This window comes from Lutra lutra, chromosome 1, assembly GCF_902655055.1.
Source record: "Lutra lutra chromosome 1, mLutLut1.2, whole genome shotgun sequence".
NCBI classification, from domain to species: Eukaryota; Metazoa; Chordata; class Mammalia; order Carnivora; family Mustelidae; genus Lutra; species Lutra lutra.
This window is the reverse complement of record NC_062278.1, coordinates 10601328-10889685: the sequence shown is the minus strand read 5'-3', so window position 1 is coordinate 10889685 and position 288358 is coordinate 10601328. Positions and strand designations below refer to the sequence as shown.

Sequence of the window (288358 nt, the reverse complement as noted above, 5' to 3'; positions counted from 1 at the left end):
CCTCTTTGTTTTGTTGACTGTTTCCTTTGCTCTGCAGAAGCTTTTTATCTTGATGAAGTCCCCAAAGTTCATTTTCACTTGTTTCCTTTGCCTTTGGAGACATGTCTTGAAAGAAGTTGCTGTGGCCGATGTCAAAGAGGTTACTGCCTATGTTCTCCTCTATGATTCTGATGGATTCCTGCCTCATGTTGAGGTCTTTTATCCATTTTGAGTTTATCTTTGTGTATGATGTGAGAGAATGGTCGAGTTTCATTCTTCTACATATAGCTGTCCAGTTTTCTCAGCACCATTTATTGAAGAGACTGTCTTTTTTCCACTGTATATTTTTTCCTGTTTTGTCGAAGATTATTTGACCGTAGAGTTGAGGGTCCATATCTGGACTCTCTACTCTGTTCCACTGGTCTATATGTCTGTTTTTGTGCCAGTACCATGCTGTCTTGGTGATCACAGCTTTGTAGTAAAGCTTGAAATCAGGCAATGTGATGCCCCCAGCTTTGTTTCTTTTTTTCTACATTTCCTTAGCAATTCAGGGTCTTTTCTGGTTCCATACAAATTTTAGGATTGTTTGTTCCAGCACTTTGAAAAATGCTGGTGGAATTTTGATGGGGATGGCATTGAAAGTATAGATTGCTCTGGGCAGTATAGACATTTTAACAAGGTTTATTCTTCCGATCCATGAGCATGGAATGCTTTGCATCTTCTTGTGTCTTCTTCAATTTCTTTCATGAGTGTTCTGTACCTCCCAAAAAATGAGAGTCCAGGATCTGACAGATACCCTGGGGAATTCTACCTAACATTCAAAGAAGAAATAATACCTATTCTCCTGAAGCTATTTCAAAAAATAGAAACAGAAGAAAAACTTCCAGACTCTTTCTATGAAGTCAGCATTACCTTGATCCCCAAACCAGGCAAAAACCCCATCAAAAAGGAGAATTTCAGACCAATATCCCTGATGAATATGGATGCCAAGATTCTCAACAAGATCCTGGCTAATAAGATCCAGCAGTACATTAAAAAGATTATCCACCATGACCAGGTGGGATTTATCCATGGGATGCTAGGATGGTTCAATATTCATAAATCAATCAACGTGATAGAACAAATCAGTAAGAGAAGAGAGAAGAACCGCATGGTCCTCTCAATTGATGCAAAAAAAGCATTTGACAAAATACAGCATCCGTTCCTGATTAAAACTCTTTAAAGTATAGGGATAGAGGGAACATTCCTCAACTTCATAAAATCTATCCATGAAAAACTCACAGTGAATATCATTCTCAGTGGGGTAAAACTTACAGCCTTCCCTTTGAGATCAGGAACATGACAAAGATGCCCACTCTTGCCACTATTGTTCAACATAGTACTAGAAGTCCTAACAACAGCAATCAGACAACAAAAAGAAATAAAAGGTATTCAAATTGGCAAAGAAGAAGTCAAACTGTCTGTCTTTGCAGATGACATGATACTTTATATGGAAAACCCAAAAGATTCCACCCCCAAACTACTAGACCTTATATAGCAATTCAATAATGTGGCAGGATACAAAATCAATGCACAGAAATCAGTTGCTTTCTTATATACTAACAATGAAAATATAGAAAGGGAAATTAGAGAATTGGTTCCATTTACTACAACACGAAGAACCATAAGATACCTGGGAATAAACCTAACCAAAGAGGTAAAGGACCTGTACTCAAGAAACTACAGACCACTAAGTGAGATTTAAAAAAAAAAAAAAAAAAAAAAAAGGTCTAATTTGGTGTTCCTCAAGCTTTCTGGATCTAGAGACTGACATCTCTCATTGGTTCTATAAAATTCATGGACATTACCTTTTTTTTTTTTTTTAATTTTTTATTTTTTTTATTTTTTTTTCAGCATAACAGTATTCATTATTTTTGCACCACACCCAGTGCTCCATGCAATCCCTGCCCTCTACAATACCCACCACCTGGTGCCCCCAACATCCCACCCCCCACCCCTTCAAAATTCTCAGATCGTTTTTCAGAGTCCATAGTCTCTCATGGTTCACCTCCCCTTCCAATTTCCCTCAACTCCCTTCTCCTCTCCATCTCCCCTTGTCCTCCATGCTATTTGTTATGCTCCACAAATAAGTGAAACCATATGATAATTGACTCTCTCTATTGACTTATTTCACTCAGCATAATCTCTTCCAGTCCCGTCCATGTTGCTACAAAACTTGGGGATTCATCCTTTCTTTCTTTCTTTTTTTTTTTTTAACAGCTTTATAAACATATATTTTTATCCCCAGGGGTACAGGTCTGCGAATCGCCAGGTTTACACACTTCACAACATTCACCATAGCACATACCCTCCCCGATATCCATAACCCCACCCCCTCTCCCAACCCCCTCCCCCCATCAACCCTCAGTTTGTTTTGTGAGATTAAGAGTCACTTATGGTTTGTCTCCCTCCCAATCCCATCTTGTTTCATTTACTCTTCTCCTACCCCCTCGACCCCCCATGTTGCATCTCCTCTCCCTCATATCAGGGAGATCATATGATAGTTGTCTTTCTCCGATTGACTTATTTCGCTAAGCATGACACCCTCTAGTTCCATCCACGTCGTCGCAAATGGCAAGATTTCATTTCTTTTGATGGCTGCATAGTATTCCATTGTGTATATATACCACATCTTCTTTATCCATTCGTCTGTTGATGGACATCTAGGTTCTTTCCATAGTTTGGCTATTGTAGACATTGCTGCTATAAACATTCGGGTGCACGTGCCCCTTCGGATCACTACGTTTGTATCTTTAGGGTAAATACCCAGCAGTGCAATTGCAGGGTCATAGGGTAGTTCTATCTTCAACATTTTGAGGAACCTCCATGCTGTTTTCCAGAGTGGTTGCACCAGCTTGCATTCCCACCAACAGTGTAGGAGGGTTCCCCTTTCTCCGCATCCTCGCCAGCATCTGTCATTTCCTGACTTGTTAATTTTAGCCATTCTGACTGGTGTGAGGTGATATCTCATGGTGGTTTTGATTTGTATTTCCCTGATGCCGAGTGATATGGAGCACTTTTTCATGTGTCTGTTGGCCATCTGGATGTCTTCTTTGCAGAAATGTCTGTTCATGTCCTCTGCCCATTTCTTGATTGGATTATTTGTTCTTTGGGTGTTGAGTTTGCTAAGTTCTTTATAGATTTTGGACGCTAGCCCTTTATCTGATATGTCATTTGCAAATATCTTCTCCCATTCTGTCAGTTGTCTTTTGGTTTTGTTCACTGTTTCCTTTGCTACGCAAAAGCTTTTGATCTTGATAAAATCCCAAAAGTTCATTTTTGCCCTTGCTTCCCTTGCCTTTGGTGATGTTCCTAGGAAGATGTTGCTGCGGCTGACGTCGAAGAGGTTGCTGCCTGTGTTCTCCTTGAGGATTTTGATGGATTCCTTTCTCACATTGAGATCCTTCATCCATTTTGAGTCTATTTTCGTGTGTGGTGTAAGGAAATGATCCAATTTCATTTTTCTGCATGTGGCTGTCCAATTTTCCCAACACCATTTATTGAAGAGGCTGTCTTTGTTCCATTGGACATTCTTTCCTGCTTTGTCGAAGATGAGTTGACCATAGAGTTGAGGGTCCATTTCTGGGCTCTCTATTCTGTTCCATTGATCTATGTGTCTGTTTTTGTGCCAGTACCATGCTGTCTTGATGATGACAGCTTTGTAATAGAGCTTGAAGTCCGGAATTGTGATGCCACCAACTTTGGCTTTCTTTTTCAATATTCCTTTGGCTATTCGAGGTCTTTTCTGGTTCCATATAAATTTTAGGATTATTTGTTCCATTTCTTTGAAAAAAATGGATGGTACTTTGATAGGAATTGCATTAAATGTGTAGATTGCTTTAGGTAGCATAGACATTTTCACAATATTTATTCTTCCAATCCAGGAGCATGGAACATTTTTCCATTTCTTTGTGTCTTCCTCAATTTCTTTCATGAGTACTTTATAGTTTTCTGAGTATAGATTCTTAGTCTCTTTGGTTAGGTTTATTCCTAGGTATCTTATAGTTTTGGGTGCAATTGTAAATGGGATGGACTCCTTAATTTCTCTTTCTTCTGTCTTGTTGTTGGTGTAGAGAAATACAACTGATTTCTGTGCATTGATTTTATATCCTGACACTTTACTGAATTCCTGTACAAGTTCTAGCAGTTTTGGAGTGGAGTCTTTTGGGTTTTCCACATAGAGTATCATATCATCTGCGAAGAGTGATAGTTTGACTTCTTCTTTGCCGATTTGGATGCCTTTAATTTCCTTTTGTTGTCTGATTGCTGAGGCTAGGACTTCTAGTACTATGTTGAATAGCAGTGGTGATAACGGACATCCCTGCCGTGTTCCTGACCTTAGCGGAAAAGCTTTCAGTTTTTCTCCATTGAGAATGATATTTGCGGTGGGTTTTTCATAGATGGCTTTGATAATATTGAGGTATGTGCCCTCTATCCCTACACTTTGAAGAGTTTTGATCAGGAAGGGATGCTGTACTTTGTCAAATGCTTTTTCAGCATCTATGGAGAGTATCATATGGTTCTTGTTCTTTCTTTTATTAATGTGTTGTATCACATTGATTGATTTGCGGATGTTGAACCAGCCTTGCAGCCCTGGAATAAATCCCACTTGGTCGTGATGAATAATCCTTTTAACGTACTGTTGAATCCTATTGGCTAGTATTTTGGCGAGAATTTTTGCATCTGTGTTCATCAAGGATATTGGTCTGTAGTTCTCTTTTTTGTTGGGATCCTTGTCTGGTTTTGGGATCAAGGTGATGCTGGCCTCATAAAATGAGTTTGGAAGTTTTCCTTCTGTTGCTATTTTTTGGAACAGTTTCAGGAGAATAGGAATTAGTTCTTCTTTAAATGTTTGGTAGAATTCCCCCGGGAAGCCATCTGGCCCTGGGCTTTTGTTTGTTTGGAGATTTTTGATGACTGTTTCAATCTCCTTACTGGTTATGGGTCTGTTCAGGCTTTCTATTTCTTCCTGGTTCAGTTGTGGTAGTTTATATGTCTCTAGGAATGCATCCATTTCTTCCAGATTGTCAAATTTGTTGGCGTAGAGTTGCTCATAGGATGTTCTTATAATTGTCTGTATTTCTTTGGTGTTCGTTGTGATCTCTCCTCTTTCATTCATGATTTTATTTATTTGGGTCCTCTCTCTTTTCTTTTTGATAAGTCTGGCCAGGGGTTTATCAATCTTATTAATTCTTTCAAAGAACCAGCTCCTAGTTTCGTTGATTTGTTCTATTGTTTTTTTTGGTTTCTATTTCATTGATTTCTGCTCTGATCTTTATGATTTCTCTTCTCCTGCTGGGTTTAGGGTTTCTTTCTTGTTCTTTCTCCAGCTCCTTTAGGTGTAGGGTTAGGTTGTGTACCTGAGACCTTTCTTGTTTCTTGAGAAAGGCTTGTACCGCTATATATTTTCCTCTCAGGACTGCCTTTGTTGTGTCCCACAGATTCTGAACCGTTGTGTTTTCATTATCATTTGTTTCCATAAATTTTTTCAATTCTTCTTTGATTTCCTGGTTGACCCATTCATTCTTTAGAAGGATGCTGTTTAGTCTCCATGTATTTGGGTTCTTTCCAAATTTCCTCTTGTTATTGAGTTCTAGCTTTAGAGCATTGTGGTCTGAAAATATGCAGGGAATGATCCCAATCTTTTGATACCGGTTGAGACTTGATTTAGGACCAAGAATGTGATCTATTCTGGAGAATGTTCCATGTGCACTCGAGAAGAATGTGTATTCTGTTGCTTTGGGATGAATGTTCTGAATATATATGTGATGTCCATCTTGTCCAGTGTGTCATTTAAGGCCTTGATTTCCTTGTTGATCTTTTGCTTGGATGATCTGTCCATTTCAGTGAGGGGAGTGTTAAAATCCCCTACTATTATTGTATTCTTGTCGATGTGTTTCTTTGATTTTGTTATTAATTGGTTTATATAGTTGGCTGCTCCCACGTTAGGGGCATAGATATTTAAAATTGTTAGATCTTCTTGTTGGACAGTTCCTTTGAGTATGATATAGTGTCCTTCCTCATCTCTTATTATAGTCTTTGGCTTAAAATCTAATTGATCTGATATAAGGATTGCCACTCCTGCTTTCTTCTGATGTCCATTAGCATGGTAAATTCTTTTCCACCCCCTCACTTTAAACCTGGAGGTGTCTTCGGGTGTAAGATGAGTTTCTTGTAGGCAACATATAGATGGTTTTTGTTTTTTTATCCATTCTGATACCCTGTGTCTTTTGATTGGGGCATTTAGCCCATTAACATTCAGGGTAAGTATTGAGAGATATGAATTTAGTGCCATTGTATTGCCTGTAAGGTGACTGTTATTGTATATTGTCTCTGTTTCTTTCTGATCTACTACTTTGAGGGTCTCTCTTTGCTTAGAGGACCCCTTTCAATATTTCCTGTAGAGCTGGTTTGGTATTTGCAAATTCTTTCAGTTTTCGTTTGTCCTGGAAGCTTTTAATCTCTCCTTCTATTTTCAATGATAGCCTAGCTGGATATAGTATTCTTGGCTGCATGTTTTTCTCATTTAGTACTCTGAATATATCATGCCAGCTCTTTCTGGCCTGCCAGGTCTCTGTGGATAAGTCTGCTGCCAATCTAATATTTTTACCCTTGTACGTTACAGACTTCTTTTCCCGGGGTTGCTTTCAGGATCTTTTCTTTGTCACTAAGACTTGTAAATTTTACTATTAGGTGACGGGGTGTGGACCTATTCTTATTGATTTTGAGGGGGGTTCTCTGAACCTCCTGGATTTTGATGCTTGTTCCCTTTGCCATATTGGGGAAATTCTCTCCAATAATTCTCTCCAACATACCTTCTGCTCCCCTCTCTGTTTCCTCTTCTTCTGGAATCCCAATTATTCTAATGTTGTTTCGTCTTATGGTGTCACTTATCTCTCGAATTCTCCCCTCGTGGTCCAGTAGCTGTTTGTCCCTCTTTTGCTCAGCTTCTTTATTCTCTGTCATTTGGTCTTCTATATCGCTAATTCTTTCTTCTGCCTCATTTATCCTAGCAGTGAGAGCCTCCATTTTTGATTGCACCTCATTAATAGCTTTTTTGATTTCAACTTGGTTAGATTTTAGTTCTTTTATTTCTCCAGAAAGGGCTTTTATATCTCCCGAGAGGGTTGCTTTAATATCTTCCATGCCTTTTTCAAGCCCGGCTAGAACCTTGAGAATCATCATTCTGAACTCTATATCTGACATATTACCAATATCTGTATTGATTAGGTCCCTAGCCTTTGGTATTGCCTCTTGTTCTTTTTTTTGTTGTGAATTTTTCCGCCTTGTCATTTTGTCCAGATAAGAGTTTATGAAGGAGCAAGTAAAATACTAAAAGGGTGGCAACAACCCCAGGAAAATATGCTTTAGCCAAATCAGAAGAGATCCTGAATTGTGAGGGGGGAGAAAGGGGATAAAAAGGGGTTCAGAAAGAAAGAAAAGAAAAAAAAAACTATTAAAAAAAAGAAAGCCGATAAAGAAAAAATATAAAAAGAGGAAAAAATATATATATATTAGATAAACTATTTAAAAAACGTTAAAAAAAGAAAATGGTAAAAGTTAAAAAAAATTTAGCAGAAGAAGAGAAAAAGAAAAAAAAATTGAAAAAGAAAAAAAAAATTAAATTAACTTCAAGGCTAAAAAATCATGGGGAGAAAGCCATGAGTTCCGTGCTTTGCTTTCTTCTGCTCTGGAATTCCGCCGTTCTCCTTGGTAGGTGAACTTGGTCCTGGCTGGGTTTCCCGTTGATCTTCTGGGGGAGGGGCCCGTTGTAGTGATTCTCAAGCGTCTTTGCCCCAGGCGGAGTTGCACCGCCCTTACCCGGGGCCGCGCTGAGTCATCCGCTCGGGTTCGCTTTCGGGAGCTTTTGTTCCCTGAGCGCTTTCCGTAGAGTCCGGAGGACGGGAATAAAGATGGCGGCCTCCCGGTCTCCGGCCCGGAGGAGCCGAGAGCCCGGGGCCCCACTCCTCAGTGCACCCTCAGAGAACAGCACCCAATGACTCCCGCCACCCTGGCCTCCGGCCGCGCTCCGAGCCGACCGAGCCTGCGACCGGTTCAAGGCAACCCTGAGCTGAGAGTCACTCCTCGGCTCTGTCTCTGCAGCCGGCTTCCCCGTTCCAATACCGGTAAGCTCTGCGACACTGAGACACCCCCGATCCTTCTGCGACCCTGCGGGAGCTGAGGCCGCGCTGACCCCGCCTGGGCTTCACCCCAGTTAAGCCTCTGGAGCGATGTCCCTCAGCGGAACAGACTTTTAAAAGTCCTGATTTTGCTCCGTTGCTCCGCCGCTCGCCGGGAGCCGGCCCCTCCCCCCGCGGTCTATCTTCCCGTCGCTTTGGATTCACTTCTCCGCCAGTCCTACCTTGCAGAAAGTGGTTGATTTTCTGTTTCTGGAATTCCTGTTCTTCTTCTCTTCAATCTCCCGTTGGATTTGTAGGTGTTTGCAATCTTTAGATAAGCTATTTAGCTGATCTCCCGCTACCCGAAGTAGTCTCAGCCTGCTACTTCTCCGCCATCTTGACTCCTGGACATTACCTTTTTAAACACTGCCTCTTCCACAATTGTTTCTCTTATCTCTTCATGCCACTCTCATCTGTTAATATGTCAGACCTTCTCTCTTCATCCTCCATGCATCTCAGCCCCATTTATATTGTTTACCTCTGTTTCTCTCCACAGCATCCACATCTGCTTTTCATTTCTGACCATACTTTTTGGTGCCTTATCAAATATGCCTGATGTGTTTTGATGCCTATTACATCCTCATCATACATTCAATCCCCTCATTCATTTCTTTAAGTATTTTTACATAAACTGAATTCATATTGTCTGTTGGTATTTCCATCATCTGCTGTCTCTGTAGGTCTGATTTTGTAATTTATGATATCTCCTGAATTTCACTAATGGTGGCTTATTTCTTCATGAGTTTGGTGAATTTTGATCCTAAGATCATAGTCCTTAAAACCTTATATGTGGTCATTCTTTGAGGCTTTGCTGTTTGTTTCTACCAGGTGTGTGGGTTCTCACATGAAATAAATAGCTGGCTTTAAGAACTAGTCAGTTAGTATGAATTTTGTCTCCCCATGAAAAATTCTCAGGAAAACTTTCTCTTTCCTGCTGCACCCAAAGGGCACCTCAGAGGGGCAGGCTCTTTTTCTCTGGTTCCGTTGTTTAGGGCATCGCTCTTTGGTGGTCCTGGCTTTAATGTGAGGTGTCTCCCAGTCACCTCCTTACCCTTCCTGTACCTGGAACCTGCATGACCCATTAAAGCCCAGGCTAGTCCACCAAGAAATGACCATGCCTCCCATAGATAAATGCTGCCTCTGGCATTAGTTCTCCTTTCTGGATTCAGAGTCTCTCAAAGTTTCTCAACTCTTAGGAATGCCTTCTTCTCATGCTGGTTCAGTAGTGCTTTAAAATAATTACTTTAGTTAATATCCTCTCCAGCATTTTAAGTGGCCTGGTTAGGGATGGTGTTATCATATTACCAGGGACATCAGTAGGTAACTTCCTGATCTCTCCATGGAGAGATCAACAGGACCAGGACTCAATGCATTTTTAAAAATGAATGAATCAGTGATTTTTATATTGTTCTCTGAATTCTCAGGGTTATGTGGCCATCATGCTACTGAGCAATCTGTGGGCAGACTAATGAAATGTTTCTCAGATCAGACCAGGTTAATAATATGAATCTATTTCATAGCTTTTTTTTTTTTAGGAGGTACTGTATGGAATTTGTGCACTTACCATTTGTAGGTTTGAGTTTCCCTGTGTGATTCAGAAGGCCCACATCAGGCTGCAATTTGTCCTTTTGCTGAGCCATCAATATGAACCAACAACACCATAAGGCTTGCACTGGGGACAAAACTTTTGGCTTCATGGGGGTGCCTAGCTCACCCCTCATCCCAGGGCAGTGTGCTGACCACCTTTCCTTGACTTACACTACAAAATCAGTCTGTTGAAATTCTAAGCAACAACAAATCACTTTTGTGTATGTGAAAAGTAGTCACCAAGTAAAAACTAGAAGTTTTGTGAAAGTTGACAGGCAGTTAGATTCTGGTGTGCCTGGATGTGCAGGAAACCCTTAACTCCTGATGGAAATGTGATTCAGGAAGACGCCAGGAGCCTGTACAAATTTTCCACATTCTTGAGTTGGGGAATTCTGGAAGAAGCAAGAGTGCCATCCCATGAGGATTTCAAGTGCCTATTGCATATTAATAAATAGCTTTGTGGAAAATAAAGTTAAGCAGAAATTCTAAGTTTGAAAAGAATCTGTACACTTCAGCAGTTTATTCCAAAACTAAACATACTCTTAACATACAGGTCCAGCAACCAAACTTCTTGGTGTTGACCTGAATGAGGTGAAAACTTCTGTCAGGACACACATCCACGTGTGAAGGTTTATAGCAACTTTATGCATAATTGCCCAAACTAAGATGTCCTTCAGTAGGTGAATGGATAAACTATGGCACATCCAGACAATGGAATATTATTCAGCAATAAAAAGAAATGATCCATATTAAGCCATGAAAAGGCATGGAGGAAACTTAGATGCATACTATTACATGAAAGAAGCCAGTCTCAAAATGCTATGTACTGTATGATTCCAAGTATATGATGTTCTGGAGAAGGAAAATTATGGAGACTGGAAAAAGATCAGGGGATGCCAGGGCTTGGATCAGGGAGGGGGATGAATAGGGGAGTACAGAGGATTTTTAGGGCAGTGAAACTACTATAATGGGGAATACATGTATATATTTGTCAAAACTCATAGAGTGTGTAACACCAAGAGTGAGCCCTAATGTAAACCGTGGGCTTCGGGTGATGATGATGTGTCCATGTAGGTTCATTGATTGTAACAAGTGTCCTATCTGGTGCCAGATATGGCAGTGGGGGCAGGGAGCTGTGCCTATGCAGGGATGGGGGGACATAAGAAAATTCACTGAACTTTCTGCTCAGTTTTGCTGTGAATTTAAAACCGCTCTAAAAAATAGTTAAAAACATAAAAATGAGACTGCAGAATGGAATGCATTTGTACCTCGGCTGTTTCTTCAACGTAGCTGTTATCCTCTGAGAAAAACAACCCACCTGAAACCACACACACAGCCTTGGCTAGAGTGCCTTCTCCTCTCTGTGTCTCTGTCAGGCTGGGGACATGATCTCTGGTGTTGGGAGGGAGGAATGAGCAATGACACCTTGAGGCTTGGAGAGTGCGAAATGAAATGAGGATCTTCTCCTACAAGCCTGGGACGTGGTCTAGAGAGGGGACAAGAAAGGAACTCGGGCCATAGGGCATTTCCTGCCTTCCCAAGAATGGCCACGGTGCTTTCTGGGAAGGCTGGTGTGTTGGGCAGAAATCCGTACCTCGGGGAGCATCAGAGTGAGTGAGGTGAGGCTGGATGGGCAGCTGGAAGATCCCACCTCTGGCCTCTCTTGCTTCTTAGTAAAAAGCAGGACTTAGACACAGGCATACGCTAACAGGTGAAAGAGCGAATGCACAAATGAAGACAGATGGACAGGCATACATACACTGATGCACACAAGCCCAGCATCCGCTTGCAGAAATACGTGTACGCACACATTGGGTGTTCATGTCTATTACAGATACACACAGCCAGATGATCAAGGCAGCTTGCCATTCTGGAATACAAGCAGTAGCTGCTGATAAACATGTTCTCTTGATAGCCTGGGGAGTTAATTGTTCTAAAGCATGTCCCCTGAGAAGGCAACAGCCTTCCAGAAAAATCAGCCCTCCCTCCTCCATTGGTCAGCTGCAAGTGGTGGGTCTCTATCTGTATTTGAAACTCCCAGGATGGTTTCTGGCAATTGCACACGTGTGTTCATCTCCGTCTGCCTGCAGGCGGCTTTCCCACCCACACATCTTCAATGTCCCAGGCAGGTTGTAATTTAGCGCGGTTGGCTGATTACACTCACTTCCCTCATGTGACACTGCTAGGCTGTGGGGGCAAGAGCGTCTGCCAGCAGCTGCCCAAGAGGGTCAGTGACAGGAGTGGTGAAACAATGGAGTCATGTTGGGCCGGAGGAGCATTGGTCCCCTTCTGGACCTGAAAGCTTGGCCCCTCTAACTTGGAGACTGACTCCCAGGGTTGCATAAGCTGGAGAGATCAGCGGGAGTTTGGGACACTTCTGCCTCGAGGCTGCACATGGAAGATGTCCTAAGTAGAAACAGCCCCATTTGCACATTGGTAAATGGAATCCAACTGAGTGTTGGAAAAGCTCAACAGAGGGTTCAAACCAAACAAAAATTCACCAAAACAACACCTTTCAAGTTTAGCAAGGACCGAAAAATGAGTTTGAAAAACTGGGACTCATAGATAATTTTAACAAAAAATTTAACTTAAAGACTCTTCTGTCAAGTTAAGAAGCAGGGAGCCTTTCAATGTTTCCATTCTTTAAAAATTCTCGACTTTTGAACATAATAGAATTATTTCCTTATAAAATTACTTTACAGAGTGGTTTTGTACCTGTGGCAGCCAGAATAACGCCCCCAAGGATGTTTCATATCCTAATCCCTTGAACCTGTGAATAAGGTACCGACCGTGGCAAAAATCAGCTGTGTTTAAGATTTTAAAATGAGGAGATTATCCTACTTTATTCAGGTGGATCCAATGAATTACAAAGGTCCTCCTAAGAGGGAGGCAAGAGGGTCAGAATCTAAAAAAGGAGATGTGAGGGCAGTGTCAAAGGTTGGGGAGCTGTCTATAAAGATGGAGAAAGGGACAACAAGCCAAGGAATGCATGTGGCCTCTAGACACTTGGAAAAGGCAAGGGAATGAGTTTCCTTCTGTAGCCTCTAGAAATGTGGAACACAACCTGGCCAACACTTCTATTTTAGGATTTTTTTGCCCCCTCCCCACCACTGTGAGATAATAAATTTGTTTTAAGCTACTAAGTTTACATGAATTGGTTTCTGTAGCCATAAGAAACTAATACAACCGGGCACCTGGGTGGCTCAGTGGGTTAAAGCCTCTGCCTTCAGCTCAGGTCATGATCTCAGGGTCCTGGGATCAAACCCCGCATCAGGTTCCCTGCTCAGGGGGAGCCTGCCTCCCCCCGTCTCTCTGCCTGCCTCTCTGCCTACTTGTAATCTCTGTCTGTCAAATAAATAAATAAAATCTTTTTAAAAAAGAAACTAATCTAACCTATTTTGAATGGTCAGATCATGCCTGCTAGCTTAAAAAAGGAATGATTTTTTGGGGTCCATGTGGATCTTCATACAGTTTCCTTGACTGCCTTCTTTTGTTCAGGTGAGCTTAGAGTAGAATTGCTCACATATTTTTCACATATATATGCTATGTGAAAAATGCCTGTTGAGAGCCTTAACTCTTACTGTCTAATTACAATCATCTTCATCCATCTCTGTTGGGGATTTTCCTATTGCATGAGTTTTCTAGTACTGCCTGTACAAAGTGCCACAGACTGCAAGCTTAAACAACAGCAATTTATTTTCTCACAGTTCCAGAGGCAACTATCCAAGAGCAAGGTATCTGCAGGGTTGGTTTCTTCTGAGGCCTCTTGGGTTGTCTGGCATGTGGCTGCCTTCCTGCTGTTTCCTCACATGATATTTCCTCTGTACCTGCCATGTCTGTGTCCAAATTCCTTCTTCTTCTATGGACACCAGTCATATGGGATTAGGCCCCACCCTAAAATTACCAAAGGACAATTCGAACTTAATGATCTTTTTAAGGGCCTGGTGTCTGGTCACTTTGCTAGGTCCTAGGGGTTAGGGCTTCAACATATGAATTGGGTGTGGGGGAGAACACATTTCAACCCATAATGTCTACTCTAGGGACAGGTAGAGACAGGTAGGAGAGAGTCTATGCCAACTGAGGCATAGCACTGAAGTGACATGTCAGGATTATTCACAATAATTCCATATTCATTCTACTTTGATATAAGCAAGTGAACCATGGTATGAGTCAATTGGAACTGTATCACTTTGTCATCTTCTGGCATACAAGGAAATGTGTTGCAGAGACCATTCAATTAAGACGATAACAGGCCAGCTCTGAGGTGGTGGAAAAATCCCAAGAAAATATCAATGGGTTGGGAAGTTGGGGTTGGAGGAGGGTGGGCTCTATAAATGCAGTTAGATCCCTACTTCACACCATATACTTTATACATACACCAGATGAGTTATAGATCTACACATGAAAATACATTTCAAAAACTGGTAAAAAAAAAACCTAAAGGACAATAGCTACAAGATCTTAGAGTAGAGGAAACCTTAAAAAAAAAAAAAGAATTTGCAAAGCCCCAACAATAAAGAAAAAGGTAGATATACTTAACTATTTCAAATTCTAAAATTCTGTAGAGAAAAACATACATACATCTATCAGCAAAATATTAAAAACAGAACAGACTGGGAGACATATTTAATAGACTAGGAATTAGTACACAAAACACATAATAAAGTAGAAAAAATGAATTAGTGGCCTGAAAAGGAAATGTGAATGTTCAACAAATAAGGAAACAAACAAACAAAAAGATGCTCAGACTCCAAGAAGGCTAAGAGAAACAATAAAGACAAATTATTTCTCACTCATTGTATTTGTACGATTTAATAGTCAAGCTATCTCAACTGTTGGCAATGTTGTAGAAGAAATGATAATCATTGCTGGAAATATGAATTGGTAGAGGCATCTTGGAGAAAAAAATGGTGGTATGTAGGACAATGTGTTTATCCCGTGTGCTAGAAATTCTACTTTGGAATACATACTAGACAGCCTTCCGCGTGGTGTCATGAGCATTTTGTACACAACAGTGTCTGGTGCAGCATTTTTTGTATTTGTGGGAGAAAAGGGATTGACTGAAACATCTCTCAATATAAGAATTTTAAAAATGTGGTATTTTCTATGATAAACTACCATACCACAATTAAAAATAATAATTAAAATTGATATATAGTAGCATTAGTAGATGCTAAAAACAAGGTAGAATGTAATGCAAGATGCAGACTGATAGATATATATAGATAATGTACTTGTTTTTAAAAACCAAACCATACAGTGTGTGTGTGTGTTGTGTGTTTGTGTTTTAACGGATGCACAACTATCTAGAAGAAAACTTCAAAGAAATGGAATAATATGTGAACATTTGTGTCTACAGGGGGATGTGAAGAGGGATGGGTGGGGGTTGGTGTTTTAAGGAACATTATCTCTCCTTGGCTTGCCTTCCTCTCTCCTCCCTCCTTCCCTACTTTCCTTCCTTTCTTCCTTCTTTCTTTCTTCCAAAAAATAGACAAGAAGCAAAGAGGAAAAAAAAGTTAAGATTTATTAATTCTCAATTGTGGAAATATGGAATTTTAAGTGATTCTTTTATTTTACTATAACTTTTATATCTCAGAAAGCAGAAATCAACAAAACCAAAGAACCTAATATTTATATAAATAAAATCATAAACTGTAAAACTCTATTAAAAGAAATAAAGGAAGATTTGAACAAAAGAAGAAAAGTATTACAGTAAGTTTGCTGTGTTCTAGAGAGTGGGCCTGCTTCCCAAAAGCATAAACCAACTCCTCAAAGTTGGGAGTGCCCACTGGTTTTTGAGTTGGAAGGAACCATAATGATCATTTGCTGCTGAACCCCCCTTTTTTTTTACTTATGAATGACCTCCAGTCTCTTGAAAATATTGTGGTAAGGGTGCCTTCTTCCAGTACCAGTAACTAGCCCTCCTGTTCTGAAGCCAGTGGTTCCGTTCATTTTTCAACAGCTCAAACTATTAAGGAAAATGATTCCTAATTTTGAGAAGATATCTGTTCCTGTGGACTCCCCCCCCTTGGTTCCATTTCTTCTTTCTGGAGCAACAGGGATGAAATCCAATGCCCCTTTAAAAGGAATGTCCTTCAAAACATGAAGACAGCTATCATGCATTTATAATTTTTTATACCTAAAAATATAAAAGGCTTTTTATGCAAACGCAAACATGTGAAATCACATGGGGACATCACCAAAAAACTAACAGGCTGTGAAATTGAGCTTTTAAAATTCTCTTTGATAACATGGAAGAAACTAACCTGACAACACAGACAGCTCAGCCTCTCTCAGATAGCGAGTTTTTCTCTGGGCTTGGAAGCAAGGGAGCCCCCTCCCCCACCCTTGTCCCCACCCCAGGAGGGAGAAGTACATAATTGATGAGCAATCCTTATCAGACTTGAAAGGACAAAGATACAAAGGGGAACCGGATGCCTGGTTAGGAACTGATACCTCAAGAGACATAAGAGGAAGCTACATTATCTCCTTATTAATGGCATTGTATATTTTATAAGAGAGGAGCTATGCCTTGCTAATTTCAGTGCCAAAGTGGGCTAACAAAGGGATCCAAATACTGACTTAGGAAAGTTTATCTTAAAAGGTAAAGGCCTCTGGAGACATGGGCCCTACTGTATCGATGTTTATTGGTTAGTTTCTTTTTCACCAGCTTGAAAAGTGACCAATGGACAGAACAGGCTGTTGGCACTCCAGTCTGAGAGGCTATTGGCTGATGCTCTTCGAGTTTCCTGAGATGTTCTGTATCCTTGTGGGTAGAGGAAGGGGGAAGGAAGGAAAGTGAAGCTCAAGTTCCTGCTGCTAGTAAAGCAACAGGGGTTTCAACTCAGCTTCCCGGAACTCAAATGTCCTTCTCTTTGTTTTGTTTTAAACGTCGCCACTCAGACAGCTACGGAAGGCACCCCTAGCAATAAGAAGAATATTTAATGGCTGGTATCAACCAATCAAAACAGACTCTTGTTGCTACGCATTTTGGGTACTTCCTGGCCGGATATCCGCCCGCCTGTGGCTCTGACCAATCAGGCTCGGAGAAGCCCTTTCTTTTCTTTTCTTTTTTTTTTTTTTAAAGATTTTATTTATTTGTCAGAGAGAGAGAGAGATCACAAGTAGGCAGAGAGGCAGACAGAGAGAGAGAGGGGAGGAAGCAGGCTGCCTGAGGAGCAGAGAGCCTGATGCGGGGCTCGATCCCAGGACCCTGGGATCATGACCTGAGCCGAAGGCAGAGGCCCTAACCCACTGAGCCACCCAGGCACCCCAGAGAAGCCCTTTCTAAGTAGAAACACAGGAAGCGTTGCTCTCATAAAGCTAACTGGGTTGCCTTAGTCTTATAAAATGGTTTAGTTCACGTTTGATTTCTCTAAAGTTGTATTTGATGCATTAAACCACTTCTTTTTAAAACTTCTCATTAGAAATCAATTTATTTATTTATTTATTTATTTATTTTTAAAGATTTTATTTATTTATTTGACAGACAGAGATCACAGGTAGACAAAGAGGCAGGCAGAGAGAGAGAGGGAAGCAGGCTCCCTGCTGAGCAGAGAGCCCGATGCGGGACTCAATCCCAGGACCCCGAGATCATGACCTGAGCTGAAGGCAGCGGCTTAACCCACTGAGCCACCCAGGTGCCCCGAAATCAATTTATTTTTGAATGCAGACGAAAATAAAGGAGGACGGAATGGGGAAGGGATGGCTTAATTTTTCTCCACTGTGAGATGACTGACAAAGTTCGATCCTTCTCAAAGGTGTTTGGGCGGCCTGAATTAAGAGAGAGATGTAGGAATCCTTGAACAACTCCCCACCCTCATAGGTCCCTCTTTGGAGGATGGTGTCTTCTTAAAACCCGAGTCCCACCTCCACCTGTTGCCATCTTACCTCAGAGCTATTTCCAATATAGCTTCTTCCACGCAGTCTTCCTTTACTCCTTACCAGATTCTATCAGCCCCTCCTTTCAGTTTCAAGTCTGTTTTCTAATCCTGACACGGTCCAAGCGGGTAAATAAATCTTCAGATGATGGTTCCCAGGCAGCGTCCCCAACTTTGGGGGTGTTGTGACCACCTACAATGGAAAATAATTATTTCACAATCTTTCCCTTACTGTCTCCTCCACCCCCACACCCCACATATTGCTGTATGTTTATTTGTTTTTGACTAGAGTGTATTAAAATCAGTTTTGTTTGGAAGATTTCACAACACTCTTTGACATTTTTGGAGATACAGTGGGGAAAGATTGAAGACAATGAAAACCTAACCACCGTGAGCATCTCACGAGTTTGTGGGGCTTTTCCCCTTAGTTGTGCAAACTCAGTCCAGTGGGATATAGAAATAAGTGCTGCAGGAAAGCATTTTTCTTTTTGCCAAAAGGCAGTGGTGTTGAATGGCTTGAGAGACCACAAAATCACATTTCTCCACTCAGCACTGGGAACAATTGTAATGGGAAAATATATTACCAGTTCACATCACCTGTGTCCATTACAGCCAGAGAAAAAGAGATTCCAACCCAGTCACTAATATGCAGTGGATTAACTTGCTGTGAGTGTTTTTCTGTTGTCTTTTGATTCAATCACATAACTGCCTAAATTAAGCAGTGGAGAGTGCCTGGCTCCTTAGCTCTCGGGCTGCTACTCCCCTGAACTTGCATCGTTTAGATTAAGGAAGAAATGAAAGCAAGCAGGAAGGTTCGGTGTTGGGATGGCTGTGGACAGAAACTTCAGCGTCAGTCCCAACTCTACCCCTAGCATTTCAGGTGCATGAAGTCTGGCTAGTTTCTCAAGAACTTCCCTGGTCTGATGCCCACTTGAGAAGTTTGTTCTCCAAAACTCAAACCTCAATAATTATAAAAACTTATTGGAAATGTTTTTAATATTTTCAAGCTGAAAATATGCCTATATATTTTAAACAACCCCAAAGGGATTAAGAATGGGAGAATGTCAGGGCTGGGTAAGAGGCAGCCTTGTGCTGAAGGCCCAGGTGGGATTGTGCCAATGTCAAATTATTGGATGAGATTTCTGAGCAAGAATCAAATATTTTAGTCTTCCAGCATTTGTGAAAATTATTTTAACAGGGAGCAGCAGTGGCACCAAGACAATGATCTGTTTTCTTAAAGTCCAAGTTGAGAAACTGTATGGCTCCATGTTTACCTTCTCATTAAAAACTTAATCATTAAGATATTCTACCTGAACTATGAAAAGCCAAGAGGTAGAGCTTCATATTTTAAAATGGCAGGGGGGGGTCTTGAAGACCCCCAAGATGGCTTAGTAATAGATCAGTGTTCTCCAGCCTCAAATGACTTCCACATATATAAATTGCAAGCCAGAAGGAGACACTAAGGAGAAGAACAGAAGGGTTTGTTTGGAATGTACCACAAATAATTATAAGTTATGGGAACAGAGAAGAAAATAAGACATGCTGATTAGAAACACCAGGATGAATTGGCATTGATTTTGCTGTACAATAGAAAATTTGTTTCAAATTTTCTTCCAGCAGATGCATAGCATAGTGGTTGAGGAATTAAATTTTATTCCAGGTTCAAATTTAAGTTTGGAAATGAAATTTGGGAAGGTATGCCTCATTTCACAGAAACTAAGCAACTTCCTGAATACTCTTACATAAGGTATCCAGTTGAGAGCTGATTGGATTATCTCATATCTGTAGGCTCCGAAAAATTGTTCTCCAGCTTTTTAGCATACGGTTAGCCTGTTTTGTTCACTTCCTGATGCATCCTAATAGTCTTCCCTGTGAATCTTGGCATGTCCTGTCATAGCCTGGTTCTCACAGCAGGCTCTTAAAAAAATAGGAGTTTCCATAAAGCCCTTGCCTGTTATATGGCGACAGAACATCAAATCATGTGTTCTGCTCAGTTGAGCTGTGGCTGTTAATTTTCCTTCAGGCCCTTAATAACTGAAATAAATACAAAAGTCACATATTGTATTTCTCTCTTTAAACGAAGAGCTAGTTAGCATCATTAATACTGTACCACTTCCTTAAAGTGGGATTTGACTGTTTGTGGTGCTGACTTTTTCCCAGAGGGACAGGCCCATGTGTTCTTTTGACCAGGGAGGGCATCTCATCACCCAGCCAACCAAGGGTGTATGCACAATGCTGGCCCGCCGGAGGACTGGCAGGTGGGCATGGCCTCTGGGCTCAGTCATAGCTGTTTCCACAGGCCCTTGAGAGAAGCCTGTGTCCTGAGCATGTACTCACCCTGGGCTCCACTGGCTATCTCCTTGGGGCCACTGTTTAAAAGCCACTCATAAAAATAATAATAATAAAAATAAAATAAACATGAAAACAAAATAAGATAAAAATAATAAAAACCACTTATACCTCACCCCATTGGCCTTCTTCTGCCCTAATCTTCAACCCAGAATCATGGTAAGTGTTGCTGTGTCCCTACTCCCAAGCTTCAGAAAGGTCCCTGTTCATGGGTACCTGCAAAGTAAGGTCTTGCTCAAGATAGGGCCAATGAGCAATAGCAGAGAGCCCCCCAGTCCACTGCCCACAGTGACTCCTCTTACCATTGGGGTTTCTCTGGGCCCTCAGCATCCTCACCCCCTCATGCCACATTCTCAGCACATCCCTGGGCCCCACAGGGAAGACAGAGCCACCTGCTAAAAGGTAAGTGTCACAGAGGACCATGACTGGGCTCACTGATGCCCCTGGTCCTTGGAAGAGTGCCCAAGCAATGCCTCGGACTTCATCTGCACTCCACAAAGTGTTGTGACACCTTGGAAGACTCCTCCCCCTCTTTTCCTCCTCCCTTCCCTCCAAAAAAAGAAGACATGGCCTCTCTTTTCATCAAGGAAGAACTCAACCTGCCTTGTCCATCTCTCCTCCAGAAGCCTGGTCCTCCCTGGTTTCCTGTCCAGGATCTACATCTGGACTTTCTCTTACCCTCAGCACCATCCCCTTTCTAAGCGGCATTCTCTTTCTGTTCCTTTTTCCCCGAAAAGTTGAAAGCTTGTTTTTTTTTTTTTTTTAAATCAGGGTAAAGAGAAGTGCTACCACTTCAAGAAGGGCAGGTGCTCTCACGAGGAGATAATGGGAAAATAAAAAGTAAATATTTCAGATTAAAAAATCGAGATGTTTGCAGGCTACTCCTGAAAAATTAGAAGGCCTGGCAATGCCAGACCAATAGAGGCTCATAGCCATAGGCATCAGCTGTCCCTTTCCAGAGGCCTTGCACCAGACAGATGCGACAGATGTCACCTCCTGCATACTCTTCTGTCATGTGGCCATGTTGCTCTGTCACCAAGAGATGGGGTCTAATTCCTTCCTCTTTGAATTTTGACTGGTGATTTGCTTGCAACCGATATAAGGCAGCGGAAGAGATGCTTCAGGATTTCTGAAGCTAGGAAACCTGGCGGTCTGCCAGAGAGGGCAACTGCTTCCATGGTTGGCATGTAGAAATAATGCGTTTTAATTTTGTTTACAAAAATATCACTGGCTACATAATCTTGATGGACAGACACCCACTCTGGTCCCTGTTTATAGAGCTGGAGGTTCTTATGCTGAACTTGGCAGCGAGCTGTTCGCACGACTGGTGGAGAGAAGACAGGAGCTACTACTGAACTCTTTCAACTCTGTCCTTCAATCAACTAGGACTACCTCCAACTCCTCTCACCTTTCTCTATAAAAACATCCCAACCATCTGACCAAAACCCCCCTGAATTTCCCCGCTGTCCAGAGAAACCACACTCTAAAAGATTCAGAGCCAACAGAGACAAAGATGCTTTGTCGAGGAAGGATTGCCTGACATATTTCTGAGATTAATTGGCATCTGAACATGAAGAGGAGCTGGGTGAAAAATGTCTTCTATAAAAGATGTCTTTAAAAACCTGATTACAAACATAGCTCACATTCGTTGCAGAAAACTCAAGAAACCCAGAAGAGCACAAAGAAGAAAATCAAAACCACCTCGACCCTCACACCTAGAGAATACACGCTTATTTTTTATTCTTATAAATGGAATAGATAATGTTCCAAAGATCAGACCTTATGGTAAACCCTGTCCTGTATCATACACATTTCCTCCTGTTATCAAATATTCACCTACAGTATAATTTTTATGGATAATTTTATACTTTGTACTCTGTTGGGTGAATGTATCACGATTTAGGTAATCATCTCCTATTGTTTGACATTCATTTTCAGGTTTTTTTTTTCTTAACTACGAACATCCGTCTTTGCCTGTATATCTTTTTCCATGTCCATGATTATTTGCTGGATAAATGTCTAGAAATGGGATCGCTGAGTCACAGATACAATTGTTTTTTTTTTTTCAAGGCTTTTTATATTATTGTCAAATTCTCCTCTAGAATTGTATTCTCACCATCAGAGTATAGGAGTGCTCATTTCACCAAACCCACACTAACTGGAAAACATGCCCTTATAGTTTGGCCAAGTGACAATTGTAGTATTCTGCATTTAACAATCATATGCCAGTAGACAAGGACCAGACACTGAAAATGGTGGGGAGAACAGAGGAAAACTCTGTGAATACAGAATGGCTCTTTCACGAGGAGGAAAATGAGACCCAGAGAAGTAAGTGATTTGCTCAGAGTTACACAGATAAACAGCTGGAGTCTCATTGACACTGGACTTGAGCGTAGTCACTGGCCTGCAACACAGTGAGCAATCCCAGTCACAATGTGGGATCATTAACAGTTGTCCCAAGCTTACCTGATTCCCCTTGCCTCCTGTCACTGAAGCCTTATATTTGGGCAGCCAGTCCTCCTGGTCATGAAACGTCATGATGTCTAGAAAGTTCTCTATGACATTAAAACCGGACCCAATCCTCTTCATGGTGGCTTTCCAATATGTAGTCTGAGTCTGGTCAAACCCGCACACAGTGAGATTTGTATCAGGCTCAGATAGGGGCTAACTGGTCTGAGCAGGAGTGTGCAAGCCTCCCCGCGGGACAGCATGTGCGCAGGCGACATTGTCTCAAGGTCAAGATGTGTGACTTGCTGCACACGGAGACAGCTGGCAGAGTCGGGAGAAGCGTGCTATGTGTGGCCTCTGTGCCCTGGAAGCTCACTCCCCATTTCTCACAACAGACTTAGGGAAATTGGGGCTCCTCCCTGGCTCTTCAGGCATTCCCTCCTGAGGTGCTCCACACTGCCCCCAGAGTCGGTGGCTCTCTTCCCTCTCCTGACTTCTGTGACATCGACTGTCTCTTTTGGTTTTTGTCCTACTTTCTGGTGTCTATTTCAGTGTCTCTACTTTTCCTTTTGGTCTTAAATGTGTGGCACAGACCTCAGATCACAAACTCAGAGATGTCCATTATTTTAATTTTCAAAATAACCCCTTTTGCACTCTATTCAGCCTCTCATTTTGCCAGGGAGTGGAAACTGAACTGCGGTGAACTCCGGGTCATCTCAGATCCTTTCCCTGTGCTGGTCTCCCCTTCCCCTGGGATTCTTATGCTGAGGGGAGGGGTGGAGGGGGCGTGAATCCGGTTAGCACTCAGCCTCCTCTCGCCCTCACACACTGGCACAACCTTGGGCTTCTGTCATTCCTGTCAGGTCCCTGTCCTTAGCAATGTATGTCACCACAGTGGCCTCCTGGGTCCCCCTGAGCTCTTGTCAGAGTTGGCTCGCTCTCTTTTCTCTGTTACTTCTGTGCTACTCTGGGACACGTGGGAAACATCCAGCTACTCTCGGCATGGACGCAGATGCATGGAAACTGTGACATGTGACTGGGCCATTTGTCTGGTGACATGCCACCCAGCTTTTGCTTCTCCAGGACTCATGCTTGGCGTGGAGGTACCCCACCCCCATTTTGCCCCTTTCAGTAATGTTCACGGGAAATAATTCTTCCTAAAGAAAAGGCGCTTCGCTCACCAATTCCCCATGCCTTGGGCATTTCTGTCATTCCCATTCCACCCCACACCCCACCTCCACCTTGGCTGGGTCAGGTTTTGAAATCCTCACTTTGGGATGATCCAATTTATGGAATAGAAGAAGGAGCTGGTGAGCATAAAGGAGTGTCTGATACTAAAAACACTACTTTTAACACTCACCCTGTCCTTGTGTTCCCTGTAGATCTACTCCCAACCCTTGACAGGGACTTGACCCACTGACATCCTTTCCAAGATGGCTCTCAGTCACTTCTGAGGAGTTTCACTCTCAGCGGTTTCCCTGAGGCGAAGGTGCCTCCCATGTAGCATGGCCAGAATGAAAATCCACTTCTACCTCACTTATTACCTTGTTCACCCCTGTAGAGTAAGAGAACATCTCCCGCCTCCATACACCCTCGATCTGGGAAGCTCTACCCTACCACATTGCCACCTCTTTTGTGGAACTTACCCAACTACTTTGTCAGTCCACCGTGGCTTCATTCTCAAGTCCTAGAGCACTTATCGTCACCCACATGTCACCGAACATGGGCTGCTTGGTATTATTTTGTGAGATATTGACTAGATCATGACCTTCTAAGGGGACAAGGACTCTGCCTCTTTCACAGCCGTATTCCCAGGACCTAGCACAGTGCCGGACACACAGTAGTATTCATCAGACATTTTCTTAATAGATAAATTCTGTTAACAATGTTCGAACCTCCTCAAAAATAAGATGTTGTGCCTTACACCTTTAGGGAACCCCAGAATCTAAAAAATCCATGGTGCTGAGTGAGTGTTTGTGCATGATGGTGATGATGATGTGGGGAAAGGATACAGAGAAAGTATTTTTATGGAAGTTATGGAAATACCAATAAAACATTCTCATGATTAAATGCTCAAGCCAGGGGCACCTGGGTGGCTCAGTGGGTTAAGCCTCTCCCTTTGGCTCGTCATGATCCCAGGGTCCTGGGATTGAGCCCTGCATCGGGCTCTCTGCTCAGCAGGGAACATGCTTCCCTCTCTCTCTCTCTGCCTGCCTCTCTGCCTACTTGTGATCTCTGTCGGTCAAATAAATAAATAAAATCTTCAAAAAAATGCTCAAGCCAACCACATCTTGGTCCTCTATATTAACTCCTTCCTTGACAAAAACTTTGATTTTGTTAACTGGTGTATCTGTAGCATAATAACATCATTCCACACATGTCTTAAAAACAACCAACCAAATAACACACATGTAGTGAGTACCTAATATGTGTCTAGCTGGGCTTGGAGAAATGGAAAAAGGAAAAGAAATGATGAAGATTGCTTCTGGAGAAGGACTTGTTTCCCAGAGGTTACAGTCTAGTTGGGGAGACAAGTAGTACATACCCCAGATAATAATAGGGCAAGAATTAGGTTACACAACAGAGACCAAAAAGAGGGCTCGAGAATCAGGAGATGAGAAATCTCTGGAAGAATCAATGAACATGTCACAGACATGAAAGGACCTTATGTGACGAGGTCCATAGTCACATGAGGACAACCTTGTGAACGTCCAATGGCTTTAAGCATAAAGAGAAACACTCAACACTATGTATGCTTAATCTAATGCACAATTTATTAATCTCATAAACCTATTAAATATTGTTCTCCTAAAGATCCAAACACTACTTACCCAACCAATAACCTAAAACTTAGGAATATCCAAATGAAAAAATTCCCTGATATTTAAACATTGATTACAAACTTCTTTAATCAAATTTGCCTAGTCATCCAATTAAAAATCATAATTCGACTATACTGACTTCTTTTACACACTTTGAAAAATTTGTATATTATCGCAATGATAATGATACTTTGTTACACTTAAAACAAGGATAAAAGTACTAGTATCATGGAACTCTTTGTTTCTTTATTTTTCTACTTATTTTTATTTTGATCCATTGCTGAGATTTCAGTGACTATACAAGATAGTAATTTCTCTGTATCAAAGTCAAAGTATCCTCTCAGCCTAGCCTAGGGTTCTAGGTTCTATACCAACTGACTCTTGTTGGGAGGAAGGGTGTGGTTACAACACCCAAGGGAATTCAATTCCAAATTTTCCGAGCTGGGTTCCTTTTTTATAATGGAATTTTTATTTCTATGTTTGCAAAATCTCTCTTTACATTTTGCTGCATCCACCTTACACCCTCCTGCACCCCGGCTGTCTGCCCTGAGGGCCTGACCTATATGGGCTCATAGAAGGATGGAGGAGACTCTGCCTTCCAGCTAGGTTCAGCTAGCAGGGCGCTCAACCTCAGGTCAGAGGCCGGCAGTGGGCTTGCACCTGGTCTGACTTCCCTGGCCCTTCACTGAAGTGGTCTTGGCAGGATGTGTCTCCCATAGCTCTTCTCCAGCTGGCCTGCTCCTCTGACCCTCATGTTCCCTGTTCTAGGGACTGCTCCTTCCCTCGTTCAGGCAGGTGGATGAGGAGCCAAAACAGCACCAGTGCTGCCTTCCTGCACTACCTCTCGAGGTGCCACTCAGTCAGACCACACATTTGTAATTATCCCCTCCTTGAATGATCCTATCTTGCCAGGTGACTTGTTTCCTTCTTGGGGTCCTGGCTGTGGCCTTGGTGGGGGTGGTCATGTACTTGAATAGTTTGGATGCCCCAGGGCTGGGTAACTGCCCAGCTAGCCAAAGGCAGGGATGAGGTGGGCGTGTCAGAGGAAGTACACAGACTTTGTATGATGGCTGCCAGTTTGGTTCATACAGTGCCCGTGGCTGACTTCAGGAACCACCTGCCGTGTTCCCCCCAGCAGCAGGGGAGCAGGGGTTCTCCCAGCAGGGAAAGATATCCCAGATGATAAGCTCGTTCAGGGACCAAGATGATCCTCCAGGTGGGAACTACACCTTCCAGGATTATTGTGGACAACCAGCGATAAAAACCTCCATCAAACCTCGGCCAGAGGAAGTCCTTACACCTAAGTCCTTACACACCAGACTGTTGCTACAGAGGGATGCTCAGCAGAGCCTAGTTCTTCCTTTATTAAAATGGCATCATTAGGATCCTTTCCTGACTTCAGATGCTCCCTTAGAGGAGCTGGAGATTTGCCAGGTCGCATCTGCATGGACGCACTGGAGATCAAGGGCAATTATGCAGATAATTCAAGCAAAAGCCTGGCCTTGCTTAAGTTCCATAATCACCTGAAAAGCCTGTTTTTCAGAGTATCTCCAATGGCACATTCAGACAAAAACAATTTTGTTTTCTGGATGACTGCCTCAGTCTTTTGGCCCTGTGGCTTTAGCCCCAGTGGAAAAGTGATATTCGTCATGCTCTGGTCCTGAGCCCGTGGAATCAATAAACAAGGCGTCGTGATCAGGACCAGTAACAGGTCCAACTGCACAGCAGAAAAAAGGAGGGGAGAGCTCCAGAGCTGTTCACTCTCCCTCTGCACAGTCCCCTCTGGCCAGCTCCCCACTCTGTGGACAGAATTCATGCAAGGCTGAGCAAGCTAGCGGGGGGAATGGGGGACGGGCCCTGAGCCCCCAATTGCCTTTCTGGAGTAATGGTCACTCCTGCAGAGGCCTCCACAGAGCTCTTTTAAACAGCACGGACACCTCCCCTGCATGGATCAAACAAATGCAAACTTTGAGTCAGTGCTGGGTAAGAGGCAATTGGCCCCTTTGGGCAAACTGGGTTGGTGGTTATTACCTGCACTGTGGGCATTGTCAGGGCATGGGGGTGATATGATTTGGGGAGGCGCAAGGAAGGACACTTGGCCTTCCAGGGTGCCAGCAATTCTACAGTGAGAGCTGTATTTCTTCAGCTCTTTGAGTGTTTTCCCTCTTTAAGAGACTCCCACCAAAATATTATCTCTAAGAGAAGGGATATTTCTTAAGACCATTAGTGTAAAAATGAGAGCAAATGCTTGTTCAGTGTTCGTACCCCGCTGCTTCATCTTCACAATCTCCTTGAGTGGGACGTGCTATCAACATTCCCATTTTACAGGCATGGAGTACCAGGGACAGAGAGGTTCAATAACTTGTCCCAAGCCACACAGCAAATAAGTAGAGGGGCCAGAGTTGAAACTGGGCAGTCCACTTGAAGTCTGTGACATAACTGTCCTCTTTCCTGCATTTTGGGGACAAAATTGGGTTACTCTCCCATGGTGGCAACCCAACAGGAAAAGTGGGTGTAGCAGAGCTGGTTTGGAGTGGGGGGCAGGGAGGAAGTAGGGATGGAACAGAATCCAGGAGGAAGAGTAAGGGGTCAGCCGCCAACAGCAAGGTCTTCTCCAGACTGCTCAGAGCTCCCTGGAGGAGGACAGCCCCGCTGGTCCAGGGTTGCTTTGGGTTGGGGAGTTTTCTTTGCCCAAGGGCCATGCAGCTGAGAGGACACAGAGTAAGAGGGAAACAGAGTCAGATATGAGGAAGGACAGGCTCCATGGAGCCAGACTCCTCGTGGCTGAGTGCTAGCTCTGCTACTTTTCAAAGTCTCTCTGGAACCCAGTTTTCTCACCTGTGAAATGAGAAGGAGGGTGGCAACAGTATGTGACCTGGAGGTTTGCTGTGAGGACAGAAAAATACGCAATGGCTTGGCGGGTGTTAAGTATTCACCCAGCGGCTCTCAGTGTAGAGTGGGTTCTGGGGTCTCCAATGGGTGTGGAAAGGGGTTGGGGAGGGGTGAGGCAGCCTGGGAGCAGGTGGGAGATGAATGGGGGCAGGCTGGCACATAGGGATGGGCTGATACGGGGTGGCAGAAGCTGTCAGTCAGAGAGAGGGAGAGTTTCCTTTGGTAAATGGTAGGCTGGGGCCATCAGGTTTCAGACATTCAGGAACAAATGCGTGGGTCTGAGGAGTGGTGGTGGGTAACGAGCCTGTAATTAGGAATCTTCGCCACAAAGACGTGACAGACACATACAGTGGGACGTGACCCAGCTGGGAGAACAGAGGATATCTTGCCATTTGAGTTATGGCTAGACCTTGAGGGCATTCGGCGAAGTGAAATTTGGCAGAGAAAGACATAAACTGCAGGATCTCACTTATATACAGAATCGAAAAACAGCAGAACTCGTAAAAACGAAGAGTAGAATGGTGGTTACTAGGGGCTGGAGTGAGGGTAGGTGTGGGAGGGGGAGGGAACTGGGAAATGTTATATCAGGGTATGACCTTGCAAGTGGCAGATAAAAAAACTCCTGGAAATCTAATGCACAGCATAGAGATTATAGTTAGCAATAATGTGTAGTCAAGTTCAAAGTTACCGAGAGAGGAGGTATTTAACTGTTCTCATCACAAAGAGAAATGGTAATTATATGGCACGAGAGAAGCCCTACCTAACGCTCTGGTGGTAATCCTATTGCAATATACAAATGTATCACTCAAGCATGCTGTACACCTCAGATTTGCATGAGGGGACACGTCAATTCTATCTCAATACAAATCGAAAAATTAAGTTTTTAAAAAAGAATGTCGGCTGTGAGAAATGGCCTGCTGGGGAAGACCAGGGGCTCAGGAGAAGATGGTTTTGTGATGTCAGTAAGGAGTCGGCGTGTGGGGAGGGAGAGGCCAAGCAAGGGGTGATGGGAAGGTTGTCCGAGGTGAGGACAGACACTAGACAGGAGTTTAGGAGGAGAAGTGGCCCTGGGCAGAGGGGCACGCGCTGCTTTCCTAGGGCCCCAGTGGAAAGGAAGAGACATCAGATCTGGAGGGAGGTAGTTCTCAAAGATGCAGAGCTAAGGCTGCTGTAAATGAAGACCACTCTCTTTTTATGGTCACCGCCTTCTCTATACTCCTGAGGGTGAAGTTATCAGCCAGGAGCGAGAGCAACTTGTAACCGTTGAAAAACATTAATTAAACAAAATACCGTACATTTATCTCTGCAGGCACCGTTGACCAATTTTTGTTGTTGTTGTTGTGCCCATCACACTTAGAGGGGAAGCTGAAATAGCTCCCGTGGTGAGCTAACTTTGCAGGGCTGGTGTGTTTATAGAAAGATTAGTCCCAAAGACTCCGTGGCCATCAGACACTGAGGGCTAAGAGGTCTTTTCATTTAGAGATCTTAAGGGAGAGAAGTGGTGGGCGGCCAGGATCCATGCCAGTGTTGGGTGGGAGAACTCTGAGGGAGATGCTAATGTATTAGACCGAAGGTTTAAATTCGAAGGTGGTCAAAGTCCAGTGTTTCCAAAGACAAGCAAGCTAAATGTAGATCAGTGGCCGAGACTGTTGGTTGAGGATGTAATCCATCATTACCTGTGGTCACAGTGTCCCCAGAAGCCCCCTCCTACATCACAGAAGGCTCAGTGTGCCGGTCTTGCCTCCCCAGTGTGTCACAAAGCATAGGTAGGAGAGAAGACAGAATCACCAGTACTTAAAAAAAAAAAAAAAAAAAAAAGGTATTTGTTTGGGAAAGAAGACAGATTATATCAGGGCAAAATCACACCTGACTAATTTTTTTGAGTTTGACATGAAGGTGAATAGATTTGTGGATATAAATTGTATGGACCTTCAACAAACCTTTGTCTTGTCAATGGTTACTGTGAAATACTGACTTTCTGTGAAATCGGTGAGAAGGTAAAGTCATGAAGAGGGGATTGGTGTAGGGGCGACAGACACTGCCATTGGGCCCCCTGGAAATGGGCAACGAGGAGGAGATCTCCAGGTTGCCAACTAAACTAAATTCTTTTGTAGTAAATCATCAAATCAATAGAGAGAGCTTCTAGGAAAGACATAGAAACTTTGATTGGTCTCTAGAAGTAGTAACAATATTAACATTCGCAATTATGTAGCAAATGTCCCCAGGTGCCTTGTCCTCTACAAACCTAACTCTTACAAGGGTCCTGCAAGAGAAGGAACAAAAGCTGAAGAAGGCTCCAGGGGCTTTGTCCTTTTGACAGTGTTTTAAATCACTAAGGCTCCATAAAAACTACCACAGACCAGATGGCTTAGACATCAGAATGTATTTAACCAAGTTCTGGAAGCTACATGTCCAAGATCAAGGTGCCGGTGGGGTTGGTTTCTTCTGAGACCTGTCTCCTTGGCTTGTAGGTGGCCATCCTCTCACTGCGTCCCCACGCGGACCTTCCTTCGTGCGCGTGCAGCCTGGTGTCTCTGTCCAAATTTCCTCATCTTACGAGGACACCCATCAGATAGGGTCACAGCAGCACTTTGACTTCATCGCCTCTTTCAAAGCCCATGGCCGAATACCTTCTGAGATCCTGGGGGTTAGGGCTTCTATGCATGAATTTGGGGAGGGGGAGGACACAATGTTGCCCAAAGCAGATAGCAAGTAGGGTGAAGTACCGGAAACCAAGGGATTGGCCTGGTTGTAGAGTCTATTGGACCCTCCCACCCCGGAAGGTGGGCTGGGCGTGTGGGGAGGTCAGAGGGTGAGGAATATCTCCCCAAAAGAACGTGTGAGGGGAGAGCTTACCTCTCCCTCCCTCCTTCCTGCATGCCCTCCCTTCCCTCTCCAGTGAAGTCTTGAGGCTTCTCTACAGGTCAAAAACACCGAGTTGCTGAATTCATTTTCTTCACCCTAGGGTCTAAATACAGAGTTGTAATAAGAGACCCGGCCACCCCCCACCCGACTCCGGGGCCAAATCCGATCGATGGCAAGCTGCTCCAAACACAACATCATTCCGTAGCACATAGTTGAGGTGGAGTGTGTGGAATGGGGCTAAAGTTACTTGAATTCTTTTCGAGGCTGACATGTATGCAACCCTAGGCACAAAAAGCCCTCTCTCTCTGCATTCAATTTGTAGCAAAGTAAACAATTTGTAGCAAGTAAACAGGACATCCATTGCTCCCTGCTCTGCAGACCCGGCTTCAAAGAGGTCTTTTGTTTTAAAGGATATTTAAAAATTCTTCATGAGCTGTGAAAAGTTATTTAAAAATCCCTTGTCCCGACACCCAAATACCTCTCATTAAAAAAAAAAAAAAAAAAGATAAAAAAAAAAAAAGCCCACAACCTTTATGAATAATGAGGAATGGTTATCCGGGGCCCAGACTTCTAGTCCAATCATGTTGGCAGGGTTTCTGCCGTGCTTTGGGGTGCCCTCCTGGGTGATGTGCGGAAAGGGAGGAAGAGGAGGGAGATGAGTTCTGGCTGTGAGGGAGGAGAGGGAAACATGACAAAGGTGGCAGGGTCTCGGGAACAGTAGAAATTTTACCCTGGCAGAGCTGAGCATTTTGTTGAAGCCTCAGTGTGAGTGGAAACCCTGCGGGGGAGTAAAATCCAGGTACACCTGGGTAAGGGGCCCTCCAGAGGACTCGGGAGCAGCCCCAGCTCAAGTCCTATCACACCATCAGTAGGACCCCCAAATGTTCCCATGGGCCCCGAGAGCGTCCCCTCTTGTGCTCTGTCCCACAGGCCCAGCGGACCCCATGGGCCGTCTTTCTGGAATATTCCACAGGGATGCTGTAGAACCTCCTCTTGGCTCTCCCCTTCTCCATAAACATGCCTCACTACTTCTCAGGGCTCACAAAAGCTCCTGCTGCCTGGCGGTCCCTGAACTGGTCAAGCTCGAAGGAACCTTCAAGTGCCTGAAGTCCTGTCCCTCCTTGCGCAGGGGACCATGTTAGTCTTCTTTGCATTGCTCCAATTTTAGTGTATGTGCTGGTGGAAGTGACCACAGCCACACCCCTCCTTTCAGACAGAAGAAGAATGAGACCAAGAGAGAGAGGCCAGTGTCTAAGGCCCCACAAGAAGTTAGTGTCACTCCTCCCTCATCCGAAGCCTCTTTGGCTTTGTCCCTGTGAGCCCTGCCTCCTGTTGCTGTCAGCTAACTCCCCAGTTTGCACAGTGAGAATTGTGACCCTTTATCTGAAGGCATTTACTCCCATTACAATGTAAATACATTAATACTTGTCCTGTGATCAGAGCAAGAGTAGTTGTATCAGATCCTCTGTTAGAAGCAGATTTTGGCAGGTGAGAAGGGGAGACCCTAAGCTGCTCTTGGTGGTGGTGGTGGGGGAGGAGGGGGTGTGCCCCCCCCGCACCCCAAGGAAGATAGGCAAGAAGCAGGGGGGGCAGAGAGGCGCCCAAGACAAGTTTGCACACTATGCAATATTGCCTCCATCTGGCCTCGCTTGGATGGTCGGAATGATTTTGATATTATCCAGAAGACTTAGGATGCTGACCAAAGACTTCTCCAGATGCTCAGAAGTTGTACTTCCAAGCATAATTCTTGGCTCTCCGAGAACCACAAGTAATTGATGACACCCCCCCTGCCTTTTCCACATCCTATCCTTTCCAGCTCCCGGACAGATAGATTTTCTTGTTTGTAGGCTCATTCATTCCAGGCTTTGTGGTCATGTCAGATTTGACAAACGCAAACGCAGTGTGGTCGCATTCATCGGTGGTCACCTGGTCCTCATTAGGGCCATCGGAGGAGGCCAGGGCCTGCTTTTGTGATTAGTGATTCCTCCTCCACGAGGGCCGGAACGCTCTCAGCAGCCTTTTGTTGTTTGCATGAAGGCCTGGAGGACTCTGCCAGGCTCGGCTCAACATTTTCCACATGACTGATGGCATTCAAAGCTCTGCACTCCCAATAGGCAAATTTCTGGACTGGCTTTGTTTCTCGTTGGTTCAGGTGGAATAATAAAGCTCTTTCTTCCAGGAATGTCAGTGTGTGGTTGAGAAGTTGGCATTTTTCTCTAAGGAGGCAGGGAGGCCAACTGGTAAGGGCCTGGGTGCCTGGGGGCTGAGAGGCCAACCGTCAGAGAGGTTATTTCAGTATTTCTCATTCTTATGGAGACAGAGTTGGTGTGTCCTGGGGATTGGGTGGGCCACCAGAGGAAGTCTTCCTGGGGGGCTTGTGCTGTGGTGAGCCAAGCTATGGCAAGGCTCTCTGCCTCATGCGCTCCCCTTAGGCCATATGGGGGCTAGGCCTGGGGCGGGGTGGAGGGTGTTCTGGGATCCGTCTTCCATTTCTGCAGCTGTGAGAATGGCTTGGTCCCTGCCAAAGCCTTTTGTTCCATTTTTCTCTTGCTTCATTGGGACATTTCCGGAACCAAATATATTCAACTGGTCCTCAGCTTCAGAAGGTAATTGAATATCCAAATGCTGGTCCTTCCATTGTCCGATGACCAGACCCAGCTGAAACACCCAATTTTGCAAAAACATTATGCTCCTGTCTTTCCCCCTAATTATCTCTTCCAATTGTAATGTCTTCATATCCTTTTCTTGTTGAGGTGTATGAGGCCTGCACGATTTCTGAGAATTCTTATGTTAAATTCCATTCTTCAGACACCCAAATCACGTTTTCTTAGGCTGTTTTGTCCCACTGTACTTTGACATGGATTCCAAGGTCTGCATCTTACTGAAGACAGACCATTGTAATTATTATTTTGAAACGGACACATTTCTGAGCTCTTGGATCTAAGCCTGAAGATAAACATGGGTACTCAGGGGCCTTGAAACCCACACTCGCAGCTTGCTGATCCTTGCAGGCCTGTGAGATCAGTGCCAGACTAAACATAAAGCTGGCACTCCCTCCCTGGGCCAACACTTTGGGGCTTTTGTCAACTGGGCAGGAGTGCAAGTCCTTGAAGATACTCTCCATGGAAAGCCTATTTCTTTATGTCCTTTGGCTCGGACCATGGCCAGGGTTGGCAACGTGGCCTTGAGCTGCCCTGGGATGCCTTGACATTTCCTCCTTTGGGCCTCTGGGGTCTTTGTTCCAGCTAAGCTGCATATCTCAGGGAGAAGAAAGGAGGGGTGACCATGGTCTTCTTTCTTGGCCTTGGGATTGAGAGGAAGCTTTGGGATGAAGAGGAGTCCCAAACCCCGGGCCTTGACTGGTTTCTGACCAGGAGGTGTAGGGGAATCAGAGGGGCGGGCTTTGGGATGGTGAGGGGGGGAGGGCTGATGGCAAACAAGCTAGGGAGGTGAGTTTATTACCTACCTGTGCTGAAGATGCAACTGGTGTTACTTGGAGTCACTAAACACCTGGGAAGTCGTACCCCTTTTCCTAGCCAGGCACCCCCGGGGTATGTAAATGCATTGGCTCTGCAGCCACATGCAGTGACTGGGAAGCCTACTTTGCCTATATGGCGATGTTCCTGTCTCACTGGGTATCATTTACAACCCTCTTGAGCTGCTCTTAGCAGATCCTGGCTCTGGAGGTCATTCTCTTGGGTGGTGGCCCTACATGGTTCTTCCTATAGAGGCCACCTCTACTCCCTGCTGTTTCTCCTGCTAGCTTCCCTTAAGCTTTCTATATCTTCATCTTGCTCCCCCGACCAGAGAAGAAGGGAGAAGCCCTCCCATTCAGAGGGCCCCCTCTTTTAATTCTCTTTGGTTCTTAACTTCAACCAGTCCCTTGTGCCCCCTGGGTGACACTGCTTCAGGAGGCCTGCCTTGGGGACTGTTTTCCATTGCCTCTGGGAAGCAAACCCAGGGGGTGAGTCGACTTTCAAAAATAGAATGTGTTCCTGAAATAAGGGAATCCCAACATACATTGTTACCGGGATGATATGGAGAGTAGGTGCAGAGTGAAGGAAAAGGAGCTGGGACGGGTGGGGAAAGACTAAGTCACCCACCTAGTCTCAGAAGAACCACAACTGTGTCACAGCTAATGCCATCCTGAGATTGTCATGGAAACCACAGGACTATAGTATTCGCCCCCTTCCTTTGTCAGGGGGAGGTCCTAGGCAGGCTGATGGAAGAAATGGACATGACCTTTTATATGTCACCACTTACCCTGATAATCAGCCAAGAGCAAAGGACAAGATGCCTCTCCCAATGAACAAATTCAGCTCACTCTCAACATAGGCTCCTTGAGTGTAGGAACTATGCTTCTCCATCTTTGTATATCAATGTCAAGCACAGTTCCAGTCTCAAAATAAAGGCACCAGAAGAGCTTGTTGGTCTGAAAGAGCTCAGGCTGGCTAGGACCCAGATGTGAGAGGCAGAATCAGAAAAACAGGACAATTGGGCATTGGGTCCAAAGCCATGCATGTCTTGAGACATTGGGTCAAGAGGGTCCATAGAAAAATGAGAATCACTAGAAACCCATTAAAATATTCTTCTTGGGCGGTGCCTGGGTGGCTCAGTGGGTTAAAGCCTCTGCCTTCGGCTCGGGTCGTGATTCCAGGATCCTGGGATCAAGCCCTGCATCGGGCTCTCTGCTCAGCAGCAAGTCTGCTTCCTCCTCTCTCTCTGTCTGCCTCTCTGCCTACTTGTGATCTCAGTCTGTCAAATAAATAAATAAAATCTTTTAAAAATTAAATAAAATATTTTTCTTTGTCAATTTTAACATAGCAAGTACTCATTTTTACTAGTGATACAATGCAAAGATGTAGGAAGAAAAAGTTGTATCTCCCTTCACGTCTCTTCATTCTCTCTCATCTCGGTAAGCAATTTTTTTTTTTGTTTTTTGGTCCTTGGAATTCCAAGATTTCACCAAGTTATATTTAGGTGTGTGTCTTTAGAAAAAATAACCCTGTCTAAGACTTGGGCCTTTCAACCCACAGTGTTAAATCTCATATCAGACCACGGAAATTTTCTTCTGTTTTTTGTTTAAATATTACTTCTCCTCCATCCATTCTTCGCTTTCTCTCTCCTTCTGGAACTTCTATTATTTGAACGTCATATCTCCTGTTTTGTCCTCCAAATCTCTTACTGTTTCCTTCTGTTTTCCAAATTTTTGTTTTCATATTATGAGCTTTTCTTCTACTTGATACCCTAGATCTTTAATTCACTGATAAGCAGGGATCGTCTTTCTTTCAGTTTATTTCCCAAGTTTTTAAGATAAAAAATAATTTTCTTTTAGTTCCTAGAAGTCCTGTTCCTAGACAGTGTCCTCTTGAGCATTCTCATTACTTGTTTTTTCAATCCCTTTTTGTCAGTCCTGCTCCAACAGGGGCCTTTTGAGCTGGAGGCTTGATCTTTCTTCCTCTCATCACAGACCCTTAAGTGTTCCTGATTTTGTAGTCCACTGGCAGGCAGATCAGGATAAACACATTTATCCAGGGGTGCCTGGGTGGCTCAGTGGGTTAAGCCGCTGCCTTCGGCTCAGGTCATGATCCCAGGTCCTGGGTTCAAGCCCCACATCGGGCTTTCTGCTCAGCAGGGAGCCTGCTTCCTCCTCTCTCTCTGCCTGCCTCTCTGCCTACTTGTGATTTCTCTCTGTCAAATAAATAAATAAAATCTTAAAAAAAAAACCACATTTATCTAACAGGGGCAGAAGAAGCAGGTAATGGGAGGTTCAACAGTTTCTGCATTCAGGAGTCGGCAGTAAACCAACTGGTCAACCACTGATCTGTAGATCTGAGAAGGGCATCCTCTCTTTGAGCTCCTGGGTTAAGGTTTAGATCTTAAAGAAGATGGAGGGTTGGGAATTACAAACACAGGTAAAAGAATTAGCTTCCAAGAGGAGGGGAATATTCTTTCTTCTAACCTGCAAGACTGGCAGGGGAGGGAAATAAATATAGACCTTGTACCTTTGTCATTTTATGGGCAGTAAGTTAGGGGAGTCTGTGGTCAATGATGGAGATGGGCTTGGGTGGCCATTTCAACGTCTCCTCTAATTCAAAAATAATTAGCCACTAAGTCGTTCCTTCAATCTCCCAAGGCTTTCATCTGTCATGGTCAGCTCAAGAAGTTGGTAGCTTGAGCACCTCCTCTTTATCTAACACTGTCAGGTGCTCTGATGAGTGAAAGAGACTCAGAGGGCAGACTTCCCACCCCAAGATACCTCCTTGTCTTTCAAGAATCTATTTGATTGTCACATCCTGAATTCTCCCTCCTGTCAGCCATCAGGATGCTGTCACTCCACCTATTCCCTCTTCTGGTCCCTGGGAGGATTCTGTGCTTCCCTGGAGGGGCAGTTCATCCATACAAACACAGTGTTACTGGGTAGTTTGGCAGGAAGGCCTGAGGCTATAGCTGTCCTTGGTTTACCTGTCTGTGTTGAAGGTGCGACTCAGAAAGAGCCAAAGTTCTGGAGGGGACAAGGTGGGATTGCTGAGAAGAAGACCCCTGGGGAATTCACAGCCAGACCTCAAAGGGGAAACCAATCACCAGGAGCAGGTGGCCTCTGATGGAGCCAAGGAGACTGACCACATGGCCACAGCCTTTGGCCACCATTTCCAGGGTGTGAGCTCAGCCAGCAGATGAGGGATATGGCCTATGAGTCTAGAGAAGGCAGAAGTCACCACACCAAGAATGATGAGATGTCCCCTTTGCCTTGAGGTTACGACTCCACCACCACCGTATACTGTCAGAAGCCACAACCACCTTGGGGCCAGGGAAGAGAAATCTCAGAGATTTAGAATTTGGGTTTATTTTGTTTTCTTTTTCTTCTAGAAAGACTGAGCATAATTGAGAGGGTCTTTTAAATTTAGGATCTAGGTAATAAAGCCTATCAGAGTAAAGACCAGAAGAAAGACAAATAAGTTCTAGACAACATAAAGGAACTAGCTTTATTCCCTGCTCATCCAGGTTATACAAGGAGTTTGGAAACTCGTGCGCGCGCATGCACCCATCCATCCACCCACTCCCACACACACACTTTTATGTCTTTTGATTTTTTTCTGACCCCATTGTTTAGAAGATGACCTTAAATTTATAGGGGAAACCACAAGAAGGCAAGCAATCCAATTAAAAAATGAGCAAAGGACTTGAATAGACATTTTTCCAAAGAAGATACACAAATGGCCAACAAACACATGAAAAGATGTCCAGTGTCCTTAGTCATCAGAGAAATGCAAATCAAACTCACAAAGAGATACCACTTCAAACCCACCAAGATGGCCAGATTTTAAAAAATTTTTTTAATTTAAATTAATTAACATACAGTGTATTATTAGTTTAAGAGGCAGAATTCAGTGATTTATCAGTCTTGTATAGTACCCAGTGATCATTCCATCACATGCCCTCCTTAATGTCCATTACCCAGCTACTCCATCCTCCCACCCCTCTCCTCCCTCAGTTTGTTTCCTATGATTAAGAGTCTCTTACGGTTTGTCTCCCTTTATGATTTCATCTTGTTTCATTTTTTTCCTCTCTTCTCCTATGATCCTCTGTTTTGTTTCTTAAATTCCACATATGTATGAGATCATGTGATACTTGTCTTTCTCTGATTGACTTATTTCACTTGGCCTAATACCCTCTAGTTCCATCCACATCATTCCAAATGGCAAGATTTAATTTTTTAATGGCTGCATAATATTCTGGTGTGTGTGTGTGTGTGTGTGTGTGTGTGTATTTGCCATATATATATACATATGTATGTATATATACCACATCTTCCTTATCCATTCATCTGTCGATGGACATCTGGTCTCTTTCCACAGTTTGGCTATTGTGGACACTGCTGCTATAAACATTGAGGTGCAGGTGCCCCTTTGTATCACTACATTTGTATCCTTGGGTTAAATACCCAGTAGTGCAGTTGCTGGCTCATAGGGTAGCTCTATGTTCAACTTTCTGAGGAACCTCCATACTGTTTTCCAGAGTGGCCGCACCAGCTTGCATTCCCACCAACAGTGTAAAAGGGTTAGGATGGCCAGATTTAAAAAAAAAAAATGGAAAACATTAAGTGTTGTTGAGGCTGTGGAAAAATTTGAACCCCTGTACGTTGCTGATGGGAGTATAAAATGGCAGATCTACTATGGGAAAGTGTTTGTGATTTCTCAATAACTTAAACATAGAGTGTCTATTTGACCCAATAGTTCTACTCTTAGGTATATACACCTCAAAACTGAGAACAGGTGTTCAAACACATAGTTGCTCACAAGTATTCATAGCACATTTTTGACAATAGCCAAAATCTGAAAGAATCCAACTGTTCAACAGATGAATATATCAAAGAAATACAGTCTTCCCATATTGTGGAGTGTTACTTAGCCATAAAAAGGAATGAAGTACTGATATATGTTCGAATGTGGATGAACCTTAAAACATGACACTAAGTGGAAGAAACCAGATACAAAAGACCACATATTGCATGATTCTATTTATTTGAAATGTCCAGACTAGGCAAATCCTAGACACAGAAAGCAGATTTGTGGTTGTCAGGGGCTTGTAGGGAGGGAGAAAAGCAGAGGGACTGCTTAGTGAGTATAGGGTTTCCATTTGGGGTTCTAGAAAGTTCTGGTATGAGATCATGGTGATGGTTGTACATTGTAAAGATATTTAATGCCACAGAATTATATGCTTTAAAATAGTAAACTTTATATTATGTGTATCTTTATATAGACCCCATATTAAATATCAACCCCATATTAAACATTGACCCCATATGAAATGGAATATCAACCCCATATTAAAACTTGTACCCACTGGGTGCTTACTGCATGCTTGTACTTGGTGTAGACTCTCTCAATTTGGTTCTCATAGCAATCCTAGGAGGCGATGTCATTATTCCTGTTTGCAGGAGAGGACACAGACCTACAGAACTAAGGGGACTGCCCAAATCCCAGGGTGTGTGACTCAGGAACCCAAGCAGCGAGGTAAGAAAGAGCAAAAGGCTGCTAAGTCCTCCCTCCTCCTTAGGACATCAGCTAAGAGCTCGGGACACAACACCAACTTGTGGTAACAGAGGAAGATCCTCCCCACGTCATCAGGCTGAGCATCAGGAGGTCCTGTTCAGGCTTTGGTCTCTGATGAAAGGTAAAACAGTGATGGGAAAGGACATCTGGAAGGAGACACCCTCCCAAAGCCTGTTGGAAGGAAGCCAAAGGTCACAAGGATAATCATCCTTGAAGGACTAGATGGAGATACTTGGATTGTGAACAGAGGTCCTCCCCAATGGAACATGTGGGCCCAACCCAAGGGATACAGCTTCTTTAGTGTTTCCCAGTCCTGGAGGCCAGAGTCCTCCCTCTCCAGCACTACACATTAGTTCCTACAAAAAAGGGCCCAAGCAGGCCAGCTGAGAAGGAGTGGTGGGGTGACACGAGGCAGGGGGCCACCATGCATGGCCAGCTGTCCCCTGAAAGGACTTCAGGATGGTGGCCAGCTCTGTCCCTTCTATAATAGACTGGTGGCCAGCACTTCAGTTGAAGGACAAGCTTCAAGTGAAGGTATGATGAACAGAAAGGATGTACCTTTGGCATTGGCCGTCCCAGCCCTGGGCCACCATGCCTAGGTCCCCAGTGAAATCCCATACAGTGTTCCCCCTTCTGAAGATGATCATCAGAGCCAGCTCTTTGGAGGGCAGCAATAAGGAGTCTCTGGCCAGTAACTGGCATCAAAGCCACAGTCCGTGGTAGGACGTCCCTTGACTCCTGTCCTTGCAAAAAACTCGCTGATGTGATTCTAACTTTGGCCTCTTCTGAGTCACTAAAAGAGAAGCGGCAAATACTCTCATGCCAACGCTTCTTTATTGTTGTACATTGAAGCGCAGGGTTGAGAAGGATTCCGAGCCCCTGTCTCAGACTCAGGAGGAAAGATAACTGCTCTTGATTGATTAGTGAGTTCTGCCGTGGGCACATAGCTGCAGAGGTGGCCGGCTCCTGTGGAATGGTGGCTCAGCTGCGGGTTGCGATAAACCTCCTTATCATCCTGGTGTTCACAGAAAGAAGTCCAAGGACATTCGTGTCGCTAGAAAATTTCTGGAGATGATGATCACCAGCGTGGTTGGAGGGGGGAAGCAACTGCCAGAAAGACTCCTTTCTTCTCCATCATTTTGTGCTCCTGAGAAGGGCGGCAGGTCAAGGGCTATTTCCTCCTCTCTCCCCAAGGAGCGAACTGGATTGCTGGCCAGAGGGGCCTCTTTCTCCAAGGCTGTTCTGGAACTCTCGTTAGCCCAGGGCAGCTGCAGCCACACACTTCGTCTCTCGTCATGGAAAGCTGAAGCTTCTCAGAGCCCAAGTGAAACACTGGCTGCTGCAGAACATCCCGTTTTCATGAGCCCCCGGTGAATTGAAACCCAGAAGCCAGCAGCACACCTGCCAATTATTACAGTTAATTCTGTGCAGGCCTAACTCAGGAACCGAGACAGGGAGTTCTGTTTGCTGCCGGGGGCTGCGCAGGGCGGGCGGGAGTGGCAGAGGCCCTGGGCTGTGAGTACCCTCGTGTGTGCCCGCGCGAGACCTGGCAGCCGCGGTGCCCTCCCTTGCCCCGGGAGCCTGGCATCCAAGTGTGACTTCAGTGGGGCCTCCTTCCCCTTCACTCTGTCTGTGATCAGAGATGTGGCCGGTCCAGAACTTTTCTTTTTCCTTCTGCCTTCCTCAGACACCCCCTTAAGGACTCCGAGAAGAACCCTTTATTGCTTTTTTCCAAAGAAAAAGAGTACAAGACACTCAGCTTAAAACGGTGGGGTCTTTCTGTTGCCTTTTCTCCTTGGACGTGTTGCCTTGGAAGATCCTGTTGATTGGGGCAGAGGACAGTCGCCCCTTTGTTCCCTGGAAGCTCCTTTTGTGGTGGGCCACCACCAAGTTGTAGCTTGCTCTTGCCTGGCTCAAGGTGACCTTGAATTTGACTGCTCCGGGTTCTCTGTCCTGAGTTTTTCCAGGCCTCCTTTGGTTGATTAATTAATTCATCCATTCATTAGTTCATTTGCTTCTATGAAGCCAGGTAACTCGGCTGGGCATGGGAAGATAGGGAAGACGGGTTTCCTGTCCTCCAGATTCAAGACGGAAAATAGACAGTAAGCAAATGATTACACAATGATCGAGTAGCATCATAACAATACTAGGAGGGGAGGTACAGGGAGCCACGGTGGGAGTCCCAGGGATTAAACCCATCTTTGCCCCCCAGGAAGGCAGTGAGTACACATCAGACATTATAGTAGCCCCTGGGGTGTGGGGCAAACATATAAGGAGGGAACTTAGTCTAGACTGTGCGGGGGTGCTGTCAAGGATGTTGTCCTCAACTCCCTTGGCATTTGCGGTGAGTAGGATGAATAGGACAGTGGATCTGGGTCAGTGGGACAGCAATTCTCGGGAGAAGAAAGACTTTGCAAAGGGCCCCAAGCTACATGGCTCTTTCCAAAGCTGAGAAGACCAAGGAGGCTGGAGAAGGAAGAGCCATGAGAAGCCCAGCATGGGCGGTCACACCCAGCCAGGAAGCTATGTGAATGGGGGCCTCCTTCTCTGGGACGCAGGGAGTCCATGCAGTGATCAGCACCCCTGTGGCCCTTCTGCTCCTGCTCTCTCATCCCCCGGCCCCTGGGTGGCATCTTTCCATGACTCAATAACAGAAGCCATTGGCCAGCTTGATTGCCTATACCGGCCACTATGCTGGGGCCAAGGCTGGTATAAGGATGTTAAGATGCAGACCCTGACCCCCAGGAGCTCTCCCAGGAGTGCAGTGGATGGACCCAGGGCTGGGGGATCTCAGTGCCCAGAGGAGGGCACCGTGACCACTTCTAGCCGGGGAGGGTTTGGGGAATGTCCAGAAGGGAAGCTTGCACTGCTTCTGGAAGAACAGGCCTCCCAGTCACAAAGCGGAGGGTGCAGAGGTGTGAAGGCCATGGTGAGCGGAGGGAATGTTTCACTGAGCTGTACATCTACCGCCCCTAGAACACTTGAGCCTCTTTATTGACCCAGGCAGTGCAACCGCATGTTGGAACAAATCCTCTCCTGGTGGGGCAGGAGCGGGGGCTCATTCCAAACCCCATGCAGGGAGAAGAGGCAGCCGGGAGGGGACAGTGCAGGGCTGGTCTCTCTTGGATGAAAACTCCATCCTCTGTGACCGACAGCAACAAAAGACGCCAGGTTGTGACTCCTCTGCTCTCCCATGCACCTGCCATGTGCCTACCCCAGGAGACTCCTCGGCCAGAAAACCAATCTAATCAACCTCATACCTGCCAGGGTCCCAGGGCTCCCATATTCTGTGGTCCCCTCTGGCCTGGGCTGCAGCGAAGGTCGCCTCACAGTGGCCCAGCTCCCCGAGCCACCTTAATCACACGGTATAAGCATCTATTTTAGTTACATAAACAGAGTTGTCTACATTTGGATCCCAGGGCTGGCTGCTGGAATTTGTAAACAGCGTGGTGTACGAGGCTTGAAGCTAGTTGCCAGGACGCGCTCCTTTCCCAATGCCTGTTGTCCAGTTTTCCCTTTTATAGAGAGTCTGGCTGGGAAAGAGAGACAGAACTTATTTGGGAATAGAGGACAATCTCTCCGGCAAATTCCTTTCTCCCACTCCTGCAACCACTACCTCCTCTTCTGAAATTTTGAGGTCTGGTGCAAAATGAAGAGGGCTCTTGAGTTATGGGTTCCTCCTAAATGCTAGCTTCTCATAAATGTAAATCTAAACCCCACGGAAAACAAACTCGGGGAGATTTTATCCCCAGAAGGGTAACCAGGAATTTGGAATTGGAGGCAGGTTCTGAACACTACTGCACACTGCTGTCCCTCTCATAGCCGAGACCCTGCATGACATCGTGATGTCCCTCTTTGGCTCCAAGCAAGGGCTTGTAAGTTTCCAAAGTAATGATATTCTGGGAACCACAGAGAAGCAGTAACCTCGAGGGGGAGAGGGGCATTCATTTTTTTTTTCTTTTCATTTAATAACCATTAGTGAGGTATCTGTTCGGATTAGATGCTGCGCCTGGCACTGCAAGTCTTAGAGGGGATATGACACGGATCGTTGGCATCAAAGTCCAGCAGAAGTGGCACGTCAGGACCCATTGTGAGAGATCCGGGATGTCAGAGTGTTGAGGTTTACTGAGCACCCATTTGCTGAGCAAATGAATGAGTAACAACTAACGCCGCGGAGAAGGAAGCCGATCACCAGGACTGAAGTCAAATCTTTTTTTTTTTTTTTTAAAGATTTTATTTATTTATTTGACAAAGAAGATCACAAGTAGGCAGAGAGGCAGGCAGAGAGAGAGAGGAGGAAGCAGGATCTCCGCGGGGCAGAGAGCCCGACGTGGGGCTCGATCCCAGGACCCTGGGATCATGACCTGAGCCGAAGGCAGAGGCTTAACCCACTGAGCCACCCAGGCGCCCCTGAAGTCAAATCTTAACCTAAAATTCGCACAGGTTCACTTCTGTTCAAACCGTCAGCCAGGATCGCAAACCGTCCCACTTTGCCTGGGATCGAGGGGCTTCTCGTGGGTGCAGACTGGAAAAGAATTCCCAGACAAACCCGTACAAGTGGGGCAGCTGGTTGAGACCGCAAAGAAAAGAGAATTAGGGAGAAGAATTCCTGAATAGGAAGTGTCTGAATGAGGGACATAAGGGGGCGCTGGGGCCAGAGGCCGGCATGAAAGAAGCCCTCGCCTTTCCCCGTTCGTGTTTCCGATCAGGAGAACAAAGAACCAGAACGTAATTCATCCACACAGGAAGAAACAGGGCAATTAGGAGATTATAAGGAGCTGGGCATCGCGGGCAAAACAAGAGGGCTTCAGTTCTTAAAATAGCCCCAAACACGCTCAGTAGTAAACAAAAGTGCAGATAGGTCTGAACTCCGTCTCTGCAGAGAACTGCAGGGAAATTCATAGCTTTTAAGCATTCAAAATGCAGGAAGGGTCTGGAACAGTGATCTGTTTCTCAAGAATATCCATATATGGAAAAGTTGAAGTTAGGAGAACCAGCAGTTTTAAACAGTTGATGTTTAGTGGAAAGGTTCTATGTGCCACCTAGATGTTGCATTTCCTGGCTTTTTGCTGTAAAGTGTAACCCTTTCAGAAAGATGTGCAGATGTTACTATGTGCTGATTTTTAAGGATGTCTGCTATTTAAAAAAAAAAAAAGTTTAATGTGCTAGAAACGTTATAGTTGGGCTGGAAGCACGCACGGGCGATGGAATCAGCAGCGGCTTCAGGGAAAAGTCAGACTGGTCCCCGCGGAGGGAAAAGCTTAGCGTTGGCGCCACCTGGTGTCCACTATGCGAGTTTCAGGCATGGAACCCAGGGAGCAGTGCACTGCGCATTTAAGCTCAGACAATGACGGGGAAGGCCACTTTGGGCACCCCCAAGAGTATTTTGTGCACGCTGTGTATAATAACGACCTATACCTTGGTCTCATATTCTGAAACTTTTGAGTTTGGTCATGACTTCTCCAGCTATTTTTCCTCATCTGTCGAATAGGGATCATTGCCCCAGCCTTGTAGACTTGGGGTGAAGGAAAACATAAAGTGCCTCGCACATTGCCTGACACACAGAAGGTGCTCCACAAATGGACGGAGCTGAACTAGAGGCAATGGGTCTTGACATGACTGCTGGGCAGGAGGCCGGGTGAGCCTGGGAAAGTGGGCTGTGGGCTGTAACTTCAGATTGTATTTGAACTTTGGTGCTGTAAGTAATTTCCTGAAAGAAGACGATGCATTGAGAGCTGTATGAGCTTTGGAAAGTGCAGCCAGAGCCTGGTTTCTTCAATGGCAGCAAAGTACAAGGTCAAGTTTTGGGGGCAAGACATCCCCCTGGGGCTTGAACAAGGTTCTCAGGTCCTGCCCAACCTTTCACAAGAGATGTCGTAAAGTGGAGGCAGTTTTGCCCGAGCCTGGGACTCAGGGAGGGTGGTACAAGTAACAGAAGAATTGGATGAAGGGACAAGGATGGTCAGATCCCTCCCCCACATCTGGATCCTCCCTGAGCAGAATCAATGGACTAGACTGCACAAGAATATAGTTCTAATCTCCTATAGTTCTAATCTTCTAGAATCCCAAGAGATCATAACTCTGGGTACAAAACATAGAGCTTTGCTGGTGAGAATACAGAACAATGAGAATTTTCATTCATTGCTGGTCAGAATGTAAAATGGTGCAGGATCTCTGGAAACTAATTCGGCAGTTTCTTATCAAACCAAACATGCCTCTGTGATCTGATCCAGCAACCGCTCTCTTGAATGTTAACCCCAGAGCAATGAAAACTTACACTCACACCCAAATCTGTACATAAATGTTCACAGCAGCTCTATTCACAATAAAAAAAAAAACTGAAAACAACTCAAATACCTTTCAGCAGATAAGTGGATGAACATCCGTTGACTGGAGTAAAAGTCAGTGGGCAGCGTGGATGTACCCAACTCACTTGGATCTCACGGAAATCATGCTGAGTGGGTGAAAAGCCCATCTCAAAGGGCTTTATAGTGTGCAATCCTACTTATAGAACATTCTAGAAGTGGCAGATTTATAGAGAGGGCAACCTGGGAATAGAGATACAAGAAAGGGGTGCAAGTGGAAAAGGGGGACATGGAAAGGTTAGTTTCTTAATGGTGTTGAGGGAAGTTTTTACTCTGGTGGTGGTCTTGGTTCCACAGATGATGTAACAGTTGAACACGCATCAAACTACACACAGGCGCACATACACGCACACACGAGCACACTCAGACGGGTGCAGGTTAAAAATGGTGAAATCTGGATTTGGTCTGTGGGCTAGTTAACAGCACTGTATCAATATCAGTTTTCCAGGGTTTTTTTTTTTTTAAGCTTTATTTATTTGTTACATGGAGGGTAGAGGCAGAGGAAGAGAGAGTCTTAAGCAGACTCTGCTTGATCTCACAATGCTGAGATCACGACCTGAGCAGAACCCAAGAGTAGGAGTCTTAACCGACTGAGCCACTCAGGGGCCCCCGGTTTCCTGGTTTTGATATTATATTCTAGTTGTGTAGGATGTCACCACTGGGGAAGGCTGGCTGGAGGGGAGGTGGGACTCAGCATTTTTGCAACTTCCTCCGAATCTATCATGATTTCAAAATAAAAATAATAAACAGGAAATACATAGCAAGGTTGTATTCATCACACTCTAAAATAAAAATTAAAAAAGAGGTCAACCCAAAGTCTTCCCAAGGGGTGTTGGCAGTGAGGGCAGGCAGGGAGGAGGGCTCTCCCACCCAGAGCAGATGAGCCCATTTTTATCAGCTTTGTACAACTGAACACCTCTGGACTCAGTAGCTTTATGAGTCACACACGCTTGACAGCACTGTGGGGACACAGTGTGGTTGTTCTGAACACGGCAGCCTCTGGTGTAGACTCTGTTTCTCTAGCCCTAGAGGAGGGGAACCTATCAAGCTTGAAGGACCATACAATAGGAAGTGATCATCGGGAATTCTCCAGAACTGGACAGCGGGTGCCCCTGAGCCATCCCTTTTCAGGATATTCGGTAAAGTTGTGCTTTCTCCTTAATGTTGCTAACCGGAAGCGAATTCCTTCATTTTTTATTTTATTTTCCTGTGGTAAGAACATTTAGCATATGCTTTACCTTCTCAATGATCTTCACATGCACGACACCGCCTGGCTGACTCCAGGGACCATGTTAGACAGCAGATCTCTGGAACTTTCTCATCTTGCCTGACTGAAACTTTGTGCCTGTTGGGCAGTCACTCCCCATCTCCATGTCCTGCTAGCTCCTGGCAACCACCATTCTACTCTCTGATTCTCTGAACTATTTTAGGCATTTCAGAGAAGTGCAAACAGACAGTGTTTGTTTTTTCTGTGACCGGCTGATTTCACTCAGCATCATGTCCTCTGGGTGTCTCTGTGTTGTCACAGAGGAGTTTCCTCTTTAAAGGTTGACTAATATTCCATCATACATGTACACCACACGTTCTTCACCCATTTATCTGTCGATAATCCACATCTTGGCTGCTGGGCACAGTGTCGCAATGAACATGGGGATACAGATATCCCTTCGAGATCCTGATTTCAATTCTTTGGGATAAATTCCCAGACCTAGGGTTGCTGGATCATACAGTAGTTCTAGTTTTAATTTTTTGGATGACCCTCCACCCTGCCTTATGTAGCAACTCTACCATTTTCAATTCCCACCAATGGTGTGCAAATATTCCAGTTTCTCCACATCCTTACCAATGTCTGTCTTTTTGCTTTTTTGATAGCGGCCGTCCTCGTAGGTCTGAGGTGAAGCAAGTTCTTAAAGCTACCACAGTTTGGAACCCAGCGGAGGCTTGGAGATGGTTTTCTCCAAGACCAGGCAAGGAATCACGGGTTTGTTCTAAATTTTCAAGGAGACAGAATCCTTAGACAAGATTTCTTAAGGAAGCAGGTGTTTGGGTTTAGCCAATGTTCTCCGCTGAGACCAATCCTGTGTGTGTCAGGAGGGTAGGAAGGCTGGGAGTCCATGGCAATGGAGTGGGTGGGATGGGTGCTCCCACCAGGGATGTGCCTGGGCAGGGGGCTTCTTCTTGCCCTGGAGACTCTCCAGCCTGGTCTTCTGTCTTTGAATTAAACACAGAAGCTCCAGAGAAAACCCACTCAACACAGTGCCCAAATGATGGACTTGGGAATGAGGGGAGATATTGCCAATGATGTGTCTGGAAAGAGCCCTCTGGAAAAAGTTTCATTGGATGCACTAAGAGGACCTGTGTTCTAAGCAAAAGTAAGCCTGATTCTTAGCCAAATCCCTACATGTTTGGGGAGTAGAGTTCTTGATGAAGCCATACTTGTTGGGAATGGTCAAGCTTGTTTTCAACTTAAAGAAGAGAGAACATTAGAGTGACTCCTCTGTCAAATGGTGTCACTGCTGCAGAGCCATTTGTCAGCTCTTGTAATATTTGGAAGGTGGGCACAGAGAAATTAGAGGCTCCATGTGCACAAAAGCACCATGGTTTCTCAATACATCCAGCTCCAGCTTTTCACGAAACTGTTTTGCTCATGCTAAAGCCATGAAAGTAAATATCCTGTTTTAGGAGTCCCACTTGGAAACTTCAAGTATTGTTAAGACTCTCAAAATAATGCAAAGTTTCTATTCCAAGTATCTTTTTGATTGGGAGAATAATCTCGGTACCTTATAAATAGATGGGGTGGTTGGTTTCCTCAGTGCCCAAACCTAGAATTGCAGTCTTTTCTGAGAGTTTGGGAAGCATCAAGAGCTTTTGTTCAACCAGACTCAGGAAAACAATACAGACAAGTTCTTGCTGTCACAGAACTCAAGTTCTAGTTAGAGGCAGGAAAAGGAAATAGCAACCAATAAAGTAGGGTAAGGTCAGAAGTCAAAGATACCACACACACAGGGTGTGGGCTGTGCAGACTCCATTCCCACTCTCAGTGAGGACGTCTTCCCATTATGCACTGCCCCACCTATGCCACAGTACGTGGCATCCCTGCCCAACTCAGACTATAAAAAAGTCAAGGAAAATAAAGTAGGGGGACTGGTGACAGATTGAGAGAGCAGGAAAACACCTGTCTGAGAAGATGTCATTTGAAGTGAAGATGAAGTGAGCTGTGTGAAGATCTGGGGAAAAGCATTCCAGGGAAAGGGAACAGCCAATGCCAAGGTGCTGTGGTCAGCTGGATAATGGCCCCTCATAGATGTCTGCACCTTAATCCCTGGAACCTGTGAACATGTTTCCTTCGTGTGGTAAAAGGGACTTTGTGGTTGTGATTGAATAATAGTCTTGTGATGATGAGAAGATTACCCTGGATTGTCTGGGCAGGTCTAATACAATCACTAAGGTCCTCAGTAGAGGAAGGCAGGAGGGTCAGTTAGAGGCCAGAAGTTGTGAAAGCAGAGGTTAGTGTGATATGAAGAAGGGCCACCACCCTTTCCAAGGAATTAGGGCAGCCTAATTCCAGAAGAAGCAGGCTCTCCCTCCAGAGCCTCCAGAAGGAGCCATCCTACCCACACTTTGGACTTCTGACCACCGGAACTTCAAGAGAATAAATTTGTGTTATTTAGGTGACTTAGTTTATGGTATTTTGTTACAGCAACAATAGGAAACTATTACAGATCCTATGGTGGAAATAGAAGAGCAGGGAGACAGGATCAGACTACAAGATGAAGAAGAGGTCAAAGAAGGGGACCAGGGCTAGGTCCTCTATGGCACCAGGCATTCTGGACTTTATTCTGAAGAAGCTGGGAAACCAGTGGAGAGATTCATACAGGGACTAGCATGTTCTGATTTACGAGGTCCCTCTTAGAAGTGGATGAATGGGGACAAAGAATGGAAAGTCATAACATAGTTCTGCCATGAGCCGAGGGTGGTTTGAAGAAAATAGACTGACTTGGGATGTGTTTTGAGGTGTCAAATTAAAACACAAGACTACCAGAGCAGTAACAAACAAAGGTGAATTTATTGCTTTCCAGGCAAAGGAGACAAGGTCAAAGAGTCTGTGCAGAAATGGAAAGAATTAGGTTTGGGACAACAGGGAGAAAGTATAACAACAACAACAACAAAAAAGGCAAGATTCTGAGAAAAGGTATCTGACTGGTTCATGAAATGGGTTGTAGTTCTTCTTTGCATTTGGCTGTTACACTAGTTAACACAAAAGCTCCCAGCACATTTTCCAAAGAAGTCGGGGATGGGTTGCTAAAGTTCTGGTGGGTTTAATTTCACCCAGTAGGCAAATTCATACAGCCATGGTCAAGGCTGAGAGTCTTCTTTGATAGGAGGCAGTCAACAGTATTTGCTAATGGATTGGAGGTGGGCGCATTGGTTTGCAACCTTCTCAGCAGCGTCCCTGTATAATCTGAAACTAGCCCCTGTACTTAGAGGGCAGTGAAAGCTCAAAGAGACCACTCAAAGTGGCCACTGCAGGCTGGTAGGTGGCAGGTTTAAAGTTCCAAAGGGAGCTTACATATGAGCCTCACCTTGGGCAACATCAAGACGAATGGATCCCCACACCTGCTTGCCAAATCTTCAAAGTTTATAAAGAGGCACTAACTGGGTCTAGACCCATATACTGTGCAGGTGTTCTCAACACCATATCATTATCTCAAGGTCGTGTTCTTGGAGCAGACTCTGGGAGAAGGGAAGATGAGCAGAACCCACATTTGAAGGACAGGATGCTGTTTGAGGAGCCTCCAAGTGCCCTGTCCAGCTCACAGGTCAGTGGGTGGTCACATCTTTTCAATGATGTTTCCAAGTAGGGAGGTCAGGAGAAGAAAGGAATCAACACTAATTGTTAGGGTTTGGGCTTAAGGAACTGGGAGGATGGTGGGGTCACTCTGTTGTGACAGGGCAAAGGGAGGAGCAGATTTGGTGGGAGAATTAAAAGTTCTGTTTGGGCCTTGAAGTTGAGATGCCCATTAGACCTCCATGTGGAAATGTTAAGCAAGCATTTCGACATTTGAGTCTGAAGTTCAGAGGAGAAAACTGGGCTGGGGATATAAATTTACAAGTCGACTACATAAACATGGATTTTTAAGAAATCAACTTTATTGTGGTAGAGCTTACATAAAATTACATGTATGTATTTTAAAGGCACAGTTCAAAGAATCTTGACAAATGTGTACATCCAGTAAGTACTACCACAATCCAGACCTAGAACAATTCAGTTATCCCATAAAACTCTCTCAATCTTTTGCAGCCAGTCTTCTCCTTACCTGGCCCCAGAAGACAACTGACCTGCTTTCTATCACTATGGATTACTTTTGCCTTTTCTGGAATTTCTAGAAATGGAATCATACAGTAAAGCTTTTTCTGTGTATTTGACTTCTTTTGCTCAGATAATGTTTCCGAGATGTATGCATGTTGTTGCATGTATTAGTTCTTTTTTATTGTTGAGAAATATTCTATTGTGTAGATATACTACGATTTGTTTACCTATTTATCTGCTGAGGGTATTTGGGTTAATCCCAGCTTTTAGCGATTATGAATAAAGCTACTAGGAACGTTCACGTGTGAGTATTTGTGTGGACATACTTTTCACCCCCATTTGTTTTGGGTAAATACTTAGAAGTGGGATTGTTAAGTCCCCATAGTTACTTTCTAAGAAAGTGCCAAGCTGTTTCCAAGTGGTGGTACCATTTTGTGTTCCCATCAGCAACGTAAGAACGTTCCAGTTACTCCATATTCTCGTCAACACTTGCTGTTGTTGGTTCCTTAAAAAGGACTTTAGCCATTCCAGTAGGTGTGTAGTGGTATCTCATTGTGGTTGTAAGTTCATTTCCCTAATGAGGAAATGATGTTGAGCCATTGGGGGCTAGGGCTTAAAGGAAAAAAAAATCATAATTTACTCCTTGAAAACCAAAATTTGTATAGGAGAGAGGTGATCGGGTCATCAAAGAACAATATTTCCATCACCATAGAAATGCAAAGTCTGAATTTGGATTTAACTGTAAATTGTGATATACTGGAAGGGTGTGGAGAAGTTAAGAGGTTGTGGACATAGAGTTACCTACCGTAATAGGAGGTCAGTAGGTAAAGCCTACATGGGCTATCTCCCAGTAGGATTGGCTTGAGCAGAGTGACATTGACTGACTTGAAATTCTCCAGAGACAATTACTCGACTTCCTACATTCCCTGTTACTCACCACTAGCAGTTGCTAGCCTTTTGATTTGTATCATAGTGGTGCCCTAAAAACAGTACTAGTAGCTTGAAAGGAAGGTTCAATTCTAGACAGTCTTCCACTGTTCTTATCTTTCGAAGGAATTTTGGGTTTATTAGTGCTGGATGTGGAACTGAGTAACATCCAATTTTAAACCCAAAGCAGACTCAACTCCCTGGGCTTTAAAAACATATGCCATATGTAGGCAGAGGAGCTCTGTAAAGGTGTGGGTTGTAATTTGATTTTCAAAGAGAACATTTGCTTTTATGAAACTCACTTTCTGGCAGATACCACTTTGCTCTCCTGTTGGAGACAATGAAGAGTGGATCTACCAAGAGCCTTTTGCAGAGGCCAGGTGGGCTGAAGCCTGTCAGGGGGAGACATGAAACAGCTCTGTCCTCCTCCCATTTTCTTCTCCAGCCTACAGCAGATGCTTGGGTCATGTTTATACTCCGTTTCTGCAACCACTTTGTCAGTCCTCATCTCATTCCAGTTGTGTGAATTGAGTATCAGGGCATAAGTAGGAGCTATCTAAAAATAAACCACTAAGGAGCTACTCTTCAAACAGTGCTAGAATATTCTTTTCCTTGGTGAGGTCTGCTCAAGCTCTGCTTCTCACTGCCATGTCCTCCTGTATCCTTCTCTTAAAAATAACAGCAAAAGGTCCTACTTATAAAACACTTTCTATCTTACTATGTGTCAGGTTCTGTAGGAAGTGCTTTCCATTCTTTATCTCATTTAACTTTGGTGACAACCCGGTGAGGTAGGGGCTTTTAACTTTCCCATTTTCCAGATGAGGAATCCAGAGATCGGGAACGTAAGTAATTTGCTCACCTGGTTTGTCAGCCTCCAAAGCCAAGCTCTCAGCCTCTGTGATGTACTGCCTTCCAGTTCGGCCTCAAATTACTGAAGTGTGGACTTGCACACCGTTTTGATTCTCCTCACCTTTGCGCTAGGAGAATGCAAGACACCAAATTAAATGGTCAAGACCGGTTCAGGAGTGAGGGAGACTTTGGTCTCTGCTCCTCGCTTCCACCAGTAGGTGGCAGAGTTGCCCCAGTGGACTGTCCCTGGGAGCCCTTTGAACGGCTTCCGTTTCTATGGAGACGCTTTCCACCCCGCTGGACCATCCAACCATTTTTGTGTGGTTGAGGTTGCCTAATTGTGTTCAGTGAAGACAATCTATGAGGACATATGACGTCATGAGAGGCTGACGTGGAGTTACAGAGAAACTTGTATTTCTTTAGCTCACACCCACTATGTTAACTGCTATGAATCGTAGATAATTTGATATCCCAGCCACTGTCCTCTTGCCACCCAGTGCACCTCAAGCCACATGGCTCAGAGCACCGTTTGATGACAAAATTCCATTGTAAAACACAGGTCCTCTTACTTTGCACAGCTATATGACAGAGGGATGGGCAGCCCTCTGCCTTGACGTGATTTTGGTTGTATGTCACTACTGTGGCCGCCATTCAGGGTTAGGCTCAAATCCTGGTTCTACTTCTATGTCATCCTGACCTCTGGACCTCGTTGTGCCTGGATTCCTTAGCTGTAAAGCTCAGAGTCCCTTTACATTGTGTTGTCATGACTGCATGAGCCTAAGACAATGAAAGCATTTGAGAAGGACGGGCACGTAACACCCTGTCTAATTCCAAGGACTCCCACCATGATAGAAAAGGATCTTTTGGTAAGCAGAGAGCTTTTAGCTTTTTGGGGGTCTTTACATAATTCCCTGGACTTGTTTCCGTGTTCTTTGTATAGTACCCTTATTGTGGCCTGTTTCTACTGTGCAAGATAACAATGTTGCTCTAAAGCCACATGAAAATGGTCTCAAAGAGCGGCTATTTAAAGAAAATTAGGTTTGGGGCACCTGGGTGGCTGAGTCGGTTAAGCATCTGCCTTTGGCTCAGGTCATGATCCCAGGGTGCTGGGATCGAGCCCCGCATGGGGCTCCCTGCTCAATGGGAAGCCTGTTTCTCCCTCTCCCACTCCCCCTGCTTGTGTTCCCTCTCTCGCTGTCTCTCTCTCCCTGTCAAATCAATAAAAATAAATTTAAGAACTTTAAAAACAAATAAAATTAGATTTATGAGCAGGTGGTTAGAATAGGAGAATAGAATAGAATAGGCTTACTGGCCTTCCCCTCAACCCACATCCCCAGAGATGGCCGTGTTTATCTCATCTCTCTGGGATGCTTGCCCTCGGCACAAGTCCTGCAGGGAACAGTGCTGTCCACCAAGCCTTTCCCTGAGGAGGGGGGCTCACTGTGGCCAGGCAGTGTCCTGGCTGGGGCTGGCATCACAGGGCCCAAGGAGGGAATTTTCCTCTACCCAATGCCAGCCTCCAAGTAGGTACACCCCATCAGGCACCAAGGTTAATTCCCAAAGGCCGGCCTGTATTTAACTTTCCACGTGAGATTAGATTAAATATTTGGGTTCATAAAAGCCTAGATTGCAGACCGCGGCTCACAAAGTCTTGGCTGGCTGCAAGCAGAGGGGGGCCTGGCAGGCTGAGATTTATGTAGAGTTCCTGAGAGCTCGCCAACACCAACCAGGAGGTTTAGAACAGCCTGGCTTTGTAGCAGGGGATTGCGTACTGCCCACGCACAAGCCTAGGTAAGCTTCCATTGCAAATTAGTTTCTGAGAAATTTAGTAACAAAGTGATCGATTTCCCTTCCCAGAAATTATAAAAGGAGTGATTTTCCTGGTATAAGATGGCCTTTGCTTCTTTTCTTCTTCTTTCTCTCTCTCTGTTCTTTTCCTTCTACTCCTTCTTATTCTACTTCCTCTTCTTCTTCTTTTTTTTTTCTTTAAGATTTTATTTATTTATTTGACAGAGAGACACACAGTGAGAGATTAAAAACAAGCAGGGGGAGCAGGAAGGGGGAAAAGCAGACTTTCTGCTGAGCAGGGAGCCCAATGCGGGGCTCAATCCCAGAACGGTGGGATCATGCTCTCAGCCAAAGGTGGACGCTTAACAACTGAGCCACGCAGGCGCTCCTACTTCCTCTTCTTTTTCTCCTTGTCCCCCTCATTCTTATTCTAATTCTTGGTTTTGTTTTCCTTCCTCATTTCTTCATGCTCTGATAAAAATTTGGAAAGTGTTTTTGTGGAATGTTCATGGTAAATGCAGATAATCACATCCTTTTCTAATCTTGATATAAAAATGAAAGACTTTGGGGTACAGTCGGTTAAGTGTCTGACTCTTGATTTTGGGTCAGGTCATATCTTGGGGTCATGAAATCGAGCCCCGTGTCTGGTTCCGTGCTGAATGTGGAACCAACTTAAGGTCCTCTCTCTCCCTCTCCTTCCACCCCTCCCTGCTACTGTGCACTCCCACTCTCTCCAAAACTCTAAAAACAAAACAAAACAAAAAAGATAAACAACGAAAGCCTTCGCTCCTTGTTAGACTCAGGTGATGCTAATGGTCTACCATCTTATCTTCTTTCCTTTGGAAGATTTATTATTATTATTATTATTATTATTATTATTATTATTTTATTTGATGCGGGTAGGGGCAGAGAGAGAGGGAGAGAGTCTTAAGCAGACTCCCTGCTGAACATGGAGCCTGAGATGCGGAACTCGACCTCATGACCCTGATATCACGACCTGAGCTGAAACCAAGAACAGGTCGCTTAACTGACGGCACCACCCCAGGTCCCCACCACCATCTTTCAAGAGCACAGAACTTTGGGGGTTGGGATTGAGTGGGTGTTACCTTCCTCACAGTGTCCAGATTATCTCTGTTGTGAATGACACATACCTGTGACAAACACAGCTGGAAATAGGGGATTTTCTGTGTCCTGAAGATAGGGTACAGCTACTTGGTGTACAGGAGCTGAAACGGGGGTCTCAGTCTCACTTCTTTTACTCAGCTGAGCTGCGTGGTCACAGGCGATGGAAATGGGGCGTTACTGGAATGTGTGACCTCTGCTAGGGCACTGTGGTGCTGGGTGCTAACCTGGGTGACTTGGGTTTCTAGTCCCAGAGTTGTGGCCAACATGTAAGTACTGTGATGCTCAACAGGTGACTTAAGCTCTGTGGGCTATACTTACGGCACCTGCCAGATGAGCAGTCCAGCCTAAATAATCTCTAGAGGCCCATCCTGTTCTTTGACTAAGAATTATTTATTAAAAATGCTTAAAAACATAGGTTCCCCTATGTTAGGTTGAACCATATGAAATTGCCAACACTGCCCATACTTAACATGCAGAAATGGCAATTTCATATGGTTCAACAGAACATAAGTAACAGTCTTCACATTACTAAACACTTACCATGGTGTTCTACTTAGAGAGGGATACTATGTGTACCGAATATGATCAATATCTATCAGTTAAGTAGTTATTCTGAGTATCAAAAATTTAAGCCTATTGGAACTTTCCAGCATAATGTCCATCAGTAAAATTGGTTTCACACATCAATTCGCTTTCCCCTTTGTTATGAAACAAACAATGGACTATTCAACCATGTCTCATGCAACAGTGCTCAAAATACCAATCACCCTTGGACTCAACTTTTTTTGAAAATTTTTTTCACCTCCCTTCACCTCCCTGGTACCAGGGGCCAGGTACTTAATCTACCTGAGCCCTTTTCACTCTATAAGTAAGTCTTATCAAGAAGCACCTTCCAATCTGCTTTTTAAAAAATTTATTTGTTACTTTAGACAGAGAGAGGTAAGTGGGTAGGGGCAGAGGGAGAGGAAGAAAGAGAGAGAACCTCCAGAGCTAGATCCCACGATCCTGAGATCATGACCGGAGCTAATATCAACCGACTGAGCCACCCAGAGGCCCTGAGAAGTTTTGCCATGAGCCTTTGTCCATGTTAGAAAAGCTGAACAAATAATCAGTAGTAGCTCCAGCAGCAAGTTGCCAAATACTGCTATGCTAGTACCTTAAACAAACCCAAAGAGCTCCAGTGGAATCCAGCACTGAGGTCCCTAAACTCAAAGATATTCTGTCACAGGGATACCCGGTTGGGCTCTAGGGGACCAGGAGTCCCCTGAAACTGAATGTGGAGCTTTGTATGTGCATATGTATACTTTTGGGGAGAAGAATAGAATCAGTTCGTTGAATTTCATTTTTCAAGGAATTTGTTAATCCCCTCCTCTCCTGCAAGTAAGCTGAGAATCACCGTTCTAGTAGTTTCCAGTCGAAACCCATAGTATGTGAGAGAGGACCATTCATTGATTCACCAAACATTTGGTGAATATCTGTGATGTACCAACCATGATGCAGGGCCCTGGGATACAAAGATGAGTAAAACTGTAGATCCCTGCCCCCCAGCAGCTCAAGTTCCCATATAATTGTGATCCAAATGACTTTAGCTCTCTGAACGCCAGTTTCCTTGTCTGTAAAAGGGAGGTGAAAATCCCAGGGTCGTAGAGTGGTTTTGAGTATCACATGAATAATTCACAATACATGGGTAATTGAAAACGAGCAAATAGACAAGCATGGCAGTTTGCAGAAGCAGCACAGAAAAGGATCTCCAGCTCAGACAGAGGCCTCGGGAAAAGCTCGTGGGTGACGTGACCACAGACAGGGTAGGAGGGTTTGAACGTACCGCCATTTTTATGTGTGAGTCTGGAGAGACTCAGCTCCTTTGTCCTGTAGAAATTGTATTTCTTTCTTCCTCTGCAGGGTGACTCAGGGAAAACAGAAGACGGAGGTTACTCCAATGCCCTCTCCTCTCTCCTCTGGGCTCCATCTCCCCTCCCCCTGAGTACTTACTGAAAGTGCCCCATTCCCATTTTAGCTGTGGAATCTCGAGGCTTCCCATGAGGCCCCCTGTCCTGGATGGCCTTGCCAAGCCTCGAAACACAGCTCTCCTAGGTCCCCATTCTCTCAGAGCCCTGAAAAGACAGGGGCCTCACAATGGAGCACTCTTACAGTCAGGCGCTGGCCTAGATTTTTCACAGGTGGTACCATTGCTTTGATGAAAACATTCGCAGAAGGGTGTTGGCAGTGGGCCTGCCCTCTGCTACTGCCCTTCCTCTGTTCAGAGTCATCACTGGTGGAATTCCAAGCACAGTGCACAGCCCACAGAGGAGATATGTGGGAGGCAGTGTGGGTAGATGAGCTTAGAGTACTTAGGAGTTTGCAATGCTATCACCTCTCTGGGGAGAGACTCGGATCCAAGGCAGGACCTCGTGCAGCCCAGTGTTACTGGAATAGTTTCCAAAAAGTGCTGTCTGATAAGCAAAAATAACTAGAATAATTCCAATCTTGAGAGAACCTTAGCAAAAGCATTGCAGGGGAGCTGATTCTCAGCCCAGAAGGGGGTATCCCCCTTCTGGCTAATTTTCTGTGCCTGCCTCTGCTCAGCACCCTCCCCCAGACCAAATTTCCCTCATCAGTCACTCCTGGGACTTCTCTATCCCTCCACCAGCCCTTCCTTCTGTACACTTAGCTCTTCTGTGTGTGTGTGTGTGTGTTTTTTTAAACTTGTCTCTATGTTCTATCGAGTTTTCCATTTGGCTTCACAAAAGGAAACTAAATTTTCTCTAGATGGTATCGAAACAGGGAGATAAACAAGCTGGTTTCTTTATTGGATGAAAACGTGGAGAAGGGTTGGCAGAAAGAGAGGGTGAGAACACTCCCAGGTGAAGGAATCATCCCTGTAAAACCAGCCCTGACATAGCACAGAGGGGTGGGTTGTCTTTTGATTGATGAAATAAGTGTGAACTCCTCCAAAATGAGCAGATCTCATCTCTGGGAGGGTTAAGGAGCCAGTGGTGATGTCTTGGGTAGGATTAAAGCTACCTTAGCTCTACTCCTCACAGCGAACTGTTTTATTTTAAGCGGGGAGAAAGCATGTCTTTATTATGTTGTTTTGAACATGTGCTTGGCATGTACTTTGGGGAAATCTTATTCATTTGTCGAGCTTCCTTTCAACTCTCTAGATTTTGAGTGGAGGGTAGAGTGAGAGAAAGACCTGGGAGCCTTTTGAATAATAGGATTTAATACAACGATTGAAAAAAACCTATTAACTTAGTTACCATAATTCTCAATGAATGAAATGTTGGGAAAGCGTCAGAGAAAGACCTGGGTATGTACTCGTGCCCTTTCTGCAGGTGGGGAGATCGGAAACCTCTCTTCTCATAAGAGGAAACAAAAGCCCTGTTAAAGAGAAGGGGCATTGTTTTCAGAAAGGCATTAGGCAAACACACTATTGGGTTGTTCAGGCTTTTATTGACTGGGCAAACCTGTAGGTTCTGGATAATCCTAGGTTCTCTTCCTGCCTACATTCCTTCCACTTCTGTTCACACCTGTTTGCTCCATCAATGCATCATGTTTAGCTCCATTCTCTGAGCTCCCTTATTGCTTTGTTCATACCTCTTAAAACTCTTTGTTACTTCTCCTTGCTATTTGTTTGCAGTTCTCCCATGACCCTGAGCTTCCACAGACAGAAATCTCATATTCATTAATCATCTTTGCATTTCCAGTGCCCCTCATGTGCCCGGCACATCCATTTATTCATTCAGCGTCCATTGTGTGTCTCTGATGTGTCGGGCTCTGTGCCCACATTAGCTGTCCCAAGGCAGGCAAAGAAGATATGCGTCCTGTCCTCATGGAAAGGACAGTGGAGTAGGAAAGATGACACCCTAAGCCAATAATTACACACACACACCAGCAATATACACACATAGTTAACACATATACATATATATAGTTTTATCCTCCGTTAAATTTTCTTAAAGTAACTGATCATTGAATTTTTTTAAAGATTTTATTTATTTGACAGGGAGAGAGAGAGCGAGAGATCACAAGTAGACAGAGAGGCAGGCAGAGGGAGAGGGGGAAGCAGGCTCCCTGCTGAGCAGGGAGCCCAATGTGGATCTCCATCCCAGGACCCTGAGACCATGACCTGAACCGAAGGCAGAGGCTTAGCACACTGAGCCACCCAGCCACCCCCTCCATCAAATTTTTATGGTAAGGTAACCCGCATCTAAAAAATATATCAATTTGCATGCGCAACGCTTAAAGAACAACAACAACAACAAAATGCACTCAATCTATCAATCACCAGCTAGGTAAGAAGAAATATTACCTCTCCCTTTGTATTCCCCCTCACTTTATCGCCTAAAGTAGCCAAATGCAGAAAGAGTCAGTGTTCTCCACCTTGCTCATCTATTTTATCATTCAAATTGCAGCAGGAGGGAGCTATGCCTACTTTATCCAACCTGACGCAGACCCTGGAAGATGTCTTCAAAAGGGTTTTTATTACTTATATGGACAACTGGCGCAGGAACACAACAGCTGAGCAAGAGGCCCTACAAGCCAAACTCGATGCTGAGAACTTCTACTATGTCATCCTGTACCTCATGGTGATGATCGGAATGTTCTCGTTCATCGTCGTAGCGATCCTGGTGAGCACCGTGAAATCCAAGCGGCGGGAGCACTCCAACGACCCCTACCACCAGTACATCGTGGAAGACTGGCAAGAGAAGTACAAGAATCAAATCTTGAATCTAGAAGAATCAAAGACCACCTTCCACGAGAACGTGGGTGCAGCAGGGTTCAAAATGGGACCTTGAGAAACAGAATAGGCACAAAGCCAACATCTAATATCCGGGTCAGAAGAGATGCCCTGTCGTGGAGCAAACCCAAGTTGTCATTGGTTAGGAGACACTCAGTTCCTTGCTTGCTGTGGAGAACTTTCACGGAGATCATGTGGCCGCTCAACCAAGATAGATGACATTTTATTCTCGGTGATTTATACTTGCTCATCGGAGCCATATTTTATGTGGAAGACCTCTTTTAAGTTCTGGGCAATGTTAATGGCATTTTAATTAATGTCCACCGTGACAAATGTTGTCAAGTTAGTGAAAATAAAGTCAAATTTGAAGTGAAGGACCTGTGTGACAGCAGTGCTGATGGGGGGGGACTAATAAATCACAAACCTTCTTTCTTACAAAACACGGCTTTGCATGTGACAAATTCACTTTATAAATAACCCAGCTGTATTATCCAGAAGCTGTGGTTCAAAACCACACCACTTGCTCGCTGGCTTGACATCAGAGTGTTTATTCATTAATTCAGGAATGCAGAGTCTGAAGTGATGAATGAACAGAATCACCAGGTTACTTTATGGGCATTGTTTTCCTGACATTTTGCTTATTTGGAAGTCTGAAGACAGAACAAACATTTCACAAGGGCAAATCGTCCCCAACAGAGACATAGCATCTTTAAGAACTACCCAATACAACAGAAACCTATTTTTATTTTTATTTTTTCAAAAGATTTTATTTATTTATTTGACAGAGAGAGGGAACACAAGCAGGGTGAGTGGGAGAGGGAGAAGGAGGTTTCCCGCTTAGCAGGGAGCCTGATGCAGGGCTGGATTCCAGGACTCTGAGATCATGACCTGAGCCAAAGACAGATGCTTAACGGCTGAGCCACCCACACCCCAGAAACCTATTTTTAAATTAACACTTAAAGTTTTCCAGAAAACTAACTCTCCAAAGCTCTTGTTACTATAGAAAAAATAAGGAAAAGTTGTAACATTGCCTTATAAATAACATATTCTTTCAACTCCGTTTATCTTCTTCCATTTATAATTACTTATTTTCACTTATGTTTCAAGGGGTTGATGGTACAGAAAGTGAACTACCCATGTCTGCTGAAAAGCTAGACAGTTTATTACATCCAGAGATTGCATTACAGATGCAATCCACAGATTAGGTGACTTCATCTGCTAATTAAATCAACCAATATTTAGCACCTGTCTACTCTACTTGGGCCACTGGCACAGACCCCAGGAGAGTGGAGATGAATGAGACTCCCTGAGCTGGAGTCAACCTACTCATTAGAGAAGGTCAGGTACAGAAACATCACAATGATAAAACATGACAGGTTATAAAGGAGATCAGCACAGAGTGGGCAGAACTGGAGCAGGGTTGGAAGGGCAGGCCTAAGTCTACACTGTCAGAGTTGCTGAGAGTAGGAAGTTGGAGCCAAGATAGATGTATGAAGTTGTGGCTTTATGCCCTCTCCACCCCCCGCCGCTTGGCTTTCTACTCCGCCATCTACTCAGCCAAAACACAGAAATTGTGGGGCGCCTGGGTGGCTCAGTGGGTTAAAGCCTCTGCCTTCGGCTTGGGTCATGATCTCAGGGTCCTGGGATCAAGCCCCACATCGGGCTTTCTGCTCAGCCGGGAGCTTGCTTCTCCCTCTCTCTCTCTGCCTGCCTCTCTGCCTACTTGTGATCTCTCTCTCTGTCAAATAAATAAAATCTTAAAAAAAAAACAAACCACCACAGAAATTGTAAGACCTCAAGTGTCAGGGTACTAAGACAAAATTCAAAAAAGAAGCCCTTTTTCAAGGCATGGTTGTAGGATGTCTCCCATTGACCCTAAGGATTCTATCTCCAGAGTGAGATATCTACAAGGTATCTGACTCCTAGTAACAAATCTGCAATTATGCCAACATAAGCCTTACACAGAATGTTACTGAAAGCCATTTATATTCCCAGAGCAGATGTGGCAAGAGTGGCCTCCTTTCTCAGATCAGAAACCCTCTCTCTCTCTGCCTGCCTCTCTGTCTACTTGTGATCTCTCTCTGTCAAATAAATAAATAAAATCTTAAAAAAAAAAAAAAAAAGAAACCCAGAAATGCAACTGCACACAGAACATTTGTCCCAGTGTGCCCAGCCTGGGCACCCCGTCTACAAAATCCTGGCTTTGGGTCTGGATCCAGGCAGAGATCCAAGCTTTCCACCACATGACCAAGACTACCTTCATCACTAACCTCTGGTCAGGCTCTTCTGGGCCCTCAAGGAGGCCTCAACCTTGGCTTACAAACAGTGCAGGCACTTGGCATAAATGATTTTGTCCCCCTCTCCACGCTAAGAGACTTGAACAAACTCTAGCATAGCTTCTAACAGCTCAAAGTCTCATCCCTAAGAGGACCCCAAACCCCTTTGGAGTGTCTGCCTGAGAAAACTCAACAAGCTTCCAGGAGAATTAACTCTTGGTTCCAGCCAAAGCCTAGAGAGAAGCAGATCAGCTCCCTGAATCCCCTCTAAGATCAGGCACTTTAGGAAACTTGGAATTATAAATCTTTTCTCTCCTTCTTTGGGATAGAAACCTTTTACCACCCAGAACTCTCTCGTCTCTGAAATGCCAGCATTCAAGGCGGTAACTCTCCTGACTGAGTCGGGGGACCTTGCTCTAACCTGCATCATTGCTTCTGGTCATAAAGACAGTCTCTATTTCAGATAAGTGCCTATAAACAAGATTAGAATGAGTAATCCCCTGGTTTTTGTAAATATCCACAGCCCTGATTCTGCTCCACTGACTCTACCCCTCATTTTTTCTTTAAAATACCCTGTTACCACTGCATAAATCAAAACAGACTGGACCCTCTTCTCTACTGCAGTAGTTACTGAATAAAGTCAAGTCTATGCTTAAGGCTTTCACTGGTGCCTGGCTTGATCTTTGACACAGGAAACCAAATGGAGGGAAAGAAATTTAGACTTTTCTAAGAAAGTACATTTTATTATCACCGCTGAAAGTAGTGTCAAGGTAGATGGTTATCAGCTAACTTTACTTTTGGGGGATGGGAGGAGTGGCCGATGTTTAGAAGCATGTTGGGTATACAGTTGTTGAAACCACTTGCCCCCCCCCCCCCCCCCCCCCGGTCTGCCACTTCAGCACTGATTCCCCAAATTCCAGGCTGGCCACTTTCAACTGGGCAACTAAAGACCGCAGTTCAAACAACTCGCTGTGCTCCCCACCCCACCCCCCACCGGGTTTGCTTTTAGAGCTCCATCTGCTTGGATGACTGACTCCCTAAGATCTGAACCCCACTTCCTTCTTACAAGCAGAGTTCACAAGTGGTTGGAAAAAGAGCCCATGGTCGTTGCTGCCCTGATGGGAGTTTACATCCGCAACTGAGAGCCAGGTCCCAGCTGTGGCACTTGCCGGCTTTAAAACCCTGGTTAATCGCTTTAAAGTCTCTTTAAACTCTCCGCTTCTTCATCTGTGCATTGGGTCTTTTACGTCCTTCTACAGGCTGGGGTGAGACTTCCGCGAGACCAGAGCCTCACAGCGCTCACGACAACGCTCTTTGTTCCTTTCTATGGGAAAACGTCGCTGGTCGACGCAACTAAACCCTCCCCCCTCGGTTTGACCCTTCGTCTGCGTTCCTAACGTCGTGTACTTCATCACCGCAGAACGTCACAGTGGGATCTGGAGTCAGTCCGCCTGGGTTCGAATCTAGATTCTGTCCCTACCAAGTCGCGCGTTTTCTTGCGCCAGCCACTTCCTCTCCCCTTGCCGGTTTCCTCGGTCCACAGAAAGAACTCCGTGGACATTCCCTGTCGTCACCCGGTCTTTGTTTGGGGTCCGGCTTGCGCCCTCCCGTGGGGCAGGGGCTGAGCGTGCCCAGACCCTACGCGCGTGCTGAGCCTTTGTTGAGGGAGTCTGGGAACCCAGGATGGGAGCAAGCGCTTTCCCAAAGGTAAATGCACGCATGTTGTCAGAGGACATGAACGCCACGTCTGGAAACTTCTGGGGAGCCAAGGATCCTCAGTCGCAGACAGCAGGGGACGCGAGAGCCCCAGCTCTCCGGCCGCCTCCTTCCCCCAGCCCAGGTAAATTCAGAACCGTGGCCTGGACAGCTGCACCCGCCCGGGCCCATCGTGACCCTTGACCCCGGCGCAGTCTCCCAACGCCCGGCCCACAGCGGCTCACTGCGCCGGCGCGCTCAGCTCAGCACGGCTGGAAAGCAGCCCGGACCCACTGCGCCGGCGCGCGGTGCGGTGCATTTCGGGACCTGTAGTTTCCCCGTAGCATTGTGGGAGTTGCGGTTCCTGTGCAGTCCAGGCGCTGGAACCTACGCGGCCTGGAGCTGTAAGTGGGTGACGTCCGGTCAGCGGGATCCTGACCCTAAGCCCGACAGCTCTTTGAGGCGCTGGGGAGTCGGGTGGACGGCCCGCCGTTGGCCCGTTTTGTCCAGGATGTCCGCCAGCCGGCCCCCTGCCGCGCGGCGCCAGCTCTCCGGGTGGGGACCGGGAGGGGGAGGGCCGTCGCGGTCCCCACCCGCGGAGCGCCCCTGCCTGGCTCCGGAGTCCAGTCGCCGCGGAATCCGCCCGACCCGGCGCCGGGGGCGCAATGTTTAAGCTGGCAAGAGATCTGCGCGAGGCAGAGTTGTTCTGGCCAGAGAGTTTGGGCGGATGAGCGAGTGCTCTGGACAGTCTGTTTTGTGGATGGGTGGGGGAAGCAACGGCCGCCCGTGGCCCCCATCTCCGGGTCTGAGCGGGATAGGTGTTGTTCCCCAGGTGTCGGGGCGGAGGGGACCCTGGCCTGGTCCCCCGGTTACGGAGGAGACGAGCTCCAGTGTCTCTGGCCCTGGGAATCCCAGGTGACCGAGGACAGGGGCTCAGTGGTCCACGGAGTGATGCCCAAGGTTCACCCGAAACTAACTCTCTCCTCCCTGTACCTTCCAGCTTCCAAGGATGGGGGGAATAGTTGGGGTGACAAGGGTGGAGACTGGGAACGCAAACATATTCGGAACGTTCAGGCTGACATACTCAGCGGCTCCCAAGAGCGTAGACACGAAGAGACAGACGATCCTAGAGTTAGGTGTGCTTAGAAGAAAACGTAGATTGCGGACAATATGTTATCCATATTGCGTTCACTCACCTAACCCAAATAAGCGGAGAGCTTTTCTGGTTTTTAGGAGAAAACTGGCAAAGGAAAAATGAGACTATTTTTCCAGCAAAGGAGACAGAACCATTTCTGTCTGAGCCATTGTTATTTTTGAGATTTAAGCTAGGTTTGTGGATAGTTCTAGGGAAAGTCTAAAAACTTCCTGCACTTCACAGATTTTATATCTCAAAAGTGTCCCCATCTGACTGGCTTTTGCCATTCAGCCCTCAGATACCAGCTGTCTCCTGTGCGTGATTCTGCAGCAGGTGTGTGCTTATGGCTTGGAGCTAATAGCCTGCTGATATTTTTAGCTTTCTCAGTTGTTCTCATTTGCTGAAGTCCTGCTGGGGTGCTACAGAAATGGCTGAGTTGGAGTAGGTTAGTGCAGGGGGATGGGGAAAGTTAGCATTTGGAGGCAGCAGGTAGGAACGAGCAGGATTGATCAACTGCCTTGTCTCCCATTCTCTCCCTGCCTCCCTTCCACTACCTTGTTTGCAGGTTGACTTTAAATATGTTTCTTTCTAAAGAGCTTGAATGTTCTCCCTCTCTGTATGAAGTTGTGGAGACTGCCAGTAAATTTTCATAGTCCGATACTGTGGCATCCCATTTGACTCACGGATGCCAGAGTTGCAGAGTTGTTCTTTGGATTCTGGTTTTTAAAGTGAGAACATTTTGGTTCAGGGAGGTGAATGGCCAGGTCACGTGCCTGCCAGGGGTGCCACCAAAAATAGAGTCCGGCTCTCTCGGTCCCTGCTGTCTTGCATCGACGGCATTTTGCCCTGCTTTGCCTCTTGTTTATGGTTCTTAAGCTTGGCATGTCCATTAGCAGAAAGAGAGAGATTTGTCATGACAGTAACGGTATTTATTTCATGTTTTCCGTGTGTTGAGCATGGTGCTCTGCTTTGTGTTTACAATCGGGCCTCCGAAGAATTCACAAATGAGGGACCTGAGGCTCAGAGAGGCCAAGCGACTTGTCCAAAGTCACCCCAGTCATAATCGTAGTCCTGTGTTGTTGTTGTTTATTAAGTCAACACTGTTTTTGTTTTTTTTTTTTAATTTCCTTAAATAATCTGCACACCCAATGCAGAGCTCGAACTCACCACCTCAAGATCAAGAGTGCCATGCTTTACTGACTGAGCCAGCCAGGCGCCCCACTGGGTGTTCTTTTTAATTTATTTCCTCCTATAAGCTTTTTGGACCAATTTATCGTCCTTGACCTTGGGAATCAATATCTTACATTAATCCATTAATGTGTCTTACGTTAAGCCATTAATTCTTAGATTAATTCATGTAATTAATATATTAATTACATTAATAGGACCTCAGAAAATTAGGAACAGCTAAACTCACCTACGATATTTGTACCCAACTCAGTTAGAGCAAGAGTTGTAAAAATAAAATTTACATAACCTTAAACGTTGTAAGCTACAATATGGCTAATCCCTGAGATTATCCAAGATTCCTGAAAGTGAAAATTCTAGCAATAGGTTATAACCTGTTAGGAACATATTTCTGTGGTGCAAGTCAGAATCTGCTGCTACTAGAAGATAAACAGGCCCTTAATCCATGAAGAGAATCACCGTTATCGCATTTAAACGGATTTACGGTGTATGTTCCTATCGTTAACTTACCTGGCTTTGAAAGAAGTCATGGGGAAAACTGGGTTACCTTGTGCCAACCACCAGCCTGTTTTCCAGATACTATGACCTTGACTAGATGAGGTCTGAATTTTCTATATTTAGATGTTTTTGTAAGTAAAAGTTTTAGTAAAACATTTTTCCCTGAAGCCATTTTATTATCCCCATTCTAAAGGCCTGGGACATTGTCTTGTGCTTCTCTTAATTCTAAGTACGTGTCAAGACAAGCATCTCCATGGTTTTTGAATGCAAAGCTTTCTGCCCGCATCAGGATAAGACTCGAGAGTCACACCAGATAGGTTCAAATCCCAGTCCCCGTCTGACCCTGGACGCGTTCCGTTAACTTTGTCTCCTCGTCTCTGAAATGGAACCATAACCTCTACCTCCTAGGGCTGCGTGAATTCATGCAGCTGACGTGCTCTCCTACCGCCCCGCACTGTGAAGTGAAGCTATGATTCTGCTCTAAGCTGCCCAATTTCAGAAAAAATCAGGGCCCTGCGGCGCATCTAGTTGACACCCCCTTTCTTCATTGACAGATGGGACCAAGGCCCTGAGAGGGAAGTCACTCACCAGAGTGTGTAGGTTCTTCATGCAGAGCTCAAGTCTTCTGACTCTGGGGGTATGTGCCATATTCTAAAAATAGTGACATACAGGCTTGGAGCACATACTGTTCCCCGGCCGTGTCCCTGACCTGCCACTCCCTGCTTCTCCTTCCCCTAGGTCTCCCTCACAGCTGAGATGAAATTCTAGATAGGAATTGCTTTCGAAGGACAATTTTTTCCCCCTATCATTTACTCCCCTTCAGATATTTTTTAAGAACCAAGATTTGCTTCATTAACACTCAGAGGACCTGAAAAACAGAAAGACACCCATCCACAACCCAGCTCTTGCTCAGGCCAGGAGGTGGGGGGAGAAGTAGCTTTGGACTTGCACTGTTACATCCACAGATGAAAGGATGGGAGCGTGTGTCCCCTTAGGAGCAGCACTGCCACCTCTGCTCCCGGGCTGTGCTCCCACCCCCGGCAGAGAGCAGCCAGGGTGACATTTCTGCTCACCAAGACCCAGGCCTGCGTCAGCCCTAAGCCAGGCCATCTGCTTTCCATCAGGCTCTGGGTTACATTGTTAGAGACACTGACCGCCCCCCCCCCCGCCCCCCCGTCTGCAGCCCTCACTCTTTTTGCTCAATGTACCCTTTCTCTCCATCAAAGAGGTCTTCCTATGGTGATCTGCTCCAGAAAACCGTGAGTGACCCTTTTCTTCTCTTTCCCACCAGAACAGCAAGACCTGCCCTTCGAGCTCCTCTCCTCATGTGCTTGTCTGAGGGGGCCTGCATTGACCCAGAGTGAATCCGCCCAACATGAACTGGAAGGTGAGAACAGTGTTCACCGTTATGGCTTGGGTTTCTTCTTTCTCCTTATAAAAATTCAGAATAACAGTTCTGTAGATACAGGTTGATTAAAAAGAAAAAAGTGGATTAAAGCAGGAATCCTAATAATACTTAATAGTTTAAGTTCAAACATATAAAAGTACATTTATTCCCCAGACTTTTGGGGGAAGGCGAGGCCCTTTCTTTGAGTGGGTATACAGACTTCACATCTGCCTCACTCGTCTTGCAAAAATCATGCCTTTAAAGTTTTCCTACAGTTTCACATTTTGGTTTCTTTAAAGTGGGTTCATATTTTAGGAAACAGTCTACATACAAGATATTTCCAGATTTTTATGTTCTTCCTAATCTTTTACATTTGTGTTGCCAACAGCACTTTTTTTTTTTCCAACCCAAATTTGAAAATGCATTGAAAGCATTCAATTTAGTTTTCATGGAAACAATTTTTTCCTTGTGTGATATAGCCATATTTCGCAAGTGTTGTATTTAGATAAATTATCCATTATAACATCAAGTACAACTTCAACTAGTTGGGGAATAATCCCAGCTGTCCTCTGTAGCATAGACTCAGCCTCCAGGAGCACAGGTCCAAGGGCAGTCACACAGTAGCCTGCAAGTTGTGGGCCTTTAGTGGGCTATGGGCAGCCGTCAGCAGGGCTCACAGAGGGAAAGGAGAGTCATCACGTTAAATCCCTGAAGTGCATGGGGTGTGGTAAAGGTTAAGAGAACAGCCACCAAAATATATTTTATCGTCAATTCTTTGGAAGTTTAAAATCCGGTAAAAACTGTGTTATCTCACCCTCCAGAGATAGTTACTATTAACAATTTTGGTGTGTTTTCTTCCAGTCTTTTTTCCATACGTGTAAGTGTAGTGTGTATATTTTCAAACTTAACAATCTCATTGTATGTATTTTTTTTTTTTTTCAATTCTGAACATTTCCTAGTTCAGAACATCCACCAGCTTTCCATTGCAAGGCTTACTGGAAAGATCTGGAAGCAGGACCCGGGAACTGGGAGATAGAGAACCCCTCTCCTTCCTCAGCAACTTTAGGGAGGGGTTTCGGGGCCATACAGGGAGACCATGGGGACTATTCTCCAGGACAAGCCTGGTTGAAGTTAACGGGCAGAGTGAGAGGAGCGCCTGGTGGCTCAGTGGGTTAAGCCTCTGCCTTCAGCTCGGGTCATGATCTCAGGGTCCTGGGATCGAGCCCCACGTCGGGCTCTCTGCTCAGCGGGGAGCCTGTTTCCCCTCTCTCTTAGCCTGCTTGTGATCTCTCTCTCACTCTGTCAAATAAATAAAATTAAAAACAAAAAAAAGAAAAAAAGAGGCAGAGTGAGGGTTTCTTGAAGGGGTCGAAAATGTAGGAGTGTTTGTTGAGCATACACTGGGGTTCCAGAGCTCACAGTGGAACAGCTGGGAAGGAAAGCCGAGGCGGTGAGGGGGTCTGAGGGGAAGAAGTGGGAAGCAGCGTGCAGTGGGATTTAGCGCAGGGCTTGTCCTGTCTGCGGTGACCACAGTCCAAGGCAGTCACTGGTGCAAAGGGCCACGTCAGCAGGACTCAGAGCGTCATGCGTAATGCTCCAAGGCAGTGGCTCTCACACCTCAGTGCATCAGAACCAGCTGAGGACTTGTTAAAACACAAGCTGTGGGCCCACCCCCGGTTCCTGACCACTTAGGTCTGGGGTTAACACAGGTTGAAGGCAGGGCACAGAGAAGGCTTTTATTTTATTGATTTTCTTTTTTAAGTTTTTTTTTTTTTTTTTTTTTAGAGAGCATGAACATGGGGGTGGGGGCAGGCAGAGGGAGAGGGAGGGAGGGAGAGAATCCCAAGCAGGCTCCACACCCAGCACAGAGCCCAACTGGGGGCTCGATCCCACAGCCCGGAGATCACAACCTGAGCTGAAATCAGGACTCAGACACTTAACTGACTGAGCCACCCAGGGGCCCCGGAAGGTCTGTGCTCTAAGCCGCTTATATTTGTCAGGAGAAAAAGTTTCACTGTGCAATTTTTTTAATCTTTCATGCTCTTACTAGAGTGATCTTTCTGAAGCATTTATGTTATATTTATTTTTTTCTCTTAAAATGACTTTGTGGTTGGAAACTATTATTCAGTTACGCCACGTTCTTGTAATCTTAACCGTTTTAGTTAAATTCAGACGTTTTAAGTGTTCGGGTTCCTCCTTTTACTCTCTGGTACATTCCTGCTGTATCACATGGCAACCTTCCTCAAATATCTTTAAGTAACTGGCTAAATGATTTCAGAGGTAGTGATTCCGGTTGCCTTTGGGAAATTTCAGTAGCCAAGGCTTCATTTCTTTGTGTAATTTAGGTGTAAAACTGGGGAGGGCTGGGGAGAATGTGGGAGATGTTACAGCGTTGTGTAATGATAAAGAGAGTTCAGGCTTCAGAGCCATCAGAGCACTTTTCCAGACTTTACACTTTCTCAGACACACAATTAGGACAGTGTCCCTGTCTCCCGGGGATCCGATGAGAATCCGGGGAAAATGTAGGGGAGTCGTTGAGCACAGTAAGCTCCCAGTGGGCCTAACTGATGCTCGGACTTCTGCGTGTGAAATCTGCGTGTAGGCCTCAGTCATCGAGAATTTTAATAAAACTGGACGAACACCTATGCAAGTAATTTATGATTGTGTTAATTCCATTTCCTTGGAAATCAGGATGCAGGGGGAAGAAGGCTGGCGTAGAGGTTAGACCGTTTCATTCTGAGTCTGGCCTCCTCATGAATTATTCACTGTGGGACTCGGGTTAGCCTCTCCCCGCCACGAGGAGCTTCGAGGAGCTTCGCTTTCCTTGTTTGTGAAACCACGTGGGGGACTAAGTCATCTGTGAAATCCCCCCTGGGCCTCAAGCTCTGTGAGCATGTCGTTCCCAGCTGAAGTTTCCTCTGACCGGTCGAGTTAAAGTGTTACAAGCAGAGACAAACGTTCTTCCCGTGCCAGAAGTCATTGTATAGGAATTGCATAAGTGATGTTTGGAGATTTAATGATTGCATTGGACTAAATCCTGCCTAGTCCTCTAGAATGGTGATCACTCAGAAAAAGCATGCCTTTATTTGGGAAGGAATTTTTAATCACACTAAAAGCTCATCATTGTTATTCAGGTCCCATTACTCATGTTTCTGAAATGAGTATCGTGTTTGCCCAGAGATGCTATTGTGTTACCGAGATTATCGTAATAGTGTACCTTACTAGTACGGACAGTAATTCAAGTCCATAGCTGTTCCCCGGGTATCATTTTAGCCCTTGGGCTAAAGCTTCCCTCCTATAGAAAATTACAGGAACAGTTAATAGGTAGCTAAGTTTTCATGTTCTGAATTTTTTTTTTTTGTAAGTAAGCTCCATGCCCTGTGTGGAGCCCAGCATGGGGCTTGAAGTTGACCCTGAGATCAAGACCTGAGCTGAGATCAAGAGGCAGATGCCTGACCGACTGAGCCCCCCAGGCGCCCCTTGTATTTTGAATTTTATTCTCCTTTTATGTTTACTTTACCTTCAAGTGCCGGAACTAATGAGTAGCCACAACCGAGAGGAAAGCGTAGCATGCCAAAGTTGGAGAATCCAGAAGGAAGGTCCGGTCCAGCCTCCCCTGAAGAGGCAGAAGCTCAGAAAGTCATGTGACTGGCACCGGTCACGTGGTCAGCGGGGGGCAGAGCAGAGCTGTCACCCAGGCCCCCAGCTCTGGCTCCTGGACTGTGGCGCTGCCTCAGGGTAGAGGGCCTGGGGGACTGGCAAAGTGTGTGGTCCGGTTGTGAGAGACCAGAGTTATGTCCACAGTCCACGGGCAGTTCTCTTGTGCAGCCAGCAGTGGGGGAGTGATGGGGGGCACAGTGGGGGCAGAGGTGGACCTTGGCTGGCCGGTGCAGGGCTGGGGACCTTGCCTGTCCTGGACACTGGTGCGGCCCCAGCGCCTCGCCTAGTGCCTATTACATAAGAGGTGGACAGTAAAGGTTTGTTAGATGAAGGAATTTGAAAGAAACCTTTCTTATCAATCATGGAACATTAGAATGCTTGTTTTCTTCTCTAAGGTTCTGGAACACGTGCCCCTGCTACTGTATATCTTGGCAGCCAAAACCTTAATTCTCTGCCTGGCATTTGCCGGAGTCAAAATATACCAGAGGAAAAGGTTGGAAGCAAAACAGCAACAACTGGAAGCTGAGAAAAAGAAGCAGTTGGAGAAGAAGGAGAACTAAAGGGAAGTCAGAGGTACGAGGACTTGGCGCGTGCGGAGTGTCCGGTGGGCTGGACTGGTCCCCAGATGAGGCAGTAGGAGAACCCCTCAGCCCTCGGGCTCCTCTGGTGTCTGAAGCAGAACGTCTATGGAAGGCGAGGCGTGCAGACCCTGACCCTGTGCCCTGGTGCAGACCAGCCAGGCCACACGGCTCATTCTTCACACCTGCCTGAAGCCTGTGCTGCGGCAACCTTAGTCAGGGACCCTGGTGCTTAACCGCTCCTGGGTCACAGGACTCCTGAGAATTTCGTGAAAGCTGGGACCTTCTCCCAGCAGAAGGATGCGTGTTAGAATCACCCACCATTGTACAGAAAATGGCAGATAGACGGGGGTGCGGAGGAGGTGTGGTGGCCACAGGTCTTTTGAAACCCATGCCCTCACCTAAGATTAAGAAATCCTGCTGTATCTTCAGGATAAAGTCTGAGTTGTAGGAATGGCATCACAATCCCCACATGTGTCCTTCACCCGGGTCCCATCTGTCCCCTCTAGCGCCCCCTCCCCACACTCCGCAGGCCATTCTTCAGCCATGATAGACTTTCATGCCCCTCGGCCTTTGCCAGTTAGTCCCAGAGGGCCCTTCCTCGTAGCGTCTTCACCGGGCACGAAGTCTTACTCATCTTCGTGGACCCACAGGAGGCGCCCAGAACACGTTTGCTGAGCTTAAGTCCCCATTATAGGTTGAGCTTATGACGGTCATTCTCCCTCACTGATCTCATTTCTTCATGGATCAGGTTGAATTCTGTGCTTCTCTAAAAATTAGAAGATTCAAATATGGTGCCACGGCTTTCTTGATCAGTGGTCCCCACACTTGGCTGATGATCAGAATTGGTAGAAGTGCAGATTTCCAGGCCCCAGCCCCTGGCTGGGTGCAAACGTCCTAGTGAGGGGACCCTGAGGCGGCCCCGTCTGCCGTCGCTCTGGGAGGCAGTGGGCCAGCGATCTCCAAAAGCCCTCTCTGCCCTGAGGTGCCACACTTCTGTCAGTGGGATTCCTGTGGAGGATTTCTACGTGTGTGGAGGGGAACAGCACACTAACGAGTACTCGTAGCAACACTTCTGCTGAACGACCGTTGTGGGGGCTAGCGTTTGCTCAGTGTTTCTTAGACGGTGGCAGTCCCCCTTCTGATGGCTCCGTGAGGCCTGTTCAGACGGAGAAAGGGCTGACACACTACTTAGTGAAGAGCAGGGTCAGAACTGAACCCAGGTCAGACCTGTGCCCCCTGGGCCTCACCCTGACCCGCCACCTTCCCAAACGTAGGGAATTCCACTGTGGCTGTCCGGTCCTTACCCCGGGCCGGGAACCCCTTCCTCTATTGGCACCATGTGGGTCCTTGGCAGGCCGGAGGCTTCTACCAGGCCAAAGAAGTTTCTGTCAGGGACCCTTCCTTTTTTGGGAAAAGGTGTTTTACTGACTGAAACTGAAACTCTCAGGCACAAGGGAGAGCAAAATTAAAACGGGCAAGGGAGGCCGGTCCTCTGAAATGTTGCAGGTTGAGGTTCTGCCCGGGGCAGAGTCCTCCTTTTGTGTGTGAGACCGAGAAGAGGAAGGGAAAGGTGGGGCGTGGGTCGTAAATGCCTCTCCCCTCCCATCGGCATCCACCCAGGGCTCCAGGGAAAGTGGGGGGGGTGGAGGGGGGGTGGAGGGGGTAGAGGGGTGGGGGGGTGGGGGGTGGCAGCAGGCCTGACCCTTCATTTTCCCTCCAGCCTCGAGCTTGGTTTTATTTTTTTAATTTATTTTTTTTTAATTTTTATTCATTTATTAATGTAGTAATACCCTCTAGTTCCACCCATGTCATCTTTTTTAAAACTTATTTTTATTTATTATTTTTTTAAATTTTTTATCTTTTTATTAATGTATTATCGAGCCCAGTTTTAAAGAAGGGGGATTTTTAGATGGGCAGAAAATCAAGAGTTTGTGAAAATACATTCTTTAATAGATAGACTTCAGTAGTTTCTGCTGGCTAAGTTGAAATGGCCGAGCATGAGGGGTAATGCCAAGCAAGTAAACATTCAGACGTTTCTTACTTGTCCTTTTGGTCTTCCTTTCTAGAATTTGCGTTTACATGTCAGCTTGAGTGGATTCTGGCTGAGAAGGAAGAGGAGACAATTACTGAATGATGTGTCAGAGGATAAACTCCCAACCTGTAGGGTTAACTTAAAATTATATGAACTTTTGGGGCACCTGGGTGGCTCAGTGGGTTAAGCCTCTGCCTTCAGCTCAGGTCATGATCCCAGGGTCCTGGGATTGAGCCCCGCATCAGGCTCTCTGCTTAGTGGAGAGCCTGCTTCTCCCCCGCAATCCCCCCACTCTCTGCCTGCCTCTCTGCCTACTTGCGATCTCTCTGTCAAATAAATAAATAAAATCTTTTAAAAAAAAATAATATGAACTTTTTTATGCTCTTAAAAGAACCTATAGTTTGTTTATTAAAATAAAATACCTTTGTAAAAAAGGGAGTGTCTGTCTCTGGAATTAGCCAGTCTTTTGGTCTCACACAGACACACACCCGCCATGTTGGGAGGGGGGCAGTTTTGCAAGCCCGCGCCCCTCCCAGCCCGTCCCAGCTCCGGGTGCCACGTCACGGGTGCTCTTGATGCAGGACTGGGCCTCAGGAGAAGTGGCACCTGCTCTAGGGTTGGAAGCCTCAGCCGCCTGTCCTCCCCAGTCCTTCCCAGCCCTCTTCTCTGCTGCCCTCCCGCAGTCTCTTCTCTTGCCCACCTTCCGCCATATTTTCATTGTTGGGGTGGAGGGAAGCTGCACGCTCACTTCCCCAGGGAGCATTGGCGTCTCTGCTGAGCCAGGAGGGGCCTCGTGGGGCGGGCTACAGGGTGACACCCACCGGCCACCCTGGGTGGGAGTCTCGGAAGAACTCCTGTCACTGAGCCCTGTCGTGAGAGACGAGCGGGGATACTGTCCTCTCCCCGCGTTTGCCTGTTGGGATTTGCTGAGGAGAGAGGAGTGGGGAGTTGAGCTAAGGAGACTTCCAGATATGAGAGAAGTGATACTAAGATTTTTTTTGACTCAGCACCAACAGCCTGAGATCTCTATTAAAAGATTCATGTTGTCTCATTTCTGTTGATACCAGAGTGGGTGGGGGATGAGGAAGCAGGGACCAAAGCCGAACATACGGTGCAGTGTTTGCTCCGGTCCCTTTGCTGGTGGCCACGTGGGAAATTTGCATGAGTGTCCAATTGGCCCTTGACCCCCCTGGGTTTGAACTGCAGGGCTCTACTCATAAGCAGGCCTTTTTCCATAAAGACAGTACAGTACTGTACTGTGTTTTCCTTATGATTTTCTTTTTTTTTTTTTTTTTAAGATTTTATTTATTTATTTGTCAGAGAGAGAGAGAGCTAGAGTGAGCACAGGCAGATAGAGTGGCAGGCAGAGGCAGAGGGAGAAGCAGGCTCCCTGCTGAGCAAGGAGCCCGATGTGGGACTCGATCCCAGGACCCTGAGATCATGACCTGAGCCGAAAGCAGCCGCTTAACCAACTGAGCCACCCAGGTGTCCCTCCTTATGATTTTCTTAACATTTCTTCTCTAGCTTCCTTTAAAAATATATCACATAATACATATACCAAATACATGTTAATCAGCTTTATGTTAGTTGGTAAGACTTCCAGTTAACAATGGGCCGTTAAGTTTTGGGGAGCCAAAAGTTAAAACACGTGGATTTTTTTTTTAAGGTTTTATTTATTAGAGAAATCAGAAGTAGACAGAGTGGCAGGCAGAGAGAAGAGGAGAATCAGGCTCCCCGCCAAACAGAGATCCCGAGGCGGGGCTTGATCCTGGGACTCTGAGATCATGACCTGAGCCGAAGGCAGAGGCTTAACCCACTGAGCCACCCAGGTGCCCCCAAAACATGTGGATTTTTGACTGCACAAGGCTTTGGCACCCCTAACCTCTGCGTTGTTGAAGGACCAACTGTATATTATTAACATGTCCTCCCCACTCTGGCCCAGGTTGGTGGAACTTTGAATTTTAAACGAGATGAACAAGGAATTCTCTCTTTCTCAGATTTTACTGTGATTTCTGATGCTCTTAATCACAATTTAGAGGGCAGTGTTTACATCTGTAGCTTGACCCAGCAAGCTGCTAATCCCCAGTCAGTGTGGCCTGGGTCTTGTGGCACGTGAACAGACACCAGAACGGAAGTGGAATGCCCTAGGATTTCTGCCCTCCAACCCCAGTGCTTCCCTGACTTGCTCGGGTTGGGCTCAGAACTGACCCTGGGCCCAGGGCCAACCATCCTGCCTTTGTTAGGGAGCCCTGGTCAGCGTGACCCACCACAGGCCCGCCCTGATCTAGGATGGTTCTTTCCCTTTCTGTGGATCTAGGGTGTTCCTGGTTCCCAGCATGCCTGGCGGCCACCCGACACCATATCCAGTCCTCCAACCCCAGATCTTCCCTCCCTTCCCTGCTGGGTGCCTCAGAAACTCAAGGACGGGGGCTGTTGACTTTTCCTGGAGATTCTAAATACGCCCAAGCCCTAGATGGTCACGTTTATCTTAAACACAGGCGCTTTCCTAGGGGGACTTAAAACTCGGTTCTGGAATTTGTGGAACGTGGAGTCATCTTGGAAAATTTGGTAGAGGGTGACCTAAGGATTGAACTTAAACCATTGACCACACTCTGGGGTTTTTGGTACAGTGTTGTTTTTGGCTCCCATCACCTTTCTTACATACTCCCTTCCACCACTAGGGGGAGATGAGGAGCTCCTCCTGGAGTTACTGCTCACAGTTCCACTGCACATGCCTGAAGTCAGTAGATTTATAGTTTGAGTTTAAAGAATTGGTTGGATGCCTGCACACGTGGGCGAATGTAGGTGGATAGAGAGCTTGGGAAAGCCCACAACGGGGACTCCACGTGGACTGCAGCTAGACAGCCCCTCTCTGGACCACAGTCGTGAGCAAATCCCGAGGAAGGAGCCTGCCCCTGGGTATCTGAAAGATGTTTCAGGGAGCATCAGCTGCAATCTGGGTTCTCTGTCCACAGAGGAGCCCCAGGATCTCCTTACACAGATCCCCTTTAATCTTTAACTAGCCACACCCTAACACCTCTTTATTGGTTTCAAGCTGATGATATATTGAAATACCTTAGAGCGAGAGAGGTGTTCCTTATAAAGCTGCTCCAACCTGAGAACTCACTGCGTGGTGGTCACAGCCCCACACGGGGAACGCTGCACATTAGGACGTTATGTTCACAACGATGACCTTAGTCGCTAAGGAAAGGTTCAGCTGTGTTTACATACTCTGCTTCACGAGGCAGAGAAACAATGTATTTCAGGAACCGAATAGTACAAACAAAAATTCCTGGGTGCTTTAGGAAGGGTTACCTCTCCCCAGACAGTGTCCAGATGATGGTCTCCAGGGAAACACAGCTGTCTGAATGACTTGGTCTGACGATTTCCAGATCTCTGGCCTTGACACAGGAGTCAATGACACGGGTGCTCCTTGCCATGCACTGTCCCATGTGGGTTGCCTGTGTGTCGGGGTGAAGCCGGGGGATGATGGAGAGATTCTGGAGGGAAAAGGGAACTGAGGATGGGTTCTCCAATGTGAGCACACAAGAGTGGCCTTTTAAAATGCAAATTCCTGGGCTCGACCCCAGACCCACCCCAGGGATCTGTGCAGGGAACAGCCTCAGGGGATCGCAAGGGGGTGGTGCTTGGACCTTCTCGTGAGCTTTAGACAGGGAGATGAGCCCCGGAAGCCAAGCCTGGGAGAGAGCATCCAGGGTAGGAAGATCCGGAGACAGCAAGGCAGCGTGACTCTCCCACCCGCTTTACCCCTGTTACCTCCACCAGCTGTCATTATCCCCTTCTCAGATAAGGAAACAGAGGCACGGAGGGGTTAATAGCCCCATCTGAGGCCCCCAGCTGGCCAGAGGCAGAGACAGGGGTCAGCCTCCTTCATTCCTGCACAGGGGAAGGGGAGGTGGGAAGGAGCTCTGGGTCTGTGTGGCTGTAGGTTGGCCAGTGCGCCTGGCGACAGTGTGAGCAACAAGGCGGGGACAGAGGCCAGGCTGTGGTGAGCGGCAGAGCAGGGACGGTGCGAGGGAGTAGAAACGGGGCTGTTGGCATTGTTATTTCAAGCGTGTGTGTGTGTGTGTGTGTGTGTGTGTGTGTGTGTGTGTGTGTGTGGTGTCTGCAAAGCCAGGAGAGAAAGGTTTCTGCACAATGTGTTCGTTATGAATAACTGGTTAGTTTTCAAATCGCCAGCTCAGTATTTTCCGTGTGTTTCCAGATGTTTGGGACCCTCTCTAATGTATAGGTTGTGCTTTTTTTCAGATTCGCAGTTTGCCCTATCAGGTTAAATTTGGAGATACTTCCCCTGGAAACACAGAGCTGATAACTTGAAAACTGTGAAAGAAGTGTCTTGTGATTCCCAACTTTGCAGCGAGCTGCAGGCTTGCCTGCAGGGAGGGGAGAGAGACCTTGGTAGCCTTCGGGGAAGGCAGGATTGAAGGAAAGCTTTTCTGGAAGGGGAAAGCTGGGGCATGATCAAGGCTGAAGGACACACAGAGGAAGGGCGACCTGCTGCAAGAGGAAGTGGGAGGGAGTATGGGGGACCATCTAGGGACCAGGTCCTGAAGGCCTTGGAAGCCATGACCCTGAATGTCTTGAGGGCCCAAGCTTATTTTCTTTGGTACCTCTTTCCCAGAAGGTGTTGGAATGTTGATGAGTGGATGACGGTAACACCAAAAGGAAGGGGAGCAGGGAATGTGGCCAAGACTGCCAGTTGCCTACCTCAGTATTCCTCCTCTTCTCCCTACTAATAGAATCATGATTTTAGCTGCCCATATTGCATCCCCAAACAAAAGACTACATTTCCCAGCTTCCCTTGCAACTAAGTCTTGCCAATGAGATTCAAGTAGAAGTGTTATGTGGAACTTCCAGGAAGTCCCCTTAAAAAGGGGAGAAATGAACTCTTCTCCCTTTCTTTCTTCTTTGCTGCCTGGAGTGCTAATGCAATGGCTTGAACTCAGCAGCCATTTGGGACTATGAAGACGGGACCAGATTAGGACACTGGAGTAAAAAGAGGACTCTGAATTCCTGATGACCATTGATCCATCCTATTAGCCTTGAACTGCCCCTTTGGTGCTTCTTGATTGTAGCAGTGGAGGTGGGCTACCTTCTTAACTCGGTGGTTGGGTCTCCACTACTCACAGCTTGACCTAATCCTAACCAACCCATGAAGCCAGCTAGAGACAGGTGTGAGGACTCCTTGAGAAGAAGATGTGGCTTCTGGTTCTGGCCTTCCTATCGCTACAGGTGTGCATGCCTCTAGGTGAGTCAGTGACTGCCTGGACTTGCCTTCATTTATAAATGACCTCCATGATCGTTGACCTGCCTGTGTACAGGCTGATGGTCTAAACTGAATGAGGTCAAGTATGTACCAACAGTTTGTATGTATAAAACAATCACAAATGGAAGGAGCGTGTACTGCCTGGGTAGGCAACTGAGCCCCCCAACTGGCCAGGTGCAGCTCCTTCAACCCAGCAGAGCTTGGACCTTCCTTGGGTAGACAAGGTGGGATCCACTGGGCATCCAGCTCCATTTGCCCGTTTACTTTTAGGTTCATTTTGGGACAGATCATTCCGACACACCACCTACTTGGGAGACTCCATGTCCATGGAGAGGGAGTGAGGATACAGTTGTTGGTAGGTAAAGGGCCAGAGAGGGTGCAGTGTCTCATCAGCCAACCTCAGAAGGACAACAGCTCCACCAACATCATGAAAACTCTTCCAGGGGACTTGTCCACACATGCAAGACTGCTGTGCCTCATTACTTACTCTTCGGTTCATATAAACGCAACACAAGTTTGCTTTTGAAGAGTCTTGGCTCTGTTCACCATCCTCCCTGTCACCCCACCAGACAAAATTTATTCTCATTAGCTGCCTGACCCGTCACAGATGGTCTTAAAAGAAATGCCAGAGAACAAAGTTCCTTTGATCAAAGTATCTTAAAATGTGTCTGCTCGCATTAGGTCCTGGTGATAAAAAGCAGCAAGAATTTCCCCCAGAGTGTGAAAAGGAGATGAGGTCAGCGACATCAGTATGAGTGTGGGCATACTTGCTGGCCCTCAGCTTGGACTATAACAACAGAAGCTTGAGTGTATGGGGCACCCAGAAGGTGCCGAATGTGGTTTAGTGGCGTAGCTTATGAGAAGCGTCTTAAAGTCCTCAACCCGGGGCACCTGGGTGGCTCAGTTTGTTAAGCATCTGCCTTTGGCTCAGGTCATGATTTCAGGGTCCTGGGATCGAGCCCCGCATCGGGACTTCCTGCTCAGTGGGGAGTCTGCTGCTCCCTCTCATTCTGCCCCTTTCCCTGCTTGTGTGCACTAATGAAAAATTTTAAAAATCTTTAAAAATAAAAAAAAAAAAATAAAGTCCTCAACCCTAGTTTACTAATGAGTCAACTGAACCTCAGGGCAGTGAAGTAACTTGGCCAAAGTCTCATAGTTAATAAGCTGGAAACTTGAGATTCCAGTGAGGTCTACTGGATTCCCAAAGCCCAGTGTACTTTCCATTACTTTCTGCTGGAAGTTCCCATGCTTAGTGTTAAGCAGCATTTCTTAATTATGCATACAGTATTATGTAACAAAATCACACATTAAAGGAGGTCCTTTTGATCTCTCTGGTTGTCCTGACATCTCTTTCCCCTCCTTGCCTTCCTAAAGACGAAACAAGGTCCCAAGGGAAAAAGAACCTTAAACTTCTTAGATTATTTTGGTTTTCAAACAAAAATAGTTCCTCTTGGTTTAGCTTTTTTGTCTGAGAACCTTAAAAACCTTCCATGTCTTTGCCCTCCCTGCAAAATAATGTCTTGCAAGGTGCTCTGCCTCTTGCTCAATTTTGCATTGAAATCTCTCTTTGTTGCGGGGTCCTCTTGGAGATGGCCACTTCGTCGGCTGCCAGAGGCAACTCTTGTGGCACGTGAGCTGTGGGAAAGAAGAACAAAACGCTGGGCTCCAGCCACGAAGCCAAGCATGGTGCTTAGGCACACGGGCTTTAGTGTCTGACTGGCTTGTGTGACCTCTCAACATCTCAGTTTCCTCACCTGTAACGTGGGGAAATGAGAGAACCTCCACGATGGGGTAGTTATGGGGTTAGATGAGCTGCCCAATAGTAGAGAGGAAGCGTGAAAAATGGCCGTGCGTGTGAATGCTGGGTGTGAACTTTGGCTCCTTCACACTGGAGTGAGTTACGTGATCGCTTTGTGACTCAGTTTATACTGAGAGAACAGGGGTTCCTTCATTGCGGTCTGTTGGGAGGACTAAGTGAGTTAAGGATGTGTAGCTGTCAGTGCTTATGACTATGCAGAATTCTGGGCAGATGTATAATAAGTGTGAAGTAGGGACAAAGCTCACTCATACCCCCAAACCCAGGCCAGCTACATGGGGGTAGCTGGCAAATGCCAGTGCATTGAAGTCACCAAGGAGGTTTGAGTCATATTCCCTGCTCTCAAGGAACCTAAATTCTAAAACTTACATGAAACAGATAGTGGAGAAGACCCCAGAAACATAGCACAGGATCAGAGCTGTTTCACCAGGTTAATCGCTGATGGGCAATGCCATATTCCAGTTCGCAGAAGACTTGCATCAGCATCTGTGGCCAACTAAATAATGGTCCCCAAAGGTATCAAACTCCTAATCCTTGGAAACTGTGAAATGTTACCTTATATGGAAGAGCATCTCTGCCTATGGGGTTCCATTAATGATTTTGAGGTAGTAGTTTTCCCATCTCCATGTGGATGGGCCCCATGTGCCATCATGAGTGTCCTTACAAGAGGGAGGCAGAGGGGAAATTAGACTCAGAAGTGGAGAAAATAATGTGGCCACAGAAGCAGGGATTGGATCCTTGTGGCCACCAGCCAAGGAAGGCCAGCAGCCACCAGAAGCCCTAAGAACAAGGAACTGCTTCTCAGAGCCTCTAGAGGGAGGATGGCCCTGCCCACACCTTGATTTTGATGGAGTGGAACTGATTTCAAACTTCTGGCTTCCAGAACTGGGAGACAGTGCCTGTTGTTTGGGGCCACCAAATTTGTGGTATTTGTTACAGCAGCCACAGGAGACAAACACAGCTCACTGGCTGGGAAGTGGGCAATGTAACAACTGAGATTGCCTGGTTCTGGGGGTTTGGCGGTTGCAGGTGCAACAGGTTCATCCCCAGATAAAATGCATGACAACAAAATGGTGCAGAAGTCTGCTACTTGACTGCTGAAAAGCATTGAACATCGAATCTCATCGGACCACCTATTTCTGAATAGTTCAGGGAAGTCCTGGAAGGAAATAGAGCAGGAAGACAAGCAAATCATCTGATGTTTTCTTGCAGTTGGCTATCGGGAACCTGGCCTCACAATCTTACAGATGGGTAATTCTATTAGGAGTTAGGTAGAGATTTTCATGAGTTGTTTTTGACACACTCTGGAATAATTACGTCTGTTGTAAAATTACCACCTGAACATATATAAATGGGAGTGAAATTTCTGATATGTTTAATTGGAGGCAGGTCTTTTTCAATAAAGGTGAAACATGCTACCACAAATCCCTACAACCTGCATTAGCAATGAACTTAAACTTGAGTCAGGTGTGCCATACCAACCACAGGCGTCTCAGCTCTCGGGGTCCCAAGATGCAACTCCATGGCAAAGTCTAACAACTTCTTGGTGGGATTCGTCGAGTTGGGATGAAATATTAGATAAGTGGGCTCCACAGACCCCCAATCACTTCCCCTGTTCACCTACCAAGTCCCAGTTGGATCAACCAATGGCTACAGCTTTCCAGGTGCCTTACTGGGACCACCAACTTGCCTTGAGCTCCTAGATGGAGTTTCTCCTCAGATGTATCTCACTCAGCCTCTGACAAGCAATGGGAAGCAATGAACCTGCTCAGCCACTGTCTGGACCACATCTCCTGCTCATGGTAAACTGTCTCCCTGTAGACTATTTTGGTCGGCTGAAACTTGTTGACACACTATTTTCAACTTTTGGTGACCACACACTTGGTTCTGACCTAAATTTTGACTACACAGCCCTTACCTCTGCTCACCCCTGCTCACCACTGAGCTCCTTTGGGCTGAGTTAGTTGGAATCCTCCCATTAACATAGCTCTCAAGGTGGCCTTAACAAGATGGGAGTCGAGATCCCTAATTTACCAACAAGCTTTAATGGAACCTCCGGTAAACCTAAAGCACTTTGCCAACAGCCTTAGAAACCTCAGTCCTCACAGCATCTCTGTGAGGTTGCTGTTGGAGCATCTTGGGCTGCCGTGGTCCAGAGTCGAGCCCCGCAGAGTTGGCAAAGACTATGCCCATAGCATGGTTCCAACCGCTTGTGAGAGGAATCACCCTTAAGAAAATTTACCAAGATAGTAGTTTTCCCATCTCCGTACTTTGTTGGTTATTATTTTCCATTTGGTTAGGTTTATCCTTTCAATCCCTTTGCTAATTAAATCGCTGAGAAGTATATACTGGTAAGAATAGACACTGTCAATGTAGTGAAAACAAAACTCCTTTCTGTCATTGATGATAAACCATTTCAGAGAAGACCAGGCTGAGTCTAAAGGGTTTAGGTAATTGTAAGGGGAAGGCAGAGAGAGTAGTTCATGGCCACAGGACTTGGCCACCTCAGGGCAACACACAATGCTCGTTAAGTTAATGACAGATGGAGCATGGACCTGGACCTCTGGCTCTTCATCTTCTTTTGGCCTCATCTTGTCCTGCTGCCTTCTCTCTTTGACCACAATGGCACACTTCCCATAGGTCTTCTTCACCACATCACAGAACTCAAAGAAGAGGCTATCTTCCTGTTTGATGCATAACTCATCTCTTAGGAACATCTGATACTTCCAAGGCACCCATCCGTGTCTACCACCAGCATGCACAATACACCATGTTGGAGTTTGCACGAAATACCCATCACTTAGGTCTTCCCCAGTTACAAGACTTTCAGTGATATCGGTTTCTCCAAAATATACGGTCTTAAATCCATCATACTGCAGCGTTCTCAGGGTTTTCAAGTATTGGAGACATTGCTTCCTCCTGATGTTATCAAATGAATTTCTGGTAATGATGTTTCTTAAAAGAGTGTTTGCAAAGTGAGGCATGGTGTCTCCTCCAGTGTTTTTAAAAGCTTGCATGTCTCTCTCTGCCCATCTGACCAAAGTGGTATGATGACCTCACAAAGGGCTTTCTTACAACTAGCCCAGTCACAGAGATACACTTTGGCTTTCCAAGCACCATGAAACACATACTCAGTACAATTTTCTTCTGGCTTATATGGTATGGGAAACGCTAACTGTAAAAAATGTTTCTTTGACATCGCTTTTCCCATGGTTTGGGACTAGCAATTGTATTAGTTTGGTAGGGCTACCATAACAAAATACCAGATTGGTGGCTTAAACAGCAAATTCATTTTCTCATGTTTCTGGAGGCTGGAAGTCTAAGATCAAAGTGTCAGCAGGTTTTTGGTTCCTTCTTCTGAGGTCTCCCTCCTGGGCTTGTAGGTGGCTGCTTTCTTGCTGTGTCCTCACGTGGCCTTCCTTCTGTGGGCACCTATGGCTCTAGCCTAATCTCTTCCTACGGTCATTAGACCTGTTGGTTTAGGGCCCCCCTATAGGATCTCATTGTACTTCAATCACCTCTTTAAAGACCCTCTTTCCAAATAGAGTCACATTCTGAGGTACTGGGGCCAGGGTTAGGGCTTTGACATATAATGTGGGTGAGGGAGACACAATCCTACCTCCCACAACAATCTTTTAATAGCGACGAGCTACATTGATGACCCCTTTCCATTTGATTCATGAGGATGAAGAAGAATATTCACATTCATGCATCCAGTCCAAATACATTTATTGAGCACATACTAAGCACTGGGCATTATTCCAGGCACCAGTGGTACAGCTATGACACATCCAGTGAGACTTGCACAGGTGTGTGGTTTAAGTCTGCACGTGTGTGGAGTTCACAGGTGGCAGAGGAAGGTGTGACAAAAAGTACAAGGAAGTCAGCCTGCATGCCTTTTATTGGACTGCCAAATCTTGAGCTAATTCAGTAACCTATCTGGAAATCACTTTTAATTTTATATACTCCCGGCAAAAGAGAGGTTTTTTTTTTTTTTTTAAATCCCAGTAGGCTCTTCAGTTGCCTTTGTATTTTCTTGTTCTTAGAGATAAAGATGCTTCATAGGGGTGCCTGGGTGGCTCAGGTGGTTAAGTGTCTGCCTTCTACTCAGGTCATGATCCCAAGGTCCTGGGACCAAGTTCTGTATGGTCTTGCTCAGCAGGGGGCCTGCTTCTCCTCCTGCTTGTGCTCTCTCTCTCTCTGACACGTAAATAAATTAAATCTTCAAAAAAAAAAAACATGTCCATAAGTGTGCAAACCAATTCCCTCATATGACAATGGGTCGGAATGATTTGACTGTTTGATGGTCAGTGATTTGACAGGTCCTTCGCTTGACTGTTGAATGGATGAGCCTTTCTCTTCCCACCATGATTTTCTTGGGACTCAAGTTTAGGCAACCCTGGACAGTAAGATTTCCCCAGACTGGTTAACATGAAGAATGTGTTCTCTGAACAGCCTCTCAGAAGCCAGGATCAGTGAGTTTGGGTTGATCAGTAGCTTATGGCTATTTTCTCTAAGGATTTCTTTTATAGTGGGGACCATTTTTCAGACCATATTTGATAGGAATGCCAAAGATGTAGAACAGAGGTGTGGCTACTGTGGTTGAAGTGGTAATGGTGGCCCCAGAGTCACCCTGTTCAGCCACTCCCTTTCCCACTGTCCCAAGGTCCCCTGGGCTCTGGAATGGCAGTGTGAAACACTATATAAAGCAATGAAGTCAATTCTAAGACAACAGTTCTTTGCTTCTTTCATCCAGTGTTTGGGTATGGATATGAGAAACGTGATCAGAAGTATAGAAGAAAAAGTGTTATATTATCTTTCGTGTGAATATATACACATAACTAAATGATAAATAAATATGTATACTTTCTTATATTTTCATTTAGGAAAAACAGAAGAATGAACCAAATATGAGTTAAAATTGCTTACCTACAAGTGGCGGAGTAGAATAGGAAGGACAAAAAAAGCAAGAAATACAGACTTTTCTGAACATATTTCGTTTTATTGTTTTAACCAGAGAATATAAATATTTGGCATTTTTAAAAAACAAAAGTTAAAAAGGAAAGATAAAACAAAAATATGCAAATAAATCTGAAACTAATGAACCTACTTATCATGTCAGTAACAAAACAAAACACCCAATCCAGCCACACCCAATCAACAAAAACACTCGATCCAGCCGGAATGTGTACTTCTGCCCCTCAGACTGCAGTCCCTAATATTGTCTCCTATTAGGGGAACCAGAAGTCCTTCTGTTCTTAGGGAAGGAAATATATGAGATGAGCTTGGAACATCTTGACCAGCCTGAAAGCAAGGAAGCCATCAAAGACTACCAGGTTCTGTTGGAAGGACCTAAGAGTCCATTTAAAAAGCCTCCCATGGCCAACAACGGAAGAATTTGAGCATCAGTCAATAAAGAAATAAATAATGACTCCAAGAAATTGAAGTAGAATAAATGTATAAAAATTTTTGAGTACATTATAGTACTGAAACAATCAAAACAACAAATCAAACGCACAATTTAAAAAAAATATTCAAAAAACCTGTCGGTTGCCTGGGGGTGACATTGCAGAGCACTACTGCACTGTTCTGCTAATTAGTAAACAGAAGAATCAAATGCGTATCTTGCCTTTTCTTGTGTGGATTCCATTTCAGACTGGGAAATGACAGGATGGCCAGTCCAAGCGGATGTCAGATCAAGGTGATGGGTGTGAATGTGGCCCTACTGGGCTGTATAGGGACACGGAATAAATCTGAGTACTGGGGTCGTGGGCAGAGGCTCTGGTACCAGATAAACCTACTGGTCAAATCTTAGCTCCACTCTCAGTAGCCTCAATTTCTCTCTCTATGAAATGGGAGACTACCTATGGCAGAGTATTGAGGCAAATATAATTCACTGGCATGGAGGAGGGACCAATGGCTATTTAGGAAGCACACTCTTTGTTTATACCTTGTCTGTACACTTCCTGCTTGCTAAGTGGTCTGTTGATTAAATCTTTACCCCCACCCGGGAGGTGAAAGTACTTCCTGGTATTTCAGGAAGTGGGGAGGCAGGGAAGAGAGCGGGCATTGGGGAAGGGGAGGGTCTGTTAACTGTCAAAATTGAAATTAAAAAAAAAATTGTTGGGACGCCTGGATGGTTCAGTCTGTTAAGCCTCTGACTCTTGATCTCAGCTCAGATCTTGATCTCAGGGTTGAGAGTTCAAGCCCCACACTGGGCTTCATGTTGGGTGTGGAGTATTCTTTAAAAAAAAATGTTCTATTACCTTTGACTTTTAAAGATAATGTATAGGTACTGTAGAAAATTTCCAGCCTCACAGAGGTCACTCGTTCCTACTACATCCACATCTGCTTCACTCACCAGCCAGAATGCTGTTGGAATTGTTCTGGAGTATAGATACAGATCCAGGCACAGACGTTTGATTTAAAAAAAAAAAAGAATCTTACTCTATATTCTTTAACTTGCTTTTGTAAACCTCACAATAAATCACGGACATTTCCCCATGTCATTAATATGGAAAACCTCATTGTTTTTAATGGTTATATTGTATTCCATTGTTTGGATGTGACACACTCTATTTGGCAAATGCCCTATTTTGTGGTTATTTAGATAGCTTCAAGGTCTTTGCTATCTTAAATAATGCTATGATGAATATCTCCTCATAGTTGTGAAGGTCTGATGTAGATATATGCATTTATAGATGGCAGGGAAAAGGAGAGTTCAAAGTCATTAATGGTTTAAATATTGGTAGATATTGCCAAATCATCCACTAAAAAGTTTCTACCAATGTGGACTCCTCGGATTGCTATCACCACTTGATATTAGTAATCTTTAATTTTTGCCAATCTGATAGGCAAAAAGGGCACTTCACTGTTTTAACTTCATTAATTATAAGTAAATCTGGCCATAGAATTTTTTTTTAAAGATTTTATTTATTTATTTGGGCACCTGGGTGGCTCAGTGGGTTAAGCCTCTGCGTTCGGCTCAGGTCATGGTCTCAGGGTCCTGGAATCGAGTCCCGCATCGGGCTCTCTGCTTGGCAGGGAGTCTGCTTCCTCCTCTCTCTGCCTACTTGTGATCTCTGTCTGTCAAATAAATAAATAAAATATTTTTAAAAAACGAAAGAAAGAAAGAAAGATTTTTATTTTAGAGAGGGAACAGGGGCCATGGGTGTGGAGGAACCAGTCAAAGGAGGAGTTATGGGGCTGGGCCCAGGTAGGCTCCCAGTGGGATGCTCACCAGGCCTTGAGGGTGACGGGAGAGGGGGTCCTGGAGTCAGAGTGATCAACAGAGGGAGGCAAAGCCAAGCCACAGCAGCCCTGGCAGAGAATCCTTCTGTGCCCCACCTTCGCTGGCCTAGGTGGAGACCTTGCCAGCCTCTGGGCAGGACCAGGAAGTAGCCTGACCGGGTGGCCAAGGGGCCTGGACTCGAGCAAACCATTGCACCACACACAATCACAGAAACCCCGAGAACCTTCCGTTTTTCCTCTTCCCTTGATTCTGTACTTCCTCCGCTTCCCCTCCTTGGCTGTAGGTTCCACTGGGAGCTCCTGAGGGCCTGGGAGAGAGGACATGACCACCCTGGTCACCTCCCACTTTGGAGATGTTGGAGGGTGATGGAGGGACCACCAGGGGGCAGTATGGATCTGTGATGACTTATAAGCAACACCATAATCACCTCCCAGGAGAGGAGTCCTTGCCAGCCCCAGAAACACCCCATGCCCCTTCCCAATCACAGCCTTCTCCCTCAGTCCTAATAGTAACTACCCTTTGCTTTTCTAGAAAATTCTTCTTACTTCCCTATAGCCTGGGTAACTGATATTCTAAGGTAGAATACTGTAGTGCATTTCTTTAAATTAATTTCGTATAATTGGAAAATCAAGTTTGTTTGATTCAAAGACAAAAAATGACAGAAGTCTTAACTCGAATTCACAAGGGGAGGAGTTGGGGCATCTTAAACTTGGTGAGGATTGCTATAGTTTTATTGATTTCTGCCCAACACAAATCATGCTTAGGATTAAAAAAAAAAAAAAGGAAGAAGAAGAAAGAAAGAAAAAGAAAACATCTGGAAACTGGTTGCACCAAAAAAACAAAACAAAACAAAACCCCAAAACAAACAAACAAAACTAAAACAGTCGGCACACATATGAATAGATATGCGTATGTGTGCTAGTTTGACTCTTCCTTAGTTGCATAGGAAACATCATGTTTATTTATTTCGATCCATGATACTGGACTCAGGCATTGTTGGGGCTCCTCAACCCCCCCATTCCCAAGCTTAGAGCACTGGCAGGGGCACTGAGGTCACCCGTCCATGCTGCTCACTATGAGCACCCCAGGAGATACTCAGATCCAATTCTTGTGGTCCAATCACCTGGGCCCTGGAGATTTGCTGGGGCTGAGAACCTCTAGGTGTGCCCTAGGCCACTGCTCAGGAGGCCCAGTCACATTCAGAGGGGGACCAAGAACGAGCAAGTAAAAGACCCCCAAAGTCCCCACCTAAGACAGAGGCTCTGGGCTGGGCTGGGGGATAGCTCTGCCCCATTGTCTCTGCTCGGCAGCCCTGGCCGCCTGTCCCTCCACAGGGCCAGTAACATGGTTTCCCATACATAGGAGGAGCAGCTGCCCTCAGACTCTGACCAGGCCCCCTGAGCCTCCTCCGAGGCCCAGAGCCTGGCATTCCCTACAGGAGGCAGAGCGGGAAGGGAAAAGGGCTGAGAACGAACCCAACTTTGCAACTCACAAGCGATCTGCCCCTGTACATGTGTGAGTGGGTACATGTCAGACTTCCTGCCTCCTCCCCAAGCTTGCTCTTGGGAAGATACTCCCAGTGAAATGAGTCTGGCGTGGGAGGTCACAAAGCCCCTGCTTGGCCAGTGACTGGGGGTGGTAACAATAATGTTTGTGGGCACTGAGTTCTAGGAACGGCCCTGGGCCCTCTCCCCGAAGCACCATGGGGAGCCCTCCATGCAGCCCATGGTGTTGGAAGGATTCTTGCTTTATTGTCAGGACAAAGTGTTTAGGAAGAGAGGGCAAAGGGGCTCCTTCTCCTTGCCTGCCGACCCAGAGAAGAATTCTCAGTTGCCTCTCTTCCTACAAAATGGATTCTTAATAGAGCTAAGGAGAGTTGACGGGGAGGGACCATGGGGGCTTCTCAAATTCCTTGATTCTTTCTGGGGCTTCTTTTCTTCACATGTAAATTGAGGAATTGGACCAGACAAAGGCTGAGTTTCGTTTGCCCTAAAATTTGATGTTTTTCTTGTGAACAAGTAAGATGTGTGTGAGTGTAGATGTAGGTGTGTGCGTGTGTGTGTGTCTAGAATGTGTATATGTGTGTGGAAATATGTATGTATGTGTGTGTCAATGGGGGTGTGTTTACATGAGTGTGTGTGTGTGTGTGTGTGTGCATGTGTATACACACGTGTGTGGATTTTAATTACCCTGGACCCGATGCGGGACGCCCACCTCCGGATATGCTTCCTGTTTTCTCAGCAACTGAGTGACCAGCTCCCAGGGAATGCCTTACTCAGGCCAGGCCTGGAGCGACAATGCTTCCCACTATGCACGCCTCCCACAGCCCTCTTCCCACGTTATTCCCAGTTCTCACTGCTGGGAAGGAGCTGGAACTAGTAGTCAGGGGAACTACTGAATTCTCTTCAACTGTCCTTAGCTCACTTCTTGCTTCATTGGCTGAGGCAAAATTCCCACCTCTAACTTCTCTGTGAGCCCTCACCTGGCAGATAAGAACCAGCCGCCCGAGTTTAAAGTTTCCTCTAGGATCAGCCTGGTCTTCAATGGAGTACATGGAAGAATCATCTGGGGAGCTCTATGAAATTGTTTCTATCTGGGCCCAAGCTCAGAGGTCCTGATGGAATTGGTCTAGGATAGGTCTGGTCATCATCAAGATTTTTACAAATGGGGGTGCCTGGGTGGCTCAGTCAGTTAAGCATGTGACTCTTGATTTTGGCCTAGGTAATGATCTCAGGGTCGTGGGATTGAACCCCATGTTGGGTTCCACACTCAGTGAGGAGTCTGCTTGAGATTCTCTCTCTATCTCTGCCTTTCCCCCTGCTCAAACTCTCTCTCTCTCTCAAGTAAATAAATAGAAGTCTTTAAAAAAAAAAAGATTTTTCCAAGTGTCTATATGATTCTCTCTCTCTCTTTTTAAAAGATTTTGTTTATTTATTTGACAGAGAGACAGCAAGAGCAGGCACAAGCAGTGGGAGTGGGAGAGGGAGAAGCAGGCTTCCCGCTGAGCAGGGACTCATCCCAGGACCCTGGGATCATGAGCTGAGCCAAAGGCAGATGCTTAACGACTGAGCCACCCAAGCGCCCCTGTCTGCATGATTCTTAAGTGAAGCAAGGTGAGAACCCATGTCTTAGAACAAGTTTTAATCAGGGCCTAGTGGGGAGCCCAGGGGGTGCAGAATGTTAGAGCTGACAGGGTTAATTTTGAAAGGAAAAGAACCATTTTTAATGACTTTTTAAAAAAAGATTTTATTTATTTTTGTGAGAGAAGGAGGGAGCACACAAGTGGGGGGAGGGGCAGAGAGAGAAGCAGACTCCCTGTTGAGCAGGGAACCCCTTGTGGGACTTGATCCCAGGACACTGGGATCATGACCTGAGCCAAAGGCAGACGCTTAACCAACTGAGCTACCCAAGTGCCCTTTAATGACTTTTGAATATAGAAATATTTGTTTTATATAAATGCAGAAGAGAGAAAACAGGGTATGGGTTTGAGCTTCTCCTTGCTCCCTTTGGTGGCCATGAGGAACCCCATGGTGCACGGTATCCTAGTCCGTTCCAGCTGCTATAACAAGTCACCACAGATTGGGGTGGCAGGGTGTGGGAAGGGCTTAAACAACATATATTTATTTCTCACAGCTCGAGGCTGGAAGCCTAAGATCAACTAACTTCCCAGTAGATCCTGTGTCTGGTGAAGGTCCACCCCAAGGTGCAGACAACCAGGTTCTCATCGTATCCCCACATGGGTGAGAGTAGAGATGGCAAGATCTCCCATCTCTTCTTAGGAGGTCACTAGTCCCATCAGGCAGCCTCCATCCTTGTAACTCAATCACCCTTCCCAAGGCTCTACCTCCTAATACCATCACAGTAGAGGTTAGGATTTCAATGTGAATTTTTGCAGGGCACAAACATTCAGTCCGTAGCACGTGGTTTAAGAACTCCGTATCTGGTTCAACTCTGTGGGATCATTAGAGTTGTTCCCCGGACTTTGGCTCTTAGCCCTCCAGGCACATGGTAGGTAGAAGTACTTCCCCACCCTCCTGTGGTTAGGAGCAGCCATGGGTTCATTCTAGCCAGGGAGTGGTGGGCAGAAGTGATGGGTGTCCCTTCAGCCTGGAGCCTTTAATGGTGCAGGTGAGACCCTCCAGAGCTCTTCCCTTCAGCAATGAGACCAGCAGTGTTTCGGAGATGGACTGTTCCAGAAACCTGGGACTCAGAGAGTAAAGACAGTAGTAACTTGGAGTAGAGCCCCAGCTGACCTGCAGTGCATCTGTGGCAAGAGAGAGAAATAAACCTTAACCAAACAAGTAGCCTTCCCAGCTCCTTACCTTGAATGAAAACAGAAGTGTATTTTGGACAAAGACTTGATAGAAACATCACATGGACTTCTGAATCTGGTAGTCCTAGCTTTGAACCTCTTCCCAGCTGTGTAATGACAGACAGGATTCTGAACCTCTCTGAGCCTCAGTTCCCACCTTCTAGAATTTATAAGGGGACCGACCGCCTGGGTCTATATCAGAGCTCCTAGCATTTGGTAACATTCATGCAATCTTGGTTTTCTTCTCTTCCTCTTGCACCTGGTTGTACACCTACTTGCATTTTCCATGCCCCCTTCCTGACAGTACCATGAGTTTGGTTCAGGAGTTCACCAAACTTCCATGAAGCTCAGGTTCTTCTGGAGGACACCACAACTCCTGTTCCAGACTCAAGCCAACCCCCATATTCCACTCCCCAGCCATCACGTGGTTCAGGCTGCGCTGTGACGGAAACAGCCCCCAGGGAATCTCATGATTCTTGTTTGGATTTCTGGGCACTCAGGCTCCAAGAGAGGGCTAACCTTGCTTCCCTGCATCTCTCTTTCCTGAGGAATAGATCTGTCCTCTCTGTAAAAAACTTCACCAACACTTGTTCAAACACATCCGATCCCAGCGAGGGATGCAGCCTGGGCTCCAGCTGGGACACCCACTTGTTTTCTGCTAATTAAACTTCTTAATATAACAATACCTAGTGGGTTTGCAAGTCAGGGGGTGTGGGATAAAGGTCCTCGCCTGGCTTGGTGAGGCCACAGCTTCCCCCACACCTGGGGCTAATGAAGGGACGTGCGTGCAAGTGCTTGTCTGGGCCTTGGTGACAGCTTGGGGCAGAACGCCTTCAAGATAATCAGGGTTTCAAACCACGCAGGAAGGACATGACTGGAGGGCAGACAGCTCAGCATCTCCCTGGCAAATACTAATTACAATAATAATACTCTCCAAAGAACATTAGCATTTGTGCGCATGGGAGAGCAATCAGAAATCCATGTCATGGAAATGATGTAGCTTAATTTAACATTTACGACTTTTATTGAAGACTTATCGACACAATCCTGCTTGTCGGCTTCACTGCATTGAATTTTCCAGTGTGTCAAATTATATGGGTTTATGTCGACGGTGGGGGACATAAATCTTTGTCTGCCCTGACCCGAGATTTATGGACAATTTCTCAGTCATGTTGTAACGTATCGTTCCGAATCACCAACACTTTGCCTGTGCTCTTCTTACACAGAGTTCCCAGCTGGGGAGAACTCTCCTTCTGTCACACGCTGCTATGGTCACCTGACCAGGTCTGGGAGGAGGACCCTAAGTGGGGGGCGGTCCATAGGATGCAGAACCTAAGAGAGACCATGACACCTTCTGACTCCTGCACAGAATCTGCCCCTCTGGAGAGACATTTATTACACGCCAGGCAACGTTTCTCCCGGAGCCTTCTCTTACATCATCCCACCTTCCACCCAACACAGATTATTTCTGACCAGGGGTACCCGCCCCTTCCCTGCTCCCAAAGATCCTGGCTCTCCTCTAGCTTTGCTTTTACTGTGTTGCCATGTGTTGTCCCTTGACCTTCTCCAGGAGACTGTGTTTTTCTGTCTTGCTGCTCCTAGCACAGTTCCTGGCCCTTTGCCAGCCCGCCATATAAGAAATGTATATTTGGGGGGTGCCCGGATGGCTCCGTGGGTTAAAGCCTCTGCCTTCGGCTCAGGTCATGGTCCCAGGGTCCTGGGATGGAGCCCCTCATCGGGCTCTCTGCTCAGTGGGGAGTCTGCTTCCTCCTCTCTCTCTCTGCCTGCCTCTCTGCCTACTTGTGACCTCTGTCTGTCAAATAAATAAACAAATCTTTAAAAAAAAAAAGAAATCTATATTTGGTCTTTGCTTCAGTTCCAAGCACAGAGCTTCTCCTCCTCCTCCTCCTCCTTCTTCTTAAGATTTTATGTCTGTATGTATTTTAGAGAAACAGAAAGAGAGCATGCAAGCAAGCAGAGGGGGTTGGGGGGAGGACCAAGGGGAGCAAAAGGAAAGAATCTCAAGCAGAACTTCCTGCTGAGTGCAGAGCCTTATCCCAGGACCCTGAGATCCTGACCTGAGCCAAAACCAAGAGTCTGACGCCCCACTGTTGACCCAGCCACCCACGCGCCCCTCTAGCACAGAGCTAATAAAACCCTTGGGAATATCCTGAGTGAGAGAAACATCTTTTATTATTGGTAACTAGTCTCTCTCAACTGGACCTGAGTTTATGCTAATAAGATGACCTTGGTGAGCCCAGAGATAGCAGGTTGGGAGCCCGTTGCCATAGGAACCATTAGTGTGATGAGAGGGCTGAAACCGGACCTCCATGGTGGGGAGGTGGGCTGGAGATTGAGTTAAATCACCAGTGGCCACGGATTGAATTTTAATGAAGCTGGCATCAGAACCCCTAAAAACGGGATTCAGAAAGCTTTTGAGTTGGTGAACACAGAGAAATGCGGGGGGTGGGGGGTTGCCTCTCAGAGAGCCTGGATGCTCCACACCCCTTTCTCCACGCTTCTCCCCATAAGCTCTTCCATCCCGCTATTCCTGGGTTTGTCTAAACTTGATAGTCTAGTAATGAAGAATTTTCCCGAGTTCTGTTCAAGCTGAGTGCTGCTGTTCAAGCACATTACTGAGCCTGAGAAAGGCTTGTGAGAACCCCGGATGTGGAGCCCGCTGATCGCCCTGGTGACACCTGGGAACTAGGGGCTGGCATCTGGAGTGGCGGCGGTCCTGGGGGGCGGAGCTCTCAGCCCGTGGGGTTTGCTGGAACCCCCAGCAGTGAGTGTCAGACGGGGGTCCTTTAGAAAGATGAGGTTGAGGGGCGCCTGAGTGGCTCAGTGGGTTAGAAGCCTCTGCCTTCGGCTCGGGTTGTGATCCCAGAGTCCTGGGATCGAGCCCCACATCGGGCTCTCTGCTCAGTGCGGAGCCTGCTTCCCCTCTCTCTCTGCCTGCCTCTCTGCCTACTTGTGATTTCTGTCTGTCAAATAAATAAAATCTAAAAAAATAATTACTAGAAAGATGAGGTTGAGAGCAGAGGAGTGAGGGAGGGAAAGAAAAAATGGGTTATAAGTTGTTCCCTGGGAAGCATCCTCAACGCAATTAAATACAGGGTTTGGTCCCCTCCTGACCTCTGAGTGCTTGCCATCCCCCATCTTATAGTTCATTTGATGCTATCGCAGGTCACCTTTTGCTTCAACGGAAGAAGTGGTCCATTGTCTGGGTCACACTGGAGATTATATTAAAGGCTTCCTGTAACCTCAGGGCCCAGAAGCATGTTGGCCTTCATTTCATTCACCACTGGTCAAGCTTGCTTGGCCGTGAACTTTCATTCTCCAACTCAGACCTTGTACCATTCTGGGGGCAGTCGGGAGACTGAGTGGGTGTTTAATGTACAGAATTACAAAACTGAAACAGGGAAGAAGCTCTACGGATGGAAAGAGAACTGGAAAGGTGAGCCAAGGCTGAAGAAGAAGAGTGCCCAGGGAAGGATAGACTTGGAGGAGAGGGGGACCCTTCCCAAGCTGGGGATCAGACCTCGTTGGAGGATTGTGGCCTCCGGGTAGAGGAGAAATCTGCAGGGCCCGGGCTGGAGCTGTGGTCTCTGAGCAGCAGGACGTGATTCCCCAGGTGCAGGAGAGCCGAGGCTGGTGGGCAGGTGCAGGGGAGCTGGGCACCGCCATCAGTGGTGTTTCCTGTGGCCCTTCTGATGGGGATGCCACACGCCCCACAGCCCAGGCCAGGCTCCCCCTGCCAGTGAGCGGGCTTCTGTGAACCTTGAACTCCATCTGGCACAAAGGACTCACCCACATATTGTGTTAAGAGACTTGACTGAATTGGCTTCTCCCCCACCCCCACACTAGGCTCTCTCCATAAAGGTGACCCCAGCCCCATTCTGAGTCTTTGCTCAAGAAAACACAGTGCTGCCCAAGCACAACATGTACATGGTCCCATAAGCTGCATCTTGTGTATGATCCACCTTGCCGAACCGTTTTCAGGAATCCTCCACCTGCCCCCTTCTGGAACCTTCCATGTCCCCATGGCTCCAGTCCCATTTTACTCCTTTTTTCTTCTCAGCTTTGTCTCAGTTGGAGTGGAGCTCAGTCTGTCCGGCAGTCTCCTTCCTCTTCTGTGGTCATCTTAACGCAATCTGTCTTATTGCCTTTAGTAAGGGTCCGCTGCTGTTTCTTCTTTAACACTGTGCCTTAGTCAGCTTAGACGACCATAACAAAATACCACAGACCGGGAGCTTAGACAACAGACGTTTACTTCCCACAGTTCTGGAGTCTAGGAGTCCAAGATCAAGGTGTCAGCAGATTCGGTGTCTGGTGAGGAAATTGCCACCTTATTGCTTCACACAATGGAAAGAGAGCTCTGGTGTTTTTCTTCAGATAAGGACACTAAACCCATCATGGGGGCTCTACTCTCCTAACTTCATCTAAACCTAACACCCCCCACAGATCTCACCTCTAAATACCACAATAATGGGCGGGGGAGCACCTGGGTGGCAGTCAGTTAAGGGTCCAACTCTTAGTTTCAGCTTAGGTTGTGATCTCAAGGTTGTGTGATGGAGACCCACATCGGGCTTTGTGCTCAGCGTGGAGTCAGCTTGAGATTCTCTCTCCCCTCTCTCTGTACCCCTCCTTGCACATGCATGCACTCTCACTCTCAAATAAATAAATAAATCTTTAAATACTATTACAATGGGGATTAGGATATCAACATACACATTTGGAGGGGACACAAACATTCAGCCCAGGGGACACCATCAACACCCTGACTCCCTTACGTGCCATTCTCTGCTGGCCCCTGTCCTGGACAGCTGTTACCACTGCCTTCCATCATGGGTGACTAGATACCCTCCTGCCAGTGAGGGGGCTTCCTACATCCCAGCGCTCTCTGTGCATCTGGCCACTGGCATTGGCTCCCCTGCCCCCTGAGAAATTGTTTTCTGCTGCCCAGAGACTATGGCCCAGCTCAGGTCCAGGCAACCCCACGAACTTTTCCACCCTCCAGTGGCTGCAACCAGAGCTTTACCAATGGGGTCTGAACCCCAGCCTTGGGGAGGGGTCCCCCTTCCAAGTTTGTCCTTCTTTGGGCACTCTTCCTCAGCCCTCCCATATGCTTTAGAGTTCTTTTTATATTTTTATAGTTTCTTATCATTGTTGAATAGTCCATTTAATGAAATTTCCTCTGTTCACATGACCATATGGTTTGTCTCCAGCTTTTTTTGTGGGTGTTACCATGGAGGCGGCATAGCATGTGGGGATACAGAGGATGGGCAACAGACAGAAGGAATAATCAAGGTACAATGATGCTTAGTACCTGGTCCATACTGAGTCCTTTTATTTTAACTTTTATTATTTTCACATGAGTATGGTTATTTTTTTAAAGCACATCTGTAGGAGGCTGGGCAAGGGGAGAAGGCTTTCTGGAAGCAATGATATCTGAGTTGATTTGAAGACAGACAAATGAATGGGGCATCTGGGCAACAGAGCAGCCACTATGGCCAAGGCTGTAAGCTTACCTGGCTCCTAAGGCCACTATACGGACCCAAGTGAGAGAGACAGATAAATGTACTTCGTAAATGCACAGAGAGATTGTGAACAATAGTGATCCAATTACTTTTGCTTGCTGGAATGACCTTCTTCCTTAAGAACAACGAATTTCCTTGTTCAAATTCAATGTTCATTAGATTTTGTCTGGGGACTGGACATTTCCACCAGAAGAAGAGCCCAGTGAAAATTGTTAGGACCTATTGTTCCCAAGGAAATAGCTCTCATTGTAAGTAATGAAACTGACACACTAGTGCATCCTTCTTCATTCAGCAAATATTGATTCTGTGTTTTGCAAGGAATTGGTAATGTCAAAATTATTCTTGTCCTTATTCTTGAGAGCTTGACATCTTGAGGTTTGAGGAGGGGAGTGGGCAGCTACTCCTATACCCTTGACCAAAGAATGGCCCTCCTCCATCGGGGAAGGTTGTCCTCTTTGACCCAGTATGCAGCTTTGGGAGGGGGGCACATGGAGTGGGGAGGGAGTATGGGGACACCCACCTAGCCAGCCAGATCAGCCAAAATCAACCCTGGTGATCAATGAGGTGACAGATGTCACAGTCAGGTCTCTCTCACATCCTCTTGTTCTTATTCTTAAGTTATGATTGTCCTTCTCTGGTGATGGGCAAGTCACTGGAAAGACATTTCTCTATGTGTTCTGCCATCCTGCTAGGTTCCTAACCTACTCCCCCCGCTGTATCTTTTCTCCTTCCCTTGAGAAGGGAATTCTTCTCTTGGTCTCCTGTAGAATGGTTCCCCCACGTTCATGAGCCCTTGGGGTCTCACTTCCTGTACCAAACACTCGGCAAACAAATGCAGTTCCCAGCCTTGGAGAGATTCTGTTAAATAAAATTTTCACTTTGGCTCATCCAAGTGTTTATGAAGTGTTAGAGCAGCCCTGGAGGAGACACCAGTTCTGCCTTAAGGGTCAAGATGTTTTCAAGGAAGGTAACACCTGGGCAACAGTCTTTTTATTGGCATTCTTCTCCACAGACTTCTCCTTAGGAGGGAGCACATGACTCGGCCTCAGCCAGAGTTCTCTATTCCTTGGGCCCACCCTCAATGATTGGTCTAAGGGGTAGACACCTGCTGTACCTGATCCAAGGCAATATTCTCTCTGACATTTGACACTTGAGCAGAGGCACAGAGAGGCAGCATGGAAGGTGAGCCACCTTCTGGGAGGACCATAGAGACAAGGTTCTCCAGCAGGGGCCTCTGAGGGAAGGCTCTGAGCAGACTAACGTTTCTCCTTCCCGAGGCCTGGATATGCTGCTGTCATCTGATTCTGCGAGCTTCCCCAGTTGCCTTCTCACAAATCCTCTTTTTGGGGGGAGAGGTCATAAGTTGGCTGCAGTCGGTTTCTATCGTTGCCAAGAGAAGAACTTTAATTGAAGAGTGAGTTGACATTCTTCTGCTCTAGTGGAAATCTAGACAATCAGAATCAGTTAAAAGAATCAGAGCCACCAGCCACTTTAGGAACAGCTGGTAAATACTGACAAATATTTAGCCTTTAATTTTTTAAATTATTTTTAAAAAATGTGATGGGGTGCCTGGCTGGCATAGTTAAGCACCTGCCTCTTGGTTTCACCTCAGGTCATGATCTCAGGGTCCTAGGATTGAGCCCTCTCTCCGGCTCCACACTCAGCATGAAGTCTGCTTGGCATTCTCTCTCCCCTCTCCCTTGGTCCCTCCTCCTCCCCACCACTGTCTGTCTCTTTCTCTCTAAAATAAATCTTAAAAAAATAAACAAAATAAAATAAAATGTTGTGATAATTACATCACACATGAAAATGCAGCTGAGCTGATTAGAATTCCATTTAGAATAGAACTGTTCCAAACACAAAGGAAAACTCTGGTAACCTGGGTTTGATTTGGTAGAAATTATGGCACCATCAGCCACAAATCCCCAGAGGAACCATTCCTGGGAACTGTTAACCAGACCCATTCTGCATTGATTTTAAATAATTTCCATTTCAGAGGAAGGTCTTTATCTGACCTGATCCTCTAATCTTGGGGGTAACTTACGATAGAGACAAAGAAAGAAAAGGTGTCTGGAATGTTGGGAATCAGCTTTCTCTACTCCTGTTTCCACGAGGGTTGATGGAATGTGCAAATCTCTTCCCCACTTGCTGAACTGAACACCCACACACGGTGGTCCTAGTACCTTTCCTACTAGTCCAGCTACGTGGGGTTTGCCAAGATAGCTGGGGACTTCTCTCAGCCTGAGCATTTTAGATTTAAGACATTTTGCATAAAATATAATACTTGTGTCCCACCAGTCTTGCTTAAAATGGGGACTTCATGGATGTTGTCCCCATCCAGGAACACATCTTCCATGCAAACTGTCAGACCAGCTCCGGGAAAACAGGTTAATTTGGATCAAGAAACAGTTAGGTGTCCTGGGAAAATGTCCTTGGATCTCATGTAACTAATGATATCTGAGTGTCAATGGGAAGATAGCGGCTTTGCCCCTTAGGGAACACCGTAGGAGCCTGTTCCTGATCACATGTCTAACATGACAAGTCTTCTTTGGGGACTTGAGTCAAGAGTTGGGGATTAAATGGAACAGAATTACATTGAATGCTTCTTGAGAGGTCAAATGATGTGAAGTCTTAAGTGATCATTGAGCTGACATAAGCATACCAAATCTTCTTTTGCCTAAAACACAAAAATCCTAGAAATACAGAAAACTTGGTGAAAGAAGGGATCACAAGGGATCCCACATCGTATTGCTCCTCTTTTCAAATGCTACTTCAAGGCCCACTTCCCTCAGGAAATTATTTATCCAGTAGTATCATATAGGAAATTTTTGGTTGAGAGGGGTCAGAAAGCTTAATAAAGGAAATTTATTGGCTCACAAACTTAAACAGTCCTGTGGCAAATTAAGGCTTCGGGACAGTTTGATTGGGACTCTAGTCTCTATGATTTTCTCAGTTCCTTGCCTATGTTGGCTTTTGCCCTCAAGTTGGCTTTTCTAACGTTGGCAAAAAGGCTCCAGCAGTTACAGGCTCAGATCTGCATTTAACACTATCCTGAGCAAGACAGAACTTTAATGTCCCAGGATCTCCCTTTAAAATCTTTCCAGTCATTCTGAGTGGGTGGACCAGCTCCCTGAAGACATGAGTCCCTCTTGGACCCAATCAGTGAAGCCAGGAAATGGAAAGTACTGATTGGACTAACCTATGTCTCTGATTTCAGCCCTTGAGCTAGGAGTAGTTTCAGCTTCCTCAGTGCCTTCTGGATCTCCAAATGCAAATTAAGGGTGGTTGTGTTAAGGAAGGGGGAAATGCCTTCTGGGGAAGCAACCAATAGGAGAGGATTGAATCTTCAGATTTACTGAAGTTCTGACTTTACACTCCTATTGTAATACATTCCATGTTCCTATTTGCTGTGGATTACATTTTTGTCTTTATTTCTTTCTTCTGTTTTATCCTGCCCTATAAGCATCTCAAACATATGGATGATACCCAGCCCTAACTATATAAACAAGCCAACACTTTCGTTGGATAACCTAAAAAAGAAAAAAAGAAAATACTTGGAAGTCGAACCTTATCCTCTGAAAACATAAGCTTGGGGTTTAATTCTGACCTTTATGAAATTGTGGCGCTGGTTGCAGACCACTGTTTTCAGACGGGAAAAAAAAAATTATTTTAGCTGTAGTCCAGGGAATGTCTCCAAAAACAGAGCTGGATAAACTTCATAGATGTTGGTATAACATATAATTTATCAATTTGCCTGCTGAAAACCACTTGTGGAAGTTCGGCTAATCATGCTCTCTCTAAATTAATTACTCATCTAGGCGAGGTCTTATTTCTTTTTAGTCTGAGACAAGTATATAAGTAATAGATATTTATAAAACATTTGAGTTGAATCATATGATGTCTAATATAACAAAACCTAAAAGTAACTCTTTGTTTTGTCTACATGTAAAACTTGAATCTCATGGATTTGATTCAGAGCTCAGGTCATCAACTGTTTTGCAGATTGGTTCTCTTATAGAACAAGGTACTGTAGCCATTGCTTGCAGACTAATTGCCAGTGGAATAGTCATGTCCTTTTCCACAATAGTATAACCACCAGCCCCCACTATCAAATCACAACCCAACACTACCACCATCAAAGTCGACCATCAACCACCACCACCATCATCCACATTGACCACCACTACACTACCACTACCACCACCATCAACATGAACCACCACCAGCATGACCATCATCAACATCAACCATTGACTGCCACCATCAGCACTACCACCAACACCACCATGAACACTAACCACTACCATCAATACCACTAGAATCAGCCATCACTACGATCACCACTAACACTGATACCACCATCAGCATCAACTACCATCACCACTATGAATGCAGGGCTTATATTTTACATATTTATTTTTACTTTGAAAAATAAATTCATGTGCATGATTTCATTAGTTCTTATCTATTTTATAAGATTGGCGGAACAGACATTATCATTCTCATTTTATCTGTGTGCAAACTAAGGTCTAGAGAAATGAGGTGGTGTGTTCAAGGACATCAAAGTGTCCTTGACTAGAGTTTGATTCTTCTGACTCCAGAACCAATGCTCTTTTTTTTTTCTTTATTTTTTAATTTTTTTTTCCAATGCTCTTTTTCAATAGATGCCATGACCTCAATGAAAATGAATTTCTAACTTCTGTTATTAACAACCTTGGTTCTATAGTCAAGTGAGAACATCTAGAATGAATGGCTCTTTGAAACCATACAGCCCACTGCCATGTGTTCTAGGTGAGAGTCACAAGTCATTCAAAGTTCATGTGACCCCCTGGAAGTTGAAAACTTGAATCCAGGGTGCTCGATTCCAAATCCAGTCGTCCTTCCATGACAAGAGGCTACTTTCACATATACCCTCAGGAATCTCCTAGATTCTCTGAGAACACTGAATGCTCCAAGTCCTTCCCCAGAATGCAAGCTTTCCTGGTGAAGGGTCTGACTGCCGCCCCTGCTGTCCTGTCTCAAAGTGCCACAAAGCCTGAGAAGGAACGGGACGCTGGCTCCGGTCACACTCCCACTGTCCTAAGTGCCCCAGGGATGCTCTTCCAGCCCCATTCAAGGGCTCGACTCCTCTCTCAAGGTTCCAGGTAACTCAAAGCTGCCTCCCCTGGTAGGAAGGTTTGGCCTCTTCTGTGGAGTTCGGTGTGCCTTGACTTTCAAGGGATCCCCTGGATTTCAGTTTGGCACTCACTGTTTTTATATTTTGGCCCCAGGCTGGCCTGGCCGGGCTGCAGGACAGCTCTGTTGCTGATGGTCAGTGCAGAGCACTCGGCCACCTTGCTTGGAGACCTTTCTTTTGAGTTCGGAGGTCAGATTGGAGTAGTAATATCTTCCAAGGATTTATCGTTCCTTTCTGAGGATGTTGCTGGCCAACCGGAGAGGAAGATCACTCCGTAGATGCCAATGATGGTGAGAATGTACCAGGCGGCGCTGGTCCCATCTGGAAGTTTCAGGACCCTGGTGGAGTTGGTGCCGCTCCTCCCCTCCATGTGGTCCCTCAGCAGGGAGCTGAGACCAGTGCTGGCCTGGGTTTGGTTGGGGGCTCCCTGAGGTGTCCACTTGGTCACTGAGAAATAGAGAGATCCAGATGAGACCCAGCATCCTGGGCTCAGGGCTGTCTGGCCAAGCCAATGATCAGTGAGAAACATGGGGGAGAGGGGGTACTGCTTCAAGGGGCTCTCTCTGTTGAATGGGCAGGAGTCTAACAACACATATATAAAGAGAGGTTTTTTGGGAGGACAGATACTAAATATGAATATATGAAAAAGTAAACTAACCATGGTATAGTGTGCAATCATGTGCATAAAAGAAGGGAGGATATGATATTTGCTCGAAGCTCATATATGCATAAAATATCTCTGGGAGAATACATAAGAAGTCGGTACCTATAGTTGCCCTTGGGGAAGAGAATTGAAGGATGAGACGTACTTTTCACTAGCGCCCTTTTGTACATTTCGTACCATGTATGTTTATCTTCAAAAAGGAGTTGATTTTAAAAGGAAAGGATATAAGTGGACACTTTCTCGGTCTCCTTGGAGAAGTGCCCCTGGGTAGTGACACTGTGTGCCCTTCCAAGGCCAGAAGATTAAAATCTTAATTGCTGTTTAATTCAAAACTGTTTTCTCTCCTCGAAGAGCCAGTGCACATGAAATGAAAGCCACAGAAATAGTACATAGAACTGTGAGACATTTTCTGATTGAACTTCACTGGCTCAAATCCCTGTTTCTCGGCCTCTGCAAACACAGAGGCATTCAGATGTGTCATGGGATATAGCCCAGAGCCTGCTGCGTGGACCACAGCTTCTCCACAAATGCTATCTATCTGGCATTTGTTTGTTGCTAATTCATCTTACTAATACAAGATTCAGAGAGGTTAGTATTTCTTTTTTATTATAGTTAATTGCTGGAATAAGCGAATGATCTTATTACTTTGAGATGAAGGGAGAAACAGTTTAAAAATAACTCTATAAACCAATGTGACAAAGCCTACATGAACAGATTTAATTGTATAAAATTGGTCACCCATAACAAACAATACAATAATGAAGAATTTTATACCACTGTTGGTGGAAGGGCTTGACAACTTGAAGTATGGACAGGGGAAAATTCCCATCATTATTAACAACAACTACAAAAAAGTCAACCCAACAAGGACATCATAAATCTCAGTTAGAGCAAAAGAACACATGTTTATAAGCCCAGACCTTTTCAAGAGTTGTTGTAGAATGATGTGATATGTTCGAATACATAGAGAATACACCACACGAGAACTACAGGACATTGCATTATTTTAAAACCTGTCCATTTCCACTTGAATCTCACTATAGTAATTACTGCAGTCCATTAGTCCATTAGTCTTTTCTTTAAAAAAAAATAAGAATAAGTTGGTTGCATCTTAATGGATAGACACACCATGTAGAAAGACAAACATTTTCCTCTGTGCATTTGCACTTATCATTTACTGATGGAAAATACAGCAGTCCTTCTAGAAGAGCCCATCCCCTGTATCCACGCCAATTACTCACGTTCCATGAGGCAGTCTTTTCCTTGACTCTTGGGGAGGCAAATTTAAGTGGTGTAGACAGAGGAGATAAAAGGAGAAGTCTTCCCTGCAGGTGGTCACAGTTCTAATGAAGCCCGGCTGCCCAGAGGTTCCTGAGCAGGGAGTAACATGATACCCAGAGTGTTTTAAGGCAGTGCCAAATAGAAACTTCGCAGAGAAGACTCCGACTATCTTTCTCTAGTTCATCAGGGGATCACAACCGATCTGTCTGCTTTTGGCTCAGAATACAAAGCACTTCCTGGCTACCACGTGTTGAGAGGGTCTAAAGCAAAAGAAGTTTTACAAACATGCTGGTACCAAGGAGTTTCCAGCTCTCCCGGGTCCCATCCAGGCCTGCAGGGCTGGGAGGCTTGCTGGAGGCTGGCTCATCGGCTCATAGCCTGGATGGTTCCTGGTTCCTGAACTCCCCTCTTCTGTACCTGTCCTGGGAGTGCCAGATGGTCAGGTGTGGTAGAGACCTGTTGTCATAGGGTCAGGAAACGCCAGGGTCAGGAGTCACCAGCTTCCTCTTGGACTGTCTCCCAGATGAGGAAATCCAGCCAGGAAGGCACAGGCATGGGGTTGGGAGTGGGACACACCCCCTCAGGGATCAGTGGGCCGATAGGCCAGGCTATGCGGAGTGGCACTTCCCTTCCCCACACTCCTGAGTCACAGCCCACACTGGAATCTAAGTACATTTAACCGGAAAGTGCTAGAATAGTAAGAGGCTGAGAGAAAAGAAAAGCAGGGATCTTCGGCAGGTTCTGAGCAGCCATGTTTCCCAGCCCCACTCCTGAATCCTCACCAAGACTAGCACCTGCCAAACTTGTAAGGGTTGTTGGCTTTTAAGATGTAATTTGGTGGGAGCCTGGGTGGCGCAGTCCGTTGAACATCTGACTCTTGATTTCATCTTGGCTCATGATCTCGGGGTTGTGAGATCGAGCCCCGCATTGGGCCACATGCTCAGTGCAGAGTCTGCTTGTCCCTGTCTCTCTCTGCTCCTCCCCCACCTCGCATGCGCACTTTCTGTCTCAAATAAATAAATAAAATCTTTAAGCCTGGGTGGCTCAGTCAGTTAAGCCTCTGCCTTCAGCTCAGGTCATGATCCCAGGGTCCTGGGGTTGAGCCCCACATTGAGCTCCCTGCTCAGTGGGGAGCCTGCTTCCCCCTCTCCCTCTGCCCCTGCCGCTCCCCTTGCTTGTGCATGCTCTCTCTCTGTCAAATACATAAATAAAATCTTTAAAAAACAAAAATTAAAAATTAACAAAATTAAAAAGTAAGATGTAATTTAATAAAATTGTCATCAACACGGGACTAGACAAGTAAATTATCAAATAGGCTGTATGATCTGCCGTTCCAGTCTTGGGCACGTATCTAGGAGAAATGGCACATACACCCACACAAAAAGTCGCATATGGATATTCACAGTGTTATAAGTCATGGCTGCAACAAGAAGACAGTCCAAATATCTTGATGTCTCGATGAAGGGGTGAATAAAATACCGTCGATCCCTAGAATGGAGTATTACTTGACGGTGAAAAGGAATGGAGTGCTGACGCATGCTACAACACGGATGGAGCTTGAAAACGTTAAGCCAGGGTGCCTGGGAGGCTCACTTGGTTAAGCGTCTGCCGTCGGCTCAGGTCATGATCCCGGAGTCCTGGGATTGAGTCTCACATTGGGCTCCCTGCTCCTTCTCTCCTTTCATGCTCTCTCTCAGTCTCTCAAATAAATAAATAAAATCTTAAGAAGAAAAGGGAAGAAAACGTTAAGCCAAGTGAAGGAAGCCAGTCACAAAGAACAGTCTAGTGCATGATTGCCTGTGTAGAAAACGTCCAGAACAGACAAATCTAGAAGGACAGGAAGTAGATTCGTGGTTTCCTCCAGTTGGGGTAGTGCTTGAGACCTGATAACTAAGGGTACAAGGTTTTCTTCAGGGACTTCAGGTTTCAAAAATTTGTCGTGGTGCTGGTTCCACACTCTTCTTTAGTGAATACACTAAAAGCCATTGAATTGTGCACTTTAAGTGGGTGAACTTTATGGGCTATGGATTCCGTTTCAATAATGTAACACAGGCGTACGAAGGAATACTATGGAGCCCAGACCAAGAAATGCAGAGGCTATTGGTGTGCTGATGTGTAGAGCTCCCCCACATGCATGGGTCAATGAAAACTGTAAAGAAGACAGCAAGTTACCCTCCATGTAAGGCGGAGGGGGAGGGGCGCCTAGGGGCTCAGTGGGTTGAGCATCCAACTCTTGATTCCAGCTCAGGTCCTGATCTCAGGGTGATGGGATCAAGCCCCACCTTGGGCTCTGCACTCAGTGTGGAGTTTGCTTCAGACTATCTCTTCTTTTCCTGCTGCTTCTCCCCCATCTTACCCACCCCCAGCTCGCTCTCTCCAAAATAAATAAATAAAATCTTTTTTTTTTTTAAAGAGTAGGAGGAAGTCACACAGATCTAGTTTGAGTGTACAGGCATTGGAAAGCTGCTTTAAGGATGCCGGAGAAAATAAGAACAGGAGTTACTCGGAGAAGAAGAGAATTCGGTAGATGGAGGGCAGGAGTCGGGGGAGATTCTCACTGTATATTCTTTACGAATCTGAAGAAGTTTAATCATGTCTGTGTGTTCCCTATTGCATAGCGAAAACATCCATGGATTAAATGAAACTCTTCATTCAACTTGTATTTCGACTCCTACCATCTCTCTTTTTGTGGGGGGGGCGGTGGCTGGACCCACACTTCGGGCTCTGCCACACAAACAGGGATTTGTCACACTGACCTGCAGAACTGAGAAGGGGCAGAAAGGAGGACCCCGGGTGACAGAGAGCAAAGGGTAGAACAGGGTCAGGAGTCAGGGCTCTGGTCCCAGCTGTGCCCTCGCTCTGTGACGCTGGGCAAGACCCTCCCCACCCTGGAGCCGGTTTCCTGGCCTGTGAGGGGAGGAACAGCGGGACCTGCTCCCCTCTCATCCCAGGAAGTCAAGAAGGAAGGCTGGGGAGGTGTGGGGAGGAGCCGCTCCCACCCCGTGGAGGTGTCTAAAGGGGAGGGCTGTGTGTCAGGTGAGGTCAGAAGGTTTCAGCATTCGGCCCAGGAGGATGACGGCATGGGGTGTGGGGAGCAAGAAGCTCCAGAAAAATGGGGGTGACAAAGAAGGCAGCATCCAGTCTCATCCCCACTGTACAAGGTGCACTATGGTAAGGGCATAGCTCTGCGCGAGGTGCTCTCAGCCCTGTTTTGGCTTCTCTAATCCTGGGAAGCAGCAGTGTTATTCCCCCTTAAAGGGGGGGAGGGACATTCTTTCAAGCTCAGAGAAGTGACTTGCCCTAGTGTTGCACAGATCCCAGATTCCAGAGAGCAGAGGGCTGAAACCAAAGGCATTCTCCTCCCACACCCTGAATGTCACCTGTAGGCTGGACCCAGGGTCCCACGGATTCTCCCAGCTTGAACAGCAGACTGTCCTTGCTGAGGCGTATCCATGACCTTGAAACCCGTCCTGTTGGCCAAAATGAAACTGTGATGTTAAAAGTCGGGAGAATGGGTATCCTTCAGCTGAAGACAAGTAACTAAAGGAGGCGGAAGGAAGACTCCATGGGCTTGGTCGTAGAATTGTCCACTGGCGCCCGGTTCACTTTTCGGGATGCATGTCTCACTTCGATGTAGACCGTATCCTGTTTCTTTCACATGGAAAACCCTGATAGACCGTGGGAAAATAAGGTTTAAGGTTTATATAGAAAACACAAATGTTATTTTTAAAAAAAGAATTCTATAGTCTCTCATGGCTGTGGCCACATGGTACCATCTGATGAAAAATGCCCTTCCTGGGGCTGGGGAGGGGGTGGTCAAGGTCATGGTCCCAGGGACTGGGCGGCTGCCTGCCTTATGATGCCCTGTGGATGACGCTCGCTATTGTCATTCCCGAATGCTTACATAACAGTGAAATGGAACAACCTGAACCACCACGACGGCCAAGAATTTTCTTCCTATTTGTGTATGTCTTTTCAGACCTTCTGGTTCAGTCTAGACAAAGTGCAATCAAGCAAAGCCATTCACCTGGTAAATATTTCTCTGAGCTTCAGTTCTGGGAGAGAGGGACCCCAATACCTTTTGGCCTCTAAGACATTAGAGAATAAACCCTTCCAGAAAACCACAGCTTGTATCCCTCCCTCCCTCCTTCCCTCTCTCCCTCCCATCCTCCCTCCTTCCTTTTCCTCCCTTCTTTCCCTTTTCTTTCCTTCCTTCCTTTTTTTTCTCTCTTCTTTTTGTTTCTCTACTAAAGAACCAGTCAGCTTAGAAGATGCCCAAATTGGGGGCAAAGGTAGTGAGGATGTAAATTTGACTAGCCAGGAAAAGAAGCAAAGTGTCCTTGCATTTCAGGATATCAGAATTGGCACTTTTAAGAAAATGTCAATAAACACATGCTCATAACCATCCTTGACATTCTTTCTAAGGAATTTTTCTAGGGAAGGCAGAACTCACCAAACAATTCTGACTCCTTGCAGCGCAGAAGGACATTAAAAATGACAGTTTGGGAGTCCTGTGGATGGCAACCAAACTTCTCCCTTGCCTTGCCCCGGACAACGGACACTTGCAGGTTCTCCCGACCAGCAGCGTAGATTCCTTTGCGGGAGGTACAAACTTCCAGAGGCCATTTAAAAGATGTTTCGCATATTTTAAAAATCTTTAACTTATATGTCATTCTTGCCTTTCCTTTTTAAAAAAAATTTTTTTTAAAAGATTTATTTATTTGAGGGGTGCCTGGGCGACTCAGTAGGTTAAGCGTCTGCCTACCGTGCAGGTTATGATCCTGGAGTCCCGGGATTGAGTCCTGCATTGGGCTCCCTGCCCACTTCTCCCTCTCCCTCTGCCTGCCGCTCCCCCTGTTTGTGCTTGTTCTCTCTCTCTCTCTGTCAAATAAATAAATAAAATCTTTAAAAATAAATAAAATCTTTAAAAATAAATAAATCTTTATTTATTTGAGAGAGAGTGCACTCACAGTGGGGAGGAGCAGAGAGAGTCTTAAGCAGACTCAGAACTGAGCATGGAGTTCTAGGTGGGGCTTGATCCCAGGGCCCTGAGATCCTCACCTGAGACAAAACCAAGAGTCAGTTGGTTAACTGAGTGCCCCACCCTTGTGCCCCTTGCCTTTCCTTTTTAATGTCATTGTCTCCACCATTTAGGGACATTTAATGTCATATCCTGTCTCCAGGGAGGTGCAGAGGGACACTCCCAGCCTTTGGAATTGGCAGTTCCAGGTTCTAGCTGGGCCTTTTTTACTTTCTAACTATGGGATTGTGGTCAAGTCACTTCCCCACCCCAAACCTCAGCTTTAAAACCAAGGATAATAAATTGTGATAACACGAATCACCCAACAAATCCAAGGTGCAAATACAGTCACACCTCATGTCTTCTCCCAACTAACTACCTGAGCTCCCAGTGCCTGGCTAGCAGGAAATCTCACATATATTTCCCCTCTTAAGGCCTCAAGGTTGAGCAGGACTCTGGGATTTGGTCCAGAATGGGTAGGGAGGACAGCCCAGTAACCCTCTGCTGCTGTTGCCTCCAGGTGCCACGGGGGGGTCGCTGTTGAGCACTGGCTTGGGGCAGTCTTCAAAGGTTTCAAGAGCGTCCCCAGGAGACAAAGCTTCGGCTGGAGACACTTGCCTGTTGCTCAGTCACAGCACAGTTAAGGAGTCTCTGGAGTGGAAGCAGAGGAGTAGTGCCAAAACAACCAGCCCCCTGATGGGTTCCATGCTGGGGGTGGAGCCTGCTTGAGATTCTCTCTCTCCCTCTAACCCCACCCCCCTCCCCACCTGTGTGCATGCTCTCTCTTAAAAAAAAAAAAAAAAAAAGTCATCCATCCAGAGATGCAACTGGCTCAGCACAATGCATGAATCCTACTAAACCTTTAGTGATTAGAGAATGCTGTTTTTAAACTGTGGTGGAGTCTGGAGAAAAAAGACGGCTTCCAGGTTTTTTCTGGTGAAGCTAGACGATCAACGATAACCCAACAAAACCACCATGATAAAAGGAAACCACAGACCAGCTTTACTCAGGGAGACAGATGTAAATATTCCAAATACGACGTTAGCCAACAGATCCCACAGCACATTCAGATAATAAATGTGACAAATAGGTGCAACTGGTGCAGTTACGGAAGAGTTGTCCCGTATCAGGGAACCTACGAATGTGACTCACCACACGAGGAAGTCCAAGGAAATGTGCTCATCTTCACAGATGATAGGTATTTGTTAAAGTCCAATTTCATCCTGATTTTTAAAGTCTCGATAAGTAAGAAGATAGCTAAGTCTCTAAAAATGCCAAGTTAAGTTAACCTCACGTCAGAAACAAGACTTGTGCTTGAGGGGAGAGATGCAACCTCCCGTCACCGCCACTGCCATTGAACATGGTGCTGGGGGATTCATCCGACTCAGACAAGAAGCATGAAGCCTGGACAGGAGGAAGCAAAAATTATTCTTGACTGCTTGGTTAGAAAAATGTAGAGAATCAATGGCAAAACCATGAGCAACGGTAGAATAATTCAATAAGCAGAGTGTGTACAAAATAAATAGTAAAAACAATATACAAGGATCTGTATTCACAGCACTCAGTAAATATAATTAAACAAAAGATTCTACTTTCAATAAGAACCGAAAATGGGGCACCTGGAGGCTCAATCAGTTAAGTGTCTGCTTGAGAGTCTCTCTCCCTCTCCCTCTGCCCTTCCCCCTGCTCGTGCTCTTTCTCTCTAGAATAAATAAATAAAATCTTAAAAAAAAATAAGAACCAAAAAAGATAAAACACCCAAGAGCACAATAAATGTATACGATTCACACACAAAGAAAAATCTAAAAGACAGACAAGAAGGAAGATTTGAGGGCGCCTGGGTGGCTCAGTGGGTTAGGCCGCTGCCTTCGGCTCAGGTCATGATCTCAGGGTCCTGGGATCGAGTCCCGCATCGGGCTCTCTGCTCGGCGGGGAGCCTGCTTCCCTCTCTCTCTCTCTCTGCCTGCCTCTCTGCCTGCTTGTGATCTCTCTCTGTCAAGTAAATAAATAAAATCTTAAAAAAAAAAAAGAAGGAAGATTTGACTAAATACAACAATTTCCTACGCTTTGCTAGAAAAACTCACTTGTGTAAAGATGACAAATTCTTCCCAAAATAAATCTGTGGATTTAGTATTTAGTTTTTGTTGCCGTTCTGGTTTTGTTTTGTATTTCAGAAACACACCGAATGTCAAATGATCCCAGCCCACGTTCATTGATTAATGATCTTATTCCTCTCTTCCTTTCCAAGACCGTATTTTATGCTTTTCAGACCCATTTTTTTTTTCTCTCAGTACCAATGAAGAGAATTCCTGCTTGGAGGCTTGAAAAATCACAGCAAAAGTGCGGTAGAATTGAAGGGAGAAAGCGACCCTTTCCCCCAGCCGCCACAGAGGAGAGCAGACAGCATTTTCCAGCATCAACATCCCTCCTTGCAGTGTTATTCCAACAAAGGAGTAGGCAAGTTCCCTGTTTTTCAAGTTTGCTGCTCTGCCGGGAGAAAGGTAACCTTACCTTCTCCCAAAGGCTTTAATGCCACCAGGTCTTCTTACATAATGAAGTTGGCTCTAACAGAAATATATTAAAGAGATCCCTCTGTTTTTCCAAAGGTTTAGGCATTTGTGAACTTTCTTTCATTGGCTCCTCTCTTCCCTCACGGGATGGGAGGCATGAAGTAAGAAAATCTGTTATATTTCTTATTTAAAACAAAGACTTTGAGAGCCTGGCCTCATTCAAATTGACGTAGACACGTTAGTTGAAAATGTATATGGGAAATGGAACATGCAGGAATAGCTAAGAAAATTCTGCGGGGGGGAGGGTAGTAATGAAATATCCCTGCGAGATGTTAAAATGTATTACAAAGCCACGGAAATTAAAAGGGTTTGATTCCAGCATACAAACAAGCAGACAGATCGATGAAATAGAATGAAGTTCGAAAATAGACTCAAAAACATTCAGGAAAATAGTATTAAATAAAAAGGATGTTTCAAATTAGCATAGAGAAGCTGGGTTATCTCATGAAGCCACGGGACAATTGAGGCTCTGCTTTAATACACCAAAATAAATTCCAGATGGAGCTAAGTTATAATTTTTAAAAATATAGCCATGGAAGTGTGAGCACAAACATGGGATGTTTAATTTTATAATCCCAGATTGTGGCAGTCTTTCCAAGCATGACACCGGAGTCAGAAATCACAAAAGATAAGACTGATAAAACGAACTACCTAAGAATTAAATTTTTCTTTGGGGTAAAAGTGAAATACCATTCGCAGAGTCAAGAGAGGATAAGCCAGGGAAGCATCTGCAACTTGTATGATAGAGTGTCACATTTTTTTTAATATTCAAGGCTTTTAACATTAACAGGTCAGCAACTCAACAGAAAGATGGTCAAAAGATGTAAACAAGTAGTCACAAAGAAAAAGGACAGTTGTCTCTTAAACATAGAAATGGGGCGCTTGGGTGGCTCAGTCTGTTAAGCGTCTGAATTTTGGTTTTGGCTCAGGTTGTGTTCTTAGGATCATGATCTCAGGACGGTGAGATCAAGCCCCACCTTGGCTCCGCACTGGACACAGAGCCTGCTTAAGATTCTCTCTCTCCCTCGCCCTCTGCCCCTCCCCCACCAGCACCCTCCTACCCACTCTTGGTTTCAGCTCAGGTCATGATCTCAGGGTCCTAAGATCAGGCTTCGCACTCAGGACAGTCTGCTTGTCCCTCTCACTCTATTCCTCCCCCAACCCCGTCTCTCTCTCTCTCAAATAAATAAATAAAATCTTAAAAAAAAAAAGTGGGGGGGCGGCATGGAAATCCCTTCAGCGGGATTCTATTGAAGCATTCACGCATTCAAAGGAATGAAGTAAGATGTCCGTGCACTAATGTGGAACAATCTTCAATATATCCCTAAGTAGGAAAAAATTAGCATGATGCAGATCGGCGTGTTGAATCCCCTTTCTACACAAAAACTGGCTATTCATGTATGTACGCAGACTATCTCTGAAAAGAGACAGAAGAATCCTTGCATTGCTTCTAAGCAGTATCCATTTTAATGTTTTACTTATCTATTTATTTTACCGTGTGTCTCTTACCTTTTAAAAAGACAAATCTATTTTTTTAAGAGCCAAGAGTTTGCAATAAACATATTAGCTCTTTACAGGGGATCAGCCGTTTCCATGCCAGCATGTTTAAAATACTTGCTTTCAAACATTTTTTAATCCAATCCTCTAAAGCTCCATTTGCTGCTTCTCGTAGAAACCTTCCCCTGTGCAAGAGAAATAGCTTGCCTCACAATAGAATCAAATGAAGTATGGAAACCGTTCGCGCAGGTTGCCCTGACATTTACCAAAAAAGCCCTTTGAAATTCAGTAATTCATCCTGCCTCTGATTTAGTGCCGCCGGTAATTACTGATCCAGTAATTCGGTGGCAGCTGCCCCGATGCTCACCCCACTAGACCTCGTCTCTCCCAGGGGGCCCCAAAGGCATAGACTTTGTGGCTCCAGTTTCTTTCTAGCCGGGGATGGTCTGCCCCCGCGTGGCGAGCGGCTGCTATGACAACCAGAAGGGGCTCCTGATGTTTCCCTGGGGGTCCAGCCCAAGGGTTTTCAACCGAGGGCGCAGATAATAAACCAGCCAGGTTTCTGCGCAGGAGCGGGGCGTGTTTTCTTAGCACAATAGTCAGATATGTGGACTTTAATACACACAGAAGCACTCAAAAAAAGTTACGAAGTGCATTATTCTGGGCCTAATGAGTCACTGATTTTTTTTTTTTTTTTTTTTTTTTTTGGTGAAATTCCAAATTCTGGTATTCTATGCTTAACAGACAAAACTGCTATGAAGATCCGTGGGGCGTGTTCAACCGGGATCAGCCTCAGTTTGACTTGACAGAGCGCTCACCGCGCCTCTCACCTTGACTCCTGAAGTTGCCATGTTCCAGCCTGGGCATCCGCAGGGCCATATGTGGCCAAAGTTACCAAGTTGGGCCACATAATCAAAATATTAAGGATGGTTCTAGAACAGGGGTCAGCACACTTTTTTTTTCTTTAAAGGGCCAGATAGTCGATAATTTTGGATTTGTGATCCATGTGGTGTCTGTCACAAGCGCTCAACTCTGACCGTTGCACCGGTGCTGCCTTAGACAATGTGTAAATCACTGTGTAAATATTTCCAATAAAAGTTTATTTATAAGAAGAGGTAGCAGGCCAGAGTGAGTTGGCCTGTGGGCCATTGTTGCCCAAACTCTAGTCTAGAATGTTCCTCCATGTCTTCAAAATCCAATGATACGTTACCGTGTTGGCAGCGTGATGTTTTGCGGTCTGCTGTCCCAGAATTGAGTGCAGTTCAGCAGTGGGACGAGTGACTGCTCTTTTGAGTTAGCGTGTCGCATTTGGAGTGTGTCCCAAGGTCAGTATGTCCAGACATCTGGTGACTGAGTAAAGGTATAACCTTTGCGACTTGGGGAGAACGACGCCTTGAATCCCTCAATGCTGAAGTTGGCCCTAACGTCTTTGACTCAAGTCAGCTTCAAAACGGTAGTCATCACCTTTTCATCCTCATCTGGCTCCATCAAAACACATGTGCTTCAATTTCTCCCAAAGATCCTGGGACCACATGTGCACAAAAAAAATACATCTTCTGCCTCGTTTCCTTCATGGCTCCGTTAACCTTAAAAATAAAACTCTACTCATTTTACCAGCAAAAGATGGGTTTATTCAAGAATAACAGAGAATTACAATGTTGGGCAAGTCAACTTCAGTAAAACCATAAGCAAGTCTGGAAAACAGGAGAGGTCTTTTATAGAGAAAAACGGGGTTGGGCGATGTTGTAAACACAAGCCCTCGGTGGGGGAAACTGCAAGGTTGAAGTGCAGTGGCTTCTCATTGGCTGGGCTGTGCTTATCTCTCATTGGCTGAGCTGTGACTGTCTCTTATTGGCTGGGCTGTTGCTGGGGCCAGAGAAAATCTTTCTTCCTGCCGTTGGGGTAGTGAAGTATATGTAGACTTTGTGCTGAGAATGCCAACTGTGTGTCTTCCCTTTGGTTGGCTGTTGGCCGTAAGTGGTATGGCATGTGAGTCCCCCTACCCACCTTCAGACTCCATTTTAAATGAGGGTTCGGTTTCTTAGTTTTCCCAGGTGCATGTGGACCTCTCTCCTTCCCTTTGACTTGACCACATGAGGATCTCTTTCCTTTTCTCTTCCAGTGCAGGACCAGCCCTTGAGTGCATGACGCAGCTGCTCCCCAAATTCACAAATTCTTGACTGGGCCACATGCAGTGCTCCCAGCTCTTGGGGACTTCCTTAATAGCTGAAACCTGTGGAGTTTTTCTTTTCTTTTTTTGCCCCAGTATCAGAAAGGCCACCCTATTTTATTTTATGTTACTAAAATATTTATTGATTTAAGAGAGAGACAGAGCATTGGCAAGCAAACAGAGGGGTAGGGATAGGGGAAGCAGACACTCCCACTGAGTGTGGAGCCTGACAGAGGGCTTGATCTTAGGAGCCTGAGATCATGACCTGAGCAGAAATCAAGAGTCAGATGCTTAGCCGACTGAGCCCCCCCCCCCCCCGCCCGGTGCCCCAGAAAAGGCCACTCCTTAAAGTAGAACAGGCAGGATCATCAACCCAGTGAGTGCCAGCATGCAACCTCGAAAGACAGCATCCAGCCTGTAAGCCCCCATGGGTGCATTTACACTTCAGTACCAAACAAACAGTCTTGCTTCCAAGTCCCTGCTCAGGCAGGGGTGTAGGATTTACAGGGCAATGGGCTACATAGTAGTAGCGGGTTAGCCAGACACCCCCACCCCCCAATACACACACACCTTTTCCGGTCATCCTGTTTGCAGGCCACTCCCTGCAGTTAGGATCTCTGGTTCCCTTTCTTGTCCCTCTGTTTTCTCACATCCATTTCTTCGTATTTACATCGAATGCTTCACATTAATTTCTCTGTCAGAATAAACAGGCCTCTGTTTTCCCAAGCAGACCCCGACTGATAGCTACCGAGGAAGTGATAAGACACGTCTGCTACGGGATGGGTACGTGCTGGGGAAATGTCACTTGAGAAAAATCACAGCTGGGTGTAGAGTAGCAACCTTCCTTTGGTGAGAACAGGAAACACTGACCGAGGATTCCGCACTCACTCTGGAAAAGGCACTTTCTAAACTCTTGGCCTAGAATCACAGTAGGGGATTGAGTGGAATCCATGTGCACCCAGAATCTCCAAATGGGCCCTCATTTAGAAATAGGGTCACTTCAGATTTAATTAAGGTGAGGATATACAGGGGATCAGCCTCGATTAGGATGTGGTCTTCAATCCAAGGACTCGTGTCCTCAGAAGAAGAGGAAAAATACACACACACCGGAGAAGGCCAAGTGAAGCCAGATGCAGAGACTGGAGGGAGGCAGCCACTAGCCAAGGAGTGCCCGGGGTCACCAGAGGCTGGAAGAGGCATGAAGGACTCCCCCACTCTGTGAGCCTTCCAAGGAAGTGCGTTCATCCCTTGCTGGCTCCTAGATTTTAGATTTTTAGCTTCCAGAGCTGTGAGAGAATAAATTTCTATCATTCCAAGTCGCCAGTTTTGTGGTAATTTGTTACAGTAGCCTTAGAAAATGAATATAATCACTGAATTCTCACAGAAAAGCTATGTTTCAAAAGGAGCCTGGAACACTAGGTTCTTTCCTATGGATCTCCTGGGTTTTCCTGAAAGTGGGCACGTCGTCCATTCTTCATGCTATTTTAAGGACTTTTGCTGCTGATTTACCGCAGAGCCACCTCCATCCTCTTGAGGGGAGCCTTCCAGACCCACTGGCGGGGAGTGGGGCAGTGAACCCACCCAGCTCCCCTCCTGCACGCCCTCCCACCACATCATAGCTTTGAAACTGAGTCCACACTCAGTGGCAGGTGTGGAAGGTACAAAGGAAATGAGAGTCAACAGCCCTACAAACCCACTCTGTTCCTAATTGTGACTCTCGTGTGGCCCCTCCATGGTGTGTGGTATCCCCCCTCCCTCTGGCTGTCAGTATAGGAGACCAATAGCCTGTTGTTACTCTCATCTGTCCAGGGTTGGCTGTGGCATGTTCGCTGTCCCCAAAACCCTGGGGTAGGAATCCCTCCCTCGCTGCTGGGATGAGGAGGAGAACATCAGAGGCGCTCTGAGGCTGACCTTGTGGAGACTTTTCTCCACACAGAGCATAGGTGGTCACAGGTCTGAAACTGAAAGGGGCTTAGGTCTAAGTGAGAGACCATTTTCCAAAACTAGAAAGGACGATAAAATGTATCATTTCTGGGGCCGCCTGGGTGGCTTAGTGGGTTAAGCCTCTGCTTTCGGCTCAGGTCATGATCTCAGTGTCCTGGGATCGAGTCCTACATTGGGTTCCCTGCTCAGCTGGGAGCCTGCTTCCCTTCCTCTCTCTCTCTGCCTGCCTCTCTGCCTACTTGTGACCTCTTCGTCAAATAAATAAATAATATCTTTAAAAAAAAAAAAAAAAGAGTATCCTTTCTGGAAATGGGAAGGGCGTGAGCAGAGTCCAGCCCAAAGGAGGGGGTCCTAGTGACTTCCGCAGAATTCTGAGCCTACAGGGCCCCTGCCCAGAGAAGCTACTTCCTGGGGACTGCCTCTCTCTTTCCAGGCTTGCATTTGTCTGTTTCATGATGGTGCCCACGGGGAGCCCTGTCTCGGGGAACAAGTGCAAAGAAGTTTGGCCTCCCAAGAGTGTCTAAAGCCCACTCTGAGCGCCTGGACCAGCCCCAAGCCAGCATCTCCTGGCGTCAGGTGCTCCGGGCTCCCCGCGCCTTGAGAAATATCCTCCACCTGACCGCCAGGGGGCAGCCGCGCCCACAGAGCCTTCCGCCGCGGAGACTCGCAGACAACACCCAGTATTTTTAGAAATCTCGATACCGGGCTCCGGCTCTCGGAGCCCAAGTAGACATACCAGTGCCCCCTCTCAATCTCCAAACTCCGCTTTTTCATATTTAGATTTCTCTGTAACCAGCCAGTCGGCTCACTTAAAGAATTTGCCACCCCTTATCCATCCATTCATAGCTTCCAGTACATGTCTTCCGTCTGCAAGCCCTCGTAGCCTCCGTTATCTCTCTTCGTCTGATTTCGTGTTTACATCTCATTTGTGCCCGCAGAGACGTCATCCGCTGATGTGGCTTTAAGATAGCGTGTAGTCTCCAGCGAGCCACACGCACCAGCTGTCGTACTCCACGCAGCCTTGCCTGGGAGTTTAAAGGTTATGGAACCCACAGGAATGTTCTCTGCCTGTCGGCTCATTTCTAGCTCTTGCTGTGACTGCTGTTGGATTATGGCAGCTTCCTGAGGGGAGGTTGAAGTCCAGAGCCAGTGCAAAGGCAACTGTTCAAACCTTATTCTCATATTTTGCAGTTCGCCTTCCTTTTGGCTTGCTTTGCTCTTTATATATATATATATATATATATATATATATATATATATATATATATATATGTATATACATATATATATACATATGTGTGTGTGTGTGTGTGTGTGTGTGTATTTTATTCATTTATTTGAGAGAGAGCATAAGCCGGAGGGAGAGGGACCAAGGGAGAGGGACAAGCAGACTCCATGTTGAGCACAAAGCCCCACGCAGGGCTCTTATCCCCGAGCCCCCAGATCATGACCTGAGCTGAAGGCAGACATTTAACGGACTGAGCCACCCAGGCGCCCCATCCCTTTTTTTAACGGCTTGGACAATATCTTTCTAAGCAGATCTCTAGGTATACAAAAGAGGTGTTATTAGGATCCTTTTTGAGTGTAAATTGTCTGAAGTTACTAAATGATATTCTGTAAAAAATGCTCAGGTTTTACTTAGTGTATGCAAAAGAATAAAATCAGTAAATTCACAGTCCCACCCTCCCCTGCAGTGTTCACTAAGTCTTGGCTCCTGTGGTGGCTAAGGGCGATTACCCATTCCACCTCAAGGCTTCTAGGAGCCCTTGATCTGGTAAAGCAGCTAGGGGCGGGCAGAGGGCTGGGGGGGTGGGCGGTCCAAAGGCAGGGAAGCAGGGCCTCTGCAGGCTCCCTCCTTTAAGCAACCAATGACCTTGAGTGTGTCCTCGAACGTCCCGGAGTTCTAATTAACCTTCTTGGAGCTAACTCTTCAAGGGCCACTGTCCACTGACTGGCACACGGCCCGTCTACACCAGAGAAATTCTGAAGCCCACTTGCCCAGCCAGGCCAGGTGCATCCAGGAGACAAGGAGGTGGAAATGGCATTTCCTCATCTGGCTAATTTATGGCAGTCCCCGCTCAGCCCTTAGTCTCCTAAGAGGCTCCGAAGTCTGATTTGTCTGCACGTACAGTGGGTGCAGTGGGTACTCTTCCCAAGAGTCTGAGAAGCAGAATCGGCATAAGGTATGCGGCTGGGACGCAGGGTTCAGTGGCCAGGGGACCACATCCTAGGGACTGCTGCCAGTGAATTGGCCTGGTTTCCTGGCGAGGCAGCCGGCTTGCTGGATGTGCGTACCCCTCCCCCATGCTGCTCCATAGTAATTGTGACCTGGGGCTGGGGCAGCTCTTCTGTCCCCTCAAAGCTGAGGCTGTAGGGATGCCTGGGTGGCTCAGTTGGTTGGACGACTGCCTTTGGCTCGGGTCATGATCCTGGAGTCCCAGGATCGAGTCCCGCATCAGGCTCCCAACTCCACGGGGAGTCTGCTTCTCTCTCTGACCTTCTCCTCACTCATGCTCTCTCTCACTCATTCTCTCTCAAATAAATAAATAAAATCTTAAAAAAAAAAAAAAGCTGGGCGCCTGGGTGGCTCAGTGGGTTAAGCCGCTGCCTTCGGCTCAGGTCATGATCTCAGGGTCCTGGGATCGAGTCCCACATTGGGTTCTCTGCTCAGCGGAGATCCTGCTTCCCTCTCTCTCTCTCTGCCTGCCTCTCCATCTACTTGTGATCTCTCTCTGTCAAATGAATAAATAAAATCTTTAAAAAAAAAAAAAGCTGAGGCTGTAAATCAGTGGTCTCTTGGTAGAATTCAACTCAAGGTCATGTTTTGTTTGGCCTGCATATTTTTCTTTTCTTTTTAAAAGATTTTATTTATTTATCTGACAGAGAGAGACAGAGAGAGAGAGGAAACAAAGCAGGGGGAGTGGGAGAGGGAGAAGCAGGCTTCTCACTGAGCAGGGAGCCTGATTGGCGGGAGGGACTCTTGAGATCATGACCCGAGCCAAAGGCAGATGCTTAACCACCGTGCCACCCAGGCACCCTGGCTTGCATATTTTTCTAAAAAACAGAATTAGGTGGCAACATTTAAGAGATTTCAAATAAATATCTACATTTACAGCTTCTCTTAAAACTCCTGGGGTCCATTAAGGCTGTGCCTGAATTCTCAGATGGCTGGCTTTGCTCCCTACACTCTCTATCTGTAGACATCGGGGCTGACTGCAGAGTTTAACTACCCACGGGCAATCTTATTTCCTAATTCCTGAGCCCCTGGGGCTGCCTCACCAGAGCCTTCAAGCGCCCACCTCCACTTCTAAACATGTCCTAATGATCTGAAGAGAACACACACCACAGATTATAATGAAAGACTTTAATTTTTAAAAAGAACTTAACTCCTCCAAGGCATGTTGCCCTATCCAGGGAACACAAAGAACATTCCATACAAAGTATTAAGGTCCCGTTTAATATTTTTTAAAGTTTTTATTTATTTATTTGAGAGAGAGAGAGAGAACATGAGAAGGGGGAGGGTCAGAGGGAGAAGCAGACTCCCTCCCGAGCAGGGAGCCCGATGCGGGACTCGATCCCAGGACTCCAGGATCAAGACCTGAGCCGAAGGCAGATGCTTAACCAACTGACCACCCAGGCACCCAGAGATTCCGTGTCTAAAGAGCTCAGGACAATAGCCGGACATGCCAATTGCTCTGGGCATATTCAACCAAATTTTAATGTATGGGCACAGGCATCTGAAAATGTGTGGCTTATAAAAGGATTGATGGGTGCTGAGGGGAGGGTGCTGAATATCCAGTCCCTTGAGGACTGGGAGGACTGCAGCTCGTAGGACCTCCTTCTGCCTTAGAAGTCCCAAGAGTCCCAGTGGGGGGAAGCGCCAGCTGCTGGGCCTGGGGTCCCAGCCACCGTGCCTGCTCTGATTCACATCACGTGTCACATGCTCTCGGGGTTCCCCTCCAAACCTGAGCTCCAGGTCCACCTGCCTTCCCCGTGGGCAATGTGGGTCTGTCGGAAGCAGATAGCTCATGTAGGGTCCATGAGGGGCAAGCAAGTGTGAGATGGTTTCCAGCAGCCCTTGATCCCCGGAGATGCTGGGCAAAATGTGTCCATGTGCATTTTTCGGGTCCCGGGGATCGCAGCTTTTATTAGATTTTCAAATGATTCAGACCCCAAGAAGCACTCATCATGGGGACTATAGTCATCCAGGCCAGAGCTCTGTCCCAGAGATGTCCTAACCCCTGCCTCCAAGCTCTCCTGCAGGCACCACGGTCAGCCTGTGAAGCCAGGGCTGCAATCGGCTGCTCCCGATTCGTCCACTGAGAACGGCCAGCGATGCTTGTGGGTAAGCAGGCCGAAACCACGGTGCGTGTTGTCTGCGATTCTCGAAGGTCAGGGAACTCTAAGTGGGTTTTCTTCCACTGCCCTGAGCAATGGCCCCAGCACCACATGCCTCGCCCCTAATTCTTTTCCTCCTCTCTCATCTTTGAGGGATGATTCCCAGAGAATCTTCTGTCTGATGAGGAGGAGAGTGGCCAAGAAAACTGCTATCTCTGGGAGAGGGGGCAGAGCGGGGCGGGGGCGGGGGGCACTGTCTGAGTCGCCTGTGGTCGTCCCAACAGAATCCAAATCAAACATGACACACTCCTCATCTCACAGTTCTGGAGGCCCCAAGTCCGAAACCATGGTGTGGCAGGGCCATGTCCCTGTGAAGCCTGTAGGGGGAGACTCTCCTTGCCTCTCCCAGTCTGGCTGTGGCCGGCAGTCCTTGGCCATCCTTGGCTCACAGAAGGGTCACTCCAGTCTCCACCTGTCTTCACGAGGGTTCTCCCCATGTGTCCATGACCTGATTTCCCACATCTTATAGGAGCATCGGTCATAATGAATGTGGGCCTACCCCAGGGACCTCATTTTCACCTGATGACATCTGCAAAAGCCCTCTTTCCAAGTACGGTCACATTCACAGGGACCAAGTTTAGGACTTGAACATGTCTTCTCGGGGGGATACAATTCAACCACGATGGGCACATCGTCTCAAAGGGCCCTGTCCCCTTGATGCCATGTGTTACCACTTACCCAGACCCCCTCTTTCTCTGGGGTTCTGGGGAGGCAGGTGCACCCCTCTCTCTCCTTGGCACCCATTTTGAAGTGGAAATTTTTTCTCCAGCATCTCAGTCCTGTAGGAAGTGAATTATTTTGAGATTAACACGTGTGAGTAGGAAGTGTCTCTTTGTGTATTTCTGTGTGCGCGTGTGTGCCTCTGTGGGTATGCATGTGCGTGTGGGTGTGAAAGTGTGTGTGTTTGGAGGGGGTATGTGTGAAGCGTTGATGTAGGGGAGGGGAAGGAGGGAGGGAGGAAGAGGAGGCCAGAGTCACTGTAGCAAGGGCGTTAGTGACAAGGGCAGAGTGGTATTGTCCTGTGACTAGGGCAGGGGGTAAGCTTGTGATAAATGTGGGAGTATTATGCGTCTGGTCTCAGTCCTATAAAATAGGATACTAGTTAGGATACTGACTGTTATTTTGACAGGAACCAAAATAACAGGGGTCTAAGGAAGGTCAGAGTTAGTTTGTTTCCCATAATGCCTGAGCTGATGGGTGAGCAGGAAGGCAGGGTAGCACTGCCCCACGACGTTGCCCAGACTTTCACTGCTCTGCCATCCCTGAGGATGCTGTCCTTTTCCAGAGTCACAGCTGGCTCACTACCACATCCCCGTCCCAGCCACTGGGAAGGGGGGACAAAGGGAAGTGGAGGACGCACCCTTTCCTTCTCAAGAATCCCACTTCTATGGGCCCAAACGTCACTACGTGACCTTGCTAGGACCCTGCAAGGGAGTCTGGGAAATAGAGCTCTTCTCAGAGGCCGTGATCTCAGGACTGCTGCTAAAATCAACAAGGCAGGGACAGACACTGGGGAGCAGCTGGCAGTCCCCAGGGAAGGAATGGGATTGCAGAGGAACAGTGCTATGAAGCTAGCTAACCCCTCACCCCTTAGGATCTGCAAAACACCCTAACGACATCGCTACCAGAGAGAGCACAACAGGCACAGGATGAGGAAAACCAGATCGCCAGGCAGAATCGGTCCGGCTTTAACCAACCGTGGGATCACGACAGAGGTTTTATCTCGGGGAGGTGCGTGCGGGGCCTCTCCACCGCCAGCTGGTTTTCGATGACGTAACACGCCTTGCAGCTCTCCAGGACGCGGGCCTGGAAGTACGCCTTGTCCTTCTCCTGCCAGGAGTCCGACTCGATGTACACGTTGAACGGGTCGTGGGAGTGCTCCAGCTTCTTGGAGCGGATGTAGCTCAGCATGATGCCCAGGGTGAAGAAGCCGAAGAAGCCCAGCACCATGAGGATGTAGAGCGCGGCCAGCTGGCCGTCCTCGCTGCGCGGCGACCGGCGCGCCACGCCCGACACGTTGCCGCCCGGCGCCACCGTCCCCAGCCGCCACAGCGCCGTCAGGAAGGGCGTCAGCGCGGTGGTGTTGGACGGAACCATCCCGAGCCTCTAGTTTCCGCTGCGGGGGCTCGAGCTTGCCGAGAAAACGTTCTGAAAGAGAAGTGCAATCTGAAATCGGAAACGGTGTCCTGGCCCAGACCCGCGCACACATGCGCATTTTGTAACCTCTCGGGGCAGAGGGGGGCCCGGACATACACCCAAGTTCCCGGCAGGTGCCCAGTTGAACCTGCACAGAGCCTCTCTCTCTCTCTTTTTTTTTCCTTTTTTTAAAGATCTTTTTTTTTTTTAATTTTTTAATTTATTTGACAGACAGAGATCACAAGTAGGCAGAGAGGCAGACAGAGAGGGGGAAGCAGGCTCCCCGCTGAGCAGAGAGCCCGATGCGGGGCTCGATCCCAGGACCCTGGGATCATGACCTGAGCCGAAGGCAGAGGCTTTAACCCACTGAGCCACCCAGGTGCCCCTTTTTTAAAGATCTTATTTATTTATCTGACAGAGCACAAGCAGGAAGAGAGGCTGGCAGGGGGGGGGGGGGGAAGCAGGCTCCATGCTGAGCAGAGAGCCTGATGTGGGGGCTCCATCCTAGGATACTGGGATCATGACCTGAGCGGAAGGCAGAGGCTTAACCCACTGAGCCACTCAGGTGCCCCATGCACAGAGCCTCTTTTGACTGACCAATCAATTTATTTCCTTTTTTTTCTTTTTTTTTTTTTTAAGGTTTCATTTCTTTATTTGACAGACAGCACAAGCAGGGGGAGCAGCAGAAACAGAAGGAGAAGAAGGCTTCCCACGGAGCAGGAAGCCCAATGCGGGGCTGGATCCCAGGACCCTGAGATCATGATCTGAGCTGAAGGCAGACGCTTAACCGACTGAGACACCCAGGTGCCACGATTCCCTCTTATTTCCACTCACCGCTCCCACCGCCTACCTCCACAGGTGAGCCCCGGAATGAGCTCCTCTAATATACACCCTGGATTATGTGTGTGTGTTTTAGTTTATGTGCTATGGACCAAATTTAGTCCCCCAGTTCACATCTGGAAACCCTAAGCCCCAGTGGACTGCACCTGGAGATGAGGTCTTCAGGAGCTAAGTCAGGTTACAGGAGGCCGCACAGGTGGGGCCCTAACCTGCTAGAACCATGGTCTTCTACTAAGAGAGGGAAATCTCTCTCTCCTACATGAGGACGCTATGAGAAGGCGACCACTTGCAAGCCTGGAAGCGAGCTCTCACCAGGAACCAACCCTTCCGGAACCTTGATCTTAGACTTACAGCTCCCAAACTGTGAGAAAACAGATGTCTGTTGTGTAAGCCCCCAGGCTGTGGGATTTGGTCATAGTGGCCTGAGCTAGGACGGGTAAGTGGTACAGGGTTACATACCTCCTCTCCTTCCTTCTCCTCCTTCCATTGTGGCTTTTTGGCCTTTGGCCTCGAAGGGGCCAGAGTGTTCTAGCTTGTGCTGTGTTGGTCCCCTCCCTGCCCCCCTGTCCTGCGCTGAGTGACTCTCACAGGCCATGTGGAAAGAGACAGTATCCCCATCACTTCAATCTGGATGTCAGCATCACTGAAAACCCAGAGAAGAGGCCTGGGAACTGTGAGAGCTTATGTTTCCAAGAAGCTCTGGAATTCTGTCAGGGGGTTCATGAGTCACTGATAAGCTCAACAGGTTTTATTCATATCTTTGAGAACATGCTGGCCTCTATCCTGCCACCACCACCCCCCCCCTGCCCCCTAGGCCCTGCTGGGAGACAAAATACCCAGAGCCAACTTGATGAGGCCTCCCTTGAAACTGGACCCACAAGGGGCTACAGAGGGCTGACCAGATTCCCAGGCCTCACCCATTTCTCAGGGCTCTCAAAGCCGTTGTGAGTAACATTCACTCGAGGTACCTTGGAGTGGCTATTGAAACTAAGGGTTTGGGACCATAGTTGCTGGTCAGAAACCCCATGGAAAGAGAAATTCCGATGTACATGGTTGGGCAGGGTGGGAGGGGTGGTGCGGGCTCAGCCTCTCCCAGCTAGGGTAGGGGCTGTGACATCACACATTGTCTCACTAGGACAGATGTCAATCTAGAGCTATTTCTTAGGACTGGCTTAAATTTTGCAACCTCTGAACACAGCCCTGGGGGGAGATGCTTGGTACCTGCCCTAAGCCCCTCTCCCTCTCCCCGTCCCTGGGATGTCGGTGCACCCCAGAATTCCTGTTGGCCCTTTCTTCTCACTCTGCCCTCTCCCTGGGTGGTTGCACCTGCCGTTCAGGATCCCCCACATGGCCATGACCCCAGGGGCCCTTCTGAGTGCCAGAGCTGGGTGCCCCATGACCTGCCAATGATTCATATACTTTCAGCCAAACCCCAGGCCCCTCCACCTCAGCCACACCCCTCCTGCCATGCGCCTCAGTGAGCAGAGGGGCCGTGTACCCACCCCCCCACCCCAAAACCTGTCAACCCCACTGCAAATACCAATAGGTCGGTCCTCGGCTCAAAGGCCTTTCCAGGTTCTGCCCTACCTTTAGGGTGAAACACCCCATTTTCGGCATGGATATGGGGCCAAATGCAAGGACCCTGGCCTCCCCCTCTTACTTGACTATTGTCACTTGCCCAGACGCTATGCTCCAGCCTGGCTGGCTGTTTGCCCAGCCCTGTACACATCACCCCCACTTTCCACATCTCCAGCAGAGGCAGCCCCTCCTTCCTGGCCCACGGAACCTACTTATGCTTTTGAGTCCAGCTCAGCCTTCTCTGATGTGTGAGGCTGGCTTAGCACCAGCAAGCATGCCCACAAAGGCCGCTGTGCTCCCTGCTGACTTCAGGACAGTCATCATCCCTGTCCCGCACCCTGTGCCCCGCAGCTTCCCTAGCCCGGCGCTTGGCACACAGCAGTTAAGGAGCTGTCCGTGAACTCCTTAATACCTCCTGATGGTGTAACACCTGATTCTTCATAACCTGAGTATCTCATGAACAGATGCTTCCACTGTCTCCCTCTGAGAGCCCAGACTCAGGGAGCAGAAGCGGAGGAGGAGAAAGAGACCCATTGTTGGAATTACACCTCCACTCAAGGTTTGGATTCTGGCCTTCCTGCTTTCCGGCTACATGACTCTGGTCACGTTCCTTAGACCTGTTCAATCTTTTTCCCTTTGGAAATGGGGAGAAACATCACTGACATCTGGAGCTGTTGGATCACTGACCCAGCGTGCAGAGACGGCGATGTAACATAGGACACATGGCGGTGCACTTAGGGTCCTGAGGGTGAGTGCATTGGTTTTTCCAGCTTTTTAAGAAATACCAGCCAGGACACCTGGGTGGCTTAGTCGATTAATTACCTGACTCTTGGCTTTGGCTCAGGTCATGATCTCAGGGTCGTGGGATTGAGCCCCGTGTTCTCTCCCCATCCCTCCTTCTGCTTGTGTGTATGCTTTCTCTCTCTCTCAGTGAATAAATAAAATCTATGGGGAAAAAGGAGGGGGGCTCAGTCATTAAGCAGCTGCCTTCAGCTCAGGATATGATCTCAGGGTCCTGGGATCAAGTCCCACGTCGGGCTCCTTGCTCAGCGGGGAGTCGCTTCTCCCTCTGCCTCTGCCTCTGCTCCGCCTGCTTGTGCGCACTCTCTCTCTCTCTCAAATAAACAAATAAAAACTCAAAAAAAAAATAGAATGATGGTCGAAAACCTCCAGAGGTTAATTGGTTTAGGACCAATAGCGCCACACAGCAAGTGAATTTAACAGTAACTTCTGCACCTAATTCATATGCGTGGGATCACGGAGAAGACCTGTTACTTAAAATGAGATGGACTTTCCTATGGCCAGAGGAAGCAACCAAAAACATCTGCGTTGAAAAACCTGGCAGGCCAACCATCCTCAGTCTTGCTTTAAGGTAGTGGTGCTCAAATTTTGACACGCTTTAAATGCCTGCCTGCCTGCCTGCCTTCCTTCCTTCCTTTCAAGATTTATTTATTTATTTTAGGTGGGGGAAGGAGCAGAGGGAGAGAGTGTCTTAAGTAGACTTTGCCCTGAGTGCAGAGCCCAACAATGTGTAGCTCGATCTCATGACTCTGAGATCAGGACCTGAGCTGAAACCAAGAGTCGGATGCTTACCCGACTGTGCCACCCAGGCGTCCTGGCACACTTTAGAATCACCTTCTAAAAATTCAGAGTGTTGGGCTCGACTCCCAGAGTTTCTGATCTAGAATGGCTGGTGTGGGGTCTGAGAACTTCCATTCCAACAAATTCACAGGTGCTGCTGAAGCTGCTGGCCTGGGGACCCCCACCTGGTGACATAAGGGAATCATCTGGAGAGCTTTAAGAGAAGTACTGATGGTCAGATTCCCTCCTCTGAAGACTTTGAGGTCCTTGCTCTGGGTTCCTTTCTGGCATAAATCTTCCTAGGTGATCCTGATTTGTAGCTAAGGCTGAGACCTACTGGGCTATGGAACCTTAGAAAACTGACCAATCTTTCATGCTGCAAGGTGCCAGGAAGAATTTGATAAGAGAAATTATTTCATAAAGTACTTTTCGAAACCTCATTTGTTTTTTAGATTTTCTTTTTTGGTCTTCTACGTCCCTGATATAATCTGAAGAGGAGACACAGGGAGAAATTCTCAAGTCTTCACCATAAGCCCAGCTGCTTCTCACCTAACTCACGTGGGCACCTTAAATGATACAGCCTCCGCCAGACCCGAAAAGTCAGGTTCATTAACTGCCTTTCAAGTAATGACTTGAATTTTTAAAGAAAAAAATCTCCTTCTTACTTTACATTTAATTCATTGTATTGCTTTTGCGAAATGTCCTCTGTGCCCCCAAGGCCTGCCTGCTGGTCACGTGGTGTTCTGGGTAATGAGTCTCAAAATGTGTTTGGCAATGCCCTCTTAATAATCAGCATGGTGTAAACGAACTCAATCTGCATTTCAGCTGGGGGTTTATGTCCCATTCTCCATGTTCACTTCCATTATAAGGCCAACGCACTGCCCAGTGGCCACTGTTTCAGACCACTGGACTCACAGGGATTTGAAGAGCAACAAAGCCAGCAATTTTAACTTACAAGAAACTGGGCTCCACAGAGTTCAGCTGACCTGCCCAAGGTCATGCCTCTTATCAGAAATACATCTCAAATGTAATCTTGTAGCCATGAACTCACATTTTATTAGTACGGAATAAGGAGTTCTCAGGACTTTGCAGAAAGGAGATGGATTCTAGAATTAAGGTCAAGGGAACTTGAGGACCTGGCCATTTATATCAGGTAAAACCAGGTCTACCCAAATGAGGACTGGCTTGGGACCCGAAGATGCCATCAGAAGACCCCCTTCCCGGGGCGCCTGGGTGGCTCAGTGGGTTAAGCCGCTGCCTTCCGCTCAGGTCATGATCTCGGGGTCCTGGGATCGAGTCCCGCATTGGGCTCTCTGCTCGGCAGGAAGCCTGCTTCCCCCTCTCTCTCTCTCTCTCTCTCTCTCTCTCTCTGCCTTCCTCTCCGTCTACTTGTGATCTCTCTCTGTCAGATAAATAAATAAAATCTTTAAAAAAAAAAAAAAAAAAAAAAAAGAAGACCCCCTTCCCTATTTTTTGTAGCTTGCACAGTGACGAGGGGGCTGGGGGGGACGGCAAGCAGCAGGAACCGGGGAGGTCCAACTCTAAACACAACCTGTTTTATGCCCCACTCATGCTGAACATTCTCAAACTGGCCTTAGTGGGTCTAGAAAGAGAGGGTTTCTAGAAGCATCTGCTTTGGCGTGGGTTTGAGACTTCATGTGCAGAACGGATCCTGCCCCTAATCAAGGTTAGTACAGTTTTCTTTTTTCTCCAAAGCTCACACATACCAACTGGGTCTCCAGCACCCTGGGATTCTGGAAGGTCCCCAGCTGCACCCAGAGGAAAAGAGGGCAGTGAGGGATGTCACATGGTGCTGGCACACATCACTCCCGTTTGCATTTCTCTCACATGTTCCAGCTCCGTGCGTTGTCAGCACTGATAACAGCCTGGAAGCTTTTAGAACAGATTTCCCAGCCCTGCTACCTTGCCTTCTTTCTCAAGCATTTACTGAACAACGAAGGTTTCTGTGGGCTGACTCCGTCCATACTTTTGCTGAGAGTGTTAGATGCTGAGGCGGGGGTTGGGGGGGGGGTGTCCAATTCAGAGCCAGGAGATCTGAGTTCAGGCCTCCACTGGGCCTCAGTTGACTTATCTTAGTAAACAGGCGTAACGTTCCTATCATCTTTTTTTTTTTAAACATTTTGTTTGTTTATTTGACAGAGAGACAGTGAGAGAGGAAACACAAGCAAGGAGAGTAGGAGAGGAAGAAGCAGGCTTCCTGCTGTGCAGGGAGCCCGAGGTGGGGCTCGATCCCGGGACCCTGGAATCATGACGTCAGCTGAAGGCAGATGCCTAACTGACTGAGCCACCCAGACGCCCCACGTTCCTATCATCTTAACAGCATTCTTTAAGCATTTCCTCAAAGAGCAGCCAGTCCTGACATCATCATTAGGCTTTACTTGCTTGAGGAAGCAGAATTAGGGCAAAGCCAATTATGGATTAGCCTAATTTGGGTAAATATGATCTTACTGCGTCAAGAATTCTGCAAGCATATTTTCCCTGGAAGCCACTGTCAATTATTTTCATCTTTATCGCGACAAATTCTGGAGACATATTTACCTCCAAGCAGATAAAAAGCCAAATGGGGCCCCCAGACCCTTCCAGGGTGTGAAGGATGGCAATGTGACCCAGCGAGCTGGTGAGGGGGACCCAGCCAAACTCAGTATGGGAAAAAGGACATGCATTTTGGCATGGAGAATGGACGGGAGGATTCCCATACTCCGGAGGGTAGCTGAAGTCACACAGAAAGAGGGCAAGTGGACTATCACCTTCAGCAACTTAAATAAATTTGAGGAGCCTCAGTTTTCTTATCCAAAAACTGAGCATAATGGAATCTCCCCCGATTATACCACAGGGTTCTGTGAGACGTGGAACAAACCCATAACTTTGCTACCTCTAAATTTTGTTGCTCTCTCTGCAAGAGGGGCATGACCGCCATATTTGCTTGTCAAAATTCTACTGGTCCTCCAAACGCCTAGTCCTATGCCAACCTGGGTGCAAATGCCCCTCTCCCCCTTTGACCACCTGGTGCCTTGACTGTACTGCCCATATTCTAATTAGTATCACAGTGTTTTATGGACTTGTCTGGGCATTTCCTTCCAGAAGCTCAGGAAGGTCAGAAACTGTCTTGCTCACCTTGTCCCCACTCCAGCACGCAGAACCATTCTATAAGAGATTGCTCAATTAAATGGGGGAGGCAAAGTATTAGATTCAACACAAATGCAATGTGATTATTGAGTGCAAATAACCAATGAAGTATAATACACTCGTGAAAGAAATTGGTGAGTAGCCAAAAGAAAACCTCTTTCAATGTAGTCTGGTTTTATATAATAAAATGTAAACAATTTTTATTTTTATTTATGTATTTTATTAGTATTATTTATTTTGTATATTAAAATTGATATTATTGTTATTATTATTAAGATTTTATTTATTTATTTGACAGAGACAGACACAGCGAAAGAGGGAACACAAGCAGGGGGAGTGGGAGAGGGAGAAGCAGGCTTCCCACTGAGCAGGGAGCCCCGTGCGGGGCTCGATTCCAGGACCCTGGAATCATGACCTGAGCCGAAGGCAGACGCTTAATGACTGAGCCACCTAGGGTTTCTAACTATTAACATAGTTACATACGTATCCACAACCTACTTTCTTCCTAAAAAGGTTCAAGGCGGTCAGTACTCGTTGATAGTATGGCTGAATTTTTATCCCTTCTCCACTCCTGATAACCCCTATCCTGTTTTTTCTTTCTTTTTTCCATGTTACTTAAACTTTAAACTATGCTAATACGTTTTTCTTATTTATTATGTCCATTGCTTATTGTTTGTCTTCTCCACCGAAACTCAAGCTTTGTGTGCCTGTGTTCTTCTGAATGCATCTCAAGGTCTCGATCAGCATCTGGCATACGGTAGGGGCGCGATAAATATTCATGGCGTGCAGGCGTGCATACAGGAATGCATGAATGAGTAAATGTCCCTTTCGACTACCAGAAAGCTCCAACCACCAGCTCTACCGTCAGAGACTTAAGATGACAAGACTGAGTCCTCTGATGTCTTTACAGTGTACTTTATTTTCAAAACAATCCAATTTCTAAGAGCCAGTCCAAAGCCAGACCTCCAGGGATATTCTTAAAAGGGAGAACGCCTTCCTCACAACCATCCCTCGCTGGCCTCTGATGGGTTTATGAAACAGATCACAGAAAGCGGGTTTTGGCCCCCTCCTTAGACATCCACAGATCAGAGTCAAGATGCTTTCTGGCAAGTCACCGCATATGAATTAAAACAGCTGTGCGATCACACCAAAGCTCCCCACCCCGGGGATCGTAAATGACAGCAGTGGTTACTGATCAGGACTTTCGTTAGTGGAACTAGAAGCTCCTTCTTAAACCTAAATGGGGACTCAAACAGTTCACATACAGCAGTTTGAAAAATCCGGGGTGGTTGGGGTTGGGGGTGGGGGGAGACAATGTAACAGGTGATACAGATCCTGAACATACACAGGGCTGCTACTCGGTCAAGTTTCTTCCAGAAGTTCCCCAATTACTACAGTCAAGAGCAGATACCATCAATGTACTCCACGTCCCATGCCTTTTCCCCAGGGAGATGCCAAGGCCCAAGAACCTTCCTGATCAAGAAATTCAAAAGTTCCCTTTGAGGCCGGATGTATCTGCAGGTACCGCCTGAGCTGGATGGTGGTCTTTGAAACCGAGAGGGGACTGGGATCGCGGGCGGTTTTAGTTTTCTTTGGGCGCTTGGAGGGAGTTCCCAAATTTTCTACAAGAATGTCTGAGGTTTCATTAAAACGGGGAAATGTGGTTGTTCTTTGGTGGTAAGACCGTTCCCGACGCGTGCGCCTCTAAGTGAAGCCCCGCCGAGAGAAGGGAGGCGCGGGCCGAATACTCCGTGCGGTCCGGTCTCCCGGGGCGGGGTGGTCGCGGCGCCTCGGGCCCCGGGGGCTGAGACCCGGTCCCTGGAGCCCCATCAGAGTGGCCCGACTGGGGCGCCGGCGCGCGGGGCGCGGAGCCGGGAGGCGCGAGCGTGCACTTACCGGGTCCGGGGCGCCGAGGCGGCCGGGTGCGCAGGGGGTCCGCCCGGCCGCGCGCAGGACACCGACCGCCGAGCCCGAGGCGGTGCGCTCCCCGGCGGGTGGCAGCTCAGGCAGGCGGGCGGGCGGGGCCTCCCGGAGCCCGCGGGCGCCCCGCCCGGGCCCCGCGACCCACCCCAGACCAGCCCCCGCCCACCCAGCCCTCCGCCGCCCAGCCGAGCGCCTCGGATCGCGCCGGGTAGGCTCAGGGTCGGCAGAAAGTCCCTATTACTACAATCGCCAGACAGACAGACAGACAGACCTTCCTGTGGGAGTTTGCAGTGGGCAGGCTAGAAGCAAGAGAAAGGCATTCCGGGAGACCCCCACCCGCGGCCAAAAGCCAGGACAAACGTCCCTTCCAACAGCTCCCAAGAGTAACTCAAAGACGCTCACAACCCCGCAGACTCCTGTTAGCCGCATCCCCCACCTGAGCTGTGTCCACGCAACCAAGCGCCAGAATTATGCAGTGTGGGGGTGGGGGGGCGTCCAGCTCTGAGCAGGAAGTGCAGCTGGGCATGGGATAGGTGCGGTCCCCGCCCGCGGGAGTCAGTCGCTGGGGCTACCCACGCCTTGGTAGGGGCACTCCAGAGTCCTTGGGGGCGGAGGGACCGGCCACGAGGGGCAAACTGCACAAGGGCCCAAGTGACCTGCCAGCCAATTTCACAGCCGCTGCCCACAGCGTGGGGGGGGGGTGGTGGTGTGAGGCTGGGCCCCGGGCCATTTCCAAATGACAGGCCCGTGGAAGCTCTGGGGGATGAGGTCCAGGCTCACGCTTCTGCAGGCGGGAAGCAGAGGAAGAAGGTTCCTGACCTAGAGCCTGAAGATGCTCCCTCGGCTTGGTCTTCCTCCTTCACTCTCCTTCTTGAGTCTTGGGCTGGGTGCTGTCCTGGGGAGCAAGTCCTCAGAGGGGTCCGCCACCGCATGTGACATTCCAGGGCTCAGCTCAGCCGGCAAAGGCCGAGTTGGCACCTCCCTGTTTTGTGGGTACCGGTACAAACCCACCCCAGACACCTGGGAAAGCCTAAAGTGCCCTTGGCCTGGATGCCTTAGTTGTACTCTGCGAAGTCTGTTCTGCGGGGAGGGTCTGAAACTTAGAGAAGCTTATGCACAAACCGTTCTTTGTAGATTTTCTTGCAATAGCTAGAATCTGAATGTCTCAGAGCAAAAAGTGGTTCATGAGGGTACCTCGGATAGACTAAAAAAGCACACCACGGTGTGGATATTGTCTCCTGGGCTTATGTGGTGGCTTATGTGGGATCTATTTTCTTATTTACACTATTCTGTATTTTCCTTTTCCTGTTTGTTTTTGTTCTTGTTTTTGTTTGTTTTGTTTGTTTGTTTGTTGCAATAGCTCTATGTTCTTTAATATTTAGGGGAAAAAATACGTACACTTTATCTGGAAATTCCCTTGGGCATGCTGTATGGAGGTGGTCTCTTTTTGCCCATCTTTCCTCAAAAGACTCCACACTGGGGGGAAATGGGTAGTGGATTGAAGCAAAGATGTTTGTCCTGTCAAATTTGTGTGCAGCCCTTTCAGGGCAAGCCTGCAGGCCAGGTGACCGTGTGGGGCGCACCCCACACCAGCTGTGAGATTACTGTGTCCCCTGGTGGGGGAACGGGGCCTGCCCACCTGTCACCTGTCACCCAGTGTGTATGGCAGTGTTTGCGAAAGGTGTGACATATGTGAGTGGTGTCGCTCTTAATTCTCTTCCTGGTTCTCTCCATCCCACAGATGATGGGTTATTTCATTATGATGATACCATTTTTGTCATTTCTTATTTGTAATGATAAGACATGATTATAGCCAAGAAAGACTGTATTTTCTCTCTTTTTTAAAAAAAGATTTTACTTATTTGAGAGAGAGAGAGAGAGAGAGAGAGTGAGCGCACTAGAGGGAGCAGGGTCAGAGGGAGAAATAGAGCAGGGAGCCCGATGCAGTACTCGGATCCTAGGAACTCCGGGGTCATGACCTGGGCCAAAGGCAGTTGCTTAACCAACTGAACCATCCAGGTGCCATGACTGTGTTTTGTTTCTTAAAATGGTTTCTCCTTCTCTCTTTCTCTTCCTGCTTCTACCTTTCTAGACTCACCTTTCTCTGACCTTACAGGTGTGACCAAGCTTAAAATAATCATAACAATAGAGCTATAGCCTGCATAGCCCATGGGCGGGTCATTTCTCTGCTCTCTCTGGTTCCTCCACCTTTTCCATTCTTCTTGGTCCCTTCCTCAGGAGCTGGGTCTTGGGGAAAGGGTGGCAAGCGTAGACCCCTGATCTTCTCAGTGGGTTTACGTTCCTCTTCTGTGAGTTCCCACCTCACTGTAGGGGGCATCTGAAGCCAGAGCTCCAGCCACTCTTCCTTCTTTCTTAGGAAAATCCCATATCTCATTTTGCAACTTGGCCGTCCTGCTTAGGTTCCTGACCTTGCTTACATGCTCTAGGAGGGAGAACGGCTCTGCCATCAGATAGGACTGGTCTGCAGTGTAATCCACCTACCCAGGATGCTCTTATGGACTGTGGGCCAAGATATGTAGACACTTCTTGGCTGTTCCCCCTGGCTGCGATTCTGTTGGTGTCCAGATGCCCCTGCATTAGCTTCAGGACATCCCCTGGCCCCTGGCCCCCTTTCTTCTGGCTTTTTCACCCCTCTATGCCATGGCTTGTACTGTCCCCTGGAAACCCCCATTTGTCAGTTGGAAACACCTGTAAGGCAAACAGCCTTTCTTTAGTAGCAGTGGAGCATATCCAGAGTGCGGTCACGTGCTCACTTACGATATTTCCCCCAGAAGGACAAAGAGAGGAAGGGCGCTGAGGTCCTCATTCTCGCCCCACTGGTGACAGATGAGGTGCAGAGTGATGGCAGAGAGCCCTACCCTGTACCCTGCCTGTCACCTGGGGTGCTGTCCCCCCAGGGCTGTCCATGGCTCCATCAGCACCCCATGCAGGTGGCTCGGCATGTCCGCGTCTTCTCTGATGGCCACATGGTGCTCTCATCTTCTTCTGTCCTCCTTCCCTTGGCCAGCATCTCCCCATCTGATTCATTCAGTTGTAGGAAGCCTAGCCACAGTTTCCTCCCAGGGCTCCTCTTTGTGTAGGGACCCTGCACACCAGGGGCATCCCTTTTAAACGCCACAGTCTCCTGGCATTCTCCTAACACCCCCTAGAGGATTGCTCTTGTTCCAAAAAGAAACCATCCACAACCTGGTTACAGGCCATTCCAGTTCCATGACCTTATTTCCCACTGCTCTGCTCCTCCAAACTTCCAGACCAGCAAAAGTCACGCCTCTGTTTTTTTGTGCACAACCTGGCCTTCCCCCATCCAGACAGGTTGATGATTGTCCCCTAATTGGCTCCAGGATATTTTCAAATCCCAGATCTTCAGCAAAGGGTTAAAATGTGGGGTCAGTGACCAGCTCTGAGCCTCTTGGCATAGAGTCTGTCTGTTTGCTTTAGCTCTGAATTCATTTTTCAAGATGAAAAAATTGAGATCTCTCATACTAAACATCAAGATGTCTGGCTTCTCTTATAAAACTCAACAGATCTAGAAACTTTATGCTCACTTTTGGCACACCGACCAATGGCCAGAGCTGCATTTTCTGCAAAGACACGCTAGAGAGTTTACCACACACCTTCCCACAACATATCCTCCCTGACAAGGAAAATGAGCAGGACCCACTTACTCAGTATCCTGCCTGTCTGTGGGTATCGAGTGGGTCACTTCTGTCCCAGGACATTCCCTCCCAGGACAAAGCCCCTTGTCTGGCTGGTCCTTCTCTTTGCGTGCCTGGGAACTAATTTCTGCATGTGTTTTGTCCCGGCCGGTTCGCTGTGTTGCATGTGCTCTTTGGCTGTGTCAGGGGTGAATGCTTTGTTGATCCTTTTAGGACAAGTGTTCTTAATTTTTCAGGAATCTTCCTAGGAATTTGAGAAAAGCTATGGCTTTCCTCCCATCTCTCCAAAGGCACAGACGTGCAACATTTTGCCTACAATTCAGGAGGTGGGAGGACCGCTGGTGTGCTGGGCGATTTGTGGACACCACATTACGAACTGCAGGGCAAGGACTATCTTTTCCGTGAAACCAATTCAACTCTGTAGGACTGAGTCTTGGGTCTTTGCTGTGTACTACGCTCAACAAATGCTGAGTGTTGCCCGACTGGTGGGCAGCAAGACTGTCCATGAACATAGTTGTCCAAGCTGCCTCTACCTAGGTCCTGGGAGCATAGCACAAGTTCTCAGCAACCTTGAGTCACCCAAGGAAGATGAGATACCAGCTCCAGACCCACCAAGTCAGGCATCACAGCTGCCCTTGCATTTGACAAATAGCCATAACCTTCATCTTGTTATGGAAAGAGCACAAATCCAATTAAGAAAGCCTTTCCAAAAGAAATAACATCGTAGTGCCCCCCCACCCCCCTTTTTGTCCCAGAATAATGCTATGCTGATAGAAACATGATAAATTAATTACAATCTGGAATGCTACTTATTGCTGGGAAAGAACACTAAATTGACAAATACAGTGTTTGACATTTGAATATAAATATTGCTCTTATGTTCTTGCTTTTTTTTTTTTAACCCAATGGGACCAGTTTACGCAGGATTATATGTATAATCCTTTTAAAGCCTGCGGATTTAAAATCACGAAAGTAACAATGTGCTGGGTGTTATAGTCAGCCAAAGAACAAGGTAACGCAGGAATAAGATTAGGATCTCTTCAGTTCGTTGCATTTCTGATATTATTTTGGTGTTCCTCCAATTCCTTATAACACAGAAACACTGTTGTGGCCCACGTCCCTGAAATGGAAGGACATTGGCAAGCCTGAATTGGAAACCAGTGCAGGTAGCCTTTCTGGGAATGTGTGTGAAGGTCACTTTTTAGTAGAAATGGGACTGTCCACAGCCATTGTCATGATTTCTGTGCTATTTCAACCAGGCCCTTCTGCCAGGCAGTCTGGATTAATGAGGATTAATCCTCCACAGGGACTGAAGGACAAAATCAGAGGTGGTGTCTGGCATGTCTCAGAGGAGGATTGAGGAACTATATTCAGAGGAAGTCTTCAGAAGAGCAAATTCCAAAATGCTTTTTAAGTTTGAAATGTGTACATAGTGAAAAGATTTTGATGACACCCTTGATCTTTGAATCCTTATTCTAATTAATATCGAGTCTGAACTCAAACCCTTCCCATTAAAATTTTTCTCAATAAATAAATCTCTTGATGACTGGTTAGTCTAATTCAGTATTTACCAAGTTCCTAGATGGAAGGGGTGGAGAGCACCCAATCAGATGTATGTCCAAATTTACCCACCTTGCCCAATAGAGCTGAGATGCCACCCCCTTCTCTTGCCAGCCTTCACCCACCCTCAACACACACGAAGTATCTCTGGCAGAAGTGGTCCCTCCCTGCTGGAGAGATGCTGTGCAAACATTATCCTTATGTTTGTTATTGTTGTTGTTGTTTTTAAACCCAACCGGTTCCAACAGCACAAGGTGTCACCTTTGACCATGGCACTCTGTCCTCCAGAGCTCTGAAAACTAGTCTTCTTTTTTCATTTCTGAAGGCCCCACCAAAGGCCAGCACGTACCAACTTTTGACAGGAATCTAACAAGAGTTTCCAGGCTGATCTCTTACCCCAGTCTGGCCATCTTCCTCTCTCCTTGAGAGATCCATTATACTGTGCTTCCTTTTCTACCTCACTTGCCAGTAATTGAGAGTCACATCGACCTTCCTTGTCCGCTGTCAGCTGTAAGCTCCGGAAGGACAAGTTCTACCAACTCATTTGCCTTTAGTCCTCTGTTGGGACCAGTGAGGAATATAGCAAGTAGACAGGGATTCACAGATATTTCTTGAGTGGATAACTGGTTACTTGTCCATGATTTGGGGGGCACCCCTTTCTGGGCCAGTCATAGACCAGACTGCATCCCCTGGTGACACCTGTGTATGACAGAAGCTCAGTGAACATTTGCTGAGTCAGGTTGAACTTAATGGACTGTCAGAGTGTAGACTAGAAAATTAAGTAGGAAGAATAAGTGTGAGTGACAGTATCTAAATGAAAATCCATGTTGTGACAGTAGATCAAACTTTATCTCTTCTGATGTTGCTCATTTGGAAATCACAAAATGCCCAAGGTATCATAAGCATCAGCTATTGGACAAGGGAATTGTATATAACAAATGTCATGATTGTTCAGTGTTCCATGTCCCTTGGCAGTGAGTGTGACCTGGGACTAAAATGGGAAAGACCAGGAACCCTGTGTGGGATCCTGGCTGTGCAGGTAAACAATCTGGTCACTAACCCTGAGCTGAGGCACTTGAACCGTCCCTTTCTTGTTTTGCTCATTTATGACTCAGGTGATAAGAAGACGTTGTGATGAGTGAAAAAGCTTCTTTAAATCCCTGTGCAACAAGGCAGTGAACTGAAAACAAGGAAGATAGGGAAAAGTGTTCTGGACAAGACGGCTCAATGAGTTCATGTTTTGATCCAGCCTTCAGCTCTGAACACAGCCATGACAGATAAGGTATAAAAATAGAAAGCTAAAAAGAGATGTCTGGCTCAAGAGAAGCAGTGAAAGCTTCCTGGAAGCCTCTGACCCACTGGGCTCTTTGTCTGAAGTCAGCAGGGAGCTTAGCTCCTCTGGGCAAGCACAGCAGGTGAACAGCCAAGGTGACAGACAGGAGCCAAGTTACTTGAAGTCAGAAGCTGAGTGGGAGTCCTGAAAGAAAGATTTCGTGGAAAGATACCATTGCCTGGAGACCATAGTCCTAGAACAATGAAGGTCTAGGAATGTGGAGTGGAGACCCAACTCCCCACCAAAAACTGAGCCTAGTCACATACTGGCCTTAAGACTGCATGGATGTCCTCAGGATCACTACAAGACAGAGACCCCCCAACTATTGTTACCAAGGTCAGGATGCCTCCAAACTGCCGTTATCTGGTCCAGGATGACATCCCAGGGTCCAGATGGAAGCTGGCAGAAGATGTTGGTCAGGGAAGTGTGGGCTAGGTGAGGTGGATCCAATTGGAAATGAAAATGAAATATGAAAAGAAGTCAAGAAACAAAACCCACTTGAAATGAGCCTAAAATTAAATTCTAAAACATGTGAAGAAACCTACTATTAAGGACAGTCAAAAGTCCTCATTTTATGAAGTTAGAACACTCTGATACCAAACTGCATGACAATAGGACAAAAAAGGAAAATAACCCATCAGCATCAACCCTGAAAACTATTGCAGAGACACTAGGTAAAAATATTAACAAACCAAATTCAACAGCTCTTAAATCAACACTGTATCAGAACAAGTAAAATAAGAAGTTTATTCCAGGAATGCCAGGTTTCACATGGTGTAATATAAGAAATTCAATGTCTATAAGTAACATAGTAGTAGTAGTAATATTAATATTATGATGTAATGATTAATTTTATATTACAACTTGACCAGGCTACAAGGTGCCCAGATATTTGGTCACACATTATTCTGGGTATTTCTGTGAAGGTGTTTTTGGATGAGATTCACATTGACATCTACAGACTGAATAAAGCAGATTGCATGCCTTAAAGTAGATGGGCCTTACCCAATCAGTTGAAGACCAGAATAGAACATAAGTTTGACTCTCTCTCAAGTAGGAGAGAATTTTCCTGCCTGAGAGCCTTTGAAATGGGACATAGGCTCTTTCTGGTTCTATAGCAGCCTGCCGGCCCTTAGACCAGTATCAGGACATCAGCTCTGTAGATTTTCTATTTGTCAGTCTCCATAATCAAGTGATCCAATTTCTTAAAATAAATCTTTTGATAATCTCCTATTGGTCCTGCTTCTCTGGAGAGAAACACAGATGGTATTATTATCAAATTTACTTAAGTGATTCATTTTAAAGGAGAAAAAACATATGAGCATTCATTTCTTTAATCAACACTTACGTATTGAACCCTATTCTGTGTAGACACAGTTTTATACACAGTGAAAGAGGGATCTGCAAAGCAGACAAAAATCTCTTTCCTGATGGAACATGTGTTCAATTTGGTGGGGGGAGGGGGAGAAGGACCCCAGGGATCAATAAAATAAATAACATTCCTAATATGTTGAAAATGTAGAAGTGCTATGGAAAAAAATCAAACAGAGAGGGGGACAGGAAGTATTGGCCAGGGGCTGGGGAAGATTGTAATTTTAATTAGGGTGGCAGGGGGAACTCTCACTGAAAAAGTGAGATTTCAGTGAGGGTCTTAAGGAAGCGAGGAGCAAGCAATTCAGGCACCTGTGGGGAGGCAGAGGGGGCTATAAATGCCTGGACCCTAGGATGGCAAAGGTGTGGTGGTAGGAGAAAGAATTTAGTTACTGTGGCTGGGAAGAAGGGACAAGAAGTAGAGGGAAGACAAGGGAAGTATTGAAGAGATGGGGAGAAGATCTTGTAGGTACTTTCATAAGCCTTTGTAAGATGGGAAAAATGGGAAGGTGTTAAGCAGGAATGATTTAATTTCATGGTAAGTGGTTATCATGTTGAGAATCAGTTGAAGATACTGAAGAAGGGAGACTGGTCAGGAGGCCAAATAGAGATAGTGTTGGCTCAGACCAAGAGGGTATTACAGGAAATGGTGTGAAATGGTCAGAGTCTGGATTATATTCATGTGTATTTAAAGTCACGTTTATTACGGTATAATTTACATTTGATGAAACTTATCTCTTTGAAATATAACTTGAGAAATTTTGACAAGTGTACAGTCATGTAGTCATAATCATAATAAAGATATGGAATCTTTCCTTCACTTCAAAATTTCCAATATGTTCCTTTGTAACTATCTGTTCTCCTAACATCAGCTCCCAGCAACCACTAATCTGATTTCTGTCCATACGGTTTCACCTTTTCCAGAATGCGGTACAAATGGAATCATACAGTATATAACCTTTTACATTTAGTTTCCTGCACTCAGCATAAGGATTTGGATATTCATATGTGCTGTTTAAGGTATCAGTGGCTTGTTACTAATATTGCTGGCTAGTATTTCATAATGGATGTGCCATGATATTTATCTTCCCTGGTTGATAAACATTCACATTTACTTTGGATCTTTACTTCACTTTAGGTTACTTTAAGGTTTAACTTAGGGTTCTTGTAAGTAAAATTGATTAAAAACATCTAATTACACACCTTTGGATTGACCTATGTTTTTTCATTTTTATCAGGTGAATACTTAGGACTAGTTGTAGTTGTATGTTTAAATTTCTAAGAGGGGTGCTTAGGTGGCTCAGTCAGTTAAGTGTCTGCCTTCAGCTCAGGTCATGCTCCTGGGATCCTGGGATGGAGAGCCAGATCAGGCTCCCTGCTCAGCCGCGAGCCTGCTTCTCCATTTCCCTACCCCCTGCTCATGCCATTCCTCTCTCACTTGCTCTCTCTCTGTCACAAATAAATAAAATCTTTAAAAAATAAAAATAAAAATGAATATAGAGTATTTTATCATACTGGTAGGAAACAGAAGGGGGAAATTCTTTAAGAAAAAAAAAGCTGTTGGGGCACCTGGGTGGCTCAGTGGGTTGAAGCCTCTGCCTTCAGCTTGGGTCATGATCCCAGGGTCCTGGGATCGAGCCCCGAGTCAGGCTCTCTGCTTGGCAGGGAGCCTGTTTCCTCCTCTCTCTCTGCCTGCCTCTCTGCCTACTTGTGATCTCTGTCTTTCAAATAAATAAATAAAATCTTTAAAAGAAAAAAAGCTGTTAAAAGAAAAACAAAGCTGGAGGTATCACAATTCCAGATTTGAAGTTATATTACAAAACAGTAATAATTAAAACAGCATGGTACTGACATAAAAACAGACACATAGATCAATGGAATACAATTAAAAAAACAGAAGTAAATACACAATTATACGGTCAACTAATCTTTGAAAAGAAGGCAAGAATACACAATGGGAAAAAAACAATCTCTTTAACCAGTAGTGTTGGGAAAATTGGACAGCTGCATGCAAAATAATGAAACTGGACTACTTTCTTACACCATACACAAAAATAAACTCAAAATTTATTAAAGAACTGGACTACTTTCTTACAGCATACACAAAAATAAACTCAAAATGGATTAAAGATGTAACTAAATGTGAGACCTGAAACCATAAAAAATCCTAGAAGAAAGCATAGGCAGTAATTTCTCTGACATCAGCTGTAACAATATTTTTCTAGACATCACTTCTGAGGCAAGGGAAGCAAAAGCAAACATAACCTATTGGGATTATATCAAAATAAAAAGTTTTTCCACAACGAAGGAAATAATCAATAAAACTCAAAGGCAACCTACTGAATGGGAGAAGATATTTGCAAATGACATATCTGATAAAAGGTTAGTATCCAAAATATATAAAGAACTGATACAACTCAACACCAAAAAACAAAAATCTGATTTAAAATTGGGCAGAAAACATGAACAGACATTTCTCCAAAGGAGACGTACAGATGGCCAACAGACACATGAAAAGATGCTCAACATCATTGATCATCAGGGAAATACAAATCAAAACTACAATGAGATACCACCTCACACTTATCCAAGTGGCTAAAATCAATAATACAAAAAACAGCAGGTGTAGGTGAGGATGTGGAGTAAAAGGAACCCTCGCCCACTATTGGTGGGAATGCAATCTGGAGCAACCAATGTGGAAAACTGTAGGGAGGTTCCTGGAAAAGTTAAAAATAGAACTACCCTATGGTCTAATAATCACATTACTGGGTATTTACCCAAAGAATATGAAAGCATTAATTCAAAAGGATACATGCACCCCTATGTTTATAGCAGCATTATCTATAATAGCCAAACTATGGAACCAGCCCAAGTGTCCATCAATAGATAAATGGATAAAGAAGATGTGGTATATATATATATATATATATATATATATATATATATGAATATTGTAGTAGAGAGCCCTATGCGGGACTCGATCCCAGGACCCTGGATCATGACCTAAGCTGAAGGCAGGCGCTTAACTGACTGAGCCACCCAGGCATTCTGAGAATATTCATTCTTCACCAAGTATCCGTGGAACAGTTTCAAACATAGGCCACTTACTTGGTCACCAAAAAAGTCCCAACACATTTTTATTTTTTTATTTGTTAAAGACTTTATTTTATTTATTTGACAGAGAAAGAGAGAGAGATCATAAGCAGGTAGAGACGCAGGCAGAGAGAGAGGGGAAACAGGCTCCCTGCTGAGCAGAGAGCCCGATGTGAGGCTCGATCCCAGCACCCTGAGATCATGACCTGAGCTGAAGGCAGAGGCTTTAACCCACTGAGCCACCCAGCCCCCCCCAACACATTTTTTAAATGTCAGTTTTATGTGGACTGGATACAATGGCCCAAATGCAATTACGTTATGAATCTCTCTGTAGCTTTGAGGACCAAAGGGACAGGACACGACCTATGCAGCATTTCATGGTTGTGGGACGTCCTATCTCTCCTCCCTACACCTTCACCCCTTCCCTACTCATGGGACAGGACCTGTGGGCAGAGAGAGCTACACTGGGATTGTGAAGAGTGACTGACTGTGTACTTTCTAATTAGTGGAGGTTAGGGATAGCGCAAGCGTCCAAGGAATCTGGAAGGGAGGCTTTCAGGACCTTGAGGGGACCAGCTGCTGCCAGGATAAGGTTACTTTTAAACATCAAGGCATGAATTCCTCAAGGAAGGTCACACTCTGGGCTGCAAGCTTTAAGGAGATTTTAATTTAAATCTTTTGTCTTTGTTTCCCACATCAAAAGGACCACAGGAGCCTACAGAGGGTTCCCAGGGGTCAACACGAGAACTTCTGAGTTACAAAATAAGGTAGTATTAGATTATAACCCAAGGTATCAAGTAAATACCCACAAGTCCATTTGGATATAAATAAATGATTGGATAAATCTATATATGAGGAGGAAGAGACAAAATCTCCCATGTAGAAATATTCCGAAGGGTGGAAACAGCTACTCTGCCTTGAAGGAGAGTCGAACTCCCCACTCTGAGTTGACTTCCTCCTAAACTGCACAGTATAGAAAGGGAGGTGGAAAGACTGACTTCTGGAAGAGGCCTGACCAACACTACCTTTGGCCGCTGACCAAGGCCACCAATAGTCATCAATCATGTTGACGGTATACCCTTGCCACGATGTGCCAAAAATAGCACTTGACCTCTGTGACTTTCCTCCCAGTAACTTATAACCCAGTCTTTTTTTTTTTTTTTTAAATAAGATTTTATTTACTGGGGCACCTGGGTGGCTCAGTCCTTAAGCATCTGCCTTCAACTCAGGTCATGATCCTAGGGTCCTGGGCTTGAGCTCCATCTCGGGCTCCCTGCTTAGCAGGAAGCCTGCTTCTCCCTCTCCTACTCCCCCTGCTTGTGTTCCCTCTCTCACTGTCTCTCTCTCTCTCTGTGTGTGTCAAATAAATGAATAAAATCTTTTAAAAAATTATTACTTATTTAAGAGAGAGAGAGAGAGAGCGCCCACGCGCACAAGCAGGGGGAGGGGCAAAGGGAAAGGGAGAAGCAGACACCCCGCCAAGCAGGGATCCCAATGTGGGGCTCGATCCCAGGATCCCAGGATCATGACCTGAGTTGAAGTCAGATGCTTAACCGACTGAGCCACCCAGGCATGACAAAAAGAAAAAAAAAAAAAATTAAGTGAACCAACTCTGGGCACACACAGAAAGACAGATGACTCTCTCTGATGGGAAGCTGAGCAAAAGAAGTCAGACAAGCTTATGTTGTATGATTTCTTGCATACGGGATTCACAGGCTGGCGACTGTGGCATGAGGAGTTAGTGAAGTGTTTCTCTGGGGAACGAGCAGCAGCAGGGAGCCCGTGACGTCACGCGTGCGGCTTCTGTAGGGTCATTCACGTTTTCTTTCTCGCTCCAGTCCATGGTTCCGTGGATATGTTCGCTTTACAGCCGTTAATCGAGGCGACGCTCATTACCTGTGCCCTTCGCTGTGCAATTGGACAAACCCGAACTGTGGAAAAAAAACAAAAAGGCACGAGGAATGAATCAGAATGTGTATCCCCGTGAATGAATACTAAAAATGTTAAATTTTTAAAAAGTAATCTGCCAAAGAAAATAGTAATCTGACAAATCATGCCTAAAATATACCAGTTTCTAAAATTTACTATTGGTAGAACAAACTATGTTTCTGTTCCATGAAAGGGAGGTTTATATAAAAAGACTTCCAAAGGCCAAAGGAGACTAAAGACAAAAGAAAAAGGCCACCAAATCCAGTTTGACAAGAAACGGTTTCTTAAGAGGATTTATAGACAGAAGCGTGTTTTCCTCGGGGCCACCAGCCAAGTTGAGCTTCCCAGCCCCTATCTCCCTCAAGAATAGCTTTCATAACCCTAGGGGTTAGGAGTACAGCAGAGGGACCACCTAGGATGGGAATGTTGGAAAATAGGTGTGTCACTGTCCTGTCCCCAGGCCAGATCAAGGATGTTTTGCCCTGAAGGTGTACTTAAAGGTGTGGCTGAACAAAAGGAAAGAATGTGGCAGAGAGGAGCTTGCTGGCAGACTTAGAAAATTTAGTCAAACTGTATAGAAACACAAAGGAGATTATAAATACCAAATTCCTGATAGCAGTTACCTCTGCAGAGGGAGGAAGGGAAATAGAATGAAGGACGAGGGGACAGAGGGTGTGGCTTCTACCTATAATATTTAATATATATTAAAAAGTCTGAAGCACAAATTGGAAAATATTAAGTTATGATACAGTTGGGGTCAGCTCCATAGGTAATCATGATATTATCTCTATTTTTTTCTAGTTTTGTAATATATACATATATGCATGTGTGTCTATGTCTGTAAGAACAGGTAACAGCTGTAGGAGATCAAAAATAGCACTTGACCTCTATTTTTTCTAGCATTTTATGATCCATACTTGGCCTCCGTGTTGCTGAGGATGAAGGGGTGCACAGATTCTTGGCAACACAGAAAACTTTAGCTTCTTTTTTTTTTTTAAGATTTTATTTATTTATTTGACAGAGATCACAAGTAGGTAGAGAGGCAGGCAGAGAGAGAGAGAGAGAGGGAAGCAGGCTCCCCACTGAGCAGAGAGTCCAATGTGGGACTCGATCCCAGGACCCTAAGATCATGACCTGAGCCAAAGGCAGAGGCTTTAACCCACTGAGCCACCCAGGCGCCCCTAGCTTCTTTTTTAATAAGGCGAGTTCTAACTCAAAGACTGGTGACCTTTGCATTTCACCAGCCCCTTGTTAACATCGTATCTTTCATGAAAGGTAATTTCAAAATTTCCGGGGAGACAAATTCCATCTGCTGATAAGGCTCTTTAGAACCACTGGGAACAGTCAGATGCTGGAGGTCAGAGTGAGCAAGGACAAAGCAACCCAGTGGCTCGTTCATTCACTCCAGAACTGAGCAGCCACACACGTGGTCCACAGCGACATGGCAGGGCTTGAAGGAGGCTGGCTGTGGAGAAGAGATGGAAGCAAAGAGCTCTGGGAAACATCTGGAGGGAGAGTGGCCCCAGGTCCCTGAATGGCTCTAAATAATGTGGCTGAGCCCAAACGGTGAGAAGAGGAATCGAGGAGGACAGGAGGAGTTGACCTGAGTGTCCATGTGGAGGCTGGGTCATTCACTGAGCTGGGAACCATGGGGGAGATTTTTAAGATGTGTGTCTTTCAAAAGTATGAAATTGAAGATGCCTTTCAAAGTCCAAGTCTAGATGGGGGCAACTGCACGTTGGAGCTGAAGCATGGGGAGGAGTCAGGCTGGAGACACACACTTGGGCGTCATCAGTGTATTGGTGACTCCGTGCCATGGGACTTGCTGAGTCCCTTGTTGGAGAAGAGAGGTCTGAGGATCACATCTTGAGATGCTCCGGGGATTGGTTTTATAGAGGAGCCCAATGAGATAAGAAAGACTTTTTAAAAAAATTTTATCTAGGAGTACTTGGGTGGCTCAGTCTTTAAGCATCTGCCTTTGGCTCAGGTCATGATCCCAGGGTCCTGGGATTGAGCCCCACATCAGGCTCACTGCTCAGTGGGGAGCCTGCTTCCTTCTTTCTCTCTGCCTGCCTCTCTGCCTTTGACTTACTGTCCTTTAAAAAAATTATCTATTTATTTGACAACAAGAGAGAGAACAATCACAGATAGCTGCAGAGGGAGAAGAAGCAGGCTCCCCAATGAGCAGGGAGCCTGACAGGGGACTCGAACCCAGGACCCTGGAGCCAAAGGCAGACACTTGACCAACTGAACCACTCAGGTGCCCACAGCAAAAGCTTTCGATTGGGAACTTGTGGTAGCAAGGGAGTGGGCCACCATCACTTGCATTTTGGCAGAGGCTCAAAGGCAGGCAGAGGAATGGGAAAACTTTCTGGCAGACCAAATAGAAGACTTCAGGTGTGCCCTGATTGGAGATTGTTGGCTCAGGGAAACGGTAGGTGGGCTGGCTAGAAGTGGGGTGTCTCACATGATTGGTTAGGGGTGGATATTTGGCTTTCTATTGATGGTCCTAGGTTGGAAGCTGTCAGTTATTGGTCAAGTCCTGGCCATGTGAGACCAAGTGTTGTGGAAGTTACTATCTTTCTGTACTGTGACTAGAGATCCCGTCTGGCTTCCAGCAGGCTGGCTTCCTGGGAAGTCTGTTGCCCACTGTGGGTCAGAGCTCTCTCTCTAGAGATGTTCTGGCCATTGTCCATTTGCATATTCAGTCTCTCAGAGAATAAACCAGAAACAGAGACTAAGAAGGAGCAGCTGGAGAGGTGGTAGGAAAACTAAGAGAGAGTCTCATCCCAGAAGTCAGGAAAATGATGTGTCTCAAACAAGAGGGGCTGGTTAACTTTGGCAAATGTCGCTGTCACGTCTGATGAGCTGAGGACACAAAAAGCAAAAGTTCCCAAGCATGAGAAACATTTTCCAGTGGCAACAGGAAGCAACATGGTGAGCTAGCAAGCGAAGGGGGCACCTTGCATCCCAGGGGAGGTCTGCACAGCAAACAGGGTTCCCAGTTTCCAGCCCAGCGCTGGGTTCCACGACTGGGAGGATGACCACATCCCAGACTGCGATTAGCCTGAAACCCACACCCAGGCCTTGGACCACACACTAAAGGCCCAGATGTTCCATTTTAGGGAATTCTGTTATCAAGATGATTGGGAAAATGGTCATTCTCCTTCCCAGACTGTTGAGAGCCGGGGTCAGAAAACTGAAGATAGCAAGCCATCCCACGAACTTTGAATCAGCCACAAGAATGTTAACCACGAGCAGAAATTGTTTGGTGATACTTTTTATTATCATGAATTTGGTTTTTCTTTAGTTAAGCAGTAAAAACTATGTTACGAAAATCTGTAAAGTCGACAGCAGATAAAACTTATCCAGAGCCTTTCTTCCCTATCACAGCCTGTCTAGAGTGACCTTACACTTGAATTCATCTTTGATGACTGATAGAAGGAGGTGCTTCTGCCCCTTCAGGAGGAGATATTTGCTTCCCTTCTGGGTGCGAACACTAACTTGCATTCTTCTGGAAATTGACTTCAAGACGGCAGGAACCTGAGGTCAGGGAAAAGTGGGAAAGGATGACCTTGAGGGATGGTGAGTGAAGTCAAAGCTTTAATCCTTCTAGGACTCTCTCCTGTTGTCCTGTGTTGTAGCCCTGGCTGGGCGCAGATGGCCCACATCTGCATCGCTGGGTGAGTTCCCTGGTCTGCAGGCCTTGCCCCTCTCCTCTCCACCCTCCATGTGGCTGCCAGAGGATCTTTCAAAACCCCAAATCTCACTATCCCTTTCCCCGACAAGGCCTCTCCTTGCTCTAAGGCTCTGATCTGGGCTCCCGGATAATATGCAAAATAGCCCTCTGCATTTTGCCCCCTGCTGGCACTTTTCATTCTCAGCAACACTTCAGAATCCAGGGGAACATTTTAACGATGGTCTGGTGGTTCTGGTCTAATCAGGTGATGGGGGGTGGGTGGGTGGAAGGAGTCCCAGGTACCCAGATTTTTCATTCAGTTCCTCAGGACTTGCTGACACCTCCTTGAACCGTTTGCAGATTCTGATTCCAGTGGCTTCGATAGAAGCAGGCCTTTTGTGGCTCCAAGACCACCCCACTACAGCACGCAGTAGATTTCAGACAGAAAGATGGGGGTAGGGGGTGGGAATGAGGGAAGGAAATGTGGGAGCCTGCACCCCAGAGGCGCTTGTGAGAGCTCAGGAGACCAGTGGTAGGAAGGGGGGCGGCCAGCCAACAGGGAATGGAGGGCTGGTGCCCTAGCAGTGGGCCTACCACCATCTCCCTCCCCCTCCCCCTCCCCCCACCCTCCATCCCCCACCCCCCACCGCCCCAACCCAATTTATCCCCCAATGTCAGGATAAATACAAGTCAAAAGAAAGAGGAGAAAGGATTTTCCCTGGGGTCAAAGGGAAAGAGAAGCTCCTCCCTCCCTTAGAGTGTTTCCTTTAGCATTCTTTCAGTCTCTTTGAGACTCCTATAAGTCTTTCAAAAAAAAAAAAAAAGGAATTTAGCCCAGTTACCAGTTTTGCTTCTCAGGGGTATCTTTCTTGGGGGTCTTGGAGCGCCCTCTTTGAACCGTGAATGTGGAGAAGGAAGGGACCCTGTCTGCCTGTTTCTCTGGGAGGTTAGCCTAGGTACCTGCTTCTGGCTATAACTTCCTACTTCTCAAAAAGGCAGGAGAAGATTAGTGTTCCTTAAAATTAGGCGCTTCGACTGCCTGCTAACTTCTGCTCTGGGTTCTCAATGAGGGAGGCAAGGTCTGGGGGGACATCCCTCCAGAGCCAGCTATGCTGGCCCGGAGACTCTGGATTTCTGGCCCATGCCACCGCTGTTCCCTGCTTTCACAAAGGTGGGATCAAGCCTGTGTAAATGCCAGGGGCAGAGGACACTGCTATGGAAGTTGGGCTGCCCAAGAAACCCATGGGGCAGATCGGAGGAAGGCTCTGGAATCCGTCTCATGGAAGGGGGAGGTGATGTACAAGTCACAGCAGGGAGTCGGATTGGGCAAGTCAAGGCCATCCGCTATGATAAGTTACTGCCCAGAGAAAAACTGGAAAAGGGGCCCGCACATTCTTCACCACTGAAGCAGTCGGCCCCAGGCAGAAGAGGAGGGCAACTCCCCAGCTAGAGCATGTCCTGGAGGGAGATACCCAATTGTCTGAGAAGGAATATGACCTCATGCGGTTGATTTCAGGCCCTACAAACAGCATCTTGGCCTCCCGGGGGTGGATGCCAAGGTTTATAGTTTCTGGGTCTAACAGGCACGAGCTGATGGGAATGGGACAGAACCAGCAAAGCCTGGGGAGTAAGGGTTGGTAGACAGAGGAAAGCTTTAAGAACTCAGGCCAGCACCAGTGTCCCAGAAACAAACAGAGACACCATAAACCACCCTGAGCCATGATCTCATTCCTAGGAGGCCCCCATTCTACAACTGGAGTGTCCGTAGCTTCTGAAGGTTAAAGACAGCATCTGTTAACCTCTGGTCCAGGCACACCTCTGTGACCTGCTGGGCTCCAGAAACAATGAACCCCATCATAACCCCAGACCTCTGTAAGCCCTGGGGGGATCACTGGATCTCAAAGTGGCCTTTGACTTGGTGTCCTCACCAGCCAGTGGGTGTGGACCGGGAAGTCTCACGCCTCGGGAAGAGTGGAAATGCTGATGCCCTGGGAACTGGGGACATAAGACATGAACTCTGTTTCTCCAGTATATGCTGTTATGCCAACCATCTCCAATGCTTTTCCTTCTTTAATCCTTGTGCCGGAGTCCTTCCTATCTGTCAAGAATCAGCATCAGCATCATCTTGCCCAATGAACCTCTCTTGGGCCCCCTCAGATAGAAAGGCCTCACCTTTCCTCTCACATTTAATCCCGGCTGGATGCTAAAGATTTCGATTCCTCTCTAACTCCAACATTTAGCCCTGTTTGGGGCACGTCATTGGTATCCAATAACTGTTCAGAGGTGAATGAATGAATTCCATAGGTGAAGAAACTGGCCCGAGGGTGATTTGCTTACCAGACAAAGTCACTTAGCTTGTTACTTTTTTGTCTCTTTGCACCAACCAGGAATAAAGACCAAAACGCAGATGGGATTTTTTATGCCAAGGCAGGTCCTGTCCTTTTTATGGTGAAGATGTACCTTGGAGTTCTTATTGTTAGTCACTCCTAATGCCCTCTGGCGCTTACCGGTATGGAGTTCACCTTGTACTCTGGCTGGAGAGGCCCATCCTCCCCCGGACCCCACCCTCTTGCATCCCCTCACCTGACTCCACCTGAAGACTTGGCCTGCGGGTCCCTCCATCTGTCAACAAGACTGCGTGGAGGGCCCCCTGTGGATTGTTCTCTACTGACACATGGGAAGTGCAAACAGATGGTCACTGCCCGGGACTGGAATTCAGCCAAGGCCAGTATTCACATAACGATCAAAAACCACAATACTCCTAGCTAGCCACAGCAGTTTCCCTTAAGAAGCATGGCTCTAGAATTTCCAAGCTCCCATACAAAATCTCATCATGGCTACCATGAGGCCTGGGTGAATTTCTCATCTTTCAAAGGCACCTTCTTCTTCCAAAACCCATCTATTTTACTTTAAGGGAAGTAGATCTTTATGAAAAGTGGGCTGTTTGGGGGTCCAGAATTTCAACATATGCCACCAAATCCTTTGCTTCCCTCTGAATTTTTGGAGGAGCGCCTCACCCCTGTGAATTTGTAGCACTCCAAAGCAGGAACACGTACATCCAAACACATGTCGATATCAACAGCTATCCTCTAGTAGGCCCCTCTCCTGTACCAGTTACACAAATGGAAGAAGACGGAGAACTTTTCATCTAAGCATCTGGGGTGGAAAGTCTTGCCTTTGTTAGGCAATCCCTTGGGGGCAGACCATGCGCCCCTGTGTGGACTGGCACCAGGCTGTCAGAGGAAGGGGAGTGAAAAGTCTAGACTTTGCTGTATGTTTGGGTTGGGTGGAATTGGGGAGGGTGGAGGAGGAGGAGTAGGGAAGGGAGAATGAGATGGTAGAATGTTCTGCAAGATGAACCCCCTCCTCTTAACCCAGAACCAGGGGCCAGTTAGGCACAGGAAAAGATGCTTCACGTCACTTGTCACCAGGACCTGTGAATGCACACCACAGGGACATACCACTTCATACCTGCTAGGTGACCAGGATGAAAAAGTCTGAGAACAATGAGCATCAGTAAGGATGTGGAGAAATCAAAGCCCTCGTACACTCCTGCTGGCCACATAAAGTGGTTCAGCTGCCTTGCAGAACAGTCGGGCGGTCCCTCCAATGATTGAACACAGAGTTACCATACGACCCAGCAATTCTGCTCCTACATAGAGACCCAAGAGAAACAAAATGTTCACACAGAAACTTTCATGTAAAAACTCAGAGCAGCATTGTTAGTAATAGTCCCAAAGCGGGAGCGATGGAACACCCATCAACTAATCAACAGATAAACAAACTGGGCTAAAAATACACAATGGACTGCTACTCCATCATAAAAAGGAATGAAGTACTAATACGTGATATGGCGTGGATGAACCACGTAATTCTATGGTGCGTGGAAGTAATGAAGGATAGTTGGAAGAAAGGCAGGCAGGGACAAGGCCGCCAAGAGGAAACCACCCCTTAAAAAAAAAAAGACTTTATTTATTTGAGAGAAAGAGAGAACAGGAGTGGGGGGGGTGGGGTGCAGAGGGAGAATCAGACTCCCCCCCCGAGCAAAGAGCCCGGCAATGCAGGGCTTGATCCCAGGACTCCAGGATCATGACCTGAGCAGAAGGCAGACACTTAACTGACTGAGCCACCCAGGGGCCCCAAGAGGAAAACCCTTACAAACCCTTACAGGATGGAGAAATTGAGAGAAACAAAGTAGATTCCTGGTTGCTGAGGGATGGGCTGGGGGTGGGCGTAGGGGTGGGGGAAGGATGGCGAACACAGGACATAACAGCAAACGGGCTTTGGGTTTCTGGGTGAGGTGGTAAAAATGTCCAAAAAAAGGACGGTTGTACTGGTTGCACATTTCTGTGGAATACACCCAAACCGCTGAGTTGCACACATCAAATGGGTGGATTCTATGTGATTGTGGGTCGACAAAGCCATTTAAGAAGAAGCAAGCAGAATGAAACCACAGATCTTCTTTTGGTCTTTTCGACTTCTTGCAGAGATCACTGACGGAGGCACACTCTGTGGCCTGGACGGTGTGGCGGTAAGAGTGGCAGAGGCCGGTGGGGACGTGGAAGCAGGGATGGCGAGGGGACGCTTGGGCTTCCCGGAGCGACCGGTCCTCCCCAGGGTGGGGACTCCTGGGCAGAACCCAGTGACGTTCGGGTTTCACTCGAGTTTCTCCAAGCCGCCGCACGGTCTCTCAGAGCTGGGAGTGTGCATGTGTCCCTGTTCTTGCTCTGACCGAGCGTCCCGAGTGTCTCCAAGTACCACCATGTAGATTTCTCCATCTCCTCCCTTCGCCTGCAGAAAGCATGTCCAAGGGAGCGCCAACACTCTCACGGGCTTCTCCAGCTCCGGGGAGCTCCACTCGGTCCCCGGGAAGGACCTGGCTTGGGGTGTCTGCGAACGTCACTGCTGCCTCTTGGGACACACGGTTGCAGCCTCCAAGTTGCTGCAAATTCCCTTGGATAGAGCTGCTTAGTGAGGCAGGACGGAGGATTCTGACAAGAAAAAAAGGGGTTCTGGGCGGCTCAGTCAGTGAAGTGTCCAACTCCTGATTTCAGCTCAGTCATGGTTTCAGGGTCATGAGAGCAAGACCCGCCTCAGGCTCTGCAGCCAGCAGCGAGTCCGCTTGAGATTCTCTGCCTCTGCCCCTCACCCCCACTCTCTCCCTCTCTCTAAAATAAATAAATCTTAAAACAAAAGCCATAAAAACTCAACAATCTCATGAGGACTAACTGCCCATTTGTGCTGAGGAAGGCTGTATGTGTTGGGGACAGCTGGGTAACTCTGTCCGTTAAACTCTGCCTTTGGCTCAGGTCCTGATCCTGGAGTCCTGGGATCGAGCCCTGCATCAGGCTCTCTGCTCAGTGGGGAGTCTGCTTCTCCCTCTGCCCCTCATCCCACTCATGCTCTCTCTCTCCCCTTCTTTCTCAAATAAATAGATAAATAATCTTTTTTTAAAAAGTTGTTAACTACAGTATTTTTTTTTTAAGAGGACATTGTTTAGCAGCGATTTCAACATGCGATCTTTGTTAGTTGAGTTGTGTAAGCACTTGGATGTCAAACGCCTTACATCAGGTGATTGTTTGGTTCTCAGGCCCAATAGGAAATTTCTCAGGAATGAATTGTTACTGTGAATTCTGAACCAAGCGGCTGTACTATTCCATATTGTAGGTCAAGGTCAGTGACTCAGAATGTCCTCTGTGCCTCTGCTCTTTAAGCTGGGCCCGAGTAGGGTTGGAAGATGTAGCAAATATTTATTGAATGACTGCTTCATTCTAAGCATTCTGCAGGGTGCTGAGAAATCAGAGACACATAAATTGAAATAATTGGCAAGCTGGTCAGGGGGTGGAAGGGAAGCCAACCCCAGAGGTCTAGTCCAGTCCAAGCGGTCAGACCTGCACTGGGGACACAACGTCTTTGCAGGAACCCAGAGCAGAGCTGCACAGCTTTGTTTAGGGGGACTTGCGGCCTCAGACACATCTTTCCAAAGGGTGTGATGCTTGACAAGGATCCTGGAGAATGACGAGAACCTGGAAAGTCAGAGTAAGACATTGTGGGTGAAGACCCAGAGGGAAGGGCGACATGGTCTGAGCAGAGCAGATGTCCCACTGTGTCTTCAGTCTCTGCAGAGGTGAGAAAGAATTCCCAGGGTGGACGGGTGTGCGTCAGCTGACTGACTTGGGACGGAGTATGAAAGTGAGCGAAAGTATGAAGATCAGACATATGTGTTAGAAAGCTTGGTCTGGGGCGCCTGAGTGGCTCAGTGGGTTAAGCTGCTGCCTTCGGCTCGGGTCATGATCTCAGGGTCCTGGGATCGAGCCCCGCATCGGGCTCTCTGCTTGGCGGGGAGCCTGCTTCCTCCTCTCTCTCTGCCTGCCTCTCTGCCTGCTTGTGATCTCTCTCTGTCAAATAAATAAATAAATAAAATCTTTAAAAAAAAAAAAAAAAAAAAAGAAAGCTTGGTCTGGCGTTAGTGTGAGAGTTAGTGGGGAGGCTTTGCCAGTAATGAAGGGAGACCTGAGGAAGGCCTGAGTGAGTGAAGGGGGGACAAGAACAGGACACTTCCCACCAGCTCCCCCTTCAGTCACCAGGAGCAGGGCTCCCCATCACTGAGATGTGGAAATATGGAAGATGCCCAGTTATGGAGCGCCTGCGAGTGGGCTGGGCGACAGTGTTGTGGAGAACAAGGGTCTGGGCCCCAGGAGTGTTTCAAGACTTCCCTCTGATGACAGAGAAGCTGGTCTCTAACGGCGACAGAAACAAACACACGTCAGCGTGTCAGGCTTGAACGGCTTTCTTGGGGATTAAGGGAGGGTCTAGGGGTGGAGTATCCCGGGACCTGCCTCGCCCCAGAGAAGATCTAAGTGAGCAGCGATGAGGAAGCTTTGAGCAGGCCATATCCCCCTAACGCAGCGCCTTCCTCAAAACTCCACCACATCACGAGACCCGTGAGAGGCAGGAGGGCCGCCGGTGACTCAGCTGCCTGGGCATGCGGCTGCAAAATTGTCAAGACACCCACTCTGGCTTTTAGAGTATCGGTGAGAACAGGGGCTGTGCTAATGACACCACTACCTGGAGGTACACACCATCTTTCTTTGGAGTCATACAAACAGCCCAAGTCATGACCTCACGTCACAATTAGCTGGTCTGTGTAACTCGTGCTCTCAGTGTTTCTGGAAGAACATCTGTGAAGGAACTCTTTGGAAAGCTTTCAGAATGACCAAGTGTTGTGACAGAATATGTTTTTTTTTTTTTAAAGATTTTATTTATTTATTTGACAGAGAGAGATCACAAGCAGGCAGAGAGGCAGGCAGAGAGGGAGGGGGAATCAGGCTCCCCGCTGAGCAGAGAGCCTGACTCGGGGCTCAATCCCAGGACCCTGAGATCATGACCTGAGCCAAAGGCAGAGGCTTAACACACTGAGCCACTCAGGTGCCCCCAGAATATGTTTTTTAAGGCATATAAATTGGTAAAGAGTGAGGAGGCAGCCATTAGACAACTTTATAAAAAAAAATCCATGGAAGGAACTAGAAATGATAAAAAAATGCAATACAACTAGAGGTCTTTCTTCATCCCTCTTTATTAATCTGTAAGTATATTCACCTAAGTGTTGTTCTCACACACAGAGAGAGTTGGGTTATTTTCTTTTTTAAAGACTTTATTCATTCATTTGAGAGAGAGAGACAGAGAGAGCACAAGCAGGGGGAGCGGGAGAGGGAGAAGCAGACTCCCCACTGAGCAGGGAGCCCAACGTGGGGCTCAATCCCTGGACCCTGGGACCACAACCTGAGCTGAAGGCAGATGCTCAGCAGACTGAGCCACCCAGGTGCCCCGGTAAGAAAAGATTTAAATCAGAGTTTTAATTATCTGTTGGAGTAACAAATCACCCCAAGGCGGTGGCCTTCAACAACCACAGTTGTACTCTCTCACAGTATGGCTGTGGATCGACCGGCTTCAGCTGCCAGTTTCTCTGCTCTGTGAGGTGGGCTGGGCTGCAGGCCCTGGGGGTTCTGTTTTGCTAGAACATTCCATGGTGGTTCCTTTGCTTCCATGGCCAATAACTTGGTGCTCCTTCCTGTGGCCTTTCCCTCTGTTTAGGCGTCTCACGCATGGGTGCCTCTCCCTGTGGCCTCTCTCAGTCGGAAGTAGACTCCTTCCATGGCAGCTGGGTGCCAAGGTGACAGAAGCAGAAGCTGCCAGGCCTTCTTAGGCCCCAGAACAAGTGCGGTGTCCCTTTGACCATGTTTTATTGATTAAATTGAGTCAACCCAGACTCACTGTGGGAGGACACGTCTCCAGGACATACACGGGGGCAGATGTGGCTCCCGGGGGCCATCTTCGCCCATTGGCTGTCACAACCCATGGCGTGGAAGAGTCCGTGTGGTGTGGCTGTTAGAGCAACAGCTCTAAGTCACACTGATAGGGGCTGAAATTGTTTCGTCCACTTCCTGCGGTCGTAGAAAATACGACAATACGGCACAAGACGTAAAGTAAGACTCAATATTACATGTTGCCTTGAGATCTGGAGAAATCAGAGGGCTGTGAACCGCAGCTTCCCCTCCCCCGCTCTGCTCCTGTGGAGAAGGTCCCCCAGCCAAACACCCCTTCTTGTCACACAGGAGCTCAGCGCCTGCTGACCCCCGAGCAGGGGGCTCCGGTTCCCTCCCAGCTCGTGGAATGATTCAGCCCATCACACCCTCCCCTGGGAACCGGGACACCTCACCCTCTTGGTACTACCAAGCCTGCCCCTCTCGCAGCCCTGCCTGGTCACACTGTTCCCGAGCCTGACTCCGGGTGGCCCTGCGTGGCTCGCAGGTCCCCCCTCCTTCTGGCTGTCAGTATGTGAAACTAAAAACAGACTGTTGGCCTCACTGGCCCATGTCCGGTGTGGCATGTTCACAGTCCCCGTAACCCCGGGCCAGGAATCCCTCCCTCACCCCTGGGGTGGGGAGGAGGTGGTAAACGGAGAAGACAGAAGCCAGGGCTGGAGTGCTTCCAGGAAGGGGAGCTGAGGAACGAGGCAGCCTCTGGAAGCAGAAGCGTGCAAGGAGACGGGTTCTCCGCAGAGTCTCTGGAAGGAAAATGGACACCTTGATTTTAAAGACTTCTGACGCCCACAACTGTGAGCATCAGTCTGCGTTGTTTCGAGGCAGTAAGTTTGTGGTAATTGGTTAACCAGCGGCAAGAAAAAATGAGTGGATCTTGTTGATCTTTTTCACAGCATTGCTCTCCTGAAATTATTCGTTTATATTTTGCCATCTAGCTCCTCTGACTAAGCTCTGTGAGGCTGGTGCCATGTTTGTCCTTCTCATCCCCTCTTCAGCTCCCGCACGTCTGGATGGTCAATCAATAACTTCTGAATGAGCACTGATTGCAACGTGGCAATATCCCAACAGCCGGTGTGTGGAGTCGTCGGTATAGTAGCTCAAATAATCGTGGGAAGCCTGACTTCTTAAATCATAGTAACTTAAATTTTGTTTAGTACTGGTTTAATTTAGTTTAGACTAAATTTTGTTTAGTCTTAAATCATAGTTACTTAAATTTAAAGCATTTTACAAAAATGCTTTATACCAAGAGTTTCGTACCCTTTCAATAAAAATAAAAACAAAACCTACCCAAATTCATGGCTATACCTTTTTGCAAAACTGTGTAAGAAAGAAATTTCTAAAATATTTTAAGTGTATTCACTTAAAAAGGGGGCAAGAGATCAGTGCTTAGGTGGACATGGCCTGTGGCATGTAGTACAGGGATGGCTTGAGGATGGCTTGGGTTCATTTGGGGTTGATGGCTCCCAGGACACACAATCAGCCCTTGAGGGGCTGGCCTGGGGCTGGCTTTATGGTCATGAGCAACGACCTGATGAAGAGGTCACATGACCCCTCTGAGGCAGCACCTTGCGCCTCTATTGCTGCAGAACTAATTACTAATAACATAGAAGTTTAAAACATACACATTTATCACCTCACAGTTTCTGTAGGTCACAAGTCCTGGTATGGGTTAGCTGGGTCCTCTGTTCAGGGTTTCTCCTTAGCTGAGATCACCTTGAAATCAAGATGGTAGGCAGACCTGGGGTCTTACCTGAGCTCAGGGTCCTCTTCCAAACCCATTCAGTCGTTAGCAGAATTCATTTCCTTGCAGTTTTGGGACAACTGTCCACTTTTTCTTACTGGCTGCTGGTCAGGGACAGCTTCAAACTTTGAGAAGCTGCCACAGGTCCTTGTCACACGCCACCCCCCTCCCTTCATCACCTGGCAGTTCACCCTTTCCTGCCAGCAGGAGAGCCTTGCTGCAGCTTCTTGTCCACTTTAAGGGCTCCCCTGATTAGGTCAGGCCCACCCAGGATGAATTTCCTTTTGATTAACTCTAAGTCCGGGAGTAGGACACTGAGTTCTGCAAAATCCCTTTTGCCACCTAAAATAATATAACCATGGAGGTGATATCCCATCATAGCCACAGGTCCTGTTCACCGGGAGCAGAGCTGGGAATCTTGGGGCCATCTTGACCATCCTGCCTACCACCACCCCTCATTCCAAACACACCTTCAGAAATTCTCGCTAATCCATCCTCTCCAACCCTGGGACACAGTTTTGGGGTCTCGCTGGTGACTGGCGATGTGGGAACTATTTCTTCGGGCCAGGGACACCCAGATGCTGAGCGCCCTTACATTCTCCACTCAGCCCTGCGGGACCTGCCCTGGTCACCTCTCTCCTCCTCCCTGTCCAGCTCATTTCCCTGCCCAGTACTAAGTGCGTGCCGCTCAGTTCGGGCAGCAGGGGGCGCTGCTGGCCTGACTGGTCTGCAGGCACAGAAGGACACTCAGGCGCTTATCCTATCCCCATCCGAGCTGAGCTTCCTAGATCCCCAGAGGTTTTTACCGCTGTCAGAACCCTGGCACTGGGAGGGAACTGGCCATGCTTATGCCTGAGGCCTCCTCTCCGCCAGTCTGCTCCTCTGCCAGGAATCTGTCCCTATGGCCTTGCATACCTCTCCACCCCACCCACCCAAACCCTTGCTCCCAGCGACTTGGGTTTTTTGCTGCAATCCCCAAGACAGCGCATTGGGAGTGGGATTGTCAGAAAGAGCGTTAGGGTTCGAAGCCGACAGCCAAGAAAGAAGTCTTGGTGCAAAAAGGTGGTTTTATTAAAGCACCGGGAGACAGGACCCATGGGCAGAAAGAGCCACAAGGGAGTCATGAAGAGTGGCCCATTATATAATTTCAAGTTGGAAGGGACTTAGGGATAGCACAAATCTCTAGGAATTTTGGAAGCAAGGTTTCCAGGACCTTGAGGGGGCTATTGTTGGGAAAAGGTCATTTATTACCGTCTAATAAAACCTGAGTCATGAGATCCTTCAGATGTATATCGGTGGGCCATGTGCTTGGGGGATGATTGCCAACATGTATCTTGGGGGTTTAGAGATACAGGGAATTTCTAAAGGAATTTTTATATGATAAAGTCAACTTACCTGGTGGGTGGGGTAGAGGTGGGGCTAGGATTGCCTTTTGCTCTTCGCAAAGTATCAACACCAAGGCAGTTGAGTCCCTAGAGGAATGATACTCTGCCTGTTTCAAGCACTTGTCAGTGGGCTGTAGGTAATAAGGAAATTTCATAATTTTCCTCTGCTTCTGTTTCCCACATCATTTAGGGCTGGCCCTCCGTTGGTCACAGGCTTCTTTTTCCCTGAGAACAACTGTCGTCAGAGCATCCCAGGAGTGTATCCCAGGCAAGATTCAAATACCTTGCTCTCTGGGGAGGAAAGTTGATTTCCAGAAGTTACTCTGAAATTTTTTTTTTTTTAATTCATGATTTCCAAAGCTGGTTCAGTGGCCCGCGTGCTGCCTAGCCCATGTGGCATAACCAGTCTGGGGCAATAGGGGGTCATCTCATGACCTGGGTGGCTGGTATCATCCATCCATGGTGTAATTTCTTCCCCGTGAAGAAATTCCATTGTTTCCAGGATTTGGGGTCCCAGGCAAAAGTCTGGAATTATCACCCACGCCCCTGTCAGTATTTTCCTGGGAATGGCACAGAAATCATTACCTTTGGTAAACTTGAGTCCTAGAGAGTGTGTTTGGCACACTGGTGTTGCTGGACAGGGCCGAGCCAGGGAAAGCATATGTACATGAGGAGGTTGGTGATGAAGGACAATGAGCAGGGCAGAGGGAGCCTCAACACCCAGTAAGGATTTTAAATTCCACTCCAGATTGAAGGGAGTATTAGCTTCCTGCTGCTGCTGTAACAAATCACGGCACACTTAGGAGTTTAATACATATTTATTCTCTTTAAGTTCCAGAGGCCAGAGGGGGATGAATTTCATAGGGCTGAAGTCAAGGCACCTGCAAAGCTGCCCTCCCTCCAGAGGCTCGAGGGGAGACTCCTTTTCCTTGCCTGTTCCAGCTTCATGAGCAGTGTTCCTTGACTCCCTGAGCTCTGGGCCCCTCCCTCCATCTTCAAAACCAGGAGTATAGCATCTCTGTCTTTTCTGTTGTCAAATCTCTCTAGCTTCCTTCTTTTTTTTTTTTTTAAAAGATTTTACTTATTTATTTGACAGAGAGAGATCACAAGTAGGCAGAGAGAGAGGGAGGAAACAGGCTCCCTGCTGAGCAGAGAGCCTGATGCAGGGCTCAATCCCAGGACCCTGGGATCATGACCTGAGCCTAAGGCAGAGGCTTTAACCCACTGAGCCACCCAGGCGCCCCTCTATCTTCCTTCTTATAAGGACCCTTGTGACTGCATGTAGGGCCTGCCCAGATACCCCAGGAGAATCTCATCGAACGTGGGGAGTGAGAAAGCAGATAGTCGGGGTGACCTCAGGGTTTCTGGGTTGAGCTGGGTGAATGCTGTCACCAGTTCTGGGGACAAGGAACACTATAGGAGGGACCCAGGCTTAAGGGTTTTGTGTAGAAATAAAGATATTAAAGCAAACAAAAAAGGAGTTTGGATTTGGGGCCTTTTGCCTGAATGAGTGAAAAGGAACACACCGACCCAACAAACCCAGGATAAAATGAAGTCTGGCTTAGGAACAGCTTCGGAGATGGGTAGGCAGCTCTGTCCACTTTGACTCTCTCTTCCCAGGTGATCTCCTATCTTCCTGAAGGTTAAATGGTTCCTTGAGCTTCTTAGGAAATCAGCTTCCTTTGTTCCCAGGGCCAGCAAAGCAGCCTGTAGCAAATCCAGGTAGGGGTGAAGGCTGTGAGCACGTTTCCCCTGACCACATCGGCCTTCTTGGTAGCATTTCTCTTTGATGCGTTTGAGGATGTGAGGCATGTTTATAAAAACAAGGTAGATCACATGCACCATATGCGATTTAATCTATGTAATGACCCCCATTTGTGATTATTTGATGGGAGTGTGGTTTTTGTTTGTTTTTAAATTCATTTATTTATTTGAGAGAAAGAGCAGGTGTGAGAGGGGTGGGGCAGAGGGGCAGAGAGAAAGAGACTCTCAAGCAGACTCCCTACTAAGCACGGAGCCTGAGGCAGGACTTGACCTCACAACCCTGAGATCATGACCTGAGTCAAAATCAAAAGGTGGATGCTTAACCCACAGAGCCACCCAGGTGCACTACAATATGAGTGGGTTTTAAGGAAATTCTCCTTGCTCACCCATTAGTACCTCTATATAGTGAATTTTTTGTTTTTTTTTTCTCAAAAGACTTGTTACAAAGACCAAAAACTGGAAATGTTTTTACTGTATAAAAATATTGAATTTAACTCAATTAAAAGGGGATATTTGGCAACTGAGCCTACAATTACCACATGAAAAATACTAGAATTTAGACGGCATAAAGATGCTTATATGGTATAACCCATTATTTGTAATGTGTATCGATGATCCAATGTGGCTTTTAAAAATGATTTCTCCAGGGGCACCTGGCTTTCTCAGTCGTTACACATCTGCCTTTGGCTCAGGTCATGATCTCAGGGTCCTGGGATTGAGCCCCACATTGGGATCCCTGCTCGGTAGAAAGCCTGCTTCTCCCTCTTCCTCTGCTGCTCCCTTCTTGTGCTCCCTCTCTCACTGTGTCTCTCTCTGTCAAATAAATAAAATCTTAAAAAAAAAATGTTCCTCTGTGAATGTCTCCTATTTTTAAAAAAATGATTTCTCCAACATTCGTGGTGCTTAAAATTTTTTATTTCCAAGGGAAAAAGAATGATGCACATTTTGCATGACTTGCAAGAAAAGTGTTTTGGAAGCTTCAAAAATAAAACTGACCTAGCAGAAAAGTGGGGTTTTTCTTTTTTTTTCCCCCCAATAGTACATTCATTCCAAACACATTACTGCAAATGCCTTTCCTAGTTGGATATGTCACTGCTACCTGAGGTCTCACGAGAGTATGGGTTGACGTTAAAGACACACTAAAGTCAATGCCATTGACCACTGATTATATGTGGGTGTAGATTATTCTTTTTTTTTTTTTATAACTTTTTATTTTTTCAGCATAACAGTATTCATTATTTTTGCACCACACCCAGTGCTCCATGCAATCCGTGCCCTCTACAATACCCACCACCTGGTGCCCCCAACCTCCCACCCCCCACCCCTTCAAAATTCTCAGATCGTTTTTCAGAGTCCATAGTCTCTCATGGTTCACCTGCCCTTCCAATTTCCCTCAACTCCCTTCTCCTCTCCATCTCCCCTTGTCCTCCATGCTATTTGTTATGCTCCACAAATAAGTGAAACCATATGATAATTGACTCTCTCTGCTTGACTTATTTCACTCAGCATAATCTCTTCCAGTCCCGTCCATGTTGCTACAAAACTTGGGGATTCATCCTTTCTTTTTTCGTTCTTTTTTTTTTTTTTTTACAGCTTTATAAACATATATTTTTATCCCCAGGGGTACAGGTCTGCGAATCGCCAGGTTTACACATTTCACAGCACTCACCATAGCACATACCCTCCCCAATATCCATAACCCCACCCCCCTCTCCCAACCCCCTCCCCCCATCAACCCTCAGTTTGTTTTGTGAGATTAAGAGTCACTTATGGTTTGTCTCCCTCCCAATCCCATCTTGTTTCATTTACTCTTCTCCTACCCCCTCGACCCCCCATGTTGCATCTCCTCTCCCTCATATCAGGGAGATCATATGATAGTTGTCTTTCTCCGATTGACTTATTTCGCTAAGCATGATACCCTCTAGTTCCATCCACGTCGTCGCAAATGGCAAGATTTCATGTCTTTTGATGGCTGCATAGTATTCCATTGTGTATATATACCACATCTTCTTTATCCATTCATCTGTAGATGGACATCTAGGTTCTTTCCATAGTTTGGCTATTGTAGACATTGTTGCTATAAACATTCGGGTGCACGTGCCCCTTCGGATCACTACGTTTGTATCTTTAGGGTAAATACCCAGCAGTGCAATTGCAGGGTCATAGGGTAGTTCTATTTTCAACATTTTGAGGAACCTCCATGCTGTTTTCCAGAGTGGTTGCACCAGCTTGCATTCCCACCAACAGTGTAGGAGGGTTCCCCTTTCTCCGCATCCTCGCCAGCATCTGTCATTTCCTGACTTGTTAATTTTAGCCATTCTGACTGGTGTGAGGTGATATCTCATGGTGGTTTTGATTTGTATTTCCCTGATGCCGAGTGATATGAAGCACTTTTTCATGTGTCTGTTGGCCATCTGGATGTCTTCTTTGCAGAAATGTCTGTTCATGTCCTCTGCTCATTTCTTGATTGGATTATTTGTTCTTTGGGTGTTGAGTTTGCTAAGTTCTTTATAGATTTTGGACACTAGCCCTTTATCTGATATGTCATTTGCAAATATCTTCTCCCATTCTGTCAGTTGTCTTTTGGTTTTGTTAACTATTTCCTTTGCTGTGCAAAAGCTTTTGATCTTGATAAAATCCCAAAAGTTCATTTTTGCCCTTGCTTCCCTTGCCTTTGGTGATGTTCCTAGGAAGATGTTGCTGCGGCTGAGGTCGAAGAGGTTGCTGCCTGTGTTCTCCTCAAGGATTTTGATGGATTCCTTTCTCACGTTGAGATCCTTCATCCATTTTGAGTCTATTTTCGTGTGTGGTGTAAGGAAATGGTCCAATTTCATTTTTCTGCATGTGGCTGTCCAAATTTCCCAACACCATTTATTGAAGAGGCTGTCTTTTTTCCATTGGACATTCTTTCCTGCTTTGTCGAAGATGAGTTGGCCATAGAGTTGAGGGTCCATTTCTGGGCTCTCTATTCTGTTCCATTGATCTATGTGTCTGTTTTTGTGCCAGTACCATGCTGTCTTGATGATGACAGCTTTGTAATAGAGCTTGAAGTCCGGAATTGTGATGCCACCAACTTTGGCTTTCTTTTTCAATATTCCTTTGGCTATTCGAGGTCTTTTCTGGTTCCATATAAATTGTAGGATTATTTGTTCCATTTCTTTGAAAAAAATGGATGGTACTTTGATAGGAATTGCATTAAATGTGTAGATTGCTTTAGGTAGCATAGACATTTTCACAATATTTATTCTTCCAATCCAGGAGCATGGAGCATTTTTCCATTTCTTTGTGTCTTCCTCAATTTCTTTCATGAGTACTTTATAGTTTTCTGAGTATAGATTCTTAGTCTCTTTGGTTGGGTTTATTCCTAGGTATCTTATAGTTTTGGGTGCAATTGTAAATGGGATGGACTCCTTAATTTCTCTTTCTTCTGTCTTGTTGTTGGTGTAGAGAAATGCAACTGATTTCTGTGCATTGATTTTATATCCCGACACTTTACTGAATTCCTGTACAAGTTCTAGCAGTTTTGGAGTGGAGTCTTTTGGGTTTTCCACATAGAGTATCATATCATCTGCGAAGAGTGATAGTTTGACTTCTTCTTTGCCGACTTGGATGCCTTTAATTTCCTTTTGTTGTCTGATTGCTGAGGCTAGGACTTCTAGTACTATGTTGAATAGCAGTGGTGATAACGGACATCCCTGCCATGTTCCTGACCTTAGCGGAAAAGCTTTCAGTTTTTCTCCATTGAGAATGATATTTGCGGTGGGTTTTTCATAGATGGCTTTGATAATATTGAGGTATGTGCCGTCTATCCCTACACTTTGAAGAGTTTTGATCAGGAAGGGATGCTGTACTTTGTCAAATGCTTTTTCAGCATCTATGGAGAGTATCATATGGTTCTTGTTCTTTCTTTTATTAATGTGTTGTATCACATTGATTGATTTGCGGATGTTGAACCAACCTTGCAGCCCTGGAATAAATCCCACTTGGTCGTGGTGAATAATCCTTTTAACGTACTGTTGAATCCTATTGGCTAGTATTTTGGCGAGAATTTTTGCATCTGTGTTCATCAAGGATATTGGTCTGTAGTTCTCTTTTTTGTTGGGATCCTTGTCTGGTTTTGGGATCAAGGTGATGCTGGCCTCATAAAATGAGTTTGGAAGTTTTCCTTCTATTGCTATTTTTTGGAACAGTTTCAGGAGAATAGGAATTAGTTCTTCTTTAAATATTTGGTAGAATTCCCCCGGGAAGCCGTCTGGCCCTGGGCTTTTGTTTGTTTGGAGATTTTTGATGACTGTTTCAATCTCCTTACTGGTTATGGGTCTGTTCAGGCTTTCTATTTCTTCCTGGTTCAGTTGTGGTAGTTTATACGTCTCTAGGAATGCATCCATTTCTTCCAGATTGTCAAATTTGTTGGCGTAGAGTTGCTCATAGTATGTTCTTATAATTGTCTGTATTTCTTTGGTGTTCGTTGTGATCTCTCCTCTTTCATTCATGATTTTATTTATTTGGGTCCTCTCTCTTTTCTTTTTGATAAGTCTGGCCAGGGGTTTATCAATCTTATTAATTCTTTCAAAGAACCAGCTCCTAGTTTCGTTGATTTGTTCTATTGTTTTTTTGGTTTCTATTTCATTGATTTCTGCTCTAATCTTTATGATTTCTCTTCTCCTGCTGGGTTTAGGGTTTCTTTCTTGTTCTTTCTCCAGCTCCTTTAGGTGTAGGGTTAGGTTGTGTACCTGAGACCTTTCTTGTTTCTTGAGAAAGGATTCTACCGCTATATATTTTCCTCTCAGGACTGCCTTTGTTGTGTCTCACAGATTCTGAACCGTTGTGTTTTCATTATCATTTGTTTCCATAAATTTTTTCAATTCTTCTTTAATTTCCTGGTTGACCCATTCATTCTTTAGAAGGATGCTGTTTAGTCTCCATGTATTTGGGTTCTTTCCAAATTTCCTCTTGTGATTGAGTTCTAGCTTCAGAGCATTGTGGTCTGAAAATATGCAGGGAATGATCCCAATCTTTTGATACCGGTTGTGACTTGATTTAGGACCAAGAATGTGATCTATTCTGGAGAATGTTCCATGTGCACTAGAGAAGAATGTGTATTCTGTTGCTTTGGGATGAAATGTTCTGAATATATCTGTGATGTCCATCTGGTCCAGTGTGTCATTTAAGGCCTTGATTTCCTTGTTGATCTTTTGCTTGGATGATCTGTCCATTTCAGTGAGGGGAGTGTTAAAATCCCCTACTATTATTGTATTCTTGTCGATGTGTTTCTTTGATTTTGTTATTAATTGGTTTATATAGTTGGCTGCTCCCACGTTAGGGGCATAGATATTTAAAATTGTTAGATCTTCTTGTTGGACAGTTCCTTTGAGTATGATATAGTGTCCTTCCTCATCTCTTATTATAGTCTTTGGCTTAAAATCTAATTGATCTGATCTAAGGATTGCCACTCCTGCTTTCTTCTGATGTCCATTAGCATGGTAAATTCTTTTCCACCCCCTCACTTTAAACCTGGAGGTGTCTTCGGGTTTAAGATGAGTTTCTTGTAGGCAACATATAGATGGGTTTTGTTTTTTGATCCATTCTGATACCCTGTGTCTTTTGATTGGGGCATTTAGCCCATTAACATTCAGGGTAAGTATTGAGAGATATGAATTTAGTGCCATTGTATTGCCTGTAAGGTGACTGTTATTGTATATTGTCTCTGTTTCTTTCTGATCTCCTACTTTTAGGGTCTCTCTTTGCTTAGAGGACCGCTTTCAATATTTCCTGTAGAGCTGGTTTGGTATTTGCAAATTCTTTCAGTTTTTGTTTGTCCTGGAAGCTTTTAATCTCTCCTTCTATTTTCAATGATAGCCTAGCTGGATATAGTATTCTTGGCTGCATGTTTTTCTCATTTAGTACTCTGAATATATCATGCCAGCTCTTTCTGGCCTGCCAGGTCTCTGTGGATAAGTCTGCTGCCAATCTAATATTTTTACCCTTGTACGTTACAGACTTCTTTTCCCGGGCTGCTTTCAGGATCTTTTCTTTGTCACTAAGACTTGTCAATTTTACTATTAGGTGACGGGGTGTGGACCTATTCTTATTGATTTTGAGGGGGGTTCTCTGAACCTCCTGGATTTTGATGCTTGTTCCCTTTGCCATATTGGGGAAATTCTCTCCAATAATTCTCTCCAATATACCTTCTGCTCCCCTCTCTGTTTCCTCTTCTTTTGGAATCCCAATTATTCTAATGTTGTTTCGTCTTATGGTGTCACTTATCTCTCGAATTCTCCCCTCGTGGTCCAGTAGCTGTTTGTCCCTCTTTTGCTCAGCTTCTTTATTCTCTGTCATTTGGTCTTCTATATCGCTAATTCTTTCTTCTGCCTCATTTATCCTAGCAGTGAGAGCCTCCATTTTTGATTGCACCTCATTAATAGCTTTTTTGATTTCAACTTGGTTAGATTTTAGTTCTTTTATTTCTCCAGAAAGGGCTTTTATATCTCCCGAGAGGGTTGCTTTAATATCTTCCATGCCTTTTTCAAGCCCGGCTAGAACCTTGAGAATCGTCATTCTGAACTCTATATCTGACATATTACCAATGTCTGTATTGATTAGGTCCCTAGCCTTTGGTATTGCCTCTTGTTCTTTTTTTTGTTGTGAATTTTTCCGCCTTGTCATTTTGTCCAGATAAGAGATTATGAAGGAGCAATTAAAATACTAAAAGGGTGGCAACAACCCCAGGAAAATATGCTTTAGCCAAATCAGAAGAGATCCCAAATTGTGAGGGGGGAGAAAGGGGATAAAAAGGGGTTCAGAAAGAAAAAAAAAAAAAGAAACTATTAAAAAAAAGAAAGCCGATAAAGAAAAAATATAAAAAGAGGAAAAAAAAATATATATATTAGATAAACTATTTAAAAAACGTTAAAAAAAGAAAACGGTAAAAGTTAAAAAAAATTTAGCAGAAGAAGAGAAAAAGAAAAAAAATTGAAAAAGAAAAAAAAATTAAATTAACTGCAAGGCTAAAAATCATGGGGAGAAAGCCATGAGTTCCGTGCTTTGCTTTCTTTTCCTCCTGAATTCCGCCGCTCTCCTTGGTATTGAAACTGCACTCCTCGGTAGGTGAACTTGGTCCTGGCTGGGTTTCCCATTGATCTTCTGGGGGAGGGGCCTGTTGTAGTGATTCTCAAGAGTCTTTGCCCCAGGCCTAGTTGCACCGCCCTTACCCGGGGCCGCGCTGAGTAGCTGAGTAATCCGCTCGGGTTTGCTTTCGGGAGCTTTTGTTCCCTGAGCGCTTTCTGTAGAGTTCCGGACGACGGGAGTGAAGATGGCGGCCTCCCGGTCTCTGGCCCGGAGGAGCCGAGAGCCCAGGGCCCCACTCCTCAGTGCGCCCTCAGAGAACAGCGCCCAATGACTCCCGTCACCCTGGCCTCCGGCTGCGCTCCGAGCTGACCGAGCCTGCGACCGGTTCAAGGCAACCCCGAGCTGAGAGTCACTCCTCGGCTCTGTCTCTGTAGCCGGCTTCCCCGTTCTAATACCGGTAAGCTCTGCGACACTCAGACACCCCCGATCCTTCTGCGACCCTGCGGGACCTGAGGCCGCGCTGACCTCGCCTGGGCTTCACCCCAGTTAAGCCTCTGGAGCGATGTCCCTCAGCGGAACAGACTTTTAAAAGTCCTGATTTTGCTCCGTTGCTCCGCCGCTCGCCGGGAGCCGGGCCCTCCCCCCGCGGTCTATCTTCCCGTCGCTTTGGATTCACTTCTCCGCCAGTCCTACCTTTCAGATAGTGGTTGATTTTCTGTTTCTAGAGTTGCTGTTCTTCTTCTCTTCGATCTCCCGTTGGATTTGTAGGTGTTTGCAATCTTTAGATAAGCTATTTAGCTGATCTCCCGCTACCCGAAGTAGTCTCAGCCTGCTACTTCGCCATCTTGACTCCTCTCCCTTTTTTTTTTTTTTAAGATTTTATTTATTTATTCGACAGACAGACAGAGATCACAAGTAGGCAGAGAAGCAGGCAGAGAGAGAAAGAGGAGGAAGCAGGCTCCCTGCTAAGCAGAGAGCCCGATGTGGGGCTAGATCCCAGGACTCTGGGATCATGACCTGAGCTGAAGGCAGAGGCTTTAACCCACTGAGCCACCCAGGCACCCCGGTGTAGATTATTCTTGAGTCAGCAATGTGTTCATTCTGAACATATGAAAACATTAGTCCTATGCAGCAAACTTTAAGGAAGTAAATAGGACCCATGCAGATTTCTTAAACGGACAAATTGCAATGGACACACTGAGTTTTATTAAGTTTATTAGAATATTCATGCTCTAATTTGGGATGCTGCTTTGCTTTGCTGTATAATATTGTTTTAGGAAGATTTTTAAGTTATTATACACTCGGAAACTATTTTTTACTAGGGATGTGGAGAATGGAGGCCTTCTGCCAACTGTTGTCCATTGAACAAGATTTGAACATTTTTTCTCCTTTATCCTGATTTTTAAAAATTAAGCCAACTTTATTGAGGCACACTTGACATACAACAAAATGCACCCAGTGTAAGTGTGTGGTTGGATCAGTTCTGGGCAAATGCACTCTTGCGGCTTCTACTGTGTTGTTCGCTCAAGGCAGAGAACATTTCCATAACCTGGAAAGTTCTTTCCTGCCCTTCCCGGTCTACTCACCTTTTAGCCGACCACTCTGTTGAAGAAACGTAAAAGCAAAATTTTTCTTCTTTTCTCATCTATTACCCTACCCACATGATTATGTCTCCTTTTCTCCCTGTTTTGTTATTTTTCCAGAAGACTGGCAATTTGTTAGATTAACACACTGAGCTCTTTGTTGGCTCTATTGACTGGGAGAGAGTATGCCTCATTATTTTCCTATTGTTTCTCAATAACCTTTCACTCCTCTGTATCTGAAATCCTCATCCAATCCACTCATCCACCCACCCATCCACTCATCCACCCATCCATCCACCCACCCACCCATCCATCCACTCATCCACCCACCCACCCATTCATCCACCCACCCATCCATCCATCCATCCATCCATCCACTCGTCCACCCACCCACCCATCCATCCACCACCATCCATCTCATCCATCCATCCATCCATCCATCCATCCATCTAAGTTGTGTTGAATGTCTGTTCTGAAGCACAGGCCCCCCAACATCCTGCCTCCCCTTGACTTGGGTTCTAACCAGGAAGACAAACAATTTAACAATTATGCTAGAAAAGTCGGTGTATATTCTAAAGGGAAAGTATGGCACACAATGGGAGACTCAGCAGGAGTGGCTGGAAATGATTCTCAGGGGGAAGAGGCATCCGTGATGCAGAACTGTAGGACAAGTATCAGTGAGTCAGTTAATTATGTCGGCAGTATTTATCAGTTGCTGCGGGCAGGGCTCAGTGGTAGCTGCCAGAGTTTCAGATGGCAGATGTGGGCCTGCTCTCATGGGGTGCCTAGCATTATGGAGTTAGCCCAGGCCGGGCTGGGGGCACTGGATAATGGTTTAGGCACAGGGGACATGTGTAATGGTGCACAGAAAAGAGACAATACAGTGAGTGAGAAACCCTGAAAATTCCATGTGACCAGAGCTTGGGTGTTAGCCAAGAGGGCCCCCCGCCACCCTGACGGTACTCAGGGCCAGAGCTGTAGTGGTTAGAGCAGTGTGTTGGCTCTCATTGGCCTTGTAGAATGGTCATTGAATCCCGAATTGGAATCTTGAGAAAGAAACGTTGAATGTAGATACCACAGTTCAATCACTTTCAAATCATTTCCTCCTGCCTTCCAGAACCATAGCCATGATTAAAATGACCTTTCATGAGCAGCAAAGAGGCAGTGCTGAAGAAAATAAGGTATGGCCGGGGGGGGGGGGGGCGGGAATACAATCCATCTACGTGATTGCCATGTAACCTTGCCAAGTCACAAGAGTGGGGGTTTCAGATGGGAACTAGAGATGGCCAAGTGTGGTGGCATCCTTGAAAAAAAAAAGCCCTATGTGCCTTTAGAATCAGAACACCAGAGAATTTAGGAAAGAAAGAATACATTTCTTCTGTATGTTCTAACTTCTTTCTAAATAATTTTTAGGTTATGTGTAGGCTCCCTGACTTGTTGACCTTTAGGTGACTGTCACGTGATAGGCACTTAATGGACTAAGGCAAATGCTCCACACCCTATGACATACGTTTAGAGTACGACATACCCCAGCTGCGGATTCATTTTGGGCCATAACATGTCCGTACAGTGTATTGAATCCGTTGCAATTTAGTATTTGAGAAAATTTGCCTGTTTACTTTGTAGTGAATTCTGTACCTTTCACCGAACACTGAGGCTCTCTGAAAACCCACATCTCCCGTGTGCACTAACTCACACTGCATTCTGGAAGTATAAAATCCTAAATGCTTGCTGACTGCAAATCAATCTCTTTAACCCAAATATTAATAGCTTCATGAAATGTTAATACTTCTCCATTGATTACGACCCTTCACTTGGGTTTTGTATCCATATCAAGGGGGCCTGGTTTCATTGTTTGGCTGGTTCTATGCTGGTTGCCACCGGATCAGAAATGTATTCTATCAAAGTCTATTTAAGGAGCGCATTCAATCAGTGGCCAAGACATGTGTTCTGCCTGGTGCCGCCTGTTCCGTGTCTTTTGCTTTGCCTTTTAGAAAGCCCTTTGATGAGTGGGGCTGGACCACCAGATATGTGAGTCCTGAGCGCGCTCATGATTTGGGGCCCTTGGTATCCACCAGCCTCGTAAGCAGCAAGTGCTCGCACGACTGGTTTCAGGATTCCAGCAGAGGCTGCCACAGGACCACTCGTCAGCCATTGTATCGTGCTCGAGTGAAGATATTCAGCGACTTGTGATTTCTACTCTGGGCTTTGTCATCTTCCCAGGCCTCGGGACCTCCTGAATCTGCTTCTATTTTCCCAGGTGTGCAAGGGGACCAACTGGAAATCTGAGTGAGCGGACCCCACATTTTGATTTTTTTCCCAGGGTTATTGCTGAGAAAGGATCCTGGGCTGGCATGTTGTGTAACCGAACTGTGCTCAACGGTGGGCTCCTCGCTACTCACGTGATGATAAATGACACTTCTCATTGCTAGGTGATCTATTAGTGAGCAGATCCCCCTCGCGAGGTGCTCTATTAGTGAATCTGCTCGATGATCAGATTTGCCCACCGGCTTGAAAAGTGGATTTTCCAACATTTATTTTTTTTCCCCCAACATGTTTAAACCTCAAACGTATATGGGCTTAAGATATGGAAATTCTTCTGGACGTGACAGGATGAGGCTCTTCATAAGAGGAAAAAAAAAAGAGCATGTGAATTTTCACAGAAAAATGCCTCATGTTAATCTTGATCGAGATCAATGTCACTTGCCTGGGTTTAGCCAAGAAACCCTGGTTTGTTTTCAGCTTCTGCGGGCTGGCCGAGGTAGGAAGCTCAGCACCACGTGTCATGAGGGCTCCAGGGAAAAGGCTGCTTGAGAGTCAAACAGAAGGCTCAGAGACAGACTTTCCAAACATAACTGGCCTTTGTAATTCAGTATCGTGCATGCACATCTTTTCTAACAGGAAAGACAACTCTTCAAATTAACAAGTCAAAAACGTCCTTGTTTCGTGGAGCTGCTGGTTTTGCTGGTGAGTACGGTTTTCCCCAGAGTATCATCTCCCCACACAAAGAAACACTCGGACACCGATTTCAGTTTTATCTGTTCTCCCCTTTGCTGAGTGGTGTCTGGGTGGTACGGTTACCCCTCCGTGAACCGCAGCAAAGAATTAGGAGTTTCTAAACATAAACTGAAGAAACGACGTGTCCTTTGGAGGACGCAGGATTCAAAGAGTTCACAGACTGATCATCAGAAATAAAAAGGCACAAAGATGAACCTCTCCGTAAAGAGTATATTGTGTTGATTTATTATAGACTGCAGTTAAAAAAAATATTTTGAGGTTAGCCTCTCCAGTTTAAAAGCACTTAACCAGGAACGTTTGAACAGCTATGTGATGGTCTCTCCCTCACCTGCCTCCCCCTTCAGCAAGTACTGTAAACAGGGGTTTGAGAACATTCAGTCAATTTCTTGATAGGAACAATCAAATGTATTTGCTTCGTAAAGGAAACCACCTTCCGAATTTCCAAAGCATGCACTGTTACTTGGCATTAGGTATTTCAAAACGACCAATTTTGCTATGGTATTGTAAGGCCAAAATAGAATACCTCTTTACCAGACATACACATTACAACTAGAAAAAAAAAAAATTACAGACTATCCGAGTATAACGATTCCATCAGGAATTAATGGGGAAAGGCACTGCATCTCTTCCATTCGACCACACATGTACTAGCCACTTTGCATGCTTTGACTTCAAGTCCTTTCCAACATTTAACAGCATTTTCTACAACATACAAGTCACAAGTAGGGTAATATCTGACACTATTCTTCCACAGCCGTATTTTTCACCCAAGTGTACAATAGGTATGAATATATGTTATCAGCTTTATTTACAAGTTTATCTTGATGTTTTAGTGGGGTTAAAAAAAAAAAAAAGTCAACTATCTCAACCAAGAGCTCCCCCAAAAGGTTTTTTTTTTTTGGGGAGGGGGGCTATGATTCATGTGTGTAAACTGCCATGTAAAAGAAAGAAATGGAACCAATGTCTGACCCTAAAGACCAAAACTAAAATTTCTCACCCACTAAAAGTTGGCAGTGAAACTGCTATTCTCTGAATTTTTTATAGTGTGAAACCCGACATAGGAATTTCAGATTGACTTTTGCCAAAGCGCAAGGTAGATGTGGTGTGAGAGAGGACTGGGGCTGCTGTATCCAGTGGGACTCCCCGTGTGCGTGCTGTTGCAAAGAGAGTCATGAATCTGGAAAGGTGACCGATTTTCCAAACGCTCTCCCGTCTTCCCAGAAGATGCAAAACAACAATGGCATAACTCTATACACGAACAAGGGTTAGTTCTGAAAATCAGTAATATACATGCACAAACATTAGAACATGAGGGGGGAGAAAAATGAAACACTACAAATCCCACATTGCCTTGTTCTCGTTTTCACGACGTTTCTGCACCAGACCCTTGGAGGCTTCGGGGTGCCTCCTCCCAGCAGTAGAGAGAGCCTCCCCTCAGGCTGGCCAGAAAGACAAGGCTCTCCCCCCACACCCGGGGATGAAGCTGCCCTTGACAAACACAGAACCTACCAGAGAGAACGAGTACGACACACTATCGTTATCAGTTTTCATCGAGACGGGCCCCAATGTCCTTGTGCGATGACCTCGAGCTCAGTGATGGGCCCGGGGCGTTCCTGGAAGCCGGGACACCGGCCCGGGAGCAGCATCAGAACCAGGGGGTGGAGCCCGGATGCTCCTCCGAGCAACGGGAACTGGAGTTCCTGCCCCGCAGACCCGCGCCGCCTCCTCCCAGGTCGTGAGCCGCCACCTGCACAGTACAAGGTTCCTCCCCACCAGTGTGACTCGGAATACTTCTGCCCCCCGGTTGCCAGTTCAGCTCAAATGCAGAGGCGCGTACTCCGGCCTTCGCGTCTGGATGATTTTTGGTTTGGGTCTCTTCATTCGTTCCATCTCGTCATCGTCGTCGTTCTCCTGATCGCTCTCGCAGACGTGGACCACCACGCTCGGGGTGGTGTCGGTCGCCGCGTGCAGTTCATACTTCTCCCCTAGGGAGGGAAGAGAAAATGCAGGGTCACTCGGGCAAGGACCGGGAGGGCCAACGAGCAAGAGCTCGTGGAAAAGCTTGGAGGGGTCTGCACCGCCAAGCTTCTCCGGACGTTCAGTGAGGGTGGAGGGGCGTGGGCAGCTATGCTCTGGACTGGCATTCCCCGGTGGCTCTAGCAGAAAAAAAATTATATCTAGATATATAATATAAAATAATATAATATAAAATTTTGTACATAAATATAGTAAGTTTATATATATATAATCATCTTTATATATTATGCTGCTTTCAAACACTGAATCAAGGTGTGTGGAAGGAGTTTATTTTATTTTATTTTACTTATTTATTTAAATGGAGGGGAGGAGCAAAGGGAGAGGCGGAGAGAGAATCCCAATCAGGGGCCTGGAGATCAACCCAGGGCTCAATCTCTGAGATCCTGACCTGGGCCAAAGTCAAGAGTCAGAAGCCTAACTGATCGAGCCACCCAGGTGCCCCAAGGAGTGCATTTTTAATTTCACTTAACATGTTCACCAGGCCTCCTAAATTTTACAGTGTGTGCGAGGAGTGTGCATTTAGGAGAAGACAGTGCATGAATAAAACACATTAGGAAGGGACAACGTGAGCCTCCCTCTTAAGGCTCCCACGGAGGCAGCACACCCCAGGGACAGGAGACACAAGGAGGCCCCCTGTGCGAGGACATAATTATGACTGGTTTGAACCAGGTGCTCCCAAAACATGTCTGACCACAGCATCCCTTTTCACAGGACAACTTGCACCCCGGGGAGCCAGAAGTGTCCTGCATTTCCAGGTCAGCCTGAGTCTGACCAGGTTCAGTCCAGTTCAGGCCCCTCTGGTGCAGCAAGGGTGGGATGCAGGAATCTTCTAGAAGTAACTGAGAAAAAAAATCTATGGGGCTGCCCTGGTTGCCTCTTCAGGGCTGAGGGAGGTGGTAGCCAGACGTGGGCTTGGAGCCCTGCCACTCAGTCCCCAGAGCCCATGGTTGCATTCCTTTGCATCCCTGTGAACCTCTATCTCCCCCTCTGTAAAATGGGGTAATAACATCCCTGACCTCACTGAGCCGATTACCTAAGTGCAAGCCAAGTTCTTAGGTCCTGATGTCCAGGTCACAGGCCCAGTAAGTGTCACCTGGTTTTCCCAATGTTTACAAACAGAGCACGGATCACTACTGGTGGAAAGCTGGGTGCAGTAGAATGCTAGGATTTCAACGGGTGGGGGGAGGGTTTGCTTCAGCTCCCTTCACCCCCCCGCCGCCCCCAAGGGATACAGGGGTAGGTTTTCCCCCACCCAGATTCCAGACCTTCCTGCCTCACACTACTTTGCGGACTCCTCCGAACCCGGAAGACACTTTTCCTCATAAAATGTTGGGCGCCTGGGTGGCTCAGTGGGTTAAGGCCTCTGCCTTCGGCTCAGGTCATGATCTTAGGGTCCTGGAATCGAGTCCCGCATAGGGCTCTCTGCTCAGCAGGGAAACTGCTTCCCTCTCTCTCTCTGCCTACTTGTGATCTCTGTCTGTCAAATAAATAAATAAAATCTTAAAAAAAAAAAAAGTTGTTGTTTCTCTATCTGGAATGTCAGCACAATTGCATTGGAAAAAGTGAGCCCGAGTCTCAGCTCTTCCAGGGAAGGAATGAAGGTGGAGGTCACAAGACCTTGTTGGTCAGGATCCTTATCTACCCCCTAATTGGCCACCATCCAGCAAGCTTCAGGGTAGGACCATATTTGCAAAATCTTTGCAGTCTTGTTGGCTGCAAAGTACAACCGAACATGAAATGTAGTTCCAGCTCACTGTTTTTTGTTTTTTTTTAAAGATTTTATTTATTTGTCAGAGAGAGAGGGAGAGCGAGCGAGCACAGGCAGACAGAGAGGCAGGCAGAGGCAGAGGGAGAAGCAGGCTCCCCGCCGAGCAAGGAGCCCCATGTGGGACTCGATCCCAGGACGCTGGGATCATGACCTGAGCCGAAGGCAGCTGCTTAACCAACTGAGCCACCCAGGCGCCCCCCAGCTCACTGTTAAGTAAACGAAGGATGAATGGGTTTTATTCTGTCTAGTTTCTGAAAAGGCTTTTCCCATCAGCCTTCCATAAAGGTGTGGTAGGTTCGGGGGGGGGGAGGGGGGAGAATTGTGCATTTCTTGCCTCTGGAGCCATTTGTCACCTCCTCCAGATGGAGGCCCCATTTCTTCTCTAGCATTCCCTCAGACTCCCTTCCTCAGCTCTGCTGATGCACCTGAGCCGGGAGCTGTGGGAGGAGCGCCTGCTTCCTCAGAGTGGCCATCTTGACCTTCACACCACCATTACCAGTAGGTAACGTGATTTTGCTCTCTCCCTCAGAGGGAGTTTCCGCTGGACCAGTGTGTTCAGAAATGTAATCTTTTCAACACGAAACTGCTGATGGTCCAAGAAATAAAACCCACCATCCAAAGGAACGTCATCAGACTTCTGGTCAAGGAGAAATAAGGAGCCGATGGTCTCAGCATTTATTACGTTTGCTCTACGGACAGGGCAGGAGGGTGGGTTCAAACCACTTCATGCCCCTCACCTAAACCCTAGCAGGTAGGACGGGAACCACCAACATTCTATTGTTTCCAGAAATCATGAATTGGGCACTGCCCTTGGGCCAGGCACCTCTGCGGTGCTTTACACACCGATCTCATCTACTGCTCCTAACTTCATTGGGTAATACCCATTGCATGGAGAAGAAGGCTGAGGCCAGGGTATCTGTTATCTGCCTGACTACTCACATCTTTGTTGCCTCAGAGGACTGGAACCTCTTTTTTCTCTGCATTCGAATAGGTGTGAACCCCCCTGTGGGGCCAAGTGGGGGCCTGCAGGACGGGGGCTCTTTCTTCACTACACTCTATGGTTCTCCAGAACATTCAAAAGGGCAAGTGAGCATCAGATCAATGGACGAAACCACCTTGACTAAAAATAAAAGTTTCTGAGGTGTGGGATGGTCCTTTTTCCCTTTCCAAGTCTAGTCGGTCATCCTGGAGGGACAGGCCTGGGGCCCAGGTCTGAGGCTGCCCACACAGGCTGTGCTCAGTGGGTGACAGGAAAGACTGGCGTGATGCCAGCTGCGAGGGATCACGATCCTTGGTCCCCATGACTGTCTAAGGCCCGAGGCAGGCACGCATGTTCCCAACAACTTGAGTTATGGGCACAGATGAATGCAAATAGGAGCAGTTCCCAAACCCGCTCGCATCCATTGGACAGTTGAAAGGGGCCACAAGGCTCTGGCTGTTCCCTGACAGTAGGTGTGTGTCCTGGTCTTGGCCCTCAAGGACAACTTCTCCCCATCTCTTTCCCTCCCCCCACCCCAGAGCACCACTTACCTGGCCCCAGCTTGGAGATAGCATATAACAGATCGTAATTTATGACAGGAGTAGCATCTTCTACTTGTTTCCAACCAACCGGCGGCGAGGCAGGAGGAGAGATCAGGAACTGCTTGTCCGGATTTGGGGGGGCCAGGTGGGAACTTCCTATGTGCAAAGTCTGAGGAGAGAGAGAACACACAGGTGGGTGTTTCTGGAGGAGAGCAGCCCTGTGATGCTGCAGCACTCGGTGACAGCTAGTTGTGGACAGGGGACCAAAGACAATTCCACGCCTGGGCAGCAGAATGCCTGCCGTTCAAGGTCGGCTCATGATACGGTCTATATGGAGAACGTGATCGGGATATGCTGACCCCTCCCAGGGCTGAAACCCACAGGCGCAGGGACGGCAACTAATTACCACTGACCCAGACCGATGGAAAATTGGTACTGTTTTAGTAGAAATGGAGAAAATAAAGCACTGTCACTGAGGCCAGAGGAATCTCAGAATCCATGTCTTCTGGTTCCTCATATCACATACGTCTAACAGAAGCTCAAAAAGGCAAAACAAAAGCTCTACCGTCATAGAGTTTCTCAGGGGCCAAAGCAGGAACGGGAACCCAGGACTCCAGCCCACCCAGCGGCACCCCACAATTCCCTTCCTCTGGGCTTCCAAATCAGATGCACGAGGAAGGGAAAAAAGATCCACCATCCAGGGGTTTTTTAAAAAAATAATACTATGAACCAATAACCCACGACACTAGTTTGGGCACAGAAGTCCTATCAGTGGTTAGAGGGCCGTCCAGAAAGGTGTTACATCGAAGTCTAATCAGTCTGGGTTTTCTTTGTGTTTTAATTTTCACAACGAGCATGCATTTATTTTTGTAATCAGAAGAAAGCTGTGGAAGGACTAAGTCATGATCCATGATCCAGAACCTGGATCAAATGCCAAAAGGAGTGTGCTCACAACTAAGGATTCAAGGTCAAAACCCGTACCTCCCAAAGGTGGCCACCAGGGGGCAGGGCATCCCAGCTCTAATTTACCCTTGAGGGGATAGCAACCCCTCTTTCACCCCAGGTCAGGAAGCCTCTCTAGGAGGTCTGCTCCTCCTTTATGGGCCTGGGGAGCTCAGAGCCCCAGCAGGGGCCAGCTTTAACCAGAAAATAGCATCCACAAAGCTCCTTCCCTTTCCATTGCTTATCTGTTGGATCCCTGTTACATCATCATGTAGAACTTTGTGAGCTGCCTTGAAAATGGGTCCCCGGTCACTGAAGGTTAGGGGCAGGAGGAAGCTGGAAGGATGGTGAGCCAGGGAAAAAGCAAACCCATGCACAGCCCTTCGTGAGTGTCCTGGGGCCGGGACTCCTGCTACCAGGAGGATTTCTTAGTGTTTGCTACCTGTCTGGTTAAATCATTTTTTTTTCCTTCCAAGCCAGTCCTGCATTTGCAGGCTGCTGGCTCTCCATCGCGTGGAGCTCGGTGCTGCTAAGAAAATGCACAGAGTGGGGACCCACTCAGGTCTGCTCTCCGTCTGGAGCACATCATTAGCCCTAACCCTGAAGGAGGAGCCGTACTCCCAGTGTCCCTCAAACCAAGGTCAGGGGCCACTTCTGAGATCACGTGCTTTCAAATACATGCTGATGTTTTCTTAAGATAGGCAAGGCACTGAAAATTTAGAGTATGAACTTTGCCTTTCTCCAAATGAATTCGTAAGTTTTAAATCGGCACATATAGTATATATTGACTGGGAAGGGCATCCATCATATCTTGCTGAGTAAAAGAGAAGGTGATGATAGTAACTCCATTGTTTTGTGCAAGAAAATGAACTACTCTGTGTTTGTGTCTTTGTATATGTGAAGGAGAGAGTGTGTAAGGATTCACGCTAGATTTTCAAAGGTGGTTACACTGGGGGACGGCTCTGGAAAGAGAGTGGAGAAATGTTATCTATTTAACTTTAGGGACTTGGGTGTTATAACTTGGATGGTTTCAGTTAACTTGTACTGCTTTTGTCATTCAAATGACAAAATAAACATGCAAGAATGTTCATGGCATCATCATCTACGATAGTGAAAAACTGGAAAACAAGATAAACGTCTGAGAGTAAAGGCTGGTTAAACATGTTTGAAATAGGGGCGCCTGGGTGGCTCAGTGGGTTGAGCCTCTGCCTTCAGCTCAGGTCATGATGCCAGGGTCCTGGGATCGAGCCCCGCGTCGGGCTCTCTGCTCAAGCGGGGAGCCTGCTTCCCCTCCTCTCTCTCTGCCTGCCTCTCTGCCTACTTGTGATCTCTGTCTGTCAAATAAATAAATAAAATATTAAAAAAAAACATGTTTGAAATATCTATATGGCACAATATTATGTGCAGGTTATAATGGTCTTTCTTTTCAATTTAAATCCAATTAGCCAATCATTAGTTTATCATTAGTTTCAGAGGTAGAGTTCAGTAATTCATCAGTTGCATATAACACCCAGTGCTCATCCCATCACGTGCCCTCCTTAACGCCCATCCCCTAGACCCCATCTCCCCCACCCACCTCCCCTCCAGCAACCCTCAGTCTGTTTCCTAGAGTTCAGAGTTTCACAGGGTTTGTCTCCCTTTCTAATGACTTCCCATCTGTTTTCCCTCCCTTCCCCTAGGATCCTCTGCGTTATTTCTTATATTGCACAAAGGAGTGAAACCATGTAATTGTCTTTTTCCAATTCACTGATTTCGCTCAGCATAATACCCTCCAGTTCCATTCTCGTCGATGTAAATGGTTAAGTATTCATCCTTCCCGAAGAATGAGTAATATTCACTCTGATGGCTGAGTGATATTCCATATAATGATCTTTTTCAACACATTTTCATGGGGCAGTAAAATGATCATGAATAATGATGCATACAGGAAGGTATGAAATAGGATATACTTTGTAATTTCCATACTGCAGTGCAGATGTATAGACATTAAAAAACCAAGGTAGAGCACGCTCAGGGTGTGAGCTGCTTTTAAAAAGGGGGAGAGAGGGAAGCATGCGCATCAATGGATTTAACTCACCTGGGCAAAATATAATTTCATTTCCTTTCCGAGAAATTCGGTCTTATGCAGCTGGAGCCTGGCGTCTGCAGCCGATAAGGGGTTACTGAAGTTTATTCGGACTCGTTTGAAGCTCTTAAAATACTGGAAGGTGATATCCTTGTCATATGTCCTAAAGAGGGATTCAAATTTGGCCTGAAAAGTAACAACAAAGATAAAAGGCGTCAGAACACACCTGTGTAGGAGTCTTGACAACTCCGTTCCATTTCTTCTTGAGGGAGCGGACTGGAATCATGGTGAGAACACCCAGCCTCTTTCTTAGAGGAGACACGAGCCTCTCCCCTCTTAAGAAGATGTGTTCTCTCTGCCCTTCTAATTCTGAGACAGGCGATTTTAGGACAAAGTAAGAACGTAGGCTCTATTAAATTCGCTGAATCGCGGAACAAGTACCAACACTTGAACAACTCGTATAGTCACAGAAATAGTCTTTGTAAGTAGAACAGGAGGACACTGCAAGGAGGGCCAGCTTGGCGATTTGTCACCCCCCTCTTGGCCTGAAGGTCCCTAATGTCCAGCAACCTTCCTCAGTCCCGTGAACCCCAATCCCACTGTTCGGTTTTGGGTGTTGGGTATTTCTTAGGGCTTAAGAGCACTGGAGCTCATTTGAAAAAAAAAAAAAAGAATTGTTTTTATTGCACAGGAAAACAATGCTGTTAATAAGAAACCTTGCATTTCTTAGTGTAAGGAAGAGGTTTAAGAAGAAATCCCCTATTGTTTTCCCATTTGGTCTGTTACCTTTTAACTCTCGAAAAGAATACTGGTTTAAAATTAATGCCTGCCAAATGGTCCCATGTCTGCCCGCCGACTTTAACATGCGTACAGTTCTAGCTCTAGTGTTATAAAGGCCAGTGAAAATTATGAAACAGCAGGAGCTCTGAGAATGGAAGTGCCCAAGTTCAAGGGTGTATTACGCTTCCATTCAGGTGGGAGCTCATCAACCTTCTGGGAAAAGACCCCTGCTGGGCTAGGGGGTGTCAGCCGGAGCCTGTGGGGGAGATGGGAGGCCACAGCAGGTTCTCAGGCTTCAACCAAAGGGAGTTTACCAGACGGTCGAAACAAACTTCCAGAAAGATTGTATGGGCTTTGAGTGGTCATGCGACTGAGCACTGGGGATGGGTTGTGGGAACTCTGTGAAAGGCAGAAGGGGCTGGCTGAGGGTCCAGTAGGGGGCAGTGTGCTTTCTATAAAAGGGATCCCTGCAGAGGAGGAGGTGGGTGGGGCCCACTGAGGACCTTGGGAACCTACACGAAGAGGATGGTGTAAGAGGGGGGAGAACTTTCGAGACTACTGGGTGCAAGAGAGAGGTGAGGGAACGGGTGTCCAGGGGCAGGCTGCTGGGGGGTTGTTGGGGGGATGGGAACAGCTCCTACACTTCCCCTCTTGGAATTCCAGGACTTTTCTTTAGTTTAGGAACAGTTCAGAGGGGTTTGCAGGGGCAAAAAATGAGAACAACGCATAGCAGATGCTTTGTGGGGATTTCATCTGGCTGCATGGGACTTTTTCTCTACCTCTCTGGAGCAGGAGGACCGGCAAGTTGCTGGCATGGCGCGTGGGCATAAATTTGGAATTTTGCATGACCTCATCAATAGGCATTGTGACCAATGACTTAGTGCTTAGTTCTGAGGTTCTGAATCAGAATTGAGGGGGAGAGGACTTTGAGGACTATTTTTAGAATACGAGGCAGAGCTTAGGACCAGAACACAAGACAAGGCACAATATCTGTTAAATCCACATTTCTGTGATACCATTCTCCTACAAAATAATTTGTTCTAATAACTGATACCTGGTTTTACAGTTGTTGGATGGCATCTCTCTTTAATTCATTAAATATGGATTTTGACTCACATAAGGCTAATACAAAATACAGAGATTTTGTAGTACTTTTCATAGGTAGAATGTGCTCTGATCTAATTCAAAAAGCCCAGTCCTGGCTCACACGCATCACATGTAATTGTGGAGTTAAATTTGATTAAATAACAACAACAACGACAACAATATAAAACCTTCACAGGCTCCGATATGGCATTGGGCATAAAGCGTATCACACAAACACCATCCCCAAACAGAACACACAGAATTCATTTATATACAGTACTGTTCAAGATCAATTAGACAGCTGGGGAACTACTGATGGAAATCTGACATCCTAACCAAATGAAGAAGAAAAGCATAGGAATTAAAATTACTAATTATACTAATTACCATCAATGAGAGCTGCTTCCCGGGAGGTACCCTTACCCCCACTTAAGTTATTTCTCCAGTTTTATTACTTGCTATGGCCTCATTTTCCCTAACTAAAGAAATCCGAAAACTTGGGGACAGGACCTAGTAATTACTACAAACATATACACATCTTTACGATATTTATTTCCCAAGATAAAATTAAATTGTTCTGATCTCTAGATGTCAAAGCGAAATGATCCATTCACTGTCAGAAAAAGCTTCCCTCTAAAAATTTACTTACGACCTACACAGAATGAAAAACACCCTGTTAACACCAGTTCCATTACCAGTTAGTCAAGGGACCTAGATGTTTGTAAATGTTGAGAGCTTTAGAAAATTCTTTGCGGGTATTTCCTCAGGCAACAGCTTTTGATTGATAAAGCTCCAAGTATTTTGGATTTATTCCCAAACCCGCAAACCCACAAGACAGCCATGTAACACCCCTGCAAATATCTCATTCACTAGTCCCAATTAACACAATGCTTTGAAAACTCTCAAAAATCATATCATATTAGAAGCCTTACCCTGGTTCCACTTTCGCTGAAGATATCACTGTTTGCCACACAGGCAATCAGGGAGCTAAAACTGTAGTTAAAGTTTCTAAAGTGCATCTTGCTTTCTTACAGTGAGAGGACTAGCAGCTCAGACAGGCAAGCCCCAAGTGAGGTTCCTTTGCAAGAGGCTGTAGGTCCTGTCTCAGGCCAGCCTTATAAAACACCGAAGTCCAGCCCCCTGGGGGAAAAAAAAGCACAGCTTCCCGGGCATCCTGTTTGGACAGCAAATTCCTGAGTCAAGTCCCGCATGCTTTCAGGCAGACGGAGACAGAGTGTAAGTTTCTACTGGAAAGAGGTGACGTCAACACCTTAGTCATTTTCCCTATGCTAATTAACTTTGCTTGGGGAGGATGGAAAAAACAGCCAAGGTTTGCCTCGCAGCTGTTTTATCAACCCCTCTTGCAGCATACTTTCCACTGGTAGTAATTCCATTCAGCCACTCAGACACCATGCTCCTCGGCTGAATGGGACGACCCTTCTCAAGATGGAAAATGTTACCGAAGAAAAATGAGGAAGGTCTCAGCAGTAAACAGTAATTAGCCTCTAGGGGAGTTTCGAGTCTTTGGGAAACCTGGAAACCCAAGCCTGGACTGGTCGTTTGATCCCTGTAATTCCCTGAAAACCTCAAAGTTTCGTGTGGGGGTATTAAGAGAAAACATTTTGAAATCTTTCTTGGTCAATGAACTCTGTTTCTAAAGAAAAAAGTGGGATTCATTTTGTAACATGGCTTTTTTTCCCCCCCCTAATTGAACTTTACTGGATGAATGTCCCAATTCCCGCTTGTATTCCACTGTGGGAACGTGGGAAGAGATCCTCAAGCAATCCCGGGATTTTTCATTGGAAAACTTTATTATTTGTAACTTGGGAGCTAGGAATATGCAACCCTTTGATCATTTCCTAACAGCTATTGGACTCAGAAAAAGATACAAAAACATTTTGGAGAATCTAGGCTCTGAAGTTGAGAAAAGAAACACTGAGGCGGTTGCCTTGCTTTGAAACATGTTGACAAAGTTTTGTTGTTGTTGTTATTTTAATAGGAAAGGAGGGGGAAAGGGGAAGAACCTATGCTACACTGAAAAGTCCATCCGGCTGGCCGCTTTTCCAGGTACGACGTCTGGTGTGGAGAAGCTACTAGGATGGCAGGATGCTAGTTCTTTCCAAAGGCTGCAGCTCTTAAGTTCTATGCACTTTACCAGTGTCGATCCCTATGGCAGCCTGGGTCCCAGGTCCTTCTCAATCTCTCCAATTTCATTATCCCCTAAAAGCACTCCAGGAACTTATAAAAAAGTATTCTCTAGTCTAGAGGCACACGGAGACACCTCCTCCAGAAGCTTCCAAAAGTGAAACAGAACCCTGCCATTCACACGTAAAAATTAACTTCAAAGAATCGTTCAAGCCAGCCAATAATAAAATGAATATATGCCGTGGAGGAAAAAACAAACCAGAGCATTTATCCCTCCCCAGAAAGGAAAAGCAAAGCCTTCTAGGATGAACGAGTGTTGCTTCATTTGAATGCACGCTGCCCTCCTGCCAATTGTAGGGTTATGTAAGAAACCAGGTATGGTGTTTGCTTTGCCAAATTACCCATCACCCCCAACCCAAAAAGATCTAAATGCATGTATTCTAAAAAAGTTTGGAACACTGAACAGTACGGGTTTAACATGAAGGGGAAACGGTCACGTGAGCCGGTGCTTGGTGATGGGGAGCGTGTGTTTGGGTCCATGACACATACAAGCTCTGGTGGCCGCAGGGTGGAGAGGGGAGGTGTTGGTGGAAGAAAGAAGGGGAGGAGGAGGGCAGAGAGACAGAACTGTCCCCCCTTCTCCAGAGAGGCTGGGGACACCTCTGAGGTGACCCACTCCTGCCAACTCCAACCCCTTTTCTTTTCCTCCTGGAGTCCACCTTAGCAAATAGAGTTAAAAGGCAATTGGAGGAGGAAGAAGAGGCTAATTTCACAGTCTTCTTCTTCTTTTTTTATTTTTTATGATTTATTATTTTTTAATTAATTTTTTTTAAACATACAATATATTTTTATCCCCAGGGGTACAGGTCTGTGAATCGCCAGGTTTACACATTTCACAGCACTCACCATAGCACATACCCTCCCCAATGTCCATAACCCCACCCCCCCTTCTTTTTTTATTTTTTTAAAGATTTTATTTAAGTATTTGACAGAGCACAAGCAGGGGGAGCTGCAGAGGGAGAGGGAGACGCAGGCTCCCCACTAAGCAGGGAGCCTGACGTGGGACTCTATCCTAGGACCCTGGGATCATGACCTGAACAAAAGGCCAATGCTTAAACGACTGAGCCACCCAGGCGTCACTTTTTTTTTTTTTTAAATCATGACATGAAGTTCCAGATCAGTTGTTGGACAGATCTGAAACATTTTTGTTCATCTGAGACAAGAATACTGCTGCTCACCCAAATTTGTAGTTTTTGTTTCATTATATAGATGAAAACAACAACGAAGAAATAGTGAGGTATCCGAAGATTGTTCATCTGTCTTTGCTCGTAGAAATAGAGGACAAATGATCACTCTCTCACCGGGTGGCCCATACCGCCTAATAAAAATGTATAATTCTGTACCTGCCTTTGAACTGATTTCAAGCTCATTTGAATCCAATTTTGAACCTGAGTTCTCCCATTTTTACATGGAAAAGAGGAGCTCAAAACGGTGGCCAGCTATAAGGAGGCTGAAAAGAATGCTCTCTGGCAAAACTCACTGGGTCACAGAGTGACCGGGACCTTGGACCAGGAGGGGTCCCCAGGGGCCCCCCGCCCAGGCTTCCTCGGCTCCTGCATGAGTGGTGCTCCAGCCTTGGCTGGCCAAGGGGACAGACACCCGCCCCGTCCCCAGAGGTAACATTGCGGCAAACTCATCTCAGTTTCCCTTCCTCTGCTAATCTGACAGCTCTCCTTAATAGACATAACACGCATGTCTATTATATGTGAACTCGGATTTCTGAACATCCTGCGCAAAAGAATTACGTTGTACATAGTGATTTTCCCCATGAAGGATAAAAATTGTTCCAAAACAAGTATTCAGAGAGTCAACTTTCCTACATGTATATGCCTTGTCATTTGGGGGACAAGGACATTCTTGATTCTTGTTTGCTAGTCGGGCTAACTGATTCGAAGACAGCAATGCCTAATGTCTTATTAGAGTTCTTGAAAAGCACACTAAAACTTGCACTTAAAATAGTAACACTGACACCAGAAGTTAAAGAAGAAATGAAATGCTTTAGTCAACTAAAAGCTTTAGATGTTTTGCATTTCTTCCATTTGTATCATAAAAATCCTAAATGAATCTCTGTAACTTGCATTTGCTTCCTCTGGCTCCATGCAGTTTAGAGCATATTTTCACCAAGAAGTTTTCTATTTTCAGTGAGGAAAAATCCAGGTTTATGTTGAATTCTACCATTCCCATTACAGCATTCCTCAGGCAAAGTTAGGATGACCTCAGCCCGTCCCTATAAACCCCAAGGAGTTTTACAACTATGCCAAGAATGTGCCACCACCAGGGAAACTTGCTACAAGATGTCCAGAAAGGGAAACTGAGTTTGGGCTTTGATGAGCAAACTAAAGGAGGGCGAAGAATGAAGCAATGTGCAAAAGACTGAGGGAAGGGGGAGGGGTGGGCGGGAATGACTCACCTGATTTGCATAAAAGGTGTCATTTTTTAAAAAAGATTTTTATTTTTTTATTCATTTGACAGAGATCACCAGTAGGCAGAGAGGCAGGCGGGGGGGGGGGGGGGGGGTTGTTAGGGAAGCAGGCTCCCTACTGAGAGGAGAGCTGGATGTGGGGCTCGATCCCAGGACCCTGGGATCATGACCTGAGCTGAAGGCAGAGGCTTTAACCCACTGAGCCACTCAGGTGCCCCCAAAGATGTCATTTTAAAGAACATTTATCTTGAATGCTAATGGAACTTGTGGTTTAGTCGAGTTTTTAGCTCCTGAGATAATGGAATTGTTTTATTGTTACTTTATATTTGTAGCCCTTCTTTCTATAATATGGAGCTTTGTTCTTCCAACCTATGTTACTGGGCAATAGAAAAACACAGGGGCTCATTCTGACTCCTTCTTACCATTTCCCAGTCTAAAAGAGGTTATTAGCTCAGGGGAGCGTCCTTGTCCTCAGCATGTAAACTGGGTTAGTATTAAATTCAGAGTTGCGGTGGGATCAAACAATGTGAAGTCGGCAGAATGCCTAGTGCAGTGCCTGAAAATACAGCTGTGGTTGTGTGTTTGCCGCATTTCTATTTCCTATTTCACCTCTAATGGTGCTGAGGTTCAGAGGGACCACGGGTATGGGGAACTGAGCCGTTCACTCCAGAATGAGGCACCACCCACGGGACACCATCAGAAGCCTGTGATTCTTATGGCCACGGTGGCCATCTTGACAACCCTCTGCCTGTGGGAAGAACATATTCAACTTAATATATTTTCACCTCTTTCAATGCTTTTTTATGTCCTTTTTAAATGCTTACTTTTAGCGTATGTTTTAGAAAGTGCCCAACGTAGAGATGAAGTTGTGTAGAATTTACAGATGTACTGGCAGATGTACTCAAAAATCTGTTACCAATGAGATTCATGACCAAAACCCAAAACCCATGGAGACCATTTGTCAAGGTAGAAAGTGTGATTGAATTCCCAATTTTCTTTGAGTTCTGTCCTAACGATCAAGTTAAGAAAGAGAGCAGGAAAAATGTTCTTATTTTTGATCTCCAAAGGAATTTCCATTCTTGTTCTCTTTTAGGAGTAATCAGGAAACTGGGCTCTGAGAGGCCAGATTTGGGTGCTTTTAGCATTGCTTTATTACTGGTAAAAATCTGCTGGGTCCCAGGGGCCTCTGTTTCTGAGAAAATGTAAAACAAAGCAGGTAAGCTCTCTGCTGATGGGCTTCAAGGTTCTAACGGGAACCCCCTGGAACAAACAGGCAAGTGGTGATTCTCCCAGGAAGGGGCTAATGGCTAAAATAAGAATTCCAAATCTGAAGTAAGAAAACCATCTTAAATGAAGATCACCTTTATGTTTAATAATCATTAATCTTCTGGATCTGTAGGACAACAACGAAGAAATGCCACTGATCATAAACTTCAGCCTGGCACATTTCAGATGATCTGAAAAGCAGAAGAGCCTGAAGGATCTGGTCCTTTGCATGGATTCATACAAGACAGCGTACACACAATTTGTATTTCTGGGATAATACAGAACTTTCAAGGACTTAAATAAATAATATGGTGGCTTTTTGATGTTAGTGCCCAAAAGGGTCAATACAATGGTGAAGCTGCTAGGGACCCCTGGGTGGTGCGGTCAGGTAAGTGGATGCCTTTGGCTCAGGTTCTGATCTCAGGGTCCTGGTATCTGGCTCCCTGCTGAGCGGGGAGCCTGCTTCTCCCTCTGCCCCTCCCCCCACTTGTGTGTGCGCATGCTCTTTCTCCTAAATAAAATCTTAAAAAAAAAAAAAAGCAGTGCTGAAGCTGCTAACCATGTATGTTAGCAGAAGGGCACCCATGCTCTGTTAAATATGGTGGAGATTGAAAAAAAAATTGCAATCATCAAAAAAAGAAAAAAAAGAAAGAAGAAATAAAATGAATCAGTTGATTAGGGAAAACTAGGGAGGAAGAGCATGTTTAAATTTCTCCCTTAAAAAAAAAAAAAGATCAGAGTTCATGCACGATTTCATCTTGGTTGTTAAAAAATTCCAGGGGCGCTCAAAATCCCATTAACATCTGTTTCCTTATTACCTCACTCTTTCCTAAGTACATACAGGTTAGCCACTCCTCTATAACTTCTTGGAAACACGCTGCTTCCAGGGCTTAAGATGGAGAAACAGCCATAGGCAAATCAGAACTATTCTTCATGAATGACCTGCGGACAGGCAGACGGGGGATTAAGGGGGCTAATGTTTATTTAGAGATGACTGGGGCCAAAGCCACCCTGACTCATCATCCCTTGTTTTCTCTCTTTAGTCTGTTCCTTTCTAGACCCACCTTGGTTTAATGACTGAGTTTAACTTCGGCCTCGGTGCCTTCCTCTGCAGGGGCGCAATCCTGCCTTGACAAATACCCTGGCGGGGAATGTCCCGGGAGCTGCTCAGCCACAGTCAGACCCTGGGCTCCTCACTCGCCACGACCTGGTTCTCTCTCATCCCAGCCGGCAACCTGCATTCGCTCATTCCCACCGAGTAAATCCCTTTCCCTCCAAAGCTGGAGTTCTCCTTTCTCGCGGGAACGGGAACACGGATGGGAGAGCCCTGATCCTTTTGGTGCCCTAGTCCAGGCTCATCTGGGAAGAGCTGAGGCAGCTGAGCCCCAGCCAGGATGTGTGCTGCCGGAAGGCAGAGGCCAGGTGTCTTTCCAGTAGGTTCTCCTGGGGAATCTGGCCCAGGGCTGGGGCCCTGCGGCAGCCCATGGATCTGGGGGGCAAGAGCTGGGGTGGGAGGTGGGGGGGGTGTCTGGGGGTCTGGCTGTGTAAGGGGGGGGACCAGGGAGCAAAATTGCCATCTCTGAGTCTATAAAACCAAATAGAAAACACAGTTTTCGAGAACCTTCCTATGCAGTTTGTATGAACACCCCCTTTAAAAACTCGGGAGTCAGCTTGGAAATGGTTTTCTACCAAATGCAGGAGCAGAGAAAAGCGTGTCCCTGTGTCTTTTCCTGCTCTTTGTGTCCCCACCTGCCCCAAGCCCTGGTTCCCTGTCTGTAGCTGAGAGATGGCCAGTGGGGCCAGAGCATATGCTGTCCTTTTATACTTATGCTGCCTTCTTCGCTGAGTATTTGCAAGTCTGATAATAAGTTGATGAGGAAGTATATTCTGTCTTCATGAGGATGACACATGACTTCAAATATACTTAAAAAAAAAAAAACTATCCACACAAAACAAACAACCTTGGATATTAACACTTGTCTTCAGAAAAGAGAACAACCGAGCCCACTTTGTTCACTGGGGAGATCTGGGGGTTCCTGTCAATGAGAACTTGGCCACACACCTCCGTGCCTTGGCGTCTGGGATGGAAGGGCTGTCCTCTTGGGTCTGGAACTGTCCGCTCAGTTTACTGGTTGTGAATTGGCAGCTCCCCAACGGTTAAGAAAGTTTGCTGTCGGTATTGAAAAAATGGGAGGTTTCACACAGAAATAGAAAATCTGGCTTCTTTGGGGGTGGGGGTAAAGAAGGGACGAGTGACCCTTTGGGGACCAGAAGCCCACAGGGCTATGGCTGACCTGGGAGGCTAAACGCTGTGCTCGCCAGATAAAATTGTCCCCATCGCTCCTGACGCCTAAGGCATTTGAGCTCTTGGCCTCAGGCTTAACTTAGTAATCAGCAAAAATAGATGAGTCCCTTGCTTCGAGCCAGACCTGGAGGGGCAGGGGCATGAGGCTGCTCACCCACCCAGCCCAGGGGCTCACAATGTTCTCTGTCCCATAATTCACTCCAAATAATACACTCAGCATATCTGTCACTCCTCACATGGCAATTCCTTATTTTTTTCTGGCCCCTTCACTGGCACAACATATTTTTCTAAGTGACTCCCTGGATATTTGCCGAATGTTCTCTTCCACCCCTGAAATTATATGGTAACAAACAAACGGTGGAGACCTTAAGATAGGGATGACACAGATTCTGCTCAAACGTTTACAAACCACAGTTGGTTTCTTGTTTTTTTTTTTTTTAAAGATTTTTTTTATTTATTCATTTGACAGAGAGAGAGAGAGAGAAAGAGAGAGATCATAAGTAGGCAGAGAGGCAGGCAGAGAGAGAAGGAAGCAGGCTCACCGCTGAGCAGAGAGCCCGATGTGGAGCTCGATCCCAGGACCCTGAGATCATGACCCGAGCCGAAGGCAGAGGCCCAACCCACTGAGCCACCCAGGTGCCCCCCACAGTTGGTTTCTTTAGAATCTGCTCATAGATAACAAATAGCATGGAGGACAAGGGGAGATGGAGAGGAGAAGGGAGTTGAGGGAAATTGGAAGGGGAGGTGAACCATGAGAGACTATGGACTCTGAAAAACGATCTGAGAATTTTGAAGGGGTGGGGGGTGGGAGGTTGGGGGCACCAGGTGGTGGGTATTGTAGAGGGCACGGATTGCATGGAGCACTGGGTGTGGTGCAAAAATAATGAATACTGTTATGCTGAAAAAAATAAAAAAATTAATAAAAAAAAAAAAAAGAAACTGCTCATAGGACATGATTGGATCATATCAGGGAGGCAGACAGCACGGCTGAGAATCATAACCTTAACGCGCTTACAGACTTCTGCAGAATGAACTTGTGACTGATGGAGGCCCAAAGGTTTGGTCACGAGTGGCCTTAGCAGATGGGGTTAGAGATGATTGTGAAGTAGGCAGAGATGCAGGTATTTTCAGAGTAAGGCTTTTAAGACAGTTCTTTAAAAGGCCATTTAAGGGGCGCCTGGGTTACTCAGTGGGCTAAGCCTCTACATTTGGCTCAAGTCAGGACCTTATGGTCCTGGGATAGAGCCCTGCCTCTGGCTCCTCACACAGCTTTGAGTGGGCTTCTCTCTCTCCCTCTGCCCCTCCCCCTGCTTGTGCTCTCAAATAAATGAAAAAATCTTAAAAAAAAAAAAAAAGACCATTTAAGCTGCCTTTGTAAAAATCCAGGATACAGTTTGATCAATCTTCTTTTTTTTTTTTTTAATTTTTTTATTTTTTTCAGCATAACAGTATTCATTATTTTTGCACCACACCCAGTGCTCCATGCAATCCGTGCCCTCTACAATACCCACCACCTGGTGCCCCCAACCTCCCACCCCCCACCCCTTCAAAATTCTCAGATCGTTTTTCAGAGTCCATAGTCTCTCATGGTTCACCTCCCCTTCCAATTTCCCTCAACTCCCTTCTCCTCTCCATCTCCCCTTGTCCTCCATGCTATTTGTTATGCTCCACAAATAAGTGAAACCATATGATAATTGACTCTTTCTGCTTGACTTATTTCACTCAGCATAATCTCTTCCAGTCCCGTCCATGTTGCTACAAAACTTGGGGATTCATCCTTTCTTTCTTTTTTTTTTTTACAGCTTTATAAACATATATTTTTATCCCCAGGGGTACAGGTCTGCGAATCGCCAGGTTTACACACTTCACAACACTCACCATAGCACATACCCTCCCCGATATCCATAACCCCACCCCCTCTCCCAACCCCCTCCCCCCATCAACCCTCAGTTTGTTTTGTGAGATTAAGAGTCACTTATGGTTTGTCTCCCTCCCAATCCCATCTTGTTTCATTTACTCTTCTCCTACCCCCTCGACCCCCCATGTTGCATCTCCTCTCCCTCATATCAGGGAGATCATATGATAGTTGTCTTTCTCCGATTGACTTATTTCGCTAAGCATGATACCCTCTAGTTCCATCCACGTCGTCGCAAATGGCAAGATTTCATTTCTTTTGATGGCTGCATAGTATTCCATTGTGTATATATACCACATCTTCTTTATCCATTCATCTGTTGATGGACATCTAGGTTCTTTCCATAGTTTGGCTATTGTAGACATTGCTGCTATAAACATTCGGGTGCACGTGCCCCTTCGGATCACTATGTTTGTATCTTTAGGGTAAATAACCAGCAGTGCAATTGCAGGGTCATAGGGTAGTTCTATCTTCAACATTTTGAGGAACCTCCATGCTGTTTTCCAGAGTGGTTGCACCAGCTTGCATTCCCACCAACAGTGTAGGAGGGTTCCCCTTTCTCCGCATCCTCGCCAGCATCTGTCATTTCCTGACTTGTTAATTTTAGCCATTCTGACTGGTGTGAGGTGATATCTCATGGTGGTTTTGATTTGTATTTCCCTGATGCCGAGTGATATGGAGCACTTTTTCATGTGTCTGTTGGCCATCTGGATGTCTTCTTTGCAGAAATGTCTGTTCATGTCCTCTGCCCATTTCTTGATTGGATTATTTGTTCTTTGGGTGTTGAGTTTGCTAAGTTCTTTATAGATTTTGGACACTAGCCCTTTATCTGATATGTCATTTGCAAATATCTTCTCCCATTCTGTCAGTTGTCTTTTGGTTTTGTTCACTGTTTCCTTTGCTGTGCAAAAGCTTTTGATCTTGATAAAATCCCAAAAGTTCATTTTTGCCCTTGCTTCCGTTGCCTTTGGTGATGTTCCTAGGAAGATGTTGCTGCGGCTGACGTCGAAGAGGTTGCTGCCTGTGTTCTCCTCGAGGATTTTGATGGATTCCTTTCTCACATTGAGATCCTTCATCCATTTTGAGTCTATTTTCGTGTGTGGTGTAAGGAAATGATCCAATTTCATTTTTCTGCATGTGGCTGTCCAATTTTCCCAACACCATTTATTGAAGAGGATGTCTTTGTTCCATTGGACATTCTTTCCTGCTTTGTCGAAGATGAGTTGACCATAGAGTTGAGGGTCCATTTCTGGGCTCTCTATTCTGTTCCATTGATCTATGTGTCTGTTTTTGTGCCAGTACCATGCTGTCTTGATGATGACAGCTTTGTAATAGAGCTTGAAGTCCGGAATTGTGATGCCACCAACTTTGGCTTTCTTTTTCAATATTCCTTTGGCTATTCGAGGTCTTTTCTGGTTCCATATAAATTGTAGGATTATTTGTTCCATTTCTTTGAAAAAAATGGATGGTACTTTGATAGGAATTGCATTAAATGTGTAGATTGCTTTAGGTAGCATAGACATTTTCACAATATTTATTCTTCCAATCCAGGAGCATGGAGCATTTTTCCATTTCTTTGTGTCTTCCTCAATTTCTTTCATGAGTACTTTATAGTTTTCTGAGTATAGATTCTTAGTCTCTTTGGTTAGGTTTATTCCTAGGTATCTTATAGTTTTGGGTGCAATTGTAAATGGGATGGACTCCTTAATTTCTCTTTCTTCTGTCTTGTTGTTGGTGTAGAGAAATGCAACTGATTTCTGTGCATTGATTTTATATCCTGACACTTTACTGAATTCCTGTACAAGTTCTAGCAGTTTTGGAGTGGAGTCTTTTGGGTTTTCCACATAGAGTATCATATCATCTGCGAAGAGTGATAGTTTGACTTCTTCTTTGCCGATTTGGATGCCTTTAATTTCCTTTTGTTGTCTGATTGCTGAGGCTAGGACTTCCAGTACTATGTTGAATAGCAGTGGTGATAACGGACATCCCTGCCGTGTTCCTGACCTTAGCGGAAAAGCTTTCAGTTTTTCTCCATTGAGAATGATATTTGCGGTGGGTTTTTCATAGATGGCTTTGATAATATTGAGGTATGTGCCGTCTATCCCTACACTTTGAAGAGTTTTGATCAGGAAGGGATGCTGTACTTTGTCAAATGCTTTTTCAGCATCTATGGAGAGTATCATATGGTTCTTGTTCTTTCTTTTATTAATGTGTTGTATCACATTGATTGATTTGCGGATGTTGAACCAGCCTTGCAGCCCTGGAATAAATCCCACTTGGTCGTGGTGAATAATCCTTTTAACGTACTGTTGAATTCTATTGGCTAGTATTTTGGCGAGAATTTTTGCATCTGTGTTCATCAAGGATATTGGTCTGTAGTTCTCTTTTTTGTTGGGATCCTTGTCTGGTTTTGGGATCAAGGTGATGCTGGCCTCATAAAATGAGTTTGGAAGTTTTCCTTCTATTGCTATTTTTTGGAACAGTTTCAGGAGAATAGGAATTAGTTCTTCTTTAAATGTTTGGTAGAATTCCCCCGGGAAGCCGTCTGGCCCTGGGCTTTTGTTTGTTTGGAGATTTTTGATGACTGTTTCAATCTCCTTACTGGTTATGGGTCTGTTCAGGCTTTCTATTTCTTCCTGGTTCAGTTGTGGTAGTTTATATGTCTCTAGGAATGCATCCATTTCTTCCAGATTGTCAAATTTGTTGGCGTAGAGTTGCTCATAGTATGTTCTTATAATTGTCTGTATTTCTTTGGTGTTCGTTGTGATCTCTCCTCTTTCATTCCTGATTTTATTTATTTGGGTCCTCTCTCTTTTCTTTTTGATAAGTCTGGCCAGGGGTTTATCAATCTTATTAATTCTTTCAAAGAACCAGCTCCTAGTTTCGTTGATTTGTTCTATTGTTTTTTTGGTTTCTATTTCATTGATTTCTGCTCTGATCTTTATGATTTCTCTTCTCCTGCTGGGTTTAGGGTTTCTTGCTTGTTCTTTCTCCAGCTCCTTTAGGTGTAGGGTTAGGTTGTGTACCTGAGACCTTTCTTGTTTCTTGAGAAAGGCTTGTACCACTATATATTTTCCTCTCAGGACTGCCTTTGTTGTGTCCCACAGATTCTGAACTGTTGTGTTTTCATTATCGTTTGTTTCCATAAATTTTTTCAATTCTTCTTTGATTTCCTGGTTGACCCATTCATTCTTTAGAAGGATGCTGTTTAGTCTCCATGTATTTGGGTTCTTTCCAAATTTCCTCTTGTTATTGAGTTCTAGCTTTAGAGCATTGTGGTCTGAAAATATGCAGGGAATGATCCCAATCTTTTGATACCGGTTGAGACTTGATTTAGGACCAAGAATGTGATCTATTCTGGAGAATGTTCCATGTGCACTAGAGAAGAATGTGTATTCTGTTGCTTTGGGATGAAATGTTCTGAATAGATCTGTGATGTCCATCTGGTCCAGTGTGTCATTTAAAGCCTTGATTTCCTTGTTGATCTTTTGCTTGGATGATCTGTCCATTTCAGTGAGGGGAGTGTTAAAATCCCCTACTATTATTGTATTCTCGTTGATGTGTTTCTTTGACTTTGTTATTAATTGGTTTATATAGTTGGCTGCTCCCACGTTAGGGGCATAGATATTTAAAATTGTTAGATCTTCTTGTTGGACAGTTCCTTTGAGTATGATATAGTGTCCTTCCTCATCTCTTATTATAGTCTTTGGCTTAAAATCTAATTGATCTGATCTAAGGATTGCCACTCCTGCTTTCTTCTGATGTCCATTAGCATGGTAAATTCTTTTCCACCCCCTCACTTTAAACCTGGAGGTGTCTTCGGGTTTAAGATGAGTTTCTTGTAGGCAACATATAGATGGGTTTTGTTTTTTGATCCATTCTGATACCCTGTGTCTTTTGATGGGGGCATTTAGCCCATTAACATTCAGGGTAAGTATTGAGAGATATGAATTTAGTGCCATTGTACTGCCTGTAAGGTGACTGTTATTGTATATTGTCTCTGTTTCTTTCTGATCTACTACTTTTAGGGTCTCTGTTTGCTTAGAGGACCCCTTTCAATATTTCCTGTAGAGCTGGTTTGGTATTTGCAAATTCTCTCAGTTTTTGTTTGTCCTGGAAGCTTTTAATCTCTCCGTCTATTTTCAATGATAGCCTAGCTGGATATAGTATTCTTGGTTGCATGTTTTTCTCATTTAGTACTCTGAATATATCATGCCAGCTCTTTCTGGCCTGCCAGGTCTCTGTGGATAAGTCTGCTGCCAATCTAATATTTTTACCCTTGTACGTTACAGACTTCTTTTCCCGGGCTGCTTTCAGGATCTTTTCTTTGTCACTAAGACTTGTAAATTTTACTATTAGGTGACGGGGTGTGGACCTATTCTTATTGATTTTGAGGGGGGTTCTCTGAACCTCCTGGATTTTGATGCTTGTTCCCTTTGCCATATTGGGGAAATTCTCTCCAATAATTCTCTCCAATATCCCTTCTGCTCCCCTCTCTGTTTCCTCTTCTTCTGGAATCCCAATTATTCTAATGTTGTTTCGTCTTATGGTGTCACTTATCTCTCGAATTCTCCCCTCGTGGTCCAGTAGCTGTTTGTCCCTCTTTTGCTCAGCTTCTTTATTCTCTGTCGTTTGGTCTTCTATATCGCTAATTCTTTCTTCTGCCTCATTTATCCTAGCAGTGAGAGCCTCCATTTTTGATTGCACCTCATTAATAGCTTTTTTGATTTCAACTTGGTTAGATTTTAGTTCTTTTATTTCTCCAGAAAGGGCTTTTATATCTCCCGAGAGGGTTGCTTTAATATTTTCCATGCCTTTTTCAAGCCCGGCTAGAACCTTGAGAATCATCATTCTGAACTCTATATCTGACATATTACCAATGTCTGTATTGATTAGGTCCCTAGCCTTTGGTATTGCCTCTTGTTCTTTTTTTTGTTGTGAATTTTTCCGCCTTGTCATTTTGTCCAGATAAGAGATTATGAAGGAGCAAGTAAAATACTAAAAGGGTGGCAACAACCCCAGGAAAATATGCTTTAGCCAAATCAGAAGAGATCCTGAATTGTGAGGGGGGAGAAAGGGGATAAAAAGGGGTTCAGAAAGAAAGAAAAAAAAACTATTAAAAAAAAGAAAGCCGATAAAGAAAAAATATAAAAAGAGGAAAAAAAATATATATATTAGATAAACTATTTAAAAAACGTTAAAAAAGAAAACGGTAAAAGTTAAAAAAAATTTAGCAGAAGAAGAGAAAAAGAAAAAAAAATTGAAAAAGAAAAAAAAATTAAATTAACTGCAAGGCTAAAAAATCATGGGGAGAAAGCCATGAGTTCTGTGCTTTGCTTTCTTCTCCTCTGGAATTCCGCCGTTCTTCTTGGTAGGTGAACTTGGTCCTGGCTGGGTTTCCCGTTGATCTTCTGGGGGAGGGGCCTGTTGTAGTGATTCTCAAGCGTCTTTGCCCCAGGCGGAGTTGCACCGCCCTTACCCGGGGCTGCGCTGAGTCATCCGCTCGGGTTCGCTTTCGGGAACTTTTGTTCCCTGAGCGCTTTCCGTAGAGTCCGGAGGACGGGAATAAAGATGGCGGCCTCCCGGTCTCCGGCCCGGAGGAGCCAAGAGCCCGGGGCCCCACTCCTCAGTGCGCCCTCAGAGAACAGCGCCCAATGACTCCCGTCACCCTGGCCTCCAGCCGCGCTCCGAGCTGACCGAGCCTGCGACCGGTTCAAGGCAACCCTGAGCTGAGAGTCACTCCTCGGCTCTGTCTCTGCAGCCGGCTTCCCCGTTCTAATACCGGTAAGCTCTGCGACACTGAGACACCCCCGATCCTTCTGCGACCCTGCGGGACCTGAGGCCGCGCTTACCCCGCCTGGGCTTCACCCCAGTTAAGCCTCTGGAGCGATGTCCCTCAGCGGAACAGACTTTTAAAAGTCCTGATTTTGCTCCGTTGCTCTGCCGCTCGCCGGGAGCTGGCCCCTCCCCCCGCGGTCTATCTTCCCGTCGCTTTGGATTCACTTCTCCGCCAGTCCTACCTTGCAGAAAGTGGTTGATTTTCTGTTTCTGGAATTGCTGTTCTTCTTCTCTTCAATCTCCCGTTGGATTTGTAGGTGTTTGCAATCTTTAGATAAGCTATTTAGCTGATCTCCCGCTACCCGAAATAGTCTCAGCCTGCTACTTCTCCGCCATCTTGACTCCTCCGCCATCTTGACTCCTCCGCCTTGATCAATCTTCTTATGTTGAAATAACTCTTAGGAAGATTGTGCCTGACTTCATCCTTTAAAGAAACCCTCCCCAAGAGTCTAAGCTGGCCTGGCTATTCCATCCTGAAGGAGATCATGGGGGTATCACTAACCTCTGCAGAGGTGAATTACATGGCATATATAGTAATCAACCACTGGGGTCTGCTGAGCCCCTCTTCCCCCTGTAACCCTGGGGGGGGGGTGACGGGGAGAGGGGAATAAATTCAGTAGGCACAGGACCCTGAGACAGATGTTCTTGTGCAGGAGGTTTATTTGGGGGGTGCTCCCAGGCTCAATACCCAAGGAAAGGAGGGTGGGGGGATGGTAAGGGGAGAAAAGGAGACTGGGCAGAGGAAGACTAAAATACAGTGTTCCAATGGAAGCTTTGCTAGTCCTTGGGGAGTTCTGGAGATGGCCCAACCCTCACTGGGACAGAAGGGCTGGGTGCTGATAGCCCCACATTGGTAGCTCCCAGGTAGCTCTGGGACCGTAGCTACCTGGAGAAAGGGCGGGGAACTGAGGGAGGTGGCTCTAGCTGAAGTAATCCCCAAAGGGGGCAATCTCCAAGGGCAGCTGGGGGCACATCTTTTACTACCGAAGGATCCTGGAGTGTGTTACTGTGACCACCAACCAACTAACCAACCAGCCAGCCAAACCAACCAACCAACCAACCAACCCACCAGCCAACCAACCAACCAACCAACCAGCCAGCCAGCCAACCAACCAACCAACCAACCAGCCAGCCAGCCACCCAACCAACCAACCAACCAACCAGCCAACCATCCATCACTCCCGAGATCAAGGAACCAATAAGTTCCGAGATCAAAGATTTGGACACCAAGAAAATCCTCTGAAATAGCTGACAGATAGGACCAACTTTAAACTGGACATCATGAGAATACTCGGGATTCCACTCCAGATCATTAGCTTATCGTTTCGTGTTAAGGAACTTAAAAAACAAATGGTTAAAACGAACAATAAACTCAACAGTCTTAAACTCTCAGCCTTAACCATGTCAACTGAAAACCCAACAGTTTTACTCCTAGGAATTTATGCTAAGGAAATCCGGAGAACTGTGGGCAAAGACTTAGAAGCAAACATATTCCTGCAAGGCTACAAGATATTCCTACAAACAAAAGCCTACAGGGCTGCTTATGCAAATCACGTACCAAAAGCAACCTCGACATCCAATCAGCGAGCAGCTATTCACCCGCGGAATCCACTCACTGACCAGAGCCTCTCACAGTATGCAGGTGATAACTATCTCAGGACACAGTCAAGATGTTCACAACTTGCTGTTAAGAGGAAAAAGCTGGTTACAAAGCCATGTGTATTGCTGTGATCCATTTTGGTGGAAAGAAAAAAAATACGTTAGTATGAGATTGCAGTGTTTTCCTTTTTTGCCTTTTTGGACTTACTAGTACTTCCGCGGTGAACATTTATGACGTTTGTGATAACCAAAAGGCTCCTCTCTTTCTCCTCCCCCCATGATCTCCTGTATATCAATGGTCACAGAAACCGTGGTTAACAGATAAGCTATTCAAGGTTAAGGAGAGGAAATCCACCTCCTCTTTTTTTACATAATGGTGTGGTATGTGGCTTAACTTTCTTTGCATTGCGAGTGTTTGATACACACAATTCCCAAAACTGATGTTTTTAACCCATGACTATTTTGGGGGAAAGAACCCCATCTCTTACTTAGATACTTTTAAAAACAGGGATCTCACCAGAAAATATTTCGTTTTTCTTTGATAACCCCTCTCGCCAACCATTTTTATTTGGTGAAGGACCAAATATCAGCGGTGTTGACTGGGCCATTCTCGCTAGAGTCAAGGCCACTGGCCCTGCCCAGAGACTGTCACGAGGCTTCCCTGCTCCATAGTGCTGAGCTCCGCAGGAGTGTGAGCAAGTCTCACATGGTGCACCCTTCAGGCTCCAGGGTGTGGCTGGCAGAACCCAACAGATTCTGGAAAATCTCCTATCCAGGCCTTGAAGATGACCCCCAGCACGTTGCCATCTCTGAGCAGAACTCCCAAATCCTTTTTTGTCACTAACGTGTCCTCATCCCTCCTCCTTCCTCACCTGTGCTTTCCCTACTCTCTTGCCATCCCAGAGTCACACTCCAGATCTTTTCCTTTCTCCTTCAGATGGCCCTGCCCTCTGCCTTTCCCTTCTAACAAGACTGGAATGTTACCTAATGAACTTGTTTTCCTATCATAGCGTTAATGGTGACAGCTGTTCAAGTATAAGTCCTCCCAGAGAAGATGTATTTAATCAGCAAATTATGAAGATCAAAGTCTCATCCCCAAAGGAATGAATGCATGGCTAAGAGGAAAATTCCAGGTAGCAAACTGGTTACAGGGGAAAACTCCCATAGACAGGTGGGCTTTTCTGGGGCTGGGTTCTACTCTACCTACGTGGAGATGAAATGTGTATGTTTTGAGCACTTACATTGAGCTGATTCTTACGTGGGCTGTTTGAGATCAAGAGCAGCCTTTCAAGTGTAAAGAAAAAACATCCATTTGTGCATTTCACTCAACTACCATCTTTGAATCCCCAGCCTCCATAGGACCTTGAGCAGAGAACCCAGGCACACCATGCCCCAGCTTCTGATGACAGACCTGTCAGCTAACAGCTGGGTGTTGTGTTAAGCCACTAAATTTGTGGTAACTGATCATGCAGTTACAGAAAATATTTCCTGAATCAGAGGCTCTGTGTTTATTTTATTTTATTTAAAGATTTTTTATTTCACACACACACACACAGAGAAAGAGCACACAAGCAGGGGAAGCAGCAGAGGGAGAAGTAGGCTCACCTGCTGAGCAGGGAGTCTGATGCAGGACTTGATCTCGGGATTCCAAGATCATGATCTGAGCTGAAGGCAGTTGCTCAACCAACTGAGTTACCCAGGTGCCCCTCATGGCTACCCTATTGGTTACAGTTTCTCTTTTTTTTTTTAAGATTTTTTTTTTTAATAATTCGAGAGAGAGAGAGAGACAGTGAGAAAGAGCATGAGACGGGAGAAGAGCATGAGAGGGGAGAAGGTCAGAGGGAGAAGCAGACTCCCTGTGGAGCTGGGAGCCAGCCCAATGTGGACTCTGTCCCAGGACTCCAGGATCATGACCTGAGCCGAAGGCAGTTGCTTAACTAACTGAGCCACCCAGGTGCCCAGTTTCTGACTCTTTTTAAAATTCCTGCCTGTTTTTTCTCCCTGTCCGTCTATCTCTTTGATTCATTCTTCCACTGTCCTTTTCCTCTTTCACTGGGGGCTCCCATGGAGGATACCATTTTGTGGGTGGTCTTGGGTGCCTTTATGTAGGTTTAGGGCAGGACTATTTATAGGAATGGATGGCTGGAAGCCTTTGCCCAGTTCTCTGCATGCTACCTGACAGCAACAGGACCTGGCACACAGGTCTTGGGAGCATTCTAGAAGGTGAGTCTTGGAAAGTGCACCACCATGGCCTCTTTGTTGAGGTCTAACTTGTGCGTTAGGAAACAGCTTGTCCCTCTCTTCCTTTCAGCCCTGATTTGGCCTCCATTGGCTCTCAGGCAAAAAATCCAGCATCTAGACTATGAGTGGCTCCTGTGGGACCTCTCTGTGCAGGTCCCACCACACCTTCTTGGCTCATCAGTGCTCCCCAGACTTTTAGGACTCAGGGGCTTTCATCCAAGCTGCTTCCTCTGCCTAGAACAACTCCTGTGTCTTCTCCTGGCCAAGTCCCACTTGCAGGTCGTAGCCAATGAGCTTAATCCAAGGCGGGATTATTTCTAATTGAATACTAATTTTCATATCATCTCTGGGGAGCACAGAAGTTGCCCCAGGGCCCATGATGTGATTAACTTTCCTGTTAAGCGTTCCTATTCCTTCCTGGCACCTATGATGCTTGCAATTGCTTCTAGGCTGATCTCTTTAACATCCATTTTTCTCTGCTGTGCCCTCTTCAGAAGTTGGAAAATGACAGTCTAACCATGTTTTCAATGACCTGAAAACATGACATAGAGCACTGAGTTAGCAATTTACATGTGACGTCTGGTGTACCAGAAGACAACACACTGGGTTTAATTCTGTGGTAGACTTATTCTGATGATCTGCACCAAGTTGTTCCTCTTGCTGTAACAACTCATACGGAGGGTGTGACCTAAGTATAGTGTGTCAAAGCCAAGGTTTAGAATTTGCTACAGGAGTAGAATACGTGCTGAATTTTGTATGAAGAGCTATTTGTTTAAATTACATAGCTAGGCTATCTTGCCACTTTTATAAAACGAATTCAGAAGAGATCCTAAAAAACCAACATCAAGAATATAGGTGGATGTATGTTTAGATGTTTAAGGTACGTTTGCCTAGTGTGATGAGAATATAAATAAAAGGCACGGTGGTTGCTATAGGATTAAAATACAGGGCAGATGACTAGCCAAAGCAATCTTAAGAAAGAACAAGCCGGAGGTGCCTGCGCTCTGAGTTCAAGCTCTATTACAAAACACAGTATTCAAGACAGTATGGTGCTGGCACAAAAACAGGCACACAGATTGATGGAATAGAATAGAGGAACCCTAGAAATGAAGCCACGCTATACAGTCAATTAATCTATGACAAAGGAGGCAAGGGTCGCCAATGGGAAAAAGAGTCTCTTCAATAAATGGTGCTGGGAAAACTGGACAGCTACATGCAAAAGAATGAAACTGGGGGCACTGGCTTAGTTCAGTGTCTACCTTCGGCTCAGGTCAGGATCCTGGGGTCCTGGGATTGAGCTCCACGTTGGGCTCCCTGCTCCGTGGGGAGTCTGCTCGAGATTCTCCGCCCCCTGCCCCTCTCCCCACTCGTGCTCCCTCCTCTCAAATAAACAAACAAACAAATAAATAAATAAATATTTAAAAAAAAAGAATGAAACTGGATCACTTTCTTTTTCTTCCTTTTTTATTTTTTTTTATTTTATTATTATTTTTTTAAATTTTATTTATTTATTTGACAGAGAGATCACAAGCAGGCAGAGAGGCAGGCAGAGAGAGAGGAGGAAGCAGGCTCCCCACTGAGCAGAGAGCCCGATGCGGGGCTCGATCCCAGGACTCTGAGATCATGACCTGAGCCGAAGGCAGCGGCTTAACCCACTGAGCCACCCAGGCGCCCCTTTCTTCCTTTTTTAAAAGAAGATTTTATTTATTTATTTGACAGAGAGAGATCACAAGTAGGCGGGGCGGGGGGGCGGAAGCAGGCTCCTCGCTGAGCAGAGAGCCCGATGTGGGGCTCGATCCCAGGACCCTGGGACCATGACCTGAGCCGAAGGCAGAGGCTTTAACCCACTGAGCCATCCAGGCGCCCCTGGATCACTTTCTTATGTAAAAAAATAATTCAAAATGGGTGGAAGACTTCCATGTAAGACCTGAAACCATACAACTTGTAGAAGGAAACCCAGGCAGTAGGCTTCTGGACATCAAGCTTAGCAATATTTCTTTGGAGCCAGTCTCCTCAGGCAAGGGGGACAAAAGCTAAAATACACAAACGGAACTACATCAAATGAAGAAAGCTTCTGCCCAGTGAAGGAAACCAACAACAAAATGGGAAGGCAGCCTACTGAATGGGAGAAGATATTTGCAAACCATATATCCAATAAAGGGTTAGTACCCAAAATATATAAAAAACCTATACAATATGATATTTTAAAAAACCTGATTAAAAATGGGACAGAAGAGTTGAATAGATATTTTTCCAAAGGATAAATACAGATGGCCAACAGGCACATGAAACAATGCTCAGTATCACTCATCATCAGAGGAAAATACCAAATCAAAACCACAACAAGGGGCGCCTGGTGGCTCAGTGGGTTAAGCTGCTGCCTTCGGCTCAGGTCACGATCTCAGGGTCCTGGGATCGGGCTCTCTGCTCAGCAGGGAGCCTGCTTCCCCCTCTCTCTCTCTGCCTGTCTCTCTGCCTATTTGTGATCTCTGTTAAATAAATAAATAAAACCTTAAAAAAAAACAAACAAAAACAAACAAAAAACTACAACAAGGTATCACTTGACATCGGAGATTGGCTAGCATCGAAAACACAAAAAGTAACAAGTGTTAGTAAGAATATGGAAAAAATAAAAGCTTTTTCCACTGTTGGTGGGGATGTAATTGGTGCAGCCACAGGGGAAAACAAGTAAGGAGGTTCCTCAAAAAATTAAAAATAGAACTACCATAAAATCCAATAATTTCACTTCTGGGTATTTACCCAAAGAAAATAGAAAACACCAATTCAGAGAGATATATGCACCCCTACATTCACTGCAGCCTTATTTACGATAGCCAAGATACAGAAGCAACCTAAGTGTCCATTGATGGATGGATGGGGAAGGAAAACATGTGATGTGGACATCTACATCCATGTGTCTACAGTAGAATATTACTCAGCTATAAAAAAAAGAATGCAGTCTTCCCATTTGGGACCACATGGATGGATCCAGAGGGTATAATGCTAAATGAAATAAATCAGAGAGAAAGACAAATGCTCTATGATTTCATTTAAGCATGGAACCTAAAAAACAAAACAAAGAAACAAAACTAAATAAAGCAAAATCAAATCCAGACTCATAGATCCAGGAAACAAACTGTTGGTTCCAGAGCAGAGAGGGGTTGGGGAGCAGGTAAAATAGTGAAGGGGATAAGGAGGTACAGACTTTCAGTTATAAAATAAATGAGTCATGGGGATGTCATGTACAGTGGAGCAAATACAGTCAAGGGTATTGTAATTACTTTGTATGGGGACAGGTGGTAACTAGACTTACCATGGGGATCATTTCATAATGTATATAAATACTGAATCACTATGACTTATACCTGAAACTAACAGGATACTGGATGTCAATTATGTTTCAATAAAAAAAATGTAGGTCTAACATATGCCAGTTACATTTTAGCTTTGTTTTGGTAGTTGGAGAATATTTGTGGCATTTCCCTATGTAGGCTCTGTGCATTGAAACCTTGACTTGTTTTAACTATGTTATAGGAAAGTAGCGATTGTCTTCTTTACTGTCCATTTTCGTTCTCTGTTATCCTACAGAGTTGTGCTTGAGCATTAAGCTGATTTCACTGACACACTGGAAAAAGCGGATGTGGTCTGCGAGGAACGAGTCCCTCTGTGAAACATTTTTAGGTGGCATTCAGTGCTCAGGTAAGCAGTGAGCACTGTAACCCTTCGGGGACAAATGTGTGGATTTTTTTTTTTTTTTTTTGAGGTGGGGAGGGTCAGAGGGAGAATCTTAAGCAGGCTCCATGCTTGGCACGGAGCCCGATGCAGGACTCGATCTCACAACCCTGAGATCGGGACCTGAGCCAAAATAAAGAGTCGGATGCTTAACCGACTGAGCCCCCCTGGGCGCCTCAATGTGTGGATATTTTGATGTTTTGCCATAATTGCACACTTTGGGGGCATTTTTACATGATGGCATTGTTTCTTATAATAAAACCCACTGTATTTCCACAGCCGGCCAGTTCTGGGCACCCAGGTGGGGGCTCAGTCACTGTGTGTTAGACAAGTGACTGAATTAATGATCATGCACCCTGTAAACTCCAAAATATTGATCCAGACAGAGAAATTTAGGGGAAAAAAGGTAACTGGCATCTTTTAAAACTTGTAAATGAGAGGCATCTGGGTGGCTCAGTCAGTTAAGCACCGACTTTTGATTTCTGCTCAGGTCACAATCGTGGGGTATTGAGAGGGAGCCCCATGTCGGGCTCCACAATCACTGTGGAGTCGGCTTGAGATTCTCTCTCTTCCTCTCTCTCTACCCCTCGCCATCCCCACCTGCTACACTCAAGCTCTTGAGTGCTCTCTCTCCTTTTAAATAAATGAAATCTTTAAATGACTTGGGAATGACTGGGGGGTGATATTTCGTTCATCTGACACTCCTTTCCCTATTCACCCCACAAGCATTATCTGAGCATCTTCGGTGTCTGGAGGGCCACGCTGGCCCCCATGAGATCTGGGGACTGAGACCTGGCCCTGCTCTCGGGAAGCACCCCCCTACCTCGGGAAGGCCCAGGCACAGACCTAGCCTTCAAGTCTTAGCAAGCAATGGTATGAACCACGGGCGTCGAAGGACAGGGAGTCCTCCAAGGTCAGGAAGCAGGCAGATAGATGGAGGTAATTTATATGTGACTTTATGTTGACACAGCTGAATGGAATTCTCCGGCCCACCGTCACTGGTGTGACAGCCGCTGGGACAGCCCCTCTTAAGCCCTGTGCCTGCAGTCCCCAGGGTGGGGGTGGGGGGGAGGCAGGGCTGGACTGGCCTTCTGGGTTCAGCAGCACCATATACTTCTCAGTGGGACGTGATCCCTCAGTGAGACCAAATCAGAAAGCTAAAGCAAAGTCACAAAAGCACCAAGACTCTCCCCGCCCCCGCCACTATCCCCAGCCTTGTTTCAAGGTCATCACTTCAAGTTTGCCCCTTGCTCACGAGGGAGCTAAGAGCATTGCACCTGCCAGGCAGTGCGTGTTCCCCACGCTTCCAGAACCCAGCTGGAGTTCAAGCTCAACCCCGCCTGGCATTTCCTCACAGAAGCCTGTGTTGGTGGAGTCCCTGGGTGCGGGGTACCCACAGAAAACTGATGTGAGCTGTGACCAAGAAATTCGTTTTAGAAATAAGGAAGTAGATCTGGGCTCATTGTGGTTTCTGATGCAAACTGCAGCAATGTAGGGCAGGGGTAAAAGGAAACCCTGAGAAAAGTAGATATGGGCGCTCCGTTTGCTCTCGGGGAGAATGAGAGAGAAGCCCGTGTCCCATCCTACCCTGTTTATCACCCCACCTCCCCTTAACTCCCCCCAAGTGCCAGCAGCTCTCCCGCCATTGCTGTGACCCCAATGTGTCCCCTCGCTTTTCAAGCGCCCCCGGGGGGACAACTCTAGGATCTAGGATCTAGATGAAGCAGGCTTGTTCTAACATGCTAAGAATAGCCCCAGCACGCCAACACATTCGTGCGTTCATTTACTCTCTTGGTCAAAGGCAAAGGAGGGCCCTCCTTTAAAACATGTCATTTCAAAGGGGTCCAGAGAAGATAATCATCTGAATCTCAACTGCTTGGTTGAAAAACCCATGCAGAAAGGCTGAACGATTTCAGTCGATCCTGAATGCAATGAAATTCCTCAGAGATACAGCATGCTCTCTGATCATCTGAAGGACGGCAAAAGAAAGTGATTTTGCAGAAACATCATGGCTAACAGCAAATGTCTCAGTGACTCAGAAAATGGTTAGCAATCACATGAGGCGAAAGTTCATTTTTTTTCCATTAAAAAAACACACAAAAATCAAAATTCCGCCTATTCACAATCCCCTGCTCCAAACATTTACCAGCAGACTTACTCAACTTTGGCTCTAAGAACTTTTACCATTTACTAAATGTTGGCTCTAAGAAATGACATAAAATTACTGACTCGATGTACTTGTTCACTGTTTCTTCCTCATCATTCATTTTTTTTAAAATGTAGAAACCATTTTCTCTGTTTCAAACTAAAGAGCTTTTAGTGTAAAGGCACTGACTGGTATAACTGAGCATTAAGTTATTTGAAAAACCCTAATAATGCCGCTAATATGTTGTTGTCAGCAGGTGTGTTAACTACCAGTTATTCTGGAAGCTGAGGCAAAGGTTCCATAAATGTGCACATGGAGGCAAAATCATCGTGGCTGAAGAGGAAAGCTGTCTTTGTAGTTTGCAGATAAACAGGGAATTCTCAAATACTCATCAAGCAAGTAAGTCACGATAGCTCTCCAGCTCGGAAAGAAGAAGTCACAAGGCCTGCACATCCCCCTACCAGGAACTGGAGAATAGGAGGAAGCAGGCTGAGAATAGTGACGGGTTTTCCCCGAAGTTTGTATATGTTATAAGAAATGTTCAATTCCATTCGAGATATGGAAAGACAGTATGTTTTTCCCATGCAAAGGGGAAACAGGAAAGGTTTAAGTAGCTTGACCCGTTACGATGTCGTATTTGGAAAATGGAAAAGGTTGAGAAAATGATTACTCATAAGTGCATGACTTATTAAAAATGGCTTTCTGATAACAGGGACATAACCTGCATGAATGACCACTTCTCAAAAGCTCTATTCTGGTGTCCATGTTTTTGAAAGTTCTACACTGGTAACAAGATAGGGGATTTTGGGGGAGGGTGGTTTCTTTGGAACCCAAAGGATCACAGAAAGAGTCTCACCAGGCTGTAGCCATGTTGCCCCCAGAATCAAGGGGCAATGGGGTGAGGGAACAGCTGGGGTCCCCAGCACCCACAAGCATCAGGAGCTTGAGACCAGGCACAGGGCACCCCCTCTGTCCCCAGCACAGTCAAAAGATAGGGGCACTTCCAGTGGAACCAAGAAGAGAGCCCGTGGAAACGGGCATCCTTAAGCTTCCCCAGAGAGGCACAGAAGGCTCTCAACAGAGCCAACCAGACCAGCGCCCTGGTCTCAGACTTTCCAGAATCTAGACCGTGAGACGCCTCCAGGTCCACACAGTATTTTGTTACAGCAGCCTGAGCTAACATACCCCCTACCACTCAGCTTTAGAAACAGGATTTTAAGCAAAGGCTGTGGATTCTAAGCCCCTGTTCTTAACAACTGTGCGTTACCACTTTTGGAGAACCCCTAAATCAAGACATTTGGTGTACTTTTTGCTTTCAAAGCTACATATGGAATTTGGCTTATATGGTTAGGTGTATACTGGATGAATAAGACTTTGGAAATTAGCCTATCCATGTTCAAGGGGTTAAGAGGTACAAGCTTCCGGTTAGAAAAGGAGTAAGTCACAGGCATGAAAAGTACAGCATAGGGAGTATAGTCAGAAATGAACTGAGTTTGATTGGTGCTGGATGGTAACTACACTTACCGTGAGCATTTGTGATGTACATAAATGCGGAATTCACTACGTTGTGCACCCGAAACCAATGACGATTGTATGCCAACTTTACTTCAATTAAACAAGATCTTAAATAATCAAATTAGTTCTCTTAATAAAATGACATATCTTTGATATCTGCAAAAGCTCTCTGATGACCTCTTAAGCTGGAAAAGCCGGGTTTTCAGATTTAAACAGGGAAAGCAGGGGCACCTGGGTGGCTCAGTCGGTCAAGTGTCTGAGTTTTGTTTTTAGCTCAGGTCATGGTCTCAGGGTCATGAGCATGAGCCCTGTGTCGGGCTCCGTGCTGGGCATGGAGCCTGCTTAAGGTTCTCTCTCTCTCCCTCTGCCCCTGCCCCCCCACCCTGCCTCTTGCTCTCTCTCTCTCTCTCAAAAAAAAAAAAGATTAAAATTAAAACAAAAAGCAGGGAAAGCAGAGTTCTCAAAAGGGTGAAAATGATCAAAAGTATCAAGTCAGTCCATGCTCAGGATTTAAATTCTCTGCAATATCAAAATTTTTCAAATAGGAGTACAATACTTTTTATACAGCCTTATCTGAGATATAATTTAAGTATCATTATAATACTTTGAAAATCTGTATATGTAATAAACTGGTATTTTGCTTAACATCATAAGAAATACCATGATGACTGAAAAACATTGTTCATAATAATTTCAGAAGCTATTATTAAGTTCTATATCTACCAGTAGACCCACTAATGTCTGGTACCAAATGCGCCAGTGGAAGAATGTTGAATTCTGTCTTCACACCATGCAAATGGAATGCTATTTCTTCTAGGTTATATTGTAAATCCAAGTGAAGGACTATACCAGAGTATAAAGCAATTACAAAGACATGCACGCTGTTCCTGTTTGCACTTATTCTGTGTAGTTTGGATGATTCTGCTGGATTGTTCTGCCAACACACCGGCTGTCAGGCACCCAGGAGGAATGGTGAGGTTTGCTGGATGCTGAAATCTGACCAGTCATGTCTGAAGTCCTCCTTCATTTGCCTTTTGTTACTCCTACTCTCTGCTGTCTCATCCCCCATGAGGACGGGCAGCTGCCCGTCCCTGGCCGTGATTGAGGTACCGTCCTGGACTCACACTGTCTGGGTCCCAGCACGCCCTGACCCATGCTGGTGGCTGTCCTCGGGAGGCCCTGGGCCCAAGAAGAGAGTCAGACAGCCAGTAGCCACATGTGTGGCAGCCTGTGTGCAAACAGGTGAAATTCTGCCATGAAGGCACTTTCTAGGACAGCGTCTGACTTTCTAGAATTATTATTTTTACTTCTTTACAGCAGTGTTCATTTTCTAACCCAGTTGTGGTTTAGGTGATGTTCTCATCTGCTTTTGAGTTTGGAAATGCATCTTCTAGATGATTCGCTGTGGTCGTTCCCAATCCGTATTAGTGGCTGGGTGCCTGAGACACCAGAATGACCATTTCTGGAAGTCAACTTGGAGAATTAGCACTCTCTCCCAGACAGAGCGTGCTGTTGCCCCTGGAGTCGAGGCGAAAATGGGGCTGCACCAACCTGCCTTATTTCCACCACACACAAAGCAAAATGGGCTTTAACTCCACGGGCAGCACCTACCCAGCAGTCCCTCCTAAAGGACTGCACAGGGAGAACGATGATGGGGGACCTGGCGGGAGGCCCACAGCCTGCACGGCTGAGCCACGCGCAGGTGGGGGTAAACTGGTTTGCTGTTGACGTCAATTCATTCATTTACTCATTCATCCACTCGTTGAGTATCTACAACAGGCCCAGGTGCCAGGGCCCAGAAAAGACTCCACGAGAGTTCCCTGTAGAGCCGATGCGCCCATAGCAGACCCCTGGCCACCCAAACTGAACCCAGAATCCAGGTGTAATTCTGAGGCCTCTCCCCCAGGGACACTTGGAGGGTAAGGAGGAGCAAGTCAGAAGAGCGGAAGCACAACCGAGACTCCTAAGTGGCCAAGGTCCCCCCTGTTCTCTGCAGAATGCCCCCCCCCCCCACCACAACCCCCACTGTACTTCTCCAGAAGTCTTCTCCCAGAGTAAAACCATCTCCGGGGGCCCAAACTATCATTTAGAGACTTATGTGACTTGTTGCAATTCTTAACTTCTTTTTTAAGTTAGGCTCCAAGCCCAGTGTGGGGCTCGAACTCCAGACCCTGAGATGAAGACCTGAGCTGAGCGCAAGAGTCAGACCCTTAACCGACTGAGCCACCAGGGTGCCCCACAATTCTTACTTCTGTGGTCTAACTCCAGATCTGCACATGCAGAGGATAAACCACACAAGGTCACGGCCAGAGAGCAGAAGGAGCAGCCGTCTCCAAGCCAGGGAGAGAGGGGCCACAGAAGACACCAACACTGCCCCACACCTTGATCTGGGACTTCCAACCTCCTGAACTGAGATAGCATAAAAGTCTGCTGCTTAAGCACATCCCCCCCTCCCCGACTGCCACAGGAAACCAATACAAGCAGTATTTTAAGAGTATGTAACAATATAAAATGCGCCCGTCCCAAAACTACCACTCTTCCGTCAACATCCTTATTTATTTAAAGACTCTGCAGAGAACAAGTTCCTGCCTGCCGTTTGCCTTCCTGTTTTCAAGGAAAACTCTCTGAAAGACTGTGATTAGCTAGGAATGTAAGGAGGGCTCCAGGCCACCGAGGGAACGCACACAGGCGGCTGGTTCCCGAAAGGCTTGGTGGCCTGCGCAGAACGTTATCCCGCATCTGATGGGATTTGCACCCCAATCCTGCCATCGGACACCCAGGGGTCAGTTACCCCTTCATATACACAAACCACAACTTGGATGTTCATCAACACAAGCCACTCTAGGACAATGATTAAACTCACTTTTTCAAATGCCACATTCTTGGCAATCATTCGGAATTGGACCTTTTTTTCTTTCCCCCTAAACAAAACAGTGGAAGGGCTTTTCAGGGGCACCCAGGACACTCCAGGAAACCGTCAAGGATGTATGCATGCCCGCTGTAACTATTTTTACTCCCACATTCTGAACACTGTTTCTTTTCAGCTAGAGTTTACGCATGGTCAGCGGCTGGCTTGACTGGAAAAGTCACAGAAATTTACCCTTGCTGAAAATATCTATACCAGTTTTCTTCCTTGGAAAAAGGAATGACGAATCCTGAATCATATTTCCTAGGTTCTTAAAATAATGATGCCGATTTTCTGGTTTATATGAAAATTCCATGGTAATAAAATAACCAGTTAAAGATTTAACCTATTTCCATTGGGGCAGTTGGGGGAAAAAGGTGAAGGAAATAAGTTCTGTCACTTTGACTTCCCGATTCTTCAACAAGTCCAAACCCATGTTCTGACCATGGGTGGCTCTGAAATCTAGCATCGGCCCAAATTTCTGGGCTGGGAGACTCCCCTCGTGAACATTCTTTCTTGACTCTTTCTTTAAATCAGCCTTAAAGGAAGTTGTAAATCTCTGAGACCTTCACAGGACGTCTAGCATTACCCTGTTGGTCAGTGAAGGCAAAGTCTCTTATTGTCTCTCTGAACTTTCTGAGCCTTCTCCCTCAATGTCAGAGGATAAAGGCAAGAGGGGCATGGAAAAGATTTTAGAATGAATCCTTAAGTGTCGGTTGCGTGGGTCCCATGGGGAGAGCTGAATGAACAAGAGTTGTAGAAATTGTTCTCATACTAAGTCAATCTAGCCAGTGGAGAAACGGAAGGAATTACCAGAACTTTCCAAGCTTTGGCAGAGTTTAGGGCACGCAGCCATGTGCTCAGAAGATGAAATGAGGTTTGAGATGCTGGGTGGGAAGGCCGGCAAGGGACTCTTGCCATGGGCCCGTGAGGGCTGCTCCATCCTGGAGAGATTGCTGCTGGGGGTGCTGTGAATGTGATGCAAAGAGACCTGGGGTCGGGGCGCCTGGGTGGCTCAGTGGGTTAAAGCCTCTGCTTTCGGCTCAGGTCATGATCCCAGCAGGGTCCTGGGATCGAGCCCCGAGTCAGGCTCTCTGCCCTGCAGGGAGCCTGCTTCCTCCCCCTCTCTCTCTGCCTGCCTCTCTGCCTACTTGTGATTTCTCTCTCTCTGTCAAATAAATAAAATCTTAAAAAAAAAAAAAAGAGACTTGGGGTCACGGACACGCAAGGGTTCTGTATGTATTAGCCTCGGGCAGCAAGTGACACCCTTTATGGTTTGGCGTCTTGCTGACTCTGCAGACACAGCTCGTTTCTACAACGCTGGCTGGGACAGCCTGCCTTTTCACAGGATGGCCCCGAGCCAGCAGCACTGTGATCCTGTGAGAAAGGCTGAGAGTTGGCTCCACCTGAGGTCTACCGAAGTCCAGTCAGCAGTTTAACAAGATTCCCAGGTCACCCATGCACACTCTCTGGCAGCTCAGAAACAACAGACATTTATTTTGCACAGTTCTGGAGGCTGGGAAGCCCAGGATCAAGGCACTGGTGGATCTGGTGTCTGCTGGGGTGCCCTTCCTGGTTCACAGATGGCGGTCTTCTCACTGCGTCATCACACTGGTGAAGGGGAGAGGAAACTCTCTGGGGTCTCTTACATAGGTCCCTAATTTCATTCATGAGGTCTCTGCCCTTGTAACTTAAACACCTTGTAACTTAATGCACACTAGGGGCTGGGATTTCAACATGGGAATTTCAGGGGGACACGAACTTTCCATCCAGGGCACACCCTTCCACCCCAAACTAGGTAGGGGAGAGAATTGTGCTGATTACCATCTGCTTGCTAAGTGATGCCACGGGACAGGAACAGCAAACCATCCTTGGGCAACTTGCAGACCAGTAATCCTCCAGAGGAATCTTGCCAGAGTGCCACAAAGGGCAAACAAGGCAAACCTGGTTTACAGGATTCTTCCAGAGAAAATGTTTACCAGGTTGCCAAGGACATCAGAGTCACCTAGACCATCGTCGATGCTGAATGGGGAGTGTGAATGTTCACAGAGGGGCTCCGCTCTTAATTGAATTATCCTATTAGATATGTTGGTTAAAAAAATTGTATATATATAAAATATCATATATATCTCCCGAGCTATCATGATCGAGTGCTCTATGTACCGATCAAGCAATCAAGCATAACAGATGGGAGAGATGACTTGATTACTTGACTTGTGTGGGCAATAAAACAACACACTTCCCTCCGTGTGCAGTTTTAATGGGGAATTATATATTTTCAGCATTTTTCTCTAGCGATGTAGTACAGACCTTATGTGACTCAGACTTTTAATCCAGCGCATTTCCATAGGGGTTTCTGTTTAAAAGGACAATGGGACACCAGAACACGGTGCATCACTCTGAATTTGAGGGTGCCTTTTCTGAAGGCACGCGCACCACAGGGCGAAGGAACTCTGCTGTTTGCCATAAAGGGCATGGTCGGATAAGATGCAAGACCTATGGTTTGCGAGGAAGTATCAGAAACAAAAGAGATAGATCCCTCCCTTTGTAATGGGACTCTGCCAAGGCCAATCGCCTTTTGGACTTGACCCCGCAACCCCAAAGGCCCGTGGGGTGAATGTCCTTGTCCCCACTGGAGTGGGAAAGAGTGGAAATCCATTCGAGCTGATAGCAGGGACAGCCAATTACTGAAAGGAATGTAGTGCTCCCTAATAATTTCCCATTTTATTTAAAAAATTATGATTGAAAAAAAAGGACTCCAGGTGTCTGAAGCATTATTCCACATGATTTACAGTACCTAAAATCATGGAAAGTCACGCCACTTCCTGATAGCACGCAGCTCATGCTGGCCACTGAAACCCTTCTTCTGACTAATTCATTCCATGCTGTAGCTTTCCAGGTCTGACTCATGACCGTATCCTACTTTTCTCATTTCCTGAAATGATTCTGATGAAGGTTATTCCACATAAAAAGTGGGATGATATATAAAATCCAGAGACCTAGGTATAATTTTAAAGTCTTGACTGTAGGTCCCAAATAAACTTTTGGCCATAAATGAGGAAGATGGACCCACATTTCGGGATTCTAAAGGACACCATATATTCCAGTAGATGAGCTCGGAGGGCAGTGATCAAAACTTAGTTCAGCTCCAGAATCAGATCTACACGTATTGCAACATATAAGCTATAAAGCAAAAGTCTTTTCAGATCAAAGGGAAGTCTGAAATCAGGAAGTCTGATGAGGATAGAAAGGGGATTAGCAGTAGTAGGGACGTACCTGCTCTGTGAGATGGTGACCATTATGCTTTACTTAAAGAGGCATTTCAATATTTAACTACTCACCCCCCCTCTTTTTTTTTTTTTTACATTATCTCCAAAAGGAATGTGGAGCACTTTAAATTGCCTTGAGTTGCTTGTGTTTTATGGCAGATAAATGCTTTAAAATCACTGAGTTCTCTTAAAAAGAAAATTCTTGGAAACAATGCACACTTCCAATCTTCAGTTGGGATTCATGAGAAGTGAGTAAACAAGCCAACCCTTGGCTAATTATTTCTCATATTTATCTTCTTTCTTTGAGGGTTAGAATTATTTTTACTTTTCTAGTGAGAATCCCGGAAAGTACACATTTCTATATAAAAACGTGAAGGCATTTTGCCTCATGCTATTGCCTGAATGAATGAATCACCTGAATATTTACCTGAAATTCATTCTTTTATTAGAAATCACTGAGTATTTCTGAGACTCCCCCAGGAATTCTGGAAAAATTTTTCAAAACGAGTTATGCACTGGATGCCGAATCCGTCAGATGAAAAACTGATGGGGAATTTTATAAACTGGCTTACAGCCTCTAATCTAGGGAAGGATCAACCTGACACATGAAGGAGAGATAGCCCTTCATGATGCTTCCCTGATGTACAGCAGTATCAATAACAGGACATCTCGCGTAAATAAAAATGAAATAAACAAAACACTCTGATTCCGACCAAGTTCCGAAACCTGTGAGTTTGCAGGAAACACAGGGATGGATATAAGAGATGTGCTAACAAGGCTAAGGGGAGGCAGTCTCATAGTCCTGGGCTGTGAGACATTCTACCAGACAAATCACCCTGGATCTTCAAATACAAAAGACTATGGTTGGGAAACCAGATATTAAGAGATGTAAGAAATAGATCAACCAAATATGACAGATGCTTCATACTTGGATTCTGGTTCAAACATGCTAATTATAAAAACAGATTTATGGGGTAATTGGGGAATTTGAACACAGAACGAATATTTGATATTAAGAAAGTGCTTTTTTCTTTTTTCTTTTTTTTTAAGAAAAGAATCCTTATCTTTTTGAGATGCATACAACTGAAATGATATGATACTTGCAAATACGTTTAAAATTACCCCACGCTGTGAGAATGAGGGAGGATTCCATGTGTGGATCATTGCTGAAACTGGGTGATGAGTTGAATACAGGGTTCATTAGATATCTTTTCTTGGTTTTATATCTCTTTGGAAAACTCCATAAATAAAAAGTTATTTTTAAAGAGTTAGAAACCACCCCCCTCCAAAAAAGTGGTAAAGAACCGGAAAGGGATTTACAGTAAAGTCACTACTCTCTATGAATTCTAAATAGACATGTATAAGATGGTCTTCATAATAAAATGTGTACTTCACGCAAGGTGAAAATACATAATTTAATTTTTAACCATTTTTCGAGAGAGTGAGATCTCTGATAAAAAGTTTCATACTGACACTAAAAGTATACAACAGAATTCTCTTGGACGTGGTTTCTTTTCGCCATTATCAGCAATCGGTCGGGGGGGAAGATATGGAGAATGCTCTCCAAAATGCTGGAAAACACGAACAGGGAACCATCTCGGCGCACCTTTCTGCAGAGAACCAAGTAGCATGGAAGTGTTTGTTTCTTGCTGTGACGGACCTGTGGCAGGTCCATCGCACCACCTGAGCGGTCTCAGGGCCTGGCTCACGAAGATGCTCTTACTGCTGCTGCTGAAACACCCAATACTTTATGGGACTCGAATGTAAAGCAGCGCCATTGAAAGGCAATGCCCACTGGGCCAGGCGCTCCGTGCAGGGGGCTCGTGCTCGCCACCTGTTGCAGACGCAGCAGCTCCTGACCCACGACAGTCCACCCAGGGGGTGTTGGGGGCGACCTGGGTGTTTTCACTGCAGCTGAGAAAAGCCTGGAGGGGGTCACCTGAAGGTTCAAGGGAGGGAGTGGCTCAAGAGGAAGGCCAGACATAAAACCCAACCCAACCCAACAAAATCCCGTTGTGCCCTCTCCCCGACGGCGGCGTACTCTTCCCAGGCCCTGGGGAGACACGAGCCTCAACGTCATATTCAGATGCATGCTAGTGAGGGCACGTGGTGCGTTTGAAAATTTCCAGATAATTCGAAAAAATAACAACACTCAAATAACTTTCACATTTAAAGGTCCTTAAAGGGTGAGAGAGGTGGTACCCATTCTTCACAGAAAGGGACAAAGACTGAGGAGCAAATCATGACAATGACAATGATGGAGATGATGGCCCCCTGCCCCCCCGCAGCTATCATGTAACAGCCTGGCTCCCAGGTTCTAAGGCCGGCACTCTGCGTACACTCCCTCTCTTCCTCCTCAACCCACTTGATGAGATGGCCACCATTTCTCTTCTGCAGACGGGGAACTAAGGCTCTGGGTCACACTGAATTCTCTCTGATGTTTGACTCAGAATCAGAATCTGAAGCAAGGTGACAGTGAAATCGTACCTAGCCTAACACAAATTCTTAAAATAGTGAAGAATGATCCATCATACCCAGTGGCAAACTATGTTGACAAGTTCAAGCTGTCAAGAAGGTGCCTCTGGTCCCGTGTATGATGAATGGGAAAAGGTGACATTTGCAAGACCTTCGGCCATCCTAAAGAAGATGTCACCAAACTAACAAAGAAACACAGTGGAGAAAGACAAAGAATGAAAAGGTTTGCATGGCCAGCTGACTTTTCACCATACACACCACACCACCACCGCCTCTAGCAAAACAGTGACTGAGGGCTCAGGATGATTGAGGACCTGGAATGATAACAGAAAAGGCACTCTCAAAAATTATCAAGAAAATTATCAAGAAAAAAATTATCAAGAAAAAAACCTCTCACTCCCATCTAAGAAGGTAGGTTTGAACTGTCCATTTTAGACACTGATTTAAAAATGGTCAGATATTAAACTTCTAACAATCAAACTCTTCTTTAAAGAAAACCTGGCAATTTCAGGATTTTTGAGTAGCAGAGGTTCTACTCTGGCTTTCCAAGGATGCAGGGCATTCTAGAAAGAACGCTGGTCCAAGAGTCAGGGTTGGTTTCTAGCCCTGGCTTTCTAGCAGAAACAAGTCCAGCTAGGCTGGGCAGAACATTCCATGTCCCTGGATCATGCCATCTCATCTGTCACAAGGTCGATAGTAAAGGATCCTTCAGCTCCAACACTCTGAATCCAGCACCTCTGAAAGGACAACAGCAGAGACAGGAAAGATCATAATCCCGAATGATATGATTGATTCAGTTTATATAACGGAACAAAGTTCGGGAAAGCAGGCAGGGAGAGCAACACTCAAGTGTCTTACTGTTTATGCTAATGGAGCCCTATAAAAGCATTTCACCCAACACTAAAAACAGGCTTCCAAGTAATCATAACAATAAAATAAAAATCATAAATCCCTGTCAACCCAGCTGAGTGAAACTCCCATCCGAGTCACTGGAAATTGTGAGAAGGCTAAGATGGATAAATGCTGCCTACTTATTCCAGGAATCGTTGGAAAATTCAGAACAAGGCCAGGACTAAGGAAAAAAATAAAAGAAACTTGTCTGACAAATTAAGTAGTGTCAGGAAGTTTAATATTGACTGCGTTTGATTCATGGCACAGGATTCTTTCTGTAAGAACTTTCATTAAACCCTGTTTGTTCTGGATAAAGACTGACATGCTCATAAATGAGTTCAGACGAGCACAAGCTCCAGGATGAATCCTATTATGTAGGTGTTTCTGTAAGTTTCACAGGCAAGCAAGAAGATAAAGGACTCGTTTGTAAGGTGCACAAATGTCCTGCTGGCAACGGTCTAATCAGCCAAATGCTTTAAATGCCACACTCTCAAATAGCTCTTTGTTCCAGTGGATTAAGTCCTTTGAAATAAACGGAACTGGGTCCCATAGAAGGTCTGATGTTCTTCTGAGAATGTGGCTCACGTTTTCCAGTTTATTGTGCAGGCTCTGACTGATGATTCTAAGTTACACTCAACCTACGCCTTGCAATCTACAAGGTCTTTGCAAATGTATTAACTCATTTGAGTTTTCTGAAACCCTTGAAAGGACAAAGAGAAAGCATTCTTGTCTTTCCCTTAGCAGAAATGAGGCTCAGCAAGCTCGGATTACTTGCCCAAGGTCGTGTAGCTCATAATTGGCGCTATCTCCAAGCACGTGGGTGCCTTCTCACTGTGACCCAGGACGGCTGTACCCAAATATGCCTTCCTGTAAACCCCCAAGATAGTACTGAAAAAGAGACAGTTTGGATACATGGACATGCCCTCAAGATTATGGTGGTGAGTCAGTAAACACAACATAAAGGGAACATTCAGGTCTTGGACTCTGAACTGAGATGGGGTTAAGATGACTGAAACCCCCCCCCCCGATTTATCTTTTACTATAAGAAGTCAGATTCTAGGTATTTTGTAAAATTTTTAAATTGAATTCAATTTAGCTAATATATAGTGTATTATTAGTTTCAATGGTGGAATTTAGTGATTCATCAGTTGCATATAATGCCCAATGCTCATTGTATCAAGTGTCCTACTAAATGCCCATCACCCAGTTACCCCATCCTCCTTTCCTCCTCCAGCAACCCTCAGTTGTTTCCTAGAGTTCAGTGTCTCATATGGTTTGCTTCCTTCTCTGTTTTTACTTTATTTTTCCTTCCCTTCCCCTATGTTCATCTGTTTTGTTTCTTAAATTCCACATGAGTGAAAGCATGTGATATTTGTCTTTCTCTGACTTATTTCACTTAGCATAATACCCTCTAGTTCCATTTCATTGCAAATGGCAAGATTTCATTCTTTTTGATGGCTGAGTAATATTCCGGGGTGTGTGTGTGTGTGTATCACCTCTTCTTTATCCATTCATCTTTTGATGGACATCCTGGCTCTTTCCATAGTTTGGCTATTGTGGACATTGCTGCCATAAACATTGGGGTTCAGGTGCCCCTTTAAATCACTGTTTGTATCTTTTGCATAAATACCCAGTAGTGCAATTGCTGGGTTGTAGGGTAGGTCTATTTTTAACTTTTTGAGGACCCTCTGTACTGTTTTCCAGAGTGGTTGCACCAGTTTGCATTCCCACCAACAGCGTAGGAGGGTTCCTCTCTCTCTCTGCATCCTCACCAACATTTGTCTTTCCTGAATTGTTAATTTTAGCCATTGCGACTTGTGTGAGGTGGTATCTCACTGTGGTTTTGATTTGTATTTCCCTGATGTCGACTGATGTGGAGCATTTTTTCATGTGTCTGTTGGCCATTTGGATGTCTTCTTTGGAGAAATGTCTGTTCATGTCTTCTGTCCATTCTTGACTGGATTATTTGTTTTTTGGGTGTTGAGTTTGAGAAGTTCTTTATAGATTTGGAAGACTAGCCCTTTCTTGGGTATGTCATTTGCAAATATCTTCTCCCATTCTGTAGGTTCCCTTTTAGTTTTGTTGACTGTTTCCTTTGCTATGCAAAAGCTTTTTATCCTGATGAAGTCCCAATAGTTTGTTTTTGCTTTTGTGTCCCTTGCCTTTGGAGACATGTCTAGCAAGAAGTTGCTGCAGCCGAGGTCACAGAGGTTGCTGCCTGTGTTCTCCTCTAGGATTTGGATGGATTCCTGTCTCACATTTAGGTCTTTCATTCATTTGAGTTTATTTTTATGTACAGTGTAAGATAGTGGTCCGGTTTCATTCTTTTGCATGTGGCTGTCCAGTTTTCCCGACACCATTTGTTGAAGAGACGGTCTTTTTCCCACTGGATTCTCTTTCCTGCTTTGCTGAGCACTCTGACACAAACCTAGAATCTGAGTGAGTAACAGAGGTTGCATGATTTATGATTCTAACAAGCTTGCTCTAGTCTATGTTGGCACAGATGCAGGCACTCCGTGAAGTTGCTAGTGAGGGAGAACCCACACTGGAAGAGGCTGCAAGGTTCTGTGAGAGGGCACATTTTAACCCTCCTCCTGTGAACTGCTCCCCCTAGGGACACCAACCTCGACTTTCGTAAATTTAAAAGCACGATCTTCCTGTATCATTTCTCCATATTCTACACTTAGAGCAAACAGGTAATAGAGAATAAGAATGAGAATTGAGGAAAAAGAACAGAAGCAAATGAAGAATATCCGGACTGACATTCATCTCAAGGCTGTTGATAGCTGTGGGACATCCAGTTACTGGAAACCATCGTTACGAGAGGATTGTTGTAAAGTTTTAAATGATGAAAATAGGGTTTTATAATGGAAACTATTTTGCAATTCTTTAATAATTTTAATACTTAATATAATAATTTGAAATGTACCAGAAGAACATTGGGTTGAAATGGCAACAAAAGGAAAATAATGTGTTAAAAATCGGAAATATTGACATGATTTCACAAAGACATCAGAAGAATGATCCATCTGTTTGGGAATTGCAGTGAGAGCCTGGGGGAAGTTAAATGGAGAATTAGTGGTGAAATAAAGAAATGAAGCAGAGTAATGTCAGGCAAAGCGGTTCTGATGATACAGGTGAAACCCCACCTTTCGAAAGTTCTCATCATGGGCCTTGGCTTTTACCAGAGGCCTGTATTAGTAGCCGTTTTCTCTTAACTGAAAGAAATCTGAAGAGGACTTTTGCTTCTACGATAAAAGGGCAAAACCCGAAAACAGTTTTACAGTGAGTCCTAGCGAGGGAGTGCTTAGCCAGCAGCGAGGGTGGCACCCCCAGCGCCTTCCCCAGGATGTTGGCAAGCAGCCCCCTCAAACTGTGTCTACCAGCACCTGGGCTCCATCTTGATTGGTTGCGTACATCCTTTAGCAAGATGCAGCCTAAGAAAAGAAAAGCCAAAGAGGGGTGATTTCTGGGGTCTGGAAACACTCAAAAAACTTCTCCATGTAAATTAATGATAATTGCTTCTTTATACCATTTTGGGTGATGAAAGTTTTCCTGTGAAAACTCTACTTTCAGATAGTGGGGGGAACCTGTCTTCACAAGCTAAGTCTTTGTGGAAATCATGATCCATGTAAATACAGGATAAAAATTCCCAATCTATGCCCTTTTCTCCAGCACCAAGGAACTCTTTTTGGCAAGTGGCTATTTTAAAACTTTTATTTTTAGTACAGAGAAAAATAATCCCCAGAGTATATTTGTAAGCCTGGCTGGACTCTTCACAATGTCAGAAATAGTGATCTGCCTGCCTACCCTGTTTATTTTAAATACTGTTCTAATGCTTTCTATGTGAACAAAAATACACTGGAATAGTTTTATCTTCCTCCAAGAGTTAAAAATATTATTGTTAGTTTTACTTGGCTGGTTTGAATACTTGAAAGCAGAATTGCAAGAACTAGCACTTTCTGGAAAATGTTCACCTCCTTCTGGATTATTTTACATAGAAGTTCGTTACCTGAGTAATCTGCTTATGAGAGGATGAGAAGCTAATATGCAGTGTCAAGGCCAACAAAATCTGAACCCTAACACAGAAATATCGTCAATATTGGCCCCATGTCAGGGGGACACAACAGTCCTACTGTTCAGAAGCTGAAGCATAGAAAGTCAGCTCCTGCTTGACTGCATTTTCCACGGGCACAGAGGATTCAGGGATTTGGCTCCTTAAAAGGCCCAAGATCCTACCTCTTCCAATTCAGGAATCCTCTCAGAAAATTCCAGGTTATTTATGACTCCACTGCATTCTTGCCGCACTCGATTATTTTCTTTAATGCGAGTGTGTTACTGAGGTGGGACACTCCCAGCTCAGCCTCATATTTTCTGTGAGGTCATGCAGAACAAGCACTTCAAGGAAGTATGACCGAACGCTTGGTGAATTCCATTTTGAAAGCACATAAAACAATCATCATGCTCCATGCCGCTCAGGGGTAATCTCTTAAGGTCCCACTTTGGCAAAAAATCAGTAAGAACTTCATGGGGCACTGATTTACTCAGCAGTGACATCGGTTGCGGTACATTCTTATGCTCCTGGAAAATCAAATTCCTCTCTATTTCCTGACTCCTCCCAAGTATCCTCCTTCCCTTGGTCATCATGGATTGCGTACCTACCATGTGCGAGACGTTCCTAAGAAAGTGTCTTTCTGGGGGGACTGGACCCATAGTGTCACATGAAGTCACCTGACAAAGGCCCTGGGGAGGCACCTGCAAAGGACCTGAGGGTTACAGCAGGGGGAGGGCAGGGGTAAGGGTGTGGGGGGAGGGGTGGTAGCACCAGCTGAGCCTCCCTCGCTGTTCTTGCCTACCTGAAGAGTCTGGACACTCCCCAAAGAACACTCTTGTACAACAACTTAACACTACTGATCTGTCCGTTTGAAAATGGTTAAGATGGTAAATTTTATGTCATATGTATTTTGCCGCAATTAAGAAAAATAAGATGCATAATCTCAATCTCATCATGCGGAAACATCAGACAAACCAAGATGGGAGGACATTCTACCAAATGATAGGTCTGTAGCCCCCACAAGTGTCCAGATCAGGAGAAGCCTAGAAAGACCATTGTTGTTCTAAGCTCAAGGACACTCAGGAGATAAGACACCCACTGCCCCCGGCAGACTTCAACTGGATCCTTTCCTTACAAAGAACATCCCTGAGACAAATTGGGGACTGTAAATGGAGCCTCATGCTTTCATGACAGCGATGCGTCTGTGTTAACATCAGATCCTCATAGTTTTCTTGTGGTCATCGAGAAGCATGTCCTTGTTGTGAAGAGACAGTCTCCTGTATTCGGGCATCAGGTTGGTAATTACTTTTAAACGGCTTGGTGGGGGGAGAGAAAGTTACCTGTATTGAACTTGCAACTTCTTTATAGTAATAACAACCATCGCAGTCACAATGGCCAGAAATATTCCATTGAGCTGGGCAAAGTGCAGAGGCAAAACCTGGCATTGTCACAGGGTGGTGAGGCTCTCGGCTGCCCAGGATCACATCCCAGCCTCCTCTCTGTGCTGTGCACCTGGCACCTTGGGCAAGGATGCCTATGAACTGTAGTTCTTCACTGGTAAAGAGGGGTGATGGCACCCCACTCCTGCCTTATACAGTTGTGAGGATTCCAAGGGGTAGTGTGCAGTCCTCAGGGTGTTGGCACTATTATAATAAGCATCCAAGTTCACTAGGCTGTTCTCACCACATATTGTCAGGGACCCTGCTGATGACATATCGGTGTTAGCCCCCTACCATCAGCATGCCTAGATGTACCCTATGCTCCCCCTTTGCCAGACACACAAGGAGGGATGCTTCCAAAGACAACCCTTTTGTCTTTCTTTCTGCTTACCTTGGCATCAGACTTGGCAAAATCAACATTGCTGTCATCATGTATCGATTCTATGTCCATTGTTTTCTGGGCAAAAGAATGTTGGAAGACAGGCCCTGGCGTTTGCAGAACTAACATACAGTGGGAAGCCAAGCCGTTCAACATTAGCTATTATAAACATAAGAACACACTGTACCTCTAGCTTAAACCTTATCTTGGGGCCAATGCTGGCACAGTATTTCTGAGTTAAAATTCAGGATTTCTTAATGTTAACACTGAAAAGTGGTTCAACGTTTCTAGAAGACAAGGGGGCAGTTTGGGACAATGCTTATAAAGGGTCCATATTTCTTGGACTCTCTAATTGCATTTGGGGGAATCAATTCCTGTGTTAGTGTTAAGAAAGGTTGTATAAAAGTGTTTTAAGTGGGTGCTGTTTGCGATAGAAAACTATCTGGAGAAATGCAGCAAAATGTGGAGTTCTCCATAAGAATGGATAGCTTCCATTCACTGAGTGTGGATAGAGAGGGTGGTTTATCGATATCCCAGGCAGGGAGGCATGGAAGGACAGGAACCTTCCAGAATGGCATGGGACTCAGTGGCTGATGTACATGGGTGGGGTGGGAAGGGTCACGACAGGGGAAATAAATAAGAAATGAAGCTGGAGAAGCAAGTGGGGGCCATATCAGGCCGTGGAGGAACAGAGACATTGTCCTGTAAGGGCTGGGATGCTGGAAAGAAGGACTCTGGAAGACACCCCGGCACTTCCAAGGGCTTGCCCTGAAACGGGAACAGAGATGAGAGGAGAAAACAGTGTGCAAGCTGGAGCAGCTACCAGGTGACTGGGAGGCAGGTGAGGAGGCTCAGACCCAGGAAGGGGCTCTAGGGATGTACCTGTGAGAAAAGGGCCAGTGAGTAAAAACAGAATAGAAACTCGGTTAAGGACTCTAGCCATGTAAAATGTGTGCCTGTTAACCAAAAAAGATTTTAAAATAGATGAAAAGTAATGCAAACTGAATAGGATGTGGATTGATTTTTTTCCTGAAAATTTTATCAAAACGACATCATCATAAATATACACATTTATCATTTTAAATCCAGGCTTTGACCTTTACTTGTCATTTAGGAAAGTGATGCCCAAGTATGGTCTGTGATGGGTGCCAGTCTGCAACGAGGTCAGAAGAGAAACAGGGAGGAAGACATTTAGAAACTTTTAAAGCAATTTATCAGAAAAATTGCATGTCTGTTGCATCTAATAAGAAGAAGATAAGGCTTGTGTGTTGTAGGTCTTTCTGTTCCACTTCATTCTTGTTGTAATTTATTTTTATTATGTTGTATTTATTCGTTGGCAAGAGGTTGGAAATTGAGACAAAGCAGGTCATCCTCACAGACGGTTTGGGAGGCAGTGACTGAAAGCCCCGCATAGCTGCCGGGCTCTGGCTGGCACGGTCCACGCAGAGCCACCTGCTCCTGGAGGCTGAGCAGCGGGGTCGCTCAGCTCACCCCCCACCCCCAAATCCGGGCTGCGGTTCCATTTTACCTGGGGGGGCGCATGTGTGCTGAGCACCAAGCTGGGGCACAGAATGAGAGCTACCCCGGCGGGTGTGACTGTTGAAGCCATTTCCCGCCCGACTGTCTGTGGGAGCCCCACCCTGTCTCCTGCCCCGAAGGTGGGCTGCTGTGCTCCCTCTGGAACACTCAACCTCTTGCCTTAACTGCCGCCTTTCCGGCAACTGTGGGGCCTGGGTAAGAATGCGCATGCGCACTGTGAGGCAGCCCCGCGCATCTCCCTTCAGGTAGACAGGAAGACTGGCTTCCGGTGGACAGGAAAACGGCTTCGGGTGGAGAAAAGTCTTTCCCCAGCCTGGAGTCCCCAAGTCTGGTGTGGAGAAGTCCACACCTGCTCGGTGTCCCAGCACTGGGGTTCCTAGCAGGCTGCCTTTCATGAACAAATGTAGGCCTGCGTTCCATGCACCTCAATGGTTAAAAGAACACATCAATAATAAGTTTTAAATAAAATATTTTCTGTCTTCCTACCTTGAGGAAAAAAAAAAACAAACCAGATAATTACTGTAACGGACTGAGTGTGCCCCCACCATCCCATTCCTATGTGGAAGCCCCAATACCAATGTGATGCTACCCGGAGGTGGGGCCTTTAGGGGGTAACTAGTTCATGAGGTTGGAGCCTTCATGAATGGGTTGGTGTTTTTCCAAGAAGAGGGCCTAGAGCTAGCTCCTCTGTCTGCCATTGAGAAGACACGGAGAGGTGGGCGGTGTGCAGGCCCGCGGAGGGCTGCCTGCAAACCCCACGCACGCTGGCGCCCAGACCTCAGATTTCCAGCCTTCAGAACTGGGAGAAATGCACTTCTGTGGTTTAGAAGCTACCCAGTTTGTGGCACTTTGTTAAAGCTGCTCAAGCTGACAGATGGTCATAGTGACCTGCAAGGCCCCGCACAAATTAGGGTTCTCAGACTCCCTGGGTCCCTTGCTGGAATGTGACAACAGAAAACTAACCCCTTTTCTTCCTACCACTGTCTGCACCCCATAGCCTATGGTCACACTCCACGGGGCCTTGCCCACTCCAGGTGGGTACCAAGTTGACACATTAAAGCTCTGCCCACAGGGCACCTGAGTAGCTCAGTTGGTTAACTGACAGACTCCTGGTTTGAGCTCACCTCATGGCCCCAGAGTCATGAGATCGAGCCTCACATTGGGCTCCATGCTCAGCAGGGATTCTGGTTGGTACTCTGTCTCTCTCTCCCTCTGCCATCCTCCCCTGCCCCCAGCTCTCTCTCTCTCTCTCTCAAATACATAAATCTTTTTTTTTTTTTAATTAATCTCTGTCCATAATCTCAGGAGACAGCTGCTCCTTAGCTACCCTGTGGCCATAAGGGGCCAGTCCATGGATCTGGGGAAGAGACCCATACAGAAGAGGGAAGAGGATTTGGACCATCCAGGGAGGGAGCTGCAGGGTCCTCGGTACCCAGAGTGTGGCATAAATGGAGGGGTGCAGGGTCTGAGTGGGGGGTCCCTCTGGGAACTGGGAGTGTGGCCAGAGGAGGGCTACAGTAGGGAAAACCATTGCTTGGGTCTACAGGAGATCCTGATAACAAGACAAGAACCACCATGCTCCCCACTCCACCCCTCAAAAAAAACATGGTTCCAGGGCTCCTGGGTAGCTCAGTGGGTTAAAGCCTCTGCTTTCAGCTCAGGTTATGATCCCAGGGTCCTGGGATCAAGCTCCACATCAGACTCTCTGCTCAGGGGGGAGCCTGCTTCCCTTCCTCTCTCTCTGCCTGCCTCTCTGCCTACTTGTGATCTCTGTCTGTCAAATAAATAAATAAAAATCTACATTAAAAAAAAAAAAAACCATGGTTCCTTTGTCCTCTACCTTCTCAGTGGCAACAGCTAAACTCTTCTTGCTTTTTGTTTCCCATTCCTTTTTCTTTCTCCCTTCTCAGCACATGCACACATGCACAGGCAAACACCTGCCCAGGTGCACAGGAACGCACGTGCACACACACGCAGGTGGGTACAGAAGGTCCGTGCGGCCCAATCACTTGCTCCCCAGGTCAGACAGAGAGTGGCAGACCCCAAGACACACAGGACCTGTAAGACTCAAACCTCACCTGCAGAGGGGGCCAAAAGGAGGTCAGAATCTTGCTTCCACCCTTCATCCTTTAGTGTTGTTTGACCTTGACCATCTGATAAATGGTATTGCTTTGCCTTCCAGCCACCCTCACACTCCCAAACCCTATTAGGGTTCTGCATGTTTCTGTAGTTCAAGGCCGTGTGGGTACAAACCAAATGCTTTCAAGTAAGAAAGGTACAGATCATTTCCACGAAAAAGAAACTTGGAGTACTTGAGACTGGGAACACAAGCTCTAAGAGGCTTCCCTCTGTTAGCAAGAGGTAACCCAGCCATTCAGAATCTCAAATCAACTTCGAAACAGAAGACTTCAGCCTAGTTACTGACACGAAAAATGCTTGGCGAAGTCTTTGAAAGGTTTAACCTACAACCAAGTAAGTCTCTAGCAAGTTGGGGCTTCATTAGAATTTCCTACTTGTGGCTACTGGTGCGAAGAAGTAGCAGCCATAGAGGAAAACAGGGGGAGGGAGCATGTGCTTCTCTTTTTCCATTTATACTCCAGACTTCCCTCTGCCCCATGGACCAAAGATAATCAGAGTGAAAGAGATATTGTCCCATGTCTCTCTCATGCATTTGGTTGGCTGTTCTCATTGTCAGGACAAAATTCCACTCGATGGATAACTGCATAGAAGGGCTTAGCTCTGAGAACAGGGGAGGTGTTAGCAGATCCCTGTCAATGCACTTACAGCAGCTTCCAGAGGGGGATGTGAGCCTTGCACTCATAACCTGAGCTCCAGCTTTGAAAGACCACCATGGTCCTAGTAAGAGGAAGTTCAACACACCCACGGAAAGCCTACCTCCTGCTTCAGCAGGGCAGCTGGCTCCTGAGAGTGTGGCTAATGCCTCATCAGCTCCTTCAAGTCAGAAGTCCATCTGCAAGTCTAACACTTTTTTGTACTCATGCTGGGCAGGAGAAAGGGCAAACTGAAGACACTCTTTAATTGATGCAATTCTGCCCCCACCAAACCCATCAAAAGACCTTGCTAATATAATTAGATTGGCTGTTAAGAGTTTGACCTCAGTTGTGTGTGTGTGTGTGTGTGTGTGTGTTTTAAGATTTTTATTTATTTGAGGTGGGGAGAGAGAAAGAGATTGAAAAGGGGGAGGGGCAGAGGGAGAAGCAGACTCCCCACTGAGCAGGGAGCCCAACACGGGATTAGATCCCGGGACCCTGAGGGATCATGGCCTGAGGGGAGGGCAGACACCTAACTGACTGAGCCATCCAGGTGCCCCTTGAATGTGTTTTAACCTTCCGGATAACTTCGAGAATTCAGGTTTCCAGCTTTGCAATAATGTGAAGCTGTTAACCAAACCTGTGTTGGCAGCGGTGTCCTAGGGGCAAAGGTGCGTTGGGGTCACCTTGGTTCCTTGACATTTACAGCAGACCGGCTCCTGAGAAGGGTCTCTTACATCAATGCGGGCATCCCCTGCAGATCCTGTGTTAAGGGCCAGGGGCTCTAAGTGGAAGAGAGCTTTGTTTCTCTAAGTTTCTGTGCTCAGGGACGAGTGGGGCAGAACCAGCCCAACAGGATGCATTCAGACCTGTCTTTTCATGGGCAGGTGTCAAAGTGCCTTTAGAGTACTCAATGGAAGGCTCACAGGGAGACTTTTGGGAATAAAACTTATTTTTGAAGTTGGGGGAACTGCTGTGTAGAAATTGCCATAAATCCCAAAAGACTGAGCCATTTCCTTTCAGCTATTTAAAATGATTTAATACAAATACTAACAAATGAATGTCACCTTTATTCTGCAGTGATTCTTTACACATTAGCACGTCTTAGAATAGAGACCCATTTTTGACTGTGATCAGAGGGGAAAGACTATCCAGAGCAGCAGACAGAAGGCAGGAGCCTCTCCCTCCCGGAAAGCAACATGGCACATGCATGGCTGCAGTTGGGGAAGCTGGGGGAGAGGTTCCAGAATGGGGCGTGTGAGGGGTGGGGACGGAGGGATTACTGGACAGAAAAGGGAAAGAAAGGAAAGCGAAAACAACGAACAATTTCAGCACATCCCACGTACCAGCTACTGTGTGTAGGTGTTTCTGTGTATTAGCCTTTAAAATCTGTCCTCTTTGAGAAATGTATAAAAGTGTTGAATTATTATAATGCATGACTGAAACTAATAGAACACTGTATGTTAATGAGACTTGAATTAAAAATAGTATTAAAAAAAAAAGCTCCTCTCTTGGTGAGGAGATATATATTATTTCTATTTACAGAGGAGGAAAGTGTCTCAAAGAGCTTAAAGACCTTGCCCAAGGTTACATGTTAATTCCCTTCTGGAGCCAAAAACCACTAGGCTCAGGGCAAGATTATAGGAGCCTTGGGTGGAGGCCCACAGGGCGGGAGGGGGCAGGAAGCAGCGGGGGTGAACACGGAGGCATTCCCATTGCTTCTCCTGGAAGCCTGCAGCATTGTCCAACTACAGACTGAGGTTGAGGGACAGAGGACGGGGAAGGGAAGGACCAAAACCCATGGGCGCCAGGACTTTGGATGAGGACCCCAGGCCCCTGAGTTGAGTTTTTAATACTTTGGTGATTGTAGAGATTTAAAGAAAACCAGTCAATCCAGAAGATCCCAAACAATGATAAGGCTCCTTCTCAAACTTCAGAGTTAAAAAAAAAAAAATTGTTTCCATTAAAATATGCTCTGGAGAGGGGCGCCTGGTGGCTCAGTCATTAAGCGTCTGCCTCTGGCTCAGGTCATGGTCCTGGGGTCCTGGGATTGAGCCCCAGATTGGGCTTCTTGCTAAGCGGGAAGCCTGCTTCTCCCTCTCCCACTCCCCCTGCTTGTGTTCCCTCTCTCACTATGTCTCTCTCTGTCAAATAATAAATAAAGTCTTTAAACAAAACAAAACAAAATGCTCTGGAGAAAATGAAAGAGAACAAATCAAGTAAGGAAATAATAATTTTAAGAAAAAGAGATGGGGGCACCTGGGTGGCTTAGTGGTTTAGCGACCAAGTCTTGATTTCCACCCAGGGCACAATCTCAGGGTTGTGAGAACGACCCCCAGGATAGGGGTTTCCATTGGGCATGGAGCCTGCTTGAGATTCTCTCTCTCCCTCTGCCCCTCCCCCTGCTCACACAGATGCTCTCTCGCTCTCAAAATAAATAAATAAATCTTTACTTCTCAAAAAGACTTATTCTATCAAAACATGAATGTACATTTAAGTAATGAAATTAGATTTTCCTAATAATGCCAGTTAATTTTAAAATTAAAATGGCACAGACAATACAGATAAAAAATTTAAAAGACTTCACAATTAATCATGAAGACTAATTTGGCAAATCACAACAAACTGCTTTTAGCTGCTTGCCTAGCATAGACATATTTAATTATCACTAACATAATAGGTGGCCAAGAAAAGGTGGAGAATGGTCATCCCGGGACAAGAAGAGCCCTGCCTGTTTACTGCTTAGGAGATGCAGTGCCCAGCGAGTCCAAGGATGTAGGCTGGGAAATCTACAGAATGTCCCTGCACACTGTCTAGTTCCACAGATGCTCATGTCTGTCCGTGGGGCGAGAACACAAGCAGTTTGCTCCCTTATGCGATCCTGAGGGACTTCATAAGAGCTAAGGTTAAAAAATAAAAAAACCTCAGATTAAAACTGTCCTGAGACAGCTCCTTTCATCTCCATGCTAGAATGTCAAAATCTGGCTTCATGAAAAGCCCTTTCCGGTGCAGGATCTGCTGGCTTGCAGTGGCAGCGAGAAGACCACAGAAAACAGAACAGAGGAGTCGGAGTACAGTTCTGACCCCGCCTGCCCTCATCTGGATGCCTTGTCATTGATTATGAAGGAAGGGGAAATCCTAGGAGTCCATGGCTGTGAAGGGGAATTCGGTGTGGGGCCGCAGGGCAGACCACTACTCCATGGTGGGGGAGTTCATCTTTGCTCCATTTACGTATGTGTTGGGTTCAGTGGAAGAGTTCCTTTTAGCACAATATTTATTTCATTAAAAACAACAAAACCCCAAAATGAGACTGTTTCAAAACCACTTGGCTTGATCTCTGAGGTTCCTTCCAGTTGCAACATTCTGAAGTCAATGAAAGTGAGTAAATCTCACTTATCTGGTCTCTGCTCCTAGATCCAAGCCAATGTCAGCTGAAATTTCTGGTACAAGATGAAACTACTCGCCTGCGTGAGACTTTGCTTTTATGACGGCAATCCAAGGAAAACGTCTGAAAAAGACTTGATGTATATGGAAGACTTTAGCAAAGACCCTTGAATCTAGGGGACCAAAAGCTTCCAACTTCCTTTTTGTCACAGTTCTTCCTGGGACAAACGGCACATGATGGTGACTGAGGGAGCAGGGAGGGATATAGAGAGGGCATCAAGTCACAGACTTGGATAGAGTCAAGATTATGTAGCTACTCTCTCATATGAACATCGTGATGAAAATATTTTGCCTTGGTTGAGTTCCCTCATGAATGTCGATCACTGTACTTGCCTTGCTCTATTTCCAACCCACCCCTGCTCACAGGTTCCAATGATTGGACATAAAGCCAGGCCAACCGGTCCCCCTACAAATACATCTTACATAACTTTAGATGCACCTTCATGGCTTCCAGGTCAAACTTCCATTCACCACTTGCTTCGTCTGCAGGGGTTTTGTACCTTCTTATACCCCTGAGTTTTCAGCCTAAGTCAAGGACCTCAACTGCTACTTTTTAAGACTACCAATGCCAAGAAACTTGAATTAACGTCTCCTTTTGTACTAAAACATTTTTCTGTATTTCGATTCATTCTTGGCTCCTTCTCTATCTTGTCAATAAGAACCATCCCTCTCGCCTCTCCAAGACCCTCCTGTATCTCATAATCACGCCTACTTATAATGTCTGTTACTGCTGTTACAACAGACATTGCCTCTTGAGTTAGCAGAACATTGCCAAAATGCCCTCTATCAAGAAAACACATAAAGACAGAAAATATAGGAGATAGCACTGGTTTAGGAGGCCCAACATTCAATCAGATTCTAGGGTTCCAGAAAGAAGAGAAATAAATGGGGAAGAGATTAGGAATACAAAAAAAAAAAAAAAAAAAAAACCCACAAAACAAACAAAAAACCAAAAAAACCCCCAACAAACCCAGGTTTAAAGGAGATGAGTCTTAAGACAGAAATAACTCATCAAACAAAAACTATACTGAATACAAAAACTATACTGAATATAATATACTATACAAGTTAACATATCTACAAGGCATTTCAGAATACAGAATAGGAATAAGAATGTTTTAAGAGAAAAAACCCCCAAAAGTTACCTACAAAAGTGTGTGAGTCAGAATGCTATCAGCCTTTGTATCAACCAAACTGGACCCTAGAGGACAATGAGACTTCTCTAAAAGTTCTGAGAAAAAACAGTATTCACTAGAGAGTTCTACTTGCAGACAAAAACCAGCAATCAAGTGGGGGAGATGAATACATATGTTTTAAGATATTTCAAGAAATCAGATAATTTACTCTTCATTCTCTCTTGGAGAAGAGGAGGGAGTTAAAGTGAATATAGTCCAGGAAGATGAAGGCACAAACCACAAGAGATGAAGACATGGGATCTTGGAAACACTGGATTCAGCTCAGGGGAGGAGAGAAGAGATGCACCCAGGTGCCTGGGAAGCCTCAGGTCTTGAGAAGAGCCAGTCCAGGATGCAAAAATGTCAATAACAGGAAGTTTCCCGTCATTGAAGGTGCAAAAACTTCAGACTATGATAAAGCACATCTCACACACACACACACACACACACACACACACACACACACACGAATTGAAACTTAAGCAAAACAAAAATGCTATTCAATTAAGTCAGGTTCAAATGTGAAGTAATGCGTATCATGACCTGATTTTTAAACTGAGAGATTTTGGAGGGTATAAAAGGAGTATCCATTTGCTTTTGATTTTAATACATTCTCACTGAGTGCCTTCTGGGTCTTGAAGTTGGACCTACTTAGAAGGAAATGAAATCTTAACCAACTGGTTGGCCCAGTGCTGAGGAATATTTTTACAGCTTGAACAGTGTAAACCCTTCTTCCTGATGTTCAGATTTTAGAATCAACTTATGGATAATGGTCACAGCACAGTATGTAAATAACCACCTGAATGCCAAAGTGTGGCCGGCTAGAAGGTGAAACCCACCAGATGGAAAGGAATCAAGAAGAAATGAGTGGAAAAGAAAGGTGGGGACTTGGGCTCCCAGGTGGCTCAGTCAGTTAAGTGTCTGTCTTCAGCTCAGGTCATGATCCCAGGGTTCTGGGATAGAGTCCCGCATTGGGCTCCCTGCTCAGAGGAGAGCCTGCTTCTCCCTCTCCCTCTGCTGCTCCCCCTGCTTGTGCTCACTCTCTCTCTCTGTCAAATAAATTAAAAAAAAAAAAAAAAAGCAAAAAAGAAAGGTGGGCACACCCAACTGCAAAATTTGAGGACATCTGCTAAAACCAGTCCCTTTCCATCAAGTGAGTTCTTGAGCAGCATCATGGATCTCTCTTTACCAAAAGTGGTCCTGGGGCTTTGCACAGATATGGTTAGGATGAGCCTCTCCCTGCAAGGCTCCCTGGCCCCTCACTGCTCTCCATGCCTGGGAGGTCCCACAGAGTCTAGGCCCACCCTCAGCAGGGGCAGCAACATGCCACAGGAAAACACACAGTTCTTCACCCTGTCCCCGCCTGGAACTACCACACTCAACTTACTAATAATATCACTTCCTTCTTCCAGCCTTTCCTTCCCAACCCCTCACTCCTCTCATGATGATGGGGCTTCTTGCGTATGCCCAGCATGATGGCTGAGGTGCTGAGCCTGTCTTAAGGGAAGTGAAGCCTACAGCCTGGGGAATCTTATGCCTGGGAGTGACAAAGCAGAAGGTGTAGAGTAAAAGTGTTTCCTAAAGGGCATTTCACACAGAAAGATCAGTGGTTGGGACTTCCTAAGCAGGATTCCATGAACTGGAAGGACGCATGCAAGAAGTCTGCTCATGGAAACAAAGGAGAGCAGACGAGGCAGCAGATCACCAAGGGACCCATGTGTGACCCTCAAACACATCATTTCATTTCATCCCTAGCACAGCTCTTTGAGGTAGCTGTTGTTTTACTGATAAGGAGACAAACTCAACCGAGGCCTGTGTGGAGCCAGAGCTTGGGTTCCTTCCATCACACTGTCCAGGATGGTTAACTCTTGGTCACTCTGAGTGAGGGAGCGAGCCAAGGTCTGACGAATTCTCTAGAATGCCGCACCCCCAATGGAGGAGGAGGAGAGGAAGTACAGCATGAAGGGAGTTTGAGGAAGATTCTGATTTGAGTCCAAGAGCTCAACAAGGTCGCTTACCAGAAATGGTCCCTAGCTCCCGCCCAGTAGTAAAATTCCACAATTCCATAACTGGCCTTCTCGTTCTTCCTTCTGTTTCCCAACACAAGGACAGGGTTTGCACTTTGCCAGATCTGCACAAATAACCGAGGCCATGAGCTGGACAGGCACACACACCTGCACCACCCCAGCCCGGGGGCTGTGCCCTTTCCCTGACCCATTCTTTCCCACAGGGAGAATTAAGGCCTCTCCCTGGACCGGACTCTGGACAGCTTCCAGAGGAGCTGGTGACAAGGAGAAGAGAGCCCCTGGGACACCATCCAACTCAGACACAGCGAGGTGTGGGGTGGGCGGCTGTTAGGAGCTCCAGGCTTGGCAGAGTTCTCCTCTTACTTGAATAAAGCAAGCTATGAGTGCCTTGCATTCTTTCAAACTCAACCTTTCTTTTTAAGGAAGGATGATTAATTTGATGAAAAATAAAACCAAAACCAGCCAGGAAGTTTAGTCTTTAGAAGAAAGAAGTTATAGCAGGTTGAGAATAAGGTACCGCAGAAGTCCACACATTTTGGTAAACAGATATGATGTTTTAAACTTGACACTGGGCAGATTTCCGGGGGGGGGGGGGGCTAATGGCTGCATGGCAGGAAATCTTTTGCAATCAAATGTATATTACAAATGAACAGTTGGGAGAAGACCCAAAGATACCTAAGGAATCATGCTTTCTCCTTTGATTCAATCAAGACTTGGTTTTTAAAGGTATGGCCAACCCTTCCACCCACCCATCCATCCATCCATCCATCCATTCTCTCATTCATTGCATTATTAACAGCATATTACGTGGCAAGCATGTAGCATGTGCTAGGAACGAGCAGAGCAAGACCAAGAAGTTTCTTCACTGGAGAAGAGCAGAGGTGAGTTGGGAAGAGTTAGTCTACGGAGAAAAGACGCTCGGGGATCCACAGGCATGCACAGAGGATTCTGAAGGCAGTGACTATATGCCATCTGATACTATAATGGTGGCTACATTTGTCCAGACCCCCAGGACACACAACATGGCACCAGGAGAGAGCCCTCATGTACACTGCGGACTCTGGGTGATGACGATGCATCCAGGCAGGACCATCAGGGTAGCAAATGTACCCTCTGGTGTGGGCTGTGGATAAAGATGGGGGGGACTGTGCATGTCGGGAGGGAGGGCGTGGCAGGCCCATATGGGAGATCTCTGCATCATCCTACAATTTTGCTGTGAACATGAAACTACTCTAAAACATCAAGTCTCTTTAAAAAAACAAAACAAAACAAAACAAACAACAAAAACAACCACAATTTTAAGTGTAGGGGCACCTGGGTGACTCAGTCAGTAAAGCGTCTTCCTTCGGCTCAGAGGATGATCTCAGGGTCCTGGGATGGAGCCCCATGTTGGGCTCCCTGCCCAGTGGGAAGTCTGCTTCTCCCTCTCCCTCTGCCTTTCCCCCCACTTGTTCTCTCTCTCTCTCTTTCTCAAATAAACAAAATCTTTAAAACAAAACCAAACCCAACCCCAAAAAACAATTTTAAGAGGCTACCAAAATGACCACTAGGGTCCAACCGGATGCAGGAACAGGGTGAGGTGTCCCGTGCAGAGCCCCCACTGGCTTGATCACCCAGCAGCCTGCATGCTGGGGACCCCAGTGGGTCCCCACCCCTGCATTAATGAGCCATGCTACAGAAAGGCAGGGGAGGAGCAGAGACAGGAGCAGGAGCCAAACAAAACCCCTTATTTGCCAAGTAAGGATTCTGAACTTTGTCTTACAGACAGCGGATAAGCATGAACGAGTTGTTCAAAGCAGGGCAGGGAGATGATTGAACAGATCTTCGGAAAGACTCCTCAGGGAGCAGGCCAGAGGTGGGTCAGAGGTTGCCTGGGTGGACAGCAAAGCTAAGTAGGAGGTCACCACAGTCACCTAGGCAAGGGACAGTCTCAGAGACTGCACTGTGGCAGGTCTAATGGACAGGAAAGTGGAAATAGAGGGAAAGCATGGTTAGATGTGAAATCTGTAAAACTTTTGGCTGAATCAGTGAGGGTGAGACAGAAGGTGTCAGCACCACCTCCCCTGTTTCTGTCCTGAACAACTCAGTGGATGGGAGAGAAATCAGAGAGGGGTGGCAAGTTCAGGGGCAGAGCCGATGGCCCAGGTTTGGACACACATGGTGGGGAGGCCCTCGAGCGTTGGAGTGGGAGGCCCACTAGGAAGGCAGCTAGCCAGGTTTGGAGCCTGCATAGAGGTCTGGAGGTCAGTCCGCAGACTACTGAAGGGGTTGAAGAGGACGGGGAGGCTGAGGCACCTAAGGTCAGAGCCCAGGGTGCCACCAACCTGGAGGCGGTAATTCAGAAACATGACAGGGTCAGCTGTGTGTCACAGAAACCTGAGATTCTGTATTGTCCTAGACCTTTGTATTTCTCTGACCGCTTCCGTCATGATTTTTACCCCCAGAACATATAATTTGGGTAAGCAAATGAGGCCATCCTGTTGGACTCCATGCTATATGACTACCAAGGTCAGGCCCATTTGGAAAGTAAAATTCTACTTGTTTGATCTGGAAAGAAGTTAGATTATGACACTGAAAAACTTGAGGAAGGGGTGATTTGGAAAAAAGACATCAGAATCATCTTGCAGGAGGAAATTAAGAAAAACATCAAAGCTTTGTAGGACTCCTGCTGTGAGTACGAAGTAGCCAGAACCCCTAGAAATCGGGAGACAGCCCAAACTACATATTCTTATCATCTTCCTGAGCCAAGTAAGTAGTGAGATAAGCTGTGTTTACCCAAAGTCCTACTGGACATTCATTTTTTTAATTTTATTTATTTTTTTAAAGATTTTATTTATTTATTTGTCAGAGAGATAGAGAGAATACAGACAGCCAGAGTGGCAGGCAAGGCAGAGGGAGAAGCAGGCTCCCCGCAGAGCAAGGAGCCCCATATGGGACTCAATCCCAGGACGCTGGAATCATGACCTGAGCCGAAGGCAGCCTAACCGACTGGGCCACCCAGGCATCCCTGGACATTCATTTTTAAATGGGCCATTTGGCTAAAGCCCCTGATGGCGGACATTCGTTGTCTCGGATGAATGGTTGTTGAAGTTAGAAAGGATTCCAACGCAAGTTGATGTCACGGGGCAGCAGGTGACTGGACAGGCTAACTCTATTCCAGGGCCAAGTCTGACATCTGCTCCAGTCCTGGGGGACCCCTCTCTGGGCGCCAGGGAGATGGGCCTGCCCAGACCGGAAGAGCAACTTTGTTGACAGACCTACATGTAAGGCTCCGAAGAGCTGGAGAAGGACCTCCTGAACGTGGTGGTCCTCTGAGAGGTTCATCTTGGCGGGAGGCGCTTCTCAGGGCCTCAGGCACACGACAGAACATTACCACGAGGGGTCTGTGCCGCTCTGCACAGGCGCCTTGACCCCCCACCTCTACTGACCACCCCGTTGGGCTCCATTTGCACAGACGCCCTGGGAAAAGCAGGGCTGGGTGACCAGTCACAACTCAACACTGTGAGTACCTGGACTCGTGCCAAGGTCAGCCACCATTTGGGTCACTCACTTGAACAACAACAAAAACAAGCAGATGAACAAGAAACCGAGAGGATGAAAAAAGAAGGCTTTGTTCTTAATGACTTCCAAACATGGGTCCTTTAGAGATGTTTGGGCTGGCAGTTCAGGGGTGGCCTAGGGAGCTTGCTAAAATCGTAGTGCTGAGGACAGAGTCCAGATCATTGACCCTGGGCCTGGGGTAAGGAAAGGGCATCTGAATTTTTAATAAGCCCTCTAGGTGCTTCTGATAAACAGCCAGACTTGGGAGCCACTGGAGAAAATGATTCCCAAATCCCCTGCCGGTTTTAATAATATATGAGTCAATGCAGTCACTTGATAAATGCTCAGGACTGATTCAAGCATCATGACCCCAAACCTAACAGCGGAGTTGCATTACTTAGACCTTACCTACCTTGCTGATTAATAACGCTCTTAGCTTTACAGAAAACAGAATAAAATGAATTAGTCAGGGGTCCTAAAATAGACCCATCTCTCATTTCCCTGGAATGAGTTTTCTAAAACTGAAACAGAGTGTCAGCAACGACCCTGGGCTCAGGGGAGGGAGGTGGGGGGTTGGCAGGTTCAGGGTCATGAACTCCAACTCCATCTGGGCCAATGGTGCTCAGTAATGACCCCGAGCAGAAGAATTTGGCTTTGTTTTCTCTTTTATCAAATGGAGATAACCACCACCAACCCCTCTCCCACGGAAGAATTCACAGGGGTTTTGCTATCAACCTGACTCTTTATGGCTAAGAGCAGGTGTCAGGGAACGGGGGGGTGGAGAATGCCACATCGCAGGACTCTCAGACCCAACAGGTGGGCTCTGGATTTACTTCCAGGGCTCGAAATCGAAGCAAACCTGGCCACAGATTCCCGAGGACGGAGGAGGAGGCCGGGTTTATCTTGCTTTCGCAGGTAAGGTGAGTCCAGCTTTGGAAAGCCAAGAGCCACCTTATCTACGCTCACGTGCGCAGGCAACGGAAGCCGGAAGCCGGAAGCCGGGGTGCACGGCCCGCCCCGCACTCGCAGCTTCCTTGAGCCAAACGAGCCGGCACTCAGGCCTGATAGCGAGCAGGGTCAGCGCGAATGGAAAGAATGACAGTGTGTCCTTCCATCTTCCTGAGGCTCCGGCTGATACGGAAACCGGCTGGCGCAGGCAGCAGTGGAAAGTATGAATCCATTCTTGCCTGGGGTTGAATGACTGAAGAATAATCAGATCGGGCTCGTGTTCAAATATCACTGTGGCTCACTTGACGGGCCACTCTGCACTCTCGTCCCCTGGGCTGCACGGATTGTGCGTTGCGAGACCGAGCAGCTGAAAGCCTGGCCTAGCAAAAGCCAGCGTGGGAGGGAAGTGAACAGAGCAGGGTGGGGGATGGGGAGGGGAGGGTGAGACGGGTGTGGTCAGTGCCCTGTGAGGCCCTGGATGCTTTTCTTAGGCCTCTCACTTCTGGGTGACCTTGTGGTCCTAAGAGGCTCTCAGTAATCGTCCCACTTTATTATGGAAGAGGCCAACCCCAGAGGGTTTGCCCGACTTGCCTGAGGTTGCACAGAGCCGGGATCCAAACCCCAGGTGCTGTGAATCTAAGACCAGAGACCCGCATGCCTTCCTGGGCTTGTGTCTCTTGACAGACGCATAAAAGCCGGCCCCAAGTCGAGAAAAAGCACGGGAAGGCAAGCCCAGCGGAGGGTGTTTGTGAAGGGGACTGGTGTGGAGGAGGGAAAGGAGAGTTTTAGGCCAAAAGATTTCAAAAATATCTTTTGAGAAGCACTACAAACCACCCCCCCCCCGCCCCTCAAAAAACACTGAACAGTGAGTCGGAGTTCTAGGTCCTTCTAGAGATGGGCCCAGTTGCCTCAGAGAAGTCTTAGGCTCTGGTGGGAAAGATCCATTGGAAATGCCTTCCAGCTGGAAAGTTTAAATAACCCACAGTGTTCCTCGCGATTTTTTTTTTTTTTTTTTTCCAGAGACTATCTCACAGTTCAAAAATGCCAATTCTAACAACCAAATGAAGATCTGGTCTAGGATCTTACCTGCTCTGCTCTGAAAGCTGCAGAACTGGGTACAGGAAGAAAGGCTAGAAGGAAAGTCCTTATTAAAACACAGAACAAGGGGCGCCTGGGTGGCTCAGTGGGTTGGGCCGCTGCCTTCGGCTCAGGTCATGATCCCAGGTCCTGGGTTCAGGCCCCACATCAGGCTTTCTGCTCAGCAGGGAGCCTGCTTCCTCCTCTCTCTCTGCCTGCCTCTCTGCCTACTTGTGATTTCTCTCTGTCAAATAAATAAATAAAATCTTAAAAAAAAAATTTTAAAAAACACAAAACAAAACAGGGGTGCCTGTTTCATTCAGCAGAGCATGTGACTCTTGATCTTAGGGTTGTGAGTTCGAGCCCCATACTGGGTGCAGAGATCGCTAAAATAAACAAAAGGACCCCCCCCCCCAAACTAAAAACAAGCTAAACTAAAAAAAAAAAGAAAAAAACCCAAAACCAGAACAAAACAAAGATGACCATCCCCGAGTCAGAAAATGAGTTGACAGTGCCCCTTAATGATCCTTTCAATCTGAGAAAGTATTACTCACACCCTCTCTTTCCTCTGATTTGAAAAGTTTCCTCAAATGTGAGAGGAGGAGGAAGAGGAAGAGGAAGTTCCCACCCTTCCCAACCCCAGCCTGTCCACTCTCCATTTGCTAAATTCTGATCCCAGAGATGAAGAAGCCCAAAGAGAAAGAGCCGTCATGCCCAGGCATCCGGGCTACTAACCAACGAAAGAGAAGTCACAGAGAATGAAAAGCCTCTACTGTTTACAGCCTTGAAAAGAATTAAACACTATCAGGACACCAGGCATGGTAGTTTCAACAGAGTATTAATGAGAAGAAAAAAACCTAAAAATAAAAAGTTGGGGAAGATCAGGAAGTGCCCTGATGCCTGGGGGAAGTGCACAGCAAGGGCGCCTCCCAGGGGATCTGCCGCATTCCTGCAAAGCAGGTGTCCTTCTATTTAGGGAACAGAATTAGCCTGGCCTCCTAAGCGACCTCCTGGCTCTGAATTTGTTATCAAAAGGCCAACAGGGCGGCTCTCTTTCAAGCCAGAGGAGGCATTTACTCTAGCACCTGGGCTGGATGTGACTGCCAGATGGAGGTCGGTGCCATTTTAAAGAGTATCTGTGAGACCGGGACTTATAAGAAAAAAAAATATAATATATATTAAATATATAGATTTTATATACATATTTAATATATATGATATATCACATAAAATATAAAATATAATATATAATGCAACATTTATCTATTATATTTTATATATAATACAAACTTAAATATTTATTTATGTATTTATCTATTTATATGTATATATGTATTTATATATTTATATATAATATGCAAAACATATATTTATGTATTTATTTAATGTATATTTTAAATATTATATTACATATTATAATCATATAATTTTATATTTATTTATTTATTTTAAATATATTTATATATTTCTACATATTTATTTTAGATATATATTTTAATATATTTATTTATATATTTATATATTCATTCCCATCCCTGTTTCTGGCACAGAACTCCTAAAAGCCCTGGAAATTCCAGAGTGATGAGGGCATAAAGGTGTCTTTGTTATGCCAAAGAAGGAATTTTGGACCACCCCATAGAATGGGGGCTGGTTGCTGGGGAGCCAATATTGTGATTGGAGGATCTCTAGGGAGGGGAGGGGGCCTGGAGGCCATCGATTTAATCAACCATGCCTATGTAATAAAGCCTCCATAAAAACCCAAAAGCCTTTGGAGAGCTTCTTGGTTGATGGACAGATTTGAAAACAGGGTATGGAAGCTCCGTGCCAGTTCCCCCTTCCATTGGGCTGCTCCTGAGTGATATCCTCTCCTAATAAACCAGTAGTCTACATAAAATGTCCATCTGGGTTCTAGGAGCCGCTCCAGTGAACTAATCAAACCTAGGGAGGGGGCTGTAGGAACCTGGGATTGGTCAGAAGCACAGGGGACAGCTTGGACTTGGGACTGGCCTCTGAAGTGTATGGGTGTGTGGACGGGACTGTCTGGTAGGTCCGAGCCCTTCACCTGTGCCATGGGAAGTGACCTTGGGCTGTCTGACACCCAGTTGGTATCTGACAATTGGTGGTGTGGGGAAATCCTCCACACACACATGTGGGAACTGGGCCCAGAGTCATTCGTTTCAAACAGAGAACAATCTGACACTTGTTTTAGGAACAAGAGGGCTAATAGGTTCCTAAGATACTCCCCCCTCCTAAGTCTTATTGATTGATAAAAATCATATTTTAGGATGTACAATATGATGGATTATAATATATAAGGTGAAGTAATCAAGATTATTAGCAAAACTATCATTACCCCTTTTTGTGTGTGTGGTGAGGACACTTAAGATGTACTCTCTTAGCAAATTTCAAGTATATAATACAGTATTATTAACTATAGTCATCATGTTATATATTAGGTCCCCAGAACTTATTCCTTTTATAACCAAAAGCATGTACCCTTGACCAACATTTCCCCCCATTTCGCCCACACCCCATAGCCCCTGGTAACCAACAGATCACTCTAACAGTGTTATGGGTTAAATTGCGCCTTGCCTCCCTAAATGCACAGGTTGAAGTTCTAACCCTCAGTACCTGAGAACATGACTATATTTGGAGACAGGGCCTTTATAAAGGTAATTAAGTTAAAATAAGACTCTTAGGGTGAGTCCTAACAGTCTGACTGGTGTCCTCTTAGGAAGAGGGTAGGAGGGGTATGCGGCTGGCTCAGATGGTAGAGTATGTGACTCTTGATGTCAGGGTCCTGATGTTCAGGCCCCACACTGGGCACAGAACTTACTTAAAAAAAAAAAAAAAAAAAAGATGAGGCTACACAAAGGGACATCAGACACGTGCACACGGAGGAAAGACCGCACCCAGACATGGCAAGAAGGCGGCCATCTGTAAGCCAAGCAGAGAGAACTCAGAAGAAGCCAAACCTGCCAGCACCTTGACCTTGGATTTCAGCCTCCACAACTGTTGGAAAATAAATGTATGTTGTTGAAAACACCAAGTCTGTGGTCCTCTGACACAGTTGCTTTAGCAGACTAATACAAACAGCCTCTATTTTGCTTGGAATCTCTGTAGGTTAATAAACATGACCACAACGTATAGAGATCCAATGACCACATTAGGTACTGCAGAGACCTGAAGGCTGATCATCAAAAAACAAACCACACACACACACGCGTGTGTGCACACACGTACACGAACATGCACACGCACGCGTGCACGCACACACATACGCACGCGTGCACACACACACACACACAGCAGGGTTCATATGGATCCTGAAGTCCAACCAAGAGCTACCTGTTTACTTCCCAATACCTTAGAACAACTTTTCTTTGAACCTTCTGCTGAAGAGCATGAATCCTCCTGCTCCCGCCTGAGGACGGACGGGTGGCTGAGAGCTGCTTACAAGAGTCCCCTGCGGTGCCCCCGCCTGCTGGTTGTCATCATGCAACAATTTGTCGACTTCACCTTTTACCTGTATTCTAGAGGCAGGAAAATCTCACACCTTATTGCCAGTAATGGTTGTTAATATCCCTCCCTCACCTTCAAGAGATAGTAAGAATCCAAACTCAGTGAGCTAGAAATATCCAAAATGTCTCTTTCAGAGTGAATTCAGCAAACAACTTCAAAGCAAAAATAATAATGAGAACTAGCCCTTCCAACATCAGAGTATCTCTCTTTCCAAATGCTTCTACCAAATCTAAGAAAATAGACATTACCAAGGTTAAAAAAAATGTCCTTTGTGAAAATAAAGCTTCATAATTATAGTTTGTTCTTGTGAACAATCCCTCAAATATATCCTCCTCGCGAAAGGGTTTCTTTTACCAGTCTACGGATCTCCCACCGCTGACTGCAGTGGAAAATTACATTGCCCCATGAAATGGAATCTTGTTGATATTAACACCTACTGAGGTTTGCATCAAATTGCTAGGTGAGATGGTGTAATTAGGGACAGGTCAGGGGAAAATTACAAAGGATGCAGAAGACACCAGTCCCAAGGAGATAGATAATGAAAAGATCCTCGGTTGCTTTTAATTGTGGGTCAGGTACTCACAAATTAGAAAGGGCTCACTGGCTAGGCTTCTTCCAACCCTGCAGAGAAGTGTGTACCTGCTCGCCCGGTGCCAGAGTCTTCTTGAAAATAAGCCTGTGCCTTTTCTGATTTTCACCAGAGGATTCGAAAGAGCATCTTGAATCCAAACGACAAAATTAAATGTACACTAACTGTTGGTCCCCACAGCTTCATGCAAATGTGTGGCATTAGGAATTCAAAACAAGAATGATCTGTTACTTAAGGGTCACGCTGCGATATGAGTTTAACAGACACCAGTTCTGTACACTCAAAGGGCAATGTGCTAAAGCTTTACATAAACTGGGTACTTGGGTTACTATAAAAATTACTAAAAATTATATAAAAATTTATTTAAAATTACATAAAAATACAAAAATTATAAAATTCTTGTTTAAAATGAATTTTATGTTCTTCTAGGAAAAGTAGCAGAATCTCAACAGCTGAATAATTTCTAAAGATTATGTAAGATTTCAACTTCACTCTTTTCATTCACTTTGGTGATGATTATAATATTAAGAGCTATAAGAGGTCTTTAAGAACCTTACTGATATGCACAAAAAAGAAGCAAATTTACATGCATCTCCAGAAAAATACATTAGCTACAGTAGCATCCCATGTTAAGATATTATTTCCACTTTCTAATTCATATTAGACCTTAATAAGTCCAGGATGCATATTGTAATCTCTAGAACAACTACAAAGAGAACACTAAAAGAACTGTAAAAGAATGTATAATAGACAAATTAGGGGAGGGACAGAAATAATGAAACAATGAAATAATTTTAAAAATAAATCAAAAGAAGGCACATATGTGGCTGTGTGTGTGTGTGTGTATGTGTATATACATATATACATACATACATACATACACTCACGAATGTATGGGGGGGTGAGGAGAAAGTAAGCATGCAATAGTAGAAAGAAAGGAGAAAAACATCCCAATCATAGTTGGATATTTTAGTACACTTCTCTCAGCATCATGAATCCAAAACACAATAAGGCAAGAGATGATATGAACAACGCAAATGACAAAGTTAACCCAAATTGACTATAAGTTGTTGTTTAATGCATCTAAGAAGCTACAAAATATACATTCTTCTCCAGGCTCCTGGCTAGCTCCATTGGTAGAGTGTGTGACTCTTGGCCTCGGAGTTATGAGCTGAAGCCCCACATTGGGTGTTGAGGTTACTTAAAAATAAAATTGTAAAAAAACAAAAACAAACAAACAAAAACCCCAAACGTTCTTTTCCAATATACATGAAACTGGCCCTTTGTGGAGCCATAAAGCAACTCTGAAAAAAATGTCAAGGGACTGACACAGAGTGCTTTCTGATTACATAATGGAACTATGCTGGGAATCAATGACACAAAAGATATTAGAATATCCCCAAATATTTGTAAACAAAGCAATGCATTTATAAATAATCCACAGGCCAAAGAAGAAATTACAATGGGCATCAGAATATATCTGGAAGTAAAAAGTAATAAAGATATGACAAGCTAAACTTGTAAGATGCAACAAAAGCCAAAAGCCATAGGTAGAGGGAAATTTTATTTTTTTTTATTTTTTTATTTTTTAAAGATTTTATTTATTTATTTGAGAGAGAGAGAAAGTATGAGAAGGGGGAGGGTCAGAGGGAGAAGCAGACTCCCTGCCAAGCAGGGAGCCCGATGTGGGACTCGATCCCAGGACTCCAGGATCATGACCTGAGCCGAAGGCAGTCGCTTAACCAACTGAGCCACCCAGGCGCCCGGAAATTTTATTTTTTGAAGATTTTATTTATTTATTTGACAGAGATCACAAGCAGGCAGAGAGGCAGGCAGAGAGAGGAGGAAGCAGGCTCCCTACTGAGCAGGAGCCCAATGTGGGGCTAGATGTGGGGCTCGATCCCAGGACCCTGGGATCATGACCTAAGCCAAAGGCAGAGGCTTTAACCCACTGAGCAACCCAGGCACCCCACTAGAGGGAAATTTATAGCCTCATAGGCAGGCATACATTGGAGAAGACTAAAAGTCAATGATTTCATAAGTCAAAGAAAGAAGAAGAGGGGAAAAAGAGTAGAAAATATTGAAAGAGAAAATAAATCTACAATAGAAAAAAATTAAAAGTCAAGTGTTGACTTTTTAAAAACCCTAATAGATTCAATAAACCTCTGACAAGACAGATGAAGATAAGGGAAAGAAAGCACAAGTTGTCATTGTTAGAGTTGAAAAAGGAGACATCACCATAGGTCCTACAGATATTTAAAAGCCTATAAAAATGCAATAAAAATTTTATAACAATATATTTGACATTTCAAATAATATGGAAACATTCCTAGAAAACTGCTACTTCACAAAACTGACAAGAGGAAATCAAGTGAGTCTATGTCTATAAAAGAAACTGAATCTCTAACTTAAAAACCTTCTCAGAATAAGACTCCAGGCCCTCACAGATCAGTGGAATCTTCCAAACATTTAAGTAAGAAATTACATCAATTTTATATAAACTCATCAATAGACACAAAAAGGGGAACTCTTCCCATGTGTTTTATGATTTTAGCATAACTTTGATCCTACAGCCTGACAAGGATTTTATAAGAAAGAAAACTTATCGACCTATGTCTCTCACAAACGTAGATATAAAATTCTAAGACAAAAATAATGTAAAGCAAGCTAGAGTTACAAAAGAGAACACTGCACCACAATCAAGGAGATGTGAACGTGTGTATGTTGAAAGACAAGTAGGAGAATGTTACAGAGGCATTATTGCAATATCCCCAACAGGAAAGTATTCAAATGGTATCAACGATAGAAAAGTAAATAAACTGTGCTATATTCATTTCACAGGACAGAAACAACAACGAAGATGAACTATTATTACCGGGGGATGGTTAATTTTATGTGTCCACTTGGCTGGGTCATGGTGCCCAGACATGTGGTCAAACGTTATTCTAAATGCCTCTGTGAGGTTATTTTTGGATGAGATGAACATTTAAGTTGCTCTTGCTAATGTGGTGAGCTTTATCTAATTAGCTGAAGGCCTGAGTAGAACAACAAACTGACTTCCTCCAAGCAAGAGTAAATTTTGCCAACACAAGGCTTTCAACCAAGGCCCCACTGGGTGCCTCCTGTTAGTGTCTATCACGCCCCCGTTTGGTTTGTGATAGGAATCACAAACTGTAACTAATATACTTAACAAATATCTGTCTCTCCCAGGAAAAGGTACATTCCAGGAGGGCAGAGACACTGCTGTGTTTTCTCCTGGGTCTATGTACATTGCCAGGAGAGTTCAATAAATATTTGATGGAGAAACAAGTAAATAAGGAAAACAATGTCTCATGTGCACACCTCAGAGGGTATGAATGTCAGCACTCTGACCAGGAAGGGAGGAACTAGAAACCAAAGGAAAAATGCTCTCAATCCCCTTTCTAAATCACGTGTCTTCAACCGGTACTTCTCCACCTTCTTCTGGCCCACCACCCCACCTTCATAAGCCTCCTCCATCCCAGCACTGGCCAGCAGCCCAGAACCCATGGGGTTCCGCCGGTCCAGGACTCTGTATTTTAGCCAACATCCCATTCTGGCTGAGGGCTGATCTCACATGCGGGATGGTCCCTGAGGGCAAGGCCACCAAAGGAAGGTCACAACAAGACAAGAAGACATGCTTCATACGCTTGAGAAGCCAGGAACCTCACGGAGAAGTAAACTCTGCCCTTGTTGAAAGATAAAGTGTATCCAGCCAATCAAAGCACCAAACGACTGGAGGTAGATGGCCTAGAAAATTCTGGGCACAACAACATTCTCTGTCTTGACCTGGGGGGCAATGGTAAGGATTTTTTAGTCACAACCCATAAAGCTGTACCTTTAGGATCTGTGTCCAGGTGATGCCTGTACAGTGTTCAGAAAAGAAACCTGCCAGGACCCATAAAAGCTATTTCCTTGTGAAAAGCAAGCAATCAAGTGAGAACCTGGGTCCAGCCCTCACCTCCAGAACCCTCCCCAGCCACCGCCAGCATGAATCTTTCTCAGGAAGGATTCATTCTTTCATGTGATAAATGTTTTTTGGGGGCACTCCTGGGTACCAGGCACAGCTCTGGGAACAAAAAGGACACCAACCACAGCCTATGTACAGTCGCAGTGTGGAAGGAAGAGATGGAGGAGAATTAATGAATAAAGGCAGTGTGTCCTGTGGTGAGAAGTGCCCAGGGGGACAACAGTGTAGCGCGTGGGACAGAAAGTGCAGAAGAGAGGGAGGAGTCAAGATGGCGGAGAAGTAGCAGGCTGAGACTATTTCAGGTAGGGGGAGATCAGCTAAATAGCTTATCTAAAGATTGCAAACACCTACAAATCCAACGGGAGATTGAAGAGAAGAAGAACAGCAATTCTAGAAACAGAAAATCAACCACTATCTGAAAGGACTCTACGGAAAGCACTCAGGGAACAAAAGCTCCCGAAAGCAAACCCAAGCGGATTACTCAGCCCGGCCTGGGTAAGGGCGGTGCAACTCTGCCTGGGGCAAAGACGCTTGAGAATCACTACAACAGGCCCCTCCCCCCAGAAGAGCAACGAGAAACCCAGCCGGGACCAAGTTCACCTACCAAGGAGTGCAGTTTCAATACCAAGGAGAGCGGCAGAATTCCAGAGGAGAAGAAAGCAAAGCATGGAACTCATGGCTTTCTCCCCACGATTCTTTAGCCTTGCAGTTAATTTAATTTTTTTTCTTTTTTCAATTTTTTTTTCTCTTCTTCTGCTAAATTTTTTTAACTTTTACCGTTTTCTTTTTTAACGTTTTTTAAATAGTTTAATATATATATATATATTTTTCCTTTTTATATTTTTTATCAGCTTTCTTTTTTTAATAGTTTCTTTCTTTTTTTTTTTTCTTTCTGAACCCCTTTTTATCCCCTTTCTCCCCCCTCACGATTTGGGATCTCTTCTGATTCGGCTAAAGCATATTTTCCTGGGGTTGTTGCCACCCTTTTAGTATTTTACTTGCTCCTTCATATACTCTTATCTGGACAAAATGACAAGGCGGAAAAATTCACAACAAAAAAAAGAACAAGAAGCAGTACCAAAGGCTAGGGACCTAATCAATACAGACATTGGTAATATGTCAGATACAGAGTTCAGAATGATGATTCTAAAGGTTCTAGCCGGGCTTGAAAAAGGCATGGAAGATATTAAAGCAACCCTCTTGGGAGATATAAAAGCCCTTTCTGGAGAAATAAAAGAACTAAAATCTAACCAAGTTGAAATCAAAAAAGCTATTAATGAGGTGCAATCAAAAATGGAGGCTCTCACTGCTAGGATAAATGAGGCAGAAGAAAGAATAAGCGATATAGAAGACCAAATGACAGAGAATAAAGAAGCTGAGCAAAAGAGGGACAAACAGCTACTGGACCACGAGGGGAGAATTTGAGAGATAAGTGAAACAACATTAGAATAATTGGGATTCCAGAAGAAGAGGAAACAGAGAGGGGAGCAGAAGGTATGTTGGAGAGAATTATTGGAGAGAATTTCCCCAATATGGCAAAGGGAACAAGCATCAAAATCCAGGAGGTTCAGAGAACCCCCCTCAAAATCAATAAGAATAGGTCCACACCCCGTCACCTAATAGTAAAATTTACAAGTCTTAGTGACAAAGAAAAGATCCTGAAAGCAGCCTGGGAAAAGAAGTCTGTAACGTACAATGGTAAAAATATTAGATTGGCAGCAGTCTTATCCACAGAGACCTGGCAGGCCAGAAAGAGCTGGCATGATATATTCAGAGTACTAAATGAGAAAAACATGCAGCCAAGAATACTATATCCAGCTAGGCTATCATTGAAAATAGAAGGAGAGATTAAAAGCTTCCAGGACAAACAAAAACTGAAAGAATTTGCAAATACCAAACCAGCTCTACAGGAAATATTGAAAGCGGTCCTCTAAGCAAAGAGAGACCCTAAAAGTAGGAGATCAGAAAGAAACAGAGACAATATACAATAACAGTCACCTTACAGGCAATACAATGGCACTAAATTCATATCTCTCAATACTTACCCTGAATGTTAATGGGCTAAATGCCCCAATCAAAAGACACAGGGTATCAGAATGGATCAAAAAACAAAACCCATCTATATGTTGCCTACAAGAAACTCATCTTAAACCCGAAGACACCTCCAGGTTTAAAGTGAGGGGGTGGAAAAGAATTTACCATGCTAATGGACATCAGAAGAAAGCAGGAGTGGCAATCCTTAGATCAGATCAATTAGATTTTAAGCCAAAGACTATAATAAGAGATGAGGAAGGACACTATATCATACTCAAAGGAACTGTCCAACAAGAAGATCTAACAATTTTAAATATCTATGCCCCTAACGTGGGAGCAGCCAACTATATAAACCAATTAATAACAAAATCAAAGAAACACATCGACAAGAATACAATAATAGTAGGGGATTTTAACACTCCCCTCACTGAAATGGACAGATCATCCAAGCAAAAGATCAACAAGGAAATCAAGGCCTTAAATGACACACTGGACCAGATGGACATCACAGATATATTCAGAACATTTCATCCCAAAGCAACAGAATACACATTCTTCTCTAGTGCACATGGAACATTCTCCAGAATAGATCACATTCTTGATCCTAAATCAAGTCTCAACCGGTATCAAAAGATTGGGATCATTCCCTGCATATTTTCAGACCACAATGCTCTAAAGCTAGAACTCAATCACAAGAGGAAATTTGGAAAGAACCCAAATACATGGAGACTAAACAGCATCCTTCTAAAGAATGAATGGGTGAACCAGGAAATTAAAGAAGCATTGAAAAAATTTATGGAAACAAATGATAATGAAAACACAACGGTTCAGAATCTGTGGGACACAACAAAGGCAGTCCTGAGAGGAAAATATATAGCGGTACAAGCCTTTCTCAAGAAACAAGAAAGGTCTCAGGTACACAACCTAACCCTACACCTAAAGGAGCTGGAGAAAGAACAAGAAAGAAAACCTAAACCCAGCAGGAGAAGAGAAATCATAAAGATTAGAGCAGAAATCAATGAAATAGAAACCAAAAAAACAATAGAACAAATCAACGAAACGAGGAGCTGGTTCTTTGAAAGAATTAATAAGATCGATAAACCCCTGGCCAGACTTATCAAAAAGAAAAGAGAAAGGACCGAAATAAATAAAATCATGAATGAAAGAGGAGAGATCACAACGAACACCAAAGAAATACAGACAATTATAAGAACATACTATGAGCAACTCTACGCCAACAAATTTGACAATCTGGAAGAAATGGATGCATTCCTAGAGACATATAAACTACCACAACTGAACCAGGAAGAAATGGAAAGCCTGAACAGACCCATAACCAGTAAGGAGATTGAAACAGTCCTCAAAAATCTCCAAACAAACAAAAGTCCGGGGCCAGATGGCTGCCCTGGGGAATTCTACCAAACATTTAAAGAAGAACTAATTCCTATTCTCCTGAAACTGTTCCAAAAAATAGAAACGGAAGGAAAACTTCCAAACTCATTTTATGAGGCCAGCATCACCTTGATCCCAAAACCAGACAAGGATCCCATCAAAAAAGAGAACTACAGACCAATATCGTTGATGAACACAGATGCAGAAATTCTCGCCAAAATACTAGCCAATAGGATTCAACAGTACATTAAAAGGATTATTCACCACGACCAAGTGGGATTTATTCCAGGGCTGCAAGGTTGGTTCAACATCTGCAAATCAATCAATATGATACAACACATTAATAAAAGAAAGAACAAGAATCATATGATACTCTCCATAGATGCTGAAAAAGCATTTGACAAAGTATAGCATCCCTTCCTGATCAAAACTCTTCAAAGTGTAGGGATAGACGGCACATACCTCAATATTATCAAAGCCATCTATGAAAACCCACCACAAATATCATTCTCAATGGAGAAAAACTGAAAGCTTTTCCGCTAAGGTCAGGAACATGGCAGGGATGTCCGTTATCACCACTGCTGTTCAACATAGTACTAGAAGTCCTAGCCTCAGCAATCAGACAACAAAAGGAAATTAAAGGCATCCAAATCAGCAAAGAAGAAGTCAAACTATCACTCTTTGCAGATGATATGATACTATATGTGGAAAACCCAAAAGACTCCACTCCAAAACTGCTAGAACTTGTACAGGAATTCAGTGTCAGGATATAAAATCAATGCACAGAAATCAGTTGCATTTCTCTACACCAACAACAAGACAGAAGAAAGAGAAATTAAGGAGTCTATCCCATTTACAATTGCATCCAAAACTATAAGATACCTAGGAATAAACCTAACCAAAGAGACTAAAAATCTATACTCAGAAAACTATAAAGTACTCATGAAAGAAATTGAGGAAGACACAAAGAAATGGAAAAATGTTCCATGCTCCTGGATTGGAAGAATAAATATTGTGAAAATGTCTATGCTACCTAAAGCAATCTACACATTTAATGCAATTCCTATCAAAGTACCATCCATTTTTTTCAAAGAAATGGAACAAATAATCCTAAAATTTATATGGAACCAGAAAAGACCTCGAATAGCCAAAGGAATATTGAAAAAGAAAGCCAAAGTTGGTGGCATCACAATTCCGGACTTCAAGCTCTATTATAAAGCTGTCATCATCAAGACAACATGGTACTGGCACAAAAACAGACACATAGATCAATGGAACAGAATAGAGAGCCCAGAAATAGACCCTCAACTCTATGGTCAACTCATCTTCGACACAGCAGGAAAGAATGTCCAATGGAAAAAAGACAGCCTCTTCAATAAATGGTGTTGGGAAAATTGGACAGCCACATGCAGAAAAATGAAATTGGATCATTTCCTTACACCACACACGAAAATAGACTCAAAATGTATGAAGGATCTCAATGTGAGAAAGGAATCCATCAAAATCCTTGAGGAGAACACAGGCAGCAACCTCTTCGACCTCAGCCGCAGCAACATCTTCCTAGGAACATCACCAAAGGCAAGGGAAGCAAGGGCAAAAATGAACTTTTGGGATTTTATCAAGATCAAAAGCTTTTGCACAGCAAAGGAAACAGTGAACAAAACCAAAAGACAACTGACAGAATGGGAGAAGATATTTGCAAATGACATATCAGATAAAGGGCTAGTGTCCAAAATCTATAAAGAACTTAGCAAACTCAACACCCAAAGAACAAATAATCCAATCAAGAAATGGGCAGAGGACATGAACAGATATTTCTGCAAAGAAGACATCCAGATGGCCAACAGACACATGAAAAAGTGCTCCATATCACTTGGCATACAGGGAAATACAAATCAAAACCACCATGAGATATCACCTCACACCAGTCAGAATGGCTAAAATGAACAAGTCAGGAAATGACAGATGCTGGCGAGGATGCGGAGAAAGGGGAACCCTCCTACACTGTTGGTGGGAATGCAAGCTGGTGCAACCACTCTGGAAAACAGCATGGAGGTTCCTCAAAATGTTGAAAATAGAACTACCCTATGACCCAGCAATTGCACTGCTGGGTATTTACCCTAAAGATACAAACGTAGTTATCCGAAGGGGCACGTGCACCCGAATGTTTATAGCAGCAATGTCTACAATAGCCAAACTATGGAAAGAACCTAGATGTCCATCAACAGACGAATGGATAAAGAAGATGTGGTATATATACACAATGGAATACTATGCAGCCATCAAAAGAAATGAAATCTTGCCATTTGCGACGACGTGGATGGAACTAGAGGGTATCATGCTTAGCGAAATAAGTCAATCGGAGAAAGACAACTGTCATATGATCTCCCTGATATGAGGGAGAGGAGATGCAACATGGGGGGTTAAGGGGGTAGGAGAAGAATAAATGTAACAAGATGGGATTGGGAGGGAGACAAACCATAAGTGACTCTTAATCTCACAAAACAAACTGAGGGTTGATGGGGGCAGGGGGGGGTGGGAGAGGGGGGGTGGGGTTATGGATATTGGTGAGGGTATGTGCTATGGTGAGTGCTGTGAAGTGTGTAAACCTGGCGATTCGCAGACCTGTACCCCTGGGGATAAAAATATATGTTTATAAAAAATAAAATTAAAAAAAAAGTGCAGAGGAGGGGGTACAATTGGACTAAGAAGGCCACGGACCATCTCCCTGGGAAGGTGACATCAGCCACCACCCAAAGGAGGTGAGGAAGTCACCTATGACCTTCTGGGCATAAGCTATGCCAGGAAGAGGGAAGAGCAAGCAGAAAGGCCTGGGCCGGGACCTCATGGAACTCGCAGGCAGGGGAAGGGGAGGTGGCCAGCTACTGTAGGGACCCTGCAAACTCCAGAACCGCATGAAACCCTGGAGGGGGGTGTGAATAGGGGATGGTACTCAAAGCTGGGCATCAAACATGGCTGTTGCAAGACTAAACAGAGCTGGGGTGTTTTAAACCACCACTGAATTCCAATTTGATTAATTGATGTATCTAAAAGATTCAAGATCCCCATAAGCAGATCTCATGATTATCAGGTTGATATCAAAATGGCTATTATTTTACATTTGTGCACAGAACAAGCCATCACACAACACCCTCCACCCCCTCCATGCTCCCCCATCCCCGCGTTACAGCAAACGGTCACACAGCAAACCACAGCAGGACCCGGATTCTAGCTGCCAAGTGCCATCAGGGGTAATGAAGAAGAACCCCCACCCCTACACCCCACTAGAGTTTCAGATCCCACCCTCTCTACTAAATGTTCCTCTGTTTGGGTTTAGATGGACAAAAGAAAAATGATGGGGAGCCAGAAAACCTAAGACACTACCCCAATTCACCATGAGCATCTGAACTTGCCTTCTGGGGAGAAGTTCTGCTTAGGGGAGCCCAGCTTCCCCGCACTCCTGGGTGGCGGGGCTCTCCTGCTGGGTCCACTCCCGAAGTCAGTCAGCCCTGCTTCCGGATTTCAGGATGACCCCCGAACCCACACCCACACCTGCTGACACTGTCCTCTGATTCGCTCAGAAAAGATTTGCTAAATCCTCAACGGAATCAAACACTGGTGAGGAGGTGATTAAGTTCAAGGAAAGGGGACGTCTGGTTTTCCCAGCACGAGGATCAGGAAGCAAGTCAGGAAAATGGGACAATTTGTCCCCTCACGCACCCACACAAATCCCTGACCCCCTTTCCCAGTCAAGCCACCTTTCTGGGGCCATCCAGGTGCCTGTCATTGTTCCACATCAGGATTCAAGATCTCTAAGAATTGAACCATTTATCAAGGGCCTACGTTGCTATAATCGGCCTTAAAAAGGGAACAGAAGCCAGTCATCTCTTACTTGTGTTTTCTGATTCCATGAAAACATAACAAAACAAAACTTGTTTTGTTGCTGAGGCCATCTGTCCCTGACCAGATTTTTCTATATAACTTGTATATACTCTAGTGATTAATTTGGAGACGTCAATCCACAATTATAGGAAAGCCTCAATGGCTTGACTTTCCTGGAGCTCCAGGAGAACATGAGAATGGGGTGTGAATGGGAACATGGAGACACAGAGGATGGGGCCCAGACACAGAAGACCCATGAGCACGTCTACGTGCCAACACTGAGCGCTATCAGAGAAACGCTGGTGGCCTCACTCCAAAACGAGCCAAATCCTCCCTCACCAAGATGACACTAAAACTGGACCCCCGTTTGTATACACTAGGACTTCATAGGATGCTCTCAATCTTGTTTTCATTACGGAGATGGTCTTAAATGGGAAACCCAGTCACGGACAGAGGCCTAACAGTGAAGCACCAACGTCTTTACGTGGAAAATGCTCAGATACGGGCAGTTTCCTGTCTTCTGACAATACCAATGAGCTCCCAACCCATCAAGCACAAGCTTGCCCGTAACTAGTTTTACACCCGTGAAACTCACCATCCCTCGGCTGACCCTCTAACCGTCTCGTCACCAGTTCTAAAATAACTGAATAGTTAGAAAAAGATTTGGCTTATGACATGGGCTGAGGTGCCATCCTGAGTCCTGAGCTTCCCTTAGAGACGTTCCAAAGGGATACTAACCAAGCGAGCATGTCTGCTATCTTTTGCATGTCCTAAGAATGGGAAGTGCTCCTGTATGATGAGCCCACTTGGGTCTCTCTCTTAGGCCGGGGAGGGAGCATGAGGCAGCCTGAAATGCAACAACCACGCACGTTTTCTAGGTGAGGACACAGCCTCCCAGTGATGGAGGCGCTGGGTCCCCATGGATATTATGTGGTGGGGTTAGGAGCCCTCCAGCTGCCGAGGTAAGCACAGACGAAGGATACACACAGATTCCAGAACAGCAAATAGGTTTAGTAATATGTCTAGAAAATATTAGAAAACTGCTGTGGGCATTGTTTTCATGAAGGTTCTGGACTAGGTTCTGGGTGCCTAGGTTTCCCTTCCCACCAAATACATGTGAGCTGCTTACTGCCATTCCCTGGACAGACCCTGATAGAAGGTTGCTGCACACCAGGTCTCAGATCAGGATACAAGGCGAATCAGGTACAGTCCCGCATTCAAGGAGCAGGTGTACAGATACAAGAGTGGCTTATGCCCTGGGTGACCACTGCCCCAGGCAGACTTATAATTCTATAACCTGTAGGAAAAGAACCACTCATTTACACTTGTTTTTTGTTCTGGGGCTGGAGGGTGGGTGGTGGGGGACATCTGCGTTCTTATGCTCTTATTCGGCACAATAGGTGATTGATGATTTCAGAATTACTGCAACACCGAAAAGGCACCAAAATGTTATATATTTATTGATAAGATTAGAGGAATTTCTGCCCTGACCCTTGGGAAACTAGACCTACCTAAAATAAACAGTCCAATCACTGCATCAGGCAAAGAATATGAACTGTCCAGAGGAAACAGGACCAGGAAATAAGCATGTGGGAAGACAGAACAACGTTGCAGAGACTGTTTCCTGAAGAGGAGCCTCGAGGCCCCTAGAGTCTATCAGTTGCACATGACATGATGGGTGTCATTGTGGCCAAGGCAGAGTCCAGGGGCTCCGACGGCAAAGAGGGATGGATGGGCAGCTGGGTGCACGGGGAACAGCAGTGCTCAGAGCCAAGACGTGGGGGGCTGCTTCTGAACCCCAGGCCAGCTCTGGGCCCCTACACAGGACCTCTCCAGGCTTCATGGAATGACAGCGCAACAGTGTGTACCTCACAAGGATGCTGGCATCAAACTGAAAGATACTGCAGAGGCAGCACTGGGCAGCGGTTAAGGACTTGGGCTCTGGGATAGAACAGCTGGGGCTCCCCCATCCGCACCTCCCCCACCTCAGCTCTGCAACACGGACTTCACCTTCGAGTGCCTCAGTGACTCAATCCATAAAAGGAAAAGGATAGCAGTTTTTCACTCACAAAGCCTCCGCGAGGATTAAACATACCCACAATTCTAAGAAGGTACAATGTGCCTGGCACAGCCCAAACACTCAGCACTCACTTGAGTGCACACAGGTGATCCACGTGCTGTGGGGACCGGCACATAGGAGGTGCTGAGTGAGAGGCCGGGGAAGTTCCCCACAGCCACTGTCCCTTCCCTGGATGCACTGGGAGGCAGCAAAAGAAGGTCATGGGTAGGGGAGGAGAATTACCTTGTTTCTAAGCTCTAAGGAAGTACTCCAAGGCTCTTGCCCGTGGGGGAAAAAAAAAGAAAGGAGCGACTGGGCAGAAAGAATAGAATCCTAGTAATTCCATGCTCTGATCAAGCCGAGTCTGACCTTTTAGCAAACTACTGACTCTGCTAGGAGTGAACACAACCCATCTATTCATCACAAATGCCAGGGTCTGGGGAATGGGTCCCGGAGGCTAGACTCTGCAGGTGGGCCCGGGCGTCTCGGCCACCACGGAAACCCATGCACAGAGATGGAAACGCTGGGGTTTGCTCCCTCCCTGGAGGCGGGTCCTCTTCCGACCTGAGAGCTGACTCCCCAACTCGCAAACAGGCTCAGGCAGGCATGCCCCACCCCAGGCCGCTGGGATGGCATCACTCCCCAAACCAACCCGTGGCCTGGACCGGATGAGCCTGTGAGCCGGTGTCCTGACAGCTCCTGGGGGGTCATGGGTGCTGGACAAGCTGCCCCAAGGGCCCTGGGACCCGGTTGGCAGAAGCCAGCTGTCACTCTGCCAAGCCAAGACACACATGTGATCCAGCCCAGCAAGAGGACTCCCTGGGGGGCCCCAGTGCAGCCATCTGCACATACCCAGTCCCCGCACCCCAGTATGCACCCCAGTATGGCTGCCTGGAGAGCGCTCACTGAGGGGCGGGGCTGGATGAGGCCTGGGGTCACCTGCCCTCAGAGTAGGCAGAGTGCTCACCTGTGTGGAGAGCTAACACCTGGGGGGCCTCCTGGGGAGCCAGGCCCTCGGAGCACTTTCCAGCTACAGACTCAGGTCGTCTTTGTCTTTGCTGCAGCCCTAACCACGAGGTGGCCATTTCCATCTTCCAGGCCAGCAAGCCGAGGCCCAGAAAGGGCGAGCACAGAGAGGGTGAGCGAGTTGCCCACAGTCACGCTGCGAGTGAGTAGCTGAGTAGGCAGCTGGCACTCTGACCAGTGAGCTCCAGATGGGAGTGCAGGGTCTTCTGCTTGGCCAGAAAGAGCAGAGCGTTCTCTGTGGGCTGGGTCACTCCTGTTTCATGGGGATGACTGGCTGGCAGTAAGGAAAAGTCAAGGAGAAGGCCAGCTGTGGCCCCAAGGGACTGCCCAGGAAAGCCCCAGGGTAAGAGTGACAGGATTGACTGAAGTTGGGACATTCCAAGTGACTCATGAACACTGCCATGGTTTCTTCACTATGGGGACACCCAACCCTATGCTGGAGCCCCAGGCCCAGGGCCTTTCTGGAGGCTCTGCTTTTTTTTTTTTTTTTTTAAGAGAGAGAGAGAGAGAGAGGACACCTGTGAGCAAGTGGGAGGAGGTGCAGAGGGAGAAAAATCTCAAGCAGACTCCCTGATGAGCACAGAGCCCCACATGCGGCTTGATCCCACAACCCTGAGATCATGACCTGAGCTGAAATCAAGAGTCAGACATTTAACTGACTGAGCCACCCTGGCGCCCTGGCTGTCCTTTCTTTGTACTCTTCTCCAGCTCTCTAGCTCACCGGACAGGAGTTCCCTTCAGGTCTAGATTAGTCATGGGGGAAGGAGCAACGCTGCCGTCTTGCTGGAGGAGCGGATGTCTACCATCTTGTAGGAAAAAGACTAGAAAATACATTTGGACCCAAAGGGCACAGTACTGGCACTTCCCAAGGAGGCCGGAACAGAGTGCCCAGCCTTACCTGCAGAGGCCACGGGACAGGCCCTGGATGGTCAGGGGACAGGATCCAGGCCAGCTGCACACCCCGTTCCCCTGGGGGAGCAGAGCAAGGAAGCTCAGCTGAAACTCACCAACAGCACAGGCCCCAAGGTCAACCCAAAAGGGGACAACCTCAGGGGGGCCAAGGTATATTTACTGACTGCTTGTTGGTCTGCATACCTAGACATGGTTGTCCCTTCAAGGAGGGAAACAGGAAGTGAGGTGCGAGGGGAGGGTCAGGGATTGTGGGACAAGCTCGAGAACAAGGAGCTGGGCATCTCACTGAAGGTTAGTCGTGAAGTTGCGTGTGATTTGGGGCCAATCTCAACCTCTCCAAGCACACCGAGGGCCCACTGGGTAGTTTCTAGAGTTCTAGAGTATCTTGCATGATATGAAGGCAGAACTATGCTGCCCGATTCTGTGGCCATTGGCCATGTGTAGCTTTTTCAATTAAAGTGACTCCAACTTAAAATAAGAAATCCCCTTCCTCGGTAGCGCCAGCCACATTATAAGCACTCCATAGCATGTGACCATTTACAGTAATTAAAGTGAAAACAAATGAAACATCCCGTCCTTGGTCATCTCCACCACATTTCAAATGCTCAGTGGTAGCCATACTGAACCACACAGATAAAGGACCTTCCCATCAATGCCGAGTTCCCTTGGGCAGTGTCAAGACTGGGCCGGTGGAGACATATGGTTCAGAGACCATCCTTCAGGTCACTTCTTGAAAAGGAGAACTGAGTGAGAGGTTAGAATTTACTTCAACAAGAGCACTGGGTATGTTTTCTGTGTGCAGCCAGGTCTAGAACAGGAAGGTATTTGTTAAAGACACGTGCAGGTAATTTAAAATACCACACCAAGGTAAAAATGGTAAAAAATGGTAAAAAAAAAAAAAAGAGTATGTTCCCCTTAGAAGTTGGATACATCTGGCACCATATAATTTCTGTTCAAGTGCCATGTGGCTAAGGGAATAAAACACAAGTGTTGTAGAGAAGATAGCAAACCATCACTATTTACAGATGAGATGATTTTATACTGGAAAATGCAAAAGAACCAACTGAACCCCTCTTAGAAACTGTAAGAAGCTTTAGCACGGTGGTTGGTTGCAAAGTTAATACATAGAAACAAGAATTTTCTTTATATGAAAGTGAAAGTCAGTATAATAGGAAAAGTGAGCTCATATTTTAACACATTTAAGTTGTAGTATACATAAAAAATATGTATACCCAAGAATCTAAAATATGAATACAAACAAGAAACGATAGAATCTATATGAAGACAGTGGTATATACTGGTGGCATAAAGATGGCCCAAATAAGTAGAACATTATCAAAACATAATATTCAAAAATGCCAATATTCCCTAAGTAACTATAAACCCAAAGCAATCCCACAAAACACCAACAGGTTTGGTTGATGAATTTCTTAGGTTGTTATTTGCAGGGGGTAGAGACAGTTTAAATGTGACAGCGTGAGTGCTTCTAAAGGTTACGGAGAAGAATAAGTAAATGAAATTAGCCAGGAAAATAAATACTGAAGAGAAGAATGGAGGAGAATGTACGCGTGGACTGTTAAATAAGGTTACCACGTAAGGCCACAGTCGGTACAGTAGCACAAAACTGGTTTCAAAATGGACAAAAAGATCCAGAGCAGAGCCCTGAATCCAGTATATTTGGCCACCTGAGTGTATTTCGAAATCTGTAGGATTTGGAACTCAGAGGTAACATGCAAAAAAGAAAACCAGAAACCTACCTTACTCCTTATACCAAAATTTACCCAGTGAATTAAAGGCAAACATCAAAAATAAGACATAAAAGTTCTAGAAGAAAAAAAAAATTCTATACATCTATACATCTTGGTTGAGGAAATGATTCTATAGACATGAGACAAACCCAGAAGACCAAAAGGCAAAATTTTACATCTCTACTGCAAATAAAAAGAGTAAAAATGCCTATGGGATAAAGCCACATAAAGTCAAATGGCAAACTGGGAGAAATGTCTGCAATATACGTAATAAATACCAATTCCTTTAATAGACGGAAAATTCTTAGATTCCTCAGTCCAGAAATGTACCAGAAAAGGAGCAAGAGATATAAACCATCAATTTACAGGAACAACAACCACGACAACAAAAACAAAACAAAAAAATCAACAAATGATCAATAACCATAAAAGATGGTTGGCCTTGTTCCAAATCAAGGAAAAACAAATTCAAACAAAGAGGTTCTATTTTTTGCCTCTGAATGATCTTGGCAATGATCCAAAAGGATTTGTAATGCTCTTTGTTGGTGAGAATGTGGGGAAAGAGGAAGTTTTATGCAGGGGGTAATTTATATTTGTATAAACATTCTGGAGAGCAAACTGGCAGTATCTATCAATATGTACACTCACTACTCCGTCTAATTCAGATATCCTACTTCTAGAAATGTAACTCCCGTACGTGTGTACAAAAGTCAACAAAGATATATGTATAAGGAGCTGCTGGCAATAATGTTTATAATGGGGAAAAAAAAAACCAGAAAACAACCTAAATGTCTATTAGAAGAAATTGCCGGTTAAATGTTACATTTTTATAATGAAATGCCGTGTAGTCATCAAAAGGAATGCATGGAGTTATTGGAAAGATGTCCAAAATATTTTAAAGGGATAAGTGACTAAAGAGTGTGTATGGTATTATACTACAGAAATATATATGTATGGCATATATTTAGTTGCATTTATCTCTTTATATACATCACATACATGTTTATCACATGCATAGAACATGCATGAAATAGTACACATAAAACTCAACAGAGGCTATTTCTAAGAAACAGGTTGAGAGAATAGGATGGGGAATTTTTAGTAAACACTTTTATTCATTTTTACAATGAAATGTTACATTTATTTATTCTAAAAGATTTTATTTATTTATGAGAGAGAGAGAGCAAGCATGAGCTGGGGGAGAGGCAGAGGGAGAAGGAGAAGCAGACTCCCTGCTGAGCAGGGAGCCGGACACCAGCTTGATCCTAGGACCCTGAGATCATGACTGAGCCGAAGGCAGACGCCCAACTGACTGAGCCACCCAGGCGTCACCCAAATATTACTTTTAGAATGAATTACTCTTCAAAACAAACAGCAATCTAAACAAATGTAATAACCCATGGTTGGCATTTGGCAAATGTACTTATTATGAGTTGTGCTCTTCAGAAAGTTCTCCTTAATGCCATTAAATACCGTTCCACCGGCACTCTGTGGACCTAACACAATGGTATGTAAACTCTTTGCTAAAGCCAGCTTATAATAGCTGTGCTCTCTGGCTAGAAGGATAAGAGAACAGGCTCTAAGAAGAATAAGCCCAGATCCCACAGTGCTAAAGCCCAACCCTGGGTCCCCACTGGTGCCGCCCTATGATGTAATCATCTGGAATTACTGGAACTGGGGACAGACCAGTGGGTGACATGCTGCTGTGGGGATAACGATCAAGTTTTTAAAGACTGGTTCATTTAGTTAAAAGCACAGCAGGTCACTGAGTACTAAGCAGACAGCATGCATTTCATCACAGAAGGTCATCTTTCCTGGCACGATCTAATGGAAACCAGGGCAGCCTTCAGAGATAAGATCACAAGCTGATTTTGCCTTCTTAGGGACAAGATTTGGCAAGGAATGACCAGACACCTTCTATCAAAGGTGCTAGAGGCTGGCTGGTGCAGTAAATGGACACCTAGCAGATGACAGTGAATTTCTGTAAAGATGTTTGTATGTCTCCTCAAAGGCATTCTAGGAACAATGAAAGAGAAGGTACAGAGGGAAGGAGAAGAGGGGAAGAAGGAAAAAGAGATAGAGAGCAAGAGAGAGGTAAAGCCTCCCCAGCAAACATGCTGTTTATTTTTCAATTACAGATTTTTTTAACCATGCCAGGAAGCCTATAATTTCTTATCATTAGCATTAATAATTTTATGCTTTAGAGTTAATGGTTTTTACATCCATGGTCTTATTTGAGATTTATTTTTACCAAGTGTTTATAGTTTCTTAGGTTTGTTTTCAGCTTTGTAGCAGAGCTCATTTCCTGTGAAAACATGCTTTATCTCAGCATTTACAAGTGACGACAAGCCATTTAAGTATTCTGGTATGACACATCTTGCTACGTTTAGCCACACCTCAGTCTGTTAATTTCATACATGTGCTCACATGTGTGGGAAACTCCTGGGAAAATAAGGCTTTATATTTAATGGACTTAAAAGAGCAATACTTTCATTTGTATGTGTTTTACTTCTATTGCTGACTTAGTATTTATCAAGTGCCCACGATGTGGCAGGCACTGTCGTAGGCACAGGATAAACAGCAGTGAGCAACAGACACTTTAATATTTGCATTTTAATAATTTTAATGAGATTGCTAATAAGTACCAAACACTTACTGGAGCCTGGTATTATTGTTAGCCATTTATTTTGCAGAAATTAATAAAGGAAAGCTTCACTAAGATGGGAAGCCAGAAGTAGGGGGAGCTAACACTCTACCTCTTGTCAATTGCAGGGAGAGAAGTACCAGGATACTAATTTATCACCCCACGGGAGGAAGAAGGGTTTTCTCCTCTCCCAGCAATAGCTCAGCCAATGAGAGATGGTCACAGCCCAGCCAATGAGAAGCCACTACACTTGATCTCCCAGCTCAAGCCAATGGAGTTTTTTGTTTACACAACCCTCCCAACTCCCCCTTTCTTCTATAAAAGAGCATTCCTCTGCTTTATTCACCAGAATTGCCTGTAGTTTTGCCATCCCTTGCTCGTCTGGGATTGCAATTCTGTTATTTCTGTATAAACCCATTTTTGCTGGTAAAATAACTAATAGCTTTCTTTTGCTTTATTTTTAGTGACCTAGAGACCACTGTTTATCTTTTAAATTGAAGTACAGTTGACATATAATACTGACAGTTTTATTTTGAAGATTAACAATTTATATGCTCTCCTCTCATCTTAATTTCGGGAAGGAAAAGTTCTTCCTCTACCTCTTAAGGTCTTCCAGCTGGAGTAAAAATTGAGCTGATGTGAGATAGATTAACAGGAGAAAAAAATTGAAAAGACCATGAGGTTTTATTATGTGTGCACAGAGGCCCAATGATGAAAGTGACCAAAGAAATGACGAAGGCAGACAGTTTTTATGCTTTTTAGACAAAGAGACAATAAATCCGTAAGGAACTGACAGGACAAAGAAGACTTAACTTTGGGGGCTTCAATTAGTAAGGAATTCTAATCGGAATTTGGGCTTGGACAGTAAGCGAGTAAAAAGTAACAAGGATATTTATATAGCTCTCTTGGGCCTGAATTTATTTCTGGTGATAAGGCTGTCTCTTCACCTCCTTGGACAGGGAGGGTACCTTCTGCAGGGAGGCTTACTTCCTGCTCTCAGGGGGACAGAGGAGGGTAGGAATGTCCTTCCTGCACAGGCTGGCTCTTATGTAACTTCTATTTAAAATAACCAGCATGACAAAGTGGCACATTTTGGGGCGGCCTGCCCTTATCCCCTATGTTTACAACCCTATGAGGTGGGTACTTTGATTACCAGTTTAAAAACAGACACCAAAGCACAGAAAACTACTCGCCCAAGGTCACACAGTGATTGCGGAGAGAGCTGGGATGTGAATTCGGGCTGACTGGTTTTGGGGACTTGCCCTCTTAACTTCAATGTCATAATACCTTTTACCATGCACGGGGCCAAAGCAAGGGAGGTATTTGTCCATGGAAGAGGGCAGGCACTTATGGGGAGGACAGGCACATTCCCACCCTCAGCCGAGCCATAGAAGTAAGATGAATGATAAGCGGCAGGGGAACCTCCCCGTAGGTGATTCTGCCAAGAGGCCCCCCAGGCTATCCAGGGGAGAAGAGGAAGGAGGAAAAGGAAATAAATGAAAAGGAAATAAGTGAACAAACAAAAATTAAATGGCAACCCAATATACAACATCATCTAATGATATATTCACTGCTGTTAAAACGGGGTCCTTGATAAAGACTACACACATATTTTGGGCTCTCTCCTGCCATCAGATGCTATCCCAGATACTGTCATGCTGTGTTTGATCCTCAGTAGCATCCGGGAAAAGTGAACGCACCACCTCGCCCTCCTTTCAACAGATTGAGGAGGAAACCCAGAATCTCTGCCACAGCCGACCGGGGAAGGGGTGGTGGGAGGAGGTTGGGTGGGGGGAGGGCGGCACTGGTACAGCTTCATTCCAGGCTGTTAACACAGTACAGAATGCTCCATTCTGCCCCCTGTGCAACAGCCCTCTCGGGCGGGCAAGGGCAGGGAGTCATCCCCCAGCAGACAGGCTCCCCACCTGCCACCCTCTCTCCCTACCTCACTCAAGCACAGTCTAGGGCAGACTCGCCATGCTATGGACCAGGTCACTTTTCCCAGCTTGCTCTACGGAACTGACATATTCAAAATGGGGAGGTTCCGAGGTATCCTGTTGCTTAACGGTATTTCCCAATATACATCAAGAATAAACATTTGACAACAGAGCAAATCAGGGTGCAAGTGTTGGGTCTGCAAATTTATTGACCACTTCAAAGAAATACACAGATGCAGAATCGACTTGAAAAATGAAAACGTTCTGGAAATATTCTGTCAGGATGAAGGCAGATGAGCCGGAAGGCTACACCGTAGATTTAGCTCTGCTAGACAGAAAGATGAAGATACACACTGACCCCGATGCTGTTGTCAGACACCCACAAGGGTCTTCCGGGCCGTTCATCGACTGTAGTAACCAAGCAGATTTTTCTGATGGGTGGTCTGTTTTTAGGGGCCGCAAAGGAGTCTATATACTGCTGACCCAGAACTGAGGTGGTCTCCATCACTGTCCAAGATCTGCAGCTTAGGGCACAAGCTTGTGGGTACAGCCAAGACCCACCCGAGTTCCCAAGAATCCCCATTCCAGCCCAGAACACTGTCACCACATGGCCTGAGCAGTAGAAAATTCTGGAATCATCCTAGGACAGGGTCTCCCCTGTGACAACACTTCCCACCATGAAGGTCTGGGGACCTAACTGCTTTACCTTTATACAAGTAGCCTATGTAGGGGCTCCTGGGTGGCTCAGTCAGTTAAGCGTCTGACTCTTGATTTCGGTTCTGGTCATGATCTCAGGGTCCTGAGATCAAGCCCCGCTTCGGGCTTTGCACTATGCTTGGAGCCTGCTTAAGATTCTCTCTCTCTCTCTCTCTCTCTCTCTCTCTCTCTAAATAAATAAATAAATAAATAAATAAAGCAGTCTATGTAGTAACCAGCTCAGGAAACCCCCATTATCTCTGAAATAGTGTTTGTTTCATCTGAGTGAGTTCCTTTTGTATTTCTTTATGCCAGCAATTTGAGTCATAGTCCCAATAAATTGCAAATCAGAGCATGGGGCAGAGGAAGTCACAAACTGGGACCAGGCGTGGTTGGAGCGGGAAGACCATTGCTGTGGGTGAACACATCCCTGTGTTTCCTGTTCTGAAGGTGGTGGTGTCGCCCAGCAGCAAGGAAGGGGCTCCTCAGGTTGTTCTCCCACAACCTCCGTCTTCTATGGGATAGGGAGGAGGGGTATTTCCACTTGAAAGTTTCGACTACAAACTTATCTTTAAATAGTTTTTTTGGCAGCACAGGCGTGACTTCTTCCTGCTGAAAATGCATTTTCTGTGCCTGAATTAAAGTCTAAGTCAACAGGCTCCGCCACAGAACGTGCGCGAGGTTACTGCCCCCTGGTGGCCAGCTGGTATTTTGAACAGCGTGGGATCAGCGCTGGAGCAAAGCTCTCTCTGCCTCTCTCTCTGTATAGCCCCCTAATGGTGACACTGGGACAGTTTTGCCTGTCCTGGCTGACTTGATTCTCGCTGTTCTCATTATTTGCACGCTCTGGGTTCTTCTAGGAGGGGTGGGGAGGACATTATTTTGCAGAGAATTAGATGAGCAGTATAAAAAACCAGTGGGCAGCGGGTAGGGAGAACTAGCACAAGCCAATATCCAGGGAGCACCCCTGAGACACATCATCCCCTCTCTGAGCCTTGATTCCTCCTTGGAGAAACGCAAGGTGTGTGCCTCAAGGCCCTTTGTGCCCTGGTTCTGTGCCCACAGTCAGATGCCCCGTTGCCATGGGGACATATGCCATGGGGACATAAAATAAGCACATATGGCATTTCTCTTAGAAGGCTGTAAGAAGGATTAAATGAGGGTAAAATAAAATATTTGGCACAAGTGGTACTAAATAAATAGGGGGATAATCATTAATTGTATGGATTACTGATTATATAATTTATCATCCAAACTTCAGGGTCACAGGGGGTATTACTCTAACTTTCCCAGGATGACAGGCATAAATCAGACATGCAAATGGGACATACTGTCACCTTATCAATAAGTAATAGCCATCAGGGGATTTGGAAAAGTCCCCAGTAAATAAGAGACTTTTTAAGAAACATGTCATAGGAGGGTTCTGGCCTTGGGAGGCTATCTTTGGCAAACCCTCAAATACTCACGGGACAGAATCGATGTTGTAGTCAGTGAAACGCACTCTGACACAGGTTTCTTTCCAGATCAGCTCTACAGAAATTTCCAGAAATTACACATGTACCTCCTCTCCAGCTCCAAACTAGCAGATAGGCCTCCCACTGACAGGTACAGGACAGGAGGCAGGAGTACGGGTGTGAAGGAACCAGAATGTCACCCCAAAATACCCCTCTTTGACATAAAATTTATTTTGAGCTGAAGGCAATTAAAAGCACAAGGCAGAAAAAACTATCTTCTCCCCCTTTTTCTGCCTAAAGGCAGGAAATAAATTCTCCTTTTACTGCAGAGGACTCCCAACTCCTATCAGCCTAGAGAAGGCACCAGAGGAATCTGCAAACAATCTTACTCCATTAGCTTCCTCCCACATATTTACCTTCCTGCACTTGGAAGCCCGAGACGGCTTTTCTCTGCCCTGTCCTTCCTCTACAAACGTGCTGTTCTTTGTTCAAGAGGATTTATAATCTCGCTGATTATTGAGACTGAACCTCGGTCTTGCTGAAGTTCCTCCCTTGTGATGTGCACTGTGCACTTTAATAGCTGTCTGTTTTTCTCGTGTTAATCTTTTTGTTAGAGAGCCACAGCTGAAAACCCAGGACGGGCAGAGGTCAAGTTCTGTCTGCCCTACAGGTGGAAGGATGGAAAGTCGGGTAGAACAGAACTGGATTCACGCTAGAGAAATTCTCTTCTGGAGCAACTTCCAACTCAGGAAAGTCTGATTTAACACGTGGGGGATGCCCGGGAGCAAGGGGCAAATGGACCATGTTCCCTGATGGAACAGTGCAGAGCCCTGTGGTTGTGAGAACCCGTGATCCAACTCAACCTGCTCGCTTTGGAGACGAAGCAATGGAGATCTGGGTAACTGGCCCAAGGATGCGTGGTTTTCTCTGGATCTCCCAAGCTTCCTGGTTATATTTACCATAACAAACACAACTTAAAAATGCAATTTCGTGTCTTTGCTGTTAGCTTGTGAGCCCCAGGAAGGGAGGGATGGTGTCTGTCACTCACCACGAGCCCCCTCGTGCTGACTTCACCACGATCATGGGGGAGGGGCAGCTGTCTTCCTTCTGCAGCCCAGGAGGCCAGGGGTGCCAGGAAGGGTGTGACAGACTCACCCAGGTATCTCGAGATTGGTTCTACAACCAGCACAGTGTTCAGAAAAGGCACGCAGTAAATATTTGTTGAATGAATGAAAGAAGGAATGAATGGATGAATGAATGAATGAGTGAGTGAATGAATGGACGAATGAGTGAGTGAGTGAAGCGATGGAGTCAGGATTCCGGTCCAGGGCTAGCAGGCACCTGTGCCGCGGCCCTGCCTTCTGCCCGAGCCCCAGAATGTGACCAGGGCTGTCACCCAGGTGCGGCGAGCACTCAGCTACATCCGCTAAGCATAAGTAAATGGCTTCGAGGAGAACAGAGCTGAAACTCATCTGAACCTCAGTTTCCTGTGGATAAAAATACTTTCTTCACAGAGCTGCCCTGGGGTTTCAGTAAGATGTGAAAGATATGAAAAATTCATGGGCATTACTGCACACGGCAAGATGATGACCGTGCAGGCACTGGAACTGGTTAAAACGTGGTCTGAATCCCAGGACCGGCGCCTCCTGGCTCGTGACCTGGGGCAGGCTCCTTTGCCTCTGCTGGCCTCCGTTTCCACATCTGTGGAATGGGGACCGTAAGAGTACCTATTGCATAGAGTCCTCGTAAGAGGATGAAAAGCAAAAGATCCCATATAAGGCACTTCACATTAATGACTGGGAACTACTTTATTGTCTTTAAAATAAAGCAGAAAGTTGAACAAGAAATATCAAGGTGGGGGGAAGGAAAACAAGTTATGTTACACTGAGTGAAAAAAAAAAATTCAGACTCGGCACTCTGAATTAAGTTAACATTTTCATCTCTTAAATCGGAATTCAGGCCAACCTCAAATTCTTGTTCTGTGGCGTTGACCAGGCCCTCTCGTGGGAGTTTCATACCGCACCTGCTGAAATTAGTATCGAAAGGAAAACTACCAGCTCTTCCCAAAGTAAATGGATCTAGTTTCCCAAGCTCTTCCTTCAGAAATGCAGTAGTTAACAGCTTTTTGTACTTTAGAAACTTAATAACCCTATCTATCAATGAGGTAGGTAGTGGACGTTTAGGGGTTTGGTCTAAAACTGTGGGGGATAAAATTTCTCTGGGGTTGAAGCTAAAAAAAAAATCAGATTCGAAAATACCTTAATGAACACTTCTGTTAGCTGCCCCAGGAAGTCAAAAAAGTTTATAAAGAAAAAAATGGACTAATACATAGCTCCTGTGGCCAGCAGCCTGGGATGGCCCCAGGGACCACCTCCCGGGGTCCTGTCGTAATGTATGCCCCCCCACCCCTTGCGTGTGGTCAGCCTGGCTAGCTCACTTTTCCTGAACGGAGCCCAAGGGGTTAGGATCTCCCTCCGAGATCACGGTCCCAAAAGCCTGTGCTCTCTCACATACCATGCCTCTCACATATCCTTCCTCACTTGTGCAGAGGGAAGCCAGTGGCCAGGTCAAGAGAGGTCCCGGCAGCTGGGAAACCTCCAGCCAGTGGCCACCCCAGGGGACAGGACCTCAGCCCCACAGTCCCACAGAAATGAAGTCCTCCTGCCTACCCCCCCCAACCCCGTGAGTGAGCCTGGAGGCACAGGCTCCTCCAGCCAGCCCTCGGGTGAGGCTGCAGCCCATGCTTTACTGAGGAGGGCAGGAGAGAGGCGCTGGGCTCAGCCATCCCTGCATTCCTGATCCTCAGATGCTGGGGAGCACAGCATTTCCTGCTTTAAACTACTAAGCTTTTGTATCAACATGGATGGGACTGGAGGAGATTATGCTGAGTGAAATAAGTCAAAGAGAGAAAGTCAATGATCATATGGTTTTACTTACCTATGGAACATAAGGAATAGCATGGAGGACATTAGGAGAAGGAAGGGAAAAATGAAGGGAGGGAAATCAGAGGGGGAGACAAACCATGAGAGACTGTGGACTCCAGGAAACAAACTGGTGATTTCAGAGGAGAGGGGGATGGGGGGATGGGTGAGCCCTGAGGGTGGGTATGGAGGAGGGCACGGACTGTATGGAGCACTGGGTGTCATACACAAACAACGAACCATGAACACTACATCAGAAACTAGTGATGTGGGCGACTGGGTGGCTCAGTGGGTTAAAGCCTCTGCCTTCAGCTCAGGTCGTGATCCCAGGGTCCTGGGATTGAGCCCCGCGTCGGGCTCTCTGCTCAGCAGGGAGCCTGCTTCCCTTCCTCTCTCTCTGCCTGCCTCTCTGCCTACTTGTGATCTCTGTCTGTCAAATAAATAAATAATCTTTAAAAAAAAAAGTTTATTAAAAAAAAAGAAACTAGTGATGTACTGTATAGTGACTAACATAACACAAAAAATAATAAACTACTAAGCTTTGAGTTAGTTTGGGGCTCAGCAGGGGATAACTAGTACACTAACTTTGTTGTGTGTTTACTCTTCCTAGTCAGTGAGAAGCACTTTATGCGCATCGTATTATGTACGTGCTATCACCACCCCCACTTGACAGGCAGGGAAACTAAGGCACAGGGAACAAAAAACTTCCTCAGCCTCACGGTGTAGACGTGTGTGGGACGGGTGTGCTGAAGATCCACACCTTAGCTGTTACACTTGGACGGGCTACGTGAGCCTACGAACCCCAATTAAATCTTCTGAGGTTAAAAATAAAACACTCAGTGCCAACCAAATCAAATACAGCAAAGGGCTTCTATACTGACTGACATCTACATGCGGAGCCAACCCTTTCCCAACATCAACCTCGGAGTCAAGATAATTAATATTTTCCTGATGTTATATCTTAAAAAAGCGTATCTGTTTCGCCCCACGAGGGCGAAAGAGCTATTTTTACTTCCTCTTGCCGAGGAATAGCCTGTCCAGGCTCAGAGAACACAACACCGTCATTCACTGTCCGCATCCCCACGTTTTTGAGTGGTGATTAGTATTTACGAAAGAAAAAAAATTCTCCCTCACCACTGAATTGTCTTTCCAAGGACTGGCAGTCCCCCACAGCCCTTGACGTGGGTCCTGACAATGGTGCATAGAACGTGCTCACTCAGGGGGTCTCTCTCTGCCACTGCCCACCCCCCCACACACACACTGCTGAGTGCCAGCGCCTGATACTTCCCAGGAGTCCTGCCGTCTCAAACCAGGGCCAACAGGCCCCCTCAAACAACACAGACGCGGACCGTGGACTCGACCATCTGATTACACTTTTTAAAAGGGAAGCGTGGAAGATACAGCCTGAAATCTGAACCCAGGAGTCGGCCGTCTCACAGCCTCTGCTCTAGCTGTCTGTTCTATCACAAAGCAGATTTGTTTTTTGTTCCCTGATGTAATGTCTTGGGGCAATGACATTTGAAGCTACTGCTGCTGAGGAAAAACGCTGTGAGCGATGCCTGGTGGTGCAGGATGGAGTTAAAAGGAAGCCACACGCTCGCTCGCGTGGGGAGTGCTGGGGAGGGATCAAAGGAACCTCAGGGATATAAAGACTCGTTTGATTTATGTAAGAGTCAGAAATTCTAAAATTAGGGAAATTGTAGATAAATTGTCAAATAAACTTTGCACGTATATAACACACAGGTGTTTTGTTTTTTGTTTTTTGACCATGCGACATTCTGGACACTTCCAAATAAATTGAACCATACCATATTGGCTTCTTGCCTCTCTACTCTTCAGGGGGCTTCAGGGGCAATTTTAGGCATAGTTTAAGTTGGAGAAACCACATACCTAGGACACGAGAGCGAATGGTGAAAAGGCCTGAAAGCGCCCGGATTTTATACCAATGTCGACCCCGATTGCTACCGATCTGCTGGAACGTCACATTATCCAACTTGCGGCCACAGACTGACTTGGAACAGGAACAGGCAGAAACGCCACCAAGTACCTACAGCCTTGTGAGCCCCCGCAGTGCACACCCGCCTTGCTCGCCTGGACCTCAAAAACATCTCGGTCATCAGTTACTACTGGATGGTGTCTTGTCTACCAACGCACAAGTCTGGGGAGGGCCCGTCCGGGACCTGCCCTTTGGCTACAGACTGAGCAGCTGCTGAAGAGGCTGCGGACGAAGGCCCCGGGAGGCAACCCTGTGTTAAAGTCCACGCTCTTATCTCCTGTGTCACCTCCCAGAGGCGCCGGCTCCAGGGCTGACAGCCAATCATCCAGCCTTCCAGCTACAAGGTCAAACACCACTCAGAGGACGGAGGCACCGGACCAGGAGCCTGACGCTCTTTTAGACTCGAGGAAATCAAGGCACAGATCTGGCTCAAAATGGAACCCAATGACCAATTATGCAATATTTTCACGGCACACAAGGGCTCTGGTCAGGCAAAACCCCTCCCAGGTAGCACAAGGGTCCTCAACCTGGACTCTCAATTAGAGTCACCTCGGGGAGCTTTTCAGACAACTCTTTCCAGGAGGTTCCCAACCCAAGACTGCAGTTGGTCAGGGTGGCCCGGGGCCTGGATGATTTTAAGGCTCCCATGGGACTCTCCCGGGCAGCTAAGGTGCGATTGGGCTTGGGGTCTTCTCGGATACAATGAATTCAAAGCCTCCGCTCAAACTCCTTTTATGGCTCTCAGAATATTTCTGCTACTGAAAGAAAGGCATGTCGGTGTCACGGGTCTGAAGTGAGCATTTGTCTTAAGGAAGGTGAGTTTATTCACTAGAGAAGAGTAAATGTTCTGATGATTCATATTTTCTGACTTAGCCTTAGGGCAAAGCTCTGTCAGCCAAATACGCATTTGTGTTTCCGACAACAAGAAAAGCAGCATTCGCATCTATTACCCTATGCAACCGTGCTTGCTGTCTACAAACTCACAGCATATTACATGAGAACCAAGTGTCTGCTTAGCTTGATAAGGACTGAATAAGCATTCTTCTAGGGAACCAACGACCACGGCCAACAAGCCCAAGCACATGCACTGGTTCAAAGCCCTGTTTTGCCTTCTCAGAAAAAAAAAAAAAAAGTCTTGCAAAAAGAGAACAGTAATGGGATATGCTAGTTAATATTTGTACAGGAGAAAATCTTTTCTTTTTTTTTTTTTTTTTTTTCCAGAGAGGGAGAGAGGGGGGTGGGAAGGGCAGAGGGAGAGGGAGAGAATATTTTTATTTATTTATTTGACAGAGAGAGAGAGAGAGAGAGAGATCACAAGTAGGCAGAGAGGCAGACAGAGAGAGAGGGAGAAGCAGGCTCCCTGCTGAGCAGACAGCCTGATGCAGGGCTCGATCCCAGGACCCTGGGATCTTGACCTGAGCCAAAAGCAGATGCTTAACCCACTGAGCCACCCAGGCGCCCCTCGAAAATAATCTTTTAAAAACTTTTCATTCATTTATAATGGTGCGAACTCTCTAGTAATATTGCTTGAAACTGATGGTACAGTTTCAGGTGTTTTTTAGATAAGCATTTAATGAACACATTTATTATAAATTCTTTACAGCATTGATGATGACCAGGCTAACAACGACAAGCTTTACCTATCAGACCTAAATGTTATGGTTAGAAAACGGCTTCTGACATAAATTCCCAAATGAATTGGTGGTTTAGATCAATTTCTATCAGGCCTACGGTTAGAGTAAGAGGAGCACTGGGAAAGAAGTTGGCACAGTCTTTTTCCTTCACACCCTGTGCATGGTCTGGATGTTTGTGTTCCCCCCAAATTCACAGGTTGACATCCTAACCCCTGAAGGTAATGGTATGAGGAGGGAAGGCCTTTAGGGGGTGTTCAGGTCATGTCGGGGGAGAGGCCCCCCGACCCCAGCTCCCCCATCCCTTCTACCGAAGCAGGGCAGAGTGAGAGGTCTGCAGCCCGGGAGAGGACCATCGCTGACCACACTGGCTTCCAGAGCTGTGAGAAATACACGTCCGTTCCTTATTCGCCCCCCAGTCTGTGGTATGTGGTTCTAGCGGCCCTACCAGGCTAATCGGCACTCCTCCAGGTGACCCTCCAAGGGACTGGTTCAGGAGAGGGGATGGCCAGCCCCCCAGCACAGGGACCTCAGAGGAGGGAGACGCAGGGAGCCGTCTGCCCACTCGGGTAAGGCAACACTGACCAGAAGCAGAAGGACATGTTCATTTCAATATCCAAAGGAGGGGGGATCGGCCGCTTGAGGGAGAACAGCCTCGAAAATAATAAGGCTGCTAGAAGCCACACTTTCCCACCTAGAGGGGTGGTTTTAGCTGCAGGAGACATTCTTTCTACTGGAAGGCTCACCATAAGCCTCCCCCCACCCCCCACCCCCACACAGTGATTTCTCCTCTCACTGTCCCTGATGGCAGAGCTCTTTGCTTTCAGGGCCTGGGACTCCTTCAGCCCAGTGAATGTTGTGTCTTCACCGATTATTGGACACCTTAGGGGAGCTTAGGGATGTGCGAGCAACGTTGCACAAAGCTCCCCTGCCCCCCCCCCCCACAAGCTCAGGACAACGCCCCCACCCAAATTCAAACACCTTCATAGCTCCCCTAGACAACAAAGGGCGAGCGCTAACAAAGGGGTCTCCTTGCTTCCTCTCTTGACCACCCACCCTCCGTCCCCAAGAGACATTCTCCACTCCGCTTGCTGTTAGAGTAACATCCCAATCCCTCTCAGGGCCACCAAGGCCCCCCATGGAACCATTCCCCAGCTGTGTCTAACCTCAGCCACCCCCCTACCATGTCTCCCTTGGCCAAGAGGCGCCCTTCACACTCTCTGAATACAGTCAGCTCTCCATCTCCCTAGAACTTCTGGCTTTGCCGTTCCCGTCCGCGCCCTCTGCCTGGAGGCCGGCCACGCAAATCCACGCAAGGAGCTTCTTTCTGCCGGCCAAGTGCGAGCTGTGCCTAGGGACCTTCGGGGGCCACTCACCCTACAGCAGCCCCGCGCTGACCCCTCTCTGCATGTCCTCTTTGCCTAAACTGACCCTCTCTATACCTTTCTCTGGGCTCTGGAAGGCTGACCCCACCTATGGACTGCAACTACTTGGGCTCCTTGGCCTCCTGGCTGCCAGCTGGTTTCCACCAATGAAACCAGAAAGCCAGGGTGAGTGGGGTATTTCCTCCCTGCCACTCCCTGCTGTAGCATCCTGATCCCACACCCCTTCACTCCCGCAGCTCCGGCCGGCCACCAGCTGCTCTCCTGGGACTTGGACTTGGCAGTGTGGACTCCTCCCCACCATCCAACACCTGTCCCCACTCCTGCTGCCTCCCTCAGTCCTGTCCCAATTCATCCCCAATTCGAACCACCACGGTGTCCCTGTTAGGACTGGTAGGACTCAGCCCCTGTCCTCTCCTTGGTCACTCTCTAGCATATTATCCTACATTATGTTCTCTACTGTACTTGACTCCACTAATCCGAAATTACCTTGTTCACTTATTTTTCTCAGTTATCTGACCTGCCCCCACTTCAACCACTAGAACATAAGCAGGAAGTTCACTGTGTTCACCGCTCTTCCCCATGGGCCTAAACCAGTGCCTGGGACGTAAGAAGCATTCAGCACACAGCAAAAGAATAAATAAAGGACTGAATGCTAAGCCCTCAGTCTCTGCTCAAACCATCACCTTGTCAGAAAGCTCTTCCCTGACCATCTAACATAAAACAATAATCTCCCTCCCCTCCCAGACCTCCAGTTCCTCCTCCCCTATCACTTACTTTTTTCCTATAGCATGAAGACCTCCTGATATGTTTAATACTCGTTGACAGTCTGTTGCCCCACAACAGAAAGGCCAGCCCTGGAGGCAGGGTCGCGATTCCATTCACTGCTGTCCCTCAGAGCCTAGAACAGGGCCTGGCCCAAGCAGAGTCTCAACCATTTCTTAAAATGAACAGTTAGCAAAGTGGACAAAATTTCATACAAAGCAATTTCAGGAATGTCCCCTGCACTTTCTGGAAAGACCATAAAACTAGGAATGGCTAGATACCCAAGTAAATAAGCACAGCCTTACACGACCTGACCTGCTCCATTAAAGACAGCCTCAGACCCCTAGGAAAGAGACTTGATATGCTGGCTAGACCTTGGCCTTGAGAAAAGGTTTTAGAAAAAGATGAGCGAGACCCTGCATTTATGACAATTGTTGCTTTAGAAAGCATGCACGGAGCTCACCTACGCCCACAGCTGATGTAAATCCTTTCTGAAAGTGGATGGGCACAGAAATTACAAATAAATGGGACGCGAGCGGGCCATTCTCTGTTCCACAGTGGTGTTCCTCCTGGCAGCCTTCAGCTACAAGTTCATTGCCAGTATAGGCAGACTCAGCGCCAAGCATGGAAAGCATCACTTTTTTTGACAGCTGCTCTCCTCATGAGGCATATCTCTCAAAGACAGGCTTTATTCTGCAATGCCTACGTTTTCCAAATTTTATTCTGCACACTAATTGCAGATTTGAAATAAATGCCTCCTCCCCGCCACCACCAACGATTACTCATACCTGCCCCCTCAGCCTCCTAAGTTTCTAAACTGGGTAGATTTAAAAAAAAACAAAAAACAAAAAACAAAAAACAAACACAACCCAGCTCTGCACATACTGAGTGTCCTGACGGTGGCATGTTACCCATTCTGGGAGCAAGAATCCTATTCTGAAGGCCTAGAGAATGGGTCCCTTCCCCCCAACACCATTCGACCAAAACTGGCCAGCCACAGGATAATGAGCAACCGAAGATTCTCACCCAAACATTGGCGTTTCTTCCAATAGTGCAGATTGAGAATGCAGAGACGTTGTCCTATTTATGAACAGTGAGTCACGTCGCCGCTCCACGTCTGTTTCCTGCTCCCTATGAATGAGGGGGAGCCCCTTCCCCAAAGGAATAAGTGCAGAGCGACGGTACTTGCCCCGGGGTGGCAATGTGAGCTCCCGACCACTCCAGGTGCCAGTTCATCCCTGACTGTCCCTTACTTCATTTCCCCCACCGTACTATCCCCACCGAGTAGACACCCGGGGGGCACGGGCGTCCCTAGGAGGCGGTGACCAGCCATGGTCAAAGGCGAGGCTCTGAGAGCCCCTGCGCCCGGTGCGCGCGCGGCCCGGCAGGTGCTCAGGGACCCAGAACCCTCGGGGAGCGCGCCCCCGCCCCCGCCCGGCCAGGAGCGGACCGTCGCGGGGCGGCCGGGGGCGTCGCCGCGACCCTGAAGGTCGCCTCTCGGCCCCGCCAGCGGCCCTGGCTGGAGAGGCTGCCCCGAGCCGGCCGGGACCTGGACGCCCGACCCGCGCCTCCTCCTCCGGGCAACAAGTGTCCGCCCTCCACCCGACGGCCAGCCCGGCCCGGCCCTCACCCGGCACAGGCCGTCCACGAACACGCGCGGGTCCAGGTGGCAGGCGATGGTGGCGCTGGGCAGGTCCTGCAGGTCCACCTCCTCCATCTCGCAGTCGATGAAGCTCCAGTCGCCGCCGCCCTCGTCGGCCTCCGCCGCCCCCGAGAACGGCTCGAAGGGCCGCAGCGTCACCCCCGGCTGCGCTCGCGATTCGGCCGCTTCGGCCGCCGCCCGGAGCCGGGCCCCGGCCACCGCGTCCTCCATCCCCGCGCGGGAGTCCGCGCGTCCCCGTGCGCCCCCGTCGGCTGAGCCGGGCTCGAGCGCGCGCTCTTCGCGCTCTCCCGCCCGCAGACTCGGCGGTTAAACCCCTCCGGCTCCCGTCACAGCCGGCGGCCGTCACCACGGCTCCCCCGGACGCGGCCTTCGCACGCCGGCCCCGCCCAGCCCCGGGGGCGGAGCTCTGGAGAACTTAGCGGCGGGCCCTTTAAGGCCGGCCCCCGCAGGACCATTGTATCCCGCCCTCCAGGAGAGAAAGCCAATAAAAGAACGGAATTCTCCTCACGTGATTCTCATTCTGCCGCCCTCAGTCCGAAGCCCGAGGGTGGCCATGCTGGTTAGGGGCAGAGGCCCCTTCAGCAAGTTCCGCTTTTCCGACAGCTGGTGTCAGCTGAATGGCACCAGGCAATGTCTTGGGCGCCCGGATGATAGCTGCAGAGGCAGAGCTTCTTTGGTTCCCCGGCGGTGACGCTTTGAGGCACATAGGCCAACTTTGGGGGATTTAAGGGAGATCCTGTTTCGGCTATGGTTCTGTGGCCATTGGAAAGTGGTTAGGTGCTTACCGTATATTATCATATATAATCGCAATAAGTATTGAACTAGACCGTGACAATACCTTTTATATATACTTTATATATACTTTTATATATATGTATTAGTCATTATATCATTGTCCAAAATTTATATAATCAGAAGTAAAATTTTGAGTTACCACTATGTGCTGTGTACAAAAGGAGATAATAAAAGGTGCAAAACATTGGTGCTTGCATTTGTGGAATTCATAGAGGGAAAGCACAAGTTCTCAAGCCTCTTCTCCCTACAAAATAGAATTCCTTCACCGTGAAAGACAAAGTGATGCAGTGAAAACTTGGGTCTGAATTTCAGCTTTGCTGTTAATTACTTGGACGAGTAACTTGAGTCTTAGTTTCCTTATCTGAAAAATGATGTCATATGTGGTAGGAGTCCAGTAAGAGCCCGATACATGGTAACTCTGTTTATGTGTAGATTTCTTTGGAAGGTGTGAAATCAGACCTGTATTTTCTCCTAAAGTGGGCTTACTCAATTTAGTTAAGAACTGTAACTGAATATAATAAAAGGCATATCCAACTAATAGCTGTGATTTATTCAGAACATATCGTGTGCTGTGGTTCCCACTGTGACAGTCTCGCAGCGGTTTGTGGCCACTAGGAGCTTAAAGTAGTAATATATATACAGAGATAACTCATGAACTAGAATGTGATACAAAGATCAAGAAATATAGGAACCATCCTACATTGCTGGTGGGAATATAAAATAGTGCAGCCACTTTGGAAAAACAATCTGGTAGGTCCTCAAAAAGTTAGCCATAGAATTACTCTGGGACTCAGCAATTCCTCTCTAGGTATGAATCCAAGAGAAATGAAAACGTATGTCGAAAAAAAAAAAGAGAGAGAGAAAGAAAGAAAGAAAGAAAATGTCTGTCCACTCAAAACCGATATTCAAAGGTTTGTAGCATCCTTATTAAAATAGCCCTACTGTCCGGAGTGTGGAGCCTGCTTAGGATTCTCTCTGGGGGCACCTGGGTGGCTCAGTGGGTTAAGCCTCCGATTTCGGCTCAGGTCATGATCTCAGAGTCAAGGGATCGAGCCCCGCATCGGGCTCTCTGCTCAGCGGGGAGTCTGCTTCCCCCTCTCTCTCTGCCTACTTGTGATCTCTCTGTCAAATAAATAAATAAAATCTTAAAAAAAAAAAAAAAGGATTCTCTCTCTCTCTCTCTCTCTCTCTCCCTCTGCCCTGACCCCCTTTTCCCCCTGCTGGTACTTTCTCTCCTCTCTCTAAAAATAAATAAAACAAAATAAAAAATAAATAAATAGAAACAGCCCCAAAGTGGAAGTAGCCCAAATGTTCATTAGCAGATGAATGGGTACCTGTCCATCCATACAATGGAATATTATTCAACCATAAAAAGGAATGAAGTTCTGATAAACACAACCACATGATGGGCCTTGAAAACACTAAGCTAAGTGAAAGAAGCCAGTCACAAAGAACCACATACTATATTATCCCATTTATACGAAATGTCCAAGATAGGCAAATCCACAGAGACAGAAAATAGTTCAGTGGTTGTCAGGGACTGGGAGAGGAGAGAAGACACAGTAAGGGCTAAAGGATATTTTTTTTTCCCCCTTGGAGGTGGGTAAAGAAAATGTTCTAAAATTGGACTGCGGTGATGTTTGCACAACTCCGTGAATATACTAAAAGTCACTGAATTGTACTTTCTTTTTTTTCCTTTTTAAAGATTTATTTATTTATTTGATAGACAGAGATCACAAGTAGGCAGAGAAGCAGGCAGAGAGAGAGAGAAGGAAGCTGGCTCCCTGTTGAGCAGAGAACCCGATGCGGGGCTCGATCCCAGGACCCTGAGATTAGGACCTGGGCGGAAGGCAGAGGCCCAACCCACTGAGCCACCCAGGCACCCCTCCTGAATTGTACTTTCAAGAGCAACTTTTACGGAATGTGAATTATATGTCAATAAAGCTAGTGTTTACAAACAGAGAATGTGCTAAAGGTCACAGGGGGTTAGACGAATTGTGGCAGAGTGGGTGACATTGCAGAGTTGAAAACTCTGTAAGCTTGGCCAGACTTTCTGAAAACGGTAACAAAGGGGATGAGACAGCAGTTTTGGAAAAACAACACCCAGGCAACCCGTTGCCGGGTGGGTCCATGTTGTCATCACCCTTAGGACGGGACGCTCTTTCAATCCAAGCTTACCCTAAGCTGCTTAGCGCAGGCAGAGAGGGCCAGGGGACAGTGCATGTGAGTGGGAAATGGACCAGGAAAAAGAAACCTAAAATGCACACTGAGCGGGCCATCACAGCTGGCCAGCTGCTGAGCTAAGAGAGAAGGGCACGAGTTCAACCTCAGGCAAGTGGTAAAGACAGTTACCTGTCATTGACTTTGGAATGCAGTTAGTCATTACTAAGATGCAGACACTGTCACCACACATTCCTTCAAGTGACTTTGGGCTCCCACCACCCACTGTCTCTCTTCTCTCCCTCTCCAGGCAGCAAAGTAAAGACGGGTCACCGTCTTTAGATGTCTGTGTGATCCCAATAATAATACCGATTTCATCTGGGTAGCTTTTAATTTAAGGGTGTACACCTGAACTAGCTCACATAATCCCCACAAACAGGTATTATCACTTCTTGTTCTTAGAACTGAGGCTCAGAGACAGAATGACCCACCCACAAGCAGAGAGGCAACAAATGGCAAAGCACCAACACCAGC

The 288358-nt window shown here is 46.0% G+C and overlaps 6 protein-coding genes and 1 long non-coding RNA gene across 10 annotated transcripts; 2 read left to right on the top strand and 5 right to left on the bottom strand.

The window, feature by feature from the left end:
• Nucleotides 1-60835: 60835 nt before the first annotated feature.
• KCNE2 (potassium voltage-gated channel subfamily E regulatory subunit 2) lies at nucleotides 60836-61647 on the top strand. Its single transcript, XM_047720464.1, has one exon. The coding sequence runs from the start codon at nucleotides 60890-60892 to the stop codon at nucleotides 61259-61261; it is 372 nt and encodes a 123-aa protein (XP_047576420.1). The 5' UTR covers nucleotides 60836-60889; the 3' UTR covers nucleotides 61262-61647.
• Nucleotides 61648-65432: 3785 nt separating this feature from the next.
• Nucleotides 65433-76089, top strand: SMIM11 (small integral membrane protein 11). Of its 2 annotated transcripts, XM_047720486.1 has the most exons (5): nucleotides 65549-65578; nucleotides 68550-68632; nucleotides 69287-69382; nucleotides 73438-73615; nucleotides 75690-76089. In XM_047720486.1, the coding sequence occupies exons 3-4, from the start codon at nucleotides 69371-69373 to the stop codon at nucleotides 73600-73602; spliced, it is 177 nt and encodes a 58-aa protein (XP_047576442.1). In that variant the 5' UTR covers nucleotides 65549-65578; nucleotides 68550-68632; nucleotides 69287-69370; the 3' UTR covers nucleotides 73603-73615; nucleotides 75690-76089. The 2 variants fall into 2 exon arrangements, with proteins under 2 accessions (XP_047576433.1, XP_047576442.1); XM_047720477.1 differs by lacking the exon at nucleotides 68550-68632 and having other exon boundaries at nucleotides 65433-65578.
• An 8705-nt stretch (nucleotides 76090-84794) lies between these two features.
• Nucleotides 84795-85793, bottom strand: C1H21orf140 (chromosome 1 C21orf140 homolog). The gene has a single exon (XM_047723545.1). The coding sequence runs from the start codon at nucleotides 85773-85775 to the stop codon at nucleotides 84987-84989; it is 789 nt and encodes a 262-aa protein (XP_047579501.1). The 5' UTR covers nucleotides 85776-85793; the 3' UTR covers nucleotides 84795-84986.
• An 18719-nt stretch (nucleotides 85794-104512) lies between these two features.
• Nucleotides 104513-107635, bottom strand: SMIM34 (small integral membrane protein 34). Its single transcript, XM_053447831.1, is given in 4 exon segments — nucleotides 104513-105208; nucleotides 105210-105297; nucleotides 105300-105485; nucleotides 106944-107635. Coding segments are annotated over 4 exon segments (414 nt in total). The 5' UTR covers nucleotides 106951-107635; the 3' UTR covers nucleotides 104513-105075.
• A 16086-nt stretch (nucleotides 107636-123721) lies between these two features.
• Nucleotides 123722-135870, bottom strand: KCNE1 (potassium voltage-gated channel subfamily E regulatory subunit 1). 2 transcript variants are annotated; one of them, XM_047720438.1, is made up of 3 exons: nucleotides 135761-135870; nucleotides 126280-126730; nucleotides 123722-125361 (listed from the first exon to the last, which is right to left on the bottom strand). In XM_047720438.1, exon 2 carries the CDS (start codon nucleotides 126677-126679, stop codon nucleotides 126287-126289), a length of 393 nt encoding a protein of 130 aa, XP_047576394.1. In that variant the 5' UTR covers nucleotides 126680-126730; nucleotides 135761-135870; the 3' UTR covers nucleotides 123722-125361; nucleotides 126280-126286. The 2 variants fall into 2 exon arrangements, with proteins under 2 accessions (XP_047576394.1, XP_047576386.1); XM_047720430.1 differs by having other exon boundaries at nucleotides 123722-126730.
• A 41644-nt stretch (nucleotides 135871-177514) lies between these two features.
• On the bottom strand, nucleotides 177515-285234 carry RCAN1 (regulator of calcineurin 1). 2 transcript variants are annotated; one of them, XM_047720399.1, is made up of 4 exons: nucleotides 284837-285234; nucleotides 185658-185831; nucleotides 182648-182807; nucleotides 177515-179297 (listed from the first exon to the last, which is right to left on the bottom strand). In XM_047720399.1, the coding sequence occupies exons 1-4, from the start codon at nucleotides 285077-285079 to the stop codon at nucleotides 179125-179127; spliced, it is 750 nt and encodes a 249-aa protein (XP_047576355.1). In that variant the 5' UTR covers nucleotides 285080-285234; the 3' UTR covers nucleotides 177515-179124. The 2 variants fall into 2 exon arrangements, with proteins under 2 accessions (XP_047576355.1, XP_047576362.1); XM_047720406.1 differs by lacking the exon at nucleotides 284837-285234 and adding an exon at nucleotides 188444-188672.
• Nucleotides 226619-246715, bottom strand: LOC125094839 (uncharacterized). The gene is made up of 2 exons (XR_007125719.1): nucleotides 246638-246715; nucleotides 226619-226670 (listed from the first exon to the last, which is right to left on the bottom strand). It is a non-coding gene; the product is annotated as an uncharacterized LOC125094839 (long non-coding RNA).
• Nucleotides 285235-288358: the final 3124 nt, after the last annotated feature.

What these genes read in the sequence shown, in the direction of transcription:
- KCNE2 (XM_047720464.1), top strand. Translation starts at nt 60,890, where the DNA reads ATGCCTACTTTATCCAACCTGACGCAGACCCTGGAAGATGTCTTCAAA.
- C1H21orf140 (XM_047723545.1), bottom strand. Translation starts at nt 85,775, where the DNA reads ATGCAAGCTTTTAAAAACACTGGAGGAGACACCATGCCTCACTTTGCA.
- KCNE1 (XM_047720430.1), bottom strand. Translation starts at nt 126,679, where the DNA reads ATGGTTCCGTCCAACACCACCGCGCTGACGCCCTTCCTGACGGCGCTG.
- RCAN1 (XM_047720399.1), bottom strand. Translation starts at nt 285,079, where the DNA reads ATGGAGGACGCGGTGGCCGGGGCCCGGCTCCGGGCGGCGGCCGAAGCG. An exon ending in TCGTGGACGGCCTGTGCCGG is followed by an intron (nt 185,832 to 284,836) that starts GTGAGGGCCGGG and finishes GTTACTTTTCAG; the next exon opens with GCCAAATTTGAATCCCTCTT. An exon ending in TATCTCCAAGCTGGGGCCAG is followed by an intron (nt 179,298 to 182,647) that starts GTAAGTGGTGCT and finishes TTCCCTCCCTAG; the next exon opens with GGGAGAAGTATGAACTGCAC.